Genomic DNA, 213,885 nt, shown 5'->3' with positions numbered 1-213,885 from the left:
AAAGAAGAGGCAGACTGCAATGATGTCTAAGGATCTGGATACCACCCCAGGGTAACCTGGCAGGATGGTGTTAACCTACATAGTGCAATCATACAAGAACTTACTCATCCTTCAGGTTTTACTTGTATGGATAGTTTTGAGGACAGCAAAAGGTCTCAAACAGCATTAACAGATGGCGCTTGACTTCTTTCCACATCTGAGACCATACATGCTGGTGAGAAGATGGAGCCTGTCTGTATGGACATGTCTGCTCAGGACACTGCCAGAAGCTTTTTTGGAGCATGGGCACTTCCTTTTAAATGCAGAATTACTCCAGCAAGAGACCTGGTATTTGTTTCTGACTGAAGAATAAGGCTTCTATAGCCAATGATGTTAATGTTCATCTTGGATGAAATCTCAAGATATTCCTAAAAGGTGCTCAAATCACCTTCAGTACAGTTGTCCTCCTCTAACCCTGCCACAAGACAAGAAGGATCTCAGCAGCCAAAGCATCATCAGAGGTGAAGAGCCCTGGAGCCAGATTGATTTCACATATTCTCAGTGAAGTCGCACCATATTTGCTTCTCTTCAGATAAGAGGTTCACCTCCTATTACAGGCATCAGATGGGCTACGCAATAAGGTATAGAAATAAACAGCTCACTCTTGATGAATGCAAGGGCCTGCTTCTGATTCATTTCTATTGGTCAGGCACAAGAGCTTCTTCACTGGCCTTAAGGAGTTAATGCTAGTCAAAACCTATTTACATCAGAAGAGACTCACCCCCTGAGACACCATAATCTAAACCATTTTAGGCAGCATGAGTGATTGAGAATTGGACAGAAAATTCTTATTCCCATCAATAATTTCATCTAGCTAAAAAGGAAAGATAAATTTAGCTCTTCAGATTAAATTATCTGCTTTAAATCAGGTGAATCATCTTTCCTCCAGGAAACTAACATTTAGACTTTTGCATGTGTATCTAAATCTGTATAAAGACATATTTGTTGACATTGGTGAGCAACTGTGATACTTTGGAAAGGGACAGACTGCAGGTAAAAGGGATTTCATGACTGCCTTGTGCTAACTTTCTCACATACACCTAGAAAATCTGGCTCCCAGCATCATTAGGAGTTTCAGTCTTAAGTTCTCTCTATGTCAATGCCCAGTTGCTTTGCCATATATCCTCCTGACTTCATAAAAATTTGCATCTGATAGCACAGCATGTTCTTCAATCAGGATGTAAGTTAGGGTGATCACTGTTTTGAAGGAAGTCTTGGATCAACATTTTCAAGTCAGTCTAATTAGATGCACATATTTAATTACATTTCTTATTTTAACCTCTGTTCTTCTGGACTGCTTTGAAAATGTCATCTCTGATCACTGCTTCCAAAGCTTTTCTTGATGTGAACTTACACACCAAAACCCTCTGAAATGACAAATTACTATTTCAGGGCTCTACCATATGTATCGAGGCATTCAAAACTGAAAGCTCATAAAGCCAATGGCTCAGTCTTGACCCTATAGAGCAACAGGCTTTAAACCTGAATCTTCAAAGAGCTGACAGTTCATCAAAGAATTATTCTATATCAGACTATAGAGTTAAGTCTCTCCTACATAATACTATGAGCTAATAAGCAATGGGGACTTGGCAGACTTTCACCACATAACATTTGTTTCCTTTGGAGATTTATTTTTACAGGGACCACACACATCTGAAAGTCTTTTAAATACCAATGCTAGCAAGCCAGTCAGCTCAGCCACTGGGGAGAGAAGGGTGGAGGAATACCTCCATAGCATAGTTTCACCACTCCACGTCTTGTAACCATCTGCAGAGGCTTGTTCAGACCTTGAAATCAGAGGGCTGGACCCTTCTACAGCCTGAATCACTGGAAACCCCAGGGAGTAGCAGGGATAAAGTTTTGAGTCTGGGGAAGGAGGAGAGGGTGGAAGCAGAAGCTGGGCTCCAAGGCCAGTGCCAGCTGCCTGCCAACGTGGGGCTCCTCACCTGTGCTCCACAGCACCGACATCTGATATCTCTTGGGTGAGACCTGTCACTCCTCCCAACCCCAGAGGCTGTGCTGAGTCAGTGAATTCGTGCTGCAGTCCCACACCCTTGGCAGACACCCTCAACCTTCAGCAGATGACTTTGGCTTCAGATAAGCTCCTGCTGAAATTTGGGAGAAAGAGGCCTTTACATCCTCTGAGGGATACACAGGAAGCAGGTTGCAAGTGAAAAGGCTGTTTCCTGTACTAATAAATCCTTTATAAGTATCTGGAAACAATGCAGCTTGTAATGAGTTAGTCGATGAACTCACTCAAGACACTTCCACCACATTCAGATACAAGAAAGCATTAAAATGCAAAACAGTCATCCAAAAGAAAAATACCTTTTGCACTAGATTTCTTCTGGCTTCATTCCCTCCCTACTACAAGCAAATCACCACAATCAATAAATCTTTCCCTGCTGAAAACAAATTCCCTGATAGCAGAAAATTAAGCACCCCCACCCAGTACACACCCCATGATATCTTGGGTAAATCCTGCCAAACTCAGTTCCACAAGCCAAATTCTGGTGGCAGGTCAGTGGCATTGTTTTCCCTTAACAGCAATTTGCAAAGCTTGCAGCCAGCCATGGAAACGTCTGCCGCGTGCATTGCCTGTACCCTGGGGGGACATGCAGAACCTCACAGAGGTTGTCAGTACATTTTTGCTGACCAAATTATGTATGATATATGGTTTGCAAGTCCCAGCCAAGGTTATGACAAATGGAACCACAAGAAATCCAGATGTCTCCTTTCTCTGAGGTTGTCCATAGGCTGCATCATAGTCGTTAGGAGGTTCATGACCAAGAATTTAATAACTTCTTGATATTTCCATTTCATGCAGTAATTCCAACTGAATACATGATTTCCAGCCTCTCTCAAAATGCCTGGTGAATATAACATTGGTTTGAAGGACTTTCCTGATGGAATATTAAATAATGGAAAGGAAAATCCCATCAAAGCTATCATGGGGGATCATGTCACATTCAAGTTGGAAATGCAAGATATTTCCTTTCAAACATAAATCCTCTCTGCCACTCTGGAGACAGTGACAGTGAGATCAGGTCACATTGGGTATCTTTTACAAATGCTCCTCCAAACAGCCCATCTTATAAACTTAGAATTCATAAGAATAGACCATTTCAGAAGTTGTTTTCCACAAGAGACTTTCACTCAGTACACTCAATGTCATCCCAGGACAAGCCCAACAGAGGTTGCAGGATTAACTAAGTGTCCTAGTCAATAAAACTAGCATTTTAAATAGAAGACCAAAAAATGCCTTCAGTGGCCTTAAGAAACATTAAGATCTTTTGAGCTCTGACATTCACCATGACATAGTACAGACTAGAGGTCACAAGAGGGGAAATTACACCAACCTGGAGTTCTCATAGCCTGTCTTGGTTTTATTTTCAATTTTAACATTACAAGCATTTGTCAGGTCCATGCATACTGACATAGGTAGTCTCAATTCAGGCCCACACCATCTTTGGAGCACATAGCCCTTACTGGTAGAGGGCCCACACTCCAACACAGCCTGTGTTTGTGCCAACACATCTGGCCTCTGGCAGCTGAGCACGGGTGCTGGAAAACTCCCAGGGTAGCTATAAGGGTCTAAGGAAACCTGTCTTTTGGCAGGAGATGAGTAATCAGTATTTAGAGTGTGGATTCTGGCTGAGCTCAGCTGTTGTGTAGAAGCTTTGAGCTGTCAGCTACATAGTAGGAATAATTGTCATTCAGCTTGCTCACCTCCTTCTACCAGCCGTAACAGCTGAGAGATAGAGGCAGCTCAAAGGTTTTTACGCTCTCCAGGAAAGAATAGAGCTGAGTGGGGAAAGCGTGTGTTTGTGCTGGTGTTTTATTGTTTTCAGGGGATGGTTCCAATCTGTTTTATCCTAAAAATTCACAGAGAACAGTAATAAACGGTGATTTTTTTTTTTTTATGACTGCACATACTGCTTAGCTATTTTGCTACTGTTCTTCAGGTACACATATCATTTAACCGTAATAAACTATTGATAATCATTGCATTACATCTGTATTGAAATTTAAAGGTAAATACAGCAATGAAAAAACTCATCTAGCTACATTAAAAAACCCAAACCACTTATCTTCTCAAAGTCTCATCCAAATTAGAATACTCAAGCACACTGAAAGACCATGGTTTAAACATCAATGAACTGAGATTTTTTGTTTGCATAGCTGCAGCCTCTCACCCTAGAACAATCCATACTCATCCCAGTCAGGCAGAACGGAAAAACAATAAAACACACTAGAACATACAAGATCAGCACTGACACCTTCAGCTCCCTTTCTCCAGCAACCAGAACCCACACTGCAAACTCTATCCTAAACTAAACCAAATCTGATGATTCTTCTCCCAGACTTACTACCAGGCTTTGAAAAAGCTGAGTCTTGCATGCTGTAGCCAGCAATACCCTGTTTGTTTCTAGCACAAGGCAACCCTTGAGCGCTGTGAGCATGGGAAGGGAGCAGGTTCCAAACACACGCTAAACATGCAAGTCCCTGTCCCTAGCAGCTATTGATGTATCCAGGGATTTTAGATACCTTCTGAGAACCTATGTAGAGCTATGTCTATGTTTTATCTTTAAAGAAAAGGTTACATCTGCCTTCTAAATAGCTCTATCTCAAGTACTGAAACTTTCATCTGAACTTCTACAGCTCTTCTCCTTTTCCCTTCATGCATACCAGAGTTGTGCTGACAAGTGAGAGATGGCTTCAGGCAGAAGTTCTCCTTATCTACAGTGTGACCATCAAGAGAGAAGCATGGGACATCCTCCCGCTCCATTAATGTCCCTGAATAGACTCACTGGAGAGAAGCATCTCATCCAGCAGGGAGACAGTGACTATCAGTGCTTTGGTGCTGACGTTTTTAGGGAAAAAACAAAAAAAAAGAAAAAGTATTACAGTTTTTTTTTTTTCTTTTGAACATCTGCAGCTTGCTGAAAACTAGGTCATTGTTTAACATCACAGGGGAGTACCAGATGATGATTTGGGAGCTATTGGGCTAGGAGCTGACACCAGAAACCCCAGTGCTGATCCTGATGCTATGCACTGCTCACAGATTTGTTCTTCCTCATTAGATGAAATTCCCAGCCTGGAAAGCTTTGTGAACCACAGTATAATTGAACAGGAGAATATGAACCATACCAGAACTCCAAAACTAGTATCCCAAAGTTTGGATCAAGAACAACATCAGAAGAAACTCCTGGTCTCATCTACAGGTGCTGTCAGCTACACTGCTGATTCAATGAGCTCTCCTAAGGGCTATCCAATACCAGCTATGTAATCACTCAAATTGAGCACGGATAGTAGGAGCTCAGGCACCAGATGAAGTGGGTTTCCATTGTAGACTCGGTTCTAAGCAGCTATTGGTCACCACAGAGCTAGAGCCAAATGGCAGCTAATTGCAAGCCACAAGAAAAATATGGATGTTTCCTGTGACCTCATACTCCAGAGAAACAAGCCCTAGAGCTACTTACTGTTGAGGGTGTAAATGGGACCTGCTCTCCTTTCATTGTGGATTTGAGGATGGTCTTTACATGGGATGCATGGGGGCAAGTGGCTCAAGTCAGAAAATCAACAGATGAAATGCTGTGGTACTGCAAAAAAAAAAAAAAAAAATCAAGTTCAATCCTAGCTAGCTGCAAGAAAAAGGTGTCAGGAGAAGACTGGCTTTACCAAGGACCATGCGGGCTATAACCACAGTCCCCTCCTCCGTTAGCATCAGCTAAACTATGAAGGCAAGGGCCCTCCTGCAGCAATAGGCTTCAGCCCCCAGGGCTGTGTGTACACTGCTACATCCCAGCAGAATGTCACCATCCCATCTCTATACCATGGGATGAGCGTATATTATTATATAATTGCTACAGCCACTACTTTTGTCTATCTCCTGCTTTATTCTAACCACCAGAGAAAGGCAGATCAGCTTACTGCAGCCCCACTACAGAAATAGGGTACAGCCATAAATACTAAAAGGCCATTGTTTTGTTCTTTGTACCCACGAAATACTATTCCGAGTTAAAGTTTTATTCTGTTTCCAATTAGAAATCCAAACTTCTTGTTGGATTAGGTGACTCCACTCCCTAAGCAACCCAACAAATATTTTCAGTTTGATCCTTGCAGTTATTAACCCTGAAAGCACATGGAGCACTCTGCTCAAATATCTCTTATTCAAAATTAATTCAAGGCCACACTACAACATGAATAGCCTTTGCATGTCTCCTGGGCATGGTCATGACTTGTTTCATTGTGGTTGCCCTGCAACGATCCAGCCCTCAGCACTGCTGACTGGCCCAAATGTTCAGTTTGTGGGCTAAGTCTGTAGACATAACCCTGAAAGACAATTATGAAAGGCAGTGCTTGTCTTGCATTTAGCCCACACAAGCCCAGTCATCTCCAGGCTAGTCATGACAGAGATCTTCTCATACTATTCTCTCACTTCACTTTGGAGTATCCATTTTAGGCCTCCTTCCTCACCTCTTCTATAGATACGTGAAAGAGAGCAGTCTAGTTGTACTTCCTGCAGTGCTGATCACAACCCACATTGCACACACCCTGCTCTCAGATGTAATAACACCAGTGCACACCAGCTCCCTGTGAGGTTGGCAGATGTGACAGGAAATATCTGTGAGGCACAGATGAGTAAGTTTGGTGCACAAAGGGTACCTCCACTTTGCCTCGCAAAGCAGCACAGACCTGCAGACTGCCTGTGCGAGCTCATGTGCTGGCCAGCAATGACACTGTAAGGACCGACCTGCAACGCTCATCCCTGCGGTGTGCCACTTCCCAGTGCCACAGGGCTCTGTAAGACATCAACGATGCCACCCTGTGGTAAAACCGAGCATCAGGAGTGGAAACAATCATCCCTGTTCAGGTGCTGATCGGTTTGGACTAACTGCTGCTCCGGACAGTGCTGCTGGGTCCCTAGAAAGGAGAAGGCAGCTACATGGGGATGACAAGCAGTCACCGTGCTCTAGTAGCAGTACTGCTGATTTAATTCAAAGGAACTGATTGCTGATAGTCTTGTGTTTCAACTTCCTCTTAGGAATCCAACTCCTATAACTTATTCTTCCTACAAATTTCAGAATAGATGCATTGGGTTTGCATGGCAAGGTTTTGGTAGAAGGTGTGCTATGGGGGTGGCTTCTGTGAAAAGCTGCTAGAGGCTTCCCCTTTGTCCAACAGAGCCAAGGCCAACCAGCTCCGAGATGGACCCACTGCTGGCCAAGGCTGAGGCCATCAGTCATGGTGGTAGCGCCTCTGGGATAACATATTTAAGAATGTGGAAAAAAACAGCTGCAGAACAGCAGCTGGGAGAGAGGAGTGAGAAGATGTGAGAGAAACAACTCTGCAGACACCAAGGTCAGTGAAGAAGGAGGGGGAGGAAGTGCTCCAGGTGCTGGAGCAGAGATTCCCCGGCAGCCCCTGGTGAAGCCCATGGTGAGGCAGGCTGTGCCCTGCACCCAGGGAGGTTAGCGGTGGAGCAGATGCCCACCTGCAGCCCAGGGAGGACCCCACACCAGAGCAGGTGGATGACCCTGAAAGAGGCTGGGACCCCACGCTGGAGCAGGTTTCCTGGCAGGACTTGTGATCCCATGGGGGACTCAGGCTGGTGCGGTCTGTTCCTGAAGAACTGCAGTCCGTGGAAAGGACCCACACTGAGGCAGTTCAGGGAGGACTGTCTTCCATGGGAGAGATCCCTCGATGGAGCAGGGGAAGAATGTGAGGAGGAAGGAGCAGCAGAGACACAACACGTGATGAATTGACCACAACCCCCCATTCCCTGTACCCCTGTACCACTTGGGGGAGGAGGTAGAGAAATTGGGAGTGAAGTTGAACCTGGGAAGAAGGGAGGGGTGGGGGAAAAGTGTTTTTAGATTTGGGTTTTATTTCTCATTACCCCGCTCTGATTTGATTTGCAATAAATTAATTTCGTAAATCAAGTCTGTTTTGCCCACGACAGTAACTGGTGAGTAATCTCTCCCTGCCCTGACCTTGACCCAGGAACCTTTTGTTATATTTTCTCCCAGTGTCCAGCTGAAGAGGGGAGCAACAGAGCAGGTTGGTAGGCACCTGCCATCCAGCCAAGATCAACCCACCACAACAGATTAAGCACACACTTCCAAGAGCCTAACAACAAAGCAAACTCAATCTCAAACTCACCTGAGCCCACAAGCACTGAGCTTCTCTCAAATCATCTTGAATGGTTAGTCAGGCCTGGACTGCTGCTTATTGGCCACGACGCAAATAGATCTATACACAACTTTCAGTTTGCACATTGGTATTTACCATCCCTGAAGTGGAAAAGGAACACAGACATACTCTGGTTTTTGCCTTACAGGATCATCAAAAGCAGAATAGCCCTCACTTAAACTATAATATCTTATCATTTGAGCTATTTCTAGGGAAAGCAAGCCCCAGAGATGGAATTTTATCTTAGTCAATATTGCATTGAAATATTAGCTGTAATGTGACTTGTTTGATTCAAGTCAGACCAAATGAAGGCTTTGCAGGAGCTGATTATTGTTTTGTTTCATGTGGCCCACTGGGTGATGATAGTAAGAAACCATTTCAAATTAGAACAGACACTAAGAACAGGCTCCCTACACAACAACACAGCTTTCTTCCCTTTAATACAAGGTCTACTAAGTCAGTGCAGACAACCAGTTGAAGGACTTCTAAAACACTTGAAAATAAATTATCAGGCACCTTCACTTCAGGCTTGCTTGACCCCCTTTTGTAGATGTCCTCTTTGCCACCCCCAGTAGGAAGCAGTGAAATGCATTGCCAGCAGATGGCAACCCACTAAGTTTGTAACGGCTGCTTGAGCCATGCAGGCCGGCAGCATGGGCAGCCAAAAGCATTTGCTTTCCCACCTCAAAGTGGCAAGAGGATCAGAGAAGTTCTGTGTTATTGCTGTTAAATCTTTGACGGAGCTCAGAGCCTAAAGAGAATATCTGGGTGTTCTAGACTCTAGCCAACCGCTCTGCAGTACACACTTTTGTGGTATTCCCTGAAGAACCTGCTTCGACAGCATTTAACTCATTCCATAAAATTCTTCCTAGCTTCTCACTGCTAGCACATGGGAAGTTCACACCACATGCACGTGGTCACTGACTGATGTGACTTAGCAGTGGCAGAATCTCCCTTTTTACTTCCACACCCTTGCTGAAGATTAGATGCAAGTGGTCTCCTTTGAGCCGCGCTGTCTAAAGCGCAGCTTTGATTTCACACACGCTGGTGTTTCAGGCAGCATAAACCTGCATGCACACAGCCTGTTTTCTACAAGTCCCCATGCCCAGGATTTCCTTTTGGCTAGCTCTATAAGAACTCCTACTTTATGCTGTGCATTGCTGTTCATGCGCATTCCCCTCTTCCTTCATCAACTTGTGGTATTAGGTGGTTAGGGCTTACATGCAGAGAACATTTTCAGTATTGCTTTAAGCATTCAGAGTCTTCCTGGATTTTCAAAGGCTGTTGGGTAGCAGGTCTGATGTTCCTTGCAGAGTTCATATACTGCATCTTTTGAAGGAGCAATGCAGCCAGAGGACCACAGTGCCCCGAGACACATCAGAATCCCAAGACCCGAAGCTAGAGCACAAATTCAGAGAAGCCACAACCCACGATCCACATGCTTCTCAGCCATGTTTCTGTTACTAGCTCAGCTCTGTAAGAAAGAGCCCAGCTCAAGATGCCTGCTTGCTACGTATGCCTTACCAGCCTGGCCTACACAGAACACAAGGAGTATCTGTTTAATATTAGAGTTCAATCTATTCTTGAACCCATGCTTCTGCATTTACGAAGGGGAGAATTTAGATCTGAAACTGTGAAGACTTCCCAGGCTTCCTAGCACTTGAACAAAACCTAAACCCAGGTGCATGCTTCACCAACACGAATTTTCTTGAGAAGGGATGAAATATCTCTACACAGGGAGATAACTACCAGGACAAACACAGGGAAGGACTACCTGAAGTGACCATTTTGGAGTCAAGAAATGGGATGCGAGCTGTCTGGTGAGGGAGTTTACAGCAACATCTAGCTAATTTGAAGGGTAAGAGATAAGAGGTCCCATTCTTTGAACTACTGATGAAGCTGGTGCTTTTAATTAGGATTTGGAGTTGCTGTGTTGGAGGGCTGCTAACCCAGGATAGAGATTAGCAGTAGTTTTATGTTAATTTATGTTGGCTGAAAAGCTAGCAATTTTAGGAGACATTTAAATTTCAGAGAGGGACTGTTTATTAATATTCATCAGCTACTATAAATATATCTCTAATCCACTGCAGGATTTAGTAGGTTGTGGATGTCAGATGTGTCACTGCACACATTGGACTTGTCAGAGCAGGGGTTATGTTAGGTCTTGTGGGTCTCCAAGCAGGAGTGAGCCCATGCTATGACTGGGATGGATGCTAGCTCACTAGCTGTGTGATGTGGAAGGTGGAGTAGCCGTGTTTCTGCTACAGTGGTAGGAGCTGGACGCATCCCAGGACATGCACACGATGCCTCACAAGCAGCTGCCACAAGCAGCAGTCCTTCTCAATCTCTTTGGCTTCCTGTACTAACTTCAGGTTACTGCTGCTTAACAGAGAAGCTTTTTCTTATGCTTCCTCAGAGACTAACTCAGCAAAACTGCTCTGAAGCCTCTTATTTGCATAATAACTCTTCTCTGAGTCTTGTGTTTCCCAAACACCTTTGTACATCCCTTTGCCCCAAAGGAACGTAGATAGCTCTAACCCGGACTATATTTGTTAATATGAGGCAGTTACCCTTCACATTTTCAACTTTGCTACTCCCTGCCATTATTGTGCTCTCCAGTTTAGCAGCCACAATCCACCTGAATATAGACAGCCCAAAATTAGCACAACTTTCTAGACTCTCCCCACACACTAACCTTTCTGCACGCTTCCAATCACTTTCCCATTGATAAGAACTGATTCTATGATAAGAAAACTTTTTCCCTGTGACTGGCCCAAACCAGTTCCAGCCACAGCAGAAGCAAAGAATTCATTGGTTTGGCTGAAATATTGTAAAGTCTCTGGTGTTTTCAAAGTGTCTGGAGGGTATACAATGGGATCCCTGAGTAAAATCATGATGTACAAGACCTAAAGTCCTGGAAACAAGGAAATAAGATTTCTAGAGCACTGAAACAAAGAACACAATATGAGTAAATTAATACCATTCCAAACCACCATCAGTAAGTTACTCAAGTTGTGAAAGGCTGCATCACGCAGGCTGGCAAAAGAGCTTTTGGTTCCTTTATGTTCTGCACACCAGCTGGAAAAAAACAGCCATGGGGTGGCTAAAACTAAGGGTGAGCAGTCCTAACGTGGTTGTCATCATCAGACTAACAACACCGAGGAAGAGAGGTGCTACTACACCTTTGTTAGAAAACAGTCTGCTCCGTGCCTCAGTCAGGAAGTCCTAGAATAGATTCAGAGTGACGTTAAGGAAAGATGTCTTAACTAGCAGGGGACACATCCTTTCAGAAGTAAAGCAAGCAATAACGCATTCTAGTATAACTATTCCCTGAAGTAAATAGCATTGGATTTGTTTCTGGAATAACTAGCTCATTACCTCAGCCTGTGGCAGAGGCAGCAAGTGCCAGCCATCTGGAGTGCTAGATGGCCCATTGCCAGTATAGCTGTGATGCTGTGGAAGAGGTGGAAAGCAGGGGTGAGTTAGAGCAATGAGCACATGTATAGCATAGACAGAAGGGACAGCAAGGGAAGGAACACATAAGAAAGAAGGAACATGGAAGAAAAAACTAAGGAGGAGAGAACTACTCTTAAAGAGCCTGTAATCAATGTCTAAGAGCAAGCAGATATTGGAAACATGATTATTTCCAGTCTGTTTACTAGCATAAAGATAGGCGGAAAGGTGAGCTATCCAGAGAGCAAGATTAATAATAATAATAAAAAAAAAAAAAAAAGTGCACCATTCAAGAAAGTGTTTAACTCACAACAGGGAATCAGGAAATCCTTAAACAGTGAAAATACCCTGACCTGAACACCAAAACCACCGCAGGAGTATCACACCACAGTTCTCTACCGTATTTGCAGACACAAAGCTTGTCTCCTTTACTGAGAGAGCCCAGGGTCTGTAACACAAACAGGTTTTCCTTGCCTTATTCTGACACTACAGTATAAAAAGCACTCAGATGAAACCAGGTTTTCTATACAGCCCAAAACATTTTTTCCTTTTCAGATTAAAGCTCAGTACTATGATTAGCTTGTCAGCATAAAAACAACTACTGTTCAACCACGCATAAACACTTTTTAGGAACACAGGTACAAAAAAACCCCCAAACAACAACCACCACCCCCTAAAAAAAACAACTGAGAACTAAAACAACCACTACCACATACAGAAAGATGCCACAAAGTATTAAATTCTATATAACTTTATCAGAGTCAAAAAAAAACCTTAGAACTTACCAAACAACCTATCCTTTAGTAATTGTTTACGTATCTTTTAAATAGAGGCGTGCTGGCAAGGATTGGCTCAAAGCAGTGTCCAGGAGTGGCTATTCAGAGCACTTAAGGGAAACAGGGAAGGATGATTTCCTTGTTCTTCTTCTAGTAGTTATGGATACAAGTAAGGTAAGGTTATGGTAGAGAAATTGTAACACTATATAAGTTTTGTAGTAGCCTGCTATATAAGAAGTCTATTCCTCTCTTGTGATATGGGCATTCAAAGTCTGAGTTCTTTGTGCTGTGGGGGGTTACAGTCAAAATCTGAATATAGAAGTCAGGGTAGCTGTGTTTGCTTTCTGTTGATGTGAGGATATCAATCAGTCTGGGGTACTCCCTTGAACAGTCAAGGCCTCTGAGTGCCTCCCTTATTTTTCATTTTATGTTCCCTCAGGCTTCTTAAAGAAAATTGTTCTACTGTTTAGGAAACTGCATGTGAGAGTCATGCCTATAGAGAACTAATGCAACTTTGCTGTGCAGCAGAGCTTGTATCCCTTTCTTTAGAAGAAGGGGAAAACAAAGCTTTTCTTGTAAAGAAAAAGGTAAGCTGTTTTTTAGGTGGAACATGAAAAAGAGTTTTGCCTTTTTCCTCAAAAAATAAAAAGTGCCAGCTGGGGCTGATTCTAGGGAGGAAATGTTGTATCACCTAGATGATTAGGAGTCCAGCACCTAACACTGATTTAACTAGCCACAAAGGAGGAAGTTAGATCAGATCAGTGTTCATCTGGTTTTGTTTCTCACAGGCACATTGAGACAGCAGCTTCTGAAGCTGCTGTAAAACCTGAGTAGTAACACTTGAGCAATAACCTGCCCCCAGGCTGTTTGTCAGCCCCAGCTGGTTGGTGGCTGCTCTATGCTGTAAAGCTTTAGAAGCTGCTGATGCTGCAGTAGGACCCTTTTATATCAGCTGCCAGCTTTTGGGGTCTTGGGTTTTAGTTGCACTTTCTGCTGAAGAGTCAGTAAATCTGCACTGTCAGCTACAAAAGGAATGTGGTTTTTTTACTTTTTTTTTTTTTTTTTTAAATAAATACTTCTTATGTAGTATTTATTGTCTAAAGAACTTGCAAAATGTTCTGGAGCCCTGAGATCCTTGACAGTATCTGTAAACAATGACTTGTAGAGGTTATTTAGGAACTTTGAACTAGCATCCACTGTATAAAGTGGTTGTCACTGGATACTCCTGTTTATTACCGCCTATTGCTTTTTACAAATGAATATTGTGACTATTGACACTAAATAAAACAACATAATGTGAAATGCAGTGAAGATGTGGTTGATATTTTGGACTTCTAGCATGCCAATCCATTCTTTTTCAGTGACAAGAATCTCAAAGGTAATGAGATTACTACTGCTGTGGGTTAAATATCAGCCAGATTGTGTACTCAGTGAGAGCAGAACAAACCTTTTATCACTGCAGGGATTTCACAGATGTAAATGGAAACAAAATGTTGTTCTACCCTCTGTGCCCCAGAAACTGCCCTGGACAAAAAGATGGATGGCAAGGAAAAAAGTCTTGGCATTCAAATATCTCACTCAAGTCCGATCATGTGGTTGAGGAAGTTGAGGATCTTCTAGATACAGCAAAGAGAAACCTTCAGTGGAAACTCTCAGCTGTTTCTATTATGAATCCAAAAGTACTCTGAATTCAGATGCAAGTAAAACTGAGGACTATGAGTGTTTCAAAGGAACAAGGGCAGGCTGATGACTTTGTTTTGTACTTTTCATTCCATCTTTGCACTTCACACCTACTTTGGCTCTTCATCCTCTGGGAAAAGCATGACTATAGGTAGTAAATCTGAGGATCAGTCCAATTTCAAAGAAAAAATTAGATAATGGAAACAAGCAAAGCCCTCAGAGGAACAATTATCCCAATGGCAGAGAGAATTTCAGGACTGGCCAAGACAAAGGATGTTTCTAGCCATTTCTCTCCTGCTGACCTAATAGCTTCCTGGTAGTTGCTTATGCTGCATTAGGTCCCTTTTATGTCAGCTGCCAGCTTTTGTGGCCTTGGTCTTTTAGTTGCACTTACTGCTGAAGAGTCCTAGTGAATCTGCACTGTCAGCTACAAGCACTTTCTATCCCAGCCTAGTTCCTTGCTTGGCTCTTGTTCCCTGCCGCTGTCATCCTCAACTAGTTCTGACATTACTTGCATCTCAATGGGTTTTAACTTGTCCATTACTCATCAAACATATTAATTAGAGATGATTGCTTTTATCTGCTTCAGTCCCAGAGAGATTTGGAGATTCATGGTTGGGTAATACAGTTTGATATCACCTCCCTCTGACAAAGGGAGAGTGATGGCTGAGAGCTAGCTGGTTTGCAGGGAATGTTGCTGCAGGGCATCAGTATGATCTCCAGCCCTTACAGACGGGAGCGTAAAATCTCCTGGAAGTTGTTTTAGTCCATTGTATAGGTTATTAGGGCAACTCAGCAAAGATTTCCCCAGTTGTCCCCAAGGGGGGCCTGGCAAATGTCTGTTGCAGTAAGCAAACGGGATAGCAGCCTTTCTCTTTGAGCCATTTGTATATAATCTCCTTCCTTTTCTGCTCCTGCTTTCAACTCGGAAACTGGCACAGCTTTCAGGGCAGTGCTGAGCGCTGGGCACTGTCGCAGTGGGTGGTGGTGGTTTGAGACTGCACTACCTTCCTACTAGGTAATGCAAAGCCTATCCCAATCCAGGTACAAAAGACAAACAGTCCTCTAGTAACTCAGACTTGATATTCTGGATATGGAGAATTTATCTTCAAATACATTGGTAGTTTGTGAAAGCCAAAAGGAACTGCTAGATCCTCAAGTCCTTAGTGTAACATTTCAGTAAGGGTGTAGAGTCAATAGCCACTACACCACTATGATTTCTAATGGAAAAATATTCAAGCTTAATCCGAAGACATCAACGATAGAAAGCATCTTCTCCATGGCTTTTGTTCCAGGTGGCACCCTGCCTGCAGTTGCTGCATCCCTCTGGTGTAGTTGGGCTATGCAGTGGGAAAGTGTCTACTGGCACTTCCAGGGCAGCTCTTTCAGCTACCAGGGAAAAGGCTGTGCTTTCCAGGCCAAACCTGGATGCTCTTCTTGTTTGGGATATTTAAGCTTAATTTATCTCTTTCCGGCAAAACTCACTAAAGCAAAAGGAAGCATAGCTGAGTGATGGAAAAAAATGTAAGAAACCAGGATAAGGGGTCCCCAATGTAACAGCTGAGCCCCTTTCTTTTCTCCCTGCTGCCCCTGCCTGAAACTAGGAGATACTGCTTACAAGTGACCAAGGAGTTCTTGTACCTTTCTATCTTCTTCCAGAAATGAATATATCTCTCTTCTTCATGGCAGGGTCTCCAGGACCTTTTAAAAAAAGGTGCTTTTCATTAGTTTCCCTAAGGTCATCTGTGCTGGGAAGAAGGCCGTGCTTTGCTGCTTTCAGCCATCTAATTAGGAAAGGGGTTGTGTGAGTAAGCAGGTAGCTTGGGAGCCGATCTTTTGCGAACAGAGCAACAAATTTCATTTGTGCAAAGAGGAACGTGGGACTTAGGCTGAATTATCAAATGAATTATAACAACAGATCACTTGCCTTTGCAGTGATTTAATTATTAAAGATTTTCCAAATGAAGGGCAGAGAGGGAACCAGAAGAGGGACAGAGCATTTCCTGAGGGAAATGTCAGCTTGCCAGTTGCATCCCTTACCTGGAGATGTCAGACAAAGGTCATTAAGGGAAGGTGACATGGTGTGATCATTTGTGATGGTTTGTGTTGCCAAGCACCAGCTTTTCCATGGCATGGCATACATGTTGCCATGTAGAAAAAAATGTGTAAATTAAAGTATTCAAGAGAATATTCTGAGCACTGAAGGCCACTTTTGTCCCTGGAACAAAGACAGACAGCCACCATCATGTGTATTAAAGCAACATGAGACAAAGATAGGAGAGCAAAGAATTAAACCAGTTTCACAAGTGGTTAACTGAGATGCAGAAAACTAAGTGTTAGGAGAGAAATCTAGGACAATGCTCTGAGCTCCATTCAGAAATGGGCCTGATCTTCAACATACTGCCAAGTATAGGAACCATTTATAGAAAAAAAGTTATTAGTGGATATTTGCAAGTTTACCTAGAAGGCATCCAAACTTCCAGTTTAAAGCATCATGGGAAGATGAAGGATGAGGAAGAGTATTGTAGGCAAGCTCATCTGCACCAGCCTAGTAACCATATAGAGTCCAAAAACAGTGGGATCAAAAATTATATTTAAACCGTTTCTTTCTGGAGTGAAAATTGGCAGTCCCATGGATTTCTGGGAGAAACAGTAGTGCTAAGTAGATAAAAAATGAAAATGATGGATACCTCAGCATTACCTACTCTCTCTTAGCATGTTAGACCTATGTCCCAGTGTTCTTCATCCTGTTAAAAGGAAATGGATCACGAACCACCAACCAAACCTTTGATACCAAATGACCAGCTCTACAGTGCTTTTTGGGACAGTCTCATTCTTTCACCCATGCCAAGAGATTTTCAGCCTTATATTCTTTATGCTGTATAGAAACCTAGTAACACACAGTTAAAATTCCCAGGCATCAGCAGCTCAGCTCTTACTGTCTGAATTTACCACTGCTATTAACTGCTTGTGGAACTAGCTCCAGGCCTGGTACCCATATCTTAAATCAGGAACTGAGCTCAGTTCAGATTTATGTACCGCTCAAAGCAGGCAACACCCATCTCCCCCATCATTAGCTTTAGGGGGCAATAATCAACATATCACTTAAATTTAATCCCAGTTTATCTCCATTTTACCCCAACAAGTTGAGGATTGTTGCATAATTTTATAAACGCCCTTTTTTCTGAGAAGGCTTTGGCTTGTCCTTGCATCACTTTGTGCTGCTAAAGCATTGTGGGTGCAAGTCAGAAGTAGAGTAAACCATATAACCACTAAATGAAACCCTGTGGCTTATGGACGCAGAGAAACAGAAAGGCATTTAAATGGGCTTCTGCTCTTACTGCCAAGCATTGTCAGTAGGGATGCTATTTTAACTGTCTCATCTTCTCTGGCACATTGGTTCACTTCAGGATTGCAGCAGAAGGCAACGAAGCTTCAACAGTACATCAGGAAAATAAAAATGGTGCTCAGGTTGTTAGGAATATTGGGAGGTATTTCCACGTATTGAGACTTGAGCAGGATCAGGCTGGGGCAACTGAAATACTGCTCTTGCTGCTCAGATGAGTGGCACTGGAATTCTGTACATTTGTACACTTCTCAGTTGCTTCTCTGTAGCTCTTTCCAACAGGCTAGCACATTTCCTGTGCAAGGAACTCACCCTCTTTCTCAGATGAATTATCTGAAGTACCTCAGATACTTTAACATTTCTTGTCAGACTCATAAAACCAGTCTTACCTCGGCTGGCAATGAATCTGATGTGCTGTGACAGTCACAAGCAGGGCAACGAAGAGAAGCATTAAATGTCAGTAGATCTGAGAGACTTCCATGTCCCACTACCAGAAAGAACAGGATGTGTCTCCAAAAGTGACACTTCTGATTTCTGCATACAAGAATGTATGAATGTAGAGATTGATACGCCAAGTTTTATTAACACAGGCTTCCTTTGAGAGGAGTTATTAATTTGTGGACCTTGTCTTACCATTAGCTCTGAGATTGTGCTTTTCTGTGACAAAGAGTGGGAAAGAAATCTCTATTGTCTTCATTGCTTTTAAAAAAGGTTTTCTGCCTACAGGAAATACTTGATGGGGGAAGACAGCTCCTATATCACAGGTCATGCATTGCAAACTGTGTGTACATTTTACACAACATGAAGGTAGCTTGTGGAATTATAGCCACTGAAAAATTAAATATCTCAAAATATGAAAGGGCAAGAGAAATGTTATGGCTAGAAAAAGTAGTGTTACAAATTTTTCTGTTACTTTAAAGGAGATCAGCTGGTTCAGGAAGATTTAGAGATTTAAATTCCCTTTAGAGAACTTCTATTTAAATTATCAGAGTTGATTACATTGCAGGGTGTTCAGGTGTTCCTCAGTGACTGGACTTCACTCACCCCTATTGTAATTTAAGCTACATCACTGAAATAGACAGACTGATCAGAAGAACCTTCCAAGGCAAAATCACTGCCAGCATAGAAAATACACTTCACCTTTGCTATTTCCTCTTAACTGTTGGCAAACACATTATTTCAAAGTAGACTGGGTGAAGTACTTGTAAATGTACTTCGGGGAGAGATGTCACTGACAAGGAGAAGAGATATTTCCTTTCCTAACAACTCTGCTTTTGGTGAGAAAGGAGTATGTTCACCCAAGTCACTGCTGGGTGGACACACAACCAGGTGTGGAGAGAAGGTGCAGTTTAATTATTGTGGGACTTGTAAAACAGCATCTTTCCTTTCTGGTGTTTTTTTGTTGTTTGTTTGTTTGTTTGTTTGTTTTTTCCCCACCTGCTTTTCCTTACTGCTAGCCGAACTTTTGGAACAGCCTCTGCTCACCAAAAACATACAGTGGGTGAGAATGGAGAATTAAATGGCTGGTGTGAGAAAGCTTCAAGGAGCAGCAGCCCACTACAAATGGTGACCTCTTGGGATGTCCTTGGGGTTTTGCCTGGAATGCAAACATGAATACCTGGATGTCACCATGGGCCAGCAAGAGTGAATCAGCCAGTAAACTTCTGTACAGTCCTCAATTATGTACTGTGATTCAAAACCTAGCAGAGAGGCAAGCCAATTTTTCTTTTTTCACCAGAGAAAATGCACATTCATTTTCCTAAGTGTGACCAGCTCTTTTCAGTCTAGTACAGCCTGAAGCTTTCCTACAGTCCCTATGAAACAGAGGAGAGTCCATGCTGTGCCTTGGCAATAGAAGTCACCAGAATCAAACACTTGCAGACTACAATTATGTTCTGCAAAGGAGCTAAGAGCTGCTGAGGTTTTGCTGTGGCAGTGAGTGACAAAGATTAGCTAATCCTGCTAATGAGATATGCAGACACTTAGTCAATCTCAGAATTCAGGAGCAGTTGGCTGATACCCAACCAACCAAAAAAGCAGATGCTAAAACCTTGTTTAATATTCTGCTGACAGTGCTGTGGAGGTTACATGTGAATAAATGGGAAACAGCTGCCCACTGCTTCTTTTCCACTGCAGCCCTGTCCAATATGACCCACTCACTGAAATATGAACAGTGCAATGAATTGGCTTTGCTCCCACAAACTTTGTCTGAGCCTGAGGTGGGCTGGGGGAGGATGGCCTGGGAAGGACAAGGATTGACAGTGTACAGAAAGAGTTATAAGGAATAGGAAAGAAATTCAAGTGGGTGGCCAGGGGACTGTATCTGCAGAAACAAACACTGTTAAAGCAGTGAGGGGTAGCTCAGACTCGAGGAACTAGCCAAATTCTAGACCTTATAAAAGGCCTGTCCATTCTTGTAAGAACCTTTATCTTGACTGCCAACAGGTTTTTAACAAGGCTTCTCCAGTGTCACAAGCATGTGCTGCTATATTTTAAGCTAAAAAGTCAGGTCCTGTGAAACATAGCAGGCCAATCTCTGCTCTGTGCTGAGCAACAAGAACTTGTCAGCAAATTATACAAGTCCAGCCCTGGTTACAGGCTCAGAGCTTCACCTGATTTCAGTGTAAGATCTGTGTGGCAAAATGGTCAGTGTTTGGAGCTGATGCCTAGGCACTAGAGAAGTTTGTGGTTTGAGAAGCTGGCAAAGTCAACCTGGGGCATGGATAAAACCTCCTGCTTTCAGTGAGAACTAAGCAAGGCTGTGTAGAGCAAGGCAGGGTGTGGTGTGCACTTGAGGTCTATGGAAAAAGCAGTGGATTTCATGTTTGTCATGCAGGAGAACCATGTGGTGAATTTTTCTTGGTAGAGCACTTTGTCCATACTGAAAACATGTCTTCATCTATGAAGAGTGAAGAAATAAAGCAACTTTTGTTGATAAAATCCTAAAAATAAAAAGAGAGATCAGTCATCTGATAAAAAGGAAGGGATATTCAATAAGCTTTTTGTCCAGTCCCTTCACAGAACAGTGGCTTCCCAGACAACTTGATCCTGGAGACAGAAGGGAAATGTATTTTGTGGCACATAGGCTGGGAGGGGGACTAAAACTGACTATTAATAATCAGGCACATTAGTTAAGCACAGTCACACAGTGACATTTATTATTTGCTTCATCAAAAATGAACAACAATTAAGTGGAACTGGCCAGTGAGCTTGTTCTGTTACTGACCCAGAGGCTGGGGAAGAGGGAACTTGTGACTGCTATTAGACAAAGGCATCAAACGGGAACATCCCTGGCTTTATCATAAATGTGTAGCAACTGCTGTCATGACTCTGACTGAGAGGCTTTCTAAGCTGACATCCTGTCTCCACTGTTGGTGGAAAGCAGTAGATGCCAAAAGTTGCTGTATAAAGAAGCCTCCAGTGAAACAAAGTGGGAACTCAAACACAGACACTATGCAATTGTTCTTCACTTGTCTTCATACTGTCTGCTCTCCTCTTCAGCACTCTAAAAGTGCCAATTGGAGATTAAAGTTTGGAACTAGTGCTCAAGACCCACCTATTCAGAATTCATTGTGGTAATCTTGGTTCCTATTATTATGCCTGAGAGAGTGAGAGTAGTGTAGCATATTTTCATCCAATGATGAAAAGGATTTCAAAATTGTTGTATGTGATATAACTCTTTTCCTACTCCCTCACTACAGTAGAATAAAGTGAGATACCATTGGACAGGGTCAGAGCAATGTGTGGGGTCATGTCACAGCACAGAACCAGAACCATGGGGCTCTTTGGCAGTAAATGGCAGATGGTAAGGCACAAATGCTTTGGGGTAGTCGCAAGAGCAGTGCTTAGGGAGTCATGGCAAGAGAGGGATCCCTGCTATTGGGAAGCATCACTCCTGGGAAGTGGGTTAAAGAGAAGTACCTGAATGGCTCTTTTATGATGCAAAGGAAGAAAGTGCAGCTATTTTGCCCACTCTGATGTCCTTGACTATTTCAATAAGCACCAACGGGTTCTCATGCCCACCCCCAGGTTAAATACAAATGAGGGCTTATTCCCATGTGATGATATTTGTCCCAGGAGGCATTATGTCCCTCTGCACCAGAATCCCCATACAGACAGAGGCCATTAAGAACATCTTAGCTATAAGATGAATTTTCCTGTATTGTACAGGTAACTACAGACAGCCACCCAAAGACAACTGGTGCTGAGCAGCACTGATTCACACTCTTTCAGACCCATCAAGTACTTGCTTGAGCAAGGCCATATTGAAGAAGGTGTCCAAAGATCTGAAACAGATGGATGTGGGATAATCTGAACCCTTGGAAGATTTAATCTGATGCCATGCTAGTCAGGTACAGCAGCATAGGCTTTTGTATCACTGGAAAATTTTTTTAAACTATGATAAATCTTTTAGTACAATTGGCAGCATCTCAGGATTCCTGTATAGAACAGATACATCCAAAGGGAGGGTTTCTTCAAAACTGAAGTGAAAACTGGTGGCAGAGCAGAGATGGCAGTGTTTGCATCTATGACTGTTTTCACTCTCCTGCTGTAAAGATTTCAACTATGTTTCCTCCAAACAGGTTTAGAAAGAGTTCATCCAACCCTGGATGGAAATGCTGATATCTGAAATGTTGAAGCGTGGGTGGGCAAAGTTCTCTCAGCTGCATATTTTGTAAATGAGAACTGAGAAGAGATTTTCGTCTTTAAGACTGAAATTAAAACAAACAAACCAAAGAAATAAAAGTGATGTAATGGGGTCATAAAAAAATTGTTTTCCTTTTGGTATAAACTGTCATTATTTAATGCTATTGATTGAAGAACTGGTCCCCCCTCAATATAGGCATGAGCCCATCTGTTAACTGTGAATCATGCAAATAACGTGACATCGGAGACTTCAGAGAAGGGTTTAACTGTTTTGTAGCTAGCATTCCCCACACTCTACCCACTATGCATTCAGCTTTATAGTCTGGCTGGGAGGATTTGGTTAGAATTCAGGGAATATCTGTTTATATTCTAAAGATTCTGGAAGTTATGCCTCATGGGTTCCTGCCAGTAGTGAGTTAGTGAATACTTGAGTCTATGAGCTCTGGGCTCAGACCAAAATACCATCCTGCATAACAGTGAACTCCAGCTTTAGGACGGTTCTGCTCAGGATTTGAACTCTGAGGAAAAAGCCTTTTACTGATCAGCACTGGAATCACAGTGCTGCCTGGCAAGTTCAGGTGGTACCTTTGACTGTTACAGGAGGAGAGGCATATGTTTTAACATGTGTGATTGTATCTGAGACCTTCCTCACATCATCTGTGCCATGAAAAGCACCTTTCAGGGAATTGCATCTAAGCCTTAACCCTACAAGCTGCTCCTGCAGGCAGAAATCTGTGTGAAACCTGCAGGAGTCCATGGGCTCTTTGCTACAGACAGGCTGAGATGGGCTTTGTGGTGTGTCCAGTGGCTTGAGAGTGACTCACCCACTTGCCCATGGACCAATATCAAGTAACACTGAAAGCAATGCTGTTCACAGCCAGAGCATGGAGCCAGGCAGTAGGAAAATGAGATGGGAATAAAAAATGAACAAGTAGATTTCAGGCTCCGTAAAGAATGTCCAGAGATTCAGGAAAAAACAGATAGAGCACCAGAGCTACAAACCATGCACATTCCATGCATATACACACTTCAGGTGTTGGTTTTGATACCAAGGTCCATGCAAGGTCTCCCTTGGGGCACTAGCCCTGCCATGCAGACAGGAAGAAAATTCCACGAGTGACCCAATTCCCAACAAATGCTGCACTGCCAACATGGATTATTTGTCCATCATGTAGAGAAACAACCTAGTCTCCTGGAAGTCAGTCTGCTATCTTGATGCTAAAATAAGGCCCAGTTGGTAGTATTTATTGTGCATTGTCATCAGTCATGTTAAGATCTTCTGGTAAGCAGTGCAGATGGGCTGTAAGACAAGCTTGAATGTGAGCATTAAAAACAAGCACCCATTTTAAGTGACTAAAACAGAGTGGCTCACTGTCATGCGAGCACCTCTCAGGTTGTATCTTAGCAACTGGCCAGCCAAAACCAGACAATCTGTACATCTGAAAGCTGCTCCAGACTTACCTGAAGCTCTTGGGTCTAGAAATTGTGCTGAACTCCCTAAAAATAGGCAATGCTGCATGAACTGTCCTACTTCAGAGGAAATACTAATATTCCACACTATGGGCTGGAGAACACAGGATCTGTTTTAAGTTCTATCCCTGACTGTTCGACTAATTTTTGCTAAGGCCCACAAAGACCTGTGTGGGATCTTGATGGAGAGTGGCTGACATCTACTTGCAGTTTGGATCTAGGTGGAACCTGCTTTTTAGGTACCCTTTGCTCCAAGGGCTGTCCGTATGACCTTGCTCACTGCCAGTGGCCTTTACCTGAGCTAGCTCTCACTGACTTACCTAGAGCACTGGAAGTCTTCTGTGAGTGGTGTTAACACCATTTTGGGGACCTACAATGCCTTCTTCACAAGCTCACTCATGAAAATGAAGCTTAGGACTGTTTCAGAGCAAATTCTGTGCAGGACAATGTAGTCCTTCTACAGTTAATCAAACTAAAAATTAACAGTAACTTCAGACTAGGCTGAATTTCTTCAGTTATCTGTGGGAGAATAAGTTTCTATAAATAAACTGAAGCACTGCGATATTTTTTTTATGAAGTTCAAAACAAAGCCAAATTGTCAAAACAGCCCAAAGCTTTTCTAAGCAGCAAACCTCTTTTAATCCAAACACATGAGCATTTTCAGACACACTCTACTGAACAAAACAAGATTGTGTAGGCATGCACAGAGGGAAAGACACTTGGCTCTGCTGGGGCAGTGGGCACATGACCACATACATTTGCGTAGCGCTTAGTATTGACAGATTGTTTATGGGGATGAGACAAAGTCAGTACATTTTCTTGGGGCCCTTAGTGGTCTGAGCAAGAAACAAGCTCCAAGCAAATTTCTTTGCTTTCAAGGTTGCCTTCCCATGGACTGTGGTATTTCTCTCTTAAAGCTGGTGGTAGCTAGACCCATTTCACACAAATCTGAATGAGCAATATATATCTGAAAGGCCAAACATTCGTTAGAGACTCCTGATTCAAGACCTAATGAAACATGATTTTTTATGTGTTCCACGAGCGTGTTTGTGGTATAGATCATTTGCCACTCGGTGCTATGAAGACAAAACATATTAAAACAAAAACATATTTACAACAGCTTCCATTCTGCCAAGACAAATAGTGCTAAGTGCTGTCGCTTGCTTCAGCATCTCTTCCACAGTGACTTACCCTGTTGTTCATAGCACTTGTACATTTCTAGGTAGAGATTAGGAACCATCCTGATCTTTGGAAGAACTGCCCAAGCAACTACCTCATGGCAGCAAGGGGCCTGCTAGCACCTCTGTGGATAGCCAGGACAGGGGTGGGGAAGGCAGAAAAGGTAAAGGACAAGGTTTTTTTCCATGTAACATGTCTAGTATCAGCTGGGCACCTCAAGAGTTGGACCTTGTGGCCTCTAAGGCTAAAGAAGGGCTGGGCACCTCTTCAAAGAGGTGGTTCTGTGGGTAGCTACACTGCACAGCTTAGAAGCCTGTAACAGCCACAAAACCTGTTAAAAATCAGATGCTCGGCAGTCCTCTCCAATGCTGTCTGACTGCACCTCACTGAGGGACTGTGTAACTGTGAAGTGTCTTGAAAATACAGAAGTGCTTAGTATGATTATTCTTGCTGTAAGTAATGAACACTACTAGAAGTTCACAGTGCTGAGCTGATTTCTAAGCCGTCTGGTGCAGGTTTCTAGCAGTGCTCTCAGGGGAGAAGTGGGTGAACTCCCCCTAAACCCTTTGAAAGCTCGTGAAACTCCAGGCAAGCTGAGCTGCTGGCTCAGCACAACAGCTCAGCCAAACTCTCATCCAGGCAGGGATTAACCACATGGCAAAAGGAGATATGTTCTTTTAACAGGAGCAAATGGAAGGACAGTAATGGAGAGATGGTGAGTTGGTATTAACTGTAACCTCTAAATAACAGGTGGGTAGTATGTCCAAAGACAACAGCTCTGGGTTAAAAGTCCACTCTAATTTAACACACTTTCTGCCCTTAATACTGGAACCTCAGCCACTGCTTCTGTTTTCTCTGTCATCTTTGACATGTCCACAGGAACTTATCAAGTTCTGCCTCTTTCCTAAGTTCAATATACAGCATTTACATTAGCAAAAGAGACCTTGGCTTGGCCCTGCCCATCCCACAAACAAACAGCCCCAAATGATGGAAGGTTTTTACAGCTGAGGGCTCGTGTAAACCATTCTGGGATGTGTCTGCTATGAAAGGGACATGAAGAAGAGGAATGCACAGCTCTTCTCCATTCACTGCAGCTGCACAGAAAGCAATTTTTAAAGACCCAAAGTATGCATTTACGATGTTCATAGGATTCATGAATGTGCATAACAGAAGAACCCCTATAGGAACATACAGATTGCACTCTAACAATCATTCAGAGATCTTACCTGCTCTTTGATGAATCCAAATTTCACTCTAAGACTGGTGTGAGACCATTATGAGAAAGATATGTAAAATGACCTGCTATAAAGCTTGAGACACAGGTCAAATAATGCAAAGGAAAGAACCTGGTCTTTTTGCCCCCAAATTCTTAATGGCTGCTTGAAAGATTACTTTCACTGGGTTCATATCTCTGTGTATTTCCAAGGGAATTTATACACCTTCATTTTATGTAGCACAAATTTGTCACTGATTGGCCCAAAAATTTACATAGAGAGAAAGCCTTACATACTTCTCAACAATTCAGGAGTTCAGCAATCATTCAGTCAAGCATTCATGAGCCTCAGCTGGTATAAATTGTAGCATTATCTAAAATTCATCTCTCTTTATTATACCCTGCTACAAAGGAAACAAGAAATCTAAGCGTACCCATCCAGCAAACAGCAGCTTGGTCCTACAAAAAGGAGAGATAATTTACTGCAAAATCAACAAAGGGAAAAAACGCTGAGCAGAGAAGCTGGATTGCATGGGCAGGGAGAGAGCCCCTTTCATTTCAGCACTTCTCATTAGCATTATATAGAAAGTAGGGTTGCAGGATTTCAACACTTCTGTCTCTTTTGGGCCTCATAACCAGCAACATAATTCCAGGCTAAACAGATCTCTCACATTTCTTCTTAAATAAGAGGACATGCAGCCAGGGTTTGGAGGTGCTCTCAGGTAGTTTGTTGGTAAAGCAGTAATTGTACAGATCCCAGGGAAAATTAGACATAGTCTTCATTCTGGTTTATCATTGTACTTTCATTCCTATGCACCTAGCAGGGAATTGTGGCATAGACTGCAATACCAGGCACTGTACATGGCATTCCCACAAAGGAAATGTGAAGTAAAATCAGCAATCGAAACTACTCTTGTATAAGTTTTGCTTTTCAGAGAGTTCATCCCACCACAGAGGCATGGAAGAACTGTATTTTTTCTAGGGACTATGTTTTATTTATCTAAATAGTGCTGCACTGCAATAATACACTGTGCTTGTGAGCTCCAGAGATTGAAGAGCCCGTAGAGAGATGGATTTATAATACAGCCCTCCACCCAGGAGGATGAAAGAGTTGTGCAGCTCTGGGTTTCATTACCCTTTGGCCCCTCTGCTCAGGCTGTGGCCATGAGGGACCTGAGAGGGAGAGCTATTCTGACGAGACAGTTTTGAGATCAAATGTCTCTGTTTTGTCACACAGACAGCTACAGAGAGAGAATGAACTCATCTTTCCCAAACCCCTGTGCAGGACACACTTTCCAGAGGGGGAACCTTGCTCCCAGCATGCCAAACATAGGCCATGAAAGACAACCTGTAGGCACTGGGAACAACCACAAGCCAAGTGGCCAGTATGGGCCAGTGGGTCAGGCTCACCCATGAGCTGCCTCCAGCCAACCCACCCGCTGGGGGCACAAGGGACATGGAAAAGTAAAATACAGCTGCATGCAGCTGTACACAGCTCAGTGCTTAGAGCTGCAAACTGCGGCTGCTCCATCTATGTGCTGATCACCTCCAGCTGTGCTCCACTGCTGGTGAAACCCTGGGGCTTGCTGCAACGCATCCCAAACTGCCATCTGTCCTCAACAGACTGAGCCACTCTCTGTAAAGCAAAGGAAATCTTGCTCCCCATCACCCTTACGAAACACGCACACAACTAAAATTATAGCGATTCATTGGTATGGTTTACCCTAATTTGTGTCGTAACTGGAACAGGATCACAAAACATCCTTACTCTGACAGCTGCAGGGAGCTAAGAAATGCAGGTCAAAAGGTGGGGTAATCAGAGGGATCAGGATGGTTTGTGTTCTCACCTCAACCTTGGCTCCTGCCACATTCCTGTGGTGCCTTGTAGGTAGATCTGTGCTTCCCACATTCATAAATTGGTGAAAATCATTTTTGCCCATGAGAACACTGCAAAGTCAGGGTTATGCTTATTCATACAGAGTTCCAAACTACCCAGGGGAGAGAGGACCTGTAAACTAAACCAGCCACACAGCACTTCCCAAACCACTGAACGGTAAGCACAGGGACAAAAATACATCAAAAGCTCCAATGCCAAAGAGCAATGCTTGTGGACTATCCTGAGGGTCTCAGCTGAAAAGTGACACTTGTGTGGCTCCAGACAGGAACCCAGCTGGGAGCCCTCACTAGGTAACCCTTCCCAAGAGGCACAAAACAAAAAACCTTTGCACCTTCCAGAAAATTGGAGAAGGAAACTGATAACCTGTCCTCCTGGCTCATGTCTTACTTCACAATTAGCAGGCAGCTCAGTCTTGTTTACCACTTGTAAGCACGAAAGGGTTAAGACGAACCTTGCACAAACTTTGCTGCGAGCTGAGCTCCCAGCCTCCCTCCTCCTGCCGAGGCAGCAGCTCCGGAGCGCTCTGGAGCCTCAGTGCTCCGGATCCTCCTCAGCGCTCCGGCTGCTGTGGGAGGCAGCTGGCTGCTTCCATCCAAGCAGTGAAGCTCATGAAGAGAAAGCTCCTTGCCCCCTTCTCCTGCTGCCTGCGAAGGAAGGGCATCAGCAGTGATGCTGTTCAGTTCGGCTGTCAATTGACGTCTCAAAACGGGGAGTAAGAGCCAGCCCTGCCAGCGAACCATGTGAATTCAAGAGCAGAGGAGAAGAAAGTGCACTTGGCGTGTCTGTTGCTGAAAAGACAATATCCTGACTCCAGCAGTAAGACGGCAAATCTTTTCTGCACAAATCCCACTACCTGGGAGGAGATGTTCCTAGATAATTCACCAGCAAGCTCATGGTCTGAACCAGCTGCTCAAGTGCCCAGTCCCAACACCCCTGCCTGCTCTGAAAGGTAACTATGCTTTATTCTGTTCTCTTCCTATGCACTACCACCGCTGAGACACTGGCATACTATTTTCATTTCAGCATGAGAACAAAAAATACCGTCTGTCGCTGAAAGAAAAGACACCCCCCCTTTCTTTTCCCTCATATTCTCCCTGGAGAAAATGCTAGCTGTGGACGGCATTGATACTTTAATGTTTTGTTTGCATTTCTTCAATGCTGATTTTTTTCTCTAAAGGTCACCTAGACAGAATACACCTGGTACTGCCTTGTGTTCAAAGCCAAACCCTTCTGCGCTTGCCAGACAGTTCAGTGGTTTATACTAAACAGCCTTGGAGAAGCTATACAAGTAATTGTTCTATTTTGTCCCACTTATCTCTTTGTAGTAGTTAGAGTATTGGATGGAAAAGCAAAAGAGAACTCAGAAAAGTTGCTTGCAGTTTCAGAGATGCTTTGCTGGCAAGCAGCACTTAAATTGAATATGGGAGTAAAAGGAAGCAAGTAGGCAGGACAAGACATTTACTGCAGTTGCAGGATCAGTTTATACTGTCTGTCTGCATTGTTTTGGGGAAAATCTTTCTTTCTCTCTGCTCCTCTGTGATCTACGAAGGGACAGAGCAGGGCCATGCAGGCTTCATAAAAGCTCCCGAAACCTGAAGCTCCTCAAACCCTGATAGCTGCAGTGGGAAGATGGTAATTTCAGCACCCATGAAGTTTTGGCTCATGAATTTCCTGTCACATTGACACTCTCAAGAAGAAACCTTTCTGTTGTTTTGCATAAGGCTTCTATTTTCATTGCTGATTTTTATTAAATGAAATATGTTTGTTTGTTTAGTTTTGGGTTTTTTTTTTAATCCTTGCTTAAAAACAACCACAAACTGGTATTAAAAAAAAAAAAAAAAATGTGCCTGATTGGAATCAGTCTGTACTCACTGAGCATCAGTGAACACTAATGGTGCTTGGCACCTCAGAAACGGGAGTATTGACTAGCCATCAAAGAATGACTAAGCGTTGATCAACAGTTTAGATCACAGGGAATGTGGGCTCTAGCTACACTGATCTGCTCTATAACTATCTTCTATTTACCATCTCTGTTCAGGGACTTGAGGGCTTCTCAGGGTAACCAGGGAGGTTTTGCCTCCTGTAGTCTGAGTCATACAAAGTTATACTGCTGACCTGCTTTACACACAGTTTTTTCAGAATCTTTCTGTACCACTTATTTTCACATGACCTTCATCTCTACAGTCTTCAAGCTTCTATTGCTTAATGGGGAGTGTGCAAAGCTAAATCTACTAATATCCAAGAAGATGTGCTCCATGGCATAATTGGTACATTGAAAAGCAAAAATCTTTGGGGTTGCCTGGAGCTACTGAATTATTTCTGGCTTATTTCTGGAAAAGATGTAGTTAATTTCACAGCTCTCAATAGTCTGAATAGTTGACTGCTCCTGACAATTCTACAGTTGAGACTATAAAAAAAATAAAAATAAAAATGCAAGCTGTGCCAACTCCCCGTTGCTAATACTTTTTACTGTTAATCTGCTCCTTTTATCAATAAATGCCCAGCTGAGCTTTTTTAATTCAATGTCTTGGTTTGTAGTTAACTATTGAACTTCAGGCTAATGTCCTTAGCATTCTGCAGTCTAATTTTATGAAGTATGTAATGCCATTAGGCTCTCTGCTCCTTAAGGAGAGAAACTGGCTCTGGCTTTCGCTCTCAGTAAGATAGCAGATGAGGTGGGCAAAGACATTGCTGTGTACTTTAACTCACACAAGTGTCAGATTCCAGACTGATTGCATTTCATTATCAACAGAGAAATCATATTGTAAGAACAGAGGTTTCATATGGCCAGTAATCTTCACACCCTTTATTTCCCACCTGCTGTGCAACATAAGAATATTCTTCATGGGGGAAGAATTTCCATTTATAGGTTCAAAGTGTGAAAATCACAGTTATTGATCCTGGCTGCAACACAACCTTCACTTTCATGTCCCATGCTTCTGCATCAGCACCAAACCTGCTGCCAGAATAACTGGCTCCAAAGGGGTTGGGTCAGCCCCTGGAAAAATACTGAGCAGCCCTTTTCTACCATGCTCGCCCACACCCTCCTACGCAAAGCACAGCACCGAATCCACTACCCATGCAGGCACTGCAGAAGTCAAATCCCCTGGCAATTTTTTTAGTCAGTAATTTGGCCCAGTTTAGCCAGACTATTACTAAGCAGGATCTGGCCCAATATTCCCTAAACTGAATTGCTGTTACCTCAAATGCTTTGATACTGAAGAAGGTATTGCAAGAGCCGGTAGGTACAGTGTAGACAATCCTCAGCATCCCTTCTCCAAAAACTCAGTACATCAGATGTTTCCCCATCATGTGAGCCAACGTAGGTCTGTCTTGCTTGTAATGAAAGCCAGAATATCAGCTCCTTGATGACTCAGGCCTCCAGATTTCAACTACCTCTCTGAAGAACAGCAAGGTGTTGTTCACATTGGTGCACGGGAAGAACATAATCAAACATTGTCAATAAACCAGCTGTATTTTACAAACTGAAGGCCCATGAAAGTCAAAATGTTTTTCAGCAATATATCTTTTAGGTGAAATCTTTTATCTAAAAGCATCAGAGCTTTTATCGTTTTGACCTAATGTTTAATTTTATCCTGACTACCATAGTGTATTACCATATTAATATTACTCTATTTACATCTCGTGTAGGTGTATATGTAGTGAACATTATAAATGACTGCATCACTTTGTTTCACTGCTGTCATTTTTGCTTCAGCTTAAACCAAAATTCTGGTCTTATCGTAGCAGAACATGATGCTTTTGGATGCAACATTTACAGTGCAATTTCAGCATTTTAATTTTCTGTTTCCAGCTGGAAGAATTGAAAATGCTAAAGTGTTAAGATTCCTCCTATTTCTAGTAAGTTTTGCTCCCAGGAGGTAAGTGAAGGGTCATATCCTGCAGCAGAGCTGCCCCAGTGGGACAGGCAGGGCTCTGGATGCCTGCCAGGTGCATCCTGCCTCAGAAATGGAGGGGCCTGATAAACAATAAGAGACACATGATGGAAGACGCTGTCTGGATTCATCTTCCCTTCCTCTGTGATATCTAATTCCATAGACCGTGGGGCCTTCTCTTACCCCTAAGTAAGTAGTGAGTGTTACCAGAGGAGACCTTAACAATTAGATTTGCATGGTCTTTCTCTAAATAATGCTTCTCCTGATCTCAAGGTGTCTCACAAAAGCATAACAAGAGTTTTCTTATCTATTTGTTCTAAAGATACCACATATAGGCTAAACTATTTTGGTACCTGGTTTTATTTCTCTCTCATTTTTTTTTGTTTTAGAAAGCTGACTTTTTGACTGTTCCTAATGAGAAACTCAAAACTCCAGACTCTTTAAGCAATTATCAGTAGCCCTGGATTAAGAGAGAAGAGATCCCCAGCAGTCTGTCAAGGCAGAAACCAACCCTATCCAGCTCATACAGGGATAAACCACCTGCTGTGGGAGAAGCTGCCAGAAAGCCGACTGTTTTGAAAATAGCACTTGCAAAGACCAAAGCTGTGCAAACCTTTGCAGCTCAGTTTAAGAGAAAGACCAAAGCTCTTCACCTACCAAAGGAGGTGACCTACCAAAAGAAGGACCAAAGCATTTTCTGGACAAAATAAAAGCCAGATGGCAGTGTAAAACACAAGTCTAATGTTTGTTGTCATTGTGATAGCAACTTGCAAAATGATTTGCAAAGGCCTGTCTCATGCAGTCTGCTGAACTGTGTGAACCAGCAGTCTTGAGACCGAGAGGATGGAGGATTTCTCACTGAAGCCATCGTGCCTCCTGACCTCCTTTGTGAGTCTGGTAAGGGAAGACAGGAAATCTGAAGGTAAATAGGGAAAATGGACCAAAGCTGACAGAGAGCAATGACTGAGATTTATTTCAAATTCCGTGGAAACCTGACTGGCCGTGTCCACTTTCCAACTCTGGCTACAGAAGTAGACACAACAGCAGATAAATACTCCAGCCTCTACGTGTACGTAGGATTGTTCCTAACACTTCTGGCTTTCCTCCTCATATTGCTTTTCTCCATGCTCTTGCGCCTGAAGCATGTTATTTCCCCGATTACCACATCTCCAGAGAGCACTGAGAACATCCAGCAGTTCACAGATGTGGAAATGCACAGCAGGATTCCTACCACTTAGAGACCCCAAAGCAAAGAGGGCTCTGTGCTTGTGAAACAGGTTTTGTTCAGCAAAATGGTGGTGTAAAGAATCTCTGTCTGTCTATTGAGCCCTACAACTTACTGCACAACCATTAACAGCAGCACAGAGCATCTGGAGAGTGTCACACAACTCAGACTGACTGGATGGGACCCACTGGCTGTTGACACTACAGGCAACGTGTGTGCAGCGCCCTCAATAAAATTTACATTACAGAAACCTACTGCTACCAGGAAAGACTCATATCCCTCTAAAAGCCCTTGCAGGAAGGGTAAAAGCCACAATAATGACAGCCAAAACCCCAAAGAGACACATACCAGAACGTGTCCTGAAGCCTGTATTTGCTGACTTGACTCTCTGCCCTTAAATTCCTTGCTTGTGAAAAGAGTTGAATCAACCAAGTGGTGTAAGCGGGAAGAGCCCGCAGGGCACATACAGAAATTATCAGTGGTTTGGAAATTCTCAGGCATTTCTCCTATTCAAGAAGGAAAACCTTAAACTGCTTTTTTTTTTTTTTTTCCACTTGGATGGCAGATTTACACAATGGAGTTTCAGAAGTATACAAATGCTTCATCACCTGCTGGAACTATTGGTTTCTGACATTAAAAACCATACAGTGAATAGTTGCATTCCGGATATCAGAAAGAGACAGAACTTTTAAAAGAGGAAAGAAAATAACGATAAAAATGAACAAAGGCTTAAAATAAAAAGAAAGCATCATCAGGAAATGAGCAGCAGGAGAGAAAAAATGTTAAAAGACACTCTACCTCTCTTCCTTTGTTCTTCATTACATTAACTGAGCTGAATACAGATATGTTCATGCCTTTCAGTATCAGTAATTAAAATGCAGGGTAAAGTTTGTGAGTCAAATGGACATTGTTCTCCTAACAGACTCAAATTCCTAACATTTTCTCTCATATCCATGTTGGGTTTTCTTTCTCAAAGGACAGATCAGTTCTTCCAAAGCTTTTTCATTTGTTTTCCTCCAAAGAAAGCTGAAGAAATGCCAGTGCTTGGCACTGCAATAATGAATAGTGTGAACAGCTTTGGACATAGACTTGTAGGGAACATGCAAATGGAAAGTAAACTCACTGAGCACTAAAAGATAGGACTGGATTCAAATATCCTGGCAGATCATTTGGAACAGCGAGGAAAAAAATGTTTACTTAGATTTACGAAACAACAATTTGATCCAATCCTCTTACCCGTGAATGATGTACAGAGATACACTTTGCTTCTGTGGATGGGAAAGATGGAATCAAGTATGGCATAGCACTTCTGGAAGAGCCACTGCTGCTTACAGAAAGAATTTGAGCAAGATTGTTTCAGCTGTATCTCTAAAGGGCATGAATTTTAGCCAGCTTATATTCTTTATTACTGTTTAATTCTAGTTTAGTGATAAAATCCCCTGGTGCTTTCCACAATTATATACACTTATTTGACAATTCTACTCTCTCCAAGGGCTTGGAAAGTGTAAACTCCCCATACAAAACCAGTGCTAAAATTAGAGATGACACTGACTCCATGGACTTGTAACACGAAACTGTTTCTCAAAAGCTTGGTGTACAACAGGTTCTGTATTTACCTTTAAAGGTCTGCATATGGGTGAGTTGTTTGGACTAGGAATATGGCTTTTACAGCTGATTGTGTGTGGAGGGGGGAGCAGAATGACAAGTAATGTCCATACTGGATACAGCTGGTCCATGGGCAGGACTATTGTTTTTCTCACTGATGTATTTAGTACAAAACTATTTAAAAATTGGTACCTTATATTGAATGGCACCTTTCCTTTTATACTCCAATAACCCCCATATAAGCAGGTTTAATCTGTGAAATAGTGACTCTGTAAGGGAATACAGCAAACAATACACTCCCAGCAATATCTCCTCATGCTGTGCTTGGGTGTGTTTACCTGGAAAAGAAGGCAGGAGGCAGGCTGCCCTCAAGCTTTCTGCCATGAGGACAACACACAGATACCACCAGGCAGGACGGTGGCTTCACACAGCATTTAAAGATTGGCTCCTCAAGGAGTGCAGTACTGCATAAGAGTCTACATTTGGTGTGATGATTTGAACATTAATCCAACTAAGACAGACAGGTACTGAGTTAGTCAATGACATTTGAATTTACCAAAAGTCTATGCAGATCAAGTTGGTTTGGTATGTGCCACTCATTCAGCCATCATGAGGCAGACTAGCCCAGGCTCAACATCTGGCTAGCCCTTATAGAGCCTCTCAATTTTCTTGATGTGCCATTCAAAAGCTACAACTTCCTTAGACCATAAATGTTCTAACACACTAAATCAGCAACTAAACCACATTAGCCCTCCAGCACAACTACCCATGGAAAAGCCTTATTTCCAAGAAGCTGCAGGACAGATTCAAATACTGACATAAAATATCAGACCTACAAGTGGGAAATTACAGTATCAGAATCTGAGTTGGGACCCAAATTCTGATTGCTTTGATCTCAGCTGAAAAGCCCCCAGAGGTAGGTGTCAAGACCGGGTTTCTCTCCTCCATACTAAAGAATGTTAATTCAGAAGAGTCTCACAACCCTTTAAAACTTATTCAGTAAATATACTGTAAATAAAAGAGCAATCACTTTATATATCGTTACATTATATCACATTATATCTTTGGACAGACTGTGTATTTCTAGATAATACTGCTAAGGAAGGCAGCCCTACCTTCTAATAGAAGAATGACAAGTTTTACTTTCTAAAGCTTCATTTCACACAAAGTATCAGTCCCACTTGATACATCTACAGTCCCAGAGGCACTTAGAGTGCCTCATTTGTCGGCACAATGCCAACAGATTTTAAAGCCTTTCCCACTGAGAAATAGAAGAATGCCTTTTCCCCATTTTCATTCCCATTTGTAACATTCAAGATCTAATGTCTCTGAGAAAAGAGAATGCTGGGATGCGTTGACCTGTGTTTACTGAGTGGGCTTTAGTGGACTTTGGCATTCTTTGGCTATAAGGAGTGGTTATTGGAACTTCTGCATGGATTTGCTGGATCTTGGAGAACTGCAGGTGTCACATTCATACCCTTCCCCTCCAGTAGTCTGTTTCCTCCCCACTTGTCCATCAGGTACAGAAAATTGGGGGCTTTTAAAAAATAAAGAGACATACTACTATCAGCGGTGAGTCACTGACTGCTCTGTACTATTTCCATGTGTGGATCTGAGAGACCAGCCCATATGCAGAAATAGGCTCAAATGGTGCCACTCCTTTCAAATTAATTGTTGGCCTCAGGGGACATCTGTGTAAGCAGACCCCCTACCAGTCTGTGTAAGTATTACTTGAACCAGGACAGTTTGCTCCCATCTTTACTACCATCTTAGACATTGGAAACAAATATATCTATTTAGTAAATTCATCATCTCCTCCATTCCCTACCTGTGGGGGAAGACAGCCACCGGTTGTTCTGAAGGAGCAGCAAAGCAATTATGCATTGCCCTTCTTTGTGGGTGGGACTGTGAGGTCAGATCAAGCCTACAGTCATCAGAAAATCACCACCACTCCCAAATCTCCCAGGGTATTTAGTCTAGGAGGTGTCAGGACCCGAGTATAGTATAACTCCCTAAACGATATATATTCTACAGGATTTATGCCTGGGTAATCTTATCCACGTGATTTCCATTCACGTCCATGAATTTTCTGCATTAGCATACCCTTAAGTACTGAGAAAGGGTTGGAATGTGGAATATGTTCCTTCTCTGTGTCAGAATATATAAACATATATATTCATATCCTCACAGGGATGCAGAGAAGAACATAATTCTGCAAACAGAAAACTCAGCAGAGGATCAACCCTGAGGTCCCTGAAGGACTTTTTTTTGTTTTACTTGAAATAAAAAATGTTTGAAACCCCAAAATTATGTGAACATCCATTTAACTGTCAGCATTAATGGAAATTTACTTGTATGCCTTGTCTTCACTAGGAAAAGAAATATGTCCTTACCCCTGCAGTCACTAGTGGGGTAACTACTATTGAGGTAACATCCTAGTGCAGATAGACAGCTATAGCTTTAAAGCAGGTTAGCAGATCAGGAAAGATGCAGACAACTCCTGCTACTTACTATCTGCTGATGGTAAATGCTACAAGTCAATTTATTTGCTACAGATTAGGTATTCCTATTAGGATTCCTGATGTTCGTTCTGTGGGCACAGATATCAAAACAAAGCCTGAAAAATCACAATGATAAGTTGGTTCTTTGCACACTTACTCTCTAGGATACAGTACATGAAAATTTCCTCCTCAGTCCTTTCGTGAGAACAGTTAAAGTATCATCTAGGACAGTTGATGTTATGCGTGAAAAATAATCCTAAACTGAATTTGAATTTTGATAGATTGGATTTTTCAGAGGTACTCTAGGATTTCTTCAGCTGAAGGCAAAAAGTTGTCCAGCTGCAGGCAATGCTCAATTGTGAAAGCAGATCTGCATACAAGAGGGAAAGGTCTGTCCAATTCATATGTAATTAATAAATAACCTACTCCCTGTACTCCCACCTGAATTTCATGTCTATGTAAACTTGTCAACTGGGAAACAAATGATGAATAATTCAGAAGACTTCCCCTCCCTTCCTTCTCCTCTAGATTTATTAACCCATTTTCAAAGTATAATTTGATAAAGCTAATAGCCACAGACTTCCTAAACTGACTCTCTGCATTAATTCTGTCTTCATGGTCATAGTCCTACTCTTACAGTCCCATTTAATAGCAATCGATTAAGATATAACAACAGGCACCTCCAAGTCAAATGAGAGGTCAGCAACATTCTTTGATATCTGAAATCTGTTCTTCTCTGAAAGCAAGAAATTGATCCTATTTAATCTGAGCTGTTGTCCTGAAGCTAGTTCCTCTTCAAGTCCTGAAACACTTGCACCACAATAGCTACTGGCTGATGTTTATTCATGTGGTTTGATGAAAAAACACATGCCTACCAGCAATACTGAAGGATCAAGTAGACTCTATCTGGGATACTTCTATGTAACCCACATGTGCGCAAAGATGAGGCAGATAAGTTCTTCCTTAAAATGCATGGGAGATCAATAGCAAACTGGGCTTGGGCTACCCATTGAACTGCGTGGGCAAGCAGGTGCTGAACTGGGGCACTCTTGACAGGACAACACAAACCCATGAGCTGGATTTGAATGTATCACAGGCTTTGGCACCCTCCAGCACCTTCCCACGATCCTTCCCAGGTCCCTTAAACATCTTTGTGTATCAGAATCCTGTCTTTGGCCCAGAACTCGTAAGTGGGTGTTTCCAGAGCTGTGGTGGATTTTTTAAGGCTACGTAAGCCTGTATTATTAGCTTGAAAGACATAAGCCTGGATGCCATCTACTGAAGCAAAATTTTCAAGGAAGATCTCCCCTTTACTCCTTATGCCTTAGCAATCCTAATTCAAAGTAATTCATGTTCATAGCAGTTAATGTGCAGCACTTTTTATAATGTTATTCCATAATCTTTAGGTTACTAGGAACCTGTCCAAATATCTGGGGCATAACTAGCACATAATGTCCCAGCAAGCTCACATCTGGGCCACTGTGAGGTTGCCACAATACACTCAGTGGCAAATCTTACAGCTTGTCACAACAGAATCAGACTGATGTGGATTTGCTATTCATAAATTTTTCATGCTTCCACAGCTTGGAAAAGCTCTGAACAGCCCTTTCTGCACTAACTCTGTCAGGATGTGGAGTCCGGGTGATAACACCACACCGGTTCGCATTTACTTCGTGTTGGCACCTAGTGAGGAAGAAATGTAACTTGCTGTTGTTAAATGTATCCAACAAAACAGAGAGAGGAAAGCGAGGAACATTCTGAACGTACCTGGTTTTGGCTAAAGTGCTGAATTTCAAAGCTGTTCATTGTTATAGAGCATACTCAACACTGAAAGGGACAGCTGACAGATAACAACAGCATGACAACATTCCCCATATGCACATCCACAAGCTACTCGGGAAGAAAGAAACCACTGGGATGAGAGTGCTGAGGCTGCTTTTCCTTTGTTTGACTTCTCCATGTAACTGTCCATCAATTCACTACCAGACACACCACTGCCCCACTATCCTGCTTACCTCCACACTCAGACTGCTCAGCACCAGCTTAGCTGGCATGCGGCTGAATAATAACTTGCTGCAAAGCAATTTGGGAAAGATATGCTGACAGTATATACTTAGTCTGGGTGAGATTTTGTTCTATTTCTACTTTTCCAATGAATTTTGCCTTGCCTAGAGTTCTTAAAACATCTCCAAATGGATACTGCCTTAGTGTAAATTCAGTGCCTTTAGTGCCCACGCTGGACAAAGCAGTACCAGAAATTAGGAAGGGTTTATCATGCTTTGAGGTAGTGAGATGGACCAGATGCCATCTTGATGGACTTCCTCTGAGAAGCTGCCCTCCATATCCATAAGCAAGTTACAGTTCAGACATAATGCTTGTAGAAAACACCTTCAAATTTGTTATCACTTCTGCCACTTAAACGCTCGAATAAGCCTTTACATTTTATGAATACTGACCAGTTCACCATTATTGCCTCTTTTTTTTCTCCTGCTGAGGAAACTTGAGATCACAGGAATTACTCACATCTCAAGAGCAGGGGACAGAGTAAGATACTTACAATTAAAACTTTAGGTCAGAGTGTCCAGTTTATACAGGCACACAAGTATCTGAGACACAGAGAATAGTAATCCATACAACAGACATGCAAGGCAAAGGAAAGTCTGTTGTAGGCAGATGTGTAATCATAGCTTTCACCTATTGTTTGTTTTACTCATGATCCAGGTCTGAACCCAAGAACAGGCAGAAGAGCCACACAGTAAATTACAGGAATGAATCACAGCAGAGTGCTGGGGATGTTCATGTACAGTAAACCAGGTGGATACTTGCCCATAACAGTAAATATCCTATAGGAGAGAGGAAATGAAGCAGGAATCAATCCAATTAATAAAGCTCAAAACTCAACACCTTCACAAGAACTGATTATTGAAGTTTTGTTTTATATAATAACAAATAACAGCTCACCATAAATTGAACCGTTCCAAGAAAAGGCCCACTAAGTTGGAATTCAGGCTACTGGGTGACAAGTGGTAATGTGCTTCCTTTGTAACAGGCTGGTCAAAGAGGTCAGTGAAGTAGGGGATTAATTTTGTATGGAATACAGTATGGTCAGAAGGGATTAGCTACTCTATCAGCAGGAGGTACCATACAGCACTCAAGCTTCACGCCAAGCTAAAATCACAATAGCACATGATGGCAAAATGGCATTAAAATATGATGTTGTTTCTAAGGAACTTAGCTTGAAAGAAAAGTGTTGTCTGTGTGCTAGAACTGTCACGTGCAATGACAATGTCAGTAACCCATTTAATTATGGGAAGCTTATGCTATTCTAGCATCACTCACAGAACCATTACCTTCTCAAAGAAATCAGATGGTGCTGTAAGTGTCAGTCTCAGAGGCAAAAACTGGCAGAATCAATTGCTCTCTTACTGGTAGAGCTGATCTTCTTGGACCAGTGCTTGGATTTTAACAACACTTGACATATCATTCATCACAATTAACTGCACAAACCTTTGTATGTCTTCCCATCTCAGATCAGATGGGAATGGATGGTGTAATTCCAGAGGCCAATCATTTCTTATTTTTTACTTTAGAGCCATGTGACCTCTCTCACAGCAGGCAACAGACTCTGAGAAACCAGCAACAGCCAAACCAAATGGAAGAGTCAATGCTGCACTGCCAGTCAAAGACTTTGGAATGCAGACAGACTATGCGACTATTTTTTAGAAGTGTAACCTGCTTTGAAAATGTCCCTTTCAACAAGCAGTTCCTTGCACTGAGGTCAGGTACAGCAAACAGAGCTGAGCTGTACCCAGTTTGTCTCTGTGCACGTTCCATGTGCTTCTCCTATTTACCTTTGCATATCACTGTGTCAACCACTTAAGAAAAAACACAGGAAACTGATGGCAAGAAATTATCTAACTAAAATCATTACATTCTTAAATATACATTCTCTTTGAATGTAATTTAAAGGTAAAACGAGGGGAAGCTAACCAGCCTTCCTGGAGAGCTATCACATGGTTTGACTTCAGTGTTACTGAGGCAGGAAGACCTGTGAGTTGGTAGGTTTTGTCTGTTTTCTGGAGATTTTGTCTTTGTAGGTGTATAAAGTCTCTTAGTTGTTTTCTTCAAGGAAAGACAAACACAGCAAACAAATGTGTCCAGGGCCAAGAAGCAGTGAGAACTATTGTCGGTCTCTCAGGTGATTAGATCCAGCTATACCAGGTTTTCACTTCCCAAGGTATCATCTTCCAGCAGTAATCATCTTTTGGTTTTGTTGTTTTTTTAGTAGACAGAGCTGAAAATAAATGCAACATGCAGTCCTTCTCTTGGGAAGGCTATTTATTCTTTCTTGTAAATGAGTCTGAAAGATCTATCATTCAGCATTCTAAAGTATGTGAGACCATTCCACTGAATGAAAATAACAGTTTGGACTCAATCTCACCAGACAGATGGGGAACGCATGTTTTAGGCAATTCCAATATTAAACACTGCCTCTTTATTTAATACTGCAGGTTTAAAACTCATAACAGAATATTAGGCAAAATAAACCAATGTGTAATGATATGTGTACAAGTGGTTATCTCATCCCCCAGTGACGGTGACCTATTCTCTGTCATTCTCATCTACAACCATCCTCTGTTGTGCTGAAGAAGCCTTGCAGCTCTTCTCTCTGCTTTTTTTGCCATTCAGCAGTCTTCTGAACAACCCTCAGTAGAGCTTTGCAGCTTAATGAACTACCTCAGGTTTGCAGAAATCCAATCAAATCGACGTTGGAACTTGGTCTGAAGAATAAGACTGGGAGTGAGGAAATCAGAGGTTTTTCCCTTTTCGATCACAGGCAACCCATTTCAAGATATAACATGCCTGGTGACAGAAACTACAATACACAAAGCTAACTGCATGCCTGAGTTGTCTGGGTACCCACACCACTTCAAAGTATCTCAGAGCTTCTTAGGTGTATAGTAGAACTTGTTTTCAGCTATTTTCTTCCAAAGACTCTCCAGTCCAACATTATTCTTTGGGTATATGTAAATAAATCTATCAACTCTCAATTGACAGTAACACTTTTAGGCATAGATCGGTCATTATATTTAGTACGAGCCTAGATGAAGTATGAGAGAAGTTTATACAAACTACTTCACATTCCCTCTTTGTCTCCCAGGGTAGTCCTTCATATTTTTCTTTTTTTTTTTTTTTTTTTTTTTTTTCCTGTGGTAAGTAGCTGGCACAGGCTCTGTCTGGCTCTCTTTATCTATTGAGAAATGTATTATAATTAGAGTTCTTTAAGATTTCTAGCATTTCTAGAGGGAAATAGTTCTTTACAGAAGAAGGGTTTTCTCCATTGTGGGATTCATACCATAATTAGACAAAATGATGGGCTAAGTCCCAGTGGAAAAAATGCACTGTAATTGGTGTTCATTTTTGTTGCATAAACCCATAGAGATCATGCTGATTCCTCATATTGCAGCCACTTCTGAAGCACAGTGTTCAATTTAAAACTGATGTATCATTATTATTTAGTATCTTCAAGATCTATCCACCTAAGAAGTCCAATGTGAACCTTCTTCCTCTGAGGAAAATAAAATGCCCAAAGAAAATTTAAGATCAGTGGCATTTTCACTGCCTACTTTCAGAAGCAACAGATTACAGCCAGCCATGCTTTGCTTCATGTTCCTTCTTCAGGCATCCTCGAACTCAAGTCAGAAAATAAACACTTGGCATGGCACAAATCATATTTGTATGTCAAAGTAAGACACACAATAGAATTTCTTCCAGCCTACACAGTACACAGGCCAAGAAAATAGCTGATTACAAAAATAGAACAGAGGTGCCAACACCCAAAGACAGATCTTATTGAGTACAAGCAATACGTGGCCAGACTTTGTGGAAAATAAATAAAAATATTTAAAAGGATTTATTGCATCTAATAAATCATTTATGAGGATGGGTATTAGTAAGAATTAACCAAATATTTGTAATTAGTTTTTAGATGAAAAATACCAGTCTCACAAGTTTTGCTATTGTCTTGCTGATTTCAGAAATCTAGGATGATCACAATTAAGCCGAACAGTTAAATTCACCTCAACCACAAATGTATTTTTATGGAGGAACAAAACACTACTACATGTATATGCAATTCTTCCAGCTAATTAGCACCTTGGGGTAGGTTGTTTATAAACAGAAAACAGTAAGGGACCTGCAATATATCCCAGTAGTACCTTGTATAATACCACTCTCAGAATCAGCGAAGATTTCACTTGAATCCTCACCAAGTTACTGCCTCACAAAACAAAAAATAAATTCCAAGTTCAAAGAAACCAAAGGGAATGATTTTGCCTATCATGACAGAAATTTAAGGCCCTGGAGGGAAACGGGACAGTGTCTGCTTCAGAAGATGTTTCCTTTTGATCTTAGACATGAATCGTTTCAATATCAAAGCTCATTACATTCAGAAAAATTAACTTATTTTAATAGTGATGCCAGAAGTGTCATCGTATTAACTGTGGGTGCTGCCAGGCAATCATACCCCTTTGATAACGGACAGAAAAGGAACATTATTTGCTTCATGCCAAAGGCGTTGGGTCAAGTTCAACACTGTTTGATAGCAACTTGATGCTGCTCCATACAATGACTGCCCAGCAGCCTGCAGCCTTAAAGCAAGGCCAGGCTGGACGGTGTCCCTGCCCATGGCAGGGGGTTTGGAACTAGATGATCTTTAAGGTCCCTTCCAACCCAAACCATTCTATGATCCTATGATTCTATGATTCTGTGTTCTCAGTCCAATTTTTGATGACCAACTGCCCATATCTCCACTGAAAGCTCAGAGCTATTACCAAAAGGATTAGAAATGAACCATGCTGTGAAGCATGCAGAATCTTCTCGGTCTTCGTAGTTCTACCTCCCATGCAAGGCAAAGCAACGCTGAACTGTCTGTATGTCTACCAAATATGTTTCACCTCACTTTTGGGTTGATCAAAGACCTCTGTCTACTCTCAGCTGTCAGCCCAAGCTGTGATACACTTAAAAACCAGACAAACCAAAACCAAGGCCCTTCATTTGGACTGATTTAACCATGAATCACCATATTATATATGTCACAGTGACAAGAACAGTGCTTTGTAGTGTGCCATTAACTGGACACATTGGTACACAAAGCCTTATGTAAATGAACAGTCACAGTCACTATCTGAACATCTCTTAGTTTCATCAGAGAAAGGGAAAGGCAGTGTTACTGTAGGTGGAAGTACAGGTAGCCATGCATAAGTATGCTACAGGGTGAAGCAAACAGGACCATCGTGAGTTCAGCAAAGTTTTCTCTAGGGACAAGATAATGTAAAACAGTCTTGTTTTGACATTAGTGCATGCAGCAATAATGACTCTCCCAAATGTAACACTGAGCTCTGTTTTAGATCTAAGTTAGTTAAATTACACCTGGGATGAATCTGGTCCACTATTTCTGAGCAAGTTCGAGCAAGATTGTTTATTTTAAACAGCTGAATGTTATCCTGGAATGATTATGCAAGAAATCCTGAGAGAAAATTCACCATTATATGTTGATACCTAAATAGGAGTATATATTTGTAAAGTGTACGGTCATACACACTCAAAAGTTTTCCAGTTGTAAACATGACTGTATCTCTCTCTTATGGATCTCTCCGCACACATCCTTAGGACATTAAAAAATAAAAGCCACAATTTTTTATTTTCACATCTTTGTGAAATTCACCACATAACATTAACTATCTGGTTTGCCTCTGCATAAAATATGTCTAGCCTTTCTGGTGGTAAAAAGGAGGCCATAAACAGGAAACGTGTGCAAACCAAGCTGGTTTTGGTATTGATTCTTCTCAGTATGAATCGCTGCTATATAAACATGCAAACAAAAAAAATGGTGGCCCAGACAGAGCTGTTAAAGAATTTCCAAGCTGAGCTCAGTGGTTTTGGAAAGTATCTAGTGGCTACTTTGACCTCTAATGTCTAATGGAAACTAGACTGCCTGTAAATAATAAGCTATCATCTTATTAGTGCAAACAAAAAAGGAGAGATAAATGAATCACAACTCTGTCACTGCTATTAGCAAAGGCTTGGGAATGATGCAGAGGATACAGTTCCTCTGAGCAAGACTTGCTGGAAACAGGCAGGCTCAGTCCATGAAACATCATTCGGTCTTTCAGGCCTCGTGCAGATCTGTGCTGGCTCTCTCTGTTGATCGGCTGGGAAGTGAATCTAACGTGCTTTCACTATTTCACTTTGGTTCTGAGAGCCAGCTTGAGAAGAAAAAAAACAGGTGTTGCAAACGTAAAGATGATAATACTATGCTGAAAAGACAGAGCAAAAAGGAGCCTACATGCTCCGTGCCTTTTGATCCCCTCGATGCAGTGGGTGTGGGCAGCCCTCTACTGGTATGAAAACCACTGATCATGTTTGTCCAAAACCAGTGCCCTTCTCTTTTCTTTTTAGGCAGAATTAGAGTAGCTTTTCATTAACTGCAGGGTATATTGAGCTAGTTTACATTCTTAAGTCCACTTACTTAATCAGTGGACTCACTAAGGTGTCCCTGAAGACTTCTGAAGAGCAATTCAAAATGCCTACATAAACCCCTGCTGCCGAGAGCCAGCTATTAGAAAACAATAGGCAAATGGACAGAAGCGAAATTCAGGCTGAGTTCATAGGTCACCTCCTTACCTATATTTATGCTGCATGGCAAAGAGAGATATTTGTATGTACTTGTATAGTTGGGACTGGCTGGGAAAAGGGAGGAACTCTGCTCACTTGGAGCTCCTTCCTAAAGATCTAAAACTGTTGGTTTACTTGAGCGTAATATTCTAATTTCCTTCAAAAATGCACATCAAAAAGAATAATTGAAACATGAAGTCTATCTCAGTTCTCGTAAAAATGCATGCAAAGCACCTCAGGATTTGATTATATGTGCATCAGCACAAGCTGCCTTCAGAGAACAAAGCTCAATTGATTTCAGGGAGTCTGATTTGCCTGGATGAAAATGAATTTTTAATAGATTTAGTTGTCAGAGGGATTATGCAAGAATATGAAATAGCAGGGCAATTCAGACACTGGATTGCTGTGGAGGTGTTTGCTGGTGGCTAGCAGGCAGGATTAGTGGCGTGTGTTTTCCACAAACAGCAAGGAGTGGTGCCAGGCTGTCACAGGCGGAGGTTCCCCGGGGAGCCGAAGGGCCCAGTTGCCAGGAGACATCACCATATCGAGCCTTCACAGCCAGGAGACTTCAGACGCCCTCCTATGTCTGCACACTGGCCTGTTTTGCAACCATTCTACAAATTATTTCCTTTACAATCTCTCAAATATCCCCAACACTTACTAGAAATTACAAGCTTTTAGAAATTTTATTTGATATGAAGCCCATTTTCTGGTTCTTTAATACAAGTATTTTACCCTGGACAGAAACCTAGAAGAGGCATGAGGCATCAAGCATCAGTAAAGATCAAGTTCAATAACTGGTAGAAATCAGTTGAGCTACACTCCTTGTAACAGGGACTGAAATGCAGTATGTGTTACATCCCAGCGTAGAGGTGACCTCCTGCTTCATGGGCAGGGCAAAGACCAGCAGCACTTTATTTTCATAAATCAGCAAGCTCTGAGCTTCCAGAAATCAGGTCTCAAAGAATCATGACATTGTTTAAATACAAGGCAAAACAGGAGTAATAAGAAGATACACAGTTATATAATAAATATTATTTATGTGTTAGTCTTCAGGGACCTACGATTCAGTTAGTCATTTTCTTGGTCTCCTCTGGAGAAGCACAAGGCCTTAAAAATCATGATTATACAATTACAGAACTTGGGGCTTCAAGGTATGCCATCAAATATTGCAAATATTGCAAAAAAAATTCATGAGCGTTGTCACATCACAGACATTCATTTTAGCTAAGCCATGGCCTGCCCTTCCACCGCAAATGTGAAATATTTAGTCAGTGGACACAGTTCCTTCGTGCTGTTTCAGCACCTCTCTCCTGCTAGTCAGCCCTGAGGAAGAGGTGATCTGACATTCTCTTCATAGTCTGAGCCTCTGTGTATCTGTAGTCTATCTGACAATCCCCACTGCCAAACAGCAATCTCACGGAGAACTCAAAGCATGTAAAAATGTTATGATGAAATATTTCGAAGTATACTATTTAAATTTGCCCAACAAATGTTCCTCTGTTATTTTCCCAGTCAAAGCATCTCTGAATCACAGTAATATGAAGGAATCATTCCCCAAAATATGCTCCATCTAATTTTCACAGTTTCCTACAGTAACAGAAATACCATCCCTCACAGATACAGCACTACATCTAAATGAGAAAGGAAAAGGAAGTGAACATTTTTTCAGTTCAAATTTATATAAAGCCAACTAGAAATAGAAGACTACCTTTACCTATTTTACACATTCATAAACATATAAAAAGTACTGAAACATAATGCAAATTTAGTGTGGAGAAGTCTAATTGCTCTCTTCTGCCTCACGTTATCCCCTGCACCATTATATCTGTCATGGTTTAAACCCAGCTGGCAGCCAACACCACACAGCCACTCACTCACCCTCTCCCACCCTGGGGAATGGGGGAGAGAATTGGAGGGGTAAACTCATAAATTGAGATAAAAGCAATTTAATAGTTGAAGTAAAATGAAATTAAAATAATAATAGTAGAAAATACAGAGGAGTAATACACAATGTGATTGTTCACTACCTGCTGACTGATGCCCAGCCTGTTCCCAGCTAGTGATCCCAGAGGAGAGAAAATCCTGAAACCTCAATCCTAGAAGTGAGAGCAAGCTTCCCGATCAACCCTCATCTATATACTCAGCATGACACTGTATGATATGGAATATTCCATTGGCTGGTTTGGGTCCGTTGCTCTGGCTGTGTTTCCTCTCAGCTTTTTGTGCACCTGCGTGTGGGCAGGACATGGCAAGTTGAAAAGTCCTTGATTTCTTAACAACAACTAAAAACATCAGTGTTTATCAACATTCTTCTTATACCAAATCCCATGCTGAATCCAAAACATAGCACTATTCTAGCTCCTAAGAAGAAAAAATTAGCTTTATCCCAGCTGAAACCAGGACAATATGACAAAGCAAATGGAGAATCAATCAGTGCACAAAATCCAAGGTAAAGACAGGGTTGCATTTTTAACTAGTCATTGGCTTTTTCCTTCAAAGAAAATCAGACTTTGTAGGCTTACAGGTGTAAGCCTTTCTGTTGGTGCATATTTTTACATGATTCATTATTTGATACACTGCCTGCAGCCCATACATTTCAGGGGTTGTCAGAGTTTTATTGCAACACTTGTGAGTTAGTCTTTAGACTTCAAGAGCAAACCAAGGGCACTATATAGTTTTCAGAAACAAAGATGTGAACCAACTAGTTTATTGTCATGCATTTTCTTACTCCTGAATAATATAATTATGGAGCTTTCAGAGCAAACGGTGGCAAGCTGAGCTGAATACAAAGTGACAGTGCTCAAAGCTGAGCCATCCAGAAACATTTCAAATAAAGGTTAAGGAGAAGGGAGGAGGCATACATCATTTCTCACTGAACAAAAAACTCATGCCATCTTCAGTTTCTTGCCCAGATGTTGTCATGGGATGAAAATATCAACATATAAATTATGCAATACGAAGCACAGATGGGAGCAAGCTCTCAGAAGAAGGTATTTTCCATTTTAGCCCCTTTAGAGCCTCTCTCTGAGATCTTGGACTGTATTATGTCAGATTGAGCCCATATTTCTTGAATGTCCGTGATAATATTCAACACACATACCTTGGAAAGAAACAATTGGCACTGCAGAGAGTGACTCTCCAGCCCAAACAGGGACAGGTTTTGCCTCAAACACAACAGGCACTCAACAGCCTGAGACACATGGTTTGGAGAATGAGTGCAGCTACAAGTGGCAATGAAGGGGTAGGCATAGGTGCAATTCCCCAGCATTTAAACCAACCTAAATCCAAGCTGCCACAACTGTGCCTCCTTCCTTGTGCTAGTAGTGGTTCTTGTGCAACTCAGGGAACTGATCTAACTGCAAACAAATCCTGTCAGATTGGTTCTCTGAACTGGATCACTATGTGGTTGTATGAATATCTGTAGAAATGCAGAGCAGGGGTAGCAAGAAATGGCCAGAAACAAGACATAGTACCATGGCTGGATTACATGATCTTTAACTGCCTTAAAACAAGGGATCAGCTCCAAGCATCACATACTGCAAATGTTCTGTAGTTCTCATGGACCAGAGCATAAATGTTCATGGACAAAATTCTATTTATGCCCCACACAATTCTAATTAAAATACCAGGTACAAATTAGCACAAGATTGAGTCCTATAATGGATGGCTTCCGCTTTTTATTTTAAAAATCACTCTAACAAGCCTAATTCAATGTGCAAGTGTAATGTATCCTCCAGTGAAAACTCCAAAGCAAATTTAAGTCACTGCAATGTTACTTGTATTTTTTTCTTCTAGTCCCTATACAGCATGATGCTGGGAGTACAAGTTGTAGGGGGCACTGGCTTTCAGTGACATGTGGAAAACACCAAACTAGAATCACACAGACCTGCTCCATAGCACAGAAATCATTCCAGTGATTTCTGAAGTCTCTTCATTCTAGAAAGCAAATGAGCAATACAGGGTCCTGTAGAAGTGAAATTCAGCACTCACACAACAAAAAGCAAAAGAATCAAATGCAAAATCTGATGTGCTATGATCCTGAACATACTGTTCAGGAATAGCTGTTTTAACCCTTATTTCAAACAAAACTGTATATAACATCTTCTACAAGGAGTATTAAAAGTGATTTAATGTAAGGAGGACTCCATGTTGACAGGTGCTTACTCACTCCTGGACATTTCTGATTAAGAAAAATGAAAGATAGATTCCATTTAACACACTAGTAACATTAGGTCTGTTTTTGCAAACTGCTGAGTATGGTCAACTGTTCCTGAAACTTGAAGTACCATGCTCTTATGCAGTCAGGCCTTCTACACTCTGGGAGAAGAGCAGCATGCTCCCTTTGAGCAGGCCTTTGAACACACAGAAATTAGTCCAAACCTCTTCTTAAGAGTAGGAAGAGGTCAGTGAATCTGTTCCTTTCTTGAGCTGCATGGGTTTATTGTCACCTAACATGTCATTCTCCTAAAATACCCATTTAATTTAACTTGTGAATACCCTAAAGCACTGACAAGAATAACTGAGCAGAGTTTAGAAATTGCCACCAAATGGGCACATATTGACTGGAAGAATGCTTTCTGAATGCAAACACTGTCAAAGCAAACCTAGATATAGGAATTTAACTCACAGTACTATGCAGACTGTACTCCAATTTCTTTTTCATTTGAGGAAGACTAGTATTATCCAGAGTGTCTTAATTTTTCTAAATACACATTTTACTCTGCTGAAATTTGAGGGAGCAAATAGTGAGAATATGAACAAGTTGCTGCTTATGCATGGAACATTTTCTTGGGAGTACCTTACTTTATAGGAACTTTATAAGTGGACAGCAGAAAGCAAGGTCACAGGTGAGGTACAATGGCAACCACTGTAAACCTGTTCTAATTGCAGAATGAGTGTGTGGATTTAGGATGGTGAGGTTCCTTTTCAATTTTGGCAGAGTAAGAGCATACATGTGATGAGTTACAGTGCTTCAGTTACAAATGAGCAGTAATTTCCTAAACTACTGTAATTAACCTAATAAAAAAATAATCACACAAACAGGAAAACACTCCAATATACTTAAATTTTCTCCTCCTCATTAAAAAACAAAACACCAAAACCCAAAACCACCACAATCATTTAATTATTCTGTCCTTACCTTTTCTCACAAAGATTTACACACATGCTAACCCTCATCTCTGACATACCTGAAAAATTTAGTATCCTTCCATTCATCCTGAAGTCTGACTTCCTATCCATCAGTTGTCAGGGCCTTGACTGCACTAATAAGTCTTAATTGCCCTGAGCAGCCAGAGCTGGGCCTTCCACTCACACCCTCTGATGGTGACTTCATTTAAGCTTGGGCTTCAAGTAGAGTCATAAAATGGTTTGTGTTGGAAGGGACCTTAAAGATCATCTAGTTCCAGCTGTCCTCACCAACCCCAAGGAACAGCCACCTTCCCCCAGCCCAGGGTGCTCCCAGCCCCGTCCAACCTGGCCTTGAACCCTTCCAGGGAGGGGGCAGCCACAGCTTCTCTGGGTACCCTGGGCCAGCGCCTCACCACCCACACAGGGAAGAATTTCTTCTTAATACCTAAATCCACCCTCTTTCATTTTAAAACCGTTACCCCTTGTCCTACCCTTGCACCCTCTGATAGAGTCCCTCCCCATTTTCCCTGTCCTCCCTTTAAGCACTGGAAGGCCTCTCAAAGGTCTCCCCGGAGCCTTCTCTTCTCCAGGCTGAACACCCCCAACTCTCTCAGCCTAGCCTCATAAGGGAGGTGTTCCAGCCTCTCACCTCTGTGGCCCTCCCTGCTTGAGCAGGTCCATGTCTTTCTTACGCTGGGAGGAGAGAGGTGAGTTGTCCTTGCTGCTAGTTCTGCTCCTGAATGGCTGTTTGGGTTTCCTGGATTAACCCTGGAAATAGCTTGTTACCTTGTATTTGCCTGATGGTCACTGGACTGATGGACATATTGCTGCCACTGCTTTGCTTGCTTTTCTCTGGTGTGGTCCCACTGTGCCCTGTCAGCAAGGTCTTTGCCTGGCTTGTGTTGTGGTCACCCTCAGCTCCTGGCTGCCTTGTCCTGAGGGAGAGCAGTAAAGAGCTAGGTGAGGCTGGCTAGAGCCACTAAAGGCCCTGTGCACTCAGGACTCTGATTTTGTTCTACAGCAGGTTTCCCACGATAAAGTGCCACCCTCCCCCTGGCCACATCTGCTGTCAGCAGCATTTGCTTTAATCAAAAAATAAATACATTTCACTGTGGCTCATTATGCTAAATGAAAGCAACAGGGGGCTAACGAGCACTGTGAATGAGCCATTAACATAGCAATCAGAGGTATCCTCAAGATAGCTACATCTTTTCTGCATCTTTCTTGGAACACTCAGTAGTATATACAGATGTGACCTCATCTATTCAATTTAATTCAGGGAATAAATAGATGTAGATGTCTAACTTGAGGAGTTTCTTTTTGGAGAATTGTACATTGTGTTACACCTGCAAATAAGAAAACTGCTAGTCAGTTTGTGCAACTGCTAAGGGGTTATTCTTAGCCTTCAGCGGGCAAGACTGTTAACAGATTTAATGTTTGGATTTTTTTTTTTTTAACTAAAATGTTATCCCTTCCCACTACCTAGGTTTTCATCACAACGGGGAAATGTATGTGAAATAATAAATTTACTGGTGACTTCATCTTTGCAATTGATTTAATGTGGTTCAGCACTGAACAGCATTTTTATTTTTTTCAGAAAGGGTTCAGCCTCAGCTCCTGCCAGATTTCCTGTCCCTTGGCTCTTAGGATCACATTCCACAGGAAGCTGACATGCCTTTGCTCAAGGGAGTACTTTCCCTTAGTCCCTGTAAAAAAGTAGTAAGATGAGCCTGAAATAGCATCAGAAAGATTTGTGCTTAGAGAAAGGGCAGTAGAGAGGAGGGGAAGCCTACCTGTATTCAATGATACTGAGAATGTATCTTTCAAGAGGCCAAGGGGAGGAAGGTAGGCAAAAAAACTATTCAATGTATTTGCTAGAGAAGATTTTTAAGAGACTCAATTGTCTGCACATGAATATAATCACATCCACTGAAAGCTTTAGAGGAGATAAATTGCTAAACACTGTCTTGCAGGTGGAGAAATGGAAAAGATAATCACTTCCCCAAGGTGCTAACACTCGTCATTAACCAAGTGAGGAAAAGAAACCAGGAGGTTATAGCTCCTAGCTTTGACTTCAGTCTTTCAGGGTTTTCCTTGAGTTGCAGTCTGTTTCTGTGACAGGTTCATCTATTTAGGCCAAGTAATTTTTATGTCTGACACTGTGCTTAACTAAGAGCCAGTAGACAACAATTTCTAATGGAGTTTGCAGGATTTATGGGGGAGTGGACACATATATATAACCAGAATTATTAAAGTTCTCTAAACAAAACATAGAAGGCAGAGTTAAACTATACTTATCTATTTTCCTTCAGTTTCCCACCTTCACCAATCCCTGTAGCATCAGTGGAATGACATCCACACAGCAAAACCACCCAAGCTCACCCACTTATAGAAATGTATGCAATTTTCTCCTGCCTTCAGTCATTTGAAGGTAGGCTTGCATCCCATGCATTTGCTCTGCAGTGCTATGACATGCCCCCAGGTGATGATCTAACCAGAAGTGTGTCCCCTCCCCGGTGAGGCCCAGTGCTCAAGGGGTTGTGTCAGCCTTGGGTTGCCATTATGGGACCTACTACAGCACTGTTATTTGAAGTATATGGCAGTTGCAGCTTTTATTGCATCAGCATGTAAACCTCTTGGCTTTTATTCCAAAATATATTACTTGAAGATGGAACGTAAAAATTTCAGTAATGCAAATTGTTTTCATGCTTGATTCAACATATTGCCATCTAAAGTAGCTCCACTGTCCCAGTGTGGAACTTCCTTCAACACGCTAATCCTAGATGGCTAATTTCAGGTAAAATGAAGAGCTATTCTTGCTATCTACAGTTCAGGGAGCTACACCTGGTAGGTTATACAACAACTTTGTGCTGAAATGCTACGGATTTCTTCAATTGCATTTACCATGTAACATGCTTGTCTTGTCAGAAGTTGATCTGGAAAAAGGCAGGTTCTGAAACCCTGTGGTGTGGCTTTTCAAGGGCCTCCGGCTATCACACAGGTACTTCTAATGTGCTCTGCAGTAACTCTGCTCTCTTGCAGGTCTCTCAATTTATGATTTTGTTCATCTTGACTGCTATCCTGTATCCTACTTCCCTGCTGCAGTAGTATTGCTGTAGACAACACATCCATTTCTCCTCCAAAGCATGACTGACTGCTCCTTTATGACTATCCTTTTGTGATGTTACTCCCTCGGTAGATGCTGTGGCAGGCCTGGGTCTGACTGGGTCAGTCTATGAAGAAAAGGTAGCTGCAGCCATTCTGTGGGAATGGTGGGCTGTAAACACTCTGGCCCAGTCAGTCTATCAGTTACAGTAATCTGCGCCCCAACTGCTGAAAGTAACATCTGGAGAGCAAAACTTTCCGACTCACTTTTTCAAACTGAGGTTGTTTCCCCACCCCCTATACCCTGAAAGTCTGAAAAATTGACGCACTAATAGTTACCACGCTGAGGTTGCTGAACGCTGCCGGCAAGCGTGCTTGTCAGAGCGAGCGGGCGCCCTCCCTGCCATTCCGGCACCGCGGAATGGAATCTCGCATCCCTGCGGCGGGTCTGGCTGCCCCGCAGCACCGGGAACCGCATTCTCCCCGTCCCCTACGCTCGTCTGGGCGGAGACAGCGGGCCTAAACGAGCACGGAGAAGGCAGACTCGGCCCTCCCGGCCGCCCGCCAAACCTCCCCCTCAGGCCGGCAGCCATTTTGGGGAGCGCTGCCCGGCGCTCCCTGGCGGCTGCCCGCCCGCAGAACAGCCGTGAGCGGGCGGCCGCCGGCCATGAAGTCCGTCCTTGTCACCGTGGGCACCACCAGCTTCGACGACCTGATCGCGACCGTCAGCTCCCCGCCGGCCCTGCAGGTGAAGCGGCAGAGAGCCCAGCTCCGTGGGCAGCCGGCCCGTCCCTCCCCTCAGCGCCGCAACTAAGCGCCTGCGCGCTGGGAGCTGTCCCGCCCTTTCTCCCTTCCCTCCCTCCACGTCCCACCCGGGGGTGGCTGAGGGGGCGGGAGAAGTTGGGGGGGCGCCGGGGGGCGGTTGTGGGGGGCGCCGCGATGAGAGGCGGCGGAGCGGGAAGGGACGGCCTGTGGCGCGGAGCTTGGCGGGCGGGGGCCGGTAGCGACCGCCGGGCCGCGCCGGGGTAACGGGGAGCCGGGCCCAGCACCCCGGTGTCCGACTTCCTTCCCTCCGGCGCAGGTGCTGCAGAGCCGCGGCTACGGGAAGCTGGTGCTGCAGGTCGGGCGGGGAGCGCTGAAGCCGGCGCTGAGCAGCAGCCCGGCCTTGGCGGTGGAAGCCTTCCGCTTCAAGGACTCGCTGGCCGAGGACCTGGGGAGGGCAGACCTGGTCATCAGCCACGCAGGTAGAGCCCTGTTTTTCTTTTGCCGAACCTGTTCGCCTGAGGGCAGGAGGGGAAGTCGGTGTCCCTACGGCTTGGGGCTGGTCTGGCATTGAATATGGAGGTCCACAGCTAGAGCTGAGGGGGTAAATGTTCGCCTTCAGGAGTCCCCCGCGTTTCAAGAGCAAGTAGGATGCTACTTCATCTGTCGGGGCAGAAGCTCATCGTGTTTTCTGTTTGACCTGTAGGTGCAGGTAGCTGTCTGGAGACTCTAGAAAAAGGAAAACCACTAATAGTAGTAATAAACGAAAAGCTGATGAACAACCATCAACTTGAACTGGCAAAACGGCTCAACAGAGATGGGCATGTCCTCTGCTGCTACTGCAGGTATGGAGCTGCTGTGGCTGTCCTGACTGAACAAGCAGCGTACAGCACCATCACTCTGTTACTACAGTATTGAGAATGTAACAAGGAAACCTCCATCCTTTTCTGTAACAACCATTTGTTTGCAAAGTAGGTATTTCATAGTGGATAGATTAACATTAGGTGTTAATTTACCAAGCCTTTTGACCATGACTCCTTTTAATTTTTTTTTTTTTTTTGAGGGCACATGTATTGAGACTGAAAGAGCAATTTAAACCAAATATAAGTGATTGAATTTGGAACAGTCAGGTAGCATTCTAGAGGCACCCAACAGCTTCTATCTTTCTCTGTTATTTTTCACTAGTTGTTGATTTCTTTTTTGAAGACTAGAAATAATACAACCCAAACCATCAGTTTGTAACCATGAGCCCTAAGGAATAAATTGTTCCCTTCAGACTTAAGACTCCATCATTTTGCTATGTGGATTTGCCTTGTAAAGGGCACTAAAGTTGACTATATAGGTGTATTGACATAATAAAATTGAAAGTATATGGGGTATTTAGAACAAAACATAAGAATGGCCTTGCTGATATGGATCAGGAGTTCTCGTAGCTCAGTATCCTGTTTGCAGTGGCCATATGCAGATGCCCACCCAAACGTAGAAAAGGGGCAAGAACATATGGTGCTTCCCTCCAGTGCTCTTTAGTATTTGATTCAGAGGGAGCCCAAAGTCAGATGCTGTCTGGTTAGTAACTTTCAATGCCTCTGTCTTCCAAGTTCAAACTGCCCTTTTAACCAAACTTCCTGAATCCACCACATCCTCTGATGAGTTTCACAGATCTACTGCCTGTCACTTCAGGAAAAAAGCAAAAACCAAAACAAACATCCTCCCCGCCCCCAGAAAAAAAAACGACCACCACCAAAAAACCCAGCTCCTTTTTGTTTGTGTTCATCCTGGCTCCTGTTAGTTTCATTTGCTCTCTTAACTATATCTTACTGTTTATGATTATTTATGATTGGTTGCACTCTACAAATAACAAGACCTTTAAACTTGTTCCTTTGCCCTGCAAATAGCATTTCGTATGTTTCAGAAGAGCCTTCTGAAAAGACTAGGCCTGGGCAAATTTCTTCAACTTATTATCTCCGTGCTTCTGACAGCTTCAGAGACAGGAAGGAATTTTTATTTGTGAACAATGCCTGTGTATTTGAGCGTTATTTGCAGTCTGATAATAGCAAGCTAACAGATTGGTTTAGCTGTTCTTTCTGGCTGTGTGTTAAGTGGAGAACTATGCCATGTGTCCTGAGTTTCCAGTTACAGTTTATGGTGAAGATCCTCAGATCTTGTTCAGTCTCCCAACACTACAAGCATGGAAGATTAAAATGTTAGAGCTGAGTTGTCTGTCAAAGCCGTGGTATCGGTCAAAGTGTTCTCTGCGATGTGCCCATGAGCCAGTGATGGTTGGGGTCCGCTGGTTTGTGGGATCTCTTTCAATATGTGTCCTTATTTTTGCTTCCATGCCAAAGAATTATGTATGAATAGAAAGAAAATTGTCTAAAGAAAAAAAATTTCCGTTTGGGCTTGATTTATTTTTTAAAATATTTTGTTTTGGTCTGTTTTTACAGCACTCTTGTGGAGACACTGCGGTTGATGGACCTGTCAACTTTGAAACCTTTTCCTCCTGGACATCCAGAAAAGTTTGCTTTGTTCTTGGATAAAGTTGTCGGGTTTCAGTAAGCAATACAGAGGAATAAAAATGTCAGAATAAAACCTTTCCCCTCTCCTAGTGAGGTCTTCTGTACTTAAGAGTCCACCAACTGGGACAAACCCTCAAAGAAGATGTTAAATGTTAACTGACATTAAACGGTGTCCTATTCAGTGCCAGTTTAAACTCATCTAGCTTTATGCTTAAAAGAGCACAGTACCAACAAGGGGGAGGGGGGAGGAATGTAAACTGTCTAGTTTCTTTGACAGACAGACATTTTACATCACAAAATCTGCACTGCGTTGGTAATTCCAGTAAGGAGAACAAGCTAAATTACTTCTTAACAGGCATGGCATATACGTCTCTTGACTAGATTTGCCTAGTACTGATGGAAAAATAAGTTGTCCTTGTTGATGTTCCTGTAATGTTCTGCAAATAAGCAGATGCCTTTGGCTCTCATTTTGTGTGTTTACAGAAGCACTGAAAAGAGAATTTTAAAACTGAGTTTTAAACCTCTCTAAAGGGAAAGAGGCATGTGGTGAATCTGGGTGGGAAAAGTCACAAGCTGCAAACCTGCTGCCAAACTGTCCACCAACTCACTTGGTTTTGGGTGATTTACTCCCGAAGTAAAACATGGCCTATAGGAAAGGAATGGGTTTGACTATACAATCAATCCATTTACACTATGTTATTGCATCATTACTTTGGGCTTCTGTAAAGTTCCATGTTTCCTGTTTGACACTGATCAGGGGAGTTCCCCACTTAAAGTATTAAAATTGTCAACTGTGTTGATGCTGCCACCAATTTGTTTAAGCAAGTATTTTGAAAAACGAAGGGGGTTTAAACTTATAAAGGTTCATGCAGACTATTTGGTCTGTAACATCTGGAACTGTGTAAGTGCACAGTTTGTGCTAATCGTTCTTCCTGCAAGTTTGGGGTTTGTTGCTGTTGCTTCAAGAAAAAGAAACTCCTGGATCGTGCATCTGATGTCCAAGTGCAATTTTTACTAGCAAGTTAAATGTACTTAGTGGCATTCTCCAAATCAAGCACAAGCGCTATATGTGGAATAAACCAAAGGTGATTTTTACAGATCCCCGAAGTTTTCCCCAAATACTTCATTAGGACGAACTAAGATTTTTCACTTCCTTAGCGATTTTTATAGAGCTGCTATTTCAGCTTTCCTGCTAGCAGCTTCTCTCTAGTCCGAGAGCATGCGGGCACATCACAGGAAATTCTGAATAACTATTTGACTGATTTTCCCGCTAGTTATTTGCAGTCACAGGCACATTGAGCGATGAAGCGGGAAGGAGGTATCTTGGCAGGGACTCCCTTCTCCCGAGGCAGGTCTGGTAGATGTCTGCTGGGGCTCACCGCGGTTTGGCCTCCACGCCGAGAGCTGGGTTGAGGGGGGGGGGGCTGCCCCGACCCCACGGCGCTCGGACAGCCCCTGCAAGTCGCGAAACGGGAGAGCGGGACAGAGATTTGGGGCTTTTAGCGGGCATCTTAAAATGGCTGCTGCAGGAGGCACCTCTTGCGGGCGACCCGCGGGGGCACCGCTCACCGGTAACAGGGAGCCGGACCCGGTTCTACCGGGCTGGGGGTCTGTCAAGTTTGGGGGTGCGCTCCGGGAGCAGCGGCAGAGCCCAGCGCCAGTGGTAGGATGAGGAAGAGGAGCGGGGGGTGAGGGGGGATGCTGTGGGGCCGGGCCGGCTCATGGCGCCCGGCGCAGGTGGGCGCGTTGGGCGTGGCGCCTCATTAGCAGCAGCCGCGCGCCCAGCCGCCACGCGCCGTGCCGCGGAGCGCAGCGCCTCGCGCGGAGCCTCCTTTCGCCCGCCACCACCACCCCCCACCCCCCCCTCACTCCCCTTCCCGCCTCTGGGAGTTGCTGCTCCCCCCACCCTCCCCCGGGGAAGATGCAGAAGGGCTGGAAGAAGTACTTCGGGCAGAAGTCCTTCAGCGAGGTGGCCATGGACGAGTACCTGGGCAGCCTGGGGCTGTACCGCAAGATGACGGCCAAGGACGCCTCTTGCCTCTTCCGAGCCGTCTCGGAGCAGGTAGGTGGCTAACAGTCTCGGGGGGAGCCGGGGCGCCTCAGGCCCGCGGCTGAGGGTGGGTTTGGGGTGCTCCTGAGACCTCCTCCTGGGTGCCCGAAGTGAGGCGTCGCGGGTGGTGGGGGGGGTGTGGTCAGCGCCCTGGGCTCCTGGGCAGGCAGGCTCCTGGGTCCCTTGGGCTTTCCTCAGCTTCTTCCCCCCAAGTGCCTGTGACCCTCAGCAGAGGCTCGTCCCCCTGTTTTGCAAAGTGTTTTGTGGTGCTGTTAGTCTTTACAAACTACGCGTAAAATAAGCATGTTGTGAAGCATAAATTAAACTGCAGTTTTCTCCTTCATTCTTCCATAATCTTTGTTTTTTCAGCTGTTTTCATCTCAAATTCATCATGTTGAAATTAGGAAAGCTTGTGTCTTGTTTATGAGGCATCACCAGCATAAGTTTGAATCTGTAAGTATTGTGTGTGTTAGGCAGTTCTGCACATGTAGTTAGGAAGTAAGGTGGGAGGGGGGTGAGTGGTTTAGCCATAAACATACCCACATAAACATATGCACTGAAAACATGTCGTGCTTTGCCAGGCTTGATGCATGTAAGAGAAGAGAAATGGCAGGGTGATGGCTTGCTTACCTTGAGTTGCAATCACACAAGTTTTCTTTGACTTTGTATTTCTGAAGCTCCTGAAATCAAGCAAGTTACTGATACCTAAGCAACCAGTAGCGTGAGAGTTATTTGTGTAGCATGTTCTCTGTGGAGCAATCATTACAGAATTCAATAGGTAGTAAATATGTAGGATTTTGGAGTAAGAAATGAACATAAAATGATGGTGGAAAACTCCAGAGTGTCATTAATCATTGCATAAAGTCATGTTTTGTTTTGGTTTGTTTTTTTTCATTTGGTTGTTTTTTTGTGTGTGGTGGTTGGTGCATGTGCGGTGTGGTTATGTGGTCTTGGGATGTGTTTTGGGTTTTGTTTTATGTTTTTGATGTGTGTTTTGTTTTTGTGTTTTTTCCCCTTCTTTAATCACAGTTAAGTGCTTCATCTAATCTAGAAGGGAGATATTATTCAGACTCATGGGCTTCATTTTGTTAGGATCTCTTGGTATTTCCACAGTGGTACCCCAAATCACTCCCATGCTCTAAGGCAGGGAACAGCTGAAGTCATACTCCAGTCAGACCACAACCCTTCAGAACCCCAAAATAGTAGGAATTGGCAGAGGAGTCCCCAGCTTGGTGTCTTTGCCCCCAGTCCCTGCCCTGCCCCCTCCTATTCAACATCTAGTAAAGTATGGTGTAGTGTTTGGGTTTAACTGTGCTTTCCAACTGGCTACATCTTTATGTTTGTTTTCTTCTTTGTTTTGTTGAAAGTATGTGGAAGGATCATTTGAGAAATACCTTGAACGACTAGGAGATCCAAAGGTATGACTGATCTAATACTTGTCAAGTGATTGAAATTTGAGGATACTAGAACAGGGAAGTGATTAGGTGATGGCTTAAAATGTGGTGGTTTGGGTTTGTTTTTTTTTAGATAGATCCCAATCCCAGGGTCTCGTCTGCATAGGTAATACTGTGGGGTTTGTACTGAATATTCACATGTATAAACAGTATTGGTTTTAGTGGGGAATTTGTGTTGATGCAAAGGATCAATCTGTTCAGACTAGACAGTAAAGCTGAGGCCTCGTGGGCCTTATTCATAATTGCAGTTCTTTTCTAAGAAGGAGAAAGTGAAATACACGGAGTGTACCTCATATCAAACGTTGAACAGGCTTTGCAATCCCTTGCTTCTTCCTTTACCCTCAGGTTGGAATACTAGAGTTCAAACTTTTATTTCTTTAGACTTTAACCAGTAAGTATGGTGAATGCAGCAGTCTCTGAAACAAATGTGGTTTCAATAAAAAATATATCTTGGGTGATGTGTTTAAAGGTCGCTACCAGAACTAGCTCCATCTTTACTCAAGTTGTTAATTATGGCCATCCTAATATCTCAACTCTCAGTGTATTTGTTGTTTTAACAAACTGATGAGTTTGGTTACATATTTTAATACTACAGAGAGCTAGAGTAAAGTTCTCAGTGTTGAAGACGGCTCTGGTATCTCATGTAATCTCATAATCTTGCATAGGAAAGTGCTGGCCAGCTGGAAATGAGTGCTTTATCAGTGATGTACAAGTAAGTGTCTCTAAATTTCACTTTGTTTTGGACTTGGTGGTGTTTGGGTTCTGGTCCCATAACCTTTTATTTGTTTGTTGCTGAGATACTAATTTGTGAAACATGGTGAGAAATGTGCCCATGTTCTCAGTGTGGATTAAGGGGAACGTGTCTGTTTCCAGCAATGTTTATTTGTTTTCTTTTTGCTAATGTTAAACTCAGTCAAGTGTTTCCTTCTAGTGGCTAAAGGATGGAAAATGGGGAAAAAACAAGGAGGTGTGTGTAGTGGAAACACTGTGTGGTAGTTATAAGCATGACTGAAACTTACGTAGGCGTTCTTGAGAGAGCCAGTAGTGAGGAGTACTTACCCTACTTGGTGCATGAACCCTGATATTTATTTCAAAGGTAACATAAGCCTGTGCAGGTGCTGCTGTCTTGCTAAGAATGCTGCTATCCTGTAACAAGCAGTCTGGTTCTCCAGTGGTAGAAGAAAGAACTCTGCCTTTGCAGGCTCGTTCTGTTCCGGTACTAAAGGAACAAACTGAAGTTTTGCAAGTTACTGGTTCCCTGTATTGAGGCTCTAATCCTTTTCCAGGGTGTCTAAATCACTGAGACTCAATTGTCTCGATGTCTGAGCACCCTACTGTAAGCCTAAGTACCTGCCCTATTCTATGACTAAATATAATGGTCTTTCCCAGATAATTTTTTTTTCCCCTAAGATGAGTGTTGTTTTCTCATCTAGCTTTTGCTGTGTGGTAGCATTCACTTATCAGAAAAGTATTATACTTGATTTTTCTGTAAATGAACAGTGGATTCTCTAAACAGTTCCCTGCAAACTCCTTCATAACATGGTTCTACTAAAGGTGTGCTCTTTCAAATCTTTTTTTCCTCTGCTTACCTAGGCGAGACTTTATTCTGTACCGGTACCCTGGAAAGCCATCCACTTATGCTACAGACAATGGCTTTGAAGACAAGGTGCGAAGTGAGGCAATTTTCTACCCCTACCCCGAATCCTAATTATCTACAGTCCTACTTAGTTGTAAAAACTTGCCACTGGAATTGAGCTCTTGTAACTCCAGTCCTCTTGCATACCCAAACAAAACCCCAAGGTGACTTAGCTCATGGAAAAAGAATGGTTTTTGCAGAACAGTTAACTCGATTATAGTAGCTTTGCTTCCCATCTGAGGGATGGATTGCGTGCTGTTCCTGTGCCAATCTTTTTTGTTACTCCAGCTCGTTATTGGAAAGAAGTTTAATTTTGGCAGGAAGAGGTAACATCCCAATTCCAAAATATTTTTTCATGTTTCTGAAATATCATTGGGTAAAAATACTTCCCAGTGGGAATCTGACAGATCTGACAGGGTAGAATGAAATACCTGGCTTGAATTGCAGAGCAGAACAAGATATATTTATCATATTGGCAAAGAGAAGGTGTTCTCCCACACCCCTAGTGCCTCTCATCCTGAGGTTGGATGAGGCGTGCAGTTTCCCTTCCTGAGAAGGGAAAATTAATGGGAATGGATTAATCTAACAGAGTGATTAATTTCTGACATACAAATTGAACCCTGTGAAGAGTGGGAGCTAAGGGAACAGCTTATCTACACAAGAATTACTACTGGGGGCAAAAAGAAGAAACATAAAGGAGAAATACTCTGTATTACCTCCCATCTGACCCCTATTGTTTTTTCTGCAGTTATGTAGATGTGGCTAGCTCAGGCATGATGCCAGGGTTGTTGCTGTGGTATGGATTTCAGTATGGACTACTGTATTTGCCGAAGTGGCTAGTCTGCTCTGAAATCTGTACTGCTGCAGCTGTTCTTCTCTGTTGCTTAGTATTAGTCTTTGTTTGCATGTACTTCTCTCTTTTTCAGTGTAGTTTCCTATGTAGCTTAATGTAATTCCAAAATAAGCCAACTTTAAAAATCGAGAAGCATGCTCTAAATGTGGTTTGTCCTCGAAGGCTTTACCACCAGAGTTCTCATTAAGTGTTGGCAGCTGTCTGTCATTAGCCTATGCACAGGCAGCAGCTTTCTGCTGTTGCTTGTTCTCACTGTGAGACGAGAGCTTGTGTTGGCAGAAGACATAGTGCCCACTGAACTGAGAGCCCTGGCATCCCAGCTCCTGCTGGTTCACTTGGAAGCGTCCTTGCTGGCAATCTGCTGACAGCTGCTGAAGGGCTTCTGCTGGTTGCAGTTGGCTGTGGTCATGTGCCAAGATGGGGTTTGATGGTATACATATACTTGGTGTATCAATGCATATGTTGCAGAAAGCATGCATCTTTTCAAAAGGCAGCATCATACTGCTTATTTAAAGCAAGGCTTTGTTGAGGGCTAGAGAAGTAGATGCTCTTCTAATCCCTCAGGTGGGGAAGGGTGAAATGTGCCTTTGATACTTGGACAGTGTATCTCTGGGGTACTGCTTGTATTTTACCTCTTGAGCAATTGGTGGTTTCAGAGGTAAGCTGGAAACTAACTCTTAATGCAGCATAATGTACAAATTGATAGTTTTTCTCTGTATACTAGACAAATTTTAGAGGATTCAGTTTTAAGCTGATTCAACAGCTTTTTCATATTTACATTGAGAATATATATTTTTTTTCTTAATGAGTTGGTATTGACTGTAGCCTTGAGCTAGGATATCAGATAAAAGGAGTTAGATTTTACATCATTCCAGCCTTTTTATTTTTTATTTTTTTCCCCAGATTTTACTGTGTTGTTCCGGCAGTGGCCATTATGACTCTGTCTATACAAAACAATTCCAGGAAAATGCTGCTGTTTGCCAGGGTAAATTTAAAATCAGTTTTCTATGGAAAAGAATTATGTGTTTTCATATGTTTATAGTCAGTGTTTGTTTTGGGCTTTGGGGGTGGTGAGGAGAGAGATGGAAGCTCATTTATTGTATATTAATATATACGTACACTCATTGTTGTGTCTGCTAAGTGAGGTATAGGACCAAATGACTTCAAGAGGTTCCTTCTTCCCACCTGCATTATATTATGATTCCCTCCTTAATTGAATTTAATATAACTAGTACCTTGTAACAGTAGATAATATCTGAAGATATGCTTACCTTGAAAATTGCAGCAGTTCTTACGGGTCTGGCATTATCTTAATTTGGTTTGAGCTTTGTGTTGATTTGTTCAGCTGTATTGTATGAGATCCTGTACAAAGATGTGTTTGGCATGGATGAGGAAGAATTAAGGACTGCAGTTGAGGTGTTTCGAAGTGGATCCAAGAAGAACAGAAACAGTGTCTCTCTAGGAAGTGAGGATGCAAACTTCGATTGTCTTCATGAAAAAGTAACCAGAAATCCATCAGAAATGAGGTAGCATTTTGGGAAGGGGATGTGGTAAAATGGAAGCAAAAAAAAAAAAAAATTTAAAACTTTGCAAAGGGCAACTTTTCCAGGTTTCTTTGAATGGTCACAGGGTATTAACTCTTTTTCATAACTCATGACAACCACAAAGCTGCAGTATATTGTAGAAAGTGTGTTTTCCTTGGAGCTGGGTCTCTGCTGGTGGCGATGCTACAGTTGTGTATTAGTCTGCAAAATGACAACTTATTTGTAGATAAGATTGTTCCTTATGGTGTCAGAATATTTTTTTTTTTAATGAGAAACTGTTACAACTCTTCTAAGCATCTGTAGCTCTACAGAGGCAATAGTGTATTCAGAAAGTGAGCTCTGCTTTTTTTTTTCCTCTTTTTTTTTTTTTTTTTTTTTTTCCTTGCCCTTTTTAAATGGAATTATACTCCAAATAGACAATTAGGTGGTGGCATTATTCAGGTCTGTTTGATCCCTGGGGATGAGAGGAACAGACAAAATGTACTTACAGAAACTCTCATAATCCCATGTTGTTCAAGTCACTAGAAAGGCTTGAGGGATGCCTCTCACCATTACTAACTGCTTGCAGGTGACACTGGTTTGAGAGGATTTAGAACAGGGTGTCTTGTACCTGACAGTGCAAGAGTTTAATCAGTCAGTGGGATCATCTTCATCCTTTCCTAATGCAAGCAGTAGCCCTAGTAAAGGGTGGGTCTTGGAACAAGTAAAGGTCATGTTCTTAAAACTAGGAAAAGGGTTGTCCTGTACTACATCACGGTCATGGCTAGTGTTTAAGGCAAAATGTACCACTTGATGGCACCATGGTGCTTTTTCAGATTGTATGGGCAGTTGATTTTAATCCTGGCTAGAAATGCATTATATCTTTTGTAATCTTATTTTCAATTATTCAGGGTGGATGACTGGGAAGGCAATGCTACTGACAATCCACAGGAAGATAAATTCAGACAAGGCATCGGAGAAGAAAAGGTTTGACAGTTAGGAAAGAACTCCTCGTAGTGGTGGTTGGTGTTTTTTGTTATTGTATGAGGTTACCCTTGTTAGGGCTAAACCTTCTTTTCCACTTCTTTAAAAATGACTTTTTGGGAAGTGGGTGGCTTAATTCTTCCATCTGCTTTTCTTTTGGTTTTGCCCTTGAATTTATATTAAATTGGGTAAGCCTTTTTCTTTCCTGAAATTCTCATGTTCTTCTCTAGCTAATTTTTTTTTTTCCCCCTGCAAGGATGGAGCTTAGCAGATGTTTCCTGGTCTGCTTTTTGTTTTTTCCAGAAATGGTTTAAATCAGTCCCATTTTTGTATTGCACAGAGTATAAACCACTTTGGAACAGTTTTAGAAACCCTATAGAAATCGGTTTTCAGATAAAATAACTGAAATTTCCACCGACTTAGCCATGGCTTCGTTGGTCTGGTTAGCTTCCTCCAACTTTTTTTGGAGTAAAGAACACGCCAAATGTTATTCTTGACCCTGTTCCTAACCTTTCCATAGTCTGTTCAGCTTCTGAATGCTTAAATGTGCGTTCATATTCTTGAGCTTTAGTTTTTAGGCAAATATAGTGGAAGTTAAAATTTTGGAAAATAGGGTGTGTACATCTTAAAATGGTCCACAGATGCTAGCGGGATAGAGACTATGCTGAACACAAATGTACTTGTTAATCTCCATTTCAACTCTGTTTTTAGCCTCTAGAAAATCCATCAAAGATGCCCGTTCCTTATAAAGTGCTAAAGGCACTGGACCCTGAGATTTATCGAAATGTGGAGTTTGATGTTTGGTTGGACATCAGAAAAGGTATCTTTAAAAAGGGAAAACCAGCTCTTTCTGTACTAGGCCCAGTGTTAAATTTATGAATGAGTTGTATCACCTGTTTCATCACAGCTGAAATGTGAAGGATGCTGGTTAACCCAGTAGATTCTTGTAGGTAGTACATCATCTTGCTAGTACCTGGTTTCTTGGCTTCTTTTCAAAGTACAAAATACACTGCTTCCAACATTGAATAATGGTGATAAGGTTGCTAAAAATCTGACCGCTGTTACTTTTTGACTATAGTATAGGAAATAGAAGGACTCAAAGCAGAGTACAGAATGTGTTACCATTCTGTTGCATTGAAAATCATTCACATTTGAGTTTTTTCTTGCAGCATGTGTGTGAGGACTTCTGCTTTTTAAAGCACGATTTTGGCTTCAGAGTGGTGTAATAATGAAGATCTCAAATTTAGCATTGAGATCTGACAAATGATGAGTTTTCTCTTGCTTCCCAGCTCTCCTGGGCTTGAACATTCTGGAGAGATTTCATGGTCTTCGTGGCTTGATATAGGTTGCTGCTTTTTGGCATCCACTATGGCTTCTCTGTAAAGCAAGAAGTTACCTAGAAATATTAGTTTTGAAGTGGTGTTTGGTGTCTGACCTAAAGTGTTTTGCATGGTGAAGAACTCTAGCATTTTATAACTGCATAAGTAGTAATGAGGGTCATTAAAATTCTTGGAACAGAGTAGAGTAATTATCTATGTAGACTACTGACATGCAGAGAATCCAGGCAAGGAATGGAGAGAAACCCTATTGAAATCTAGCGGCAAGGAGACTTTAAACAATGTTAGCTCTTCCTGGATAACATCTGATTTTTGTCAAGTGCACCAGTACTCTGGCAAGACAAGACATGTCCAACATTATTAATGCCAGCGTTGGTATTAATTGCAGGATTAACTTGGTAGCATCACAAAAGACATTGTAGTATTGAAGAAGTAGTGTTACTTACTGCATTATCTGGATACTATTGACCTCCTGTGACTTAGCGTGATTATGGTCTGTTATAAGAAAATCTACAGTTACTTCACCATTCCTATGGGGAATGTTCAGATATGCATAGGAAATACTTAACTCAAATGGCCTGTGATTTGTAGTTGGATGCTGTCATGAAGTATTTGTAGGATACATGAAGAAAGAACAGTAGTTTAAAGGCTTTTCCCTTTTTATTTATTCATTTATTTTTAGAGCTTCAAAAAACTGACTACATGGTGTTTGCTGGGAGACAGTACTATTTAGGAGACAAGTGTCAGGTTAGTACTCAAAGGAGACTCAGTTATGATAAACTGTTGAAACCACTTTTAATGGAGTATGGTAAGCCATAAAATCGTTTGACTTCATAGAATTTTCCAAGGCTTTTGTCATTCTCTTCCTTATAGCTATTAATCTGAGTCTAATTTAATTTCTTTCTAAAATCTCCCGTTAAACATTGGGTAGTGCGAAGGAAAAGCTGCTTGGAAATTCGTTGTGAACCAGTGATATACATTCTGTGAGCGTGGAAGTTCCAGATTGAGAGCTCAAAATGCACAGGGTGTGTATTTGAGGTAGTTGTCTATTAGATTTTTTCACTGGGGGTCAGCAACAACTCTGGACAGTCTTCTTCTCATCAGTAATGTAACAAACATTTTTACAAAATAATAAAGAGCTAAAAAGGGAGAATTAGCATGATGTAGCCAGGAGATACTGAAAGGAAGGTGAGCTTTCCTTGTATTCCATTGCTGTATGTAGTGAGGGCTTATTATCAGCACTGGTTGACATAGTGCTGATGTATTATCACTCAGTGACTTGTTTCTAGCTGAGCACAGCTTTCCCTTCCAATTTCCTGTTTTATCTTCTGTTATCAAGTTCTTAGATATGCGGTCTTCCCTGATACTTACCTGCTTGGCACAGTGTGTAAAAATAGGTTAGAAAGCAGATATCTTCTTAACTCTCAGTCACTCACAAGACTGATATTTTTTTTTTTTTTTTTTTTTTTTCCCCCCCCTTCCTCCCTGAAGTTAGTACAGTGATCTTTATTTTGCTTGCTATTTAGAAGTATTTGAGACTCCTGGGCCAGCTCAGTAACACAGGATCAGTTAGCAACAGCCTTTGTTATTAGTTGTTTGTAAACAGTAATTCTGAATCCCCTGATACAGTTTGGCTTTTTTAGAGCTTCCCTTGTTCTTTCTCCAGGTACGTCTGGAGCCTGGAGGTAAGTATTACAATGCTCATATCCAGGAAGTCAGACAGGATGGCAACACGTTGACTGTATTCGTTGAGGAGCTGGCAGAAAAGTAAGCAGTCTGGTGATGACTTCATGTTTGAACTCCTTCTGGTTGAGTTTATATATTCCCAGATGCTTAAAATAGGATTGTTAAAATAATTTGAAAAGAAAAGAGAACCTAGGCTTTTAAATATAAAGTGAGGTTTTGCTTCCTTGTTGGCTATCACTCTTCAAATAGAATGTCGCAGGAATTTTTTTCTTTCATATTTCTGATGACCAAAATCATTAATGTAATGCTTTCTGTGAAATCCTGCTGCTCTTTCTTTGGCATGTGAAAGTGATCTTTACAGTTTGGGCTTAATTTGTGGATAGCAAATTACCCTCTACTGTTGTTTTCTCTGGAGCTTTTATGTTGGACCCAAACAACTGATTGACACTTCTGATGTGTCTAATCACTTTGTCTACCTTGCTGTTCAAAGCATTCACCCTTCTCCAAACCTAGAATTCAGCTTGACATATTGCAAAAATTCTGTGTTGTCATATGCTCTCAGATGTACCACTGAACACATACAAATGGAGGAAGAAAAACTTGACCCAGAAAGTCAATGGTGTCGAGACTAAATCCTAGCTCACCTTTTCAAATAAATGAGTAACAGTAATATGTGCTTGGTGTCAGAGAAACAATTTTTTTTTTTAGTTCCACAAGTTCCCTACATTCTTTTAAGTTCGTGGATTTTTCAATTTTCCATCTTAGTTTTGGTTCAGCTTACGTTATTGGGCAGTTATGCACAAGTGTATCCTTGTGACACTGCTAACCTCAGTGTTCTTTATGTAGGCATACAGTTCCGTTGGCAGACTTAAAACCAGTGACACAAGTGGCACCTGTCTTTGCTTGGAATATGGTTCCCAGCCGAAGAGGAGGAACCTATCAGAAAATAACAGGTGGATACTTCTCAGGAATAGGTTTGTACAACGTTACCACAAGCTTTCCTTCCCTTAGGGCTGGTGGGAGTCAGAGAGATGCTTATGACAGTTTTAACAGTAGCAGTTTTTGGATACTGGAAGTGACATAATTCAGCCTGTGATATAAAACTTGGTCTCTGCAAGGGCTTGATGAATTTACCTTTGTAAAAGATCAGATCCTTTGAAAATACGTTAAAAAGTTGGTATTGCTCAAAATTTCCAAAAAGAAGTTTGGTACTTGAGAACCATGTGTGAAGACTGGGTCTGTGAACCAAAAAGCTTGTCTGATTTGGCCTTAGCAGTGATGCATGTACAGACCAGGGCTTCCCCAGCCAATTAAATATGGATTGTATTTTTTAAATTTGGAGATACTTTTTTTTTTTTTTAAATAAATAAATGCAATCTTCGTAAAGAGATTTTAACAATGAGAGTACTGGTTTGCTCAGCTGAAGATGGGAAGGTATTCATATGTGAGAAGCTTATATTCTACTCGTAATTTAGAATGCCTACTTGAGCCTTCAAATTAAGTGTATTAAGTTTACATACTTGAAATGCACTTTTTCTGGAATAGGCTGTTGTCTCTTTTCCATGTGTCCAAATGTTGACCCTTCTCAAATGATAAAGAGAACACAGCTCTGGATTCAGCTATTTAGGTGTAAATCTATCTCTTCTGTCCTCAACTGAAACTGCAGAAATGGATATGAAAGCACGGAAGAGAATGCTTAAGAAATTTCGTGGAAAGGAAGTGTTTATGACTGTGGCTTATAGCAGGGGTCAACCAGTTCTTCCACCCCGGCTACAGCACCGTATTCCCTCAGGGCATGCTCCTCCAGTTTACTGCTCACAGGGTGGTGGAAACATGGCACCTTATGAACCCTATCATCCTCAGAATCCTCCTCAGAGGCATAACCGTGGATTTGGGATGCCAAGGTAGGAAGCCTTGAAAACCTGTCTGAGATCACCACTCGTTTTCTCCTAACTAGTCTGCAGCGAGAATGAATAGAGAGTTTGTGCTATTTAATAGGTAAAACTACAACTGAGTTCCATCTGAGAGTCACTTCCTGGTAATTGCACCTTTTACCCTTTAAACTTAGGGGATCTGCCCGATTTATAAACAGGCACAACATGGTTGGCCCTCAGATAGCTTTCTACCCCAGTCCAGGAAAGAGATGCTATCAGAGCTATGACAATTTCTCCTTCAGGTCCTGGTAAGTGACTATGAACCTCTTTACGAAACGTTGCTGTGAAAGAGTTGGGGAGGACGGTGGTGTGTGGAGGGCTGAGTTGGCTGTTCGTGGCACAGCCTGGAACAATGGGTTTGTTGTGCCTCTCCAAAAAGAACAGAGTTAAAATGGAGCAATGAAACGAAGGTGAAACTCCAGACAGTGGTGATTCTTAACGTCCTTTCTTGTTTTTCAAGCTCGTACAGCCGTAGCCACCGTCAGATGCAGTGTGTCAATAAGGAATGTCAGTATGGGTTTGTACCAGGGAATGGCGAGGAGCCTCAGGGGCCAGAAGAAAGGATAACTTTCTATGAAATTGAAGGAGAGGATGCTGCTGCTTTTCCTACTTTACCAGTAAGTTATGAACAAAGGGTAGATTAAATCCTTTCAGGTGGGGTTGGGAGGAGCGGGATGGGAAGCTCTGTAGATGCACAGCACTGCTTTACCTAAATGTACAGCAGCTTTTGTTTTGTTTTTTTTTCTTGGAATAATGTTCAGCAGTAAACATGTTTCTTTGAGGAGGGAAAGCTGTAATGAGTCTAGATCCAGTAAAACCAGCTTAAAACCTCCATTTTTCTAACTGTTGCCCTTCTTTCTCCCTCCCCTCGCTAGCAGCACTCATTTTCTCTTCAGTATATTTTTGTAAAAGTAGGGTCATGTTTCTTCTTTCTATTGGCATTTGAAAACAAAACTGAAAATATCCCTTCCTACTGTGTATGTCTGTCTAGCTCTAAATAATGTGGGAGTAAAGCTTTTCACTTGTTTGCCACACTGTAAGGTATGATTTGTGTAACTGGACTCAGAAACTGCATAGTGATAGCCTGGATCGCTCCTATGAATTTGTAGTTGTGAAGTTTTGGGCTAGCATGTTGTTCCTGAAATAGTTTCTTTTGCTACAGAAACAGGAGAAAATTGCAAATCTAGACTTCTCATTAAACAGTCTTTCTGTTGGATTGTAGATAAAGTGGCACAGTGTATTCTCAAGCTTGAAAATGAATCTTTTACTTCTAGTCTAAGCCTAGTACAAAGCCAGGTATGCTACAATCAGTTGATATTTAGGTATTTGAATAGAAAAGCAATTTTTTTTTTTTTTTTTTTAAACCCTGGTACATTTGAATTTCTTTTTATCATGCTGAAGCAGTGAACTTTAAAATTTGTTAGACTTGTATTTAAATGAGAGAGAGAAAATCTGCTCAGGGCTGTTTCAGCAGCAGCCATTTTTTGGTTTGTCCTCATGTGCTAGAACTGTAATCTTTGCTCTGCTTTTCCTTTAAGAGTGTCAAGAAATCAGAACAGATTAGGCCCCAGGTTTTTTTCCAAGATGAAATCAATATAGCTTATTAGCTTTTCCTCCCCATTGCTAGACTCTATGCCTGCAGCTCCCAATGAAGAGTTTTTCATGTTCATTCAGTGCCTTTGTTATTGTCAATGCCAAAGCTTTTTCTCTGTCTCTTCCTTGTCTTGTTTAGTAAAGGAATATAACATTTCCTGGGGAAAGATGCATCTCACAGAAAACTCTGCCATCCTACTAGAGGCCTGGTGGGAGAATCTTCTGACTTACCACCTCTGCTTCAACCTTGGAAATCTTACAAGCCTCTCTGAGCACTTTATCGATCTCATAGTCACCATGTCTTCTGAGGAGAATTTTGAGTGTCACCTTAGCCATCACAAGAGTGAATCAACTTCTTTTACTTGAGCATCTCAGTCCTATAATCCTGCTTCGGAGAACTCTGTTTTAAATTGTGGTGCAGCTAAGGACTGACTTGAGTGCAAAGACAAAGAGCATGTGAAGTGTTAGAGGAGTCCTGTGGGAAATCTTGATGGGTGCTGCTCTCTGGAAGAGTCAGGCTTGCATGTGTGGGTCAAGTTAGTGCAGATGATGGTGTCTATGCCAGCAGCCACCTGTGGGTTTCACTAATTGTGACTAAAGATAACCTTTTTCCATCATAAGTAGAGTATTTGGATGAACTGATCTGCTGTTGGTGTGCTGGGAATGTTCCAGGATGAGAAACACAGGAGTATATGTTGGGGGTAGCAGTCTTGGCTGTTTGGGTTCTGCTCCCTCCTTTTCAGCTTTGTTTGAGCTCGAGGTAAATCTGGCTAAGCTTTTGTAGGGAGCAGCTTGACTGTATGACATAGGACACTGATAGGTCTTCAAAAATAAATTGTCTTAATATGCTAGGCAGAACACAAGGTAGTGAAAAGAAATGTGTCTGCAACTGCTTTGCTGCAATCAAGGTACATAGGAGCAGACACACAAATGTTAAAGAATTAAGTTTTGGTTGCAACACTCTTGATCTGCCAGCCTGTTTCTGCTGTGTGTGTAGAGCATGGAAAAGTTTCGCACTATTTCTAACCGCACATTTCTGACTTTTTGCTTTTTAGAGCCAGAGTAGCCCTGCTCCCATTGTCCATGGTCCAGCAGGATTTTGGGTACCAAGGAGAGGCCCAAACTCTGTTCCACCTAACAAGCCAATCCTGAGTTCCTCAGAGGAGGAAGAAACAAGTGAAAATGGTGAGTTCTTAAAGGATTAGTGAGCAAAGAGAAAAAGACAGGTTTAGAAGATCTCCAGTGTCCTTTTGTCAAAATAGGTTTTCTGTATCTTGTAAATACCTGTTTATTGTGAGCTTTGAACACACCTGTGATCATGCTATTTTTCTTCATTGTCTGATAGAAACATGTTACCTGTTTAAACTTGCTGTGCCATTACCCCTGTGATTGTGTAGCTCTGTAGTGAGCCAAAATGCTGGTTAAAAATGCATGGTGTAAATTTGTTAATGGCACCCCTGATACTTGGTGGAATAACCAAATGAACATATCTTGAGTGTTTATCTACCTTTTCTGCACAAAGCAAAATGATACTGAAAGCAGTTCATTAATGGATGCACTGAAATGTAATTGAAGTAACTTCAGCTTTAAGGTTTGGTTCCTTTCAGTGTGTGTTTTGTTTTTTTGTTTCTGGGTTGCTTTTTTCCCCCCTGAAACAAAGCTTCCTGTTCTCTTCCTTGTAGGGAAATTTCATGAAGAATATATCTATGCACCTTCAGGTAAGTAAACCCTATGAGTCTTTACTGATAGAAGACTCAATGTAATGCACTCATGACCCTTTTATAAGTTTCTGAAGGACTAAATTTCATGCTGCTCTTTTCAACTAATTTTGCCTGTGGCCTCCAGAACCCGACTGTGAAGCTGCAACAGTATTTAGTTCAGCAGAACGTACAGCAAGCTTGGTAAGCTCTAGTCACTGTCTGTTCAGATTATGAATCCTTGAAGCATGTGGCATTCTTCATAGAAAGTGACCTTGGATGCAGGCTTAATGTAGTAGGTCAGAGACTTCTTTTGGAAGAAAGGAATGATGGTTTAATTTATACATTCACCCTCCCTAAATAGTGAGGTTTTTGTCTGAGTCTGTAAGTACAGTCTGAATTGTCTTAGGAGCATTAATGGCTTTCCACCTTCCCCTCTGCTAAGAGAAAGTGTATATTTGAGTGCTGTTTACTTTTCTTATTTTTCTACTGCAGACAGCACTTGCTTTTATCATGCTACCCTTCCAGCCCTATTCCAGTTAGTCTTTTTCTGCCACTGTGGGACTGGACAGATCTCACTTCTGATAGAACTGACTTTGGAGTTTCTGTGGGGTTTGTTTTTTTTTTTTTTTTTTTAATCTGAAACTAAATCTTTAGTCACCTACTGGTCTACAATGGGTGTGAAAGCCAGTCTTGTGCATGTCAAAATAAAACTGCTTTTACTCGAGTTACAAAAGATCCTCTATGTGTGTATAATCCATAAATAAATAAAAAATTTTGGGGGTGTAGTGTGTGTGCCGTGTGACTTCTTTGCCTCCTAAATGGACCATGCTTTGCTTTGGAATCCCTTCAGGAAGAAGGGCCAGTCTCTGTGTCACCTCAAGATGGAGTGCCTTCCTATGACTATCCCCCAAAGGTAGTATCTAGTAGTTGAATATGGTAGCCCTGTGGAGAGGTGACCACTCTGCTTGGTTAGTGTCAGTTTGTGGGATGTAAGGGATGCTCCTTAGAGCATCTTGTATCAAAGAGCACAATTCCCTGGAAATATAATCAAAACAGAAGGGTGAGAAAATGCCTTGCAGGTGTCTGCAACTCTAACCTGGTGTTTTAGAGAATGGGGATAGTTAGCTGCCTTTGCAGCTAAGGCTTCTGAAATGCGTTTATGTGAAGTGAGAATTGTTGAACTCTGTGATACTTCCATAGCCTTTGTCAAAGCCAATTATAGAGGCAGTCTGCTGAATACTCTGTGTCTTTTCCAGGTGATGGTGAACTCTGCAGCAATCTCAACCTCAGTAGGTGTTTATGCTGCTCCAGCTACGGGCTTCTCCTCACATTCTGCTGCCTCCACTCCAGCCAGTATCACAACAGCAGTTTCCTCACAAACAGCAGTTCAGCCAGTCATAGTATCTCCCCTTTCTATAGGGAGGCCAGGTAGAGTGTACATACAGTGGCTATGGACTTGGATGTCTGAGTTCTTGGTTATATCTTCCCCTCCCATTTTTATTTTTTTCCTACCTCTCTAATGTTAGAAGGCTTTTAAACCGAAGTATCACTTGCTTTGTCTTAAAATGACATAACAGTAGTTGTAACTTAACGTGGTGCTCTTGCCACTTGAAATGCTGTTTCTCCTTTGTTCTTGTGAAAAGTCCGTTAAACAAAAATCATTTTAACCTTCTTATAAAGAGGACTTTTCATGTCTTCTGTAACTCTTCATTTAGCATATGGAAAACCTTCCACCTTCGGTTCTGCTCAATTCTGTCTCCCTGTTCTCCATTCAAAGTTCTCTAAACTGTCTGCTTGCTGATGCCATTACAAATAACCTGCTGGTGTGTTTAGAGGTGAGGGCTACCTAATGAATATTTAACAATAGTCTGTCTAAAATATTTTTGTTGTGACATGTCTTGAACCTTCCCCTACTTTTGTGGGCTTGTCGCAATAATGAGGACTTAAAACAAGCAACAGACTAATCACTAGCACAGAGAGTTATGTAAGGAAAGTCTGGTCTGCCTTCTAGTACAGAGAAATGATTGCAAAAGACATTTATTCTTAACTGGAATATGAAGCTTGCACGTAGTCATACAGTTAAGGCTTGCGCAATTAGAACCTTCCAATCTGGTGTTAAGATTTCTTCTGGACTTTAACTGACTGCTAGAAGGACCTTGTTAAAGCTTGTATTTAGAGGCACTGAGGTGACCGAGCAGTGCATGCTGAATTGTGTAACTTAGCATCTTGCTCGTGTTATGTGCCACTGCAAATTTGACTTGACTTTTGTTTCTTTCTAATTGTAGCTGTGTCCTCAGTGCCATTCCCAATTTATTCCACTCCTCTTCCTCCAGTCAGTGAGGTGGGAGAAGCTGGTGCCGTTCTTCCACCTTATTCTTGTGATCCCAGTGGCAGTGATCTGCCTCGAGGTAACAACGGTATTTTATGCTTTTACCACTGCTGCTCTTTGGCAAACTTCTGACTTCTGTGCTCCATGGAAACCTAACAGAATACCTATAGTGAGAGGAAATGGCGCTCTGCAGCTCACAGCAAATGAGTAATAATATTATGGATGCTTATGCTAAAAATGTTTTCATTCCCAGTTCTGAATAGGAAGGTCATTTCTGACTCAAATGCGTGATTACTGCAGCTTTAGATAGCCTCCTAAAGAAATGAATACGAAGGGCGAGGGTGCTTGGCCTAAATCATGCTGGTTCTTGGCGGGGAAATCATTGTCGTGATAACTGATTGAAAAAGAATAAAATCTGTGTGTTTGTAAAGCTGTGCTGTTGCACAGTTTAGTGGGATATCGTGTTGCTTTCCTGTGGGACTGCAAGATGTCATTCTGTGGTATCTTACACCAGAGGTAAAGCGTAGGGTCACTTTGTCCTTTGGGTGCGTGGCCTTTTTGTGTACTGTCATCAGTTGTGACAGCGTTTAAGGTCCGTTTCAGCTATTAAACAACGAGGTGCGAAACCCAACGTGATACCGACCAGCAGAGGAGCTCAGAAGCAGCCTCCAGCTTTATCAGCTGAATGTGGACTTCATTTTGAAAGTGGTGATCTTTAGTCGACTTGCTCCTTACGATTTAAGAGAATCGGCGTACCATGGAAGGTTGTGTCAGACAGCCAAGCTTGGCGAGCTGTGCAACAGGCATATACGACTTGTTTTTTCCTTTGTTATCAGTTTCTCCCCTCGTTCTGCCATGTTTATGTCTGCCAAGGCATAAACAGAGCCTGTAATTAATTCACAGAGCTTTGTTTAATAACCCAAAGATCAAGCTGCCTGCTGTCCTTACCGCAAGCCGAGTGCCTGTTGGCTGCGGGGATAACAGTAGTGCTTGCTGTTACGCTCTGTAACTTGTTTTTCTCCAGGTGGAGAATGCCGTGAGGCCCAAGCGTGCCAATGTTGCATCAGTGCAGACATCTCAAGAAGCAGATAGAAGCGGTCTGTGATACGCAGTGTCTTGTCTTTACCAGCTAAGGATTGTTGGCTGCGTGTAGTTTTGGAGAGCAGTAGAAGATGCTGTGCCCTGCGCGTGTCCCCTTGCTCAGTCTTTTGACAGTGCATTGGGTCAGGGCACTGCACTGAGGGTTAAAAACTGAGAAGGGCTGTAAAAGAAGAGTTGGTTGTTCAGCCCGCTTGTCCTCTCGACAGGAGGATTCAGCTTTTCCTAACGTGTAGTGTTCAGACTGGATCAGAGCTGCTCTGGATGGGAGTTGGAGGTCTGTTCAGGTTACCTGTGCTGCCAGTGTGTCACGTACAACAGCTTCAGGTCTTTCTGCCTTCTCTGGCAGGCGGCATGGGGAGGAAGCTATTTGGGCAGTAGCGAGGCCAAGCTGGAGGTAAGCTGTAGCCTACTCTGAAGAGCAGCAGTGCAAAGCTGGCCGGCTGTTTACGTTTTTGTTGTTCTGGTGCTGGCTGTATGTCTGCTCGTTGGTTGAGGTACAGAGGCTTTTTAAATATTCCCCCCCATACACTGGATATGTTGTAAGTACTTGCAGCGTAGCCCACTTCTAATAGCTGTCGGTAGATACAGCGGGTAATGGGCTTTTGTCAGACTTGCTGCCTTTAGTTCAGTTTCCTGAATCTGCCGTGTTCTCTGTTGGTGTAGAGAGTAGCTTTTCATTCAGGGGTGTGCGAGGGGAAGAAGTGGCTGCATGTATGTACGTAGGCTCTGTGAAATCCAAGCGTTTCTTTTCACGCAGTTTTGAAAAGTGCAGTTTCACTATAACTGTCTGGCTTGATTTCCTCCCTGCCACCCACCCCCAAAATACCACCATCCCTGTAACTGCCTGTATTTCGGGTATACGGCAGTTGCAGCTTTTATGGCATTGGTAGGTAAACCTTTGTTATTCCAAAACATATTACTTGAAGATGGAGCATAAAATGTTTTAGTGATGCAAATTGTTTTCACGCTTGATTCAACACACTGCCATCGAATGTAGCTCCGTTGTCCCTGTGTGGGTTTTCCCCTCAGTGTACTAATCTGTGAAGGCTGATTTCAGATGAGAGAGCGAGCTACTCATGTAATCTACAGCTGAGGGAGCTACACGTGGTAGGCTGCAGAAGAACCTTGGGCTGAAACGCTATGGATTCCTTCAGTTGCATTTACCACATAACGTGCTTGTCTTGTCGGAAGTTGATCTGGAAAAAGGCAGGTTCCAGAAGCCTGTGGTGTGGCTGCTCAAAGGCCTCCGGCTTTCACACAGGTACTGCTAATGTGCTCTGCAGTACCTCTGCTCTCTTGCAGGTCTCTAAATTCCTGGTTTTGTTAATCTTGACTCTTAAGCGGATTTCCTCTTCCCCACTGCAGCAGTATTGCCCTAGATGATCCTCTGCACACATCGGAGGTGATGGTTTTCTGCATTGGTGGAAAGTCCTCGAATGAAATTTTGAGCACTTGGGCAAATTGGGTGTGAAGTGTACTGTCGAGAATCTGGTGTGGATGGGGATTAATAACCTCTTTGGACCCTGCCTGTAGCTCCTCAGCTGAGTCGCTCCACGTGAGATTGGCTGTGTCCTTCTGGGCATAGTCTCTATATGTTTTTTTTAAAGGAACTCAGTGTTGATGTTTAATAAGGAATTGCATGCAGGATTTATGGTGTCACGCTGCTGTAGTATAATCTATATGGCCTTTCAGTTAAGAAATCGAGCAGCTTTGGGTTAGCACAAGGTGAAGTACGTGGGTATAGCTGCCCTGGAGTTGCGTGCACTTTTCTGGATACTTGCAGGCCCGGTGTCTGGATTGGGAGTGTGACTTGTGAGCAGAGTGCAGTCCTGGACTTGGGAGGACAACCTGCCACGTGCCTTGGTGCATTACTTGTTACGCCTGCATTAGTTCCAATTTTCAGAGTCTCTTGGATCTTTTTGCAATGGAGCTTTGGGCTTGAGAAACGTGTTTATTTCCATGGTGAACCTCAGGTGTCCCGGCCTTGCCAGCTCCCTCGTGTTTGAAGGAGCCGTTGATAAAAGACTGCCTGCTAGTACTGTGTTCCAGGGGCTGCAGTAGTGTTCAGGATCGACCAGGGCTTCCCACCAGCACAGTGAAAATTTGATTGTGATTTTTGCCCTCATGCACTGTAGGGTGAGGATGGTATCAGTAGTCCACTGGGTGTTTATGTTTTTGTGCCAGGTTGGTTAACTCTTTTTGGCTTAGCTGTTGCTTTGTAGGGTAGTTGTGTTTTACTGAAGATTGACTTGATTTCTAGGCATCTTAGGGAGGAGTATAAACAAAAACTGGTCTGCTACTGTACTGGCTTCTGTTCCAGCATTCCACAGACGTCAGTATTTCCAGTATCAGTTTGTCACTTCAGTCTCCCAGCTCTTCCTTTGTGCTGTTATCGCTGCTGCTATGAAGCAGCTGTTTCATTCAGCTCTTAGGCTTGTTTTGCATAGATTTGCATAAACAATTGAAGAACGAAATCAGATTTAAATGGGGGGGGGGGGGGGGGGGGGCGGGAAAAGGCAACTTGTTCCAAACGCAGATGCCGTTTCAGCTAGCTGATGAAAAGCTGGCATTTCAGTGAGCTTCTGGGTTATTTTTAATATTGGAGTGAGTGTGGTCAGTGTCACAGCCAAATCACCAGCACATTTGGGAGTCAGCTTACAGCTGTTGGGTGTAAGGAAGGATCTGCGTGCACTTCCTGAAATAGCTGTGTGGATTGTTGTTGCCCTGATGAAATATGCTGAGCAGTGAAAGAGTTGAGGCTTGGCAAGAGCAACAGAGGAAGAGGTCCTCGTGCTTTTCAAGGCTGGGGTTTTCATTTCTGACGCTGTGCCTATCTGCAGCAAGATCAGACACGCGGTATCGTAGCGGAGCAGGGCCTGGAACGTGTGCGCGTGTGGTAGATGGGTGGACAGGGGAGCAGTGTGGAGCCAAGGCCCTGGTCTGGGGGGGAAGTGCTAAGAAGATGGTAGGTATGGTAACGCTGGAGGTGTTTTGAAGTTGAAGGCTGTAGTGGCTTGCTGCTTTTCAGTTGTGTCTCTGCTTTCCCCTTCAGCTCCCGGCAGTGCTATAGCGAAGTCTGCGTGTGTGCACGCACACGCAAACCTACTGCTGTGGAATAGGTTACTTGCTCCTCCTGAGCCTATAAAAGAAATCTGTTGTTGGATCTGAGAAAGCAGCAGTTTTTCTCATGCACAGTTCCAGAACTGCATGGTACGATTAAGCCGTGGGCGCTCTTTTTTTCTTTCAGTGGTCATCTTTAAAGGTTCAAAACACATTCAGTGTTTGTGGACAGCTGGGAATGTGTTTCCAAGTTCAAACCCCTGTTGTTTTTGGAGAGTGGTTTCAAAGTTCCTCCATGCATGTGGGATTGCTTCTCGGTGTATCATGTATTTGCCTGGGAGCAAGTTCTTCAGTACATGGAAGACAGAAGTCAGAGACTACTTTTTGAGAAAGCAGGGAACTGAGCAGCCTTGTGAGGAAGGGGGGAAGGAAGGAATGGATTCTTTATTCCTCCCCCCCCTCCATTTTCTGACCTGATAAACCAACTGAGGGGACCCACAGAGCTAGGTCAGCTGTTCTTAGGATCACTGCATACTTTGTTCCCATTGACGTGTCTCTATTGTCATTGGTCAAGAAAGGTCTAAAGATGGGAGATGCTGGCAGAGTTTACACCGGGCAGAAGCGATATGAAGCTGGAGTGTCTATGAAGCTTCCCGTTGTCTGGCATGCCAGCCCAGTATGGGTATTTGCAATATATGTGCAGTGTATGTATTATGTGTGTACATTGGCAGTGGATTGTCACTGCTGTATGAGAAGGCTCCTCCTGCCTGGCTGCTTGCTTCCAAACACTTTCTCATTTCTGTAGTGAGGAAGGGAGGGAGTGCTTTTTGTGGTCAACTTAATTTAGGAGTTCTTAATCAAATTCTTACTTGATAAAATACTTCTTTTCTCTAAACACCCAGCCTTAATAGGAAGGCAGAATTGCTTGGGGCCTAATTGCTTAGACAGTGGAGACTTGTAACCACACTGACAATTATCACTTGAGCGATCAAGATGAATAAACCAACATTACAGCCAGTGTAATAGTTGAAGCTTGCTAATAAGTTGGTCGGACAAATGCTCTAATGTTGTTCAAATATCTAATTGGATTAACATAAAAAACTAAACTAGCTTTAACAACTGTTTCTATTCAAGATATATTCTTTACCCTCAAAGCTTTAAAGAAAATGCAGTGCTAAAATACTCTCATTCATTAATAAGTAACTGAAAAGAAAATGCTATTAGTATGTGTAAATTTCTTTTGCTTCTCAGTTTATACTCTTTTGCTCTTTAATGTCATATCCTTTAATTTCAGATACAAAAGTCTTGCGGTATTATTTTAATCTGGGATTGCAAGTAAGTGCTTTTAAAATGAGTAAACTGCCTGTAAAAAGTGCTGTTTTTCTTGACAAAAGTACTGATGGATTTAAGACTTTCGAGTGTGCTAAATGCGCATCCTGTGCCCTTGACTGTTAATACATACAGGCTTGCTTGGTGGAGGTGAAGGTATAGCTCAGGAAGGGAAGTTCTAACTTAACATGTGAAGCACACTAGTATGTCTGTTTGGTTGTTTTTCTTTGACTTGTGGTGGTGGTTTTTTGGTTTTGCTTTTGTTTCTGAGGAGGATAGTGGATAAATATTGTTCTCTCTGTGAAGGTAAGGGGAGGCATCTGCACCATTCTTAAGAAAATTTGTGTACTTTGACATTAAAGGCCATTTAGAGATGTGTGGCTTGAGGCTTCTAGGACTTTACATCTGTGTTCAGACTGGTTAGCACCATCTCTGTGTTCTGGGAGTCCTTGCTCAGCTGACGAGTTGTCCCTGCACCAGCAGTCATAGGCACTGTCTGTGCTGTTGCTCAGGGAAGCACAAGAAGTCACAACAGCTTCAGCTGAAGAAATAGGAGAAATTTCTTTGAATATGACAAAGTTGATAGGTAGGAATCTTCTTTCTCTGTGAAGGTTTCTGACACGACAGCAGTGTTGCCACAGGTATTGTATCTTTTCCAGTAGGCTGTAGGGGTTTTCTTGGTGTGTGTAGTATCTTAAGGGACTAGGTAGCTAGAAACGCACTTCTTCCAAACTTTAGACGTGAAATGAGTAGTAATTTGAAGGAGGGATGGGAAGAGTATGTGGTTATACGCATGACCTTGTATTTTTGTCTTTTCTCAAAGTATTATCATCAGAGCTATTGGCCTTCCATGGTGTATGTACAGCCAGTGCTGCCACCATCGCCTGTGGAAGTTTATCCAGCCTATCCTGATCCAGCTCCTGTCCTAGACCAGTCGGTACCTCAGGTCTACACTGATGCTGGGCGAACTGACGTCCACCAGGTTCCCTTGGTGGAAGCCCCTGCCAACGGTTAGTACTGGAGTGTAAGACCACATACACGACTAATGGGAGGTGAGGGAGCAGGTTTTCAGTGTGACTGCTCCACCATCTGTGAAGGAATCTCTTTGTTTACCGAGATGCAAATAGTCATGTTATGAAAGCAGAACGCCTGCTTAAAGACAGCAAAGGAGACAACTGAGTTTGGGCAAGCACTGAGATTCAGTTCTTCAACTCCATGGGAATTTTTCAGAGGAAGATGTTACAAACCTTAATTTTAGGCTTAGCAAGCTGATCTGTTGTCTCTTGCATAGTCCGTGTTGCTAGCCGTGTCTCTTGCTGTGCATAAAATTTACAGCAAAACTTAATTTCAGCTAGCAGCTTTGTAACAAGCTTGTAGATACACTTGGCAGTAAATAGGGGGGATGGTATTAAATGAGGAAAAGGATGTTAAAAGGTCAGATGCCTAGCTCATTAAAATCTATGGAACATGGCAGGAGCGCATCATAACAGTGCTGTTGCTCAGAGCTATACAGGCTTATTGCTCAGCCGATGCTTCAGCCTGCTCAGCTCGGGTGGTGGTTCTGCATAGATCAGTGTCAGAGATCACCCAGGGGAAGAATGTATTAGCTCTCCACCTGAGTGGCTCTTGAAGAAAAAGCTGCCAATCCTTGGCAGGATGCTGCTAAGCAATTCTTGAACAGGGTTTAGTGAGAAGATGAGCAAGTTGTCCTCTAGTCTAACTTAGGACCCAACATTATTTGGCACCCTCCGTTAGGAGCGATATATATGGGCATAAAATTGTCACCTGAGTGTATTTTCTCTCTTGGCTGCCAAAATAATGCTGTGTTCATGGTAATGAAGGTCTGCATAAAAAGGCCATAGGTACGGTAAAACACGGTAAGCATGTGTATTTTGTTAATCCTCTTTTTTTTTTTTTTTTGTTTAAGGTAACTTTCAAAATGCAGAGCCTCCACCGGTGTCCTACGGGCCAGTATATTACCCAGTCATGTCGGACCCCTTCAGCCAGCAACCTCTTCCTGGGTTTGATTCTTTAGTACCTGCCTATCGCTATGTTAGTACCTGGCATCCTGTAAATCCACCCTATGGAAATTCTCCTCAAATTGCGAATGCTGTAAGTTCTGGACCAGTGCACCAAGTCAGCTATATTGCCTCACCTAACCCTCATGACGTGCCTCAAGGAATGTAAACCTGGGAGCTGTAAGGTCACTTCTTTCCCTTGGTTTCTCTTGTTTCTTGTTTGTCAACTCTACGTAAATACTGTTTCGTAAATGTTATCGTGTCTTAGTGGGCTGTGTCAGTTGATTAAACTGCATTCAAATTTCACTTTTCTCTTCGCATTTATGCTTGTGATAGTTGACTTGACAAGGTGTTTTAGTCAATTACACAGAAAGCATAGGGAGAGTATATTCAAACTATAGTGGAGGGAACACAAAGCTTGAATTTGACTACATAAAGTATGTCTAAAACCATACTATCATCAGAGGAAGTATGCATAATCTAATTCTGAGGGGTTGCACTGCAACACTCAGACACCTGCTTCTTGTTTAAGCAATGAAATAGGCTTCCATTAGAATTACAGATAAAAATTGGGCATAGGGTTATTAGAGGATGAAAATGGTTAAAATAGGTTGGCTTTCTCAGATTTCGCAAAACAAAACTTTACCATTAGTGATCACTACTAATAGCTGTTTTTTGTCTAACTTCATTCTGCACAGGCTTCATTACTCTTCAAAGTGTAAGAATGCTGTTTTCATCTGTTGTATATTGCTGTATGTTTGTAAGATTTGTTTTGTGAAAGCTGTTGCACAAATGGTGGTAGTCTTGGTGTTTAATTTGCACTGACAGTACAAAATAAAGCATTGAACACAGGAAAATGAGTGGTCGTTTATCACTGGCAGGTTATGTTCCTGACAATTAGTCATCCAACAGCCTGGACCGAAGAAATGTAGTTTTCTTGTGTGGGATAAAGCTGCTCCAGCCTTCAGTGAGAAAGCAGCAAAAGCTTTCAGTGTGAGAATGAAGCACAGTGGAAAGCTCTAGCTATGTTTTTGGTGATCAGTTTAGGAGGAAAGCATTGGGCACATGAACTGCAGTTCCTTCAGAAGACTGAGCGCGCAGGCTCTGTCCTTGATAGCAACTTGCACTGTACATGCAAAATCATCAAGAAGTGGGTGCGAGTAGGGCCCTGCCCACAGCCCTCTGTGGTCCTGGTGACACAGCCCTGTCCTGGGGCCACAAACGAGGGCACAGGTGCAGGTTATGCCGGCTCAGTGCAGGAGACCCTAAAAACCACATAACACACTTTGTTAAAAAAATCTTTACTACTTTGTAGAGGCAGTCTACTGAATACTCTGACTCTTTTCCAGGTGATGGTGAACTCTGCAGCAATCTCAATCTCAGCAGGTGTTTATGCTGCTCCAGCTACAGGCTTCTCCTCACATTCTGCTGCCTCCACTCCAGCCAGTGTCACAACAGCAGTTTCCTCACAAACAGCAGTTCAGCCAGTCATAGTATCTCCCCTTTCTATAGGGAGGCCAGGTAGAGTGTACATACAGTGGCTATGGACTTGGATGTCTGAGTTCTTGGTTACATCTTCCCCTCCCATTTTTATTTTTTTCCTACCTCTCCAAGACAAATGTTAAAAGGCTTTTAAACCGAAGTATCACTTGCTTTGTCTTAAAATGACATAACAGTAGTTGTAACTCTGTTACTGGCTTCTTGCTTTCATGTTTTGAATGGGACAGTTTCCCCCTGAATTTGCAGGTTTCTGCTTTGGGTTGTCACCTTTACACATCAATGCCACGCATTTTTCTAGAAAGATCATTTCAGAAGTCAGAGGTACAAGGGAGCTGCCTTGTCCCCCTGTTTCCTAAAGTTAATTTTCCTCTTGAGACACAGGTAAGGGCTGTAAAAGAAAACTTGGGTTTTAAGCTTGCTTGTCCTCGCGGTAGCATCATTCAGCTTGTCCTGATGTGTAGTGGTCAGTCTGAAGCAGAAATGCTCTGGGTATGAACTGGATTTCAGTTTTGCTTGCCAGTGTTGCCACTTTGTCAGGTATCACATTCAGTTATTTCTACCTTATTTTTGGTAGCGGTGAGGGGGACATTCCTCCAGTTTACTGCTCACAGGGTGGTGGAAACATGGCACCTTATGAACCCTATCATCCTCAGAATCCTCCTCAGAGGCATAACCGTGGATTTGGGATGCCAAGGTAGGAAGCCTTGAAAACCTGTCTGAGATCACCACTCGTTTTCTCCTAACTAGTCTGCAGCGAGAATGAATAGAGAGTTTGTGCTATTTAATAGGTAAAACTACAACTGAGTTCCATCTGAGAGTCACTTCCTGGTAATTGCACCTTTTACCCTTTAAACTTAGGGGATCTGCCCGATTTATAAACAGGCACAACATGGTTGGCCCTCAGATAGCTTTCTACCCCAGTCCAGGAAAGAGATGCTATCAGAGCTATGACAATTTCTCCTTCAGGTCCTGGTAAGTGACTATGAACCTCTTTACGAAACGTTGCTGTGAAAGAGTTGGGGAGGACGGTGGTGTGTGGAGGGCTGAGTTGGCTGTTCGTGGCACAGCCTGGAACAATGGGTTTGTTGTGCCTCTCCAAAAAGAACAGAGTTAAAATGGAGCAATGAAACGAAGGTGAAACTCCAGACAGTGGTGATTCTTAACGTCCTTTCTTGTTTTTCAAGCTCGTACAGCCGTAGCCACCGTCAGATGCAGTGTGTCAATAAGGAATGTCAGTATGGGTTTGTACCAGGGAATGGCGAGGAGCCTCAGGGGCCAGAAGAAAGGATAATTTTCTATGAAATTGAAGGAGAGGATGCTGCTGCTTTTCCTACTTTACCAGTAAGTTATGAACAAAGGGTAGATTAAATCCTTTCAGGTGGGGGTGGGCGGAGCGGGATGGGAAGCTCTGTAGATGCACAGCACTGCTTTACCTAAATGTACAGCAGCTTTTGTTTTGGTTTGTTTTTTTCTTGGAATAATGTTCAGCAGTAAACATGTTTCTTTGAGGAGGGAAAGCTGTAATGAGTCTAGATCCAGTAAAACCAGCTTAAAACCTCCATTTTTCTAACTGTTGCCCTTCTTTCTCCCTCCCCTCGCTAGCAGCACTCATTTTCTCTTCAGTATATTTTTGTAAAAGTAGGGTCATGTTTCTTCTTTCTATTGGCATTTGAAAACAAAACTGAAAATATCCCTTCCTACTGTGTATGTCTGTCTAGCTCTAAATAATGTGGGAGTAAAGCTTTTTCACTTGTTTGCCACACTGTAACGTATGGTTTGTGTAACTGGACTCAGAAACTGTATAGTGATAGCCTGGATCGCTCCTATGAATTTGTAGTTGTGAAGTTTTGGGCTAGCATGTTGTTCCTGAAATAGTTTCTTTTGCTACAGAAACAGGAGAAAATTCCAAGTCTAGACTTCTCATTAAACAGTCTTTCTGTTGGGTTGTAGATAAAGTGGCACGCTGTAGTACCTAACAGAATACCTATAGTGAGTGGAAATGGCGCTCTGCAGCTCACAGCGAATGAGTAATAATATTATGGATGCTTATGCTAAAAATGTTTTCATTCCCAGTTCTGAATAGGAAGGTCATTTCTGACTCAAATGCGTGATTACTGCAGCTTTAGATAGCCTCCTAAAGAAATGAATACGAAGGGCGAGGGTGCTTGGCCTAAATCATGCTGGTTCTTGGCGGGGAAATCATTGTCGTGATAACTGATTGAAAAAGAATAAAATCTGTGTGTTTGTAAAGCTGTGCTGTTGCACAGTTTAGTGGGATATCGTGTTGCTTTCCTGTGGGACTGCAAGATGTCATTCTGTGGTATCTTACACCAGAGGTAAAGCGTAGGGTCACTTTGTCCTTTGGGTGCGTGGCCTTTTTGTGTACTGTCATCAGTTGTGACAGCGTTTAAGGTCCGTTTCAGCTATTAAACAACGAGGTGCGAAACCCAACGTGATACCGACCAGCAGAGGAGCTCAGAAGCAGCCTCCAGCTTTATCAGCTGAATGTGGACTTCATTTTGAAAGTGGTGATCTTTAGTCGACTTGCTCCTTACGATTTAAGAGAATCGGCGTACCATGGAAGGTTGTGTCAGACAGCCAAGCTTGGCGAGCTGTGCAACAGGCATATACGACTTGTTTTTTCCTTTGTTATCAGTTTCTCCCCTCGTTCTGCCATGTTTATGTCTGCCAAGGCATAAACAGAGCCTGTAATTAATTCACAGAGCTTTGTTTAATAACCCAAAGATCAAGCTGCCTGCTGTCCTTACCGCAAGCCGAGTGCCTGTTGGCTGCGGGGATAACAGTAGTGCTTGCTGTTACGCTCTGTAACTTGTTTTTCTCCAGGTGGAGAATGCCGTGAGGCCCAAGCGTGCCACTGTTGCATCAGTGCAGACATCTCAAGAAGCAGATAGAAGCGGTCTGTGATACGCAGTGTCTTGTCTTTACCAGCTAAGGATTGTTGGCTGCGTGTAGTTTTGGAGAGCAGTAGAAGATGCTGTGCCCTGCGCGTGTCCCCTTGCTCAGTCTTTTGACAGTGCATTGGGTCAGGGCACTGCACTGAGGGTTAAAAACTGAGAAGGGCTGTAAAAGAAGAGTTGGTTGTTCAGCCCGCTTGTCCTCTCGACAGGAGGATTCAGCTTTTCCTAACGTGTAGTGTTCAGACTGGATCAGAGCTGCTCTGGATGGGAGTTGGAGGTCTGTTCAGGTTACCTGTGCTGCCAGTGTGTCACGTACAACAGCTTCAGGTCTTTCTGCCTTCTCTGGCAGGCGGCATGGGGAGGAAGCTATTTGGGCAGTAGCGAGGCCAAGCTGGAGGTAAGCTGTAGCCTACTCTGAAGAGCAGCAGTGCAAAGCTGGCCGGCTGTTTACGTTTTTGTTGTTCTGGTGCTGGCTGTATGTCTGCTCGTTGGTTGAGGTACAGAGGCTTTTTAAATATTCCCCCCCATACACTGGATATGTTGTAAGTACTTGCAGCGTAGCCCACTTCTAATAGCTGTCGGTAGATACAGCGGGTAATGGGCTTTTGTCAGACTTGCTGCCTTTAGTTCAGTTTCCTGAATCTGCCGTGTTCTCTGTTGGTGTAGAGAGTAGCTTTTCATTCAGGGGTGTGCGAGGGGAAGAAGTGGCTGCATGTATGTACGTAGGCTCTGTGAAATCCAAGCGTTTCTTTTCACGCAGTTTTGAAAAGTGCAGTTTCACTATAACTGTCTGGCTTGATTTCCTCCCTGCCACCCACCCCCAAAATACCACCATCCCTGTAACTGCCTGTATTTCGGGTATACGGCAGTTGCAGCTTTTATGGCATCGGTAGGTAAACCTTTGTCTGTTATTCCAAAACATATTACTTGAAGATGGAGCATAAAATGTTTTAGTGATGCAAATTGTTTTCACGCTTGATTCAACACACTGCCATCGAATGTAGCTCCGTTGTCCCTGTGTGGGTTTTCCCCTCAGTGTACTAATCTGTGAAGGCTGATTTCAGATGAGAGAGCGAGCTACTCATGTAATCTACAGCTGAGGGAGCTACACGTGGTAGGCTGCAGAAGAACCTTGGGCTGAAACGCTATGGATTCCTTCAGTTGCATTTACCACATAACGTGCTTGTCTTGTCGGAAGTTGATCTGGAAAAAGGCAGGTTCCAGAAGCCTGTGGTGTGGCTGCTCAAAGGCCTCTGGCTTTCACACAGGTACTGCTAATGTGCTCTGCAGTACCTCTGCTCTCTTGCAGGTCTCTCAATTCCTGGTTTTGTTAATCTTGACTCTTAAGCGGATTTCCTCTTCCCCACTGCAGTAGTATTGCCCTAGATGATCCTCTGCACACATCGGAGGTGATGGTTTTCTGCGTTAGTGGAAAGTCCTCGAATGAAATTTTGAGCACTTGGGCAAATTGGGTGTGAAGTGTACTGTCGAGAATCTGGTGTGGATGGGGATTAATAACCTCTTTGGACCCTGCCTGTAGCTCCTCAGCTGAGTCGCTCCACGTGAGATTGGCTGTGTCCTTCTGGGCATAGTCTCTATATGTTTTTTTTAAAGGAACTCAGTGTTGATGTTTAATAAGGAATTGCATGCAGGATTTATGGTGTCACGCTGCTGTAGTATAATCTATATGGCCTTTCAGTTAAGAAATCGAGCAGCTTTGGGTTAGCGCAAGGTGAAGTACGTGGGTATAGCTGCCCTGGAGTTGCGTGCACTTTTCTGGATACTTGCAGGCCTGGTGTCTGGATTGGGAGTGTGACTTGTGAGCAGAGTGCAGTCCTGGACTTGGGAGGACAACCTGCCACGTGCCTTGGTGCATTACTTGTTACGCCTGCATTAGTTCCAATTTTCAGAGTCTCTTGGATCTTTTTGCAATGGAGCTTTGGGCTTGAGAAACGTGTTTATTTCCATGGTGAACCTCAGGTGTCCCGGCCTTGCCAGCTCCCTTGTGTTTGAAGGAGCCGTTGATAAAAGACTGCCTGCTAGTACTGTGTTCCAGGGGCTGCAGTAGTGTTCAGGATCGACCAGGGCTTCCCACCAGCACAGTGAAAATTTGATTGTGATTTTTGCCCTCATGCACTGTAGGGTGAGGATGGTATCAGTAGTCCACCGGGTGTTTATGTTTTTGTGCCAGGTTGGTTAACTCTTTTTGGCTTAGCTGTTGCTTTGTAGGGTAGTTGTGTTTTACTGAAGATTGACTTGATTTCTAGGCATCTTAGGGAGGAGTATAAACAAAAACTGGTCTGCTACTGTACTGGCTTCTGTTCCAGCATTCCACAGACGTCAGTATTTCCAGTATCAGTTTGTCACTTCAGTCTCCCAGCTCTTCCTTTGTGCTGTTATCGCTGCTGCTATGAAGCAGCTGTTTCATTCAGCTCTTAGGCTTGTTTTGCATAGATTTGCATAAACAATTGAAGAACGAAATCAGATTTAAATGGGGGGGGGGGGGGCGGGAAAAGGCAACTTGTTCCAAACGCAGATGCCGTTTCAGCTAGCTGATGAAAAGCTGGCATTTCAGTGAGCTTCTGGGTTATTTTTAATATTGGAGTGAGTGTGGTCAGTGTCACAGCCAAATCACCAGCACATTTGGGAGTCAGCTTACAGCTGTTGGGTGTAAGGAAGGATCTGCGTGCACTTCCTGAAATAGCTGTGTGGATTGTTGTTGCCCTGATGAAATATGCTGAGCAGTGAAAGAGTTGAGGCTTGGCAAGAGCAACAGAGGAAGAGGTCCTCGTGCTTTTCAAGGCTGGGGTTTTCATTTCTGACGCTGTGCCTATCTGCAGCAAGATCAGACACGCGGTATCGTAGCGGAGCAGGGCCTGGAACGTGTGCGCGTGTGGTAGATGGGTGGACAGAGGAGCAGTGTGGAGCCAAGGCCCTGGTCTGGGGGGGAAGTGCTAAGAAGATGGTAGGTATGGTAACGCTGGAGGTGTTTTGAAGTTGAAGGCTGTAGTGGCTTGCTGCTTTTCAGTTGTGTCTCTGCTTTCCCCTTCAGCTCCCGGCAGTGCTATAGCGAAGTCTGCGTGTGTGCACGCACACGCAAACCTACTGCTGTGGAATAGGTTACTTGCTCCTCCTGAGCCTATAAAAGAAATCTGTTGTTGGATCTGAGAAAGCAGCAGTTTTTCTCATGCACAGTTCCAGAACTGCATGGTATGATTAAGCCGTGGGCGCTCTTTTTTTCTTTCAGTGGTCATCTTTAAAGGTTCAAAACACATTCAGTGTTTGTGGACAGCTGGGAATGTGTTTCCAAGTTCAAACCCCTGTTGTTTTTGGAGAGTGGTTTCAAAGTTCCTCCATGCATGTGGGATTGCTTCTCGGTGTATCATGTATTTGCCTGGGAGCAAGTTCTTCAGTACATGGAAGACTACTTTTTGAGAAAGCAGGGAACTGAGCAGCCTTGTGAGGAAGGGGGGAAGGAAGGAATGGATTCTTTATTCCTCCCCCCCCTCCATTTTCTGACCTGATAAACCAATTGAGGGGACCCACAGAGCTAGGTCAGCTGTTCTTAGGATCACTGCATACTTTGTTCCCATTGACGTGTCTCTATTGTCATTGGTCAAGAAAGGTCTAAAGATGGGAGATGCTGGCAGAGGCAGAGTTTACACCGGGCAGAAGCGATATGAAGCTGGAGTGTCTATGAAGCTTCCCGTTGTCTGGCATGCCAGCCCAGTATGGGTATTTGCAATATATGTGCAGTGTATGTATTATGTGTGTACATTGGCAGTGGATTGTCACTGCTGTATGAGAAGGCTCCTCCTGCCTGGCTGCTTGCTTCCAAACACTTTCTCATTTCTGTAGTGAGGAAGGGAGGGAGTGCTTTTTGTGGTCAACTTAATTTAGGAGTTCTTAATCAAATTCTTACTTGATAAAATACTTCTTTTCTCTAAACACCCAGCCTTAATAGGAAGGCAGAATTGCTTGGGGCCTAATTGCTTAGACAGTGGAGACTTGTAACCACACTGACAATTATCACTTGAGCGATCAAGATGAATAAACCAACATTACAGCCAGTGTAATAGTTGAAGCTTGCTAATAAGTTGGTCGGACAAATGCTCTAATGTTGTTCAAATATCTAATTGGATTAACATAAAAAACTAAACTAGCTTTAACAACTGTTTCTATTCAAGATATATTCTTTACCCTCAAAGCTTTAAAGAAAATGCAGTGCTAAAATACTCTCATTCATTAATAAGTAACTGAAAAGAAAATGCTATTAGTATGTGTAAATTTCTTTTGCTTCTCAGTTTATACTCTTTTGCTCTTTAATGTCATATCCTTTAATTTCAGATACAAAAGTCTTGCGGTATTATTTTAATCTGGGATTGCAAGTAAGTGCTTTTAAAATGAGTAAACTGCCTGTAAAAAGTGCTGTTTTTCTTGACAAAAGTACTGATGGATTTAAGACTTCCGAGTGTGCTAAATGCGCATCCTGTGCCCTTGACTGTTAATACATACAGGCTTGCTTGGTGGAGGTGAAGGTATAGCTCAGGAAGGGAAGTTCTAACTTAAAATGTGAAGCACACTAGTATGTCTGTTTAGTTGTTTTTCTTTGACTTGTGGTGGTGGTTTTTTGGTTTTGCTTTTGTTTCTGAGGAGGGTAGTGGATAAATATTGTTCTCTCTGTGAAGGTAAGGGGAGGCATCTGCACCATTCTTAAGAAAATTTGTGTACTTTGACATTAAAGGCCATTTAGAGATGTGTGGCTTGAGGCTTCTAGGACTTTACATCTGTGTTCAGACTGGTTAGCACCATCTCTCTGTGTTCTGGGAGTCCTTGCTCAGCTGACGAGTTGTCCCTGCACCAGCAGTCATAGGCACTGTCTGTGCTGTTGCTCAGGGAAGCACAAGAAGTCACAACAGCTTCAGCTGAAGAAATAGGAGAAATTTCTTTGAATATGACAAAGTTGATAGGTAGGAATCTTCTTTCTCTGTGAAGGTTTCTGACACGACAGCAGTGTTGCCACAGGTATTGTATCTTTTCCAGTAGGCTGTAGGGGTTTTCTTGGTGTGTGTAGTATCTTAAGGGACTAGGTAGCTAGAAACGCACTTCTTCCAAACTTTAGACGTGAAATGAGTAGTAATTTGAAGGAGGGATGGGAAGAGTATGTGGTTATACGCATGACCTTGTATTTTTGTCTTTTCTCAAAGTATTATCATCAGAGCTATTGGCCTTCCATGGTGTATGTACAGCCAGTGCTGCCACCATCGCCTGTGGAAGTTTATCCAGCCTATCCTGATCCAGCTCCTGTCCTAGACCAGTCGGTACCTCAGGTCTACACTGATGCTGGGCGAACTGACGTCCACCAGGTTCCCTTGGTGGAAGCCCCTGCCAACGGTTAGTACTGGAGTGTAAGACCACATACATGACTAATGGGAGGTGAGGGAGCAGGTTTTCAGTGTGACTGCTCCACCATCTGTGAAGGAATCTCTTTGTTTACCGAGATGCAAATAGTCATGTTATGAAAGCAGAACGCCTGCTTAAAGACAGCAAAGGAGACAACTGAGTTTGGGCAAGCACTGAGATTCAGTTCTTCAACTCCATGGGAATTTTTCAGAGGAAGATGTTACAAACCTTAATTTTAGGCTTAGCAAGCTGATCTGTTGTCTCTTGCATAGTCCGTGTTGCTAGCCGTGTCTCTTGCTGTGCATAAAATTTACAGCAAAACTTAGTTTCAGCTAGCAGCTTTGTAACAAGCTTGTAGATACACTTGGCAGTAAATAGGGGGGATGGTATTAAATGAGGAAAATGATGTTAAAAGGTCAGATGCCTAGCTCATTAAAATCTATGGAACATGGCAGGAGCGCATCATAACAGTGCTGTTGCTCAGAGCTATACAGGCTTATTGCTCAGCCGATGCTTCAGCCTGCTCAGCTCGGGTGGTGGTTCTGCATAGATCAGTGTCAGAGATCACCCAGGGGAAGAATGTATTAGCTCTCCACCTGAGTGGCTCTTGAAGAAAAAGCTGCCAATCCTTGGCAGGATGCTGCTAAGCAATTCTTGAACAGGGTTTAGTGAGAAGATGAGCAAGTTGTCCTCTAGTCTAACTTAGGACCCAACATTATTTGGCACCCTCCGTTAGGAGCGATATATATGGGCATAAAATTGTCACCTGAGTGTATTTTCTCTCTTGGCCGCCAAAATAATGCTGTGTTCATGGTAATGAAGGTCTGCATAAAAAGGCCATAGGTACGGTAAAACACGGTAAGCATGTGTATTTTGTTAATCCTCTTTTTTTTTTTGTTTGTTTAAGGTAACTTTCAAAATGCAGAGCCTCCACCGGTGTCCTACGGGCCAGTATATTACCCAGTCATGTCGGACCCCTTCAGCCAGCAACCTCTTCCTGGGTTTGATTCTTTAGTACCTGCCTATCGCTATGTTAGTACCTGGCATCCTGTAAATCCACCCTATGGAAATTCTCCTCAAATTGCGAATGCTGTAAGTTCTGGACCAGTGCACCAAGTCAGCTATATTGCCTCACCTAACCCTCATGACGTGCCTCAAGGAATGTAAACCTGGGAGCTGTAAGGTCACTTCTTTCCCTTGGTTTCTCTTGTTTCTTGTTTGTCAACTCTACGTAAATACTGTTTCGTAAATGTTATCGTGTCTTAGTGGGCTGTGTCAGTTGATTAAACTGCATTCAAATTTCACTTTTCTCTTCGCATTTATGCTTGTGATAGTTGACTTGACAAGGTGTTTTAGTCAATTACACAGAAAGCATAGGGAGAGTATATTCAAACTATAGTGGAGGGAACACAAAGCTTGAATTTGACTACATAAAGTATGTCTAAAACCATACTATCATCAGAGGAAGTATGCATAATCTAATTCTGAGGGGTTGCACTGCAACACTCAGACACCTGCTTCTTGTTTAAGTAATGAAATAGGCTTCCATTAGAATTACAGATAAAAATTGGGCATAGGGTTATTAGAGGATGAAAATGGTTAAAATAGGTTGGCTTTCTCAGATTTCGCAAAACAAAACTTTACCATTAGTGATCACTACTAATAGCTGTTTTTTGTCTAACTTCATTCTGCACAGGCTTCATTACTCTTCAAAGTGTAAGAATGCTGTTTTCATCTGTTGTATATTGCTGTACGTTTGTAAGATTTGTTTTGTGAAAGCTGTTGCACAAATGGTGGTAGTCTTGGTGTTTAATTTGCACTGACAGTACAAAATAAAGCATTGAACACAGGAAAATGAGTGGTCGTTTATCACTGGCAGGTTATGTTCCTGACAATTAGTCATCCAACAGCCTGGACCGAAGAAATGTAGTTTTCTTGTGTGGGATAAAGCTGCTCCAGCCTTCAGTGAGAAAGCAGCAAAAGCTTTCAGTGTGAGAATGAAGCACAGTGGAAAGCTCTAGCTGTGTTTTTGGTGATCAGTTTAGGAGGAAAGCATTGGGCACATGAACTGCAGTTCTTTCAGAGGACTGAGTGCACAGGCTCTGTCCTTGATAGCAACTTGCACTGTACGTGCAAAATCATCAAGAAGTGGGTGCGAGTAGGGCCCTGCCCACAGCCCTCTGTGGTCCTGGTGACACAGCCCTGTCCTGGGGCCACAAACGAGGGCACAGGTGCAGGTTATGCCAGCTCAGTGCAGGAGGCCCTGAATTCCGGCAAAGATGGTTAGTTAACAAATCTTGATTTTCATGACTTCAGCTTTTGGGTCCCTGAGCTGGATTGTGAAAGCCTTGGCTGCCAAATCTTGTGGGGAATTTGAGTCCTCCATATTCAAACTTGGCTGCTTTAGATAGGGAGATGAAGTCAGTAGCTTCACACAGTGGCAAAATTCTGATTTGCCAAAGTTGATTTCAACTCTGTGGGCCCATGCTACTGTTTAGTGGTTTTCTTACATGTTTTTTTCCATGTGATGCTAAGTTTTAGTGTGGTGAAAAGGAGATTGACTGCAGGATTTGGGAGCAGAAAAAAGTATTCTTCCTTCATTATCCCTTTTAAGTAACCATGGATGCATAAATAATAGGACGAAGTGACTCCTTACAATTTTATCTTAAATTCATGCAGCACTTTTGGTGTTGATGCTGTTTCCTTAATTCTCTTGAGACTTTCCCTTCTCTCCCCTGCTTCCTAAAGAGAAGATGGTAATATAATCGTCTGTCATGAGGGTTGCAAGCCTGGCTTCTGGTTTGTCTTCTCAAATCTCTTAATTGCTGTACATTTAACTCAGCAATTTAATAATGGCTTTTCAAGATGGAAGAGCCAGGTAAAAAGCCAAAGAATGATGGAAATGATCCCTGAGTAGCTGATTTGATTAGGAGCTGATGTGCTGTTTTTAAAACAAAACAAAACATGCACACGAAATGATTTTACAAAGTAATTGGTTGCAGTTAAGACCTTGGCCTTTGTACTTCTGCCTCTGGAGGAGGCTTGCACAGACATTTCTCAGTAAAGGGAGAAGATACCGCAGGACTTTTTCCTCCTTTCTCTGAAAAAGCATTCACTAGACTTAAACTGACCTCTTAAACGAACCAGCAAAGCATGTGACTTATTTTATGAACTTCAGGATGAAACACGCTTAAGAAGTACAGTCTCCATGATGGAGTTATCAAGTGTGTTTCCACCTCATTCACGAGTGCCATCTGTCATACACCAAACAGTTGCTGTCAGGCACTGAAGTGAGGATCTTCCACTTTCAGGCTTTAGCTATGAATAATGCCTCCTTTCTTCTACTGAGACAGCCTTGCTTTTTGCTACACAAATGTTTATTGTAGCTGAGTTCGTGTTTTATCTTCTGGCATTAGTTTGTCTCCTGAACTCAACTTTTTTTTTAATTAGAAACACTGATGTACAATTTTGATACGGAGTCATGTTTTTCCATGCTTTTGCTTACCCTTCTAGTAGCTGGATTATTCAGCATTAACCATGACTATTGTGGCCTTGTTGGCCACTTTGATATGCATGAAAACTACATTACTTCATATAATAATATATGTAAAATGTAGCCAGTTAGCTTATTTATGGATTTGAAATACAGATGTATCCCTGTGACTTGATACATGTATTCTTGCCAGAGATGTTTAGGCTCAAAATTAACTTTTTGAACTAGCAAGCAGGGGCTGTGGAGAACAGTTAGCGTGTCGTGGAGCTAATTGATGAATGTTCTCTGTAGGTCAGGAAATGCTGCCTTTTTATTCTAAGCAAAAGAACTTAGAATGGTACAGAAATCTAAGTGAATACTGGAGTCTTATTTTCAATTCTACTTTCCAGAGCTGTGGTGCTCTACAATAGCTCTACATCACTTACTAAAACAGCTGCCTAAAAAGCCACAGCTCTATCTAAAACACAGCTAACCTGCTTCATGCTTCAGCCATTTCCTCATCGAGTGGTGACTAGGTCTGCCTGCAGCATTCCTGTACTAATAATAATCCTAGTTTTGTGGTCAAGTGTTCCAGTGACTAATCGCTACAGAACAGTTGCATTTTCAGATAATTCACTTTAAAATGATATAGAATTATGGGGGTTTGAGAGGGATTTTTTTGTTGGGGGGAGTATGTATGTGTGGCTTGTAGGTACCAAGGTATGGGCTCAGGGTCTATTTTTGTGGGGATCCTGTGTCATGCAGACTTGTTTACTTTGGCACACCATTTGATTTTTGCTCTGTTATAATTTGATACCAGACCGCTGCTCTGGGTTTTTATGCACAGCAGAATCACAGAATTGCTATGATGGGGGGTAGTGGGATGTGGCTTGCAGCCATAAGCATATTTTACCTTCAAGTAGAAGCACAGAAAAATCTGTATTGATTTCTATTGGTAACAATTACTTTCCTTCAGATTGATATGTTTTTATTATTTTTTTTTTCCTCCTTTCTTTCGATATTGGGCTTCTTGAAATATGTTTCATAATAATGAATTTTTAAAGCAAGGTTTCAATCCTGAAATTTTTTTTTTTCATTTTTCTTTATTTTCTGTGGATGGATTTTCAACCTTTTAAAAGGGAGAACAGAAGAGTTGTGCAGCCAAGTCTGCACTAGTCATGCTTGCCGCCTCCTTTTCCACAGTGTGTTTTTATATATGAAAGGCAGGGGCTCAAATTAAATTAACACCTGAAGGCTGTGCAGGAAGGATCCATGAGCTGGCAGCGCCACAGAGTGCTCTCTTCAGATGTGAGCACTTCTGATTTCATAGCCCTAATAAACAGCTTCAGAGCCAAGCCTCATCTCTTCTGAAACCGTAGGTTGAAAGAAGCGGTGATCAACCATAGTTCTTGTGCTCTGGGGTGTGAGCTGCTCCTGTTTTTAAATACGTCAGTCTCTTCTAAACTGCTACAAATCTTTCTGCACTTAGGAGGAGCAGGCTTCAGCCTGACTGCCTTTGCCTGCAGGTCGCCAGACTCGGCTGCGCTTCTGTTCTCTGAGCACCACTCACTGCCCGGTGAAGTAGAAGCGTGCTGTTTGGGCAGAGGTGCTTCTCAAGTCTTTTAGATTGTAAAATCCATCTGTTACTGAAGATAATTATTATAAGTACTGTAGAGAAAACCCACCCTGATCTGCCTGCCAGCATCATTGGCCTGCTGGGCTATCACTCCTGTGCTGTTTTCCTCTTGGCCACGTAACACCACCAAACCCATTCCTACAGCAAGTTGGTTTTCTAGCTGTCCTGGTTTGGGCTGGAATAGAGTTAATGTTCCTTTTTGGTAACTAGAATAGTGCTGTTGTTTTAGATTCAGCATTGGGTTTGGTATGAGAAGAATGCTGATAGCACACTGATGTTTTCAGCTGCTACTGAGATTTCAAGGACTCTCCCAAGTCCCCCTGTCCTGCCCGTGCACAAGAAGCAGGGAAGGGGCACAGCCAGAGCACCAGACCCAAATTGGCCAATGAAATATTCCATATCATGGAACATCATGCTCACTATATAGAAGAGGGGTGGTTGGAAAGGGCCTCTCTCGCTTCCGGGATTGTGACTGCGGGATCTTGGTGTTTCGGGATCGCTAGCTGGGAACAGGCTGGGTATTTGTCAGCGGGTGGTGAGCAATTGCATTGTGCATTGCCCATTTATATTTTTCTATTGCTGTCACTGTTTTCATTTGTTACCATTATTAAACTGTTTCTATCTCAACCTGCGAGTTTCCCTTTACCTCTCCAATTCCCTCCCCCATTCCCAGGTAGGGGGGGAGGGTGTGTGAGCGGCTGCGAGGTGGTTGGCTGCTGACCAGGCTCAAACCATGACACTAGCTCACTTGTTTTGTTTTACTCTTAGCTTTCAGGTCTCTCTGCAGTGCTGCTGGATACCCTTCTCTTTTATAAAATTACACCATTGAAGATTGTGTTATATATGGAGGATATTCAACACATAAATCCAGACCCAGCCTTCCAAGTAACTGCTTTTTTCATAAGGGAGGAAGATAAAATACTTGGACCAGGACTTTATAGCTTTGAAATAAGATCAGAGTTTAAATTTTGCCTGTATCTAGGAACTCCTACACGTGATCAAGTCACTGCTGCTAACCAGATTTCAGAGTCAGCCGAGCTGCGGCAAGTATGAAATAGTTCAGCCCGGGTGAGCCGTGGGCTAAGAGCATGTATGATGGCGTCAGTCATCTCTGCAAGCGTGGCGATCTGCGCTGACGGGAACACGTGCCTGAGCCCCGACAGGGTGGGTCACCCAACACCAACAGGGTGTTGGGCTCAGTTTGTGGCAACACTTATTCCAGATGCGAAATCTCACCTTCCCTGGTGCAGGTGGACATTTTGCCAAGAGCTTCGAGGTGCTGGGGTTTACCCCAAGGTAAGTGTTGTTCTGTTGTTGTAACTGTGATGACTGCTTGACTTTGTGTTAGAGAAAATGGTCTTTTTTAAAAGGAATATCCTCTAATGATGAAATTAATGGACCGTCTAACTCCCTCTACCCTCTCCTTTATATGTTTTTTCCTGTTCCCTACCCTGCCTATTTGCATTTTCCAATCAAATCTAAAACTGTGGTTTCTGATTCTCTTTTTAATCCAGTACTCTTTAAATATTTGTCATAGTTGAAAACCAAATATGTTTGTTTTGATGTTTATGGTGATTATGTGAATGTGTGACTTGTATTACTTTTCAGGAAGTGGAAGAGGAGATAAAATACACTGTAAAATTTCTTCTCTTGCCTCTCACCTCCCTCGCTGGTCAAATCTGGTATTTTCTGCTGAAACACATACTTCTGCAGGGGAGGGAAGTCATTTTCAGGTGCAGTTCAGTTCCCGTTTCTGGAATAGAAGGTACAGCTGGGGATTTAAAGTGCCTTAACTTTGAACTTCCAGGCTTTCTGATGCAAGTGGGAAGGTGCACATCCAACTTGGCAATGTCCTTTTCTATTAAAAAAAAAAAAAAAATAAAAGTAACCTTCTGTCTTTATGTGGGTTTTTAAAATTCTGTAGCTATGGATCACTGTAGTCCTGGGCTTTGCTACAGCTTTTGGCATGGACTGTGTGTGTTTCTGTGTGTCTCCCTCATGCAGGAATCTTCTGCGTTTCAAGGAAAGGGGTATTGCCTTGTTTAACCTGAGGAAGCTTGTTTTACTGGAGGCTTGACCAAGAGCCTTTGGTGGTTGATGGAAATCTTTTGGAATGATTCTGCATGCCTCCAGGACTTTAATGAGATTTGTTTGGAGGACAGCTTTACATGAGCAAATTAGTTAATATAGTTGTATGTTGTTGCTTAATGACTCTTTTACACGATTAGCTATACTGCTGTATATTCTAATGTGGCTGATGTAGTCGTGCTGATTGAAGGTTATCTTTGGGGAGCAAATTAAACTGGAGTTATGCTTCCTTAGACTTCTTTGCATTCATGCGGTGCATTTTACCAACACTTTGAGTGGTTTGCTGTTTTCTGTGGTAGACAGGATATAATTAATGGGTTTGGGTTGTTTTTTTTTCACAGCCAGGTGTTGTTCAGCTCTTGCCCATGAAAACTTGCTCAAATCTGGGTGGCTAACTTTGTCGTAGGTAAGTAGGACTGTGCCATGTCTTTTTTACATAAATACCAATATAAATCTGTATAGAATTGGAGCCATTCAGTGCTCCTCTGACCACTGACAGCTCTTGAGAATTCTGTGCTGAACATGATTTAAAAAAACTACAAAATGCCAGATCTGTTGCTGTTCATAAATGTTTATTATCAATAGGCAGCTGGAAATGTTACATCTGAAAAGGTAGAAACACCTTGAATTTCAATAGGCTTACATTTTTGGGAAAAAAATTAAATTTTTTCAGTTTACAGTTAAGCTAAAAATACACATAAAATAAATAATTTTATTTATTATGTACATCATTTCATTTTTACATGTTGTTATACGAGGGTATGACATGGAGTCTGCACTATGGATTGAAGAGATGCAAGTAGAAAAGTACATAAAACTAAGCATTTGTTTTTGCTCTTTGCTCTTCCCTTTCCTCCCCCCTTTCTCAAGGGGTGGCTGTTACTACTCAACTGGCAAATGCTGAGGTCCCCACTCTGTCTTTACATACGCAAAATTCTTACACATCTAAAAGCTCACTTGCCTGGAAAAGGCCATCAAGAAGTTTTTGACCAAAACTAAAATAACGGAGGAAAAAAAAGCCTCACCTTTTTTATCCCATGAAGTAAAATGGCATTTTAAAATATGCTCAGGTGTGAAGCTGTTTCTGTGATAGCTTTTTTTTAATGAAGATTTAATTTGATATTAAAACTCGATTGCTAAAAAAACTGTTTGCAGAGTAAGCCCGGGTCTCTAGGGCTTGCCATATAGAAAATAGAGTATTCTAAGTATCTGCTACTGTCCTTTGCTTCTCAAAGATCCCTAGTCCTCGAGTTCCCAGACGTGCCTTATAAACACATTCAGTAGTTTTTAAATAAGACTGTACAATACCCAAAAAATAGCTAGACCAAAAAGTGCCCCCTTGCTCAAAAACAACTATTTATAATCAAAAGGCATTTCACTCTGTTGGCTAAAGGTATCACAGTGTTCTGTTAGCTAATGTGCTAAAAGGCCAGCTCCTTGATTGATCGCGTTTTGTCCTAAGCACATCCTTTCTTCTGGCTCAGGAGTTACTGCTGATATGGAATTGCTTTAAATAGGAGAGGAAAAAAAAAATCATCCCCCAAATAAACAAAATAAGGCATGCTGAAGGAGGAGGTGCTGGCCAGGCGGGATGGGCTGCATGAGTTTCCGTAGTTGGTGAGCCATTGATTGAGCAGGGTCTGCATGTAAAGAAAGAATTGCAAGATCAATTTGGATTTTAAAATTGTGAGTGGTTTAAGCTACGTCAGGGAGCTTCTATACTTGTTATAGTTGGGGTTTTTATTTGGTTTTGCACACCTTAAAAAACCAGAGCAGGTGAAAGTGTTTCCCTGAAGCATAAAATACTATCAGAGGTTCAGAAGATAAGGATCAAACACTTCTGTGTTCTCTTTTTAAAACAATCATTCTTGGTTGTGAATTTACTCCAGAGCAGTAGTTGTTCTGGGTGGAAGCAATTATGTAAATTAATAATAATAATAAACAGCGCCTTGTTTGTAAAAATGTAATGGCCTGAAATGGGGAAGGTAGGAGTGTGAAAATTAAATAAAATCAAATAACAGATGTTGAGAAAATACACTGATGTAGCTACCCCAGAGTGTTCCCTGTCTCCTCCAAACCCAAAATCCAGTCAGGGACTGACTTCGGAGTTGTTCAGTTTCAAGTTACACATCTCTGAAAACTCCAGCTTGTTTTGGCGATGGTATATTTTAGATGCTCCTCCAGTGAGCTGATTTTTTTACTCACTGTAGTGAATCAAAATTCACCAGTGTACCATGCTGGTGCTCCCAGCAGAGCCAGGGGCTGCAGCCAGCCCTGCCTTGGCCGGTGCCGCGGTGCTGGTGGCCCGGGAGGTTCCTCAGGGGGGGAAGAGGTCCCTGCAGCACATCTACCCCCAAAACAGCTCCAGAGAGTTCTTCATTAAGTACCAACTTCATTTAATTCTAGGCAGCCCTAGTGGTTTGATTGATTTTGCTTCCTTTTTGCCATTCTGTTTGACTGGGGAATTGCAAGGGAGGTGGGAGGGTGATCCTGTTGCTTTGAGGCTGTGCGGAGCTTTCTCACAGGCCTGGCCATGGAAAAGGACGAGTTAACTCAGCCAGAAATTAAACCAAAATCGTACCTCTTAATGGTTAGTTGAAATACGCTTTTCTTTGGGCTTTTGGCCTTTCAAAAAGGGAAGTAGAAATATCAAAGCAAATCTGAGAAGTCTCAAGGGAAGTGGGACATACACTTAATGGTGTGAGAGCAGCAGGTGCTCATGTAGTTTTCCAACTGCTAGAAAGCCCAGAAGTAAATCAGATCCTTGCTTACACTGTCAAAATGCTCGGTGCAGATAGCCTGCAACTGCTCGTGGTCCCGGAGGGGAGCTCCGAATGCTCGTAGAGCCCTGACCGTGCAAGTCAAAACTTGGAGCTCCCGTCACTCAACCCGAAGACTTTTATCCTGAGTCGGCAGTAAAGCAAACCCAATTGTACCTCCAGCAAAATCGGGGCGAAGAGCCCCCTTGTTAGGGACACAGAAGTGTCCCGCTCTCCGGGAGAGGTTCCTCCAGCCACGGCCTCCCCCTGTCACCTGCGTGACTTTGCCCTTGCCAGCGATGGGGTGAGAAGGGAACACGAAGGAGGCGATGACATCTGGTGACGTTTTCTTATAGCCCCACTCCAGTGTCCTGCCGCGCGCACGCATCCGTGCTGGGCTGCCTGTGAAACCTCCCCGTGCTTACAAGTCTCTTGCATCAACCAATTTTAACCTCTTTAAAAGATAAGGTGTTATATATATATATATATATATATATATATATATATATACACATGAATGTATTTATTTAAATACTCTTTAATATTTACAGTGTCTGTTTCTGCTAAAAATTATGTTACATGTACCATCAGAAAAAGGATGAAACACAAATACAGTGAGGTGACATTAAGGGTGAAACATAAATCACAAAAGCAAGGGTGTTGTAGTTTAGGCTTCCAGGGTGTGCTGCTCCTGCTCCGTGTACTGCAGAAGTGCCCTAAATTCCCTTTGTGGGAAACCATGCCAGTTTTCTACCTGGAAAACTATCATAACGGACATACGGTTAAATCCTAACCTGAATTAGTTGTAAGAAAATAAAAGTACATACTACTGCTACGAATATTAACTACTTACTGTATATAGCGCCTTTAACTTGAAGATTTGAAAGTGCTTATAAATAATGAACTAACCCCCCCTGCGAGGTAGGTAAGTATTATTATCCCTATTTTACAGATGGGGAAACTGAGGCATTAGAGAGGCTGAGTGACTTGCCCAAGGTCACGGGTGAGTCAGTGGCAGAGCTGGGACCAGACCTGCGCAGTCCTGTTCCCGAAGCCTGTGCTCTGCCCGCTGTGCATGCTTCCTCTGTAGGGACCACCTATACAAATACTTGAGTATTTACATATATACTGGTAAGTGAATAATATACAATTGAAATTATCCAAATAATCTGCAGAGATATGTCAGTTAATTTCTTGTTTCTGAAACAACTTCTTTAATCTCTGACCTGAGTACAAACACTGCCTAGCTCTGTGTGATATTCTTAACCCTGGATGTTATTTGTTCACTTTTTAACTGGTAATCATCTGTAGGTGTGCTGCCTTAAAAAGCCAGATGAAAATGACACGGGCGGGTGGGAGGTGACAAAGCCACTTCAAGAGCATGAAGCCTAAAGCAAGCGGTCAAGGTCTCTGTTATTCCTAATTCCAAATTCCTTGCATGTGTGTAAGGATTATTGAAGCCCGTGGGCTAAAAGCCAAGCATGTACCAGTTGGGGCACAGCTGTGCATCTTGAACCCAAGCTGAGGAAAAGTTTAACTCCTCACAGGAGGAGCTCCAGGTGTCCCATCAGCTCCTACCCTGGGCGCGTGCAGACAGCACGGGGTACTTCACTGATTTCCCTGAAGGAAAGAATAACTTTCACGAAGACGTGTTTTCTTTTTGAGCAACTGAAAATGGAAAAATGCTAGTGAAATCCCAAATAGTGAGTGCAAGAGATTTTTTTAAAAAGCAGGTTTTGCTTATCAAATGTATTGTTCACAAGATACTTTAATTTCCCTCCCCTGAAGCTCCTGTTTTAGAATAATAATGATAATTCACCAGCTGCTATAAAGACTATTGCTACCAAAGGGGATGCATAGATGGAATCAAACAGAATTTTGCCTTTTGGGGGACCAATCTGACAGTCAGTTTTGCAAACTCCTGAACGCATATATTAATCACATCCAAATCAAATATTTGCGTTTAACTCTGAAGTCAGCTCAGCCTAGCTCATAGCTGGGAGCTAGGAAGTATCTGAGTTGTGAAACAAATCCCAGGGGAGCCCCAGCCAAGCCGCCATGTGACGTTCCTCTCGCCTTTAACATAACGTTGGCGAGAGCTTTTTGCAGACTGTGTTATTCCCCGTGGCAGTTCCTACCCCGGCCCTTCCAGGACGCAGCAGGGGATCATGATTCACGCACTTTGCACAGAAGGATTTGCACTGCCTGGTGTCATTTTTACATTTTGAGGGGGGCACCACTGCAGAGTTAATTGCGTTTCATCGTGTTATTTGTACCTGTCAATGCAGTGCTGCCTTTGAATGACACAAGATAATCATCACCAGTAGCAGTGTGCTTGCTCCCATGGAAATCTTAAAAGCCTTTCTACTGTCTGAGCATAAGAATCCTGCTTTTGTCCCAGCTTCAGACTCAGTTGATGTAATCTGCGTAACCCTACTTGAATTGTTTTCATTCTTACTTGTTACACAGGAAATACCGTAAAGATTTGCTGGCCCCATGTCAAGTGGAATTCATAAACTGCAGTGCAGTGAGGTGAGGCACAAAATGATTCAAACCCTTTTTTTCTCCCCCCTGTAGCAACTCTTGCTCATGTTCATCTTTCCAGAAACGCGCTCGGTCTGGTTTACTGAACTGCAGGGCTTTTACTGTGAGCTGCTTTGAGAATTGCTTTCGGTTGGTTCTGATTGCAGCTCTCGCGTGTCACTGGGTTTGCCTTTGCAAGGCAGGGGTGCTGGAGTTCCTCAGGAATGATCAGCAAGCTGCTTCTGGCCCTCAGAATTTGCAAGTCTCCTTGTGTAGCGCCAATGTCAGTTTGCTCAGCCTTTCATAAAGGAAGAGGAGATGCAGTTTTCAAAGACAACTCTGCAATTAGTATGAAAGCCTGAAATCTGTTGATACAAAAATGCTTTTCACTCTGCCTTAACTAACGCATCTAGAGGCTTAAATATTTTGGGCTTTACACTGCATGCTGGTGACAAGACTGGTGTCGTTTATAAGCAAGGAGTACAGAAACATTTTTAAGTCTCTGTTCCTTGTTGCTGATTTTTCTTGACACCAGAGCTGGCCTAGAGCCATGGCCTCCACCTTGAGGTCTGTACTGAAAACTTACCGAGTCTGGTTGGTGTGTTGGCATCTGCAGCTCCGCTCCAGGAGCTGCTGCATCGTTCACATTTACCTCTCTGATAACGTGTGCTCCATCATGACCTTTAAGTAAGGCTGTATAGGTGCCTAAAGGGAAAACCCAACAAGGTGGTTTTCTTTAACCAAGAGGAGGGAGCCAGATTTAAAACTCAGACAGATCGTCCAGCTGCATGCACCCCAGCATCGCTTTGGGGCGGGGGGGGGGGGGGGAACTGCTGTGCTGAGAAATCCCTCTCCTCCTTCCCCCACTGTGCTGGTAAAATCTGACCAGTGCCAAGGGTAGGCGTAGGTTTTCCAGCATTCTGCTTTTACAACTGCAATTCGCAACCCAGTTCACTGAAGAGGTGATTTTTGGCAACCGCCCTGGGGAAACGCTCCAGCTCGTGTAACCTCTCCGGAGAACGGAGCCTTACGCGTGACCGCGCGAGCGCAGTAACGAAGCTCTGTCAGCTGGGAAGGCTGGTCCTGAGCTCGCTGTCAGGACTTGCTTCCTCTAAGAAAGCAGCTGACTAATAACAGCTCTGAAGTGGTGGTAAGTGCGTGCCAATCATCTGTGTTTCTTAGCAACACTGCAGAAGAAAGTTCAAGTATCACATTGTTGGGGAAAAAAAAAAAAAAAAAAAAAAAAAAAGAAATCACTGTTAAAAATTCAGCTATTTTGCCCTTGATGGGGTTGTCTTCTCCCCTCTCTGATGCTCCTTAGGACAAAAGCAGTGACAGTGCTAGGTCCTGTCCAGACACTGCTGCAACTGGGCAAATATAACATCTACTGCTGCACTTCTTTTTGTTGCACCTTAGAAAAGAACTGCAGAGACTTCACAGGCTGCCAGCTCAGTGTGAGCTGCTTATTCCTTATGCTGCTTTTCAGAAATGCAGCTCACAGCCCCAGGACAACACTCTCTCTTGGCACTTGCCATATACCCGGAGGACGGTTTTCTTCCCAAAGCCTGACCTCCATCAGAGGCAGCAAAAAGCAAATGCAGCAGTGGAAGTAAGATTAGGAATTTCAAAAAGCAGCTAGAGTTTGAGGGGTAGGCTGTAAGGGCAAGGCTCAGGGCTGGGTTTTGGTTCAGCTCATTAGAAATATGAGAACCACCCTGAGGTTTGTGTTTCAAGCAGCCACAGCTGGGTTTGGGTCAGTTCATTTATGCAGAAGTTGATATCAAGGCCAGGCGCTGGCTTCCACTGTCAGCCTCACTGGAAGGTCATTCTTACCAGCAGAATTTCATACTGAAATTAGGTAAATAAGCAAATCATAACATGTTTTAGCTGGATAAGCGAAGGGGTTTCTTGTTCGATACCAATTTAAAACAGCAATATAATAACCAACCTGAAAAAACACACACAACCGAAAGGAGGTTGTATTGCTTAAAAGAAAACAAAACGCCACTTATAAGTTGAAACCCTTTCTAAAAAGATTTTTAAATATGATTCTCAGCCTCCTGCTAAGCCACTGCTCACCAGCTGGGTTGTGTTGATGAGGAAAATTGAGCAGGACGCAGAGCTGATCGTGTTGGATAGCAGCGGTGATAACCCAGCGGCAGCGGGATGACGATGCGAGCACTGGAGAAATCCTTTACTTGGCCACCAGCCTGTCTGAAGCCTGTGGGGTTTGAAGACTAAGACTGCATCCGAAGGGATTCCTGTGGTTTACAGTTGACCTTATAAATGGTGAAACCTTTTGTTTAGTATTTGTGAGTGTAAAGAAAGTAAATTTAAAAAGGTGCAGATGGCTATAAAATAGGCTAACATAAGTAGTTTTGCACTTTTTTTTTCACCTGTGCACAGAAAGGAAATAGTAATGCTGAATCAGATGAGAGCAAACAATTACAAATAATTGGCTAAGTTTTCCAGCTTTACTTAGAGCCGAGTTGTAACATGATCCTCCTGCCCGTCTTTCCACTGGTTTATAAACAAGTCACAAGCCTCTCCCCACGAATCAAACACATCCTCTGACGAGTCTATAAGTTTGGAATTAGAGGAACAAATACTGGAAGCACAGTGAAGGGAGCTGGTACAAACCACAGGGCACTCCTTGCTCTGTCCTGTAAGTCTTGTGTTCCCACTGTAGTCCACCTCATTGAGGTTAATTTCACTTTTGGAACAATTCTCTTCTTTCTCTTTATCAATCTGAGAATATTTAATGTCTTTCCACATATAGTGTGGCTGAATAATTCCGTCTGAAATAGTGTACATGGGTTCTGAATTTGGTTCAGGTACGTGTCCATTCATCTTGGAGAAGAGCAGGCCCAGTCTCTTAAAGGACTCCTTCTTGGAGCTTGAAAGTCTCTGAACTCTATTTCCATTTCGGACAAAGGAGCGCTTACTGATCCCATTGCTTTTTGGCTTCTCTTCCACCATATTGATTCCAGACATAGTTTTAATTAAAGCAGATACATTGAAGTCCTTTTTTTTGTTGGCTACATTGAAAGACACGCTCTTGGCTTTGGATTTTTCTCCAGCACCATCCTCATTTGTTTCATCCTTTTGGGACACCTCTGTGCTGCTGGTAGAATAACTTCTCCTCTGGGGCTTCCTGTTTCCTAAGAGGTCAAGAACTTCATAGCGAAAACTTGAGATGTCCTGTTTTAATTCCTAGAGCAAGAGGAGAAATAAGTTACACTCAGCAGCTTTCTCTGTGACATGAAAGAATACCCGCGTCCCCTTGGGAGAGCTGTTCAGTTATGCAGATGGCTGTTACCAAATCACGCTTGCAAGAATACCCCACCCATCCTCATTCAGTGACAAACAAAAAAATATGTATTGGTAATCCTCATAACTGGAGACCTTACAAGATCTTTGTCTCCAGAGGCTGTGGGACCAAACCCCTCTGCCTGGCCACAAGTCAAATAAGACAGTTATAAAGAGGGGAAATGCTGCTGAAGTGTAGAAATATGGCAGGAATCCTGTTTAGTTGATAAGCCCAACTTTAATGTTGTTGGTAAGTGTTCTTCAGAGCTATTAACCCAGACTCATTCTTTGCTTCTCCCTGCGTTAGGATTAGGGATGTGATGTTGACTCAAATCAGACACTTCATTCTCACCATTTTCCAATGCTTTTGTCTACATAACACATTGTATATTAAAATCTGGGAGGCGATCCTATGAGAAAACATGCAAATAATAATATTCTCTGCTCAAAAAACCCCCCATATGTACATCACTATATTGCCAGCTCCAGTAATAGTCCTATTTCCACAGCAGGTTACAAATCATCTTAACAAGTTAGTGCAAATTCTGCGAGTGGCTACTTGAATTAATAAAATAAATTACTATTAAGGAATAATAACTTACCTTGAAATTTTCTTCAGTTAAACCTTCATTGGTTTTGGAAGTTCTTATCATTGCTGCAACGTATCTTTTCACAAGATTTCTTATCACTTCCTGGAATAGGAAACAATATGAGTGATTCAACTGCTGGCTCAGACCAAACTGTTCTCACTGCATTTCACTGGGTTCTTACCGACAGTGGCTGTGCTGGCTGCTGTCTAAAAAGAAAATCACTTAACCATTAGAAACAGAAGGCTTTCTTTTAAACAGAACTAACCTTTGGAAAGGGTTATATACCTTCCATCTTGAATGCTCAGTTGTTAACTATGGTGAGCAGGTATTTTGTACTTGTTTTGTATATGTAAAAGTCATTGAGAAAAAATTCTTGATGTTCTTAAATGTCCTCAGGCCCTCTAAGATCAGCTGCTGACAGTTTTTAAAATTACCAATCTCATGTATGTGCCGTGTATCCTGATAGGCTAGATTTGTCATCTGAAGATTGTTTATAAAGTATTTGAAAGCCAAAGAGGGTGGGTTGACAAGAAGCAATCTGAAGACCCCAGCCAGGGCCCCGTGGGGCAATGCACGTTCACGTGAAGCCGCATCTGCCAGTTGCGTGGGTGTTCCTGAACGACAGGTTAGAAACTCCTTTGGGGGCTGCTGCAGGGTCTGCAGACAGCGCTGGGAGGACTGAATCACACCCTTAGTGACTCCTCTAGGGCCTCTCGCTCCTCTGCGTTACCTGGGCTGTTTGTTACCGCACAGATTTTTGGTGGGATGAGATCCATTTTGTTCTGTGTTCATGAACCTCCTTGTTGGCTTTACAAAAGCAAAGTGGTACTTCGAGCTTGTGCCAGCCGACACGCACCAAGATTGATCTCTATATACAGAAGAGATTGCTCCAAACCTTCCTTCATTTCCCCATTTCATAAATAGGGATAACAGATCTGAGCAACACCAAGCATGGTCTCTGCACCTTGTTTTACTGGGAGGTTTTTTAAGAGATCCCACTGTTGGTACCCATAAGCTGTGCTGTGAAGTCAGAAAGTACCAACTCTCTGTTGCCAAAGGTGACTAATTATGTTAAACATCAACTTCAGATAAAAATACTCTTCAAGAAGCAGAAGTCTTAAGTAAGACAAATTACTAATGGCTTTTGACAGTATAGCCTAACATACCACATAACATTCTGGAGATTTTTTTTCCTTTCCAGCAGGCTGGCATAATGTATCACACTGAATTCAAGTACTGAAGCAGTTGCTTTTAACAGAGTTTCATCCGTTTGTAGGTTGACTTTAATGACTACTTGATGACAGGCAAGCTGAGAATAAACAAAACCAGCAAAATTCAACAAAGAAACTATGTATCCTTCCTGAGCTGTCCAAAACAAAAGAAAATCCCAATCACTGTTAGGGATGCTAGGGATGATTTACAAAAAAGAACAGCAGAGGAACAATTCAAGAGTGTGTAAACTGCTGCAGAAAGAGTTTGAATTGGGGTGGTGTGACAGCCTGCTCCCGCTGATGGCATTGGGGATGTCACCTTTCACTTCAGCAGCCAGACTGATATCTGGCAAGTTTTCTACTACTACAGAGGGGGTGAACGGCCAGGAGTGATTTACTGAACCATCACACCTGTAATGAGGAAATGTTTTTAATCCATGGTAAGCAAAATCCTCTTAGAGGACCTACACTTATCAAATATATTCTAGAAGCAAGCAAGAATCGAGGTATTAGAAAATGAGCAGGAAGAAGAAACAGCAAGTAAAAACTTCATGTGCTCAAGAGTTTACCTGGTAATGTTGATTCTGAATCAGGTTGTCAGCGTGCCGTTCCTGGAAAGAGAAAGGCACGGATAGGTTATCTGTGTAGTCCCATCTTTAGAGCTTGTAATGGCTCTTAGCAAGTTATGATCCAGCCACCTTCTACTGCACCAGATCCTCAACATGCACAAGCACCGTCGAAAAATGAAATATAAAACCATGCAGCTCCTTACTGTGAATGTTTTGAGGTTTTCATGCCTCTTCTGTTCATTGTCAGAGTCGTCGCCTGGGCACAGCTGGTTGTGAATCCACTTGCAAAGGTACCAGACTGACTTGGGACTTGGCACAATGTTAAAAGGAGGGGGCAGAGTGGCACCTTCATCAAAGTAACTCATCCAGAGCTTCGTCCGTGCAAACTTCCACTCAATATCCGCATGGTCCTGTGAGAGAAAGAAAGAGTCTCAGCAGCTCCAGGCAGGCTTTCCTGGAGCAAATGCCCACGGCTGAGGAGGTGACGTGAGCAATAAAGGATTTCTCCAGTTGCAGGCAAAGCAGTATCGTTTCTTCCATCTCCCTCGCTGGGGGTGTACTTAAAAAAATCAGTGTGAAATGCAGCTAGAGTGTAAAGATACCAACCACTGGGAAATGAGATGATAGCAGTATTCAGCAAAAAGAATTTTGCATGCTAAGTACTGGTTTCACCCTTTAGAGGTTGTGCTTATTAGCTCGCCAATACAAGAAGCAAGAAAACATATCTCTTATTTTGCTTGTTGCTAGCACTTATGTTATTACAAACAGCTGTTTCTTGTGTCCAAATCTAATGAATTCTCACATTCTTCCCTGGAAAAAGATCCTTCATAGTGTTTTTGATTTGTTTTTTTATAGCATCCATTAATTCAGCCCTTATAAGGAAGTGACACATTTTACGTGTGCCGTATTTTAAATCTTGCCTCTGCATTATCCTTACACAAAACAGGAGACATTTTACTGTTTGTTTTTTTGGGTTTCATTGGGCTTTTTTTTTCCATGTATAGTATCACCATGCTAGCGTGCTGTGCTCTAGTGTTTTTCATCCCAACAAAGGTGGAAAGTTAATGGCATTGCATTACTGCTGCACGCTGGCACATGGTCCACACAGTCACCAGGAAAGGAATATTGAGTCTGTGCAAGACACTGACCTTACAGACTGCAAAATGGTGATCCCCAAATCAAGCTATTTGCGATCTAGTCCGTGGAGTCAACAGGCTGCTCTGCTCAGTAACAAACTGCATTTTCCCTTCAACATCAGGGCAGAGACATCTACCTACAGTCTGGATTCAGAGAGATACTGCAGCTATTCAAAATGGATTTCATGCTGGTTTGTGCTAGTTTTAAAGCTAAAAAATGCCACTGTTTTGAACGTTCTGCAGAAATAGTGACATTAGACAGAAAAGGAAGGAAATAGTTTGAAGCCTTCAAGCCAAGCAGTGCTGAGCACAGCTTGCAACAATACACTGAATTTAAATGGTAAAGTTGTGTATTGTTATTATTGCAGAGTATAGTGCTAAGCTGATGGTTCTGACATTTTAGCTGTTCAGCATTTACATTAACAGTATCTGACATGAGATTAAACCAAAGCCATGATGATTTAGGCTAAGTAAGAGCGCAAGGTAGGAGGAAAAGGACAACGTGGGCTTTTTAATTTGCTGAGATTTCAACTAGGCTGGAACAAGCAGCCCTCCTGAGTAAGGGATGCTGGGCTGCAGAGCAGCAGCCCTCAGAAGTGTAGGACAGGGAGTTTAATAAAATATGGATGAACATTGAGCTCAAAAAATTACTACACTGGCTTTCTGGCTGTGCTCCAGTGCTCTGACATGAGTAAAATATGCTCACATTTTGACAGTGAGGTGCAGCTGAACTCCATTTTAGTAGTGTATTCAAATTATGTGTCTCTCTTGATTTAGAACAACTGCCTTGGTGGCCCAGGAGCACATTAGTCTCTGCAGATGGTCCGGATCAGCCAGTTTACTGCAAGGGCTGTTTTCAAGCTGTAGGTAGACTCAGAGAAGCAACCTGCCATGCCCCTTTTTGCCTCATACATTATCACACCCCACAAGCAGGGAAATTGCAGCATCACCATGAAGCACCAGAAGTTGATGCTGGTGGAAATTAAGTTCTGGGTAACAAAAAATGCAGTTTGCAGCAGTAGAAATAATTGCCACCAAAAAAAAAAAAAAACCAAGTCTTGCTCATTTTTTCTTCATTTGTCTCTACCTGCAGGCTGCAGCAAGCTCAGTAGAGCTAGAGGAGAGCAGGACAAGCTGGTGCCATGCAGCTGCTGTTCCAGACTCTGGGTTAGTGCACCGAGCTCCACAGCCAGCCCACAGGACAACTCCTGCCCAACAGCTGCTCCGAGTTCAAGGCAGAGCTGTCCCAGCCTCTTCCAGAAGCAGGGCTGGCTGCCCAATCCTGGAGGCTCCCTCATGCCCATCTCCCTGCCCGAACATCTCCTGGTATGGGCAACTTCAGCTGAAAGAGTCTTCAGAAAAAGAATGACCAGCAGCACAGGCCAGGTGAGCCAGGGGGCAGCTGGGGAGGGCACGTTGCCTGCAGGAGATCAAATCTCTCCTGTCAGAGATGGGGCCTGAGCTGCAGCTCCTTGTGCTCCACCCAGACACGCTCACTACCAGGGAAAACCCAGTGGTGGCTGCATCTTGAAAGGCTGCAGACAAGAGGTGTGTTGCTGGTTCAAGCATCTAAAGCATTTTGTAGGGGAACAGCTGCATTAGACCAGGATGGAGTTACTTGGTGCTGCTGTGAGTAAGCCCTTCTCAGGGTGTGCAGGAACTACAGACACCTGGCTACCCCGACAGCCCTATCTGGGGCAGCTGGTGAGTTTAGGGTAAGGCAGTAGCTGAAGGAAAGTGCAAAGGCTGTTATTTTAGATAGAGAGATGTATATTTTAAATTCTTTGTCAATACAGAAGTAGGTGTAAATGTCCTGTTGAAGAATCAGAAGGGAGAAGGTAGTTTGGAGAAGGTTATAATCTACCCTTCCCTTCCACAAAGGTCCACCAAAGGTCCAGCGTGGGTGGTGGGACCAGGTGTGGTGACTTGGAAGCAATTTCCTTCAGCACATTATGAAAAGGGCATGGCCTGGGCTGAGGCAATTTAGCAGTGGCTGTTGGATGCTGTTTGTAGAGGAGGATAAAGTAAATCTATAGCTTGGGGATTGCGAATTAGTTTCTGGGAAAGGAATGAAGAAAAGGGCTAAGAAAGTTTTGCTGCACAGAATGTTTTTGTTCTTTCATTTTAAAGTAGCTTAAGAGGACTACGTAGGCTTGACCAGGGGCTGAATGGAGGTGCAGGGCAGCGCCTTGCTGTGAAATGTAGCGGGAATTTCTCAGTGGGGAAGTTTTGTGGTTGGTCTGAGTAAATCCCTGTTGATCTAAATGTGTCGGTGGGTGAGGCTGGTGGATGCTGGCTTCAGTCCTATCTGTATTTCCTCCTGTGCAGTCTCAGTCAACAAGTGCAATATAACCTCTCTTAAAAGACAAGACGCCCTGTACAAAGCTCAAAGTATCTTTCTGGTCCTCTCTCTTTTCTGCTGCTGTGAATTCCCCAGGGTTTAGAAATTCAGCCTGTCTCAATTACTCACCTTGATGTTTTGAGAACCTGAGCAAATCAGATGAGAGCTCCTGGCAGCAGTTTTGTGTTGGAAATATACAGCAAAGAGACATTTCAATTTTACTGAGAACATCTTTGTGTGCCAGGAAACCACCATTTTCTTGGTTAGAGCTCTCTTTAGTGCTTTAAACAGTGAAATCTGCACACAAAACTACAGCTTTCCTAACTCTCCTCCCTGTGTTGAGTACCAAGAGTACCATGCTTCAGCGATCATTCAGTACCCAATTCAAACCTGAGGCACTCGTAAGTTACAGCCAGTACATCAGTCACTGCAGTGGTTGTGAATGCAGCCCAGAGGACGGCCGGACGTGCTCCAGGTTTTTGGTGCATCTCCCCAGTGACTGCAGACCACTGGGCAAGATTTACATTTTTGAGAGCTGCCTGAGTCTGAGCCTGCTTTGCATCAAAGCTGTTGCAAAGATTGCACCTGGGTGAACACGTTCGGTGCCACCTGCAGAGGTGCTGCACTAGCTGCTGGTTTCCAGAGGTGGGTCACAGGAGGGCAGGATCCTCACAGACCTGTGCTGCTTCACACAATGTTCTCAGATGACAACTTTTTGGTAACATTTGTAAGAAGCTAAGGAAACATATCCACCAGCTTTGCAAGCGTGACCTTGTTGCTTTAGGAATTTAAATCCAAGTTTGGATTTCACTCTCCTCTCTGAGCTTCTGTTGCTCTTGTCCTTGTTCTTGTTACTTCTTTCTTTCAAGCGCTGCTCATCGTTTCAGCTATAAAACACTCTACTTCTTAAGAGGGCCAAGCCCTGAAGCTCAAAGAACACATGAATTCAAAGAAACCAGCACTCTGCTCCTCTGTGAGAAAAAAAAACGTATCACTTACTATCACAATGCGAATGTGTCATACTGGACACATAATCCTCCTGCAAATCTCTGCCATTTGAAGTGAGAATTAATCTCCCATAAAGATTTCCCTGTGGGATCGCTGAAGCCATCTTACTGCAGCAGTTGCGAGGGTTTTCTAATTCAGTCAGTGATGTATTCACAGATGTGCCAGATTTTAAATAATTACCTGCTACACTAATTATCCAGGATAATTCAAGCATTAATCTCCATCTTTATCTCTGTGTAGAAAGCCTGTTGTTTACATTTTGTGAAATGTTTTTTATAATGATTTCCATCACCATCTCCTTGCTGGGCCATATGCTTTAGATCATATGTTGCCAATTAACAGCCAGCTCCTCAGCTGGTGCTGACCCAGCGAGCAGACCCCAGCAATGGAAGACTTGCAGTTCTCTGTATGAGATGGCTGCCACTGCTGCAGCCTCGAGGTTCCTCAAGCTCTTCCTGTGTTTAGTATTTCAGCTCCCTTGTTGCTGGAAAGCTGGTGGAGGAAAACACTGTTACTTTTAACTTAGCACATGGGAGCTGAAGCACTGGGTTGTCCTGTGGGAAGCCCACAACAAACTGGGGCACAGGAGCTCCTGCCTCTTGCATTAGCATCCCTGAAAGCATTGGGATAGTCCTGGGTTTAAGTTAGCTCAGGGCTGACAGGCTGAAATGGATTCTGGCAGCTCCCTGCACTGTTGCACACTGGTTTGCTCTGCATTAGGCTGGTGTAGAGCCATGGTACAAACACTCAGCTGAAGCATAAAGCTGAGATGATGGTAATGCTCGGCAGCCAGGCACTCTGACATCTCAAACTTTTCCACCGTAATACTATCACAAGGCAATCAGTTACTTAAGCTCCTCTACGCTACACGGAGGTGTGAAAGGGCTTCTGCCCCTTCCTCTAAGCAGCGAGTTCCTGGGATGCAAATCCTCCCCACACCCATCTGGAAAGAATAATGTATAAAGATATCTAGCGTCTTTCTAGGTGGCACAAACAGGGCTGTGTGCACCTTGCTTGTGTTTTATGATAAAACAGTCACTGGGCTAAGCTGGAAATCAGGCTGCTGCCTGTCAGATGCAGATACAGGTGGCTGTGACGATGCCCTCAGGAACAGGCTGGCTGGAAGGACTGAAGGACAGTATTCCTCCTCGGAAGGAGGCATGGGAAGCTCTTCCATTGTGCTGGAAACGCTGGCAGAAGCCGTTGTGATTTCCTCTGTACTTTCCTCTAGGAAGGAAGGAGGAGGTGCGGCATTCATCTTTAAAAGGTGCTCCCTGACATATCTTATTTGCAGCCTATTGAGTAAGGGAGGCTCCTTTCCTGAGAGGCACAGGAACTTCAAAGGTGCTTTTTTGCCGTGTGATTAGCTGCGCTGTGAAGTGTTGGAGAAGTCATTAAGCTCTATTTAGCATGTTTCTATCTCACGTGCCTCTTTATTGCTCTTACTAAACCCAGAGCAGGAAACAGCACAGAAAATATATCAGCAATGGCTTTCAAGCTGGCTAGCACAAGAAATGTACCCTTGTGGGTCCTGAACAAAAAGCATTGCAGAAAGAGGGTCAGGAGAAAGTTAGTCTTTACAGAATCTGACACAGACGACTCTTGTGCAGTTTCAAAGCTGTTAATTTTGTAGTATGTGTTGGGCAAACTGGTAATAACATCAGCAGAGCTTGGGGGTTTAATGACAAGCTCAGAGAAGCAAGCAGCAAAAATCCAAGCAGGCTATTTGAGGTAAATGATGCTTAATATTTTTCAAAGAAAAATGTCATAAAAAGAAAAAAAAGTCTATGAGAAAAATCAGGGACCTACAAAGGCAATTAAGGCATATGCAATTCAGCTGCAGCTGACAACAAATGACTTTTCTTTCAAAGCTGGGGATGACATACTGAAGGATAAGAACTTAATAGGATAAATCTCGAAAATAATACAAGAAAAATTACTAAAGGAGGACAATCTAGCACTGGAAAAAGCAATTAGAAGAGTTAGGGAATGAGATAGCCAGAGAAGGGATGAAAGTATTGGCTAGCACGTAATCACAGGCTGCACTGGGTAAAGCAAACCGAGTCCTGACCAGCAACCAGACGTTCACACCAGGGAAGCTGCAGTGGCCCCATGCCAAGCACATACAGCTTGGAAGAGGTGCGTGTGGCAATGCCCTGGGGAGAACAAGGCCACGGCAGACACAAACCAGCACAGAAAATGTGAAGGAGCACCCAGATCTGAGGAAAAACATGCCTGGAGAGCTGCAAAGCAAAGCCCGTGCACGAGCCCGTGACGCAGGCTGGTGGGCAAGGGCAGGACACGTGCCCTCCTCGGGCAGCAGCTCAGCCGGGGACGCGGGCGCTTTCTGGCAGAAAAGGAAAAGGACATTCATGAAGCATAGGCAGATCCTGAAGAAATACTCAAGAATAAATACCAGCATTGGGATCTAAGAAAAGTGAATTCTTGGGCCAGGATACAGGTAAAGACTTGATTTCAGAAAAGAGCTGTCCTTATCTGGTAAAAGGCAGAAGGCAGCAAGGCCCTTAGGTGAGGAAATCAAACAGAGCACAAGGGAGAAAAAATCCAAAATCTGAATTTTTACATAGCAGACATTTCAGATAAGACATCAGTGGGATTGTGAGCCTTAAAAACTTGAAAGCTGGATGAAGATCTCAGTCATGGTAGGGCCAATAAAAGAACACACTGTAACAGAGGAGGCGAGGAAAAGCTTCCTTGATTTTGCAGTCTGAGGGCCATCACTTCAAATGATCAAGGGAATGGGCAGTTCAGTGTCAACAGGACATACAGCACAGCAACTGCGTTTTATAATAAGATGGATAAGGACTCAAGCTTTGGAGCATAGCCAAAGAGGCTCAGAAATTATGGAAATGGGGTAGGTCACTGGTTGCAATGGAAAAAAAAAACCCACTAATGGCTTCTGAATCCACAAGGTCAAGCAAAGAGCACAGGCATTCACTCCCCAGTGACTCCACAGCAGCCGAGCTGCTGCGCTAGCCATCGCTTCCCCAGCCCCGACCTCCAGACTGCCAGTTGGCTGATTTTCCCAGCTCTGGGGAACCAGTTTGTTTGTACGTGGGAAATGCATGCTTTAGCATCGCTGCTATTTATATCTTCCATGTGTAGAATATATTCATAATTAAAATTTTTATTATAGCTTGCAATGCATTACATTCCACAATGCATTTAGGTTATATATATATCAACTACCTTTCATCTCCCACCAGCATATTGGATGGAAACAACGATAGCTAATGAGAAGGCCAGGGAATATTATATTTGAGAAAACACAGAGAACTGTGGATTGTGCTGGTTTTAGTGCAGTTAAATTATTTGAACTGACACCTTTTTTTTTCTTCTTCAGTCATATTCCAACAAAGTTCAGTTTTTAGTTTAATAGTCAAATAAATCAGAGCAGTAGGAAGGTCATGCAGACAAATAGTTCTCTAAAAAAGCCCCAGCAGGAAGAAACAATGAGAAAACTATCACTAAGACTTTGTTCTTCCTGCCATCCATTCTCTCTCCTTTATCACTGCCTGATAAGAGCCTCTTTTCATGCTGAAAGTCAGAGAGATATGGTGCATCTGTGCTGATAATGTTAACTACCTCCAGCCAGGTCAAACTCAAGTAATTCACACATGCCCATAGAAAAATGGTGTGTTAAGAAGGTAGGTCTAACCCAAAGTGCTTAAGTGTTGATGACTCTGTTAGTACCACAGCAAAAAAAAAACCAAAAAAAACAACCAAACCCCAACTTTGCCTCATTTCTACTTGTACCACTTCCAGAATATTATCTTTGATTTACTTCTATATATCTGGTTAGCCTGGGATTTGACTCTTCCAAGGAAGAAGAAATGTCTTGAAATTTATTCCTGGACTGGTAGGAGCCAGATATAAAGGAGAATCAGGTACTTCTTTGTACCTCTCTTTATTTATTTATTGTTTCTTTTTTCTGTTTTTTTTTGTTTTGTTTTGTTTTGTTGTTGTTTTTTTTTTTTTGTTTTGTTTTTGTTTTGTTTTGTTTTGTTTTGTTTTGTTTTGTTTTTTTTCCCCAGGAGAAATTAGCCCCATGAAGAAAAATCCCAGTTTGGATCCACATGTGAATTTTAGATCCCAGGATCCAGTCTGTACCATTATAAGGATGTGATTTCAGCTGGGAAATGTGATGTCAGCTAGACAAAGGTAATTAAAGGTCTAACAGTTTATTGAATGTGTTATTTAGGGCCATTTGTAACTTTCAGATCTGAGCTGTGATTATTATCACAAAGCACATTTGATGGTCTTTGCCACTGACTCCTGTGCTACAAAAACGTTTACCAGAACAGCTGGTCACATCAAGCTGACCAGAAGGGTAGTAACACAGTAAATTCATTACTGGTCTTTCATATGTTGCTGGAATTTTCCTGAATCAAAGTTCTGAGCTGCACTCTATCTTCTTAGGCTGTACAACCATTTTATGCACATACATACCCAGCCCTTATATCCCTTCCCCAAGTAACCAAGAGAATAAGATGATCAGTCATAAACTTCTATAGTTAAGCAATGATACCATGTATATGCATTCGGATACAAAATGCTTTAGTATTTTGCTCTTTTATGACTGGTCATAAACTGCCTTTCCTCAGTGAATGAGTGGAACTGGACTATCTCTTTTAGTCTATAAAGGTCATAGCACCAGTGGGAGAAGCCGGTGCCCGACACCTCTGGAAGTCAGCCTGCTTGCATAGTCACCTAAAGGCAGTGCATGAGCTTAGCTGCCAAAAATTGAAAAATAGCTCAAAAATGAAAAATCCTAGCTAAATATCCTGATCGTTTAAATATATCCTTGTGCCAAGAGAAGGGGAACCATTATAAATGTATGAGATCACCCAAGTGTCTAAGTGAATCCAGAGCTGTGCAGATAGCACTGATTCAGGAGACAAAGCCCCTGTTTCTTCCCCAGATTCTGAAAGCAGGGTCTGCAGCTGAGGAGCTGCGGGAGACCAGACTGCAGGACAGAAAAGCAGATGAGGAGCCACGGCACAGCATCCAGGCTATTAGACATCTTCCCATTTAATTGGATGGAGTTGTAGATATCCTGTTTTACCTATATAATCAGCATCAACTTATTTGCTAGATTGCAGCATGTTGAAAAGGAAATCTGTGAAGCACTGGCATCTAAAACATCACATTTCAGAGGATTCTTAACACAGTTGTTTCCATTGCTCAATCAGGTGAAAGGTTTGCCCAGATAAATCTCTTTAATTTTTCACTGCTTTTTCCTCAGTAATATTTTTTCTTTACCTTTCACTTTTCTTCTACCTTTTTAAGAAAAGCTCCCTCAATGCAGAAGCACGAGATAATCCTAATTGAGCCTGTCAGGCCTAAATAAAAGATGGGGTAATGCAGGGGGCTGTAACCTATGTGGTTCCATCTGGATACTTCAACTTCTATCATGTAGCAAGATCAAACCTTGCTGCGCTGCTTTGCACGTAATGGGCAGAGAATTATTGAACCGTCATACAGGGCACTGGTGTGTTAACTACACCAAAGAAAACAGAATCCACTCATATAAATGCCAACAAATTCTCTGTAATATCTTAAATCAGCCAGGGGTCTTCTACAGATTGCAAGCTCATCTTGTTTTTTACTTAAATGTAACATTTCTGCTCCTCTGAATAAGCCTTGGAGTGGTTTGGCCATGATGGTACACAGGGTCAGATAAATATCTGGCTTTGCAAAGATTAAAAACAACAGAAAGGATTAACCTTCTGATCCTGCTGACAATGCTTGTATGAGCAGGGGTTTGCAGGATTGGGCCCTAGGATGGAGAATTAGCTTTGTCTAGTCTAACAACAGAAGAAAGATGCAGCATATGAAGTCAGAGCACACTGAGTGCTTCCATTTCGAGACTCTGCAAACACCAGATGAATATTAACAACTTGATTCAAGTCCATGGGTTATATGTAATTAGGCCAAAGCCAGCAAAAAGACAAACAGTTCTACACCTTCAAATTAATACTTTAGCTTGCTAACAAAAAGCAATTAAGCTGCCTGCCAGTCTAGAGCAAGGCCCAAGGGCTAATTTCACATAAAGGCCTCTCGCCATATAGTAGCATCATGGCACACCACTCCTGCAACATATTTCCCTTCACTTTCAAATAAAAATCTGCTGGGAGTCCCCCACATCCAGTCATAAGCTCAGAGAGAGCACCCAGCCTTGGCAATCAATCCCACTCCTCTAAACATGTGCTGCAGCTACCAGAGGGAACTAGAGAGCAAGGGTCCAGTGTTTCCTCACACACATCACACTCCATAGGAAATGTAACAGAATGTCCAAATGTCATAAAAGGCACTGAGTAAGTTCGGGAGAATTTGAGATTTCAATTAATTATTACTGATGACGTGGATGAGTTTTGGGAGCACAGTAATTAAGATTTGGGTAACTACAGTTGCATTCTAGAATGAAGAAAAGACCCGAGCATATTACCTGCATCCAGAACACGGGGTCTGCCCGTGGGCAGTGACCAGCAGGATGTGTATGTTGGTCAGCTGGAGCCCCTGAGGGCCAAACTGTGATAATTCATTCAGCTGCCAAAACAAAAAAGAGCTATCGAATCCCCTTTCTAGAGCCTAGTAGTTCTGCTACACCATAAAAAGCTTCAAGGGATATTAATCCCAGCTCATATTGGCAACAAGAGTATAACAAGAGTATAATTTAATTTCCTGCTGTATGACAGAGTTAAAAAACAAACACATCTCAGTTTCTCTGAAGAAATTAAAATTAATGGTTCTGAAATGGGGCTTGTGAGATGAACACTTCCTGATGCTATATAACAGCTTAGATTTGAGTCCAGGCTTTGGAGGTGACCTTACCTCTACAGGGAGACAGTGTACCACCCCAGCACCTGCCACTTGCAGGGACTGTCCAACTGTGTATCTTGAACTAAGCTTCCTGATTTGTAAAATTCTTCCTTAGCAAAACCACCAAGTAATAACTGTGCAGGTCATGCAAGCAGAGCAGGTGCAACATTTTTTTGACAGTCCTAAGGGTCATAGATCACTATGAGGAAGAGAATTTCTGCGGCTGTTGTGAATTAAACTGGGTAGCAATTACTGCCAGGGTGTTGAGGGATTTCAACTGGCGCAGAAAACTAAAGGAATTCTTGTTCTTTGTAGATCAAGAAAAGTTTGATACTACTTCCGGGGGGAAATCCAAAGTCATCTTGGAAACGATGCAATAGGAAGCTGAAAAATCTTTATAATCCTCTGTGCTTCAATTTTTAAGCTCTCTACTCTGCAAGAATGGAGAAAATTCCACGTACAACATACCTACGCTTAGGGTCAAAATTTCCTGAAAGTGATCATTTATTTTTAGCTGTACATACCAACTGTTTTTGTTTACTGTACAGCTTTTGTTTTGCTATGCAGAATGTTTATCATTTTCATTCTTGTCCTTCACAGTATGTGCTAATCCACTCTATTTCATGCCATCATTTAAAACTGCACTCATAGTTTGGTGTCCAATGTCCTAATTTCTCCAGTCTGACCACTGGCAAGTATGTTTCAATTTGGTCATACGCTCTACTGGCAGAGATACACTTAAAAAAATTAAACCTGCAGCTATCTTTTGTGGTAACAGCTGTCTGAGATGAACTAGCTTGAAATAATAGACATACAAACCAGGAGGAGGATACAAAATACAATACAGAAAACAATTTTGTAACTTAATACATACTGCTGGAGTGAAGTCCTTATTCCAATGTCACCCGTACGCCACGTATTACACACTTGAAGCTGTAACACCTTCACTTTCATGCACCATCGAGGTAATTTTCTCAGTCCTACTTTGGTGTGATGCTATCCCTTAGGTATTAAGCGTTGTCGTACTTTCCTAAAACATATGAAAGCTGCAAGTGCTTACATCTCTCCTTAATATGTCAGTGGGATGCCTAGTGCTGATGTGCACCACTTGCAGCCCTAGCTCGCCTGGAGCTCACATTGTGAGTTCACAGCCCTGTGCTTTCCCTCCTGCACATGGGTCTTAGTTGCTGTTCTTCCATTGATCTCGCTTCCCATGGCTCCTGCAGCTGCAGCATCAGAACTGTTGGTACAGTTCCAGTGACTAATTCCTGCATGACTTCCCAGAATATCATGGATGTGTCCACAAGGAACATGCTTTCAGAAAATACCCTGCAAAATGTACCTGCATCCTAGGGCACCAGAAAGGTCAAAATGCACCTGCACCCTGGGACCCCCAGTAACACCCATTGTCACATTGCTTTGAAAAAATTACAAACTGGCAGAAGGATTGTATAACTCCAAGGGCAGCCAAGTGACAATCCTATGAGAAATAGCCTATCACATAAAGTGTCCTCATTACCCGCTCTGTTACTTTCTGCCATTTACAAATGATGGAGCCACCTGGCTACTCTCAAGAAAGTTCTATTGTCCTTCCTCTTGTCACGGTGACATATTTGTCTTATATTCATCAGGTGATGGTATTTCTGTCACATCTGGGAAGGTATTGAGAGGAGAGACCTGGCAATGCATAACATCCAGTTGCATTCTGTGCTGCTTGTATAGAACATTCTGATCTTCACATATTGAAACAGCACAAAGCATATGGAAATTTTGGTGTGCATTTGGATTTTCTTTGCTTTGTTGGTGAAACATAGTGTCACCCATAACCAGCCCTTGACAATGGTTTGGCAAAAGAGAAACATGGGCTGTATGAAAAAAATCAATATTGAAACTGCTTCAAGGTACCCCTAGAAAAATTTATTTATTGAGGTCTGAAATAGTTTAGTAAAAAGACAGCAAAATTATAGCAGAAAAATTCTTCCTTCTGTGAGTTTGGAAACACTGAAAGATGTGTGGAGGTTTTACTCTTTGCTTGCTGTGCTCTTGTCTTCCACAGATACTCTGTTGTTTCATGCCATGTGCCTACAGTGCTTAATTATCTACCAAGCCCTGGCCTCCATACTGGGGTGACACAAGGAAGAGTGAAGAAAGAGCAGCTTAGATTCTCTTTTCTCTAACCTCACAGCAGAAATTCATGTATATACGAGACAATGGAGAAAAGCTAACCTGAAGAGTAACTGCTACAAATACATTTAACATATTTGTCCCTGAAAGAAAGGAGGGGAGAAAGACTGTTTGCATTGCAGCAGTGCCACTGGCTCATTAACAAGTGGAATTAATAAATGTCCTGACCACTCCACTGCAGGGGAATCAACAAGCAGAGATGCAATCTCATCCCTGATGTCTAGCTCATTTTATTTCTCTGTGGAGTCCTGCACATGGCACAAGATTTCCTACTGATGTATTTGAGAAGATCTCCACCTCACTCCTAGGGCTTCTTGGTCCTTTCCCCTCCTCCATCCCTGGAATGCTGTCATTCCATATGTAGTCAATGTATTATAAATACTATGAGGAAGAAATGCCTAGTCTAGCAGCCAGTCTACTGTGATTCAGAACCTGATTACAGAAGGTTAAAAAATGACCCACAGTTGTAAAGCTCAACATTTATTAAGGAGTTGTTTCCTTCAGGGAAGAGATTAATTGATGTTTGCCCTTAGAAAACACACGAAGAAAACTTGTCCCTGCGAGAATGCTGTGAGCATGCAGAAATACTAGCTTCAAAAAACAAGCTGCATGCATTGCACGAGAGGCTGGAAGTGACTGCCTCTTGGCTTCCCAAGAAATGTCACTGCTCTCAGTAGCAATTGCAGTATGACAGCGTAAGTGTCAAAGAAGTATCCTGTAGCTTTTTCACTGTCATCCTTTTTCAGTAGAGGGCTCATGCTGCACGCTGAATTGCACGTTATGCCTAGGTTATCTGGTGAGTTCAGTCCTTCACCCTCATGTCTCCCACAGTACTTTCTGATGGAGAAATTTACTCTTCCCAACTGTTCCATATACAAAAACTTTAATACAGCAGTCTGCTCTGGACCATTCACTTCAGTTAATTGTTACGATGGGTCTCTCTAAGTCATGTGGGATTGTTTGTAATGTGTCATTGCATCACCCAAATTATTCAGGGAAAAGAATGATGAGTGGTTTGTATCCCAGTGAATAGCAAATACTGCTATTCTTATGCCAATCTTAGGCTTGGGCTTTGCATCAGTGACAAGCCTATTTGATGACAATAAAGGAAGGGGAATGGGAGAAAATGGCCAAGGAGAGTATCTTTGTTTTCTGCCCCTCCTTCCAGTCTCCCTGGAATGTGAGGAGTAGCACTGAACAAAGAGAAAGCACTTAAAGCATTGAGGCAGACTGATACCTTTGTGATAAGCTGCTTTTCTGCTCATTTCAAAGGACAGTGGTCCAGTTTTTCTCATACTTTTTAACGTGATAAAGATCAGATGTCCAAAAGTGTCACCAATTTGACTGGGTCTGTGCTCAGTTTGACTAGATAACTAAATTTAGGAGCCACCTGGGTCAGCAGATGATAGACAGCAGTTGTGGAACCTGTTAAAGAAGACAACATAATACTCTCCTCTGTGCACCTTAGCCAGGAAAGGAGCTCACCCATACATTTCCCCAGAGATTTGTCCAGGAAGTTGGGAATAGGAATAGTAGGAGAGCTGGTACTGGTTATTTTTTTTTTTTCCCTCTGTTTTATCCTTTATCTTTTAGAGTAAATCTGGGAGTCATCCAAAGCAAAGAAAGAAGTCTCTACTCTGCCTGTACTTCTGAGTGGCCAGCTGAGGACACAGATGACTTTCTAAACTCTTCTTTCTGTTCACAGACGATGTAACACTTCATCACCTCACTATCTCTAAACCTATCATGTTAGGCATCAGAACTGCAAAGTAAGTGCCCACTGGTTTACTCTAAGTACTGCATACACAAGATTCAGCTTCCTTCCATACTGTTTCTGTGTAGTTTACCTGAATAGCCTTAAAAATGCAGAGCCATGCTGCTTTAGTTTTCAATCTATTTAATTGTAAAATTTATATTTAATATGTAATCTGTAAAATCTATCAATTTTTTTGGCTTTTAGATACATAGAATGAGATTACAGTAGAGAGACCAGTTTTGAACATTCAAGTGAAGATAAAGTTAAGTTTGAAACTGACTCTACGGCCACCTGGCAGCCCTGAGCTGCCTCAGCTCAGATCCATCCTGCACTGAGGTTACCCAGGAATCTGAGATTATAGGTCTACCGAGTCAGCTGCCAGGAGACTGCCTGGTGTTACAGATGGAAATGATCTCATTTCAGTGGGAAGACTGTGGAATAAGAAATTACAGGACTGGGCTCCTGACACATGCAGTTTCAAATGAAAAAATAGTAATAGGAGAGAGGGAAAAAAAAATCTACAACACTCCCCAAGTTAAAACCTAACATTGGGAAGCAGTGGGAAGGCTTCCTTTTATATACCCTCTCTGCTACAAAGTAAATCAGCTGCTAATGACAAGGTGATCAGGGAGGCTACTCTACAGGAGAAGCCAAGGGCAGATCACAGCTGATAAGCCTTTTCCAGCTAAGAAGCATTACAAACAGAGCAAAACCTCCTCCGCAAGCATGATTCAGGCTAGCGAGTAGAAATCCCAACTATCTGCTGTCAAAAACTGGGGGCAGCAGTCTCCAGCATCCCAGAAGATACACACTTGCTATAAACCAAACAGATGAGGCACACAGAGGAAAAATAACAGCAAAAAAGAGAGAGAATGAGGTAACTTACGGCAATGAGCTGGTAGGAGTTGTTCATCATGGCTATAAGCATGTTCAGCAGCACGACAAGGGAGATGACATTGTAGGTCCCAAACATAGTGGCCCCGACAAATTCTGTGAACTCATGTCTGGCTTTCACGTTGGTGACGTAGAGATTGAGCAGACCGAACACAGACCAGAAGAGTGACTGGAGGGTTTCGAAAAGTCTGCAAATAGAACCAGATTTTTACTTGGCTACCTGACTCTGGGGAATGGAAAACAATGCTTAATTCAGGCTGGGCAGTACAGTACAGCCACTTATTCCCCCTGGGGGGCAGTCTGCACTCCAGCCACAGTGGCCCACTGGCCAATGCATCTGAGGGTTATGTCACAGCAACAACATTTGCTACTTGTCCCACAGCCCTGCCCACATCCTTGTGAGATGCAACGAGCCAAAGTGCCCTGAAGGAAGCCAAAGTTCCCTTTCCCACTCTACACACATGCAAAGAACAGCCACAATACATGCCCTTTAATTAAAATTGCCATGCTATGATACTGCTGTTATCTATAAACTCTCCCATTTAATCAGTGTCTGCATTAACATGCTGACTAAATGTTCAGGGAACCCATCCCCAAGTACAGCATGACCATAGTAGTTAAATAGTGCACAAAAATGAGGCACCACGAGGTAGGAGATGCAAGAAATCACGTCCACTCACATCTTTTGCTCTAATATAGGCTGAGAGCTTGCAATTACTTTGTTAGCAATGCACGTGGCCAAAAATGCTGGTCCCCATGGCTTGTTTGTGCAGCAGCTCCCACCCACCCCAGTGCGGGGCTCTCAATAGCACACTGCAACAATTGATCAGTAATGACTCAGATGAAAAAGAGTCATCACATTAATTCAGCTCCAGAGGTTTTCTTCTTTTGAAGTCTTCCTTCCATAGATGAACTAGACCTGACCTCACTGTGCTTTACAGCTGATGAGATCATCCCAGGTCTCTCTTTGCTTCAGCCAGAGACAAGTGACCTTTCACAATCACGTCAAATACATATTCAGCAATCTAAATAATGGCTCTATTTGGGCATCTTTGTTTTGGCTTTACAAAATATGGCATTTATATCATCAAAAAATGACATTTATATGCCTGTGTAAGAGTTTCCATTTTGGCCTGAGGTTGGCAGATATTTTCAAATGCTCCTACTAGAAAAATCAACACAAATAATTCAGATACTTCACTTGATATACCAGGAATCTGTTCTCCCAGCTTCTCCAGGCATCTGTTCCACATGTACCCTCATGTTTTATATGAAGATTTAGTTTCTTCAAATTTGTGGATGTATCTTATGTTTTTCACTGGCCAAAATTATAAAGACTCTTTAAAGCAAAACTCCTTTCTCCCAAAAGTCAGGCTGTTTGTTAGATTTATTTAATAAGTGAGGTGGTAAAACAAGGATTAACCACAGAATGCTAAGCATTTCTCCACTAAAAATGGTGGAGTGTTATCTATCTTTTTACTTATTTTAACTATTAGTAGTAGAAGTACTGATTAGGCTGTAGGCTCAGGGGAGACAGAGGTTCCTGTCATGAAACTGAAATCAGTCTTAGAACTGATCAGTGCATTGCTCTCAATTCACAGTATTAACCAGGAGCATAGTTTGGGCCCAGAACTAAGGCCTATGTATTTACATGTGGACATGTAGTCCCCCTTGAAAAAGAGAGCGAGTGGTTTCTGCAACTTTGCAGAGAAGTAAAGCCTAGTTACTCTTTCCTCGGTCTTTAATGACAGGCCGGAACTGCAGTCTCTTTTCACAGTGCTTCAGGTGGGGCTCACACTACTTTGGAGAAGCAGTTTTAAAAAACAAATTTTGGAAATTGTGATTGAGACAGCATCCCCTCCTGTTGAGCATATTTTACATCTTAAGCAACCAGGAGAAATCTCAAAGCTTCACCACTGTCCACAGCAGCTTAGAGAGAGCATGGGCTCCCCTCTGCCACAGGAACCCTCCCGACCTCCTGTAGTTCCTGGAGAAATAGCCCCAGTGATCAGCGAGACCCTCCAGGGAGAATGACACAGCAGACAGTAAGGTGTGACTTCCTCCACCCCTCCCTCCTCTTCCTCTCTTCTCTCTCTTTCAGTTGCCAGAATCACAGCGATAAACCTATTTTCAAATTGTCTGTCTAAGCAGTAGATACTCTGCTTTCTAAGGGATGGTGAGGCCAAAGCATAAATCCTTAAATTATTCATGACTTCACCTCATTGCTGTCACAAAGGAATATTACTTTTCTATGATCTATGTTTGCGATGCAGAAAATTTCCTCACCAAGAAAATATTAAACCCATCCTTTGGGAGTAATAGGAAATAATGCACCGGTAAATAGGTGTCACATTTTAAACAAGCTGTACAAACACGAGTGGCGTCCTGCTTTTCCTTCCCTTACAAAATTAGATCTTATTGTGTGACTGCCTAGAAATGCCGGTAGGAATCAAAGGGTATTGATTGAAAGCCCTTTTACATTTATTCTTTCATTAGGGATCAACTATGAGCAAACTTGAGGTAACACCAGCACTGATTTGAATTCACTCCAGCCATGCTTGCGCTCCCCAGCCCAACAATATAATTTTCTGTTTTGCAGGTTGCTCGTTCTTAGCCAGTCACCCATGCTGTGCATCTGCTCGAGGGCCAAATGTCAGCTTGTACTGGGGGTGTTAATAACAACTATTTAAACTTTTAAGAACATGTTAAATAAATTTCTTAAGCAAGTCTCAAACAAAAAGTAACTGCAGAGCATTCTGTCCCCTGCCAGGAGACCTCAGTCCTAATAGATCCCCTCCCACTGCGGTTTTGTTTTAAACAAACCTCTGCCATAAAGGCTGAGCCCCCTCAGTTTCCTTTCTGTGCTACATTCTCCTTGGCAGGGGTTTTAAACTAAATGTTAGGGTGGGAGAAATTGTGGTCTGTATTTAAGCTGATCTGCACACTTTCGGTGAAGTGGTTCTGTTCTAGTTCCCAAGATATTACACCTTCTTACAGACTTGGGGATATTTTTTTTTCCCCCTACTGACCCAACACTCTTTTTCTTTAGTCAAATCCTGCTGATGTTTTCTCTACTAACCTGATGACAGTGAAATCTGTAAAACAACTGGTTTGCAATGGAGAGAGGTCCCAGCCAGAACGCAGAACTGCATACATCTGTTCACCATAGCTCCAGGGAAAGGCAGGCTCTAGTCCTGAACTTTGTGGTTCTGACCCTTCATGAGCTACAATTTGCCACTTAACAAATACTGTGCTTGCCAAACATTTCTCCCCCTGGCTGCTGCATCAATATGGACATAGATCAAGGAATAGTATTTGTTATTTAATTCCTTTGCAAGGGCAGCACAACACATTTCTGGGACACGTGAAGCAATTAAAATAGAAAAAAGACCGAAGTCTTTAATTCTGTTTTTCATTAGCACAGTGCAATTCCATTCACTTCCTCCAGATATAGATGGGTTTAATTGGAAAATTAATCAAGCCTACGGTGTTCCTGCTCTGCAGTGGAAAACAGCAGCACATCTGGTCTTCCAGGTCATGATGCTCTCATAAGGCTGTACTCCATCCCATGAAAATCCCCCACTTCTTTCAAGGAGGGAGCCTGCAGGACAATGTTGGAGCCTTTCCTCTTCCAACCTATTCATGCGGCCTGAGCCATCATCTGCTTTTGTTAACAGTGCCAATATGTCACAAATCCTTTCTTAACCTCAAGCCTTCAGCTGAGGGAGGGTGGAGAATTATTGGGCATTAGGACAAGTTTTATTTAATTTAGCATAAAGTGGTGGACAACAGTTTTGTTTTGCTTGTTTGCAGGGCGTGGGCCTTTTTCTAGACCGTGCTTTATTTATTTCTCTTCCCATTGTGTTTTAAGTACGGTGCAAGCAGCAAGAACAATTGGGTGGGGGCTGATTATTATAATTATTTCCACTATTAGTAATTAAAACAAATACATCAGAAAGACAATTCATGTTATTTTTCAGCATGTGCTATCTCCTTTCAGCCCTGCCAGCTGTCACCACAGCAATTTCCATGCCAACATCTCAGTAAAGTACCAGCATTTCCAGCAAAATCCTTTTTGCTGGGATTTTAGTCTCACCTCACTACAAGGAGAATCAGAGAAGACCGCAATGTCATGTATGCATAAAAATGGCCCAGGTGAGATTGTTGTTGCTGCTGTATCACATTATTTATTAATTCCTTTTTTTCTAAATTTTGTTTAGCTTCCCCTCCTTCCCTCCGCAATCAGACAAAACAATTCTTATGGCAAAGGGATATGTGCTTTCTCAAATATACTGAAATTGTACGTAGCCATAATAAAATTTAAGTTGCAGGATCATGTAGGGAGACTCTTTGGTCCAGAACTAAAACAACTGTCTCCCACTCCAGACCTAAGTAAGAGTCTTTTCTGATAGCAAAGCTCAGCAGAACGTTTGCCCCAGTTAACTCACACCTTTCCTGCATAGTCAACCAGCTCACCTGATATTTGTGAATGAATAAATAAAGGCACTTTCAGTGCAGTGACAGACAACAGGCAAAGGCAGGTAGGACAGGGAACAGTGGAAGTCAACCTTAAAAACAGAAAGGAAAGGACATCTTACGTGGAGAAGGCATTGTTCTGTTTCTCACATCGGATCCCCTTGCAGTTGTTGGGCTCCTCCGAGGCACTGGTCTCATAATAAAAATAAAGCTGGTTCAGTCCATTGGCAAAAGCCAGAAGCACCAGACAATAGATAAAAAGGAATTTAAGGATGTCTAGCAGCATGCGTCCCAGAGAAATCTGCAAGGGTCCCAGGTGTGAATTTGCTGTAAACAGGGATATGAGACGCAAGGAACTTAAAATGTTGGATATTGCAAAGAGGGCTTCTGCAATGAGAGTCGGGTGCCACATTTCCCATTCCTCCCTTGGACGAGAACCGTTATACTGAAAGAAATAACAAGGGTATAAAAGTGAATTATGTTGTAATTGCTCTGAGATAACTCAAAAAGTCACACCTGCTAATACTAATGCTTCACATGTAAATACTAACCTGGTGATACAAGAAGGACTTTTTAAACTCTGAAATCTCAGCTCCTATCAGACTAACATTTGGGATTCAGGACTGAAGCTGACTTGATTAGGGCAGAGACTCAGGATTCATGATGCCTTCTTATGAACTCTCCCTACTAGATGATGACCCCCTGATATGGATAGTCGTGGGACCAACTTTTCTTTAGAGGCTTCTCATATGTTGGCTGCTCTTAGTCTAAATTTAGAAAACGGGCCTTTTGAATTTTGAGTTCACTGTTTGCAGATTCTTCAGGTCCATGGTTTCATACACAATCTCTTTCTCTTTCAACATTTAAAGGGGTTCAGTCTGCCCTTTATCAGGTTCAGGTCGGAAATTTCCAATTACCTTTTTTTTTCTTTTTTCCTCCTAAATATGATTGCACATTCAAAACACTATACATTCCAGGAAGAATGTGAGGGAGGGAGAAGGGAGGGAAGAAGGAAAGCAATGAACTATTGTGCGTAAGAAGTGGATGCTTTCCTTCCCTATAAATCTCAAAAAAGTGCCAACAGCCCAGAACCAAAATGCTTTCTTCATATTAATTTTCTTATTAGTTAATTTGTCATGGCAATTTTAGGAGAGTTGCTAAAGCAGAGGTCATAATTACAACTGAAACACGATACATTTGAGTGCATCAATTATAACATTAACTTGGTTTCTAATGTAACTGTAAAAGCAGAAGCATTTTCTGAGCAATGTGCATCAAGATGCAAATAGGTAACACAAAAGAGCTGGTTGTATAAATGTGACTACTCTGGCTTAACTCCACTGGCACAACAGAATGGAGTCAAAGACATTTTAACATCAAGGAATAATTGTCCTTTTAACATTTGTCTCTGCTCAGTTAACATGTATAAAAAGGCAAAAATGTACTTAGAATAATACAGCTAGTAGCGTATCCAGTGTGTTTAGGACTCCTAAAATAATTTTTGTACCTTTTAAAATTAAATGGTATCAACATCATACTGATAGATGAGTTTGCAGGGACTTTCTATTTAAATCTGAAGGTCCAATACACGAGTTCACAATTTTTTCAAGGACACAGCTAAAAGCAAGTTGATATTTCAAACTATTCTTCTGTATGAAGGAGCTGAGACATGATACAAAGGCATTTCAGCATGACCTCTGATTGCTTCTGACATTTCCAAACTGTTCTTTATTACACGAACATCATGGCCTGAGTCTGTTAACTTGAAGATGGGTCTTAAAATATTTACAAACAGGCAGACATGTTAACTTTTTGCCAATACCCAGCAGTGGGGGTGGATGGCTGTGACTGGAAAGCCTCCCCTGCCTAGAGAGCAGATTTGCACAGTTGTTTGCAGTTCTCTTCTGCATGCTGGCTGGACACAGCAGCCCAGGGGCTCTCTGCTAGGGGTTAGCATAGGCTGCATGTAAAGGCATGTGGAAAGGTCTTCTTCATCTCACATCTATTTTTAAAGCAACTTGTTAGGGTCATATTTTGGCCCTTTATAAACTGGTGGTGTATCCTTGCTTGGAAAACAGTAGTCTCTTCAAAGCAGCCTAGCGTGATAGGCAATAGAGAAACAGAAGATTTCAGAGGTATCTAATGAAGCTGGGTATCTGGGAAGGCTGGAGTTGTTTGGGTTAGGCATCAGAAGATGAAGATGAAACACAGCAGAGATATACACAGAACAGTAGAAGTAAGGTATGTCAGGCAGTCACATTTACCCTTCCTCATTACATGATAATTCAGTGCGGCAAATGAAAACTGAATAAGAAAGCATTTTTACCCTATAATTAGCCTGAAGGTTTTATTGGTATTGGACAATATTAGGGCCAGGTCTTGGAACTACTCAAATCAAGAAAAAAGAAAGTCTCCACATAAAAATAAAGATGGAAAACATTAGTGTCAGTATGCAATTTATTTTTCTGATATTTGGCAGAAAGCTAAATGTCCATGTAACCCTTTGAAGTTCTAAGAAGTGTTAGAATATGGTACATTGGCACATATACCAATCTCTTCCAGCTCGAGGCTGTTCTATAAATAACAAAAACCTTTACAAGTCATGTTGCAAAAGGTTTTGAAGCCATTATCAACGTTCTAAATCCTCATGTTTCAGTGCATACTGCAACCTCAAAGTGACACAGGTCAGAGGGAACTTCTGTGAGTATGCTGTTTCAAAACTACTTCTGTGTACAATTTTATGCACCTCTCAGAATTGTCTGACACTAGTCCTCATCAGGAGCAGACCTTGGATCAGCCAGGCTTAATCCAAGTGGGTCCGATTTGTACTCAAACAGATATATGCCTGTAAGCATTCTTTTGTGTGCTGGTATATAGGTCTTTGTAGTCAGCCTGTAAGTTTCTGTTGTTCTTACAGAGTATACAAAAAAAGTTGTATTTCCTTTGTACTTGTGGTTTGGCTAAGAGTTTAAATCTCAGTATGTGACTGTATAAATCTGTGGATGCACAGCTCTTCTAGTAATTTGTGTGTGAGAAAGAACAAGATTGTTAACATTTTAAGATTTGTTCGTGAATCTTATGATTTCTAGCATTTTTTTGTATTGCTCTCAGTTTAAAGACCAACCTTTCAAGTCTGTAATTTCCTCACTGGTTCTGAATGTTGGGAGGAAAAAGGCGTAATCTGTCCCTGCTTTGATGCTGCTACAGAGCTGCCTCTTCAGGAACAGCAACTCTCTTAAAGCTTTTCCTTTTGAAAAACTCACTCACCACTATGCAGCCTTCTGGATTTTAAAAAGGCCCCATAGCAAGACTGCTTGCTGAAGAGATTATAAAAGCCATACCATTTTGGAGCCAATGAACTTTGTGAAATTTTCTCCTATTCTCTCTGCCTGCATACATGCCTGGGCAGGACTAAACAAGGTTGCTTTGGAGAAGTGCTTGTCCTAGTTATTAGAACCTGTGGTAAAAGGAGTAGTATCCTTCTACCAGGGCAAAACCAACACAGAAGCTCAGCAAACCTAGAAAGCATTTAGGTGGCCAAGGAGCAAACTGCAGTTAGTTGACTTACACCTGCGTAATTACACTAACTGTAGTGAAGCTTCTGCTAATTTATACCAAGAAAAGAATCAGGCCAAGCATGCAGCTCCAACCAAAGTCAGAGAGCCACTACATAAGGAAGTTTGCAGAAGGTCATTTGTGCCTTGTCTGTGTCTCTGAAAAAGAGAGACAGAAGGAGAGTGCTTCAGGCAACCCTCTGGCCTCATAACATGGGCATATGCTAACTTGGAGCACCAGAAGTTTACACATGTAGAAGGTACTTTTGAGGATGAGCTCTGATGTGCATTCTCACCATAAATGGAACGTGACAGTGAAGAATCTACATGGTGTTAAAGCTCCAGCATGCTCCTTTGTCATTTCCTTGCCTATAGTTTAAAACTATATATTGAATACAATAAGTTGACTCCCTTATGTCTGATGGAAGCTTCCTACTAGTGGGCTTGCTTTTCTCAGTAGACTTTTCACAAATTTCTCATTAGTAATCTACAGATCTGCAGGAGTACAGATTATGAATCTTGGCTGTAGATGTTTTCAGATATCCCTATTCTTGTTTTTCCTTTACTGTTTTATTTAAAAATCACATTTTGACTATGTCTAGCATTGTTGAAAGAGGTCCAGTGTCAGTATGGAAAACAAAACGTATCTTTGGCAACTGAGAAACTACAAAACAGACAGTAAGGGAAACTTCTACCCAATGCCCAAAGAATCTACTTCAGTCTTAATCAAGGACTGATGATCAAAGGATGAGAAGGTCTATCATTCTCCAAACAAATTAATAAGCTTTCCAGGTAAATTTTCAAAACAGGACTGCTTGAAAAACAGCTATTCTGTTTGTTCTGTGATTTTGCTTTTGACAACTCTGTGTACTACAGTTCTTACAAGCAAGTTACAAATTCTCTCTCTCAAATTACTGTACCTTGACATAGGCAACAATTTTAAGGGAGATAGTTGCAAGATAGAGGGAGTTCATTGCAAAATCCATCAGATTCCACCAGTCATGCACATACTCATTGAATCCACCATCCCACATTTCCTTGATTTCTCCCCAGATAAAACCTGTAGAAAGAAAGAGAGTTCATTGTCATGACGAGGTATTATTTGTCATTAAAGCACTGTGTATATCTGATGTAACAAAAGGCAATTCTAAATTAACAGCTTCGATAAAATGTCTCATCCCTCCTGTCTTCTGCAAAGTATAATACTGCTGATTATGAGACATTTTATAACTCTGTGGGGAACGTAGTCTAGAGAGATATGAGAAAGACCTAGGTTTCCTATCCAGGGCTCCAGATATACACACACAAGGAGACTGCTTGAAACATATGTTAATTATAACTAATATGAGTGGATTGGCTCAGATGAAATTTGTTCTACATGAATAAGCTACTTAAGCAACTCTATTTGGTGTAGTTTCTAATAGATTGTCTGCTCTCGTAGAAACTGTAAGTAATCATCAAAACCATTACTTGGTTGGACTGCACTGATTTTTCCTGACCTCTGCAGAACTTGCAACACTAGTATTAGCTTCTGCATGCCAGTACATTTTCCCCCTGACCTGGAAATATCCCACCAAAGAAGGAAGAAGTGAATTCATTCTCTATGCTCAGTCACTGTATTTATGTATCTTGCTGCACAAAAAGCCCATAGGGACTATTTGTGAAAAAAGGTAGGACTCAGCATGAAAAAGGGCACCACGGCCTGGCATCACATCGCTCAGCAATGACTCACCTAATATCCAATATGGCTATGGGTTTTGCAAGGTGAGTATCTGTTCCCAAGGATACAGCCAGAGCCCATCATCTCAACTCTGAAATGCCTTCTAGTAATAATTTTTGGCACCTGCTAACTTTCACTAGACCTCCTCACAGCTGGAGGGGTGAGGGGCAGCTTCTGAAGTTCATTAGCCAGACTGCTAAACTCACCTGGCATACAATTCTTATTTTAAGTAACTTACATGTCCTTTATTGCAGAACTGATTAAGTATTTTTGAGAGCCTAAGTCCCATTAAAAAACAAATGGCACCTAAGCTTCTTCATCACCTACATGCTTTTGGGAATGTCATTAGAGCCGCCAGATATTTTGAATTACCCAGTTTACAACATTATCCTTGAATGAAGACCTGAAACATATGTGAAAAGAAAAAAACCCAACAAAATACAGCTCCAGGTGCATTACCAATATAGTTACCCAAATTGCTATCCATACCTAACCACAGGGTACTGCAGTAGTCACTTGCTACTTGCAACTCAAGTTTTAGGACCCCAGAGTTCAATCTGAAGAGCATATAATGTTGAAATGAACTTCTGCAAACATCCAGATATCAATCTTGGCTCTTCAGCTACTAGCCAGCAGGTCAATGGTCACGCAAGCATAATGTCAAGGCCAATAAGGTAATTTTATTAGAGCTGCCTCCCAATCTTTTCATGCACAGAAAAACATAAAATAAATCAATGGAGAGGAGCCTGTTCAAGAACTCATATACTGTATTTATAGTGAGTTATCATTGCTGGTTACTATAGTTACAGCAATGCTGTGTGTGCCTGTTCTTGCTCTCCTTTTATTGTGGAAAATATTTCTTAAATAATAACCTTTAATCTGGTGAAACTGTTCTAATTTCTCCATTTAATAAACAGTCCCATAATATCCCTATTTATCTGAAACAAAGGAACTCAAAAAGAAGAGCAGACAGCTGTAAGAGGTGATTTTGAAAGGGTTTTTTTAATGGATTATTCCTCTTTCATCTGCAAATCAATTTTGCTGAAATGCCTACCATTTCCCTCAATTTTAACCATGAAGTTAAGGATAGAGTGAAGTGATCACCTAAACTCAGAAAAGACATTTAGCCTTTCTCAGCTTATTCTGAAGTTTCTACTAACACATGCATTTCAATGCCATTAATCAGTTTAATAAGATAATGAAGCCTGAGTTACCATTTGTAAATTGTGGTAGAGCTATGCAAGGAGCAAAGTGCCCTGGGTCACGATGGAAAGTGATTTGTGAACCTGTTTGCAAATCTTATTTTCTTTCCTCATTTTCCATCAGCAATTTTAGGTTTGGCATGGGGAACAGCCAGGTTTGTTCAGCACAGAACCAGCCTGATCCAGAGCAGCCAGAGAAATGAGGAGCGGGGAGCCAGCAGGCACAGGAAAGCAGGGGTGGACCCGTGAGAAGCACTGAGCAGCTGTAAGGAGAGCTCCAGAGATTGAGGTTTGTGAGAGGTGTCCTCAGAAAGCATCAGCGTGGCCTTCCAGCCCACTGACACCTACTACACAGTCACAGTTCACTGTTACCTGACCTCTGGGGTTTAGCACTGAACTGACCTGGGCTGTATGGACAGAGGCTGGAGGAGAGCAATAAAGGTGTGGAAACCATTGCCCCTGAACAGGCCTCCCAGTAACATCTCAGCTCACAGCAGTGCTCCGTGTTAATGGCACAGCAAGGGAGATGGGTGCTCAATTAGAGGAGAGATTATGTTTCTAACGAAATTCACTGGTTTTCACTTGCTGTTGTGTTGAAACTCAGTTTGAAAGGGTAAATACTTCTCTCACAAAAAAAATATATCCAACTATGCTTTTCTGCTCTTCTCCCTCAGTGGCTCTATCCGCTTTCTCCCATCCCATCTCACTACCTCAGCCATACATCCTGCCTTCTGGAACATGGACACCTCCTTTTCTTCCCAGTTGTGGCTGCCCAAGCCAGGCTGGAATAAGAACCTCACGTTTAACCGTCTGATAGCAAATACTCCCTCCTTCTCCTGCTTCCATCAGAGTACTTGATATTGATTCAGTGTTTATCAGCACAGAGGCATGCAGAAGAGTGAGATTTATCTTCCCTTTTCTGTCTTCCTGTAGGCTATTTGGGAGTCTGGGAGCCCAGGAATAAAGAGGCCTGGTACCTGCGCGCTGGCTCTGGGATCAGGTCAGTGACCAGGTGAAAGCAGAGACAGGTTCTTGGTGCTGCCTTCTGCCACGTACCAGCCAGCAGAACTAAGCCAGCATGAGCAGTGACACTATTTGTTACTGGCGTGACCCAGAAGCTAATTCCTAACCTGTTCCTCACATAGAGCATGGGGGAAGCAGGGAGGGAGCTGCAACTGCTGCGGTTTACTCAGGGTCATGTCTAAAGGCATGTCAGATGGCAGTATGAACAGCAGAAGAGCCCTAGGCCAACAGGATCTGTTGTTCCAGAAGGAGCCCAGCTGTTTTATGCAGTTACTGAAGCTGGCTGCCAAATCTCTTTACACGCTGATGATGCTGAGATCAGAAATGAGTCTTCACACAGTTGCCACGGGTGCGAGTCAGGCGACTGCGGCTCAGGCATTTTTGTGTTTCTGATTTACCTAGAACCCAGGGCAGGATCATCCACTCCACGATGGTGGGAGGTGGTCCCTGCATGTGAAGGTCAGTCCTGACGATGTGCTGCGACGCCAGCAGGAGCATGAAGAGGAAGGTTAGGTAAGAGCCGGTGTGGCAGATAAACTTTATAAATGGCTTTTTAATGAACAGTCCCAGCCTGCTCTTCGGTGCAATCAGATATGCCACAGATAGCACAGGAAATAGCAGTCCAATGGTGACACAGGTCAAGAGTTTTACTGCCCAGTGTTTCCGCCTCCATCCTGGAAAACCGTCATACCAAAGTGTTGCTAGTAGTTGCTGGCAGTTTGGCTGAGCAACAAACTGAGGAGGAAAAAAAAAGAAAGATTATTACTGACTGGTACTTCATGTGCATTCCCCTTCACACATGTGTTCGAGCCCACACAGACCCTCATATTAAGTTTGGGGCTGGCTTAGGGGTGGAAAAGCATATTTTGGAGACAGAGGGAAGACAAAGGATATAAGATTTCTTCTATGAGTTTTTTTTTCCTATTTGAAGCATCCTTATGTAGATCAGTCACTCACCACACATGAAGCCTCATGCAAAAGTGATACAACAAAAATTACTACAAGCTTTTTCTTTTCCCATGTGTTTCTCTTTCAACCCATCTCTTTTCAGAGTATTTCTTGTTTCGATTGCCTCAAACAAATCACTGTCAGCATCTTTAAGAAGTGACTAAAGATGAGACAGGAGGGAAAAGGTGTAGAGCTCTGAGAGTGTGTGTGTGTGAGAAAGGGAGAGAAAATGTCTCCAGAAGTGTGTGGGGTGCTACACGTGGTTTTGTGCAAGAAGGCCAGCATATGTGTGTGTGGGAAGGGCTGGGCATGAGACAGCATGCAGTAATGCAAAGTTCAGTCAGGTGACATCTGTTGGGAAGCAGGACAGCACATTTGTAAGCGTGCCTCGCTATTAAGGAACAGAGTAGTTGTAAAATGTAGGAGATTAAGCAGTGGCAAAAAAAAATCTTTGATCACAGTCCCAAAAGTGACATTTGAAAGTTTACTTTCACTCTGTAAAAAATAGCATTATGATGGTGATTTATTGCATCTCAGTGACTCCATACCAGACATGCTCAGGCTGCAACTACTTCAGATGGTTCTAATACCTAACAGCCTTTGGAATTTCAAACTCAAGCCATGGTATTTCTGGTCCATGCCAGAAGACTTTATGTTCCTGATTATACCTGGGCAGCCCCATGATTTTCAAATTTTTTCAGCCACAGCTAATTAGAGATGTCTGCAAGATCAGGACAACTGTGTTTTTCTTTACATATTTGATTTCTAATCCATTTTAATGAAGTTGTTCTTCTGATCTACTAAATTCAGATTTCTCACTGGGCTCTGCAAGTTCAAAAGAAAATCTCAACTATTGTTCTGAGATGTTTATTATGCTCACTATGCTGTAATTAAACCAAAAAAACTGTCCTAGCATGGATATAGTTATTGATAAACACACTCCTATAGCAATATAACCACATCTATGATCAGACACAGCCATATGATAAAGAATCACACTTCCAATGGACACAATAGTACTAGCAGCATTTATCAAGGAAAAGAGACCTCTTATAAAGGAGACTCGGAGCGGTGAGTAACCTGAAGCTGACAGTTCTGTTTATTACACTTGGCTGGTCCATATTTAAAAGGGATCTCTGGGAGGGATGAAATGCCACCACCCTCTTCTTCCCCCCCCAGGGAAGATTTTATCAGGCAAAGCACTCTTTCACCACTACAACTTAAACCAGCTCTTGGAAGGACTATGCCATGGTAGCAAAGGGACCAGCTTCTGAATAAGAGTCTTACTGTTTTGCCACTTTGGATTGGTATGATTTTTTGACCCTGGCAGAAGTCCCTACATACTCACTACTGCACTCAGTGTAGACATGGCCTGGGCTAATACTGGATCAGCCATCACATGTTCATTTATGAGACAGTTACAAGGCTCCTCTCATCCTGTGTAAAGATACCTAGGAATTCCCATAAGCCTTAGTCACCAGGAGATCAGATTTGGTGAGAAAGCGACAATTCCTTAATAAAAGCTTTAGCACACATTTCTCTCAAGTATTTGATCACCACCAAAACTGCCCAATATTGGGAGGACTTGTTAAGCGCAGGTCTTGGAGTGCTCTACACAAGCAGAGCGCTATCATTGCCATGTTCAAAATTGCTAAACCAAGGTCAAGCAAAAGGAAAAATTAGTTGCTTAGTCTGATAAAGTCATTCATTTCTGTAGGAATTCTTAGATTTTGTGAATATATTTTATATACTATAACAGGTTGTTTACATCAGAATCAGACCATTTTTGGACTGGGTAGTTCAAATATATGGACTGACTAAAATTAGTATTGAAAATAAGATCTCCAAGAGAGATCTCTGGCATTTATGAAGCTTGATGTTTGTGTGTTATTACGATAATAAACAAGACTGCTGCATCGAACACACAAGCACCACCGTAATCCAAAGGGCATCAGAAAAGAAAATCAGAAAGGCATTTGATTTGAAATCAACCTACACGTGCATGCTGCAGAAACTGTTGATAAGGCAATGATCTCCAGAAAAAGCCAAGACCTGTTGCCTATAGCGATCAGAAATGTTATTGTAAAATTCCAATGCTGGGGACAGGGATGAAAGAAACAGTTCTACAGAAACGGAAGAAACATCAAACATCAATTGTTGTGTGGTTGGTTGGTTTTTAATCTATGATTTCAGAAGGGTCATCCTGTTATGTCTAAAAGCTAGAAGAAACGGAAGGTTACACTGCTATTTTTTCTCATTTAAGATCACAAACAGGAGCTGTGACCAGATGTGTTCTGCGGTAATTTACATGGTAATAGATGCTGCTGTTTCTCTGAGATGAGGTACAAATTTTTTTTTTGAGGGTGAAAATGTATAAACACATTTTCTCTTTATCACATATGATAGAAAGCTCTAAGGGGAGAATAAAACTGTTTTTCCCTTGAGTCAAAGTCAAAGTCATCTGAGAAATCAAATGACTATATGTTCCTCTGGTTGCTGTGCAACTTGCAAGCATCTTAAAAGTGCCTCTTCTCTGCCTAATAGCTTATTTCTAAAATCTGCTTTCTGTGTTGTATCTGTTGTTAGTTCTTCAAATGGAGAGAAATTCACACATCATGAAAGAGCAGCTTTAAAGACCAGCTTGGCAAAAGGGAATGGAAATGGAAAAAGCCATTAAATTTTCCAATCAAGCCCATTCCAACCTCACTGAAAATGGCCTAAGGGAAATTTAAGCACACCACAGAAAGAAACTTTCCCTAATGTCACAAATCCTCAAATGCTGTCTTTATTAAACATAAGGCTAAGCCCTTACCAATGTAGGCTTTTAATAACTCATATTAGTCCAATTTATTAATCACAGATTTAAAATTAGTAAATACTGCAGCTTAGATCTCAAGTAGTGCAAGGACTACTGTTGGCTGAAAACCAAAACTTCCAGTGTGCAGAAACACTGGAATTCTGAATTATAATGAAGAAGTCAACTAAGCCCTTGGTGTGCTGCCTAAAGAACCAACTGATTTCACTAACTCTGTGTTAACTTGAAAGAATACAGAAAGTAGCTGTTTCGCTAAGTAGTCCTGTGAATGTCGGCCTCATCTTTGCTTCTAGGTGTTGTTACCTAGATTAAACCTTCAACTTCATTGACTAAACTATTGAATGCTCAACTCACTAAAGATTGTCTAGGATTCATACTGCTAAATCAATGCACTAAATATAAAAACATTTAAAAGCTCAGCTTTAGCCCCTTTAGATGTGAAGTAGCCTGAAACTGTAATAATATCACGGAACTTTTGTTATCTTCCATAATTTCAAATTTCTTCATAAAGTCAAGGAAACAATCTTATTTCTACTTTGCGAACAGACAGAACTGAGATCTGGAAAAGCAAGCCAACTTCTCCAACACTACTTATGCCAAGGCCTTTCCAGAGTACAAGTTCAATTTCCATGTAAGTAGGGTCCAAATATATTTTTTTCACCTTTTTGCAAAGCCTTTCATTTGCCATAGATAGAAATGGCGCATGTGTATATCATAGTATTTTATCATTTCACATGAACATACCATATGTAACAGGATTTGGTATCTGTTAAAGTTTCTGCACAATGAAAATGAAAGTTTGTAATAATTTAAAAAACTGCACATTGTCCCAGTTATGTAGATGGTCTGGAATCAGAGGCAGATGTACTGTACCAGAAGCTCTCTATTTGTTTAAGATGAGCACATGACTTGCAAACAGTGTATTTCTCTGATACATAACAAGCACGGTATCAAGCAATTTTTTCAAGGAGCCTCCAATCTCTATTACAAATGTCAGCACAAGACATCATCCCACAGACATGATGGAGAATGTTCTGACAGCTGCATTAATGAAAAGAAAAGCTTCCAAAAGGCGGCATTTATACTCAGTTCAGCTAATGTATGAACTAAACATTCAATGCTATGAAGCCGTTGGTTGTGCTGGCATAACATTGTCCAGGGTTGTCCCTACCTGTAGACAAAGCCTGTAGATGCATTTCAAGGGGGATAATCCAAAGAGCAAGCTCCTTCTCCATTGCCTGTTGGGCAGAACCTGCTCCTAGCTGAAGATGCAGTTCATTTAGTGACTAGGAGATTAGATGCAACTCAGAGTATCTTCTTATGAGGACAATGCCACTGTGTCACCAGTGTGCAAGATGCTCAGTCTCTTGGCTTCTGAAAATAGGGATAAGTATCCTTGCCCTTCCAAGAAGTGAGATCAGCAACTTCAATCATGTTGGGAAGCACTTTGAGGGTAGAGACTACTGCAATACAAAGTCTTTTATGTTCTTTCTTCTTTCAGTCTTGCCAGGGTCTTTGTGTAACATTTGGCTTGCAGCTGGATTGTGCTATTAGAGAATTTAATTTTCAATGTTCATCATACTCATTGTCACTTGATCCTCTACCAAGGGGAAAATTTTTAAGGGAAAAAAGCAGCTGCTGGATGGAGTGTCTTTGTCTTAATTTCTAATCTTTACTGATATTTTTATGTCACCTAATTTCTACTTCTCAGGAATTAAATGCTTTCTGCATACTGTGCCATTAATATAAATATCAAACACAGAAATTATGTTCCACCCCCCCTCCCCTTATCTATGGGGAAATCCCTTATCTCTCACAGTCATAAGTAATTTAGGATCAGACACAGATGGGCTGAGATGTGAATGCCTCAGGGAGCAACTGAAATAGCTCCCTGATAGACATCACAGGGGCTGAGCACAGTATCTGTCTGCATTTATTCTGATTATTGTGAAGGCTGCCAACAGGCTCTTCTGTTTGGAGTTAGTTGGAGTTCTTTTCTGTACTCTTGCTGCGGATGGTGATAGTGAATGCTCTTCATAGATGAATAAGCGCTAATTTGTAACTGCAGAGCCCTGTGTTAGTAAGCAGGACGGAGTTGTTCTATCAGTCAGCTACATCAGCTCCCAGTGGGGTTACCACTGAGAGCCAAACGTGGCATGGGAGTGATGAAATTCGCTTCAGTTCCCCGGTGTGACACTCATTTCAGTAGGTTAGATCTCACCAATGGCACTGTATCCCACAGCATCTGAAATGTTGCAGCTGAATACCTGCAAGGTTACTGTGTTTGAGGGCATTATTATATGCTGCTGCCCTCTACAATTAAAGCTATTTTGGCTTTGGAAAGGCAGATTCTCACATGATGAACTGAGCTAGATTTTGCAGTCTGTGTGACAATAAGGCAACTGCACTGTCTGATGTGGTAGCATAAGTATCTATTTTAGCTAGATATGTAAAGAACGTAGATTTCCTGTGAAACCAATTCTGTCATGAAAGGATAAATGGCATTGCCATCCTCACTTAGTAGAAAGCCCTCTCCCATCCTGCAGAGGTGCTGCCCTGCACTCTCTCCCTCTCGGGCAGACTGAAGGGAGATGCCTCTGAAGACGCACATCTCCCCTCAGTGCTGGTGAGCACAGTGTGGCCAGGCAGGCTGGGAGCAGCAGCCCCTCTCCATCCCGGGTCACTAGCAGGGGTGACCTACCCAGGTACAGAAGTGCCTACCCCACACACATCAGTACAACTGCAGATGGACTGGGGAGAGCACAGCCTTTCATACTCCAATTTGCAGAATCAACTGGCCAGAATTTCTTTCCTCCCATGAAGAGATGGGAAACTCCTACACTGTCAGTCCTACCACAGCCTTGGGTTTATCAATCAATGCCAAATCTTAATGTCTTAACCAACAAAGCTTAACAGACCCTGTCCAATAGCCCAAATACGCTGTAATGCTCAGCACAATATCAACAGGTGTATGGATCACACTGTGCAATGCAGGGATCCTCTTTAACTTCAACTTCAGGAAAATTAAATGGCATGCAAAGCAATGAACTTTTAAAAACGTATCTTCTTCCTGCACTCCCAAACCCTGCAGATGCTCCTGCTCAGAACCAAGTACTTCCAGTGCAACAGACAAATCATTTTGCCTCCATTTCGTACCATGCACAGGATCTTCAGAGGAAGAAAGGAAATGTGGTTGTTTGATTGCTCTTAAAGGAAATTCCAATGGGCAACAGTCAAAGAGCTACATTTCTAAATCAGCCCAAGACAGAAGACAGAAACTGTATGTGGCCTAATTTGATGTCTGTTGCAGAAAGCCAATAAGCCCTATGAGATCAGATATTCCACATAAGAAATACCATCCTACACAAGTTTGCAGTGTTGCAAACAGTGAGATGAATAAGAAAATCCTCTTTTGTAGCACATTTATTTTTAAAGTTCAACCTTGTTAATGACTGCAGAGTTATTTACATTCTGCTGCTGAAGTGTGAGTTGCAGAGGGTAAACACCTAATGGTTGTTCATCCTCTTAATTAAGTACTTTTCTGCAACAAGAAAAAAAGAGACAAAGAAGTTGGAGGGGAGGCTGCATAACTCAGCGAAAAGGGACTACAACTCAACATTCCTCATCAGGCACTTCCAAGAGATAATAGTTTTTTCTCAGGAAAATATAGGATGAATATCCTATCAAAAACACAGCTGCTACTCACATGCCTGTTGCTACTAACAGGGAAGTACTGATGCAGACCCGAATTTCAGTCATTCCTGCCATTAAAAAGATCACTAGCTGAGCTGGAAGAGTCCTTCAAGAAAACCAGGTGCTACCCAAATTGCTCAATCCCTCTGCTGGTGAATAAAACAAACTCCAGATCCTCCACAGATGAACATATGGCCTCAAATTATACAGAATTTTGTCTTATCTGTTCTTAAAATATTTTAAGTGATGATGACACACGAATCTTAACTAAAGGTCTCGTACCCATAACGCATCTCTTGATGGTAGCAGACATGAACTCAGTTTAAGCAGTAGCAACTGGAAATTCACCAGTGATGTGAATGCTGACAAAAGGAAAGACTGAATAACCTCTAAAAGCCTGCTACAGTTCCATCAAAATTCATATTTTTCACAACTTTATGTTGGATTAGCTTAAATATTTAAATGAAAGAGGTGCCACTTATTCTAGGAGGAAGGTAGAGGCTTGCAAATTGTGGGTACCCAACCATGGAAGAAGCAATTAACAAAGTATTTAAGCTTGAAATTAAATCTATCTCTACTCAAAGCGCTTAAATGTGTTTAGCTATAGGTTTGTATTTATGGCCTGCGTCAGCAGGATTTAAGCGCAGGCATAAATTCTGCATTGAATAAAGGCAAGCTGCTGAACGGTGCTTCTGGAGGGCATCCTCTGTTAGCAAACACCCACCAGAACACAGCTCATCTGGGTCAGACCCTGAGCATGAGTCCAGACATAAGCAAAACTCTTCAGCATTTATTTTAGCAGACAACAGACTACAGCTGATAAATAAATTCCTGTAGGAAGTATTTCAGCAAACATTTCAGGATACAGTTCTGTTACAAAAATTAAGAAGGCATAGACTGTGTTTCCAAAGGGAAAGTGCTGCAGTACAAGCAAGTGCTGAATATGAGCAATGTACCTCAGAGGGACAGTTAATTCACAACACACTAACTGGTTTCCAAGAGCTGAACAGGAGATACAGGACTGACTCAGGCTAAAAACTGTTTAGACACAAATCTTGCAAAGTTTCCTAAGTCCTCTTGCAGGCACTTCAAGAGTTACAGATCTTGCAAATGAATACCTGGAGCTCTCACAGGCTTTGGCTGAAGTGGAGAAGGTATTGACTTTTAAGTAAAAGGCTGGGTTTATTCTCTCTAGTGAATTTCTAACATTTACATTAAATAGGTGATAAGTAAAGCAAACATGAGAATTTTAAAAGTCATTCACAAGTATTTTTAAATACATACCTACTTTACCCTATCAGTGTTAATAAAAAGTTCTAAAAATATTTTTCATTTGCTTCCTTTCTGGCCTCAGAAATATCTATGCTGAAACTATTTAACTTTGGTTTCTTTCTTCTTACTCCAATATCCAGGAAAGAACAGACCAGCATACTATAAACACTTCTCACATTCTTGGGAACCTCTAAAGGCTACCTCTGCTTCTGAGCAATATCACTGTTGTAGGGTGAGGAGGACATACTCTTTGCTGAAGGATGTTTACTCAGCCAGTGGGGGTTTACAGAGAAAGAGTAAGAACAGAAAAACTGCAGTCACAGCTTTTAAATGCCATTCTGCACAAGATCTCAGTTTGAAGGGGTTATGATTAACCCATCTATCCATCTCACTTTTCTTGGAATGAAGAACTATAAGGTAACTGCGTTCTCAATCATGAGACACCTAAATGGCTCATCTGGATGATGATGGATCTGATGTATACATAAGAGGTGTAAGGGGAGTGGAATCTCAGCACTTTTCTCTATAGAGTTTCATAACACTATTCACTGAGTGACAGAAGTAAAGCTGAAATCCACAGAAACCAGGTAAATAACAATGACCATGTCTATAGCCAAAAGGGAGAATCCATACCAATATTTTTTCCAGAGAGTTTATTATTTCAGGGTATCATTCAAATTGAAGTATGTAATGACATGATATAGTCTTCACCACTGATGTAAAGCTGAATCTGAAAGGCACTCTAGACCTTCAGACACGGTAGGACTGAACACTTGGCTTATACAATATAGAAGGCAGCCCTTCTCCTTTCCAGTTTCTTTTGTCTATAGAAAGCCAATCAATCATGTCCTGTACTTTAACTTGGGCTTCCCAAGCCTCTTCTCTTGCTGGCAAGAAGACTGATGGGATACATGAAGTTAAGGGAACTGACAAACACACTCAATCATTCTTGAATGTTCTTAAAACAGTGGCAATCCCTTTAGCTTTCAACATATTTCATTTTTTTGTCCAAGAGATCATTTAAGTCAGAGGCACGAAGCACCAAAAATTACTTAAAAGAAAGATCCAGGCATTTACTGCCTGCTACACATTATACTAACACAAGCAGAGTCCTTGTCCTTGACTGACGTACTGGTCTTATGTTTTTTTTTCAAATTTGTGCATGGCAAGATTAGTCAGAGATGATTTTGCTGTCAAAAGATAGTCTTCTGCAGTTCTGTTCTGTGACAGCTGCAATATGTGGCTAACCTTCATCAAGTTAGAACATTTTGGTGTTACGTGAATAATATACCAAGTAATACTGTTTCTCCAAATAAACACTCAAGTCCACTTTGTCAAACTGATGAACCATCAGTTCTCTGAGTATTTCTTCTTCTTCCAAGTTTGGAGAGAAGTTACACTTAAATGCCACTTGTCCTAATTTTTTTAACACAAGGCAGCTGTATGGGTTAAATTTTTATGCTAATTTCCAAACCTGAACAAATAGATCTGTCAACTGCACAAACCCACAGAGTGTGGGCTCCAAGATACACACCGCTCACCCCGCTGCCCCACCAGTGATCAGCAGGAAAGATTGCTTTAAGGGTGTTAATGCAGGTAAGTGTCCTCACCTGCAACCCCAAAGTCCTGCCACTGAGACTGTTGGTAACAGCTCAGTTAGTACCACATGCATGGAAGATTTTGTAATGTGGTCATCTGCCTGCTGGGATTGAGTCTGAGAAAAAAAACAGCTTAATTTAGCATAGGCCACTGTTCACACATCAGATGGTAACTGCTGCATGTAATAACGAATGAATGACTGCTTTTGGAAAATGAAAGGTGACAGTTGGACATTCAGTGCTTTTGAAATCCCTAAACTTACATTCAGGTCTGTGGTGCAGGACGGATCTGGACGCAGCATAACCACATCATCCTCACCAGCTAATACCCTATGGGATATGGATGTTCCAGGTCACTAGAAAGGAAAAGAGCTTCTGCAAGAAACAGCTCTGCTTCCCCAATCTAGTCTTAATAAAGATCTTTTCATCATATGGTACGATTTCATTCTAAAAACCTGAAAATAAAAGCCTGTTTATTAATCTTATGAGCTGTGCGGGCTCACCAAAAAGCTAGCTTTTTACTGTGTCTTTAAAGAGCATAATACAAATATTCAGCTCTGTACCATGATACCTCCAGGCAGCGTGGCAAGAAAACAGACAAAACCACAGGAGAATAACTAAGCACCGTCTGCAAGCAAAGAAGGATCTGTGGCTATCCATCAAGATACCCGAATGGCTTTCAAAACAGGTAAACAAGGTGCAGTAGATGAGCTTTGATTTTCGCAGACCTCGCACTTCATTTTTCATGCAGCTCTGATATTTTTAAAAGCTCGTTTTATACACCAACTGAAGTGCCCTTAGAAATTTGCCGGGTTTGTGGATACTCCCTGGAGAATGATGCTGAGCTTCTAACTGCAGCCATACAGTTGACACGAGTCAAGACATAGCTGAAAAACATGTGGCATGGCAGGAATGATTATTCATCCACTTCAGTACTGTATCTCAGGAGGTACTTGTCTATGTAAATGTCCTGGAAAAGAAGAACTAAAATTTCTGAAGCTTCATCCTGAAGAGAAAACAGCAAAGAACACTGTTTTTAAATTAGAAAAGCAAACAATTCTACTTCTCTCTTTTCTTGTCATTGATTTAGAGTACAGTGAGTAAGAGAGACTGAGGTTAAGGTTTCTGAGAGGGAATTTCATGCACTCCTTTGATCTAATACAGTGAAAATGGTATGCAATATAGTCACAGGTAAGCTACATTTTTTTCTGGGTGCCTTGCATTGTGTGTGTTTCTTGCAGACATATAAACTAAACCTGTGCAGCCATTTGCAACTACCAGTACCAGAAAAATGCAAAGCACTAAAAACCCACTACTGTGATGTTTCACTTCATTTTGAAGATGTGAATGACCTGTGATGGAGAGCAGAAAAGCTGGAATAGGCTGAATGTATATTGCTATTCTCGTGGCCTAGCAGAATGTTATATACAAGGAGAAATCTGCCCTTTTAGACCTGATTCACTGCTACACTATGGTTGCTTTACATTATTTTGGCAATGTAAAAAACCTTAAAGGACATAAAAATTATATTTGCATTCTGCCTATGCTCTGATTCTCAAATACAACAATAGTACACTGTACATACAACTGTGCTTTACATGACTGGCAAGATGCTAAAAGATTACTTTTCCCCATCTTTTCTTAGAAATGCAAACAAATTAACAAATGCAGAGCTAATTTGGTGCCAGAATAGCATAGTGAAGATTGATCCTCAACAGCTGAGCTGCGCCTTTTTGTATTAAGACTTCAGCACCTCTCTCCTTCCAAAATTAGTCATGAATAAAATAATTTGAAAAGTAATAATATGAAGATAAATGCCATATACTGCAGAGCATTTATAAAAAGCCTACTTGTCTCTCAGACCATTAATTGCCGTGATCTATGAAAATAATTGCTTTCAAAAGTGGACAGAGTAAACTGCTGTGTCTGTGCTGAATCTAACTCATCATGTTTCACAGTGTGTTAGAGTTGTCCTCATTTTTTCCTAATATTTGGTGACTGCCATGCAAACAGTTCTAAAGAAATGATCAGGGCCCTTTTGTAATTTGAAACTGAGGACACAACCATTCTACACTTAAGATGAGATGGAGAGGGAGCTTGAAAACATTGCACAGCATGGTTTTAACTGTGGTTTTACTACCATAAAATACATTACAAAGCTACCTTAGGCACATTTTAATCTTTCCTGTATAACTGAAATTTCTCCTTCTGTGTAAACAGTGATTTACCTTCTAGGATATACGGGCTTATTAAAAACAATAATGAAAAGCAAGAAATTTCTTCTCCATTCTCTTGGCCCTCCTCCAAAGGAAAAAGATCTTTCTCATAAGCAACACATTTTTCAGTTTATAAAATACTTAACACATGTAATGTTTGGGAATAATCAAACCTTGTACCTCCCAGGCTTTTTTGCTGAAAAAAAAAAAAAAAAAAAAAAAAAGAATGAGACATTTATTTTTCTACCCTTCTAAAGATGAAACCTGTATCTGTGTCACAAGGCAGCACTAGCAGTGGGATTTACATGGGGATACAGACAGAGGTGGAGCCTTTGTGATGAGACCAGTACTCCTCTGGAGGTAGGACTGACCTGCAGCAGTTCCCCTTGCTAATCCAGCCCTTGTCCAGGTTGTGTCACTGTGAAAACTGAGGCACTTGGGTCAGATCAAAAGATGAAGTTGTGTATACCACGAGTATGTTTCTTGGATTCAGCCCAGGGAACAGGGATTTGTGTCCGTTGTGGGGCTGATTGCTAATTGTTTGCTAACAAGATCGGATGTTTGTACAAGATCAGATTTTTCTGCAGTAGCTAGGTGCCAAAAGATGCAGCTAATTCTGCAGTGGAATGTCAAATGCCTCCATAAAATAAGTGTCTTATCTCCAATAGGATTTAGGCACTTAACCAGATTATACTCTAAAAATTTATTGCCTACTTACCTGAATATTTAGCAGCCTAACTAGCATTAAAAAGCTTTCCTCCAAGGGCCCAGTTTGGAGCAAGAACTGCCCATAGATGTCTAACTTTTCCCTTCAGGATTTTTTTCAGTCCTGTATGTTCACTGCTGGAGATCATCAACCTGCACTAGAAATTTGAATGCTGTTACTTTTCTGTACCTGGAACAAACCAGCACGTACTCTTCACTATGGGAGTGCAATGTGGGGAAGAAAAAAGACATGGTGGATTCATCTGAAATGCCTTGGAGAGAAGAAGACTGAATGATGTGTCTGGTGAAGAGTACTCTCAAATTCCCAGATTGCTTACACTGGTACAAAGAAAAAGCAACTTTAAGATCTACTCCCTACCCAGAACACACAGTACTGCCCCTCCACCCAAAGACAGTGATGTCTTTACCAATTCCCTCTTAACAAGTTCTCTAGAAAGAATCTTGAAGTTGAACATATCTGTCCAATTAAGCTGAAATGGAATCTTTTCATAGTTGGGTGAAATTTTGAGGTTTATTTCACCCTAAAAGAAAAAAGCTGCAGGAAATTTGTCTAGCAATTAGTCTAAAATCAATGTGAGATTACATGTTCTTTATGCTGAATATAAAGAACTAACAACTGTGGTAACAATTTACAGCCCCAGAAAATAACTAAAGTCCATTTTGGATATTTGTCTTAGGATACTAGAGATTTGACTTGTAACTTTGTCAACGTTAAGATATAAAAAGCTTCCCCATCCAACCCAATCCCATTTAACGTTAAGACGTAAAAAGCTTCAGCAGAACAAGATGAGCTACTTTCAAAATGTCTGCTGTTTCTCTCTGCAGAAGTGTCTTTCACAAAACCAAAGTTGCTTGTATTTTCCTTCCTGTCCCCATAAAAATTCTCTTAGTCTGATACTCTTCTTCCATCATGATTAAAAGGCATTTCGCAGTGTCTCCCTGACAAATGTTCCTACTGATTGTTTTCAGAAGCTGGCAATGATGTTTGTATCTTGGTGTTTTGTATTGGCCTAATTATCATGACAAGAAAACCATTGCAATATTTTGTTGCATACAGACACCATCCTGCAGCATGCATCAGGAATTTGTAATTAACCAGGTAGGATGAGGGAGTTCAGTGTTTCCCAAAGTCACTCATTCTGTCCCAGTATTCTACCTGGAAACAGCACTGACTTTAGCTAGCAACACAGAGCATATTTGCTATTATTTATATGCTGGAACTGTCAGGAATATGTCACAAAACATGGAATTTGTCCATACGCTTGGAATTCAGTCAAATATGTCCTAAAAAAGAGAGATAAAAACTGTCAAGCAAGCAAGCAAATATTACAAATTGGTTACTTTAAAATAAAAGAGCTTCAGGACTGTTCAGCACTACATTTCAAATCTAGTGAACTCCTTCAGCCTTGTAATTTCTTAATGTGAACACAAGATAAGGGTAGTCACAGATTTATGTCTGGATGTCCATAGTGAGCCTGAACTGTGACAAGACATTGAAATCAGCAGTGATCTACACACAGAAGTGCCGGTGGTATCCTGGCTGCTGAAGGGTGTATGTGGGTACACCATCGATGGCTATCAGGCCAGTAGAAAAAAATAGAAGTCGAGTTTCTGGCCTTCTTAGATTCAGGGAAGATTTGACCTGATACACTGTAATACCCTTCTCCAGACTAATTCTTCACTACTTGCCCCTAAAGCACTTACGGTGTTATTTAACCCTGTCAGCTAGAGTAAAAAACACAACCTGTCATGAAGCTGGTGAGCCCTGCTGCCACTTCACTGGAGTAGCCCAGTAAGAGCAGTAAGTGACCACATGCTAGATCCCAGAAAGCTTGAGGCTTCAGCTCCAGCTTGTTGCTTCAAGGGGCTGGTACTCAGGAGGTGTAACGGACCAAAGGGAAGAAAGGAAAATCTGCATTTTGGCTATTGTACATCGGATGACATGAGCAGCCATTAAGGGAGGTGGAATGTATCATATCAGGCTGTCCTCATCTGGGTCAATACCTAAAACAAAGCGTCAAATGTGGAGAAGACAGTGAAAAGAGTCATGTGGCAGGCTTTTCCGCCACTCCTGTCACCCCCTGGACACAGAAGAATGTAACAGACTTTGCAATTCAGTTCCTTAACCAAGCAAGCTCAGTTCCTCCTTCAGATAACCTGGGACACCACTGGCCAACAGTGATATATCATCTACTAAATTTTTGTCCAGGTTTGGAAAAAGAAAATCCAGAGTCAACTAATGAAACTGTTGTCAGCATTCTCCTTGGGTTAGTGGCCTTATTGAAGTAACTTATAAATCTCTGATGTGCAGGGCTTCTGAAAGGCTCTGCGCCCTTTAGCTGAACTATGTCTTTCCTTTCTGGTACTGTGGGCAGGAGTTTGAATTTCTGGGAGTTGCTTCCCAGTTCATAAAACACAGATGAATCAAGGAGCAAGAATCAACCTGAGGTGCCTCAGGTGTGAAGAAGTATTTGCATGATGTGATCCACTTGCTAGCATCACATGAGCATTTTCACCTGACAAAACTGCTGGGAACATGGAGACCTGGGACAGTGAGAGAGCTCTTGATCTCTCTTGTTCTCTTTTGCTCTTGTCGTTTCTCTGGCCCTTCTGAGTTAGTGTTCAGTGGGTGCTAAGGAAGTGTTTTGTGGCTGGAGGAAGTAAACTGTATATTATATTGTTTCCTGCAGTCAAGACCTTCATGAGCCAGGCAACCCCTTTTAGCTTTTGGTTCCTGTATAAAAGCAGCTACTGGGAGAAGCTTTTGCAGCTAACGAACTTGGAAATCTCTGATGGCTATTCTTTGCAGGGGGATGGGTTACAGTGAAATGGGACTGAAGTAACTTTGAAGCAGCAAGTGTTGGTGCCATAGAAGCCATAACCCACTGCAGCAAGTCCCGATCCTGTGGTGCTTAACTGTCACCAGCTTCACGCTGTCACCGAGGTGCACTGAACCTCCTGGTTTGTGAGCAGCCCGTCTGCACAGGGTTCTCCACTCAATCCAAACTCACCCCTGTAGCTTGCAGACAGCAATCCTGAACAAACCCATGGAGACTAGAGAAATGAATCATTGTACCCAACACATGAAGCCTTCACACACCTTCACATTTAGCTGACTCTTACCTCTTTCTGGTGGTACTTTATTGCTACCTTTAGCTTTGCCAAATCATGACATTTTTGGGGATCCAGCTCTTCGCTTTGATCATCTCTGTGATTGAGAATGATCTCCAATTCTCGGGAACTCCGTGCTTGATCCAAAAGGTCCTTAGCAAAACGCTTGCACTGCTGTGAAAGCTCTTCATATTCAGCCTTGAACTCATTTTCCACTTTGCTGAGCTCCTTCAGTTCCCAGCCCAGTCGGAAGGCCGTCAAGATAGGGTCCTCGCTTGATAAGGCAATCAACGAAGGGCTGGCTAAGGCTTTGTAGATGTTCAGCCTTGACCTGGAATGCCTCAGGCTGTCCACCTCTGAACTGGAGACACATTCCACACAGTTGCATCTGATCTGGTGTGGGCGTGGAATTGTTACCCGTCTTTGGACAAGCAGTTTGATGATTTCATAGTTGTTGGTGTGAGCCGCCAGCATTATTGGAGTGATATCTGGAGTGAATTCTGAAAACTGGGTGTCCATCATCAACGTTGGAACCTATAGAAAGGGATAAACCATAGTCACATTTCACGTGGAACAGCAGAAATCAGACGTCCCTCCTTTGTACTTTCAAAGTGATGCCATAACAGAGTTTTTGTAACACCCTCTGTTCTTTAAATCCTATTGTATCCATGCACACACACACACTGCTGTTCCGGCAAAACCACCTTCCCCCAAATCATGCCTGTCTGCCTCCCAAGCAGGAACCTGTGACCACCCAATTCCCAGCCTGGTGTAAAAGTCAGTCACATCCCCATCTGAATGCTTTATATGTGAACCTGTTCTGAAACGGGTATTGGCTCATATACCAAGAGGTGGACTTTTGTAGGAAAAAAGGAAGACAAGAGGCCCAGGTAATTACACAAAAAGAAAGTCTAGAAAAGAGTAAACATAACTACTTCCTAACTCTCATTATTTGCATTATGTATCTACACTAGCAGGCCAAGAACCTGCTCATAGCAAGCCCTACACATACCAAACCAAACACTGGTCTGCAGTTGAGCAAAGCTCTTCCTCACCTTTTCCCTACTGTTTTTATTTGAAAATACTTTTCAGTGGAAGGATACATTACATAACTGCCCTCAGAATAGATTTGTTTTGTTTTTTAAATGGGTTTGAAAAAATTTAAATGTAAAATTAATGAGCCATAGTCCACTACAAATAAGACACCCCAGGGTATGCATTATTCAGCTACTGTTGCACTTCTCAAAAGACGAGCTTAATGCACACCCTGTTGCGTCTTATTACTATATGCAGAGTGCAAAATTAGACCAAAATGCTCTTACATCCCAAGCACGCAGTGTGTTTCCATTTGCAGCACAGGCAGCTCTCTTTGTTGTGTGTTAATCATTACTCAAGCATACTGTACTTCGTGTGCCCACCACTCTTGCCCTGGCAGCTGGCATCCTGCTGCTTAAGGGGTGATTGCTGGTTTTGGTGAACAGTAGGCCTGTTTCCCCTTGCAAATGTCAAAGGCATTTCACAGAAACTATTGTCAAAGAGTCCTAATGACAGGAAACATTAGTCAGTCTGTAAAAATCCAAAAGTAAAGCAGCAATAAAGTAGCGTGAAGTAACAGGTTAGAAATCTTTCTGGAGGATATACCTAAGACTAGTTATGAGACAGTGAACCTCTAACCACTGAATCTGAGTTCCCTGGGAGCTAAGTGCTTCTGTAGCACTAAAGAGCTAAAGACTCCTGGGCTGTAGTTGATTGATAAATGTCTACATAACCCAGCTGTGACAGCAGGACAGAGCCTGTTCACAATACACAGCACTCTCCCAAAGATCAGCACCACACTGAGATGCAGGATCATTTACTGGCGCAGGACTCACTGGGTGGCTAGAGGTATTTTGGGGAATAAAACAAGTCTGCTACCCTGGATGTGGCACATGAGGAGTTAAATCTCTGGTAGCCCACAGACACACAGGTGTAAAGAGGCTTTGCTAACAAGGTTGGTCCCTACAGAGGCAGCCCGGAGGGAGCCAATAAATAAGGCTCATGGGGAAGAAGGGAGGAGGGTCATGAGGATTAGCTGTGGGTTGTGGAAGACTTGGTGTCTCCTAGCAAGGTTGGATAAATGTATTTTAGCATATTTTGTAAAAAACAGCTGAAAGCAGCTCTCTTTGTAAGGTCTTTGACTTTCTTTCATTTTCTTTTGCTTAGCTCATTTAGGTAGTTTGTTAAATGTCAAGAGAAAGGTGCAGGTTTTTCTCTCTTAGAAGCGTTTTTTTTTTTTTTTTAAGCCCTGATACTTGAATAATTGCATTTATCTCTTTTCCCCTCCTTTTTCAGTCAGTCACTGGATGCTGTATTCACACCTCTGCCTCAAAGGAAGAATGCTTTCCCCTCTATCACTCTTATTACTGTCAAATTTAATCTTGTTTTTCTATATGGAAGTTATTGTACCCAGGGCTGTGAAAAGGATTTTCAGCTTTACACAGATGAGGTATTCATGTCGCTCAGAATGTGAAATGGGCACTTGCTGACAAAGTAGTAATATTACAGGTGGGGATAGTGCTAATCTTGTCTGCTTCTGTCTACTCCCAAGGCTTTCTAAAAGCTGAATCTAGACCTCTCAAAATAGTTGTCCCAAGGTTTGGGATCAAATTGGGGGAATCTATCAAGTGATCTCCCATCCCTTAGTCTGGCTCATGCCACAAGTCCTCACCCCAAAAATGGAGCTCTAATTTGTTAGGACTCAGGCAGCAGCTGTGTGGAAGGCATGTTTTCCTGGGTAAAATGCAGCACATTTAATTAAGGGCTAAGAAGAGAAATAGCGATACAGATACACACAGGCTCCCTGAGGTCTGGGAGCAGATCAGCGTAAGGGCTCAAATCACCAGAGCCGAAGCTTATTTCTGATTAGAGCTGAGCAGCTAAACAAACCACCAAAACACTGAACAGGAATAGTGCAAACGATGGCTGCTGTGGCCTCTCTCTTTTCTATGCCTGGCTGATCCTATCCTGACTGTTCTATCTGTTGGCTAAGAATTATATATCCTGTGGTGAATATTTTTGCTGTTGTCTTGCACAGTGTTTTGATTACCTGCATCTTAACAAACTCTTTTTTAAAAGATGAGGCTATGCAAAGCAAGCCTGTGCTATGAAGGCTGTATTCTACGTATTATCACTGGAGGGGCAGCAGAGAATACAACAATGCATTGTAATTGCTGATCTTCCTCCTGTACTACTCTGACAGGTTGAGTTCATGTTTAGATCAGCTTCTTCTGTGTCTTGGGTTAACTTACAGTGATGGAAGCAGAAGATGAATAAATTATTCTACCCCAAGGGCTCTGCTAAACTCTTCCAAGGTTATTTTCATTAAGTGACTTGAATAACAAATTCTTTTCCATCAACCTCATTGCCTGACACAAGCTGTTAAACCGAGTCCTTCAGAACCTTATTGTCACTACTTGCATAGGAGCATGTGCTTTGTCTGTCTTTCATCTTGGTAATGTTCACTTCAGAAAGTAACAGTACCATTAACAGGTGACTGAATGCTTGTTACCATCTTCCTAGACATAATCCTCATAAAGGTAGGCTGCTTACCACTGCACTGCTGCTTCTCTGAACAATACTGCAGTGAGTGAAAAATCTTGCTTTTTAAAAAGGGGAGGTGGGGAGAAACAAGCTTAATTCATTAGAGAAGAAAATGGAGGATTAGCTCACACAAAATCACTGTTCAGTATAGCTAAGATATCCTCTGAACGGAAAAACAAATTCTCCAATAAATAGTGCACTGCAGGAAAGAAGTTCTGGATAGGAAGAGCAGGAATCTCTGCTTATGTTAGACAGTAGTAGTATAAGAGGAGCAGAACTACGGAGCAAAAAAAAAAAAAAAATCCACCTGACACTGAAGACTCAATGGCCTTATTGTAGGACTGTTGGAGTTTTACTTTGGACTTAACCTAGTCTGGTATCTGAGTGCTTGTGGAGCATGTCTTCTGGCTTAGTGTTGTGTAAAAGCAATCCAGCTCAAGTGCTCTGAGGCTGCTCAGTAGTGTGAACCAAAGCACAGTAAATGGGGAGGTTAAGGAGATACAGCTCAAAAGCATGCTCCTCAACCAAACTAAAAGACTAATATGAATGCATCTTTTGCCTTTTACGGACCATGGAAGCTAATATCCAGGTTTAAACACCAGAAGATTTCGAAGCAAGCTATAGTGTTTCTACATCTGTCATCTATCTATGCATATAAAGAAGGACAACTAAGTGGGAAAAAAAAAAAAAGCTGTTTTGCAGCAAAGGAATTTGCCAGTCAAGTGCAAAATCTTGAACTCTGAGGAAAAAGTCTGGCTCTGACTAATGACTGTTTGGGGGTGGTTTTCTGTTTCTATCTGTGTCTTATGCTTTTCTGCCCCTCTATATTGACAGTCCTCCTGAAGATGATCTGATAAGCCTAGCAGGCACTAGTCTCCCATCATGTTCAGGTCTCTCCTCAGTGTTCACCTTTACTGGTGCTCACAGCTGCAGTTTCCCCAGATAACCCTTCAGTGCTTCAGACCTGAACTGAAAAGAGAGTATCTAGAAAGCCTAACCACAAAATCCTTTAGTTTTGTTAATCTCTAATTGTAAGCTTCTTGGGTCAGAGGCAGCCTAAATACACACCCTGTCTGGCATTAAGAGTATTGCCACTTTTGCTTGAAGATAACTAATAATACTTTTACCTGCTACAGGTGCAATTTTCAAGCCGTCTCCATTCCATAAACTAGCACCTCACCTGGACTGGTGTAATAAACTGTAAGTATAACCATGATAAACTGTAAATATATTAATCTGTGTTATTTTCAGATTGCATAACTTTTATACAACTATATAAGATTTTCTATTTGCCAAAAAAATGTTTTACTAAACAAAACAAACTCATGCAACTTCAGTGGAAAACTTCAAATGTAACGCTCACAGAAATGGAAGCGTGGGCAACTTATTGAGCGAGGATTTCCTACTTCTAGTTTGGTTTTCTGCATGAAGCCCTATGGGGGAAGTGCATATGCCATCCACAAGTGCGGTAACAGGCACGGCCAATTTCTGTCATTCTTTAGATTTAGTACCACATCAATTTAGCATGGGGTTCGGCGGTCAGAAGGAGCTTTAGCAGTGACTGATTTTGTTCAGAACCGTAGTCCTGTGGTACTTCTAGCTGCAGCTCTATAAATAGAGCATGAGAGACAGAGTCAGTGTTGCTAGACTGCAGCTCAGCCATGTTACCAGCAAAAGGATCTTGAAAAAAACATATATTGGGACTGGCATGACCAATTGAATCCTGCTCCTTGTCTAAACCCATAAACAGATTCTTTCATTGACAGAACCCCATGGTTATTTGTTTCTTTTTGTGGGACCCTGGAAAAATGTTACATGCTTCTTCAAATTTAAGCATTAATTTTAGGTGATGCAGTGGTACAGGTTTCAATAACTAAATATCTTAATCAGGGCTGCCTTGAGAGACATCTTGTATCAGAGTGATAACAGTATCTATATTAATAGGGAGGTTGTTTTTTCTCTAAAGAGCAATTCACTGACTGAAATGATGTAATTTGGTTAATGAAATATAATGAACAACACAAGCTGATAACAAAAAAGTAATGTACTTGAAAGGCTTTTGTACTGGTTATGAACAAGCTTGTAACTGTCATAAAACACACGTGGTTGTAGGCACTTTTGGGCAAGCTTTGCTGTTGTTATTAAAGTATTTCAGTGATTTCAATACAGCTGTCCCAGAATACCCAGTTGAAGAAAAGGTTTCTTCTTGTCTAAAATCTGCTCAGTGACTTATATGTCTGTAAAGCCAAATAAAGTCTCTGCCCCTCAGACTGATACTGCAAACCAGAAAAAATTAGTACCTTTTAAGTGCCTTGTAGCAAGCCAAATGCTGATACAAGATTACCAGATGGTACATGTTAACACTGAAATAGGTATCTTCGAATAAAAAAATAGCATGATATAATGCATTACTACTGACATAATGTGAAAAATTATATTTGTGATACCTGTATAACCAACCTTTTTTTCTCTGCAACTAATAAGCAAAAGCAAAATAGATATATCTGTTCTACATTCCTCAGGTTTTAATTTGTCTTCTTATCCATGTGTTTAAAAATGGAGGTAGACCCAAGGGATTAGTTTTCAGAGCTAAACTGAAACCTAGTGCATTTGACAGTGGCAGAACTGCATCAGAACTTGTTGTGTTCAGCCATGTGTTTAGGAAATGCAGCACAGCCTGAAAGATTGTCAAAAGATGTCACCGTTTGTGGAGGCTGCTACATAATAACTTCTCTTTTGTTGGGGATTAGGAAAGAGGAATCCAGACAGAAGCCTTCAGAAAGAGAGGATTTTGCAAATATGCATTTAAATGGCCTATGGCAACTTATTTCAGACAGAGCACTCTCTCCCTCTAAGCCACTGTCCCTTTCTGATGTGTGTGGAGGAAATAAGACGAGGCACTTGATGAAATGGAGTGCAGTCAGTGTGGAGTTTATTCCCCAAGTCACAGAGGGATCCTGTTAAAGAGTTAGCTTGTGTTTGAACCTCTTGTATTTAAATGAAGTGCAGTCTTGAGGTCTGTTTTGCCCTGAATTCCTGTGTCTTGCTCCAGCTAAGAACTACTGAAATCCAGCAGGAAGAGGGACTAGCAAGTGCCTACTGTTGTTTAGAGAAGTAAGACCAGTGTTGTGCCATGAGCAATTGCACCCTCTCCTGGTTATGGCTTCTCATCTGTGTAAGAATGGTTGAGAAGTTCACTGTAGTCACAACTGACGTGCTATGTCATGTTATTTCTATGATATGACCAACTATCAAATGAATTGTGGTCTTATGTGCTTACATAGCCTGGGGCTAGCTGAATATTTACACTTGTCCAGTTAAAACAAACAAGGGACAAAAGTTCAGGACTTACAAATCCAGACATTAATGAAGCTGCTAGAGAAAGTGGGAAATTTCCCAATTTGTAAACGTAAAGTGATGTTTGTTAATTTTTTCCACTTTTCTTCGTTACCACTTTAAGAGTCACTCTGTGATAGCAGCAGCTTTGTTGGGGTAAAAATAAAGACTAAACCCTAACAATTTTTAATACTGTTTTTAAGTTTGAAAATTAGTTTTGTTAAAGAGTTTACTTAATCCGGTCCTGTAAACTTCTTAACTAAAGGCCTTAGAACTTTGCTGCACCTTAGATATTTTTTTCATTTTACAGATAAGTTTTCCCCTGACCCAAGCATGCTGAAGCAAGAACAGTCCATGGTTAGCTGGAAATTTGCAGGCCCTGTCTTCAAGGTAATCTTTGTTTTATTATGGCTACTCTTTTTCTAATATTTTCCAGGATTTCTTCTGGGAGGGAAGAGTTATCCAGCTTTTCAATTAATTTTATGTGTTCTCTGTGTTTTCTATTCTTAGTGGTAACAAGGACGGACAAGATGTGCTAATATAGGCTAATAATCATGCTATCTATAGCCTTTTGTGTCATCTTTGTACATAAAATGTCCCTATTTCCTGTAATTTATTACTCTGTGTGGATGAGAGATGTTTCATTAAGTTTAGGTGAGGTAATATGTTGCTAAAAGGCCTTGAAGAGGGAGGGCTTTTTGCTTGGGAGAGCTGGGGTTGCATTCCTATTCAATCACATTCTTTTAAAAAAACAGAAAATAATCAGATTCAATCCTAAAATAATATCTGAGAGAGGAGTGCCTGCATCTGGTGCCAGCCCAGCACTGCTTGATGTTGCACAAAACACATCTTGATGCTCACAAAGCAGGAGGCTGCGTGTCTCCCCCTTTTCACTATGAAGTTGTGCTTTTGGCATTGTTGTTATACTAACCAAGAAGACACTGTGGCTTCTGAAAAGACCTCAGAGTTTGTGACAGCAAGGAAATTACAATCTAGACAGGTGGCAGGGTCTCACATGAAAATAAAATCTGTGTGGTTGTGATCTTCCTTTATTACCACTTAGGCAGTGACTTCCTTTGTTATTTCTAATGCGAGGTAGTTCAAAATATCTAGCTAATTATATGCTCCTCATGCTTCAGAGACTGCCTCTAACTCATCATCTGTCTGCTTGAAGAGTATTTAAGTGGAGCACACGAGCCCTCTCGCACTGCCATGCGTTAAGTACCAATGATGCATGTGACCCTGAGACTCTTGCAGGCCTGACTGGTTTTCCAACATGTTCTCCCAAAGCAGTGACAGAGTACAGACTTTGGATTACAGCGTTCCCTTGCTGTAACAATGTGGAAACAAGCAGGGAGAATACTGTTCTCTCTCAACGCCTTTTTGATGCCCCCGCCCCCTCTTATTGCCACCAAAAGACTGTCCATCACAGGGATAAACAAGCCATAAAGGTGCCATTCTACTTTGCAAACCCAAGCACAGCTCTATTTAACAGCCAGATAAGGACTAGGGGACTCCTACTAAACCCTCCTGCAGTTCTTTATAGATCCCAGAGCTTTGTTTTGGAGGAGCCTGTAATTTGTTACGTTCAATTTCTCCATAAAAAGAAGCTTCCCTCGGAAAATGGGTAGCAACTATTGCACCAGGAAGATTCTTCTGCATGTCTGTATCGGTGGATCTAGATAGCTGTGTCAAAAGCCCCTTCTGGCTTTCAGAAGTCATACAGACCAGAGGCAAAAACATGTGTTGTGTGATGTCAAGGGGCTGATGTAAAGGAGCAGCTAATGCTGTAATTGAGCCTTATAAGCAAAGGTTGCTGAATAAATTGGGCATGTTCATGAATGCTGGGTAGGTAATGAAATATAGTTTTTCAAACTTAACACCTTAATCAGCAGATCTAAAAAGAGTCCAAAAGTTTACTTGTGTAGGAACACAAACAGGAATTTTTTTTCCCTACAAATAGTTTGTTACAGGCAGTCGACTCAGCTGAATCCCATGCACCTACTGCTCCTGACTGAAAACACACTGTACAGGGTGCTGAACGCAGGCAAGTGCTAAGATCACTCCCACAAACTAAGATAATACCCTGCGAAGCATCGTCTATAACAGCACATTCCCAACTTCTCTACCTGTCTGTATGTTAAATTATAAGCATGAAATGTTTGTGCATGCTGTGATGCAGTTCTTGGCCTGACCCCACCAGCTCTCCTAGGAACTACTAACAGACTTTCTTGGCCCAGAAGAAGGAGCCAGTGACTTGTTTGCCACTGCCAGATGTCTGGTAGCTGGCACTGAAGCCTGCAAGCCCTAACCCCAGTGCTATTCATTAGGTCTATGTGATGTAACACCCAAGTTCTTAATTTTGCCTCATACCACCTTCTCATAGTTGTAAGGTTATTTGGGGAGGAAGGCAGTGGGGAGGGAGGAAAGAAATTCCCAGTTAAATGTAATCATTAACTGAAGTGGTCTTTGATTTCTCCGTTGTTTAGTTTAATTAGATGGAATTCATTTCAAAGGCAGCCGCCAATGTCAAAGGCATGTTAACTATAGCTGTGAATTATTACTGCATCAATAAAAATAATGAAAAGCTTGGATGCTAGCAGAGCCATTAGGCTTTGGAGCAGTAACAGCTAGTTTTCTGTTTTCAGACACAATCTTTCTTCGTTACTGTGCCTTTCAAATATTTTCATACTGAGAACTTTTGGCCAGTATTTCTCAACTGCTTCTCTTCTTCAGAACCTGCTCTTGATCAGACCATGATCAGCCTTCCCTTTTCAATTTGGACCTCTCATATTAACATGGAAATGGCTGGTTTGAGTCATACCAAAGTGCACAGTATCTGTACTGAGTCACAGCATTCAGCCTGTTACCCTCTCTGTTAGAGTGCTCAATAGCAAGACCCCAATGAGAACCGGTCATGTGCACAGACTTCCTTGATACGGATGCCCAGGTTTCAGCAACACCTTCCTGAATTAGCTGAACTTTTTTAAACTCAAGGAAGAACACAAATATTGCTGGTATGAAGTGGTTAACACTGCAGAAGGGCTACACAGATCTGTTTGCATTTTGGGCTTGCTTTGATCGCTCTGATGTACTTCACACCTTTGTGATGCTCTGGCCTTGCCCATGATATTCTGGAAAAGACAGCACATGCACCCAGAATGTCTATTACTACTATGTAAACAAGGCTTCTTTGTTCAGTTTGTATGTGAGCGATCTCCCCACACCCATCCTCAGCTTACAGGTTGGGAGCTAGTGCTGCAAGACTTAGCAATTTTAGCTGGGAAGCCCACAAGACTTTCCTTCCCCTCTAAAAGAAACATAAACCTTTTACTGAAGGAGACAGGATACCATTTCTCACAGCTACAATCCCCAGATCCTCTGGTCCTGCCACAGGGTGCCTCTGTGCTTTGCCTGCAGGTGAGACAGATTCACTGCAACCACTTCAGCGAGAGCACGAGGAACACCAGCTCAGTCTAAAACTCTTCCTTTTCTAACTGCCTGCAGAATCTAGCTTTTATGTCCTGAGCTACCTGACACAGGTAACTGATCTGCTTCCTATGACTTAAAAAGTCCTGTCAGGGATTAGCACGGGGCTGACGATACTAACAATGAACTTGTACATCTAATAAGTATGAGCAAGTCTGAAGAAATTAAGGGTTGTCGGGGGTAAGAGCTAAACGTTGCACTGGACTCTGCATACAGGACAAAGAACCCTATGTGAGTAGGAAAATTAAGCTAAATCACATTGTATCATGAAAGTTACTGGATTTGGGCAAGAATAAAATGGTTTAATGCAATGTATAATTTCTGGTTCACAGCAGATTGGCTCTAGGCTGTTGATCTATGATATTTACACAAAGATTAGGGCAGATTTTCACTCATCAGCTCATCTGAAAGGATTCCTGAGGTCAAATTTTAAGTTCACTAATACCATCAAGTGCAGCAACCTTCCACCAGCAGGTATCTGAGGATTAGCAACAAAGACTTCAAACTTGCCTTTTATTCTCTATAGTTTCCTCTTCACAACCATATTCTGTCAGGGTTTATATCTGTAAAGCTCTTTCTTTTGGAAGACGTATCGATAGGTATCTGTTGAGATCTCATTGATTCAGAAGGCCTCTGGACCGTCGAAACAAACTGAATCACAGTCATAAATACTGCGATCCCTTTTCTTTTTATTCTTATTACTGAGGAATTGCATTTGTAGTCCCATCTGTGAACCAGATTAATTTGGAGCCATCTGCCGTGAGCAAATTGCTAATTTTGGCAGATACCAGAGAGATGCTAGTATCATCCTTATGTAAACACTTGATGTCAGCTCTGATTGTTGTGAAGAAAACAGCTATCCGTAAAGGTGCTTATGGCTACACCATGAATGTGTAGTAATTCAGATGACTGATTTACAGCTTCTTTAAGAACAGAAGGAGGGCTCAGCAGTCAGCACAGACTGTGCACTGCAAACACATCCACTGTAGCAAGGCAAAAACTAGTGTGAGATCTGTGCAATCTGAGAGTGCTACCCTGTGAGCTGTGATCCATGTTTAGGGGAGAACTGGGACCACTTCACAGAATTCACAGAAGAGGCTATTAAGAAAATGCTCCTGAAGACTTCATCTGGAGTCAAAGAGAAAATTTGTACTGATATCAGTGGGCTTCAAAATGTCTGGAAATACAACCATTACTAATGATAAATTGATGATGAATCAAATATGTAGGAAAATGTAAATTTTCAGACATGTATTTCCCCTTCTTTGCTGGTGCAGACTCGAGCCTGGCTGAAAACATAACCCACTGTACTGATGTTTATATAATCAAAAAAAAATTTCTGATACGACTTTTAGGAATAAAAGACACCAAAACTCACAGATCAGATAGGTTGGGAGACAGAAGATTTTACTGAAAAAGATAATTTGTTCAACAGGCCTCATATATACATTCCCTTGTGTCTATAGTAGTATTGAATCAAAAAAATTATTCCAACCACATAGGACCCCAGTCAGAGATCTGGTTTTGATGGGTACCTCTAGAATAGTACACAAAGTATTGTTTTGCTATTGTATGTATTGGACCTGCCCTGTGCACAGACAACTTTGCTGTTTTAACGTTCCTACCCCAAATGAGATGAGCCACCTGACCCAAGGAGCCTGGGCCAAAGTCAATATTGCACCTGTGTGTGCTGATTTCTACTATTTCTAATCCAGCCCCACTCTTTCTGATGATTATTCAGTGGTTTGTCATTTTATTTATTTAAATAACATGACACTCATCATGTGGAAGACCTGAGTATGTGTTGCCATGCCAAGCAGTTTGCAGTACACGTATACTACTCTTCTGCCACTATGCAGTACAACATCAGCTTCCTTGCTGTCCCAAAAAGCAAACAGTAACTACCAAATCACCAGATTACGCTAACTTTTATTTCCTGGAGAATACATATTCACTACTACAAATCTCTGCAGGAAAAACAACACTTGCATACCCTCCAGGTTCCACGAATATTAGTTTGTTTTGGTTTTCCCCTTAATACTCATGAATAGGCTGCTTTCTTTCTAAATGTCTGTCATCTATTTGGGGAAAAAGAAACTATCCTATGATTTAAGTGACCAATCAGCAATACAAAGTGACTGGCCAAAGTGAACTATGATTTTTTAAAAAACAAGAAGCTCAGATGATTGATTGAAGTAAATTACATAACAAGTGAACTTGTAAAAATCACAGAACTAGAAAAGCTCTTTTGTTACTTAATCTATTTTGGGTAGGTAATTGAATTTTCCTTTATTTCCCTGAGAAATCAGCTCTTAGTGCTGTGCCAGGTCCAGACCACGTCCCACTGAGGTCAGTAAAGCTCCTACCTACAGTGCGGTGGGTGGGCAGGGCTGGTGCAGCCTGCAGCACTGCATGCTCTGCACACAGGCAGCTTCCATCGCGCTCGGGACCACGCTTGCACACTGATAGTAAAGAAAAAAAAGTGAGAGTGCACCTCAGCATGGTGTGGCATGTTTGATGAGAAGTTAGCTCTGATCTGAAGAAGAGATTGGGTCCTTTAAAGCCTGGGCTTTACTCTTTGTTGAGAGTGAAGCACACCAGCACACCTCTATGGTCTTCCCATGGTAGCAAAATTAAGAAGCTTGCACCACGATGAGACTCACTGAACCCAAAATCTCCCATAGGTGACAGTATATTTCAAAACAGCTGTAACTTTATTAGCCATAGAGTTATTCTGGCTGTACCTGGTGAAGTCTTCTCCCTGGTTTTATCAAGAGACTCACAGAGCTGTACCCCAAACTGTGGCTGGAAGTTGCCAGGACCGGGCAGAACAGATTTGAGGAGAAATTATAAGTTCTTAAAATAGCCCGTGAACCTTGCTTGGTGGTAAACCTAAAAGGAAATACATCTACTATAACACATCACTGTTCAGCACACTCATCTATCATGTGCTTTGTAGCAGCTTTTTGAGAGAGGTGGCTCATGCTCCTGGCTCTCATATGCTCCACATGTAAACAGAGTAATTTCTTTCTCTCCTGAGACACCCCTTACATGCACAGCTGCAGTGTGGGAGAAGCGTGTTGTTATAGTTACTGGCTATGACTTACCCCTGCCATTGTCATGGTATTTTCAGTAAATGGCACTTAAACAGCAGTCTAGCAAAGGTTTGCAGAATAATGACTGCCTACGTTCACTTAATAACAGGACACAAGCATCTCTGCCGCCCAATCTCTTCATCCATTTCTCCCTGTCCCTTATATCATGAATGAGACCCTGATTCTCTTATATAAGGAACACAACAAAGGTCACTTTTTATATTTGAAGTTTTTTTTTTTTTACTTCTGCTCCCTGGAAAGGTCATCATACAGGATAAAAGCAGAGCTCTTCCCCTCAGGCAGCTCTCAAGAGACAGGTATGGAGCACCCAGGACACATCACCTTTTAGAGAGTCTGTGGCTGGTGAGTGAAACTGCTCTCCAGGTCAAGTCTGTATGAGGCCATGGTTTTCTGCCTTGTTCTGGGTGTATCTTTAGCTAGATGCAGTCACTGTAACCCCACAAGAGGCTGGCATAATGCAACCTGTAACATTTTCGGTCAGGATTATGGCACAATGATAAATTGTGGGAATGAGTGAAGATACATGCCCATAAAATTAATTATGCTGAATGATGCTACTCAGCTGCTTTTGAGATGCAAAGACAACAATTAACTGAGCTGACGTGAAGAGACGCAAATAGGAACAGCTCTTCATGCCTGGCAGTTAGAGAAACAAGACTTTGGTATTGAGTCAGATAATAACTTCTCAGAGGCAGACAAGGAACTAACAGGTTTTCACAGACCCCAGACACAGATGAATGAAGGTGATGTACTGAACATTTAAGAGCCAGCAATCAGAAGATGCTTCTTCTGCACCTTTGCCTGGAGTGCAGCAAACAGACAGCCCCTAATTGGAAGCAGCCTGCTATACAAGTCGAGGAGCTGCCTTCACACAGGTTTGTTCAGGCAAACTGAACCTTGTGTACATTTAATGAATAGGTAACACTAAACCTTATGTATAAGAAGTGCTGTGAGACTATCTTACAAATTTCTCAGCCAGACGGAAACCATTCCATGAAGTGTGAATTTTTGTTCCTACACAATGAAAAAAGCAGATTTTCAATATGTTTTAGAACATATAAGTAGCTGATGAGGACAAAGCTCTGCTAATCTGATTTATGAGGTGCTTTTTGTGAAAGAAAGTAGGTATGGGATTCCCAAGGGAGTTTCCGAGAAAGGCTCCAGCAAAGATAATCACTGAATGTATATCAATACTGCTGTGGAATTAGCATCAGGAACTTGTGTTCTGAAAGCCCTCCTTTATTAGCTTTGTGATTTGACAAGATTACCAACTTTGTCACAACTTCACTTAACTAAGTGATTCTTTTGATTGAATGTTATATGTGAAATTAATGTTAATTACCATCACTGCATGAACAATCAGTGAAACTGCTGAAATGGAAGTCCAGTCCTGCAGCCCTCTACCAGCAAACACTTCCTGCAGTCTACAGAAAAGCCTGACCACAGCCAGGGAAGTTAATCCTAGTTTGTATGTAAAATCTTGCATGAAGGCAGTACTAGTCTAAAATGTACTGATGAAATCTGGTCTTGTAACAAACCTCATAAATAAAGCTGAAACTGGCACTGCATCTCTTCTCCCACACACATGTTCTCCTTCAAGTTGTAAACTTCACAGCAGACACAAACCTAGCTACAGAAGGATAGCTGCACACTGGCACAGCGAGAGAGGAAAATGAAACGGACCTACTATGAAATGTATCGCTGAAGTAGAGACATTGGAGCTGAATCTGAGCTGCAATAAATCAATCTTATTTCATGGACTTCTGTCTCTGTCCAGTTAAGCCAGCAAGGCTGTGAATTTGAGTGGACACAAGTTTTGGTATTCAAGAGATCTTACAGAAATCCACATGAATCCCATCGGTTGCTTTCCATGACATTTCAGGAGAAACTTGTCATTTAATCTGCAATAATTATTGGCAGTTCCTCATGCTACTGAAAAAACCTTCTAATCTACTTTCTGTCCTGTTGGTCTAAAGGATGGTCAAACTTTCTAGAGGACCAAGAAAAAAAATGGCTTATTCTCCATGTATTTTGCTACTTATATCTTGTCAGACTAAAACCCAGTACTAACATTCCAATTTTTATGTCTGATAGAAGAGATTCTTCATTTCTCTAATGCTTAAACCACACATTAGAATCCCATTGCTACAGATAATGCTACTGCTTCTAAGTACTAAACTGAGCACTCTTAAATGTTGTCAGGGTTGATGCTTATTGTTTGCTTTGGCTACATAAAATTACTATTGAAAAACTCTGTACTAAGTGGCCTATCCGTTGAAAACATTTTCTTCTATGATTGACTGGAATTTATAATTTTCTTCTTTCACACACAGAAGGATATGTTCAAGTAGATTTCAAAACAAGGCTTGATATATAAGGATTATTCAAGTTTTGAATGTTCCTTTCTAAGCAGTGAACATGCAAAAACTGTCAGTGGTCAGTAATGTATATGAACTATGCTAGCTATTGGTAGTAGTACATGCAAATGAGAAGAAGCAAAAAAAGAAAAGTTACAGTCTGATATGTGACACTTGAAGTGACAGCAATCAGAATTTGTGTTTTTTCACAAAGATCCTTATGTAACTTACTGATGGCTCTGTAGCTAAGGATCCTTCCTACAAGTCATAGTTGTTCCATTGCTCAGATATATAGCAGCTTAGCTCATGCTGTAACATTATGTATTGCCTCAGCATTTCTGAACTAGAGCTCTCTGGAGATAGAGGCCGAGATGATATGTCTATACTATGGCAAAGTACTGAAACCTAGCAGACTGTTTGCTTGCTTACAGTTATTTATAAGCTTGTGTGTTTTCAGGATTTACTTATGGAAAGCAATTCCACTTAATACCAGTACAACAGCATGGCAATAGTTCATATTTATAGATTGTAATATACTTTCAGACAGCCCCAAATTCCTTTACAAAGTGCACGTCTATAAATCAGTATGTTCACAAACAGTGTAAGACTGAAAAGAACACTGAGTGAAATTGAAAATGCTGAGTATTTAAGTCAGGCAGAACATGTTTGCTCAGACTGGAAAGTTATCATCCAAACAGGTCTGCCCATGTCTACTCTGGGCATTTAAAGCAATGGACCTACAGTAAAGACGTTGTTTTATGACTCCTGCACACACCATTCTGTGCAGTACCACTTTCCTAATGCAGAATAATAGCTTGAAACTGAGCTGGAACACTCAACTAACCTGTTTTTCACCACTTGGCTTCCTGTAATTCAGCAGCAGCTCCACAGCTCCCACCACTTCTTTCCGTATTGCATACAGCAGAGCATCTCCCACGTACACACTGTGGCTCAAAAGCAGCTCCATGATCTCCAGATTTTCATTCTCTATGGCTATTAAAAGGGCACTGCGACCAAGAGGATCCATACAGTTAATGTTGATGTTGTAGTAGATCTCTGCCTCTTGCAAGGCATGTTTCACACTGGCATAGTCCCCCTTCTCCACAGCGCTGAGGTAGGCCTTCTCTTCCACTGAGAGCTCTGCCTCCGCTCGCACGATCTGTAATGGGATCCGATCTCTGTACGGTGAATAGTTTACCTTTTTGTAGTATAGCTGGGCCATTGTTCATACTGACCGGGCAACCTATGGAGGGAGAAGAATCATGCATAAGTGACAAAAGAGACAAGCAACCCCTATCTGTTCCTCACAGGGGACAAATTTCCAAAGGTCCATTGCAGTATCAGCTTCTGATCCCTTTTTAAGTTGTTTTATTCTCAACACAGTGACTGTAACACCCCCTGAGCAACACACCACATTAAAGGGCTACCGGAAAAAATAAAGTTTACACTACTGCTCAGAAGAGGTATGCAGAATGGCAGACACTCAGTATATTTTTAGCTCTGGTTTGAGCACTGCCATTGATAGTGCAGAAGCATGATCTTGTTTATGGATCATGTATAGCATGTGCAAATAGGTGGATTTCACATCTTTGCTTTATCTCCTGCTCCATGTTTTTTTCACTTCCCTCCTTTTTCACTGCTGAGCCAGGTCCTTAGCATCTCTGAATTGTCAGTGATGGGAGCTGCTGATTTACACCCTCCTATTTACAGTAATAAGATTTATTTTGATTATTTTTGCTGCTTCTTCTCTGCTTCCATCTCTTAAAATAGGTTTTTATTTTTCCCTAATGTTTATTCTTTGACTAGGTCACAGTTTTATTTTTAAAGCTTGCATGTTTTTAAACGTATTTTCTCACTCTCCTCATTTATAAATAGGACCTAAAGACAGGCTGATGTAGAAAGCCACCACCCTTGCTCTCCAGAGGCCCTGATGTTGTTTATGGTCTAGGAAAAGAAGTAAATCTTGCCCTGGAACAAGTGTAGCAAACTGAATTAATTGCTCTTCCTTCCCATGGCTCAAAGAGCCTAGCAGGTGACTGAAGATATAGGAAACAGGGGCTGGACAGGTACTTACATGTAAGCAAAAAAGGAGCTATGCTTAGCTACCTCTGTTTGGCATCGATAAACCACACCAAATCAGGAGCAGGGGACACCAGCAGCTGTAACTAATTGGATGACTTATTCCATCTCCTTGCCCAAAGCTCAGTGGTTTCCTGCAGCAAATTAGCCAGAGTTTTGTTCCATTTTACTGCCCTATCCAGGGGAAAGAGGAGGTTTTCATAAAGAGATAATGAGAAAGAGGATCTTGTGGTTCAGGTGCTGAACCAGGATGAGACGCCATGGGTTCTGTTTTTACCATCCCACTGCATGCCATAAGGCAACCATGTTCAGCAGAGCCAATTTGCATTTTGCCTTCAGCTCCAGTGTAACCAGGCCCAGCGCGGTGGGAGTAGGTGGATCTGAGCTCCAGCCCAGCTGACACTGCAAAATAGTGGGTGGTTGTAGCATACAGCAAAGTTACATCTGCGAATTTCCTGGGGAGCCAGAGATCTGTAACAAGGAGTTTGGCATCTCAAAAAATGTGGTCTCTTAGTATCCTGGTTTCCTACAAGTATGAGAAAAGTTTTTGTTTGTTACATTTCCAGAGTTACAGCTCTCTGCAGAAATGCTTCCGCCTAAAGACATGTAGGAAGGTATTAGAGGCAAAGGGATCTATGATCTGAACAGAAACCATCATAAATAAATAGATTAGCTGATTTTCTATGGAAACGTTATGCCACTAAAGCTTTTAGAACTGAGGAATGATCATGAGTGACTTAGGAGCTTGAAGTCTCAATATACTACGTGTATAAACAACTACTCTTTCAAAAAGACCAAGGCTCACAGGTCATTTTTCAAATTTTGTTTTTGAAAATGTTATCCCAGAGGGGTCCAGCCAATTCCCACTGAATACTGACAAGACACAAAAGCATGCAGAACAGGTCTGAAAACAAGTAAGGACCAAAGAGATCTTTGGGAAAGTAAGGATAAGCCCAGATGAGAAGGGAAATTTTGTCCTCGTGTGACAATCCAGCTCACAGGAGCAGGGAACATCACCCAGTGGGACTGGTGGCAGAGGACAGCAGCCGCTGTGTGGAGGTCTCCAGGGGGTAATCTGTTGGCTCCAAAAAACCCGAGGCATTCGGGTGACAAGTGCAGCTGCTAAAGTGGAACTGGGTATTTTTCATTGCTCTTCAGTTTAATTGAATGTTTTGTAGATGGTGAGTAACATTTGCAATGCGTTATAACAAATGTCACCTTATGAAACATTGTGCCAGAATTGGATCCCTTTCCAACAATTTTGTAGAAAGAAAAGAAAGCTTCAGATATCTTCACTTCTCAGTGAGATCTCACCTCCCAGTACAACCCCAGTCCAAGAAAGCACTTTGTTAATACTTCAACCACATAAGAAGCTGCAATAAAACCAAACAGGAAAGATTAATGATTTGCCCTAAATTCTTCTCATGCCATCATCTGCATAGCCTAACACACACACTGTTGACTGGGTTTGGAAAAGATAGCATGCAGCATCAAAACAAATATATGTCTGCCTGGATTACATGGAAGATTTCGGCAAAACCTTTAGCTGTTGAGCTGTCCCTCAGCCTGAGATCCAGCACAATTACAGATGGACTTTCCAAACCCGATGTCCTTCTCTTCCAAAACTGGCTAACGGTGCATCAGTCAAATGTGGATGGAATGAACGAAACCAAGGGTCACTGCTCTCTAGCTGTCTCTTCCCAATACCACCAGTCTCCTGGAGGCAGCATCTCTTGGTGAAAGCAACAGACAGTGTGGTAGACCCTAGACCACTTGTTTGTCCCAGAGTGGTACTGTCTCCTGCTTAACAATTAGAAAATGCCAAAAATACTGATGAAATCCAGGTAAGAAAAGGGGTAGGCAATTCATGGTGCCTAGAGAGAAGAAACAATGAAGTACTTGAAAGGTAGTGAAAATTGAAACATAGCCACATTAATATTTTGGAATCCTTGCAGATGGCCTGAAAAATGCACATTTTCCATATGAATTCTCTTCACAGAGAGGCATTTTCTGCTACTTGAGTTAATATTTGGGGCAAAGGAAATTTTTTCGAGTCCATGCCTGATTGCAGAGGACTGGCTACTGCAGTGATGATAACTGCAGCACAAACAGGTGCAAAAAAACTAAAAGAACCACATAACAAACTAAACAAGGGGAAGAGGACTTACCACTCAGTTTGGACTCTATCACCTCTCTCCAGTTGGGTCACCCTTCTCCCTGAACTGTTACTCCAAATCTTCAAGCCATTTCAGCCTGACACCACTTCTATGTTGCCTGGCACAGAAACAAGAGCTTTAGCCCCTGAAAAGCAGCCATAGCTGGCAGAAACAGTTTGTCTGGTTTGGGGAAGGAAGGATTCCAGACACATTACTTTGTCTGATAACACAAAATGGTTTTTCTATCCCTGCAAAAATTTCTCTGCATCTTCCAACACTCAGTTCAGACATATTTATCCTCTCTGTCAACAGGGCCACTTTTTTCCCTCTGAAGAGTGGGATGGCATCACAGCTGACACAGGTGGGTTTGTTGGGATCTCCTGCTGCCTGCTTTCAGACTGGACTCTTGGGATGGACCTGTCACAATCACAAGGGAATGGTATTACTTCAGTCGAGGACTGAAAACAATGGCTTTTGCTGAAAACTAAGAATTGCGTTTATATATGTCACCATCTGTAAGAAATCTACAGTCAGCACACTCTAGAGACACTGCACTGTCCTCAACACCCTTGTGTGTCTCCCACCCTGGATCATGACTTGTACTCAAATAAATAATCAGTTCATCACACTGATGTATCATGCCCAGGCGAAGCACAGATCGCTTCAGCACCAAGGGGGAGCAGACAACGGAAAGAATTGAAATTAGCTTTCCTTTCTAATGTTTCTTGTTGGAGAGAGAACATAATGAAAATTGCATAAAGTTTAGAGCTATGTGTGACAGCACAGAAAAAGGCAAGGGGGGGGCAGCCTGAGCGATGTGTAAGCGGCAGACAGGAGAGGGCAAGGAGGAAGAAGAGCCAGGGGAGCTGCACTGAATAGTAGACATTAGTTAGAGATGTGGTTAATTAAGACAGACATGAAAAGGTCATTCAGCAGCACTGCCCTTTGCCATTAAGAATTTCATGAGTTTTCTCTACAAATTTTTTAAGGATGTGTTAGCAGTTGAACATTCCCTCACTTACCACTTTGTACACACAACACACTCCCACATGCCACTGTCTCACGGGAATCAGAATGACCTGTATGAAATGGGATGAGTATAACTGAAAGGGTGGGAGCCAGTGCCGGTTTACATCCGTGTAGTCTTTATAAAATAGGACCTTCTTGGATTTTATTTGCTTTTATCATCATTTGACTTTTCATGATGCTGATTAAGAGGTGGAAAAACACCATTGCTCCTGATTGCCGAGCTCCCTGTGTAGTGGAAGCAGCAGAGACTTGTAGAGGTATTGAATTTAGGTATCAGAGCTCATCGCTCCCAGCTGAGCTGAGCACCTGACTACCCAAGGAACAAATCAAATACTGGATCTTGAACACAAGATCAATAGACAAGAGCTACCTTTCCCACTTGATGGGACTCAGTACGAGCAGCCAACTCACATCACACATTAGAGCAGACAACAAAACACCCCATCTGCCAAGTTGCAAATAGAGCGGTTGGTTGTTCCCTCCTACTGGAGATTCACTCTGACACATGTTGGCAAAACTGTGTGTGTGGCTTTAAATGTCACTACATCTTCTCTCTCGGATCTGCAGAAGGGTTTATGTGCTGGAAAGCCTGCCTGTATTTTCCAGTTGTATCACTCCAATAAAAGAACTGATATCTTGCCATACATCTTACTTCACTGCTTCCCTCCATCCTTCTCTCCAAGGCTGTTTTTCCTTTTTAGTATTTCAGGGAAAGTAATTTCCTCATTTTGGATTTCTAATCTGGACTTCAGGTCTGAAAATCATGGACCATAACTGCTAAAACAGCCTGAATTTCACTATTCTCAGAGGCTGTGTGCTCAGTGATATTGATCTTTTTTAAAAAGGTTATAAACCTGAGTTATGAAATAGTCCAAAAGGGCCACTTAGGTAAATAATATTACATGTAGTTAATAGACCAATTGAATTTGTGATTGGATCCTTCTTTTAAGTGCTCTGAATCTTATTTACTAACAGTGCCTGACTGAGCTTATACCTCCCACACTTTGAGGAAATAAAACTGACTTTGTAACATTCTGCAATTCCTTTTTTTCTGCAAAGATACCCTCTTGTTCCAGAAAATTGCTTTTTCCATGGAGTTCAGTGGGAACCAGATTACAACCTTAAGTCTCACTGCTTCTTGTGATGTCTCTGCATCACACTCACCACCTTTTTGGTCAGAAGCAAAAATTTTTCCTAATGCCTTTAAATGCAAGAAGAGCCACTACTGAATAAATGTGCCACCTCAGAAGTATTTTAGAATTATAAAATTGCACTGACCTTCCGGTGTATGCGGCTGTGTAAATTCCCTTTAGCAAAGGCCCCACGATGTCAGGAAGTTTATATTCAGCTCGTAAGTTATGTAAGATATATCATTCCCCTGGAATAAGTGCTTTCCAAAACTTGCAGGGTTGCAGTACAACACAAAAAGGAGAAACTGACAGCTAATAAAATTGGAGATGAGTAATCTAGTTTCACTGCCCAAGATGAGTGAAAGGGAGAGCACTAATAGAGTATGTGATAAAAATGCAAGGCTGCAGTCGTTCATGATTCACATTGGAAGATATGTCCTTAGAAGATGCAGAGAAAAATTCTCCTTAGAACGTTTTTCACTCGTCATCACTTCAGGCGTAGTTAAGAATACATACAGTCACTGGGGTACTGCATGTAACCTTCTAATCTGAGAAGTGTTTGTAAAAGAAGACAACCTCAAACTTCAGATTATAAATTTACAGAAGCCAAAAGAAAATTCTTTGCCAGTAACTCAAAATGTCATAATTTGACTCAAGTCCCAGCTGCAATTCTTAACTTCCTGGGGATGGTGACAATTATCAGATATATATGTTTGATTTGGAAAGGCCAACTCTTCGGTATAATTCTCTTCCGCTGCATAATCAATTGATGAGTCATGACCAACCGCATATGGGTGTATATATATATATATATGTATATATAAACATATCATTACAAAAGATACTGTGTATGTAGTATGCTTGGAAATACTGTTGGTCTTAAGAAAGTACCTGTTCCTCTCCGAGCAATCGGTGGTTCTAACTAAAATTTAGGAATCAATCTCAGTTCTCAGTGTTCTGGCTTTTGGATGCTCAATCATGTCAGTCCAGGACATCTACAAGGCCACCTAATGCTGGAGGCTGGAAATCTTGGCACAGCTGAATTCTCTACTAGATGAATAAGTTCTCTCTGCTGGACACAGCCTGACTGAGAGCCAGCATGACTCTGTAGCACAAACTTGCCCAGGAAGTAAAGAGCATCGCAAAATTTGCCATTTTCCATTCCATGTGCAAAGCAATTGGTTTAACCTTGCCTCCTCAAGCAGAGGAGCACAACTACATATGTATATCAAAGGAAAATAACAAATCACAACACTGTACCACATATGCTTAAACCTACAGGGAGAACCTAAAAGCCAGCATGTAACAGATGTGAATCATGTTGTCTTGGTGAGGAGTTGAAGGGGTCTCCCATGCTCTAGTGATGACTAGAGCAGAAGAACCTAAAGAAAATAACACAGTGAAACTGGCCTCGGTGTCAGGCTGAGCTCTACAGGCCTGAAACACCCCTCGGGTTTCGCAGGGGGTTTTGTAGATGCAAGGCTCCACCCCGCCATACTTCTGCAGAATCAAAGTCAGCTAGTTGGTAGCCAAGGCTGGTATTCAGGATGGAAAATGAAGGTTTAATTTTGGAGAGATAGAAAGTTCCATTATGACTATACTCATCTGCAGACGCAAGTAAGGAAAATTTGCAGGAAAAGACTTCTGCATTTGTTATATCTAACTGCTGTAGTTGGAAACAAAACTGACAAGTTTGCCAGCACACAAGCCCTTCTTCACACCTGGACTGACCTGACTACAGAGAAAATTCACATCATAAACCTAACCATTTAAGAAGATGAGGCATTTTATACTTCTTGCTTTCCTCCTCAAGCCAAGCATAATTTTTTTTGTCCTGTTCTTGCTCAGTTTCTCTACTGAACCTTCTGCTTAAGCACTTGAGTCCTTCATAGTGCCAGGGACAGGGGCTTCAGAGGAGCAGGGTGTTCTCAGAAGGCTTTTTGAGCTGTAGAGGTGGGCTACCACTGATTCACTGCTAGCAATAATCACCTGTAGCAACCCAGAAAAGTTATTCTTCTCTCTTTTGCTCCTAACAGTTCTCCATCCTCCATCTCCCACCTGCTGAGCTTGATGTTCTCTTCAGCAGAACTGTATTTCAAGAAGGTGCTGTCCAGACTTTTAAATTTTATATATCTGTGACTTAAATAAAATAGTTTATTTTCAATGTGTATTTTAGTGTATTTTAAAATACACGGTGTAACAACATTTCAGTAGATAGGCAATCACTACATTTTGTGGGCAGGCTGCTTAATTCATCCAAATGAGTAATGCCCTGAGTTTTAACAGTGCATGGGAAAACAATTCTCTGGGAAACTCTGCTTTGCCACAGAGGAAAAAGATTTGTACGCACCTGGCTCAGCTCAGCACATTTCTGTTACCACTCCGCCATTGCACATGACTCTTAAGGCCTCTTGCCTGAACAGGATGTACTGGCATCATTCAAGGGTGAAAGTCACCAAGGAAACAGTATTAAGAAACCCCTAGTTTATGTTATAACCTTCATTAGCTTCAGTCTGGTTGCACAGAAGTTGCAGCATTTCATATTAATCTGGATAAATCCTAGGTATATGCGCTGAAACCAGAATCCATTATAGCTTGTAAGCAAGCTGGTATGAGGCTGCTCAACCTTCTACTCTGCAAGTAAATTCAAACAACAAACAGTACCCTTTCTTGGGAAATGACAACAAAAGCTAATACCAAGCTTGTCTGAATTTATCAAACAATAAATTCATTCTATGCACACATGTATACTGTTTGCACTCCAGGAAAGTTGCTAATACGTTTGACTTCAAAGTGCTTTCTCTGGTCTCTGGGCAATAATAACCATGACATCTACTGCTTGCTGTTGTGATCCACACAGCCTAAGCAGCCATGCAGAACATGGGCCAATAGTCAGCCCTGGGTTCAGGGCAGTATCCTTGTCTATCTCCAGCTCTGCCAGTGTGGTCTTTGCAGGGTCTAGGTAGCCCAGATTTGGTTTCACCTCTCCTGAAAGCAACACACAACTTCCAGCATGTCTTAATGGAAAGGATGACAGAAAAAACTTCTGGTGTAGAGCCAACTGCTCTTATTTGGGAGGCAGAGGGAGGGGGGAGTATTGACCCATCCCTGGAGTATTTCAGAATTGCCTCAACAAAAATCAGTCTGGGCTACTAAAATGACTTTCTGGTGATGGAATAGCTGCAGCACATGCCTTTAGCTACTATTACAATGAAGTATTTACAGTTTGTAATTCTTCCACTTCTTTCCATACAGCCATCACCCAGGTGTGAATAAATAAAAATGTACCATTGTAAGAAGCCTAGTAAAAAAGAACGCCCCGGAATATATTCACAGTGTGCATCTTTGCAAATACAGACAAGACAGAAAGCTCATTTTATCTGTCTGACGTCACTGCTCTGTCCCTTACTCTTTTGAGATGGGCTATCTATTAATTTTCCACCATCTAATAACAAAAAAGAGATGTCAACTGAACTGAGATATACTGTCAAGCAAGCCACCCCGTTGTCTTAACTGCTAATGCAGCACTAATGTGGCATGGCATCATTATAATTTCTGTGCTCTATGTCCACTGTTTTTGCGTCTGCTGCTTGTAATCTCTAGCTGCTGTAGCTATTGAAGAGATGTTTTTTTTTGCCTGTTCCCACTCTTGCTCAGTGAATGTTGTAATCGTTTCTTCAATCAACAAGATAATCTGTGAACATCATCTCTAGGAGAGCTGATGGCATTATGGACTGTTAGAATTGCCTCAGCCTGCCTGAAAGTGCAAGTAAACCACCCAGTTGCAAAAGGAGAATAGAAGATTATGGCACAGTTGTCGGGGTGAGGAAAGGGCAGTTGCAGCAAGCTATACCTAACGGTGACAGTTGTTTAAGCTCTCTTTCTTGTCTCAGTAATGGTTGGATTTAGTAGTGCTTATCAGATACCATTTCTGAACAAGATGTGCTGGAACTGTTTTCATTGGCACCTGCGTAAAAACACAGTCAAGACCCAGGTATGCAGCACCATCACCTGCAGCCCCCTACGCTGACAGCCTTTGAGGTTACTCTGCAGTAGTAACTCCAGCTCTGGCTCCCTTTTAGTTTTGTTCCTAATTTTGTCATTCAAACCGAACCAGAGGTTATTGGAAGGAAGAGGAAAAATCACATGCTCAGTTCTCACATAAATGTTCCCAATTGCAAAGAAAGGCTGCTTTAGACAATACTACGTTCACCTGCAGTACCTTTTGGAGATGCAACAGTGTAAGACCCGTGAATACTGCTTCCCTGAGTTAATTTCCAAACTATGGTAAATATAGAGGGATTAAAAGCCAAATTCCCTGCAGCTACAGAACACTGGGGACAAGAACACAAGGACTCTGTGCCTCAAGGGCAGTGAGTACACCACTTGCATTTCACAGTCAGATGCACAAATGGGACCAAAAAGAGAGCTCCCAATGGGCAATGAGTGGCTGCCCTGCTCCCGTGAGGGTGCTAGTGCCTGGCAGTGACGCTTGTGTGCCTGCGCTCTGTGAAAAGGGAACAAGCTTTCAGACATCTCTCCATTCTAAAACCTTCACAGGAAAAATAAAGATTTCTTAGGGGCTTCCAGACAGAGGAAGAAAATTCTGAAAAATCCAAGTATTTGAAGTACTTAGAGCAGGTGACTGATTTGAATGCAGCATAACTTGGTGTGGGGGGATTACCTCTCCTTCACTAGCAGCAGCCGTGCAGGGCACAGTCCCTTCTGGCTGTGCAGCTTCCCCGCTGTGGTGGAGGACCCTGGTGGGTTCAGGTGCACCTCACCAGCTAATCCTGTAGTCTTGAGCTACCCAGATGATTGTAGGGCTGAGAAAGAAAAACATTTCTACAAGCAAAAGGTCTTGCTGAATGTACTGTTTTAAAATGATGGAGATTAAGCATTACAGATTGCAATGGTAGTGCAATCACAGTTTCTCTCAGTCACGTTTCTGCACAAGTCAGGCCTGGTCCTAGCATCCTCCACTGCCGCTTCTGCTGAGACAGTCTCTTGACAAAATTACTGCCTCAGCTGCACAGTAAAGTGGGGTATTTTACGGTGAGGTAAAAATGCAGAAAAAAAAGAAAAGGGAAATCTTCATAGAAAGAAAGTGGGAGGAAGCTTCCCCTGACAATGATAATAAACAGAGTAGTCTGCAGATAAAATAAAGAAGCAAAGCCAAATCCTAGTTCATTAAGATATCTTAGGAAGGAGCCTAGAACTGCAAATTGGACAGTTTTAGAAGACCCACAGAAAGGCTGGAGGAGATAAAAAAACATTGATTCAAAATGGAAAAATGTTGTTTTCAAAATAATTAAGCATGCAAATCTAAAAGACACAAAAAATTGCTGCGCAGACATAAAGCAGCATGGAAGAGGCATAATACTGTTGTACTACTTGTAAGTAAAGAAATGCATAGGACACAGATATTTGCTTCTATTAATGTCCTAATTAGGTTCCTGAATAGTATCTCCAGTCTAAAACTTGGCTATTCAACTACCAGATCATTCTTATAAAGTCAGAGATTTGGGGCAGAGATTTGTAGGAGTAACCATGTTATTTTTTAATCTTTGTATACTTAATTGTGCCCTTTGGCTGCCAACAATAACAACACCCATCTTTTACATGGCTTTTCAGCCACAGATCTAAAAGTACTTTTTACAGCACAGACAGCATTCAACCTCTCACTGTATGGATGGGAAATCCACAGCAAACAGAAGTGAAGTGACTTGCTTCATCCTTTCGAGACATCAAGCGATAATTGGCCAGATTTGCCCAGAAATGCACATACATATATATGTACAGCTTAATATGTGTAACAGATCCCTTGTCTACTGAGACAAGCACAATGCCAGAGCAATGTGGAGTCAGAATGCCTCCAGGGGAGCTGAGTCACTGAGCCCCTTCAGAGGGATGTGAAATGCTCTTCCCCTGCCCTATGGTTGCTGTCTGTATGGAGAGAACCAAGCAGGAGCTTTGCCTCTGCCCACACCCGCCCCTCACCTTAGAGGCAGCCACTGTGGTTAAGAGCAACGCTGCAGTCTCTCTTCCTCGGGCTCACATCTGAAGTTTGCAGACGAGTCCTGCCCCATGATCTTGCAGCGGAAGCCTTCTGGCACCCTTTTCCAATCTCGCGGCAATGACTTCCCTCTGCTGGGGCCCATGCCCTGGTGGGGGGCAGTAGTTCTGTCCCATGAAAGGTTGCACAAGAAGTGATGATAAAAAATGGAAAAGTCCCACCTTGCAGGGAAAACACCTTATTTTAAATATTCCACAGGGCTACTCCATCACGTGCTGAAAAAATCTGCAGGATATTATCTTGGAAATCAGTCCCTGGTCTTCCTAAGGGAAACTTCTCACGTGGGCATAGGATGCTTTTTTCTTCCTCCCCAAGTTCTTGTCTGCAGCATAACTTAATGTCACTGCTTTCCTTTTGTATTTTCTTTCTTTGAGATACTATTCTAAAATTTTCTCCCTTTTTTTTTTATTTAATTTTGCGGTTTGCTTCCCTGTTCAGTTAAGTGTTCATTCAAGATATGTCAGCTTTCAAGAGACATCTGAGGTGAGGCTCATCAGTTTTTCTTCAGAAGAGATTTATTTTTTATGCTCTCAGTGTTAGGCTCAGCTACAGTGTAACTGCAGGGGGTTCATGTTTAAATTGAGCTGTATTCCTCTGGCTGTAGGAGTGGGCCTAGGCAAAGGAAATGCACAAATCCATAAATAAGGCTTGGCACGATTTCACTGCTCTACTTAATGCCGACATTTGCAAGCTCTGTTTTCCCAAACCTCTTGCTTCCAAATTCCTGCACCTGCTAATTTGTTAATTCTGTTTTCAGTGAGTTTAGACTTGTGTATTCTTAATTATGCTAATGAAGAATAAACTATTTAAAAACTAATGTTTTGCAAACTTTAAAAAGAAAACAGTTAACAAATACCTTAATACCTTGCCCCTGGGTCTGTCTTCACTGTTGGATTTACAGACCACTCCAGGGCATTCCTTTTTCTCTCCCAGGTTCTCCTGAGTGAATGTCCTGTCCTCCCTTTCTCCCTCTTCCTCCCTCTCAGGTCTCTTCTGACACATCTTCACTTTCCCCTTTTCTGTCCGATCTCTGCTGAGAGGAAGATCTTGCAGATTAATGAAAATCACCGCTGAAGCAGTAATTACCATGGCTGTCTCTACTAGTTTTCTTTTCCTCTCTTGATAGTGATCTCTCCCGTCCACTGCTCTGTAAAGGCTCTTTGCTTCTACTCTCTTCCAGCTAGCCCTCATAACTGGTGTCTGGAACCTGCTGAGCATTACTGGGATACCAAAGACCTCTGTCCCCTTCTCATCCACTGAGCATCTCTCAGATATCTCTGCCAGTCAGGAGAGTTACACTTCTGGCAAAGGAATGAGGCATGAGACAATGTGTGGTCCCTACAAGGCAGGATCTGTGGCCTCTCCTCCCCACGCACCTGCAATTTTAATGTGCTGCTCTTCTGCTTTCTCTGAACATCTCTTTGCAGAATTGGTTTATATTTTCCTAGCGTCTACATAAAATGTAGGTCAGATCATGGTAGACATGCATCAAAATTGTGATTTACTGCACATGAAAGGAATAGCGAGCACTGAGCCTGCAAGGAAAAAAGGTGACTAATTGCTTAATTTACCCAAACAACATCTACCTGCATCTATCTTTGCTCTTGGCTTCTTGGGGTTTCCTCCTATATGTGTGTTCCTGAAGTACCTTTAGCTGTGTTTTTTATCCACCTGTCTTTCCTGGATGTCTACACAGAGCTGCTAAATTGCAGATATACATCATGTAGGATATCCTCTTCATCATCTCCCTGACAAGACAGCATTGTTTCTTACAGTACAGATGGTTTACAAGATACTGATCTCTGCCAGTGGAGCAGTAATGCACTATCTGTAAAGTGACTCTGAAAGGAACTGTTTTGGCATTAAGATTGAGATTGAGGAAAAACCAGGGCTGAACAGGCCTCAGGAAGGCCATGTAAGTAGTATCACTCTTAGCAGCATATCAAGGAGTTGTTTCACCCCAGAAGAGTTTTCCCCAGGGTTGTGTGCTCTCCATAACTGTTCACAGTCTGCATGACTAGACTACACTAGATTACAGTCATGCCATGCTTGTCACTTCCTTGGGAGTCTAGCCACATTTGCTGGGGTTTATTTTCAGCCCTGAGCTTTGGGAGTTCAATAATTACATGAGAATGTGTTCTTCTGGAAAAAAAAAAAAAAAAGTTTCCAGCCTCTAGGGTGTGAAGTAAAGAGTGTGAGTCACTGAGTGAACTTCATTGATGCAGAAACCAAGAGAGAAAGTGTCCCAAATTATCTAGGTTTAAAAATCTCATTAACTTTAAGCGAAAGTTTGGAGATCTGAGGTATGAGGCAAAGAGGGGAGAAATGGGGCTTTAGGGCCGAGGGACTCAGCAATACTATAGCTGCTTGATTTGGGCATGCCAGACCTTCTCTGCAGGCCACGGCGCCACCTTCTCTGTAAGCCCTTTCCTGGCTGGAAAAAAGAGCCAGCATGGTCCGTGCAGCAAGGGGTATCTGTGTGCTCTGCTCTGGTACCAGGTAGGTCAGGGCAATGGTGGCACACTTTAAGGATTGCCTGCTCTGCTATTTATAAAACTAAAAAGGTGTTATCACTCAGTCAACAGTGCAGAAGCTTCACTGGGTATTCTCCATGAAGACAGTTTTGTAAGTCTATTAAATCATGCCAACTAGATATCATACACCCTTGTTCACATGTAGCATGACAGGATCCCTTTGACTCAATCAGATAAAACAGCCACCAATTTAACACCACTTTTGGCAGAGAAGAAATTCATTTCTATACATGCCTACTTACAGCCAAGACCTGCTGAAGCTTCTCTACTCCAAGACACCTCTAATTACTGCCATGCAGAGCTTAAAATCAGCTGAGAAAATATGTTACACACTAGACAACTTTATTTAAGTACAGTCATAACTGCGGCTATAGACAGAAATCCAAACAGCACATATATTACCAGACAGGCACTATTTGCAAATTTCTCTCCTTTTTCTTTAAAGCCCTGGGCCTAAGAGCCCTCCTCCCGCAAATCTGTTCTTACTAGCATGTCTGGTTAGGACTCCTTGCAAAATATAAAGTATCATCACCCCCATTTTCTAAGTAAGGAAAAGCAGGAGACACTACCAACTTTCAACTGGAAGCCTGGGGCCTGCAGAGAACCTCATTCCACTCCAGGTTCACACCTTAACCACTGACCGATGGCTGAACTATGTGGGGAAGATTGTACAGGAGAGTAAGGCTTCAGGGTAGCACAGCTGTTTTCCCTACTGATGATTTCACGAGAACAAGGCACTGGAGCAGATGTACAGCGATGATGCACTGCTAGTCTCTTCTGACAGGCACTGTTCTCTCAAATCCTCATTTTTTCTTGCCTTCCTCTTGCTTTTTTTTCCTCTTGATTTCTTAACTGAAAGCTTCCATCTATGATGACTGTGAAGACAACCTGGAAATGTGGGTATCTGATGCTTAGACAGCTACAGGAGTTAGCACAGAGCCTGGGAAAGGAACAAAAGGCTCAGAGAGGTTTAAACAGTTCCATCCACCTCAGTGAGGGGCTAATTCTGGAGCACAATCATCAAGGTATCAATGCTGATTGCAATTCCAGTTCTTACACAAGGGAGGAGAAGGAAAGCTACCAGTTTGCATTATTTATACTTCCTACCTCCATGCTTTGGTGATGTTTGAAGACACCCTCACCTATTTTGCCTCACCTTTTTTGCACGAACAAAATCTGTACAAGAAGTGAACAGAAAGGGAGCTATGCTCAAAGTGTTCATTGAAACACAGGAAACACACACACAGAGAATTTAAAGAACTATGCAAACTGCTGGTTGGGCCACTGCCGATATCAGACATCACCCAGATGCTGTTTCACCTAACATACGCCACTTTAAGGAGTAGGGACTGGAGAGGCACTTCCACCTCTTGCTCACTCAGTCTGACCCCAGTCCTGGACTCTGAACTACCTCATACTGTGAACACAACATTCACAACGTAACCCTCCCTTCTGAGAGTTGTTTCCAGTGGAGCAGGTCTTTTGACATTGACTGGAGAAATGAGTATCAAGCTAAGATCCCCACTGCCTAGCTACCTGAGGCTTAGTTTTCTGCAAACCTTCCAAGCTGTCAGGAGAGCTGGGGATGACCTCTGGGATGACTGTAGAAACAGCATAACCATGTCAGCCGAGTTTCTCACAGATCATTAGGTCTACAGCAAAACAAGCAGAATTAATGTGTGGGAAATGAGATTAGTCCCAAGCTCTGCTCTGACTTTGGCTTCTTATGTCAGTTATGTGAAGGGTCTGGTTGTTCCCACAAGAATTGGGTCTGTCTGTTATAAAGTATACTCCATCAAATGTGGCAAAATAAAGGGTGGGTAAAATCTTTGAGGTGCCTGAGAGCCTCTCTGGGGTTGAAAGGAAATCAGGATTCTGGCTGGGAGTTTTAGCAGAGGCATTTCATCTGACAGCCACATCCCAGTGACATGGCAAACTGGGGATTTTTCCACTGCCTTTCTGCTGCACCTTTGGGCAAGTAGTTTTTCAGATCTGCATTTCTCTTTGCTTCTCTCGTTTGGTTTTACAGTTTGTGCCATCATTGGTGGCTACAAGTAAAGACACCAAGAGGCCCTGGTCTTGGTTGCCGTAACAGGAATGTATTCTGTTTCGAGAATTAATTTTTTACCTTCCTCCCAGCTTCGATAACTTTCTCTCACTGCACAGCACTTTTCAAGATACTGTCAGCACTGTTCTTTCCAGACACATAACGCAGATAGAGTGTCTGATTAAAAAACAGATCCAAAAGGCTAAACCCAGCTTATATAGCAAACAACTGGCAAAGATATTAAATGAAGTCCTGGGTATTTTTTTCACTTACACTTTCAATGGGCATGGGCATAATGACCATGTATAGTTCTATAATTTCAATTTACACATTTTTTTGTTCATCTAATTAGCTGTTAGCATTCTTGAACACTGTCCATTAAATTTTATTACCCACAATCAAGTCTTCATAACAGAATAGCAAAAATGACTGCAAAAGGGGTATCCATGGAAGACTTGATATGTTACATGCATCACTGCAAGAGAAAATTGGGACTTTCTTCAAATGCTGAGATGTTTCTAGATGGACTACATGATTGATTAAAATCCTGAGCCTGATTTTGCTCGTGAGTATGTTTTCACAAATCTAAAATTAATTCTTTGACTCTTTAAGAATAACCCTGCATCCCTACTGGCTTAATTACATGCAGGATTTAATTTGGCTTCACTGAAAGTATTCAGGTCCACAGTTTTCTCAAGACATTCTGATTTTTCATGTCCTTTCCTGCAACTATAATAAAGGAATAGTTTTGTATTTAGTAGCTAGTTTCAGCGAGCACATGCATGAAAAAAAATAAATAAAACAATGAACTTTTTACACTGATGAACTAAAGCCGAATTCTTCTCAACGTACTGAGGTTACATTTCTTAGGCCTTGCATTCTGAAGTGCCATGATGGACCAGAAGTATTTTTTTATTTAATGTTACAGTACTTGTAGCCTAGCTATCGTTTCTCAGCTTCTTCAGTCTGTTTCTTTGAGGTTTTCATCCCCTGCCTATCAAATACCTTTGCACAGCACAGCTCAAGTGGGAAGCTAGATTTAGCACCAACGTTCCTGTGCCCTCCAGCACTCTGAGGAGCCCTTGCATTCTCTTTTTTAGCTGGATTTTGCTGTCAGTGAAGACCTCTTTTCAATTTTGACTAAAATGCATGAGGCCACTTGCTTGCTGTTTGCTTCCTTGTTTGCATACCTTTGACCCAGCCAGTCTGGCTCCTTCCTTCCAGAGCTATTTTCAGAGCTACAGTTCATGTCCACCTTTACTGATTTCTGATCAAAACACAGTAGTGTAAACCTTACTACCAGCAGGCATCTCTGACAACCACAAATACTGTTCTCTGGTGTAGTTTCTCAAGCCAGAACAGCAGCCTGAAGAAGCTGAGCCAGACAGACACACACATGCTCTCCAGCTTTCATACAGACATAGGCAGGCATAGAAAACTACAGGGCATCAGCCACACCACAAAGGGTTCACTGATTTTACACAGCGGCAAAGTCACCTATTTGGTTCTATCTAGGTGAGCACAAATAACACCTTTCTCCCCACAGTGAGCAAGGGATGATGCTGCTGCTGCTCATCCTACAGTTCAGGGCAAGGAACTCATTCACTCCTTTGTCAGCCTTTCTCCTTGCAAGAGGGGTGTTTCAGCTGGAGTGAGACTTGGTGCATCTCTTAAATGTCTCAGTTCATTCCTATGCACTCAGAAATTTCTCCTGTCCCCTAAAAGACACATTCAAAGTCTTCTGAAATTAATTGATTCCATGTCAGCTTAGTAAGTGTCCCCTCTGGATGAATCCAAGCACTTCTGTGTTTGTTAGAAATGAGTTACTTGAACACACAGATTGGGTTTTTTCCCCAATGATTGCCTCTGTATTTTCATGGGGAGGATGACTGATGAAGGGGAAAAGGGCTGTAAGTCCTGAGCTCTACCCATATTGTCATGGTGAGTAAAGCTCTTCCCTCTGCCCTGCTTCTGCTCCAAGCTCTACCTTAAAATAATTAAAGGCACTGCTTGCTGCTGTCCTGAGTGACCTGTCACACTGTTAGGCATCACCCCCTGCACTAGCTGTGTCACTCTTGTTCTTTTTGTCCCCCTGATGCCTGCTTGCCTCCTTCCCACACACTCCTGCAATGGGAAGGAAGGCACTACAGTCCTTGTACCCTCCCCCACAGCCAAGCCTTGAGGCTCCAGGTGGTATTTATTCAGAGTACACAATTCAGAAGGATTCCAATTGCAGATGCTTTTCTACCTCTAGTCTTTCTTTTTCCTCCTAGTACTCTGTATTTTCTTTCATCCCCAAGGTGTCACAGAACAATGCACCCTCCCTCAGTCATGGATGACTTACTTTCCTTGGCAAGATCAAAATGTTTTGCTAAGGGTATATTCTGGGCCTTGAAATAGTTTTTTGTTTCAGTTTAGTTTTCTGTGAGGATTATTGCCTAGTTTCCCTTTATTTGTGCTTTGGGTTTTCTGTGGTGCTTTTAACGACAGCGGCACTCAAGCTCACTTTGAACGTGCCAGGTCAGGTAAAGCAGTGTCCGGCTTGGTTAGTAAGACACCCTCTGAAGCCAACAAACCTGCTCAACATACCATGCTAATACTAACACCAGTCTCAAACCTCTGCTGTCTTAGCCAAGATACCATGCCTTCAGGGGGAGCTATGAGAGTGAGGGGTCTGGGTGCAAGAAGCTAGACTCCTCCAAGAATTCCCCTGTATTTCATGCGAGCGACTGAGTCTCCTTAGCAGGATGGTCCAGGCTGTTACACAGTGACTACTGCCTGGTGTCTGGCTCTACCAGTTCCACAAATGTTACTTGGCTGACATTTCAGGTTGAAAAAGTCAAATGCTCTCCATATGTTTCGCAAATTTCATTCTGGACTTCAACTTTCAGTAAGAGAGAATGAGAGGCAGTGATAGCTCTAGGGATACTGCATTCCTGCCAAGGATCCTACAGTTCAAGCTGCCCCAAAACAAGCGCAAATGCTGCACCCGGTAATAGCACAGATAGTGAGTGGAAAGCTGGTATGAAATGTTCATCATACTTCAAGTATGCCCACCTGAAAACCTGAAAAAGGTGAAACCACTCAAATAAACAAACAAACACACACCATTCCCCCCTGGGGAAAAAGAATAAGATTGACCACTCTGGTTTGTGTAGTCTTTGACAAAAACTATGCTCCCAAAGCCACTGAGCCAGCCAGCCTCCTAAATCTGTTATTGACAATGAAGCTGTTTGTTTGTCATCTCGAGGCTGAACAGGAATGACATTTCTGTTGCAGTGCAGTAAAAGGTTAGCACTTGCATAAGCTGATAAATGTGAAGTCAAGGTGACTCTATGTATTACATTAGCATAGGACTGCAAATCCTTAGGGCACACAGAGAAGTCTAAGTAAGCAATATAAGCAACTACGGCATTGCAACTGAAAACGTCTCAGGCAAAATCCTCCCTTTATACACATAAAATGCAGGGCAAAATCTCATAGTGTGTTTGCAGTCTGCTGGGCTCAGGGCAAAGACACGGAACAAACCAATGCCAAGGTACAAGGGATGAATATTGCGTATTAACATGGGAGATACCTTTCCCATATATTATTATTTTCCATTAAGTTGAACAAAAAGACCTGAGTTCTGGAAACAGTGTCTCATTGTAACGCCTGCATGATTGGATGAATAAATCTGTTTTAATTACATGCCTTTTTTATAGTAGGCTGCAACAAAATATTGTGAGAAAGTGAGAAGCTGATAGCTGGCTTTGAGATTTCAACTAACCTTCTCCTAATTAAGTCTGTATATATTTATATGTCATCTTAGTGCAAGAAAATACTTAGAGCTCTCCTTTCTCTTAAATCCCTCTTCTACTTTCCTTTCTAATGTTAGTTATTAATTTACTATGCTCTTCCTTCATGTTACTTCATCCGAAGCAGACCCAATTTGTTTCAAATGCATCATACGTGCTCTAAATTTCATTCCGCTTATGCAGATTCACTTGTCTTGCTGACTTCAGTGACAGAATTCCTAGTTGCACAGGTAAAGCTGAAAAGAGAAGCCACTATTCTGGACTCCTTCCTGCCTTGTTACAGTGGGCTGATGCCATTGACTAGACTCACCAAATTAAAACTCTCCTCTAACTCAGCAGGGAAGGTATTGCAAAGCTTTGGTAGTGCATCAAAGTACCTTCGCACTTTGCTTCTCATTTCATGTATCACTGATGTAGTCTATCACATGCTGTTACTGAACTTCTTCAGCTTTCAGCCCCAAAGCCTGCTACATTTTGCATTAGTCTATTGTCATTCTCACTTTTGGGCTCCACCTTCCCTACTCAGCACCCCCCCAAAAAAAACAAGAGAAGAGAACAAGTGCCAATTTAGGAGTATGTCTCTATCCGTAGGTCACCAGCACTTTGCTGGGCTTGAACGTGTGCAGCAGGGGAGCTTTAGGACCAAATCACAAATTTGCAGGACCATCTCCTGGAGCCTTATCTATCTGTATGCAGAATTTGGATGCCTTGGTAACAGAAAACATTGGAGTGTGCTCTGCAAAGACTGCATTATATCACCTAGGAGGGTAAAGATGATGTTCAGGTCATGGTATGTTCTGGGCTGTAACAAATACAAATGGGATTCTTTACTGAAACAATCACATGCAGTTGGGTTCTAATATTTCCTATGGGCTAAATCTGTGTTTTCCTGACCCATAAGGTCTCCCCAGCTGCTCAGACATGGAAGGCACTGTCAGCAGTGCAACAAACACATTCTAATGTGAACAGATGACTGGGTTTCCATCGGAACAGTCCATGACTTTGTTCCCATCATCAGCTCCCATGGACTCAGGCAGTCGTGTAAAGTACAGTCATTCTCCAAATATCTAGGAAAACAGAGATGATCAAACTAAAAAGCCTTTTGGTATTCAAACACCCCTCTGTGTCTCCATTGCACAGGGGTGGTCCATCTAGGCTAGAAAAATCCTGCAGTCTGAGGAAGCTGTTTCCAGGGTTCATTTTTCAGATGCAAGAGGTTCTCTTTAGGACTAACCTGATACTCTTGATAATGATAATTGATCCATATGGATTCAACAGGAGCGTTGGATAGAAAACAGTAGATCAGGCCTCTGGATCCAAACCAAGATAAAAAAAGAATGAATTTAAATGAGAAAAGGGTAGGTCTACTTATGTGTTGGTTAATTTGGAAACAAACCAGCACTTCTGAATAACATCAGTTATCCATGATATTTATAAATGATCTTTCCTATAAAAGACTTTACTTCCACTGAAGAGAAGACCTGCCCATATTCTTCACTTTCCCTATTTGCAAATTAGAATTCAGTCACTTACCCCTGCTTTGGGCTGACCTTAGCAGCAATAAGATTGACACCTATGTAATGACAAAAAAAAGACTGTCCCACAGTTTGATCCATTCCCCATCATCCAGCAAGACAGAGGCAAAGAATCAACCTGCACACTTCTACAAACTCTACAAGAGCTTCTTCTAAGAACTCACTTGCTTGGATCCCCTATCTAAGAGTACTTCATAATTATTTCATAAATATCCTACTTTATGTTCCTTTCTTCTCAACTGCCAGTCTGATTTTAGCACTGGACATGTTCAATATTGAGTTTAAGATGGTCATAACAACACAATGTGTGCATGTGCAACTGCATCACTGCTAATGGTCTCGTTGTGGGAAGTGGTCAGGGCTTTGTGCCCCCCTATTCGAAGTATCAATTCTTTATGACTTGATTTCCCATTTAGTACTCACAAAGGCGTATTGTATATGTTGGGGCTATAAAAGATCATTAAAACAGGAATTCATCCATCACAAAATCCACACAGCATGTTGGTATCCCTCATGTAACCACATTATCAGTAGCACACTGTTCTTTTGCTTCTGAATTAATAAATTGAACTCAGTGACAGCTTTGTGTGGCATGGCATCAAGGAAGCAAAAGACCTGGCTTTAACTTCTCGATTTTGCATGATCATGGGTATGCTGCTGTGTTTCTCTTTCCTTGTCTGTAAAATGGGTGACGATGCTGCTAATCTAACCTACGTCCATGTTAAGAGGCTCAATCCATAAAGCCGATTTAAACAGCAACTGCAATATGGGCACAGTATTAATACCATTTAACATACTTCCCAGAAATGAACAAGAACTAAAAGCCTAATTCAATTTCTTTTGAACTCTGCATTCTCTTCATAACACTTCAACATTTAAGCATAGGAACACGCTACAGACCACGCCTCACTGCTCTGTGACTGCACACTGCTGTATGCCCCAGCGTGTACCCACTCATGCATGGTTATCACTTGAAAAGGGAGGAAACCCCATGCTGTAATGGGTGCAACAGCACTCAGGATGCCAATACTACTGGAGGGCATTTGAACAGAGCAGGATCTCAGGCTCAAGCATCAGTGTCTGGATCAAGAAGAACTACATCCCGTGGCTGTCCAAATTTTCCCACAGGCATCACAGAAAGAGAAAGACCAGTCTACAAGCCATTGCTGGCAAAAATGTATTTGGCCAAACATCCAAGGATACCAGAGCCCTGGATCAGGTTCCAAAATGTCCATAAACAACAACAAAATCCATCTCACAATGTAGTTGCTGTGAACAATCTGACAGCAGTGGTGATTTGACAGGTGTTTGTGGTCTTACCCCAGTTCAAATGTAGGAACGATCAAGCACAGGGTCTTCTCACAGCACTGCAGCCTCAGTGCTGCAAGTTTGGTGGCTAAAGGACTTCACCCAAGCAGAATTTCCAGATTAAAGGGCTCTAATAGAGACTTCCATGAAAGGGGCTATGTAGCATGACCGCAGGAATCACATATCTGTGATTCTGACTGCAGCAACTCCTTAGTTCCCTTTACCTCAGCTTGTCACAGTGCAAAACAACGCACGCAGCTTTTATCCAGCCATTTGTAATTCCGTGCTTACCGAGGGCTGAGTCTGAACACAAGCCCAAACTCCTGGGCTGAGTCAGACCCCATTCTGGGAGGGACAGAAAGATGCTTCTTGAAGAGGTCACCTTCACAAATTGCCTGCCACGCCAGTGAAGGCAGGTGTCCCTGCTCCATATACGCACCTCTGGTCATTGAGGAGAAGCTCTGCACGCAGAAGCAGCAAAAAAAGAAAGGCTCTGATCCTAGAAAAGCAAACACACAAAACAGCCCTGAACTGGCCTGCTCTGCATAGGTCAGTGCCACAGGGGAGGGAGCTTTGTTTCCAGTTGATTTTTGTAAGAAAGAAAGATTAATCCAAACGTACATGGGAAGGTCATGGCAGCAACCCTGATCCTTTACTACCTCCCAAATACTTCACCCTGAATTTTGGTGCCATCAGCTATTGGGCCTTAAAAAAGAATGTAAATAAGCTGTTCAGAGGACAGTGAGAACATCTGAAATAAAACACTGTTCTTCAAGACCACATCCAAAGCACAGTAAAGTCGGTGGGAATTTTTCCATTACACACTGCTGCTTCTGTGCTCACTCATAGGTACAGAGGGTGCCTTTGGATTTCACCAGCAGTTCAACTCCTGGCCAGCCCCAGGAGTGGTGAAAGAGGACAGGCCAGTTAGAGCCACATTTTCCTACAGACAGGCAAGAATCGGGAATTCTGAGAATTAAGCTTAGCCTTGAACTGGAAATGTCTCTGAGCAGGGACCAGACAAATCTGATCTTTCTTCCACACCAAACAGACTTTAGGCCAGGCCCACCCTTGTGCTGATGGCCTGAATCCCATCCTCTTCCTTCCCCAGCCCTCTGCTGAGTGATTTAAGTACCAGGCTCTTGGCTTCTCTGGTTGCTCCATTTTGCATAAATAATTACAAACTTTTGGGGCTTAGTGACCATTATGTTTGTAGGCTGGAATGCCATTTTGGGAATCCGTAAGATTTTTGTAGGAAGAAATTCCCCTTATTCTGTCTTATTCCATTTATGAATGCATTCAAATCTCTGGCAAAATCAGAAGACAACCCAGAGAGACCTGCTAGTATTTGTGCTACCTGACCCCCTTGATAGATTTATGGCCAGTGCAGGTGAACTATTTTTGACTTAAGATCAGTCAGAAACCCTTGCATGAAGGGCTAGAAGACTTCTAAAACACCTTTCTTTCATCCATTGCAGCATCCTGCATATATTACTTTCAGCCAAGCCACACTTCAACTTCTTCCTTTTCCCAAACTATTTAAGTCAACCAGGGGTTCATGTGGCTTCTCTGGACAGCAATGGGTTTATTTTTGGGAGGGGTGTCTACTCTCACTAATTACATTTTGTGCCAATAGCTAATGTGATGGCTTGTTGACTGCTGATATTCATACCCATGTCTTTGACAGGCAAAGCGCCCACTCACCAGCTGCTCAGCCTGTTTGATTAGGTTACAGACAGGGTGCAGGGAAAACTGCAAGAGATAATGTGGAAGTGAAGCCATTTTGTGTGTGTGCGCAGGCGCACGTGCTTGCAAGACCATAACATATCACTCCTCATCATCAACTCTTTGTGTAATCCTAGTTGTATGCACATGTGCACACCAGTATCAATCCCTGTATATGGTGAAGAAGTAAGGAGAGTTGGAAAAATAATTTAAAACTTGGCATTATTTCAAGATCAATAGAAACCCACAGACAAATGTCAGAACATTTGCCCTAACACTCCATAAACACATAGCTCCAGGTTTAAACAAAGATGTGCATTTTAAGGCATACACTTGTTTCAGACCTCAAGTCTGGGAAGCCCAAAGCCCTTTTCCCACCTATAGAGCACACCCCCTGGTCTGAGTTCAGCTTGTGCCCCTTAGATCTATGGCACAGAGGGAGGACTCTGTGTCTGTCATGATCAGCTACTTGGCCATGTTGTATCTATCTCCTGTTGTGCAGCCCCAACAGTGGGAGCTGACAATGGGGTGTCAGCCCAGACCTCATGGGAGCTGCTCTCCCTGCCAAGGAACCAAGGAGGCTGGAGGAGAATGTGGCTGCTGGCTGGGCAGCATTGTCCTCTCCAGCAACCCCTGTGGAGCCACTGGGCAGAGTCAGCTCCAGATAGGGCCCTCACGAACTTTCCCAAGAGGGAGGTTAGTCTTTGTTTTCTTGCTGAAGAAACAGAATACTGCAGGAGAAGCAAACTTAGGAAGACTTTTAGGATTCTTCAGAGACTCAGTCTGCTGTTCCCAAATACAGATTCCCTGACAGTGTTATACAGGAAAGAAAGATCTGGGTAAAGGATTTTCACTACAGCCTTACTTCACATCTTTTGTTTGAACATTCTCTGTGCTCTCCTGTCTTCTTCGTCCTCCCTTGATCAGGCTTTACTTCCTTCATCAATGTAACCTCTCTTCTACTGTTAAAAAAATCCCTCTCTTCCAGCAGATGCTTCTCTTTGAAATAGCCTCCCCAGCTGTATGTGGGGATCCATCTCACCCTTGTCCATTTATTGAGTGACCACGTCCCTGCATCTAACTTGACCTCCCAAGAGAAACAGGTGAAGAGTCAGTGATGAGGCACTGTCATCCTCAGAATCTTTATTCCCCTTTCCCATTAGGAACAACTTTAAGGCATTAGGGTAATTTTATAAACCTGGAGGTCTTTTCACATGGTAACTTTCAAATACCCCAACACACATAATATATATATTTCCATTAACTGCAGCTCTGGGCTAAGTAAGAGATCAGCACCTCCATTTCATAATGCGGCACAAACCAAAACGAATAGGACACAAAGACCGAATGAGAGAGTGGAATTATTTCATTTTCTTGTCCCAGCCAGTGCCCTGAGCCCCAAATGGCTTCATCCTCGCACGCTGCTTTGCCAGTAAGGCTTCACATAATGAAAGTCTTGCAGCTTCCTATGTTAATCCATTAATATATGTGCAAGCAGGCTGAAATCTCTACTGCGGTTATCATTCTGTAACCAAAATGCTCAATAGACACTATTCCATAAGCTCTGTTCTCCCCTCTTTATTTTACCGAGAAGAAAGTGAATTGCTATTTTAGCAAGCTATGTGTGTTGGTGCTGGGAGAACACAGGAAAAGATTAGACCTATGGTCCTTCTATCCCAGGATCTTATCTCTGGTGATGGGCAGCAGTCTGTAGCCACTGCATTTACAGTGCAGAGTTCCCTTCTGCACTCTCCCTGCCTCTGGCAATTCATAATGTTGAAAGCCAGAGGTTACGTCCAGACCATCGTGTTTCCTATACACTTTCTGTTCGTTGTGAACTCATCTCATCTTTTTCAACCTCCTTATGCTTTTGCCCTCCACAGCATCCTGTGGTAATGAGCATTACAAATTAATTAGCAGACATGATAGGAAACATATCTCTATTCAGGTGCTTAAATCAGTCCTTCCCCAACAGTGAATCAGATTCCTCTCTAAGGATGCAAAAGCGATGCAGTACATGTGAGAGGGGCCAGGAAATTGCTTCAATTCTCACTGGAACATGTTCACTGCACATGAAGAGGAAGAGACTGAGAGAAGGGAGATGGGAGTAAGAACAAAGTAGCTTCCTGGCTTGAATCCAGAGATTGAGCTGAGAATAAATAATAATACATGTCTAACGATCTAACAGAAACACCCATAATTCCTATTTGCAAAAATTATCCTGTTGCCTAAGTCAAGTCTCCTATGATGGCCACTGTAACCAACACGATATAAACCCTGATGTACTCTGAAGAAAATAAAAAATGGAGAAATGAGAACTGAGGTCTACCTGCTACTCATATACATAGAGAAATACGCCATGTCTCTCAAGTTTCTCCCTTTCACAGCCACCATCTCTTATAAAACACTGCAAGGATGCCATACCTACGGCCACACTTCACTCTAAGGACTCCTCATTGCTTTCCAAGCTCAGAAAGAGCACAGGTTTTACATTGAACAACTCAACACAACAACACAGCATCCTCTCTTTACCATGACAGTAAAAGCAGCCAAAACAAGACAGGTTAGCCAGCACTGAGGCAGAGCTCTGGGGAACTGATCTTTATGCAGAAGTGGACCAGCCCCAGCTCTCATTTCAGCCCTCGATGCCAGCACATTTCCTGCTTCCCCGAGAGTGAACTTAACCTAACTTACCCTGAAACACACTGAAGCGTAATAGCTCAGACAGCTGACAGGGATAGAAATCCTGCCCCAGCTTTCCAGTGACTGCAGTCTTCCACACACAGAGACAGCTCCGTCTTCCTATGCCTTTTAACTGCACTGGTCCTGGGCATTCAAAAGAGAACCTGACTGGCAAGATGCTCTGTTGCAGTGATTTGTGCTGACTGGTTGTCTCCCTTGGCAAGAAACACAAATGAGAATAGCCTTTGCTTTGCTCTGCTTTTGTGCTAGAGACTCACCTAGCTAAAAGAAACAGTTGTTTCAAAGGCACTGACTTGCTCTGGTACTCCTTAATCCAAACCACAAGACGGGTCTGGATCCTTCTGCAGTTAGTCATACCAATACCACATTGATAGCCAGGATTTTGGGTTCAGAAACTTCCAGGAATCACTTGCTAGCTCGTATTTTTCCCCGAACTGGACATTGTAGAGACTACCACTCACTCGCAGCATCCTGTCTGAGACGGGCAGTACACCTAGTTCCCAGGTCTCATAGTGGGCCTTTAAATGTGCCCAAATGCAGCTTTTGAGATGAGCCTGCTCACCCTTTACCAGACTATCAGCCCAAGCAGGTGGAAAACTCTGCTTGTTTGTAATACTTGCATTTAGGTACTCACTTCATACAGGTTCCTCTCATTATCAAAGATAAAAGACTCTGGCAAATACAATCCTGAGTTTCTGATGGCTGAATCCTGCTGAACTTGGTGATCCTGGCTGATCATGTCATTATAAATGTGTCATCGTTGAGGTTGACTTTTCTCTGCTCTCTCATGTTTTCCTTTCTCTCTCTCTAGCCAGAAATGATTTACATGTTTGTTTACTCTGAGCTACATTCATCTGAGTCATTCAGCAACCCTCTACCCACAATCATATTATAGCAAATTTTGAATTGGAGTCTCAGTGAGTGAATATTATGCTATTGTGAACATGAAAACAGGGGGGCTAAATTCTGGGCTGTATTCTGCCACTGGGTTTCAAGAAGAACTGACCTTTGCTATGAACGTGTCAAAATTCAACAACATTATAATCCTGTCTTCTACATTACTTCATAAAGAAGGAGAAACTCCAGGCAAAGGAATTACTCTATATTTACACCAGTGTAACAATTAGTAGGATTTGGCTCATTTCATACAAATTACACTACTGTACTTGTAGGAATAATATTTTCTGTTTCAAACTAATTTTAGCCACCCTTGAGTGGTGATTATCGAGCTCTTCCATCTGCTGTAGAAAAAAAAAATTATTTGCACATAGCTTTTGTGAATTTTCTCCTTTGAGGTATGTTTTCAAGAAGTGTATCTCTCAAAAAACAACGTAATCATATTATTAGCAAGACTCGTAACTCAGCTGACAGTACCTTGCCTATTAAACCCACAACATGAGAAGACCTTAGAATTGACATTCTAAGAATTTATTTAAGGTTGTCTGAAAATAAATCTTGTCAAAAAACAACTTAATCAAGGAGTGTCGTGTCTTGCATTACCTCAAATGCAATTCTGAGTAGAAGCTATTGAGATTCTACCAAAGCAGAAGATGGTTAGGAAAAATAACCGTGCCTTTAAAAAATGTATTACAAAACCAATGAGATTTCAGTATATTAGAATGTAAGCAATGCACATGAAAACATAAAGAATTTTCTAAGAATCCCATAAATAAAAATAAGGAAGTCTATTAATGTTCTATGTACTTGCAAGATAAATTAAAGCTGATCAGAGGTTAGTCTCAAACTCAAGTCCTTTTCCATCTAGTTTCTTTTCACAGCTTAAAAAACAAACAAACAAAAGCCAGCACTCAGACCTTTTTCTTTACTTTTAATGTTAGAGATGTGCCCTGTAGCAGTATCTGAGACATAGTTCTTGCCTAGGAAGGCTTGCTCCTAACTGATAGTGTATTGATCATTGCCAAATCTCCGAGTAACAGTACAAACAGATGGAACAGCAGAACCATACCACAAAGATATGTAGACTCACAGTGGGCCAGTTTGATGTCATGGTCAGGGTAAGCTCTTTCATGCCCTCACTCACCACTTACAGGTTAAACAATCTAGGACTGAAGTGTTTCTTCAGCTAATAATTACTGCCAAGTTACATGCAGAGAAACTAGGTGTAAATATTCATGGACAGAACAGAGTGACACATCTGATAACACCCAAATGTGATTTTTTAAATTTCTTTTCTTGAGAAATTACACTAGATTTCTTTACAGGGGAGTATTACTCAGGAAAATAGTTCCTTTAGTTTGCTTTGGAGCTGTCTGAAAAGACATTTGGCTGCAGTTTCAATAATTTGCCTAAAGATACCGCTTTAACTTCTGAAAAGCATTTTTAAAACAGCAATATAGTAATTTGCATTTACACTGTACCTCCCTGGCAGAAAAGTGTTTTCAAGGGCTTCTGAGGAGCTTCACACAGTCCTGAGAATCAGTAACACAGGATAAGACATTTTACAGAGAAGGCAAGCAACACTGAAAAACAGTGAGAGACTTGCTCAGGATCAGGCAGGATGTCCACGGAACAGAAGTAAATAATCCTCCTCAGTTCTCCCCCAGGGACACACACACACACACACACACAGAGGCACTGTAACCACATAACCATCCTCTTCCCCAAAATCTTTCCTTCCATTTCCTCTTGCATTCTGCACAGGGCTCCGCATTACATAATCTTGCTTGCAAGGAGGTGCACCTGACACAAAACTTAGAGTTTACATCTGACCAGCTGGAAGATGAAATATTTTTTATAATACAGTCAAAAAGTTAAGAGGAAGTGATCAAATGGACTGGAAGTTCAAAGCGGCATTGCTCCCTTGCAGCAGCAGTGAGAACACAAGGCTTCATACATGACTGTTCAACCATGTTACCTAGAGCATGTAGAATTTAATGGAAGACTTGCATATTACCATATTCATAACCATGACTAACAAATCTGTTGTCAATGCCACCAAAAATATCACACATGCAGAATGTTTTTATACCTAGGAGACCACTGAAATCACATCTCCATAGTAAACAAATGAACTTACGAAGAGTCTTGAAAAATCATCCCTGACTTTTTTTTTTTTGTTATGGGGGGCTGCGTAATTTGGTAAACTATAAACCGCAAGATGCCTGACAGTCTGTGGACCGAGGGGACAATAAATGAGGTGTTTCTTCTGTGATAACACCACAGCAGAGAACACCCCCCCCGATATCACTGTTACCTTTCCCATTTGGAGGGCTTGTGGGTCAGCGAGACGACTCCCAGCCAGGTCAAGGACGCCCTAATTAATAACAATTTACGTTTGTATTTAACCCGCACGTGTGAGGATGCTGGTGGCTGGCAGGCTTCGCGCTGTCGTTCAGCGCAAGGACAGCTAAAATTCAGCACGGTCCCTGAGGGCTGCGAGTCCCGGCGGTGCCGGGGAACTCCCGCGGGGAAGCGCGGCCCCGCCGCCCGCCCGCCCTGGCCCTGCTGCACCGCGGCCGTTCCGCCGCCGCCAACTTCAGCGGGAGAAACGCTCCCAGCCGGGCCGAGGGGATGCTCGTGCCTGCGGGGCTGGCGGCGGGGGGTGTGGGGGGTGCTGTAGGAGAGCGGCCCCTGTTACACGCGGCTGGTGTGCGGCGCCAGGAGGGTATTTAACAGCCGCGGCTCCAAGTTCGGGCAGCGCCAAGAGGGGAGTGAGGTGTGTGTGTGTTGGGGGGGGGGGGGGGGGAGGTGTCCCAGCCCTCCCCCCGCCAGGCCCCGCCAGCGAGGGGCCGCTCCCCGCGCAAGGTGCGCGCCCGCGGAGAGGATGGAGGAAGAGTGGGGGGGGGGGAACTTACCTCGGCGCCGCTCCGTCAGGTTCTACATGCCGGGGTACCCGCGGGGCCCGGGGCGCCGGGCCGCGCCGCTCATTTGTAATCCGCTCCGCGCCGAGCGCCGCGGGGGGCGGGAGCCCCCATGCCGCCCCGCCCGCGCTGCCCAGCCGGTGCGCCCGAGGCGGGCGGGCGCGCTACGCCGCTGCCGGCGGCGTGGAGGCGCGGGGCCGCCGGCAGGCAGGGCAGGGCGGGCGCGGCATCGCGCTCCTCGCCCCCGGCAGCGGGCAGGCGCCGGGCAGGGCTGCGACCCGCGTCCGAAAGAAAAGGCGGGTCTCCGCGCCGCTCCCCCGCCGCCTCCGACCGCCCCTCGGCGGCAGCCGGGCCCGAGCCGAAGCGGAGCGTCGCGCCCAGGCACACGCAGCGCCCCTCGCACTCCCTCACGGGCGCACGCCGCCCCTCGCACGCACGGATACACCCTCCCCGCAGACGCGGGTACTGCCGCCCCTCACACACACGCACTCTCCCCTCACGCACTCACACGGATACAGCCGTCCCTCACACACTCACACACCCTTTCCTCACACACTCACGCGCATACAACCGTCCCTCACACACCCTTTCCTCACACACTCACGCGCATACAGCTGTCCCTCACACACTCACACACACCCACCCTTCCCTCACACGATGGTACAGCCGTCCCTCACACACTCACACACACCCACCCTTCCCTCACACTCACGCTGATACAGCCGTCCCTCAGACACACACACACACACACACACACACACACACACACCCTCCCCTCACACACTCACGCGGATACAGCCGTCCATCACACACACACATACACTCTCCCCTCACACACGCGGGTACTGCTGCCCCTCACACATTCACACACATACAACCTCCCCTCACACACACACGGATACAGCCGCCCCTCACGCACCCACACATCCTCCCCTCACACACTCACACACATGTACACATACCACCTCCTCTCATACACATACACCCTTCCCTAACACATAAGACACATGGTACAGGCTCCTCTTACACACCCACAAACACCTTCCCCCCACACACACACCCCTCACACACCCACATACACTCAAACACACACGGATGCAGACTCCCCTCACACACTCACACCCTCATACATACCCCCTCACACACATCCACCCACACCTGTGGCGTGGGGCAAAGCTAACGGCCTGCCTTGGCCCCATCCAGCCAAATTCCAGCACACCATCGAGGGGCACCCAGCTCACCAACCAGCTCTCAGCTTGAACTTGACAGCCACCTCAGGGCTCTGAGTCCCAATCTCCTCTTCATTTTCCAGAGACTTTTACACATGGGTGTCTAAATCTATTAGATAGCTAAGAAAATCTCGTAACTCATTTACTGACAGACTGAATCCAGTGAAATCCAGTTTTTACCTTTTCTCTGGCCAGGAAAGCTTCTCTCTGGTCAGGAGGAGGGTCTTTTTCTGTCTTTCCCTCCTTCTCTTTCCCACTGACGTCCCCCAGGCATCACTGGTTATGCTGGGGTTCACTTCCCTTCTTTCTGCACTTTTAAGCTGAGCGTAGCATTTTATTCACACCAGAAGAGAGGAGCTCGGGCAGAGGCATTCGCACCAATCCTGCCTTCACCGTCACGCTGTGACACTGCCCACAGCCAGACCTGTTAGAGGGAGGATCGCACCGTCCTGGCAGCACCCGTGCAGGAGCACATTTTGTTTCTTACCCTGCTCCCCCATGCTACCCTGCTGTGGTTCTGTCATGGGCACAAAATCCCAGCATTACATTGTTTTTCCCTTGTAAGTACCATAATTACTACAGTGAGCCTTTCTTACCACTTTACGCTTAAAACCGAGACTTGACGCTCGAGAAGAGTTTGTAATTGGCCTTATAGATACGTCAAACCCTTGTCCTACCCTCTTTAATGATCAAAATTGTTGCCATTCTCCCCTAAATTTTGCTGTGATGTTATTAAAAGATGAATAATACATTCTAACACTCTGAACTCGCTGCACTTAACTAGCACTTTTCATAAGAAAGCTCTTTACTAGCTACAGTCTGTGCACAGAGATCACTTTATCTGTCACAGAGATGCACCCACCTATAAGGTGAAATGCAACAACAGCTTTAATGGGGCACAACAACGTTACGCAGACAGTAAAAGGCTCCGCAGCTCAAAGTGTTGGAGCCTGTTGGCAGCCGCACTAGAAATGCACAAGCTAAATCAGTCAGAGCATGGAGATGAACATTTCTTCCCCTGCAAAACAGGACTTGAGTCGACTCAATATTTTATCACTGCAAACGTTTAGAAGTCCTCCTTGTCCTCCGAGGTACTGAACAGCACCGACTAAATGACTCAGAGCAAATCATTTATTCAAAACTTCTGCCTGCATTTTGTGTCAGTCCAAGAACACAAAATTATTTTCTTCCAGCTCAGATTCAGTCAACCCGTGCTTAAGACTTTGTCTGGGTTTTAAATCCAAGGACTGGGACACGTGACGCATTGCTGCAGGGGTTTCGCTGTACCGTATATACGTGTATGTGCTGAGTGGGTGCAGTTGGCTTTGTAAATGACATCCATTTGTCCCTGTTCCAGTGGGATGAACTGAATTTACTGCCAGGGAATGGCCTTGAGCCCAAGGAGACAGTCTCTTAACAGCCAAGATTAGGTTCAGATTATGGACGGAAAATAATTTTAGTGAGAAAGAAAGAAAAAAATTGCAACCACGAAGCAAAAGGTCATTGTATAGTGACAACATAGGTCAGGGCTTCTCTAGCAATTCCTTCTAAGCGGTTTAATTAATTTCCTTTTGTTTATCCTCTATAGCATTTTTGTTCTGCATTTTACTGCAGATCCTGGCCCTGGGTTCTGCCCAGCCAGGGCCTTTTACAAGGTGACCACAGTCTGGAAGAGCAAAGGGTTGATTTTTGCACACATAAAAAGGGTGCAATGCCACCTCAGGAGATGACAGGGAAAACCATTGAAGCTTTGCATGTTGGAGATACAGGTGACCGATGATGGTGTCACCGCTGTCCTGTGAGCAGGGAAATGGGGCAAGACTGCAGCTAATGCTGCCTCTGTCCCCCGGGCTGTGACAGGGTGATGGGCAGAGGGGAGCTTCGCTGAAAAAGCAACACAAAACACACCCAAAAAATCCCAGAAATGTAGGTGATTAAGAAGTGGTATCATTTTTGAAAAGCGATACTAACCCACACTCCAGTAAAAAAGTATATATATATATATATATATATATATATGTATATCCTGTTTGGGAAGTCATTCCTCTGGAGCCTCCTGAGCTAAATTAAAGCATAAAGGACCAGTTTTCCATTTACACCAAGCTCTGGCAGTGTTCAGTGGTGCCAGTGTCAATCAGAATCAGGGCCAGTGGTGCACTGACAACATATTTTGTCTTACAAAAGCTGTCTGAAGCCAGTAATCTCAAGAACAAAACCAAGTAAAATGTTTAACAGTTTCCTATTTCTCTGCCATAAAGTGAAGCAGGACAGTAGCTGAGCCCTAAAAACAGAGAGGGGAGCAATTATTCTTAGAAATAAAGCCTCTGGAAAATTCCTTTTATCTTGCTGCAAAAAATGTGTACTCCATCCTGCAGAAAGGGAGATTTTGCATATTTTAATTAGATCAGTTGAAAAGTTGGGAAAAAGAGAACCTGCTCTGCTGTCAAGCTCCTCAGTGAAGAAAAGTTCTGAAAGTTCAAGAACTTGGAGAGAGCTTTAAATCTTCATGGCTAAAAATAATTCGTCCCTTAAGAAAATGCCATAGATTTTTTTTTTTTTTTTTTTTTTTTTAAATCGCTGCCTTAGATGACTTCAGGTCATCAGAACATGGAAATTAAAGAAGAAAACTGGAAATCTTCTAAACTTTCCACACTTCAAAATCTTTTCACTGTTAACTGGGCAGCAGGTAATCCCTGCGGGGCTGCCATTTTACTTGTATTTTCAAGAACTGATGCAGCTTGGTGAAATATAGCTTGACAAGGTGTTTAGGGCTACAGCTGGTGATGCAGACTTGAGCAGGAGATTTCTATGCCTCCTCTTCAGTAGTTTTATTTTTTTTCTGGATCAACTTTATTATCATTATTTTGGATTCCTTCAGGTTTACTCCAGTGAATGTATACTGAGCAAACACTCCAGGCCAGCTGCTTCACTGGTGTGTGGTCAGGACGTCTTGGTGGCAGAGCACCGATACACATTGGGTAGGATCAGGCCCTAGGACTTCAACTTGCTGCTCTCACTAAACTGCACGGAAAATTGAGTTTAGTTCCTGTTGCCACAATATCCATTCCATTTTGCAATGGATGTGTTAGACCAAGGGCAGTTTGTCTCAATTTACTTGTTAAGCTCGCGGTCGTTTTTTCCCATTTGCTAATACAGAATCTACATTTTCGTTTCTCTTTTGCAGACAGACACACCACCAGTCTGTTTGGCTGCTTGCATCAGGATGGTTGTTTTCTGGCAAGGCTGACACTGAGCTGTACGTCAGGGGAAATGACAAAAATTATCCCTTACAGAGCCTTAAAACAAATTATTCCCTTCTTCAACTTTACTCCATCCTTCAGCATGAGGCAAGTCAGCTTTGACTCTGTTACATGAGCACATCATTTCACGAGTGCTGATACCTGCAGGAGCCAGGATAGATGACCGCGAGCAGCGGTCACACTGCTGTTTAATAGACCGCTGCTCATTAACTTAATGCCATTTGCTCCTTCTGTGCATGTGCCTCTTGCTCACTGCAAACACAGGCTGTAATGTATTTGCTGAGCCCTCCTCACTCTCCCTGTGCATGTGGCCTGTGCGTGCAGTTCTGCAGGGCAGGCTGGCCCCAGCACGGCTTCCCTGCACCCGCTGGCAGAGCTCATGCTCCTGCACCTGATGGTCTGTTCTCAGAAATGCCCCAGCAATTCCCCCTGCAGACACAGATGGGGGTTTTAGTACATAGTTGAATTGTCAGAAAGGAAGCAAAGGGCTTGACCTGGTAATAAATATCATGGGAAGAGCGCGGTGTAGCCGCACACAGCCCTGGGGAGCTGCAGAGGGCTCAGCAGCCAGGGCACTCAAGCATGTGGCTGCTATTTGCAGGCACTTGTATGAGACCAAAGGAGTTTCATTTCCATCTTCCCACAATTCACCTCTAATTTTAGCCTTTAGGATGAATACCTTTGAAACTTTGCCTTTATGCTCACTCTCTGTGGTTTGGATATTTGTCTTCAAACCTGGTCTTTTCCTTAGTATGTGACTCTTAATTCTTTAAAAAAGAGAGTTTTAAAATAAATAATTACTCCTAAGCTAGTCACGGTTTACTTTGTATTAAGTGACTGAAACTATTTTACATTCCATCACTGCCTCACATTATTATTATGATTACGTTTTGTCCTTGGCTCACAAGCTTCCTTCCCCTGGCGACCCTGAGCCACCCTGCATTTGAAGAAAACCACTGAATCTCTAGATAGAACACGAAACTTATTGGCAGAGTAATTTCTTTCATCCCATGCCAGCTGGGCAAAAGCAAGTGCTGTCAAATGTTTCCCCAAGAGGGCAGTGGGAAGGGTTTGCTCTCAGCTCTACCTGCAGCAGCTGCAGCGTGTTTCCCCCGGCACCATATTCCCTGTCTACAGCTTCAGGAGGAGCCCCAGGAGGGACTCCAGAGGCAAGAAAGGAGTGAGGATTCGTGGCACAAACTGCTTGAAATGCCAAGTTGGAAGGTGATCACTTCTGTACCGGATGGTTTGTGCCCAGCACTTTAGCAATAGAGGAGCCATTTGCAAAATCCACAGTTGGCTCCAGTTCAGACCCTTGGTACTGTCAAAGAAAAGATATTTTGAAGGGGATCAGCTATGAGTGGTGGCTGCCAGCTGATGCAGATTTGAGAGTTCGGCCAGCTCTCTTCTTCTCAGACAATATCTCAAAATGCTGTTGAACCACTTAGCTATATACTGTGCCTGTCCCTTTATAAATCAATCTCCAGGGAGCTTACCAGCAAACTGATGCAGCATATCCTTGTCTGTGTTTAATTAGGATTTGCATGTTGGGGACACAAAATCCAGTACCCTATCCATGTCAGTGCTCTGTTTGAGCTGAGTTAGAGGGAAAAAGGCAGGAAACCACACTATAGATGGAAGTGGCATAAACAGCCCGGAGAAAAGGCATCTTCCAATCTCTGCTGGCAATCGGCTTCTGTGCTGAAGCAGGAGGGATTATATCCTTTAGAAAAATATAAACTTCCACTATCTGATACAGTGGAGAAACCTCTCACTTTACGGATAAATCTCACTATGTGCGGTCTTCAGTACTATTTATCCACTATGCATCTCTCAGACTAATTACAGACAATGGCTTTCTTTGCATGCACTGATGTGCAGTTTTGATCATTGTGCTCGTTAGTTTTATGATCTATGAAAATCATGGACTCAGGAAAATCTGCAGATGCAGAATATGCAATATATGGCTCATGATTGTCTATCTTTCCTTCTGTGGATCTGTGTATTACCTCCCCAAACTGAATCACTCCCATCTTTTCTCTCTCCTCAGTAAGGACATATATTTTAATTCAGGACTTTTTATTTTCATCTCTTCAAACCTCAAGTCTTTTGAACTGAAGCAGGATAGTGGTTGTCCAGGTCCCACCAGCAAGACTAGTGGTGTATCTCTGGAGTTGGTCACCTACAGCCAGACTCTGATTTCATTTATATGCAGGTTGAGCCTAAGCAAAATATTGATTTCAGTGATGTTTCTCATGTTTTACATTTTTGTAACGAAGTTGTTTCTGCTACAAATATCCCATTTCTCTTCTGTTTAATGAAATAGGGCACTTCACGTGGGAATAATTTTGTTTGACTTTTAAAACTGGCTGCACTTGGGACAATACAAGAGAACATTAAGTATACAGTGGGTTTGAGTTTACCAAATAAGAAAACCCCTGACTTTGCATAGTTCAGACTACAAATTACTCTTTGGGAATAGAAACCTCTCAGTTTTCTGTTGCAAACTTTTACAAAAGGGGTCTGTTCAGTCATCTTTCTGTACCTTACAGAGTTGTTAGTGAGCTCAGAGATGGAGCCACAGTGGAGGGGTAATATGTTGATGATCGCTTATCAGTTTTACCACAAACCTGCCAGTGTCATAGGATTTAGTATTGCATCTGAGAACAAAAAGAACTATTTTTTTATGTATCAGCATCTATCTGCAATTTCAGGCCATGGCATCAAAATAGATCCTTTAGTAGGAGCTTTTAAAATAAATTCCTTTGCTTGTCCAGAGCCTCTGCTACCTTGCTCTTAGTATTTCTATCCATTATCTTTTACTGCCTTCTTTCCTTTTTATGACCCCATTTTTATTTACAGTACAACCCTTAATTTAGTAGTGCTGACACAGTTATATTTGCAGTAATAGCTTAATTACCATATATTCATGAATAGGGTGGTTAGGGATAGTAGCTACCGACGTGACAGATTCATTTGCATTATTGTCATTAACGTGCTGCACAAATAAGTTTTTGTTTGTGAAGTAACTCTTTAATGGGGCTATATTGCTTCCATAAGCGAGCTGCTACTAACGCTGTACCGGTCTGAAACTTCTGCAAATTGCACTATGATCATGCTAACAGATGGTATGCAATGCCTTTTTCCAACTCAGCAGAAAATGGAAAAATATAATAAAGAGACTACAGAGATTAGAGTCTTTATCAATGGGACTTGAAATCTAGTGCACCATATGCTTGGTATAAAAAGAAACATTCATCTGAAAAAATTAAAGCAAAGCATTGACTGAATTTATCTTATTCTATGTAGACCTCATGGTTAGGTTTTAATCCATAATTTTAAGCATAAGTGTAATTGCGATGAGTAATAACTTGGTGCTCTGACATCTTCCTTGCTCCCTAGCAGCGAGGCCTTCCTCACTGCTCTCAGAACAAAGCTCTCTCTACGCTGAGGTGATTTTTCCAGCGGGAAATGGGCTCCTGGTCCTTCTCCCCAAACCGTTTGCTGATGGCAGACCTGACCTGATGTCCACAGGCAGAGGGGTCCCAGCCAGACGCCATCCGGCCTTGCAGGTGGATGGTTGAGACGCCTCTGGCAAAGGCCCAAGGATGTATCTTCAAACATTCACAATCAACGCTTGTGTTTCTGCAAGGATTATTATAGATGCTTTTTATTAAGTGTTCCTTGGTGGCAGCAGATGAAGCGTTCAACAGCCTTGAAGTGCCTTGCATATTCATACAGTGCTTGAAATCTAGGCTTACGAATTCTGCTGGTAAATATATTCCTTCCAGGTAGTATGCAGAGATAGCCATCATTCCTGATAAAATGCTGGTCGCCAATTCAGGTGTATGTGAAGTGCTGTACCATTGTTAACTGCATGTATTTCATCTCTGTGTGCATGTTCACTTCACAAGGAGAAAATTGCAGAACTTGATTCACTGAGATGATACTTCGGTGTGTGCCTGATTCTCAGCACATGAAAAGTCTCACTGTAGTTATCACACTTGCTGAAAATCAGGTATTTACTGAAGTGCATCCCCTAATCTGGATCAGAATTAAGGTTTGAGGGAACAGGGAAGTCAAAATGTTGCTGTGATTTTCCCTTGAAGATGTGAACTCTATTTATTTGTCCATGAGATAAGAGTGGTTAGAAAGACTAGTGACCCCAGAAGCCAATGTAACCCAGTGATGAGTCTGCTCCCACCAGGGTAAGAGGAACATTTCCCAGCCTTATTTATGGATTTGAGATACACAAAACTAGTAATTTGAAAATGATAGCTTATAGATATTTCCCCACTCTTGCCCTCCCTGTTAGCTAGTTCTTCAGGGTAGACACTAGCGTGAACAAGAGCTCTTTTCAACCACACTTATATGAGAAAAGATAAATTTGTTTGGAATAGGTAGAGAGGTCATTCAACTAATCTTCATTATCTTCTGATACTCCAGAATAAGAGAAAAGGAAAGACATGTTCAGTTTTCTTATTCATCCAGATGAGATTGCTGAGACAGCAAGGCTGTTAAAACCCCAAATTGTACTTGAATGAGCCCTAGGAAAGCTTTATCACAGAGAATAAATACAAAAACACAGTATGGCTTGTATGAAAAACTGTTCTGGGGGAAGATGAACTTGTTAAAAACTGGGTTCGTCCTGTATTAAGAAACACCAAAATGCTGAGTCCATGCTTTCTCTATGATCAGTCTGAAGTCACTGCTTAAGAGAGGGCACCTCCAACACATCAGTGCTTTAGGCACCATGTAGTCTAATCCTGCTCACATCTGGTGTCCATGGCATGATACCAACAATATTAGTGCCTTATCTACATTAGGGCTCTCATCAATTTAACCCTAACTCCTTCTTGTTCTTTTTGTTCCTGAATCAGAAAGGTCTAAACACTCAGGGTCTGGAAATCCTGTAATTTCTTGCCATTTTAGGTACATATCAGTTATGTGCAATACAAGTGGCAGAGCTTGTTGACAAACCCTTCAGTCAGAAGATAGCAATGACCATGCTGGATCATGCTGAAGATCTGTCTAGCAGACGGGAGAGATTACTAAAGGAGCAAGCAGGTAGCAACACTTTCCTAGAAAATGCTCCCAAACTCCAACAGCTTGCAGCACCAGGGTTTCCCAGTCCAGAGATGTTGTATTTGTATTTGACATACCTCAATGATGTTTTCTTTATT

General features: G+C 42.4%; 4 protein-coding genes across 7 annotated transcripts; 3 read left to right on the top strand and 1 right to left on the bottom strand.

Annotated features, from left to right (window-relative positions):
- Nucleotides 1–28,395: 28,395 nt before the first annotated feature.
- Nucleotides 28,396–36,929, top strand: SERTM2 (serine rich and transmembrane domain containing 2). The gene is made up of 2 exons (XM_032996147.2): nt 28,396–28,845; nt 32,182–36,929. The coding sequence occupies exon 2, from the start codon at nt 32,752–32,754 to the stop codon at nt 33,028–33,030; it is 279 nt and encodes a 92-aa protein (XP_032852038.1). The 5' UTR covers nt 28,396–28,845; nt 32,182–32,751; the 3' UTR covers nt 33,031–36,929.
- A 16,638-nt stretch (nt 36,930–53,567) lies between these two features.
- LOC104359511 (ALG13 UDP-N-acetylglucosaminyltransferase subunit) lies at nt 53,568–84,399 on the top strand. The gene is made up of 27 exons (XM_042807545.1): nt 53,568–54,785; nt 55,119–55,281; nt 55,506–55,644; nt 57,244–57,351; nt 59,206–59,377; nt 59,735–59,818; nt 60,733–60,783; nt 61,485–61,531; nt 62,413–62,485; nt 64,212–64,293; nt 64,654–64,834; nt 65,743–65,818; nt 66,527–66,635; nt 67,835–67,899; nt 68,819–68,919; nt 69,685–69,812; nt 70,505–70,742; nt 70,907–71,020; nt 71,233–71,389; nt 73,421–73,550; nt 74,048–74,083; nt 74,211–74,266; nt 75,322–75,493; nt 76,351–76,473; nt 81,850–81,890; nt 82,708–82,894; nt 83,812–84,399. The coding sequence occupies exons 1-27, from the start codon at nt 54,705–54,707 to the stop codon at nt 84,069–84,071; spliced, it is 3,174 nt and encodes a 1,057-aa protein (XP_042663479.1). The 5' UTR covers nt 53,568–54,704; the 3' UTR covers nt 84,072–84,399.
- A 1,499-nt stretch (nt 84,400–85,898) lies between these two features.
- On the top strand, nt 85,899–95,578 carry LOC122154855 (putative bifunctional UDP-N-acetylglucosamine transferase and deubiquitinase ALG13). Its single transcript, XM_042807544.1, has 7 exons — nt 85,899–86,096; nt 86,261–86,374; nt 86,587–86,743; nt 88,247–88,319; nt 92,668–92,708; nt 93,528–93,714; nt 94,631–95,578. Exons 1-7 carry the CDS (start codon nt 86,026–86,028, stop codon nt 94,888–94,890), a joined length of 903 nt encoding a protein of 300 aa, XP_042663478.1. The 5' UTR covers nt 85,899–86,025; the 3' UTR covers nt 94,891–95,578.
- Nucleotides 95,579–101,472: 5,894 nt separating this feature from the next.
- Nucleotides 101,473–204,586, bottom strand: TRPC5 (transient receptor potential cation channel subfamily C member 5). Of its 4 annotated transcripts, none has more exons than XR_006166981.1 (12): nt 204,208–204,586; nt 173,118–173,516; nt 156,409–156,930; nt 140,416–140,752; nt 136,993–137,132; nt 132,641–132,963; nt 128,035–128,230; nt 112,084–112,290; nt 111,881–111,922; nt 110,113–110,202; nt 108,281–109,414; nt 101,473–106,499 (listed from the first exon to the last, which is right to left on the bottom strand). XR_006166981.1 is itself a non-coding variant. In XM_042807419.1 (11 exons), exons 2-11 carry the CDS (start codon nt 173,493–173,495, stop codon nt 108,680–108,682), a joined length of 2,970 nt encoding a protein of 989 aa, XP_042663353.1. In that variant the 5' UTR covers nt 173,496–173,516; nt 204,208–204,586; the 3' UTR covers nt 101,473–108,679. The 4 variants fall into 4 exon arrangements, 2 of the variants coding, with proteins under 2 accessions (XP_042663353.1, XP_032839325.1); XR_006166982.1 differs by having other exon boundaries at nt 101,473–102,559; XM_042807419.1 differs by having other exon boundaries at nt 101,473–109,414.
- Nucleotides 204,587–213,885: the final 9,299 nt, after the last annotated feature.

Source organism: Tyto alba, unplaced genomic scaffold (assembly GCF_018691265.1).
Source record: "Tyto alba isolate M040663 unplaced genomic scaffold, T.alba_DEE_v4.0 Super-Scaffold_5, whole genome shotgun sequence".
NCBI lineage: Eukaryota > Metazoa > Chordata > Aves > Strigiformes > Tytonidae > Tyto > Tyto alba.
The sequence above is the reverse complement of the archived record's forward strand: the minus strand, read 5'-3'. Positions and strand labels throughout refer to the sequence as shown.

Excerpts from the sequence above, each read along its gene's own strand:
- SERTM2 (XM_032996147.2), top strand. The coding sequence starts at position 32,752 with ATGACTGAGATTTATTTCAAATTCCGTGGAAACCTGACTGGCCGTGTC.
- LOC104359511 (XM_042807545.1), top strand. The coding sequence starts at position 54,705 with ATGAAGTCCGTCCTTGTCACCGTGGGCACCACCAGCTTCGACGACCTG. Across the intron at positions 74,267-75,321 it reads CAGAACGTACAGCAAGCTTG|GTGATGGTGAACTCTGCAGC; the intron begins GTAAGCTCTAGT and ends TGTCTTTTCCAG. Across the intron at positions 82,895-83,811 it reads GGTGGAAGCCCCTGCCAACG|GTAACTTTCAAAATGCAGAG; the intron begins GTTAGTACTGGA and ends TTTTTGTTTAAG.
- LOC122154855 (XM_042807544.1), top strand. The coding sequence starts at position 86,026 with ATGGCACCTTATGAACCCTATCATCCTCAGAATCCTCCTCAGAGGCAT. Across the intron at positions 86,375-86,586 it reads AATTTCTCCTTCAGGTCCTG|CTCGTACAGCCGTAGCCACC; the intron begins GTAAGTGACTAT and ends TTGTTTTTCAAG. Across the intron at positions 88,320-92,667 it reads TCAAGAAGCAGATAGAAGCG|ATACAAAAGTCTTGCGGTAT; the intron begins GTCTGTGATACG and ends CTTTAATTTCAG.
- TRPC5 (XM_042807419.1), bottom strand. The coding sequence starts at position 173,495 with ATGGCCCAGCTATACTACAAAAAGGTAAACTATTCACCGTACAGAGAT. Across the intron at positions 137,133-140,415 it reads GATCCTGCCCTGGGTTCTAG|GTTTTATCTGGGGAGAAATC; the intron begins GTAAATCAGAAA and ends TTCTTTCTACAG. Across the intron at positions 112,291-128,034 it reads ACTCCTACCAGCTCATTGCC|GACCATGCGGATATTGAGTG; the intron begins GTAAGTTACCTC and ends TTTCTCTCACAG.